Genomic DNA, 288,358 nt, shown 5'->3' on the forward strand with positions numbered 1-288,358 from the left:
AAGAGGTGCCCACTGTCGGGGTTAAAAGGCAGTGCACCTGCAGTATGGATTTAGAACTGCTATGGTGTAGGTTTTAGGTGGTCGACATGTTTCAGCCCACGAAGACCAAAGATGGATCGGGCTTTCGTCAGGACCTTTCAAACGCTGCTGCAATATCAAAAAGTGAGTAAACTATAACAAAAAAGGATATCAGGCCAATGCGATGTCATCAGCCTGTGGTTGAACCTGCATGTACCTGGAACAAACAAGAATTGCCACATGTCAGGAGAAAATGAAGATTCTCAAAATAATATCAAAAGTTAGCTCGAACACGAGATCTGCATATACATGAATGGAGGACAGAGTTGCCTTACCCGCATTAGCTGGGCACAGGGTCTCACCTCTCACCTGGCAACCGTTCAGGAGGGCAGCACCGCTATAGAAAAAATATACCGAAATATATCTTTAAAAAAATGATGTGATGCAGAAAGAGTAAAAAAATCTCAAAAAAAGATCGTGTATAAGTCAAATGCTTGACAAATCGATCTTAATGGGAACCATCAGTATGGGGAGCCATAGGTGATATGAAGAAGGGGGAAGAAATACCACTACAACAAACACTACATATGTCGAACAGCAAAGCCATTACTAGCATGCAGACTCACTAGATAGTGATAGAGCCAGCCACCGTCAGTTAGAATGGTGGTTGACAAATGGAAGCGTCTAGCTGAAAGCATTTAAAACCCAAGCATACAACTAAGCCGGGTACAGACTGCCTCGCTAATGGGCACCAAAGACAGACTGTCCAAAGCAAAGCAAAAGCTATCCAGAGGAAAGGATCCCAACTGCTCACCTTTCCGTCGGTACTGCTAATCCGGGAGAGCCTGCTGCCGGAGGGGAGAGTGAATCTCGAGCCGCCCTCTTAAATAGCCCCTGGCGTGTATGCCTAATCGTTTTCAGGTGGGGAAAGAAGGGTAACTCATCGCGCATGCCCAATCCAAGGAAACTCTGAATGTAGTATGGCGCATGCGCATAAGCAGGACAACGCCTCTACACAATAGCAGTAGCAGGCGAACTGTCGCGCAAGCGCAATAGCAGGACACCGCCTTTACACGATGGCAGTAGCAGGCGAACTGTCGCGCATGCGCAGATGGAACAAATGTACGGAGCGGCAGAATTGTAGGAGGCAATGAAAGAGTGCACAACGTGTTGAACATTTAGTATAACGGCACCTGCGCCAAGAAAAAGTGGGCTCACACATAAATGGGGCCCATAAGATAAATGCAAGGGCACCCCATTTGGAGCCAAGGAATGCAGGAGCAAGTGAGCCCCATAAACATAATTGACGGCAAATCAGTATCGACAGTAATTTATGCTGAAAGACCAACCAGAGCCACAGTAAGTCAAACCAGTGAATTAGTCATAAATCACGCACAAGCAAACGTATTAACCCAGGCTTACACCACAGTCTGCAACTGCATTGAAGTCGAATTGTACAGAGAAACAAGAAACAGTGCAGTATAAGGGTAGACCATGACCAAAGGTCCCATGCAGTATAGGTGGTACAGATGCCTTGAGCGGTACAGCAAATAAAAGGTATTATAGTGACACCCAAGGGATGTCGTCATTCAGACCGGACTTGTCAGTCTCCAATTTAAAAACCCAACGTTGTTCCTTCTTAAACAGAAAGGAGGATATATCTGTCAAATGAGTGGGAATAAAGGGGCGCTCCAACACTGTCCATTTCAGATCTTGGGGACTATGCCCAGCTGTCACAAAGTGTTGGGTTAGTTTGGTGGAAGTTTTCTTGCAGCGAATGGTGCTCTTGTGCTCCAGTATGTGTACCTTAACTCTCCGTGTTGTCATGCCAACATACCGGAGTAGGCAAGGGTACGTGATGAGATAAATCAAATTAGTACTGTTGCAATTTGTGTGATTGACCAAAATCCAGGGTTTCGAAGTCCCAATGTCTATTTCAGTAGTGTGTGAAGTATGTGCACATGCAGCACAATTGCCGCAAGGGAAGTGTCCACGTACCATCGGTAAGTCCCACAATGTGTCTTGGTGAGTTCTCTTATTCTCAAGTGGTCGGGTATGTACAAGTCTATCCCTGATGTTAGTACTCCGTCTGAAGGCAAACAAGGGACGTGGTAATGGAGTAGTCCCAATGTTCAGTATCTTCCAGTTCGCCAAGATACTTTTCTTGATTTGATTCGAAAAGCTACAGTATGTATGGACACAAGTCAGTCTGTTAGTAGTTTCTTTGGGACTGTTTAATTCGAGTAGTGCAGCTCTGTTATTATTCGCTGCCCGTTTCAGGGACTGTTTTACCAACTTCTTGGGGTAATGTCTGGTTACCAGCTGATTTGATAGTGCTTCAGCATGTTCATAGTACTTGTTTGTCGTGGAACAGTTTCTCCTGATTCGCAAAAACTGTCCGAAGGGCAGGTTTTGGCGTAAAGCCTTAGGATGAAAACTGTCATATAGCAGCAGAGAGTTTCTTGCCATTGGTTTTCTGTATAGTTCAGAACGGAGCCCGCCATCAGCCGGGAAAATCAAAACATCCAGAAACGGCAAACTCTCTTTGCTAAACTCACAGGTAAACCTCAAAAAAGCATTACGAGTATTCAGCCAAGTCTTGAATTCATTGATGGATGTCAGCGACCCTGTCCATACGACAAAGACATCATCAATGTACCGTTTCCAACAGCGTATGTGATGTCGATATGGGTTGAGAGGGCACATGATGTGTTCTTGTTCAAAACTGTGGACATAAAGGTTCGCTAAACTAGGAGCGAAAACACTGCCCATAGATGTGCCGGACACTTGGAGATAAAGCTGTTCCTCAAACCTGAAAAAATTCTCCTTCATAGCGATGCGGGCACAATTCATTATACAGGATACCGGAGTGATAGAATCCGGAACTTGGTCAGTAAGCAAGTCCTCTATCTTGGCTAAAGTCTCATCTTGAGGAATACAGGTATAAAGCGATTCCACATCAAAAGAGACAAGGAAATCGCTGTCTGTATTAAACTCAATTGACTCAATGAGATTGAGAACATCCTTGGTGTCTTTGAGGTAGGTAGGCATATCCAGAACAAGTGGATGAAGAAAGTGATCCACAAAGGTGGATAGTGGTTCTAACAGAGATCCCAAACCCGAGATGATAGGACGTCCCGGAGGTGGTCTCTGTGTTTTGTGCACCTTGGGTAGAGCATAAAAATATGGAATGACAGGATGTCTTTGCACTAAAAAAACTGACTCCTGCTCGGTAATCCAACCATTAGTCACTGCTTCCTCTACCATAGATTTGATTTCTTGTTCCAATCTGATGGTGGGGTCTTGTCGTAGGGGTTTGTAAAACTGGGTGTTGCCCAGCTGTCTCAGGCATTCAGCACGGTATGCGGAGGAGTCCAGAAGGACTATGGCTCCGCCCTTGTCCGCCGGTTTGATCGTGATAGATTCATCTATGGCTAGGGACTGCAAAGCCTGTCGCTCTCGTTTGTTCAGATTTTGAAACTGTCTAGTCGCCCTAGTGCGCAATTGTGAGACTTGGCTAATTACAGCCTCCTCAAAAGTAAGGACTTGTGGCGGAACCTGATGAGGCAGAGGGTTAAACGTAGACTTGTTCTTCAGGCCCGTGTTAGTTTCTACCTCATCCGAGTGGTCCAGATGTTTGTCTTGAAAAAAGAATTGAAGACGAATTTTGCGAAAAAACTGCGCCAGTTCTTGTCTAATTTGGAAAAAATCACCATGAAAGGTAGGGACGAACCCTAAACCTTTATTGAGGAGAGCCTGTTCATCCTCATTGATGGTGCGGCCACTCAGGTTGATTACTACGTCGTTTCGTGGCTCGGACCTGCTTGGGCCTCTGTCATACTCCTGGTTGACCGTGCCGGTGGATCGTCCGCCCAACGGACAGGAGATCTCTGGTTCCGGCGTCTTCCTCTTGACCTGCTTCGGCCAAACTCTAAAAAAGACTGGTTGGGATATGACTGAGGTTGTGGTTGAAAAGGAAACATAGGGCCTTGTGGGGGCACAGGAGGAAAGCCGTAGGGTCCAGGTGTCCACCATTGAGGTTGTAATGGAAAGGGCGGTAGGCCACCCCGCTGGTTCCTCCAACGGCCCCTATTGGTCCGGGCAGGTCCTTTTCGTTGGGAAGGGCCCTGATTTGGGGCATCAGAGTCACTTGACCAGTCATCACTGCCAGAGGTGGAGTAGTTGGACCCATATCTCCTACCTTGTCTGTTGAACTGGGGGGGGTACGTATTCACTACTGGTGTAAGGATATACTTTTTCCATTGAAAAACGCGCTAAATCCTTCTTAAATTTGTTGATTTTCATCAACAATACAGAATCCTTGAATTCTTTGTTTTTGTTATTTTCCTCATTCTGCTTTTTAAATTGTGCACCTGTGAGGGTCACTTTAATCTGTGATTCCAAGGTTTGGATCTCTAGCAAGATGGTGTCAGCTACGCGTTTGGCTGTGGTGATAATAAGAATTAGCCAATCACGCGTGCAGCGCCAAGCTATCAAAGACCAATCTTGTAGGAAGACCTTATCTTCCAGGAAGAGACGAGGAGCATTGGTGACTATCAAACCTGTTGGTGCACAGTTGCCCCTCAAATACTCCGTCATAATGGCGCCATGTATAAAAACACGGGAATGGGACTTCCTGAGTGTTAATAACTTTGTCCAATCGTCCCCCTGTGTTAGACTGGCCCCTTGAAAGGTGTCTATGATACTGGGTGTCGTCAAAATGGAAAGAGCCATTGTGTCGTCAAATGCCAACCCTGGTCGCTCCGCCATCATAAGGAAAAGATATGTAATGTAATGGAGAAATGGAAGCACACCCACTTCAAAATCAAATATAAAGCTCGACGGGAGTAAGCGATGGATAGCTTTTGCTTTGCTTTGGACAGTCTGTCTTTGGTGCCCATTAGCGAGGCAGTCTGTACCCGGCTTAGTTGTATGCTTGGGTTTTAAATGCTTTCAGCTAGACGCTTCCATTTGTCAACCACCATTCTAACTGACGGTGGCTGGCTCTATCACTATCTAGTGAGTCTGCATGCTAGTAATGGCTTTGCTGTTCGACATATGTAGTGTTTGTTGTAGTGGTATTTCTTCCCACTTCTTCATATCACCTATGGCTCCCCATACTGATGGTTCCCATTAAGATCGATTTGTCAAGCATTTGACTTATACACGATCTTTTTTTGAGATTTTTTTTACTCTTTCTGCATCACATCATTTTTTTAAAGATATATTTCGGTATATTTTTTCTAGAGCGGTGCAGCCCTCCTGAGCGGTTGCCAGGTGAGAGGTGAGACCCTGTGCCCAGCTAATGCGGGTAAGGCAACTCTCTCCTCCATTCATGTATATGCAGATCTCGTGTTCGAGCTAACTTTTGATATTATTTTGAGATACTTCATTTTCTCCTGACATGTGGCAATTCTTGTTTGTTCCAGGTACATGCAGGTTCAACCACAGGCTGATGATATCGCATTGGCCTGATATCCTTTTTTGTTATGGTTTACTCACTTTTTGATATTGCAGCAGCGTTTGAAAGGTCCTGACGAAAGCCCGATCCATCTTTGGTCTTCGTGGGCTGAAACATGTCGACCACCTAAAACCTACACCATAGCAGTTCTAAATCCATACTGCAGGTGCACTGCCTTTTAACCCTGACAGTGGGCACCTCTTAATTAAAGTTGGTTTTGGTGCCTCCTAGCCAGTTTTAACCTTGCACTATTCTTCACATTTATCTTATTTTTGCGCTGCATCCTTGCTCACACTTTTTGGCTCATCATATGTGGACGTAGTTAGTCCTTTAACACCAACAAAAAACATCCCTGAGCTCCTCCCTCTCAGTGAGGGGGTTGTAGCCCCCAAGGGAACTAGGTTTTTCCCTTGGGAGGAGAGTCCCTATGATGAAGCATGTCACCTCTGGTGAGTGAGGGATCTGCCCTTATACATGTAGTGCTTTATCTTCCTTTAAGTTAGGCTTTCTACCACATAGGTCTAATATCACCCAGTGGCAGTTTGTAGACCCTAGGATTTCTGTGTTTTGTTGTTAGCTCATTGGGGAGATAATCTTTTAGTGGTCTTTAAAATCCTCCCTTGGACTCTCTTGTTCAAACTGTGTTCTTTAATATTACCCTGCTGCCAAACTCCCACACGGTTGGATTTACGTATGATAGTAAATTATTACTTCACTTTTTTTTTTTAAACCTAGAAATTCAGTGAAACATTGTAGTTAGGCTAAATGTTCAGTAACAGCATAACATTTTTCAACTCTGAAAATCACAGAAATTCACCAGCTATAGTTATCTCAAGTAACCATGACTCATACCCCAAACTAACTATAACTTGCACCCTCACCATGCACTGCTAATTACCCCACATATTACATCACTCTTGATACTAGGACATAACTGATAATATAACTGCAACATTTGCAATGAAATTATACATGAGAAAACTGTGCATGGCGAGGGCACGAGTTATAATTACCATAGGGCACGAGGCACTAGGTTCTATGGTCCCTTTGAGGAGGAGTACCTTTGGTAAGAATGTAGAGGTGTTACGGTGTGTTTACGCAGTGGGATGTTTGGTAGGGTTGAGAGGAGTTCTAGGCCATAATAGTGCTCCATTATTGTGAGGACCCATCCGTTTGAGGTGATTTCCTCCTACTGAGGAAGGAAATCGTATAGTCTCCCCCAACCGGTGTTTTGTGATAAGGGGGATGCAGGGCATGTCAGTGCTTGGATGTAGAGGCTCCTTTGCCAGAAGCTCCCCTACCAATGCTTTTGTTAGAATTATTGTACCTGAATGATCTCTGTGTATAGCCTCTATCATCTTTATAATAGGTCTGCTGCCGCCTCGAATATGATTGAGGCTGGTTAGGAGAGGTGGCCTTGGATCTCCCTCTGCACTGCTGCTTGTGATATTACCCTTGGTAGATGGAGTCTGCAGGGTGCCTTGGACACAATATCGGTGTCTTTTTTGATTTTTCCAGCATGTCATCAACCTCATCAACTGTAGAAGACATTGGAAGAGGTAGAAGGATAGACCACTAATTTAACATGGCATGCCTTGTTGGAGAAAAGAATGTGAATAAATTGGGGTGGCGTACAGGTGGGGAGGGAGGAATGCTGCAGGGAGGTCAAAGGGTGGGGGGGTGGAGGGTCAAAGTGCCAGGTCAATATGAACAGTTCTTCTTGGACAGGCAATAAGAGTGGTCTCCAGTTCCACACAGAGAATGAACAAAGCCACTGAATAGGTTGGCCTGATCTATGTGTAAGGACAGCGATTTACTTAATATTTTGAATGACTTCTCTATGTAAAAGGATCAGATAGTGACTGTTGTGGTTTATGGTTTCCGGGTCAGCCGTTTGGTTTCACAGCATCAGAGATATTAATGCATGCTTCCTTTTTGGGAGAAATGTCTGCACATTCAAGAGAAACAGGATGGACTTTGCGTTGAAGGGATGAGGAGAGGCTGCAAGATTGATACATTTGGCATTACAGGTTGGTTTGGGGTCAGCACATAATAACATACCAGTTCTTCAATTTAAAGTATAAACATTGTTTTCCAATTGGGAGCAACAGAAAAACTATTTACCAGAAAAATATGATCTTTCACAATTTTAATTTTACCCATTTGTTTTATGCACAATTATCACACGTAAATTCAATGTGTTTATAAACAAAGTATACTGTACAAAACATTTTTTTTAAGATCAGTCTCAACAATTATAATGCAGAAAAACATCGGTTTTAAATAGTTTTTCTGTTGCTCCCCATTGGAAAACAATATGAAACTTTGAAAGAAATGTTGGTTGGGTTAACGACTAACAGTGGCTTTGAGCAAGTGCAGTGCCTCATACATCCTAAACCCATGGAGTTGAAAATCTTTAAATTTAGTTGCCCCTTGACCAGGATTAAACTTAGAAAACTTGGTAGGGTAGGCTTTGTCTAAAAAGGTCATGCCCTTGGGGAGTCTTTGATAGGGTTCTTGGTCCAGGTTGTGTTGCTCTAGTCTTTAAAGAAGGCCTTGTGGACATTACAGCTAGTACATCATCTCTTCTAATTTTCTCCAAATACTCTCACCCTCCTTCTATTTCTAGATCAGTGAGTTTCATTTTATTGTCTTTTGTCACACAATTTCTATCGCTTGCCAATCTCTTTCGTCCCAATATGCTCCTTCCCTCCCTCGGATAGTGCCTCTCGCTGCCCGCTTCAATGTCTTTTGCGATTTCACCCAGTACTGCTGATAACTCTTCATTTCAATGATATCACATACTTTTCTTTCCTATAATCTGTCTTCCCCTGTAGCAAAATTTATTTGTATCGACTGAGACCGATAATTCAGATCAGTACTTATTTGCATTGTTGCTCTAAAAGTAAGGGAACAATAATGGACAGAGAACCACATTTTTCTTCATATTAACTTCTATCAAGAAAAAGAAAAAACTTGACCCGCCATCGTGGACTAACAATCTCCTGCTCACCCTCTGCCAATTTTCAAACTCACATTTTGAATTATATCTACCATCTCATCTCACCTGACCAGCAACTAACAGCTGTATATTCACATGTCATATCCAGACTGGACTTTAGGAATGCAGTTCTTGCAAATGCCACTTTTATGGCCACTGCACCACTTAACGATGTCCTTCATTTTGGGGCTAAATAAAGTGGATGTACTGTGCAACAGCTAAACCACTTATTAGATTGCCTAAATCGCAATATGGCTGCTAAGTAACTTGATTGCAATCTTTTTAGAAACCAAGTCAATCTGAAAAAGTAAATCGGGCCAAAGTCTGAATAAAGAGAACCACAACAAAATAGAATTATTTTAGCAGTCATAATTTAATGAAAAAAGTACTTGTAAAAAGGAGGACATCTTAAAAAGGCAGAGTCCATTCTGGAAAATTGAATATATATATATTTATATATATATATATTTATATATAAAACAAAATGCATAACACAAAAAAAGGTTTTACAAAAGGTTAAGAGGTAATACTTTCAACAACATTTAACAACCAAACAAGTACAGTAAAACTAGCATATGCACTTTTTGTGGCAGGCAGGGACAATACTTCTGATACCCAACTAAAAGAGATCCTTCATTTACATAGTAAATTCATTTTAAGAATATCAAAAATATTGCCCAAGACAGAAACACTCTTAGCAATAATTGGCAAACTGTTTTTTGCTAAAGCACCAAAATATTTAGTATCTTTCTTTGCTTGCCTTGCATGATAGAGTACAGCAGCATAACTAAGTTAGTGCCTCTTTCGACTTAGAGAGAGGGTCAGTGTGTTAGCTCAGTGTTTTTACACGCTTAGCACGTGATTAAAACAATACAAAACAGAAACGAAGGAAAGAAAAGTTAGTTGTTGTTACAGTGCAAGTGAGAGAGCTGCCTTTCTTTGTCCCAATGGATAATGCCCAGGTGATGGACAATCCTTTCACAAACAAGTGCTAGGCGCAGATAAGGCCTTACAATTACCAAAAAATGTTACCAGTCAGAATACTGACCTTTTGAAAATGGGACAGCTTTAGATTTCCACTGTACGCCTGTAAGTGAATAAATCCAGCACAAATTTAAAGAATGTAGAAATCTCAAGTTGCCTAAATGATTGTCGGGATTCATCTTGGGTGGAAAGACAGGGGCCCACAGTCCCTGTGTTCATCATACTAAAGTTCTTCTTAGTTTACTCACCAATATAGATGAATTTCAAATGTTAATTTGTAGAAGTACAATTCCCAAACCCTACTCGGGCCTTTAGTGTTAGATTCCCAACGACAGTCTACAAGTGTCATGGCAGCACCAACCGACACTGGTCCGGCTTGAAGTTAGAGTATCAGTGCACAATACAGAGCTAGCACTTTTTCATTGTAATAACAAGGATTAGCACCAGGTCACCTCTCCAATTTCTTTCACTAATCAAAGAGAGCAACTAGGGTGGAAACATTTAATTTGACAAAACCTTACTCACTAACCCAATGGATTTGAGAAACGTTTCCTACAGCACCACATTTCTCTGGGTAAGAAAAGCCTGTGTAGGGGTGCAGCTCTATATCGCTTAACATATTGCTTTGCGGTCGTCTGTATTTGCGGTCGTGCATAAATACGTTATCATTAGAACAGCCCTGAGGTTGAACACTACTCAGTTTGTTTCAGCATTTAAAGTTATCAGCACAAGTGTTCTTAGTTTCAGAAATGGCTTTGAACGCCAAAGTCGATACGTATCCTGCAATGAATTAAAAAAGAAATGTACTCAAAGTGCAGGGACATCACCACACACTAACAACCAAAATGAGCTTGGGAGAGCCAATAAGATTAGAAAAAACAAAGCAAATTCCACTGATTTTCCCACTTTACCAATCCCGCGAAAGCAGGCACCGCTCCTCTGTGATTGCAGCTATTTTAGCGTAGGAGACACTTCAATGTAAGTGCATCTACTCCAGCAAACATTTTTTGAGAGCTAGACATTTGTACTTGTTTGATGGATAAAGGTTTATACAAATGAACCCCACAGCCCAAGCCCATATGTACAGAGCACCCACAACTGTAGCACCAGAAGCTGCATCCAGGTTTGGGGAGGAGGAATAATGTATGGCAATCTTGTGCAGGATCAGAAAACGTGTCGGGTAAGATGCGAGAACAGGAAGTTTAGCATCCATCTCAAAATTCACAATGTGTAAACAGGGATGTAATTGTTTGAATTTCCACGTAACAGCCTTACAGGAACACTCAGTCACACCAGTGGAAACACCAAAGGATTATACGGTCTCTTTCACCAAATTGAAACATAAATGTATATAAAATACTTTCCATGGCTCATGAAGAACCAGCATTTTTTTCCTAACCACAAAGGCTAGGGCCCACCAATTTTCAATTTATCTTAAGAAAAATGCAACCAGGAGTTATACCATCCACTTTTATATGAATCACTCGATGCTGCAGCGAGCCACAGCCTTGAAAGAGAAACACATCAAGTACAAGCTATTCCTGAAGGCTACTTTAAGGGCTTGATTGATAATCCACATTTGTAAACTCCAATTTTATTCTAATATCACTGCACTGTTTGCCTAGACTATGGGCATTTGAGGTACCCTTCCGTGCCTACACTAACATATTGGAAATATATGACAATTGTCAATATTTAGAGTTCGTATCACCTTTGCAATGAGCTATGAGATGGTAAGTTTGTTTTGCCTTTGCTGCGACAATTTCTGCCGAAGTCTTTCATTGGGCTTTCCCGGCCAGAAACATTTCTCCTTAGCTGGTTATGTTCTCTGTTCTCATCGCTTTCTGCTTCAGAGTCACTTAGTTCTATGTCGGGACAGTACCCGTCATTGTCCTGGTAGGAAGCAACTGCTGCAGGATAGTCTGTCTGTTTACTCCATACCTGATCTTTAGTTGTCAACCTCCTATGTGACTTTTCAGAGCTCCTGAGGTCTTCTGTGGTCCTCACCAAACTGTTAGTTGCCTCTTTGAAGGACCGACTGAAATGCTCCATAGTGGATTTCTGGAAGCTGCTCCGACTAGCAGAGTGAGAAGTGAGAACAGATTCTTGCTCATAAGAGGTCTGGCTGGCACGGTTTCTTTGCACAATGTCTCCCGCTCGGCCTACAGCTCCGTTGCACTTGTTAAATCTCAAATTCTCATGATGAACTTTCCCATTGCCATTGGAAGATTGTCCATGTAGTACAGCTTGGAGGGCTAATGGTTTCCCCAATGTCTGACGCACGTGAAACTTCGAGGATTCTGTAGGTCCTGAATTGTGCACCTCCTTTTTGGCAAGTCTAGTCTCTCTCATTACTCCATTACTCTTCTTATCACCTGAATGTCTGGAATAGGATTTCTTCTTCAACTCTACGGACTCCATAGGTTGAGGACCTTTTTTACTGCGCGTGGGGCTGCGACTATTTTTCTCCACAGAAAAGGTACTATCCAATTTTGTCCGGGCATTTAATTTAGAGTTACCCAAAGTGACTTTTGGCATTTTTAACTTCAGAGTGATGCGTGGAGGTGGATAGAAAAGAGTTTTCTCCAAAGCACTGGACAGAGGATGGCCTGAGAAAGACAAAAGAAACAATGTTTTAATAATCTAAGTAAAATATTTGCAATCAACAATACTAAATATACATTTATTGTTCAGAGCCACATGCAAGTTCACGCTAGACAAATGGTAAAAAACTAAACATTTTAGACTAGTTATCAGAATTAATAGTCGTGGAAAAACTGTAATGCAGCTGTGCCTGACCCACATTTGTGAAGGTGGAGCATTTCTCTCCATGTCAACAAATGGACAATAGAAGGGGAGGAGCAGACTGAGAATGTCTTGCAACTAATTGAACCATAAAAAATATATGGGGCAAAAAGGACATTTTAAGTGGCCATTCAACTGCTAGTTGCTGCTAGGTAAACCATTCTGTAAATAAATCCTCTATGAAACAAAGGAGGAAAACAAGAAAGTGTGTACGCAATGGGTACTGATCTATTAGAGCACGTGAGCTAGAAAATAAATGTCCATGATGACCTGGATGGAAGAAACAAACACAGAGCCACAGTGCCAGATATCAAGCTGTAACACTTAAGAATACAACATATAAACATACCTTTATCACACAAATGAGCGAATAAGATAACATAAAAAACACTTTTACATATCGCAACATATACACAACATTTACACAACATTTATATGTCGCATAACATGTAACAATGCTCAGACCAGCAAAAGAGCTGACTTGAAGTTTGGTATCCCAACTAACACATTGGCTTTTGGTTTAGCGCCATTAGACTACCGGTGTTGAATTAGGACTATGAGAGCAATTTGGACCTCCAATGATCTGATAGCAGCGTTTAAAACGCATGCTTTAGATCGCGTGCCATTACAACGCGGTTGTTACAAAGACCACGTTGTTACAACGCAAACCATTATATCGCAAGTCGTTACAACAACTTGCTGTAGGGGGCACGGTGGTGTTGGATTTACAATCCAACACCTTCCCTGCTGCTGCACAAACTGGAGTAGGAATAGTAAATAATACTATTCCTAAGTCGAGCGCGCCCCCTACAGCAAGTCGTTGTAACGACTTGCTGTGCTAAGTACACCATCTTCAGCTTTCAGGAACAAGCAGAAAGAGGTGCGATGTCCCACGACTCGCTGAAGCATCTGTGGGGCATTTGGTGGGATATATGCAAGCTTGGTAGTGTCATTATAATGGAAATTTTAAAAAAACTTACAGAAGTCAAGACTCTCCGCTCCTTCAGTGTTTAAATCTGGCAGTATATTTATGCCAAGTGGTGAAATTAACAGTATGCTTCAACTAGCCATGGGGAGCATATTTTTTCTGAACGGTGAAGTACAAACCAGCAGTATTTTGAGAACAAACTCTATGGGTTGTAGTGAGGCTAAAAAAGAAAGCTGAAAAAAGGATCCCAAAAAGAAGTACAAGGAATTTGAGAAAAGTAATTCTGAACATCTTTTTTACAACTCCTTTAATTCAAAAAGTAATCTTTTTTGTGTTATGCATGCTGCTCCCTCGTTTCCAGTTCACCTCAAACAAGATGGGACTTGGATTAAGAGGGTTAATGCTGTACTTGTGCACAAGGTATGGGAACTAGATCACAGCACCGTAATCAGCGAGTTGCAAATGGTCTTGCTGGCAAACACACATGGGGTGTCTCACAATTTCAAAGTAGATTAACACCCAAAGGTAGGCTACGCCCACCAAGATAAAACATATCTCAGATTTCCAGATGTCATTTGTACTTCAATTTAGTGAATCATCATTGCCTATTTTTCCACTGAAGTAAACTCAACTACTAACTTTTCATGGAGCCCCATTATTTTGTAGTGTGCAGAGACTATCCTAAAGCCACTTGGGTAAAATGGGATGGATTTAATCACAGACAGCACACATATATACAGCCAATTTCTGACAGGCAGTAACTACCAACATTACAATTTTCTCCCCAATCTTCAGTGACTAGAATCCTTACATGGAATACAGAACTCCGGAAATCCTCACACAAGAATCCAACGTAATGGCAACTGGTTGACTCATGTTTCTCTGCCAAGTCAAAGCAAGGTGGTCTCGGTGTCCAAGGTGGTTGGAGGTCTAGCTTTAGTTATGTTATTACAAAACGTGCTAAAAAGGTAATCCTAAAGTACTCGGAGATGGTATACCATGACCCTAATTTGTAAGGCTCTTGCGTAAGTATCATCTATGGATGCTAGTGAATCATGGAAAGCTTCACTTTTGTGGCTGATTTTACACTGACAGCTGTCAGTCAAAAACCATGAAGGCAGACTTTTCATGCATATGTTTGGAGAATAAGGGAGACAAAAAGTTAATAAGTCAAATAATGATGCCCTGTTAGAGATACTTGGTATTAGGGGCATTTTGCTTTTTATCTCAGTCTGTGTACCTAAATTCATACAATGATCGACTATGAGAGCGAGACAAAAAGGGAGTCTAGGCAAAATGATGGAGAACCTAATTGCTATGGCAGACGACAAAGCGCAGACTAAGCTAAAGAAAAATGGTAGCGCATAGTTACATATACAATACCTGTTGCCATTTCCTGATTAACAAGCTGGACTTGTAAATTGAAGATCTGTTCGTGAATTTTGCTATGAGATAACTTCAGCTTCTCTCTCCTGCTCACCATGTAGCACAGATTTCTGACCTGTAATGAAGACAAAACACATGTTCACACTAACTCTAAATAAATAGTAATTTAATATGATTTGAGGAAGCTGTTCTTCCTTTCTTAGCAGACTAACTCAAGCAGCAAGAAAGATGGCTTCACCTTGTAGGGCGAGCGCTTGAATTCCTTTCTGAAACCAAATCTACATAACTTTAGTGGAAACAATTTCACTGCAAAAAGGACTTTGCAGACCACAACATTGACAAGGAAAGCAATTAAGGTTTTAGATATACCAGTAAGTAGAAAAAGCCACCAACTTTAGTAACGGATATCTGATGTGTATGCTTAAATCTTTGTATGCGGTGTGACAAGTGACAGCTAAAATATATAATGTTGCAGTTTTTGCCAAACTGCATGGTTTGCTCATTGACCATCAAAAGTGTTTAGTATGTCAAAACTCACCCTCTCTAGATCTTGCCTGAGATGCATAAACATCCTCATGCGTGTGTGGATGCTGTCTTCTTTTGGCTGCGTCAGGCCATTTTCTTCGTCCTCCTTGGGAGGCAGCAATGGCTTATTGAAATTGCTCTTCCTTTTTAATTTCCAGTATTTGAAAATGAAGTCCACAACGAGCCATGGTAGTCCTAACTCAGTCGCCACTTCATCGACTTTCACCAGTGTGTAGAACTCCTCCTCCAGCTCCCGGAGTTTCTGGGCACGCAGGCTGGTTTTCTCGCTCTCCGACTGCTTCTGGTCAATAGGGCTCTTACTAGTCTGCTCAGGCTCTGGCAGCGAGCCCTGCTTATTCTGGCTATGTTTCAGGCAGTAGGACTTAAACTTTACCTCGTCGCCCTCATCCAGAACAGTCTTCATCTCCAGGCTGTGCTCAAAGGCACAAGTGACGTGAAAAGGAGTGATGCAGCTTTTCACGGAGCACTGTGGAGAGGGGCAGACAGAGACCTTGTCAGAATCAGAGTTTATTCCTAATACTCTTTCTCATGCATCAATGAACTGTACATTTTATTGTTCACAATAAGTCCACAATTTAGAATAAAATAAACTGGACAGCAATTAATATTGTAAGCCAATGCAATTCTGAGTTCTCTCTTGGGTGCCATTCTCCTCAATAATGAGCATCTTGCTCTGAATATATTAGAAAGCAGAACTATTTCAAAGTGCGTGAAAGGTCCTCCTATTGCCATTACACATTTATCCCATGTGTATCATAAGCTAATAATTAAGGCTCCCGGTTTTATGGTATTTTTATTTTTTACATTTTCGTTTGTATTCATCCATATTTATTTATTTATTGACCATCTTATTGGTATTTATCCATATTTGTGTTGAGGATAAATAGAGTCATAACACAGTATATTTCCACATTCATTTAACTGATAAACATGCACTCATACTTTGCTGCCTGTCACGTTTTAGCAAACTAAGCAGCCAAATATAGTCAAACCTTACACCCACAGGTAAATATCAGAATTATAATACAAATATATGCTAACACATGCCTGTATTCAGGGAAATCTGAACCTGTTTTTTTAACTTCCCATTCTGTGTATCTGCTCAGTTGATGTCCTAGAAAGCATGAAAGACAGCGTGGAAAGTCACCCACAAGAAGCATAATTTTACGTATTTTTCCACTTTTAAAATTGAATGCACACAGGAAATACGCTGTTTTCGGTCTGTATTTAGCTGTAAAAATCAGTAAAAACGGAAACCTGGGAGCCTTAGTCATTATCAAACTTGAATTGTTTTCCACGTATTTACCTCCCTCATCACCGCCTTCTCTCCTGCTGGCCAAGCAAGCTGAGCACTGTAGTGCTTAGAATGAACCATTAAAAGCAATCATTGCTATACTGTCCAAATACCTTAAGCACACAATGGAGCTCAGTGTGAACTAAACAATCATCTGTCCAAATATGGTATCCAGCCACCGAAGTATGCAGAAAGGACATGGAGGTGATTAATGGCATATTTACAGACACAAACAGGACATGTCAAGGTAAAATGTCAGAGCCAGGGGTGTGGAAATCCTATAGCCCGACTCCAAGGACATATTGTTTGAGGTCAAGGCCAACAAGTTTTCATGTTTATTTTGTCTTTGAGACAAGTAGGCCCAACCTCTGCAGCACAAACCCTTTGACTACCAGTTTACAGCACCACATTATGGATAAGGGAAGGGCATTGTTCCGCACATAGCCACTATAAGCCATATGTGTAATGTTATCCATACAAAAGTAAAAGACTGTCACTGTAGACTGACTGATACATTTCAAATTTGCTAAAGTCATCAATAAAGTTTGTTAAAAAAAAAAAAAAAAGGGAAGGGCATTGTCTGCAGTTATGGTAATACTTGTGTCCATATGTTAACGCTGTTGGAACTTGTATTTATGGTTAATTAATGCAATGCCTTAAATATTAGGGGAAGCGCTCTAAGGAAATGTTGTAAGCTCATACTGCACTGCTGACAGTGGTCCCAGTATGACAATATGTGGCTACGTATAATGCTCTCAGAATGCTTGGATTAGATGCAAATATTTGCAGAAGCTTGAAAGCAAGATTGAGGAGTCTTTGCTTTCAAATTAAATGTTCACAAAAAATGCAACTAGGAAAAAAACGTTTTTTAATTATTTTATTTATTTTTGTGTTTTATAGAGAGCGAACTTCACCCGTTAGGGTATCAGAACGCTTTACAGGAATCAAAGAAATGTACAATAGGCTTGGAATCAGAATAATATACAAAAGGTAAAGAGGCCAGGGTGCAGGATATATAAAGGATAGAGGACACGTATGTACAGTTTGCATTTTATAGTTACTCGAGACAAGTCCCCAGGTTTCTAGGAGAGGTGACTAGGTAATCGGAGGGGAGGCGCTAGTTGGGAGTTGATCAGGGTCTCTGTGCTGGTTGGAGGCAACATTTAACCAAGGAATTTACCCATAAAGAAGGTTTTGGCCTCCTTTTTGAAGCGTGCCAGAGAAGGGATTCTTCTGATGGCGGGTGGGAGAGAGTTCCATATTCTTGGAGCGGGGCCAGAGAAAGCCCGATTGTACGTTATTTATTTCCGGAAGCGTGCAGGTTGCAGCAGGAGGTCTCTGGCGATTCGGAAGTTTCTGGTTCCTCCGGATACCACATGTTTCTGGGCAAGATACGCAAGGGAGTTGAAGTATAAGGCCTTGTGTGTGATGCAGGCCAGTTTAAGCTGTATTCTAGCTTCAAGAGGAAGCCAGTTCAAAGCTTTCAGGTGTGGAGAAATGTGGTTGAATTTTCTTGAGCTGGTGAGAAGTCTGGCGGCAGTGTTAAGGCAGGCTTTTAAAGGTGTCAGGGAGATCTTAGGTAAACCCGAGAGGATAGAGCAGCCATATTCCAGTCAGGAGATGACAAGTGTTTGGACTGCCATTTTTAGATCTGCAGTGTCGAGGAAGGGTTTCAGTTTCCTAAGGTAGCTCAGGTGGAATCTGGCTCATTTGGCCATCGCGTTTATGTGGTCATGCATGTTCAAATTGTTGTCCAGGGTAATTCCCAGAGATTTGGCCGAGTCCACGATGGTCGGTGGGTAATCTAAGGCTGTGATAAGCCTTAATCCATGTCTGCATCTCGGGATTGGTTTTTGGGGGGGGGGAAATTAGGAGAAATTCTGTTTTCTTTGCGTTGAGTTTGAGTTGATTGGTGGCGAGCCATTGGACAGTCACTTTCAGGGCCTCAATCGCCTCGAGGGATGAGGTTTTGATGTAGATCTGAGTGTTGTCAGCGTACATATGGTAGGAGATATTTGCTGTGCGTAGAACTTCGGCAAGAGGTTCAAGGTAAAGGTTGAAGAGGGTAGGGGACTGGGTTGATCCTTGAGGGACTCCAACCATGACCAGAGAGGGAGCCGATAGGTTGCCATGGATTAGGAATCTCTGTGATCGGCTTTGGAGGAAGAACCTAAACCATTCTAGAACGGAGCCATTCAATCCCATCCGGAGTTTGAGGCGTTCGAGTAGTTTTACATGGTTGACCGCGTCAAAGGCCGAGGATAGATCTAGGAGGATTAGGAGGCAGGTTTTCCCTTGGTCAAGGGCTTGGACGGCATAGTCAACGATGTGGAGCATGGTCGTTTCGGTGCTGTGCCCGGGTCTGAATCCAGATTGGAAGTCATCAAGTAGGTGGAAGTTGTGGAAGTTGTTGACGTGTTGACTTAGTTGCTGTTGTAAACATTTCTCCAACACTTTAACTAAGAGAGGGATGTAGCTAAACTAATGTTTTGCTAAACTAATGTAACATTTTAGGTACCGTTTTCTTTGAAGCATCACCTACTAAAATGTGTTGATGCATGCTAGTATTCCCCCCTCCAAAAAAGGAAAAATATTCATAATAGTTAATCAGTGCAACCAGTTTCAACAAAATCATGGGAAACATTAAAATAAACAATCATTGGCAAAGCCAATAGGTTTGACATTGGTGGTCAGCCTTTTGGTTTTGTCAATACGCGTTTTGTTTTGAAATGGTTTTTGCAAAACGTTATCGTTGTGGGAGCAGCCAAGTCCTGACCATTAAAACAAACATTGGCAAAAAGCAATAATATTTTTTGGTCTCCAAAAGCAAACATTGCTACAGTAGTCTGTCACTGAATAAAATGCTTTGTGTGCCGATATGCTCCTTGTGAAAGAGCAGAATGCTGTCACTCACAGTGAAGCCAATGCACAGATAGAGAGAGACAGAACTTAAATAAAAACAAAGAGTCTTGGTTAACTGAAGACCTAATTTGGGGCCCAATTCTTAAAGTCACAAAAGTGCACCCATGGTATAAGCCCTTGCATTAGTGCAGATGTACAGCTTTCATGAATTCACCATACCTGACAGATGTAGGCCAGGAAATTTTACTCCTAGAAAATATTTGTGAATTGCATTTTAGCATGAGCAAACATGCATGGGTAAATTTTGCTCATGCAAAAACCTGTTGAGCGTTTTCAATTTCACCTTGACCCGCCCCCATCCTGACTCCCACCACCACTTTTTCCAAACCATGGAATGAGCTTTATTTCGGCCCTGGTCAGGAGTACATGTCCAACTTTTCTCAGTATGGGAAAAGATCAGAAAAGAGCTGGTGAATTTTGTCACCATTTAGATTATATCCACTATGTCTCTGTCTCGTCAAGAGAGTAAACTGGCTAAAAATCTAACTGACAGATCCTCTCGGGTCCAATTTGGGTTGCACTGAGTGGAGTTTAACGGTCTACCATTATTCACAAATTGTTCCCAGCTGAGAACCTACCTGAATGCAAGCACCAGTCTTTATCTTACACAAACTGCAAACTAACGCCCATCGACTTGCCGGGATGTGGGACACTTTTGTGATTGGCTCCATCCTTTCTGGACAAGCAATGCTAACCTGTGAGGGAAGGACAAAGTGCCATTGGAATCAATTAAAATACAACTGTAAATATAAACTGCAGACATTACCACATCAGGCAGAGGTAAACAGTATGTCCTTTCCTTCAAAGGTGGTAAACTTGGAACTTAACTGATACAATGCAAGAAAAAGTATATTTAAGTCCAGTGACCAGAAGGTAGCAGTAAATTGTTCGAATAGCCCCCCAAAAACTATATTCATAATGATAAACAGCACTCTAAATGTTGCTTTAATGCTTTAAAAAACAACTATCAAATACCTTAACTCAAAAGTAAAGCGGGAGTTCCTAAGCAACAAAACACCAGGCCCCGGGCAACCAAAAGTAAATGATTGAAGAAAGTATGTTATTTCGCTTAGAAAGCTTCAGTATTTGTAGTATTTGGTGACTTGTTGAAGTGTAACCACAATTCTTTAAAAACCAATTGTTACTTGGAGACCTGAAGCTCTGATTGCCTGCAGCTAAGGGGTAGCCCTTACTACTTCTTGAAGACATCTGAACATTACTGTGTAATGCATCCTAGGTAGAGCAACAGCTGTTAAGTTGAGCGCCTCAGAATATGCATAACTATCATAAAGCAGAAGTAAGGCGATTGCACACAACAGTACGTGGCTTTCAATATGAGATAGCTACGGAAGCCTGATATGAAAGACTTACGTGCCAGAATTCAGTCGGGTGTCACTCATGATCAATGCCTTAATTCTATAAAACACACAAGATGATGGACGGAATGTTGCACATTGGCAAAACATTCACCCCCAGTCACAGATCTGGGTTTAATCCATCATTATTTTCCTCACCACGCCACCCCAGTTCAGACATGGCCATATGCAAATCAGTCTTGACCCTGTGCCTCATGGGAACAGTCCAGCCCGAACTGTCAAGCCATATCTTCCCTGGACCGGAATCAAGCATCCTAGGACCGGTTTTGGGGTTTCACCCCTCTTCAGCCTGGATAACTTGACTCCTGTGGCGTAGTGAGCACGGGACCCACATCTGGGCATACCCTTCCCACATAGGGCGAACAGCAAAACACACAAGATGATGGACGGAATGTTGCACATTGGCAAAACATTCACCCCCAGTCAAAGATCTGGGTTTAATCCATTGTTATTTTGCTCACCACGCCACCTCAGTTCAGACATGGCCATATGCAAATCAGTCTTGACCCTGTGCCTCATGGGAACAGTCCAGCCTGAACTGCCAAGCCATGTCTTCCCTGTTTTTGCATTAATTCTATAGAGGCTGCCCTCTGGCCACACTTCAACCAAGGTTAAGTCAAAATGCTGTGCCAAATATTTCCATAGCCAATAAGACTAACGCAAGGGGGTTAAAAAAAAAAAAAAAAAAAAAAAAAAAAAAAAAGGACGTCCACTGGATATTCATGAATCAACTAGGAGCTCCAGAGCAAATGTTTGTAAACAGCAAACATCCAAATGGCGAATCAGCCTTAGAGCTGTCCGCAACCCATGAAGGGCAGTAAGGTGGCCATCCAGTAGAGACTGGATAAGTTGGCAACCAACACACTTACAGATCACTTCTCATCAAATTGCATCCCACACACTTTCCCGGTTACCTTAATATCTGACAGATCAATGCTCACTTGGCAATGAAGGACAATTTTGAAATTCAAAATGCACAGTCACAAAATAGTACAACAAAGATTTAAGTTTTAGGTCAATGGGCCCTCAGTCTTTGAAAAGCTTCTGCCACAAGACTTCCAAATAGATGACAGAGCCAGGAGGGGTAGCGAGGTAGAAGTGATCAATACAAGCACATCTCATGCAGGGAAACTGAAGGCACCGCATGCTCCACATGATCAGATTCTGCTCAGCAAATATACATTTGTTCTTTAGCTTGGCTAAGGTCTACAGCAAACCAGGATGAAACACATAGACCTCTTGGAATATATAGCACTCCTTGCTCTTCTCATCAATCCCCAGTCCAAAATATCAGAGAGGACTAGCAAAACTACAAAGATGGCATCTGATGAGACTGACAAACTGGGACCGTAAGGTTTACTAAATTAATCGACATGCAAACTCAAACAGATGGCAACATCCTAAATGGTTTTAATACATCTCTTTATTGTTTTAAAATACATAAAACAAGACAGAAAGAACAACAAGGCTCAGCATTCCACAGAAATACATCAGCATAATCTCAAGGGTAACATTTTACAGAAATACCGCATAGGTACTTCATATACGGTGAATAGAGAACTACAATATCATGGGCTCCACATCTTCTAGTGCTTATTAGCACACCCCTCCATTTTTATATTTCATTCTCTGCTAACATCCTAAATTTGATCTTGTCTACAGGTATAAAAACATTGGGCCTGGCTGGAAAACTAAACTGACAAATAAAGGAGCCAGTGAATGGCTCATCACAAATCAGCTAACGCAAAAGATAAAAGCACAGGTTTTGGAAGAACATTGAAAAATACACAAGTCCATGGGCGTGAAGTACAAAATCCATAAGAGTGGCTATTATAGTGCAAGAGGATATAGGAGAACTATTCAACTGGTCCAATGAACTAAAAATAGTGGCAACGCTAGTGAAGGAAAACATTTTGGTGACTGGTTTGTCTCTTAAATATTTCAACCTCACAGATTACAGTTGTAATAAATAGTATAAACTACTAGCTCAGAATGCTTAGCAGAGGTATGCTAAAAATGGATCACCACACAGAAATCTAACATTTGTTAGTTCTAACTGGTTCGATTAATAGAACACAGTACGTAAGACCACAAATCAAGAACCTGCAAAAGCTACAGAGGATGCAAAGTCAAGAATTGATGATCTGTGGAAATCTAAGAACAGTCTACATCCAGTTTAGCCCTTAAAGAACCCCACGGATTTCAGTGGAAGAAAAAATCAATTTAAAGGTATCATATACCATACATGGTACCTTCGTCTTTGGGGGCAAAGGCTCCAAATATCTACCTAACCTGGCTTTGCTAATCTCAACTAAAATAAATGTTGTACACAACACAAAATGTTATTATATAAAGTAGGATCTGGTGGTTGCATATTGAAGCTGCTCTTAACTTGAGTAAATGTTAGTCAATGTGCAGCTTACAACGAATTCACTTAATTTAGGAGAATAGAGCACGCCTTTGCAGTGCCTACCCTCTACAACCGAGGCTGCAACTTGCGATAACGCAATGTAAGACAGAAATTCAGGAGAAACACACAATAATACCACTAAAGTAAATGGTGTACAGTTCTTTAAATCTGAGCCTGCACATGTGGGTCTTTCACTGCCTAGTGACCTTCAGGGTACCCCTGAAAACAACTATGTTCAAAAAGGAATTCATCTCTTAGCCAAGCGCCATCACGACCACCCCCTGCCGAAAAAGGGACTAAACCCACTTTCAAGCATGAGGAACCTGCAATGCAAATTGCAGAAGACAACACTCACCACCCCCCTGAAATGGTTACACTCATATGCCTCTACTGGACATGGGTTGCCTACTTCCAGCTCAATGAAATGGCTCTGACCAACAATTCCAACTAAAGAGATGTACAGTATGTAAAAATGTGGTTCTTGCTTCAGCATTTCAACTTAAAAAAACCACAAGAAACAATCTGCACCATTTCTTTAAGGTAGCCCATTTTTTTCATGCAGCAATCTCTTTCATGGTGAAAGTCCAAAGCAATATTCACCTTTGCACAGACTATCCAGAAACAAAGCCACAGTATTTTCAAATGGATTTAGTACCCATTGGAGTAGCCCAGAGTACTTGGTGGATTACAGACACACTGTTTACCCCATGTAAGGGACAAAATAATGTAAAGGTTTTCAACAAACCCTGTAAACTCTTACTACAACAACAGGGTCTACATGTCATCATGAAATGCTAGAAAACTAAGCAAAAGGTCATAAAATGCAATGGTTGAACTGCAAATATCACTTTTATAGCACTCAACACTGATAATCAAGAAAACCTTTCCCTGGAAAACTTGGTTGGACATTAGTTCACTTTATTTGGCAAGTTGGAATGCAACAATGCCGAACTTCTGGTGTCCCCAGATGCCCTGCTCCTTGAGCTGTGAAGTACACAAGAGGGTGGGTGGGCAAGAAGCTGGATGATGGGAGGGGGGGAGGAGGGGGACTGCGCTTAGTAGGCACTACATCTGTGTGTGATAGTGTGGGGGCATTTGTACGAACCAGCTCTTGCATAAGGCCATTTCATTTGTTCAGCATATTATCCTTTCTGATTGTTATCGTAGAGCACGTTGGGTTAGGAGTGGGGGTTTTTGTTTGCTTCACAAACAATATACTAATGTGAAAATAATTTATTTAAATGCCAATAAAAATGTATGCAAAAAAAAAAAGTTGATGCAACAGTGACTAATACGAAACAGATTCACGGAGCTATACTACTCTCACAGCTGGTTCAGCGGACAACTCATTGGGAAAATGTACATTTGTTGATGATTCTACAATTGCACAAAAAGTTCACTTTTGTATTACCTCTGGTATCCACAGAGCACAGCTCACATGGGCCCACTTTGTCCCCGTCCTGGTGGCTTTCATGGCTCCGCCGCTCTTCGGACACAAGATACACTCTGGATGAAGCCCAAGGACACATGTGCGACACAGCCAGCTGCCTTCAGGAACTTTCAGGATCCCATAGCAGGCCTGGAGGAGCAAAGGAAACCGATCCCTTAATAAAACTTCATGTATAAGCCCTGCAGGCACTTCAATTGGAGCGGTCACAGCCAAACACTCAAACAAACAGCCAATGAGAAAAATAACAGAAAACCAAGGAAATCCCAAAATGAAATACTGACGCTTACACCACTCAGGATAGAAGGCATCAGGTGGAGGCATTCTGGTTACTGTGCCAGAGCAGAAACATCAACCGGACAGCAGGAGGTCAGATTGAACACTGCTCCAAGGATGAAACCGGACAACCAGCACTGCCATTATGAGATAAATCGATCAATGTCATCTCAAGTGCCTACGCAATCTCTTTAGCACTTTGTGGCTAACTTTAACTGTTCACAAATCGTATCTTTAAATTATTATCCAGATTTCTTAGCATGCCGCTCATAAAACATATTGAAAGTGTGTATTTCTAGTTGTATCCTTCCTCTCACAGCACACAACTATTTCTATACCAGGACTTTATGAAATTCGCCTATAGACTGATTTTACTTCTTCCGTCCATTTACTAACCTCCCGTAACTTTCTTATTTTACAGTAGCCCTTCTCCTGACAATAGATCATAACCTCTTACCAGGGATACACACCTCTGTGGTTATTCCTTCACCTCCTCTATTAAACTAATATCTTTAAATGACCCTCATTCTTTTTCATGCAGACTCTGCACCGTCTATTCTTCATTCCACTCATCTTTCAGATTTCCTTTTGGATGTCTGACCTCCACCAACAGTACTCAAAGGTAAACCTCGCCAAATGGTGAGATTATGTTTGGTATTTAAGCATGTCCCGAAGGTTTCTCAGTAGTCCACGTGGCTTTGTCATGCTGATTGGGAACGTTAAGGTCGCTAGATCAGCTGTCACATGGGAACAATGGGGTCACTGAATAAGAATGGATGAAAGCAGCCACATTCTATAGACTTAAGAATTCTCACAATGCATCTTGCACTGCTCCTGATCGCTTATCTACACCAACTGGACTTCTTTGGGCTTTGCGGCACTGAATCTTCAATACCACTACTGTATCACGTAGTGTGTTCAGGGCCAGATCCTATGCAAGTTTAATGACAGTCATTCCTACAAAAGGGTCAAGTAGTATTTCGTGTGCATTTTCTCTAAAAATTAAAACACCCTTCACCAACAGGCTTAGTCTCACATCAGCTGTTCCCCATCTAGCTCACCAGGACAGAGGATAAGTCACTTGGTCACGAGTTATCTGCATACAACTGCCAATGATTTGGCTGATAATCTAGTCGATCCATGATTATAATGCATTTAAGATGTGCATTTCAGTCAGGTCTTATTACCTAGTAAAGGCCTTTCAGGCTCTTGCTCAAGGACATAAGAGGGGAAAGGTTGGTGCAGAATTAATGAGCCAAATGAAATGTTAGGTTCAGTTCTGAGTGGGTGCTTCTATTGAATGTCGCTGTGCAAGTGTTGTGGTTACAATGGTCTCAATGGACAGAAGCAGGCAAGTGTGGCCAAGGGATTTTAAGGTGAAAAGGATGCCTCACCTTCACTGACACAAGTCAGTGCAACTTGGCCTGTCATTGAAGGGCAAGTTGCACAAGACATTTAAGAAAAAACAGAATTACTAAAGTCACATATTACAAGAGATTAGCTAAAAAAGAGAGATGGGTGGAATTTTTTTATTAAACTCAGCCGCTGGTATTTACGTCAGGCTGATTTCCAGTCCATCATTCGTTTAGCTGAACTCTGCCAGTACAGACAGGGACCAAGCCGTTGCAAAGCAGCCTTGACCCCCTCACAGCTAGCACTGATTTACATGTGAGCATACCCGCAGCAGTCAGTGAAACTGAGAGAACAGAAAATGTGACGTGACAAAATGGGATTGATGGAATGCTTGAATTAATCTTGGCCACTGGTAATTAAGCTGGGTTGCATTCCAAGAAATGTTTTAATATTTTTAGCCTCACATGTGATGCCACGTTGATATAAATGTTGTGGCTTCAAGATTTCCCACCAATCATTCATTCATAAGTGTTTCTACTAAATCCCACAGAAGCACAGTCCTACATCTGGTAGCCTTCTAAACGCTGAAATGTTCCCAAAACAGGACTACATCTACTCTTAAAGCCCAGTTCTTAAAGACTTTGGTGCAGCCAAGTTGACCTTAGGAGCACAAATACTTCCATTAAGAGTGTAAAATCAAGTTTTGTATTCACAAAATTTACACTCAAATTTTCTCACATGGATAATGACAGTAGTTTAGTGTAATGTTATGGTCATAAACCTGTTCTAAGGGGCACATTGCCAGCGTACTGGGACATGAATGGTTGAGCAAGTATTTGACGACTCATAAAAGTGCCCTTTTTCAGGCACTGTTGGCAGCATTTAATATATTGCAGACAGCTCACTCCAACAAGAGTTTCTTGGTGCAATAAATGGAATACAGAGAGTGACGATAGCAGGCAAATCAGAAATGAGGTCACATGGTTAAAATAGCCAGATTTAACAACTTTTTAAAAACAGTCAAACTGACGGAAACAAATATGTAAGGGCAACTTATTACAATGGTAAGGTAGAAGATGAAAAAAAAGGCCTTCCTCCATTTCAGATTGCACTAGCCGCCCCCAGTCACGTATGTACTGTGTCAGAACATACTCATTACCCATCTATTTACATTCTAGACTCCTTCACTACCAACCCACTAGATTGCTTAGGTCCACAAATAAAGCATTAAGGATGCTACGTATTTAGGAAGGTAGGATCTGACTGCATGGTTACCCCCACTTTTTGCCTGGTGTTTTGCTGGTTTTTGACTAGTCTGACTGGGATCCTGCTAATCAGAACCCGAGTCCATCTGCTTTCTCCCTTAAATGGACATACAAATACTTTGGTATAATCCAGATTGGATACTGAGGTACCCTTATCAGTCCCTAGTATACGGTACCCAGGGCATTTGTACGCCAGAGGCCTCCCATGGGTTGAAGCATGTATTATGCCACCCCTGAGAGGCAATACAAGATGGAACTCTAGGTCTGCTACTGCACCACTTACTTTAGATATAGGTTCACTATATCTAATGGTCACTACACTTAAAACTTATAAGTCACCCCTATAGCAGGCCTTAACAATCCTGAAGGCATGGTGCTGGGTTTTATGTGAGACTGTGCCCCTGCATGAGCAGCGCCCCTCTGCAGCCTTCAGAGACCATTCTCCCGGGTTGTCTGTGACTCAGCAGGACATATAGGTAGAAGGCATTATAACCAAGCGGTAACTGCTATCTCGAAAACGGCTGCATAGAAACATATCGTGTTTGGTATCAAACACCTTGGAATCATACCTCCACACTAGTAACTGGTGTGGGAGGTATGATTCCACTCTTCAGAAGCAAGCTTTGTGGGGTCACAGGTCTATCTGGTGCCAGCCTTCTTGAACCAGACAGCACAAAATGGATGCTGCCGACCAGAGACACATGTCTGCCCTCTTGCTACTGAGCCAAGCTTGAGCAGAGGAAGGCAGCACAATAGGCATCCTGTCACAGGGAGGTGTGACCGCCTCCCAGACAGGATTTAGTGTATTGGGGATGGGTGGGTGCACTCAGAGTGCCTGAAAGTCTGCACCTGGGGCACATTTGGTGTCCCTCTGCATAGTCCAGTTCAAACCAGTTCTTGGAGCCATTGGCTCATGCTCTGGCGCAAAACTGGACAAAGGAAATGGGTGTAGCCACCCCCCTGTCCTGCCCCTCCCCAAGTAGGGTCCACATAATCTGTCCAACCCTCTCCCGTGGGTACAAAAGGGCTTACCAGGCTGTAAGACTTTAGATTTTACGTGGACAAGATTCTACAAGAAGAAACCCCTGACCATCGACCGTCAGGACACCTTGGACTTTGCTAGACCTCGACTGGGCTCGACTTTGTCCCCCTTTCCATCCGAAGCTTAGTTTGTGCCTTTGCTCCATAGAGGCTCCGTGCAGGACCTGTAGTGCACTTAAGACAACAGAAGAATCTCCCTTGGAGTGAAGGAGTTACTCCCCTGCATTAGCAGGCACCGAACTGCAACTGACCGGTCTGCTGCTCCTGAGCTCCTGCGGACTCCAAAGACTTCAGCAACACAGGAGGTGGGTTTCTGAAGGTCCCAGAGGTCGATCTGCCCTCTTACTGAGTTTGAGGCCAGTATCCCTCGTGGGGAATGCATAACCCGAACCCCTGTGCACCTCATCCATTTGCAGCTGCATATGCTTGTTGGCAATTCCCGAGCTCGTGCACTGGACTCCGTGTAGTCTTGACCCTGAACAGTATTTGCACCAAAGAACTCCGGGCTGGTGCTTTGCAATCTTGCTCGAGGTCCCTTCACGACTCCTGGTAATTCGGCCTGTGGGTCATCTGGATTTCTATTCGGTTTTCTGGTTGCTCCAGACATGCCCGGACTCCCCATTTCTTGGTGAGTCCCCTGGACCTTGTTGGTCCACACCGTAACCTGTTTGACCTTCCTGTGTGGGGTGCTTTTGCCAAGGCTTGTTGGTGCTCCCACCAGACACCGACCCCTCAGGACTGGACATCCTTCGTGGGACAGCTCGCATCCGGCTCCTGGTTGTCCTCAACGTCTCCTGGTCCTCGTGGCTGCAGAGTCAAGCATCCCTTCTTCGCACCTGAAGCACCCGACATCGGTGGGCATTCGTCTACAGAGCCCCTGGTCACTCTGAAGTGACCCAGACTCTGTCCCCTCTGCTTTCAGGTTCCTTCCTTCTAGAATCCAGGCTTGGATTCCACCGGACCCTTTTCACCTTCACAGCAGCAGTACTTCTTCACAGCCTTTTATTGAAAACGACAGAGGTTTCCGACACCACTTCAGACCTATGCACCCGGCTCCCCTGGGATAAGTAACTTGGGTTCTACAGTATCCACGGGTGCTCGAAGTCTTCCTAGAAGGGTCATTAAACTCCAACTTTCCAACCGCGACTTTCCAATAGAGTTGTACGGCGCACACAGTCGTGTTTACTCACATAACATAACATGTGTATTTGTAAAGCGCACGTTCACCCCTAACGGGGTATCTTGGCGCTGAATAACAGATGTTTATTGTTACCCACCTCAATGGTACTCATTTTATCGACCTCAGATGGATGAAAGGCTGAGTGGACCCGTCGGGATTTTAACCTGTGACCATGAGGTCGAACACAGGCCCCTGCATTAGTCCACTGAGCCACCAGACCTGGATCACTGCACCCGTCCTCTGGGATCTCTGCGTCATCACCTTGGGTTGTTTCTTGGGGTCCCAGCGATTCGACGTGCACTAGGCACTGTGTCAGTCGTGATTGTTATACCACTATTTTATTATATGGTTTGGTCTCCCCCTGGAGCCCACTGTGTATTATGCTACTTACAACTATTCTATTGAACTCGTATTGTGTGCTTTGTGTTCTATCCTCGCGGAGAGGATAGTAGAGTGCGTTGTATTAATAAATACATATTTTTATACAACTACTGTGTGGTTCTCCTTCATTTAGTCATTCAGGAGGTGATATTCTGGTAAAACAAGCTGCTTTACATTCCTTCAAAATTAAGCCTGAAGGCTGTTCTCCATAACTACCACTAGGATAGCTTTCTAAAGGTTATTTTTGACCTCATAAATCATAAGGGTCGTTTGGACTGGTGCAAGGTGCCCACTTTAATTAGAGGACAGCATATACCAACTTCTCACACTACGCATTTGCACGGCCAGATTTGGGGGGGGGGGGGGGTCAATCTTTTTCCTATCTTAAGCCATTTAACTGGAATACATCCCCGTGTACATTTGTATCTGTCTTGACTTCTCCAAGTTTAAAAATCTGGTTGTTTTAATTTTACTGTACCGCTGTCTAGTAGGAAGCGTGAGATACTCCTTCAGGAGGGAGTCGTTGCTCTATTTAAGATCCTTTAAGATAAGAAGATCCAAGTTTCCTAGCTGGCTGGTAAAACCTAGTTCTTGTCTGAAGGTAGACTGAACCCTCACTGTATAATGGCTCTATGGGCATGAAAAAGTATCTTAAAAATACACTGCTTACTGATGGGTAGCCAGTGAAGTGATCTCATAACTGAACTTGTCGAGGTGCCAGTTTGACGATGGAAGACTAAACGGGCAGCTGCGTTCTGGATGTCTTACTGGTGTGACATAAGGGACTTTTTTGCCGTAACCCCCATTAGGGTGAAGACAGTTCTGCTTCATCCAAGAAGCCACAGCATGCAGGCAGTCAAAGACTGTTACTTCCAGGTTTTGCCCTATTGATAAAGTTGTTAAACTCCTGGCAGGCACATTCACATCCTGGATACAGATGGAGCTTTACTTCTATCAAGGATAGTCAGAAAATCCCAATCTGAGGTGGGGATGGAAGTAAATGCCCACCTAATAACTGGCAGTGGTGAAGAAGAAACGCTTATTATTGGGATCACTTCTAATCGCCCTCAACCCAGCCACAAGATGATGATTCAGATCTTGCTACTTGAAGTTGTTCCCATGACTTTATAGTGCATTTTTCATTAAATACGACATTCATTTTGAGTGCATAGTTTTAAGGAAAACATGTGTATAGAATGGATGTACATAAATGGCATACCTAGATAGTCTCAAAGCAAAATTTGATATAGAAAACCAACGCAAAGATGAGGCAACCAAAGAGAAACCGATCCTGAAGTGTTGGCAGCAGCAGAGAAGATGAGACTCTCAGATTAACTGGATAATATATCAATTTATTTTTCAGGGCAGCTATGCCAGCAATTTACAAGACTCAGAGATGCGATTTACTATGATGCTAGCTCTGCAAATGTAAATGGCAGGCATATCAGATGAGGCTCTCAGCAACGATAAACTGTTGCAACCAGACACTATGATGTTGCCTGCACAAAGAAAGATACAAGTACTCAATTCAAGCACTTGAAAGATATCATTGGGACAGTACAACAATGAATTTAATGTATTCATACATTTCGTGGTAGGTACCTGATGGACGCAGATGTTGCACCGATCACAGAAGACCATGTCATTGCCCTCCTCACTGTCAGGGGACCGACACACATCACAAATGACATCTTCATCGTATTCAATCCCCAGCCCTTCCTCTGTCTCTATGGCATGGTTCATATTCACATGACAGTGTTGCTCCAGGACCTCAACAGTCTTCTCCATTGTGCTCTCGTCCACATGCCCAAATCCTAGGAAGAGGTAATAAAGGAAGTGTAAATGCATGCAATCAAACCACAGGACGGATACGACTAACAAGCTTTGAACATTTTGTAGGTGGTCGTAACATTTGCCTGTACTAGGATTGATATATCTCAAAGATTAAACGTCTATCCTTTTACTCACATTGGCAAGTAAAACATATATGCAGTCCTCATTAATGAATGGTGTATTTTACAACTGTCAGGTGGAAATTCCACAGGTAGCACTCCTGGCATTGCCTAGTCATGCCATCACCAACACGAGCATGATGATGCGGCTTGTGAGTGTTGTCATTATCCCCAAACTGACCCTAATAAAATGGGCCACATAGCAAATGTGTGCCTGCTTCCTCATAATACCAATGCAAGGACAGTATTGGCACATACTGTATACTGAGAAGACCTTCTGGGACTGTGCTGGCTGATTAGCTCAAGGGAAAACTCTTGCAGTGGAAAGATCACCAAAGCAGTTTGAAAGGCTAGGTCTGCAAACTTCCAATAGCACCAATCAATCATTATTTGTAGCAATGCCAAGACAGAAGTCCCCCCCCCCCACCCACCCCCCCACTTCGCTCAATCCAGGGATGGCCAAATAAGCACTCTTGTCCTTGGGTAGGATGCGGAGTCGTGCAAGATTAAGAGGGCATACTTGTTTTAGAAACCCAATGCCTGATGTCCCCCCCAATACTTGCCCACCCTTTCAAGGGAATTTTCAAATGTGTCAATAACCTGAGCTGTTACCTGTTTTCTCTGTGCCAGAAACAATTTAACTCCTACTGAAGTCTCTAGGAATGGTTGCAGTAACTCCAGAGTGAGGACTGAATTATTTGCGAGGTTCATGTGGAGGTTGTCTAGATAGCCATACACTCTTGTCACTGGTGTCGGACTCTGGAATAAATCCATCAGACTTAAAATGCTTTGATATTTTTCTGCCACAATGTCCAATTGAACTTCAATACAATTTTTATTGACACTATTCAGAATCCTCTGTAATTGTGCGAGGTAATCAAGGGAAGACTTGCTTGAGTTTCATCTCAGGTTAAAAAACACAGAATAGGCATCAAAGTGCTTGCTTTGGTACTGGACAGCAGCAAACCAAGAATTCCATTGAGTACTTAATGGGTCAGGTGTCATTTGTGGTTTCATCCCAAGATTCTCAGCAAGGTGTTGCATGTCGCTTTATGCTACCAGCCATGTAGAAGATTCAGGAGAAGTACAGCAGGAAGGACTTTAGCTCCACAAAAGGCTTTCGGAATGACTGCCCAACAAGGTTTTATGGTGTGTGCCAAGCAGCTGATATTCATTGAGTTTGTATACAGATTTCTCAACACAGGGTTGTATGCCTTGAGCATGTATGTTGCATTGTCTGTAATAAAAGAAATAACGTTCTGACGGCCATGTTGTAATCCGCTAGCACCCTTGCAACTGCTTGCGTTACAGTCCTGTGGTTGCACTGCGAGAGGAACACTGTGTGTGCTATGTGTGTGTGGATTTTATGGCCACCCTGTGAAGAGGCCACTGCAAATAAAACTTTCAACACACATCAACCTTGAATATTAGGTCTCTCATCAAATAGAACACTGCCCTTCTGATCTTGCAATTGTTTTGTTAGATCATCCTTAGCTCCTACATCTCTCTCTGGGAGAGAAGGTTCTTGAAGCGGATGACTTCCAGGTATCGCTGCACCATTCTGTTCTTGCACGTGGAGAAAATTGTGCAACTGAGAGTGGTCTGTTTTGCTTAGTGGAATGTTCAGTCCTGTGCAGATGTTGACCCACTCACTTATTATTTCCTGGTTTGAGGCACTGGCAGCAGTACACTTTGTGAAAAAGCGAGTTCACAGTCATCCAACGGGGATATTTCGGTGAAGAGTGAGGGTCTGAAACATCTGTGCAGCGCTTCATATGGTTTTGGGATCGCATATGCATATTCACTGTGTGCTTTCAGACGTGGTCCACTGTCACATTGCACACAAGAGTAAAATAGCAATCCACTGTCTGCATGAATCACGTTGATGTATTCTCGCCAAATATGCTGCTATTTGGGTAGCCAGGTGTGATCGATTCTTCACAGCCTTTCCAACCTGCATGAACTTCTTCATCCGGTTTCTGGTGTGGCGGCTCCTTGCTCCCTAGGAAGCCATAAGAACTTCGCAGAGAAGTGCAACACTTGTTTGAGCCCTCTAGGCAAGTTTGAGTCGTCTGGAGGAAATGTGGTGTAGTCGCTACATCACCTGACAATATATTTGGGGTTATTTTATGTGATACCACAGAAAAAGACAACACAATTATTGGACAGAAGGCTAAGAAAATGTAGGGAAACAGCAATTTCAAAATGGACTGAAGAGAAAAAAAAGAAAACTATGAAACAAAACCACAATGGAAAATGAAAGTCCTCAAATGGAGCTGAGCAAACTATCGGTTGCAAAAAAAGGAAAACTTAAAACCTTATGAAGTGAAGTTGGGTACATGGAGTTTAAAGAAATACAGGAAGGCAGAAGTCCTTTGTAATTAGATGGAAGCTGCAATTGGGTTGCAGCTTCCCTGCATTTCTCAAAGGTCCTATTGCGCACTGCAGCACTTATTTATAGAACTATGAAGGCCAATCATAAGATATGCTTGATGGCTCTACAGACTTACCCTGGCTGAAGATCGGATTATTTAGCGGGAAAGGAAAAGCTCTCTTAATGCTCCAGAACCAAATATTTGATTCCACATACCTCAAGGTTACAAAGCAAACTAGGAGTCAGTCCTTTTTAGGTCTCGCCTGGAGTTAGCAGCGCGCATGCGCTGCACTCGCCATGCGAGGGCTTCTTGGAATCAATACAAATGCCGAAGCTTTCAGGAGGCGGACTTGAAGCCCCGCCCATCTTTTTCATTCGCTGGCATCATTCGCCATGCTAAACGCTGGCTCACGATTGAAAAGGAGGCTTCTTAGTCCCTCCTGGTTACTGCCCTGTCCACCGGGATTGGATCTCTCACTTGCGGCGTTACACGGTCTCCTTCATTAGCTGGGACACACTATATTCTTCGCACAACGCCGACAGCTTGTTTAAAATGCACCTTGGCGTGCTCCTGTTGCCACCTCCCTTGGGCCAAGCCTCGTTATTCAATGAGCTTTTAGTTTGACAATGGCAGCCGGCGCCGCACACAGCACTCGCTAGACGCTGCCCCCCGCATTCTCCACCAGACAAGTCACAGGATTTTGCTGCTCCTTGCGGTTCGTGTCAGGTCCAGCAGCCAAGATGCAGTCACGTCGCCGCAGTTCGTTTCGGGTCGAAATAGCGTCAGGTTGTTCAGGTAAGCCGTGACCCCCACGCCCGGGTGCATTTCCAAATTGCACTCGTCCTCAAAGGGATGGCTCGCTGCTCGTCTGATACTATGTTGCCTCCCGATACACGTAGCGCTAAGGCCTCTCTGGGGGGTTTTGTTAGATGCTTGTGCTCGGGGATGCTGTTTCCCATTTGCATGTGCACACCGTGTATCATATGGCCGATTCAGGCCTTTGGCGGCATCTGCTGGGATCCATTTGTGGCGGTCCTCCGGATCATTCTGAGCCGACCACAGTAGCAGACGATGCCCAATTTAAATTGTCCAGATTCACGCAGCACCAAGGCCTCACGGGGTGCATTCAACACAAGCAGCGGAAGGATCCAGAGATATGCGATCTTTCACTGCTCCTTACCGCATCATGGCTATTTGAAATATATACAAAGAAAATGTTTTTGTGCCCCGGGGGAGGTCACGGCAGCTTTAGGAAAAACTCTGCATTACGTGGGGGAGCCGAGGCAACAGCACCAACCTTGAATAACTATTAATGCTGGCACCGTCATTGTGGAAGTGGCATCTCTTTTCTGCGGAGTTTAGAGCATTTCGTTTTCCTTTTCTGGTTTACCAAGGCACCCTTAATTTTACATAACCTTGGTCGTCAGGGCAACGCTTACCTGTCCTCGGTTACTACGCCTTATTTTAAGTAATCAGCCATGCGGCGATAAGTTAGGATGCCGCTACCGCCAGATCCCACTTTGGATGCGGCCCACAGGGCGGGGATTCGCACGTTTAGGCACATGAAATACCAAGAGTGCATCGACGTTCAGACAGGGGAGAAAATAGAATCGGAAGTCATCGCGTAGCTGGTTATAAAAAGCTGTATGTATGCGGATGCTGTAGTAAGATGTTCTACATTTTGTATTGCAACGCTTGGTAGGAATCCCATCGGTTTATCTTATCTGGCAGTGGGAGAGAAAATATTGCTAGGAGTGTGGCCTCGTGGTAATTTGTTTGAAGAGGTTTTTCCATATAGTAAATGGCGGCTCATAGTAGAAAGCGCTTAGTTTACGTTATCAAACACCAATGATGCTCAAGAGCACGAAGGGTGGCTTTGTGGCATATTACTGTGGAGCATTTAGATGAGTGAACGAGGGGTGAAAAACATTGTTCCAACCAGTCAAAAATAAGGTTGCACCCCCACCCCCTCCCCCAACAAACTTGGTGCTGCTTACGTATGTACTAACATTGGTGCACGTAACATTCGTCAATCCTCTATGGTGTCAGGAGGCATTAAGACCACCAGTTGCCACTGCTCCACTGTTTCTGTTTAAACTAACACCAACGATAATGCATGTGGTTTTACCCACGGTGTGGCCCACTGTATGTGTTGTGTTCACAAAAGGAATTTCATGCTGATTTTATTTTTAACATACATCTGCAAAAGAGTCGGGTATTTTGATCACAAGATGGCACTGCTCCACTGTTGGAATGCACTGCTCCATAAAGCGGGGAGTGTGCATTACAGAGGAAGCGGAAGGATTAAGAGGTATAATCACGCTGTCCCTGTGGGGGGGCGGGGTTGTTGGGGGGTGGGGGTGGTAAGGTAGGAGAGTCTGCTGACCCCTCCAATGTGGTGTCCATAAAAGGCAGTTCACCACACTATGGGGAATGTGAAAGGATTGCTTTGGTACTCACACCTACAGGTGCAAACACGAGACAGATTCAAAATGTTTAACGTGCATTACAAAGGTTATATACGCAACAAGTTATATAGTTGCCAATGTCTGGCTTGGCACAGAGAACCTCCTTCCAGGACAGAAGAGGCAGAGCAGCTTGCCCTGAAACTGGGTAACCAAGGTAGAGTCCCTGCGTCGTCGGTACAAGTACGCATTGTGATGTTCAATCTTTGGCAGCGATTGCAGAAGAGGCTGGGTTGTCTCTTTTCTTATGCCGATGACACCCAAATCATTTTCTCCCTTTCTACGGAAAAGCTGCCGGGACCTTCAATTCTTCAAGCGGGTTTGAGTAACATTGCATCTTGGATGTAAACCAATTTACTCAAACTCAATGGCTAAAAAAACGAGATCCTGGTTCTGGGGACAAACCATTCCAGCGCAATGGGTCTTTTACCTCAGCCTACCTCCCAAGTCCGCAACCTGGGAGTCATCATTGATGACAAATTATCAATGAAACCAGGGGTAAAAGTTGCAGCCATCTGCTTCACCATTTTAAAATGGTTGAAGAAAATTATCTGGATGCTACCTAGTGCTACCCAAAAACCGTAGTCCAGGCACTTGGAACATCTAGACTGGACTATGGGAACATACTTTATTTGGGAGCAAATGGGGATGTGTTACGGAGGCTTCAGGTGGTACAGAACTCTGCCGCCAGATTGCTTTGCAAGATCTGAAGAATATCTTCCACCTCTAATGCCTTGAGAGATCTGCATTGACTTAGAGTTGAAAATCGTGCCAAATTCAAAGCCTTGAACTATATGTTCAAGATCAAGGCGGGCACTGCTCCTCAATATTTGCAAAATTTAGTCCATCCTTACCAGCCCTCTCGCCAGTTGCGTTCCGTGACTCAGGAAAAATTTGTGGTTCCTACGATCAAACTTACAATAATGGGTGGTCGCTCTTTCTTTTATTTGGCCCATCCTTGTGGAATTCTCTCCCCACAGCGATTCGCAAAGAAACGCTACATATGAAATTCCGTAAACTCCTAAAAACCTGTTTGTTTAATCAATAATCTCTTACTTTTTTCTTTTCTGTTCCTTCAGGCTTGCGCTGGGAAACCCTTGTTGGGTAGCTGTGCGCATTATAAAATAAATTTAACATAACATCTCTGGCAGATCTTCAGTTTCCCCCTGAAATAAAGAAATTAATTAAATTCAGCAAAATAATAAATAATTCCTAATGCCTCCAAAGGTTATCCTTCACTTTCTATCTTCTATTTACTGTAGTTCTCCCTACTCTTCTACCTATCTCAGTTTGCCTCACTTTCTTCTCCTCTTCTCACTTTCTGCCTCATTCATTCCATACCTCTTCCCATCGCTTTTTCTCCCTCCTCTCACCCTTTCCTACCACCCTCTCTACTTCCTGGTACCAACATCTCCACCCCTCTGCAGGCTTTCTTTCCATGGTCCCCTCCCACCTCCATTGCACGTGCTATGTCCGTAATGTCCGCCCCCTTTCCTCTTTTTGGGACGCTGTGTCCATCCCTACTCCTCCCGCTCTCCTCCCTCCCATCCCCACCTTCCATTCCCTCCCTTCACCTATTCTTACATCCCCTCTCCCGCTGTTTTTACCCCTCACCTTTCTCGGTCTATAATTCTCTTTCTCGCCCCCTCATTTTCTTCACTCCTTTTCCTGGCTCTCCTTTTTCTTCATCTTTCCCAGCCCTTGCTCCACCTCTTCTCTCATTTTCTTACCTCCCTCCAGCTTCCCTCTATACTGTATCTGTCTTCTTACTACCCTTTCTCGTGTTTTCTACCCTCCTCTGTTCTTGTCTTCCCACCCCTCCTTTGCTACCACTCTGTGTCTTAGGAGCTCTTGTGACTTCTCCTTGGTCTGCTGTTGGTGGGACAAGCAGTCGCTGGGGTTCCCGCTGTGGGGTATTCTGTTGAAAGTTGGGCTCAGGGAAACGGGGTACAAGAGACATATCTTTTGTGGGGTCTGGTCAGGGAAAATGTTTTAAAAGGGTGAGAGGAGGAGGGGCGATAAAGATGCAAATCTGACATCTCGCTGAGCAGAAGAAAACAGAGTTTGAAATGAGGACTGACCCCGGGGTGACCTTGTGGATGCTTAGATAAATAAGACGTTACAGCAAACAAATGATGGACGGAATGCTGACAATGCAGACATTCTCCCCCAGTCAAGAGATCTGGGTTAAATCCATCGTTCTTTTGCCCACTACGCCACCCCAGTTCAGACATGGCCATATGCAAATCAGTCTTGACCCTGTGCCTCATAGGAACAGTCCAGCCCGAACTGCCAAGCCATGTCTTCCCAGGACCGGAATCAAGCATCCTAGGACCGGTTTCTGGCTATCAGCCGTCATCAGCCAGGATAGCTTGACTCCAGTGGCGTAGTGAGCACGGGTCCCACGTCTGGGAATACCCATCCCACTTAGGGCGAAAAGCGTTACAGCAAACAAGTGGGATGGGTATTCCCAGACGTGGGACCCGTGCTCACTACGCCACTGGAGTCAAGCTATCCTGGCTGATGACGGCTGATAGCCAGAAACCGGTCCTAGGATGCTTGATTCCGGTCCAGGGAAGACATGGCTTGGCAGTTCGGGCTGGACTGTTCCCATGAGGCACAGGGTCAAGACTGATTTGCATATGGCCATGTCTAAACTGGGGTGGCGTAGTGGGCAAAAGAACGATGGATTTAACCCAGATCTCTTGACTGGGGGAGAATGTCTGCATTGTCAGCATTCCGTCCATCATTTGTTTGTTGTAACGCTTTTCGCCCTAAGTGGGATGGGTATTCCCAGACGTGGGACCCGTGCTCACTACGCCACTGGAGTCAAGCTATCCTGGCTGATGACGGCTGATAGCCAGAAACCGGTCCTAGGATGCTCGATTCCGGTCCAGGGAAGACATGGCTTGGCAGTTCGGGCTGGACTGTTCCCATGAGGCACAGGGTCAAGACTGATTTGCATATGGCCATGTCTAAACTGGGGTGGCGTAGTGGGCAAAAGAACGATGGATTTAACCCAGATCTCTTGACTGGGGGAGAATGTCTGCATTGTCAGCATTCCGTCCATCATTTGTTTGTTGTAACGCTTTTCGCCCTAAGTGGGATGGGTATTCCCAGACGTGGGACCCGTGCTCACTACGCCACTGGAGTCAAGCTATCCTGGCTGATGACTGCTGATAGCCAGAAACCGGTCCTAGGATGCTTGATTCCGGTCCAGGGAAGACATGGCTTGGCAGTTCGGGCTGGACTGTTCCCATGAGGCACAGGGTCAAGACTGATTTGCATATGGCCATGTCTAAACTGGGGTGGCGTAGTGGGCAAAAGAACGATGGATTTAACCCAGATCTCTTGACTGGGGGAGAATGTCTGCATTGTCAGCATTCCGTCCATCATTTGTTTGTTGTAACGCTAGATAAATAAGACAACACGTCAGCGGGGGTGGAGAGTACTCAATTGGGGGATATTAATTTGAAAAAGATGCAAGGCCGTAGAAGAATAAGGAAACCTGAAGCGAGGTGAGAGATAAGATTAGAACTGGAACCAATAGGAAAACAAGCATTGAAATTGCAATAGGTCTCATCTTTAATTAAGTTGAAGACATTTGCTTTGCTAATGGTATTGTATAGCAAAGCAAATTGCTTTAACTTAATGAAAGGCAAGACCAATTGCATTTTTAATGCTTGTTTTAGAAGGTACTGATGGCCTCAAACCCACACAGTCCTTACCTCCCAATCCCCCCTTTTTTTTTTAAACAAGAAAGCCCCCATTTTCAAGATTTTATTCTAGGTGTATTTGTGCATACATGAGAGTTTGGCAAATTTTCCATTGTTGTTTTAATTATCTTAACTTGCTGTTTTATTATGTTGGTGTTGTGCTAATTATCTAGATTTTCTATATCCCTTTGGTGGCATGAGCAACATTTGAGTTTTAACAAGATCAGTAAATGTGAACCATATTTATTGCATTGTGCTGCACTGAATACACAATCAATAAATATCATCCTCACAGAACACAAGGACATGGTGGAAAACAGTTTAATATAAATGGAAAATGTGCCTACAATGTGCATATGCGCCAAATTGTTGTACTATTTATATTTATGAATTGTTATCATTTTTTAGTGGGCTTTTTGTTTTGTGTAACTGTAATTATTTGCATTATGAAATTATTGTCCTGTGCTTTGATGGTTTTAAAATGTTTAACCGAATAAAGCTGATTTTTGACTTTGAACTTTGACTTTGCCTACAATGTGCCAGAACTATATATATATGGTTTAAAGAAGTTTCCGGTGAAATTACCCAATTATTGTGTGATCGTGGAAAGCATTACACAATCATAGCAAGTGCATGAAACAATTTGCTTCAGTTCAGTACAGTCTAGTTAGGTTTACCTGTATATTTTTAATAGTTCTTAGGAAAGTGTTTTCACTTATTGGTTCTCTAAGGATATGAATTCCTTGATTGCATATAGCCGTTTGGGTCTCCTATATAACTAGAGCACGCCTCGGTGGAACTTGCACTAAAGGGATCTATTTCAACGTACCACTCTGTTGTGGCAAAGAGAAGACTTCTTGGGAAATACTGTGGTTGCAGTGGCAGATGGAGACCATTAATTTAGCTCCTCACAGAATGAAAGCTAACCGGATGCCTAAAGAGCGATATCCGTGGGCAAGCACTGATCAGACTACAAGGTGCTGAGTCGTGTCCTTCCTGATATGTGGTGGTGGACTCTTAAATATGCCATAATGCCTTTGAAGGAGAACAGACAGACACGTACTAGGGAGAGAGGTGGATTTTGTTTTCCATTAGAGTCCTTCACAATATAGGAGGCGTGGGATAGAGTGAACAACTGATGATTCCAAGTACCCCAACTCGACACTGGGTGAGTAACTAATGACAGGCCTCCAGGCTGACCTCCAAAAATCAACAAAGCGTACTGATGGCAAAATATCCTGTATGGAAAGTGAGTTGGAAGAGGTAGGTAAAGGCGAAGGTGGCAAAATCTGAACCTTAAGTGGGCTGTCTGGATCCAAGGTTAATACAGGTGGAATAAGTGATTCAGAAGGGTGAGACTGAATACCAGGTGTGCAAGCAGTTTGATGCTTGTGTAGTAACCTCACTGACCATTTTCAATTCAAAGGCGGAAACACTGGAAAATACAGTACAGGCTTCCTGGGTCAGGAACCAGGGGATCTATTTTACCTCAGATGAAGGCGATTCCTGATGGGAAATACAAATCTTTTGGAATGCAAAAGTCCTGGTGGAAGACAATCCCGCAACCATCTATGTGATCCAGGCAACACAACTACCCACCAGGAGCAATTTGAGTGAGGGTAACACTTCTGGTCAAACTGTTACATACTGAGCAACTAAGCCATCCAATCAGATCAGTAATGTTGAAGAACCTGGTCCTGCATTGAAACAAGATTCATGGCTATCTGCATCATAGCCACATCTTACACCTGCTTTAAAAAACCTTTAAAAAACCTGGTTGAAAAAGTAAGAGTAACTGCTGTTGCATGAACTTGAACCTTGTTTATGGAACCCAGCTAAGCGGAGAATCTAATGAGGGGATAGTAGAAGTTTTGTCCCAAACAAATGCTACTCAGGACTTTTTGCAACACCAAAAAGGTAGGATGTCTGGAGCTGAAGATCACACATCACCACCTTAAGAAATCCTATACGTGACCAAGTAAAGTAAAATCAATACATAGCTAAGTATAGAACTGTTCCCCAGAAAGGCTGAGGGGGATTTTAAAGGGGAGGTAAAAGTTGCAAGAGTGATTGGGGCTCTACTATTGGATTTTTTCAGATTTACTTTGTTACTATATAAGCATGTTAGTATCATTTGTAGTTATGTGTTCCATACAAAGTAGAGGATTCGTTTAAAAAAAAAAATTGTTAATTTGCTTCATAATTAATCTGCTCTTCATACAGGTGCTACGTGGTGGAATAGTTTTTTTCATAACAAAAACTAACAAATCTCTAAATGGGAAGTTAGGGATTAAGCTTGGCCTTGTGAGTTTATTTCAAGTTCAGGAAAAAAGGCAAATGAAAACATAAACGTTACAATATTTAAGTAGAAGAGGGAGAAATCAAAGAAGACCATTTATGTAGGGTATGGTAAAACCGATTACTGAAGGGCTAAAATCTGCTCAACTTGAGAGCCTTCATCTTTTGAATTGGCTGGAGATTAAAAAAATCCACCTTAAATATATAATTTACCTTTGAAAGCTGCTAGTTCTCCAAATGGTAATGTCTTAAGTAGGGTGTGATCAACAGAATTAACCTACGATATCGATTATTATTAGGGAAAGAAATGTTAAGAAATAATTTTGCAATCTATTGAACTCAGTTGATGTATATTCAGCAATGATTTATTTTTTGGGGTTACTGGTGCCCACCTTGGATGCACATGCTTGGTCTTGCACTGGATTATAATTGAATACTACCAGTAACATATCTCGGGCTATGGTTCAAATGAGAGTAAAAAACATTTTGGTCAGATGCCTTCGATAGAATAAATGTACCTCTAGAAACTGAGATTTAGAGTTCTCTCAATCTGATTTTGTAAACTGGAGACATGTATTGTAGTTATCTGTCATCTGAACAAACCTCTTCTAACTGCAAAAAAATATTCAAGTAAAAGGTTTCCATAACTGGAACACTAGTTGGATTTAATTGCCGATATAGCAGCTTTAGAAAAGGTTCAGATGAAATATGGTCAAATTTTCTCTTACCTTAGGACATTAACATAACTTTGCATACATGAAAAATCAGCAGTAGCGGATGGTAATTTTAGCAGGGAGGGCGGGCCACACACACCCTCATGCTATGTATTCACACACACACACCCTTCCACCACACACACACACACACACCCTTCCAACACACACACACACACCCTTCCAACACACACACACACACACCCTTCCAACACACACACACACACCCTTCCAACACACACACACACACCCTTCCAACACACACACATACCCTTCCAACACACACACACACACCCTTCCAACACACACACACCCTTCCAACACACACACACCCTTCCAACACACACACACACCCTTCCAACACACACACACACACCCTTCCAACACACACACACACACACACCCTTCCAACACACACACACACACCCTTCCAACACACACACACACACACACACACCCTTCCAACACACACACACACACACACACACCCTTCCAACACACACACACACCCTTCCAACACACACACACACCCTTCCAACAAACACACACACACACCCTTCCAACACACACACACACACACACCCTTCCAACACACACCCTTCCAACACACACACGCCCTTCCAACACACACACACGCCCTTCCAACACACACACACACACCCACACACCCTTCCAACACACACACCCACACACCCTTCCAACACACACACACCCACACACCCTTCCAACACACACACACCCACACACACACCCACACACACACCCTTCCAACACACACACACCCTTTCAACACACACACACACACACACACACTTCGCTGCTACTCTCCCAAAGGGAAGACTCGGAGTCCCCACCCTACCCTGTGATGAGGTGTTACTGATTGACACTTGGTCCTGGGCACTTAAAACGGAAGGCCCAGGTCCAAGGCAATCTGTGACTCGCCCCCTCCTAGCAAGGAAGAGGCACTTTTGCCAGACTGAAGAGGTCACACCCACAGGGTTGTGAAATCCTCAGCCTGGCAAAGTTCAGCTCAGACAGCCAGGCATCTGCGCATGTATCACAAATCTAGCTCCTGGCTGCCTAACCTGAACAAGAAGAGGGTCTGTCAGGTTGACTTTTGTTAAGCCTGACAGCCGCTCTTTGTTGGGGGAAAAAAAGGTGGGGTGTGGCCCTTCCCTATGGACGGACAGGCCAAAGGCTGACAATGAGTAGCTAAAGAGTTAAAAAGGAAGTTAGATGAAGTAAAAAAGACTAGATTCACAAACAATTGTGTGTACCTAGGTGTTACTTAGATGTGCAAAAAATAATTTGCAATAGTAAATTACATTCCTAGAATCAGGGTTAGTGAAATCTTAGGATTGTAAATTGCATTTCTAATATGTGACAGACATTAATGAGGAGAATAGTCCATTGTTTTTCTTGGGTGGGTGGGTAGTTGTGCATGAATCTCCAAAATGGAAATTTTCCTTGTAGAGGAAAAAAAAACATATCCCTTCACCACTGGGGAAGTTGTACAAGTTTTCCCACACTATCTTTCGTTATCATGTCAAAAAAGGAACGCGTTACTTACCTGTAACTGCGGTTATCCAGTATTGGTATCTTTCATAGATTCACATGCCTGAATCATTCCCCGTCGTCGGGATGGGAGTCACCGGTAAATAACAAAGCAATGTCTAGAAGACATATAGAGTAACAGGCCCCAAAGGGCCCTAGCTTAGAAAGCTATCCACGTCCTTATGTAAAAAGGACCAAAGTTTGGCCAGTAGCCAATCAGCTAGCACCACCCTCTAGAACCCTCCTGGAAGGAGCTCTAGTCCCTCAGATTTTCATAAGCACAGTGCTAAGTAGTTGTATCACTGAGAGATCCAAGAGAGCCCTTCCAGGGGAGGTGGGTGGGTTGCATGTGAATCTATGAAAGATACCAATACTGGATAACCGCAGTTACAGGTAAGTAACGCGTTCCTTATCCAGTATTAGGGTATCTTTCATAGATTCACATGCCTGAATCAGACTAGTAAGCAATACAAAGCACATTTCGGCAGGCACAGTAAATATACAGTCACTAGATAATAACATATCCATGTGAAAGATAAAGTATCAAAGAACCATAACCCAGGTAATGCCAACATAACAGTGTGAAATGTGCGTAAAGAGACCAGGATGGTGGGATGAAAAAGGAAAGGGCTCACCTCTATTGAAATAGATGACGGAGTACAGCTTGCCCCACTGCAGCATCCTTCATGATCTCCGTGTCCAGGCAGTAATGCCTGGTGAATGTATGCGGCGTCTTCCATGTGGCCGCTCTACAAATATCCACCATGGACACTCCTGCAAACAGTGCCATGGAAGTAGACATCGCTCTTGTAGAATGGGCACGAACTGCTGATTGCAGTGGACGTCCTGCCTGTTGGTGACAGAAGGTTATGGCTGAAGAGATCCAGCGGGAAATACTCTGTTTGGTGAGCGGTAGTCCTTTTCTAGGCCTACTGTATGCCACAAAAAGTTGGTTAGATTTCCGAAATGTTTTAGTCCTTTCAATGTAAAACTTGAGGCAGCGCTTAACATCTAATGAATGAAGAGCCTTTTCTGCCCATGTGTGTGGATTCGGGAAGAATGAACGTAGTATGATAGGTTCATTGAGGTGGAACTGAGTCGGAACCTTAGGGATAAACTTCGGATTCGTCCGAAGAATGACCCTGTCCCGTCTGAACTGAATGAAAGGGTCCTGGATTGAGAACGCCTGTAGTTCTCCAACCCATCTTGACGAGGTAAGGGCCAGCAGGAGTGCAAGCTTCCAGGAGACATACTTAAGGTCTGCTCTGTGGATTGGCTCAAACTGGTGTTTCATGAGCTGAGCCAAAACCGTGTTAAGATGCCAAGCCGGTGGTACAGGCTTCACTGGAGGAAAAGTTCGAAACAGCCCTTTAAGAAATTGTTTGATAATCCTGTGAGACCACAAAGATGGACCTGTAAAGGACCTCCGAAAGCGAGATATCGCCGCTAGGTGTACTTTGATGGAGGCATGAGCTAGACCGGATTTTGCGAGATGCAGGAGATAGGGTAAAACCTGCTCCGGGGTTGAAGAAAGAGGGTGCAACCCGTTGTTTTGCACCATATGCAGAATCGTTTCCATTTCAGTGAATATGTCTTGTTGGTGCTATCCGCTCGAGCTCGAGCTAGGATTTGTCTGCAATCCGGAGGAATGTCTAAGCCCTGGAATTCTCTGTACTCAGGAGCCATGCCGATAACCTGAGAGACGCTGGATCCGGATGCTGAACCTGTTGATTGTGCAGCGTTAGCAGAGATGGAAACGGGTGCAGTTTGATTGGAGGTTCCAGGGAGAGGATGTGAAGCTCCGTGAACCAGTGCTGCCGTGGCCAAGCTGGGGCTATCAATATCAGAGTGCAGGGCTCCACTTTCATCTTCCGTAACACCCTGGGAATTAGGGGAAACGGCGGAAAGGCGTACGCAAAGACGTTGCACCATGCTATCGAAAAGGCATTCCCCAGAGACCCTTGTTGGGGATGCCAGCTTGCAAAGGGTTGGCATTTGGCGTTGATCTGGGTGGCGAATAGGTCCAGAGAAGGGGTGCCCCATTGATCGAAGATGCTGTTGAGGACTTGTTGGTCCAGTTCCCACTCGTGGCAAGTTGACTGCCGTCTGCTGAGGGAATCTGCCAACACGTTGTGGACGCCTGGCACATAATCTGCTCGCAGAGAGATGTTGTGAGTGAGTAGCCAACTCCAGATTTTTTGTGATTCTCGAGAGAGTGTCAGCGAGCGTGTTCCTCCCTGCTTGTTCAAATAGTGCATGGTCGTTGTGTTGTCTGTTCTGACAAGCACCATGGAGTTCTTGATTCTTGGGAGGAAAGCCACCAGAACCAGGTAGACGGCGCGCAGCTCCAGGAGGTTGATATGAAGTGCCCTCTCTGTAGGGGACCATTTCCCGCTTATCTGAAGCTCCTGAAGGAAGGCTCCCCAGCCCTCCAGGGAAGCATCCGTGGTGATTATGTGGGGTGCTGCAGGAAGCAAGAAAGGCAAGCCTTTTGAAAGGTTCTGGGGAGACACCCACCATCGTAAGGCCTTCCTGATCACGAGTGTGACTTGGATGACGTCGTCGAAGGATCCTGTACACTGTACCCATTGATCCGACAGTTCTTCCTGAAGGGGTCGCATATGGAGACGACAATGCGGGACCAAGAGAATGCAAGAAGACATCATCCCGAGAAGGGATTTGAAGAGACGCACCGACAGCGTCCTTTCGGACATTATCCTGAGAGCTAAAGCCTGCAGCTTGTCCTTCCGTTCCTTCGATGGAAAAGCCTTCCGTAGTACAGTGTCCAGAGTAGAGCCCAGAAAGTTCATGCGCTGAGACGGCTGAAGGACGGACTTCTCTCGATTGAGCGTTAGGCCTAGTGAATCGAAGAGCGTTAGACAGGCGTTTGAAGACCTGGACGCGCCCTGAAGAGATGGAGACTTTACTAGCCAGTCGTCTAGATAGGGAAAGACCTGATGATGGTGATGGCGTAGGTAGGCCGCCACTGGAGCTAGACATTTGGTAAAAATGCGGGGTGCCGATTTGAGGCCAAACGGCAGCACCCGGAACTGATAATGTCTGCCGGCCACCACGAATCGTAGGAATTTCTTGTGGTTGCGATGTATTGGAATATGGAAATAGTCGTTCGCATTGAGCAGATGTAATACCTCCTGAATGGTGACCATACGAAACGACTGCTGTTTCAGATAGTTGTTCAGATTCCGTAAGTCCAATATCGGCCTCCATTTCTTCTCCTTTTTCCTGATAAGGAAGAAGCGGGAGTAGAACCCTTTTCCCCGTTGATTTGTGGGAACTCGCTCTATAGCTCCTTTTTGGAGCATAGTCTTCACCTCCAAGAGTAACAGACGTAGGTTTTTGTGAAGTGTTGGGCGGGGAGGGGTGGGAGGAGGGATTTGTATAAATTCCAGGGAATGGCCGAATTGTACTAATTGTAGGACCCATCGGTCCGTAGTTATTCTTCGCCAATTTTGGAGAAAGTGGGAAATTTTGCCGCCAATCTTGGAGGGTGGCGAGAAGGTGGAGGCCGGCCGTAGTTGTAAGTCATTGGCGTCTGGAGGTTCCCTTTTGCCTTCCACCTTTACCATGAAAGGAGGACTTCGTGTATGTGGATTGTTGCCGCTGTTGATATTGCGGCCGGTATTGCTGGGAGGAGGAGAATGAAGAACGTTGGTGGAATTCTCCCCTACCAGAGGATTGACCTCTTCCCTTGGGGCCCCGAAAGGAAGGGTTCCAGAATTGCAAAGCACCCAATGCTCTGGCAGTATCCGTGTCTTTTTTAATCCCCTGTAACGCCTCATCAATGTGGGTGCCAAAAAGCAGTTGGCCATCGTAAGGCATGTCCAACACCTTAGTCTGGACCTCCGGTCTGAAGGAGGTTGCCTTTAGCCAAGCCTGGCGTCGGAGAACTGCTGCGCCCGCTAATTGCCGGAAGCCAGTAGAAGCAATATCCATTGCACAGTCAATTATTTCCGAGGCCGATCTTTCTCCCTCAAGCAAGATCTTTTTAGCATCTTCCTTGTACTCCTCTGGCAGGTCTGCCATGTATGGTGCAATGTCTGCCCACATTTGGCGATTGTAATGCCCCAAAAGAGCCAGGGCGTTGGAGGCCCTCACCGTCAAGGCCGACATGGAGGAGAACCGCTTGCCAATGGTGTCTAAGCGCCTGCCCTCCTTATCAGGTGGAGCCGTCAATAGAGCAGCCGGGTTGCTTGACCTCCTCTGTGCGGCCTGCGTAATGACCGAATCTGGCTTCGGGTGGCCCGTGAGACAGACCGGAGCTGTGTCCGGCGCTTTATATTTCTTGTCCAGGCGTGGTAATACTGGGGGAACAGAGGAAGGATGTTGCATAATTTTAAATCCCTGTTCCCAAATGTAGTCTATCATTGGTATTGCTCGCACGGACTTCTTAAAGGGTTCCTTAAAGTCATAAAGGAAGCAGTCTTTCTGATGCGAGGGCATCGGAATTTGAAAACGCTGGGCCGCTCTCTCTATAATGTTATGGAAGCCGCCAATATCCTCTGGAGGCGAGTCGGCCGTGGTGGGGGCAGGAGAAGTCGGACAGGGAAGGATATAATCATCCCATTCGTCCTGGGGAGAATAGATCTCCTGAAGTTCTCCCTCTTCGGGCTCGTCCTCTTCTTCCTCATCTGTTGTGGGAGGAAGTGGCGTTGCAATAGGCTCTGATTGCAGCACTAATGGTGGCGGTCTTGCCCTTGGTGTTGGTGGCGCAACTGGTGTTGGAGGCGCCGGCGTCGGAAACCTCCGTTTGTAGTCCGTGATCAGGAATTTGAGGTCCGTGACCAGTGATGCAGGCAGACAAACCATAGAAGGTGGTGGCTGCACATAATGTGGAGGTGGAACCGGTTGGTAATCCTGGTCCAAGTCCTCATAGTCAGATGTATCTTGGTATTTGACATGTAGCTGTGAAGGGCTTGTCGCAGCTGGGAACATACTGTCCTCCTCTGAATTTTCCTCCTCGAAAAGCTGAGCAGGTGGCAAAGTAGGGACCCGACTGGGTGATGTAAGGGCCGGTGTTAGTGCCCGTTTGGTGATTTTGAGGTGCACAAATGTATTTGGCGTCTCAGAGTCAATAACTGTCGACGGGCCCGTCGACAGTAGAGGTGTAGGCGGTGTAATAGGCCTTTGAGACAGCGTCGACGAGGACAGCGATGGCGGTGTCGTCGTCAGTGAGGAAGACAAGAGTTGTTTCTTCGACGACGACGGCGTCGACGACACTGGTCTCGCCGACGGTGTTCTTGTCGTCGTCGTCGAGGACGACGATGGCCTCGTCGACGGTGTCTTCGTCAACGTGGGTGTCGACGATGGCGCTGTCGTCGACGATCCTGCTGTCGACGATGTCGTCGGCGGCTTAGCTGACGACGACGACTTTTTTATTTTCAGCGTCGACGAGATCATTTTACCAGCCGTCGACGATGGTGTTGTCGACGTGGTCATTGAGTGGGATATGACCGTAGATATCGTCGCCGTCGACGAAGTTACAACGACTGCTGTCGATGGATGTCTTTTCGTCGATGAAGCCACCGTCGACGAGGTGGTCGTCGGCGACGGGGCAGAAACTGGCTTCTTAAAAGTAACCTGGACATCTGGAGGAGAGGTGATTCCTGGCATAGACGAGTCCAGAACCTCGGAAGACCTTTTGTGTGGCTTCTTAGGAGGTGGCTGCGACGAAGGGCCCGGAGAGGATGCCCTTGGTCGCTTGCGTGAGGAGTGAGAAGATATAATAGAACTCTCACTCTCCTCAGAGGACACCACAGAGTCCTTGTCCTTCAGCCTTTGTAGCCAGATTAAAAGGCGCCCTTCTCTGTCCTTCAGGGTCTTGGATGAAAAGGTACGACATACCTTGCAATCCTTGGCACTGTGGCTGGGGTACCGACAATAAAGGCAGTCCTTATGCTGATCATCCACGTGGAGCCTTTTCTTCCCACAGGAAGCACAGGATCTGTTAGGAGTATCAGCCATGACAAAATCCGAAAGTTTTGAGTAGAAAGCACTGGAAAACCAGAAGCAATGAGCAGAGCTCAGTGGAGACTCCCTTAGCACGACGTGCGGTAGAAAATCTGAGGGACTAGAGCTCCTTCCAAGAGGGTTCTAGAGGGTGGTGCTAGCCGATTGGCTACTGGCCAAACTTTGGTCCTTTTTACATAAGGACGTGGATAGCTTTCTAAGCTAGGGCCCTTTGGGGCCTGTTACTCTATATGTCTTCTAGACATTGCTTTGTTATTTACCGGTGACTCCAATCCCGACGACGGGAATGATTCAGGCATGTGAATCTATGAAAGATACCCTAATACTGGATAAGCAGATACATTTCCATGCTATGATATTTAAATCGGGACACTTGGATCACTAGGACTTGTCCTTGGCAATAAATGCAAGCAGAACATTTACCCATTTCCAAAAGTTCTAGGTTGAGTTCTTGGAGCCAGAAGATATCCACCTCATCCAGGTCATACCGGCACATCCTCTCTGCCAGCTCCAGAATGTTGATGTATCCTGGTTCGACTGGCTCTTGAGTGGAGCAGTGGATGTACTTTCTGGGTCGAGAGAACAATATTTGTTTCTCCTTCTCTGCAAGGACCCTGAATGGGGAAGAAAATAATCCATTAGTTTAAAAACACAGGCAAAAAGTAACTCAAATCAAATAGACTTTATTTTGTTTTATAGGTGTAAAACCATAAAAGTTGAAGAACCTCCGAATTATAACAAGGTGCATGATTCCACAAAATAACAAATCAAGTTAAACATAGTTAAAATACATAGCACAACCTCCCAGAACAATCTCTGACAATAAAATGCAGAGTTCAAATTAAAATAATATCCCCCTTTAATCAACACTCTCCACTAAAAGTTATCCCGACCCTCAGCCCGTATATAACATCAGTATGGTCTAGAATCTTCGTCCTAAAAAACTACTAATCAAGATAAGCCCTGGACTTCACCGTGGATTTCAGATAGCCAACAATAAAAAAAAATACAATCATCCTTCAGCAGTTAGAGATACAGTAGAGCTGGACGTGCCTGCTTAAAATTCATCTTCTTTAGAATCGAAACTAAAAAATACTTCCAGAGCAGGTCGTAAAATTTACAAAAGAACATGAAGAGTAGCAAATCCTGTGGAGACTCTCCGTCGCAGCCACAAGGTGCTAACAACTGGCCTCTACTGCTACCTTTGGGGGTAGCAAGCAGGAGGTGAAAAAGATCCAAACGAAACCTATTTAATAGGAACCGCTCATAAATAGAAAAGAAAAACCCAGAAGATAAGGCTGATAAAGTTGTCTTTAATAGTAAAAATTTGCAGACACTAGGTTTCCCCAATTCCACCTCTTCCCTTTCCAATATCCTTAGACTGTTGAAGGATTACCTTATTATCCCCACATCCTTTTTTGTAATTAATTTGGGATTAGTAAATAGGTCCGCCCGCCCTAGCTTATCGAAGCTGCTCTTAATATATCTGAGCCAGGGTATGCTGAGCGCATAAACTAACTCAAACAGGGGTTGCAGAAGTGACAACACTTTGAAAATTATTTCTTTGATTTTAGTTTTCAACTCTCAACAATACAAGACCTGCCCGTGCCTCGCACCTGACAAAAAATGTGTTGAATTAGTTATAAAGTTTGTGTCCAAAGTTTGTGTATATCACATCTAACTATCTTGCAGGAAAGGTGGGTTCCACCATGCAAGATGCCAGGTTGTGGGTACAGCCTGCCCCTCTATGTCAGATCCATTCACACCCTTTTCACCTTCAGGAAGAACATTAAATCTCCATTTTCTCCAACTTAGGAACCAGAACAAGAGTCGCCTTGCCCTAATGCAACATAGTGCAATGTTTGATTGAGCAAGACGTAGAGCATTCACATGTGGTGGGACAAATTTTCTGTTCAAATATCATGAATAATGGCAAACCTTTTTTTATCCTTCTCTGAGAATTAAGGAAACCATTAATAGCCCCCACAGACTCTCCAACTAAGTTCCACATTTTGTGTATTCCCCTTTAGAGCATTTTTGATGCCCAAACCTTAAGTACTCTGCAACACTTTTCGCCATTTTTACAAACTCAAAAAAGCTACCATCACTACTACCTACCAAATAGCCAATAGCCAACTAACCACTTCTTCTCAGAAACCTTCAACAAATTCTTCACGCCAACCAACCCTACAGAAAGTCATCAGCTGATAAAATAAAGTCTCATGCCCTGCAGAAGAACATGCAGAAACAATTACCAACTACAAGCCTGCCTTCATTAATAGCCCCTTCATAGCCACCGATGCCTCAATGGCTCTCAAACACTCTTTGGTAATACCTTGCCTCAAAAAAAGTTATTATTGACACTGCAAACGTGAAACACTACCACCCCAAAACTGATCTAAACTGAATATCTGAAATTTTGGGAAAAGATAGTCACAGTCTATCACAATCCCTTTCAGAGGGCCACAAGGCAAGCATGGGTTACTGGGCCCAACCATGGGGGCTGTGGCATTTTAGTTCTGGTGCCCAGGGGCTCGACCTACGATGGGTCATGAGCAACTGGGACATGTACTATTCACTTCAGCACTTGACTCTCAGTGGTAGCACGGTTCAAGCAGTCCAAGACTCTTCGAGGGGATGCAAGTGTAAGGTGAGCAAAGGTACAAGATTTGAAATACAAACAGTGACCTCAATCTGACAGGTCAGTTGAATACTTAAGGACACATGCAAAGTATACATGCCGCACAAAATAATACACACTATAGTCTCTCAGGGCGAGTGTTTTATGGCTTTCCAAGGCACTGTCCACTGGTTTCTCCCTCTCTCTCCTCTACACTAACCAACGTATCCCTGGCATTTTACTGGAGGAGACCTAATAGGTGCTGCCTGTACTAGCAATGCACCACAAATTTCTACTTTGCCCCAGAAAGGTTAGCTTTCTGTGGAGTTAATACATGAAACTCAAACAAGTCTCAAAAAGCATGCCTGCTCCGCTCCAGTCTTACCCAACTGCATCCTAAAGAAGTGTTCAGAAGCTTGAGAGCATCTTTATGGGCTCTGGCAATGAGCAAGATGCACCATGTCTTCCCGCAGTCACTGCTACGGTGGTCGCAGTCAACAACGGTTTCTAGATGCAGCTTCTCTTTGACGTTAGTGCAGGTAAGGTCATATAGCAGCTGAGGTGAAATAGGATAGCTTTTGCTCAAGAGTTCCTTTTGGTCTGGCAGACTCCTCCGATCAGAGCAGCAGTGCCAACAATGTTGGTCCAAAGGACGATGCCCCAAATTATCCTAGTGGCCTCCTGCTGTCACATGGGGATCATAGGCTCAGGCAGCTGCTCCAATGACGCTGGTCCAATGGACAACTGCCCCAATGATGCTGATCCAACGGATGGCTGCCCCTCCGGTCCAAGTACCCCCCCCCTCCTAGCATACGACAATCAGGCATAGGCAACGGCCTCAAACTTCACAATGGCCCTGAAGGCTCTTGCAACAACTGGACATGGAAGCCTTACACTTTGCTCACCAGGATCCACTCGCAGATCCACTGCTGGACCTTGCTCCCTAGAAGCTCGTTCTTCCTCCTCACAAGATACACTGGTTGTGGGAGGCAGACAAAAGGCTGTGTCTTGGGTTCCTGGATGACTGCCCCTCACCCAGCTAGGAGACCAGCAGACCTTGGTCCTCAATCATGCTTGAAGCAGCTTGAAGTCATGGTCATCTGGACTACACTGAAGGAAAACTTGTGCTTCTATTTTTAGTCAATATCCAGACACAGATGTGACTTAAGTGTATGGAAATTCAGGTTGTGGGTGTTGACATCCTTGAAGTGCCCTATCTGCTATCCTTTCCATTGTCAAAGGGTCAGTTTGCTACAGCAGAAGTGGCTCAAATCTTGATTCACCCACAACAAAGGCCAAGGGAGTAACTTGCAATCACGCCTGTCTGTCAGCCTCCACTAAATATGCATCAAAAGGTTCAAAGGTCTAAGTCTTTCCTTCAATCATGATTACCTAGTTCTACGGCCCAAACTTATTAGACCTACCTTCTCGTTTTAACATAAACCCAGGCCCCAATGACAAGTAACTCTTCCTGGAATTAGAGAGACATTTAATATGCACAGAGTTTGCTCTGCTCCCCTTCCTCCAGTGTGTTCCCACCTCAGCCATGTTAGTAACCTAATTCTCCTGTCTTTCGGTTGCAGTCCTCAGATCCACTAGCCTTTTCAGTCCCTTGGCTTTCAAAATGAAACCCAGAGGCTTCCATTTTATGTACTACACACAGGCGCAAACACATCCAGGTACACAGATGCAAGTATCATACGCTGCCTGGTGCTACATACAGTCACCATGTCGGGCAAGGGTGAGTCAGATACACAGCAGCAGAACCTTAATTGAGCCGGCCAATAGTCATCTCTCCAATGACATGTAGAAAGCCCTGTTCCCACTACTGATTCTTACTGAACACCACGTGGGTACGCTGCCACCAGCGCACTTGTGTTCACTCCTGGCAAGGGAAATAGCGTTCTAGGATTATGAGATTAGCTTTCAGTGAGCCCCTCCCGTTTAAAAAGGCAGCATTACTATGAGACAGGCCTAGGTCATGGCGCACATGCATTGTCCATGTTTGCCCATGCTCAAAAATCTGTACCTTGGGTCCAAATATCCATGTAGCTGGAGTACTCAGGGCAGAGGTATACGCCCGTCATCATACAGGTGACTTTTCCATCCCAACACAACCCAAAAAACAACTCTGATACTGATAGCTACCAACTGGTGGGCACCAATCAGATTTCTGCCACATCTTGAAAGATATGTGCTCAAGTTATGAAACTGAAAAACCACTACTCCATATTCAAGATGACCAGATCAGTTTTTTCCAGCATGCAGATCATACTGCATACCTCAGCAGCCTTTTATATTGTGGATTATAACAGCCTCCGCCGCCTACATCTGACAAATTTATCAGACAAAGCACACAAGTGGTTTACTGACCAATCACAGTGGGTGATATTATCCTTTGCCAAAAAAAGGCACCAGCAGAATGCCCCTGGGTTCACCCTTCTACTCTCTCTTTAACAACTACACCTCAACCCTTATGCACCTCCTCCAGGCTTACAATTTCCACTTCTACTCCTATACACCAATGGCACTGAAAAAACTCTGGGTGTCAAGTGCCAATGATCTGTTATGAGCCATTTCTATCACGTTAGAGGCCACAAAATTATTGATGCAATGCAACAACCTATAACGGAATGGTTTGAAAACAGAAACATCAGTCCTAGGCACATCCTACCTCCTGAAACAAAATGAGCATCCCATGTCTACCAACCACATTCGCCGAAACAGTGCACCATCAGGTCCACAACAAGAAATGTGGGCATAAGAGGGATGCTGATTTCAGTCTTAACTTTTAGATCGGAGCTGTAGTTAAAATAATATTCTTTCACTTTTAAGTCCTAAGAAAATCCTACCATTAACCTCTCCTGATAATCACTCATGGAAGTAGATGTACTAGCCAACTAACCATTTGACTATGGTAGCACCCGTTCCACCAGACTACCTACACACCAAATCAGAAAAAATGCAAACCCCCCCCCCCAAAAAACAAGGCCTAGTTTTTGGACTAAAACATACACAACTTTCTAATCCACCATAGGCTCCCTCTGTACAGGCAAAACAAAATTCAAAATAGTGTAACCAACAAATGTTCAGTAGGCTCTGCTGCAAAACTTTCAAGATCACATCAGTTCTTACCACCCCATTCACCAACTCTGCCCAGTCAGGACCGATCTACTTGTCCCAAAACCAAAGGTAAAAGCAGAGGCAAAATATGCTTTTTAACAGCCTGTGAAATACTTTACCTGAAGAGATCCAGAATGCTCCCATTGTCATGCTCTTAAAAGCCTGTCTGGAAACTCATGTCTCCTAACTGCCAAACCTAGTCGCCCAAGGCTCCCTCCAACTGAATGAAAGCACAGTGGACCAACCCAAATATCAGCAACCTCTACCGATAACAGTTTTGCTCGCCTTGGTACTAACCAAGTCTGCAGGAATGGGTTAATGATCCACCATGAGCTTAGCACACTCACTGAAACAACAACATTGTGGCTTTCATAAGGTATGTCTATGTAACCAGACACATATTTCTTCAGCCACAAGGCATCATGGTCATCGATTTCTCAGCATTCTAGACCATGCAGTAACAATCATAATCCCAAATTTATCTCACCATGCAGACTGACTAGCAAAATACCCGGACCTCCAATATCTCTCCTGTAAGTGCTTAGAAGTAACAAGATTTGCACAGTACAAACCGCAAAAACAATGTGTTTCCATTTTTCTGTTAGCTTCTGCAGACAGTTGTTAAGTTGCGTTTGTTTTTTGAGTGCAGAAGTTTGCTATTGATTTAATTTTTATATTTCCCCTATTCAAACTTGTATGGAGTGCTCCCTGGGAGAATGAAGAGGAAGGCATTGAGACAGAGTGAACTGGGACTTTGCATGAAGCAGCCGATGCGAGTCCCCCCAAGAGAAACTAGAGCTCCTCTCGTGTGATGGTTGAGAAACTAAATGTTTTACTGTAAAAATAAAACGCAATGATCTGCAAGGGGGCAGGGGGATGGGGGAAGAGCGCAACAACAACAACAATTAAAATTCTTTGAAAAGGGTATCATTTCTGAACATTTGTCTGGGCCTGTACAGTGACCTTTTGTATAAGGTGATGGGCAGAAAATGGCAACACTGCATTCAAGCTCTGTAACCAAACCAGATTTCCAAGACGGCATCCAAACAGGTAACATCCGGGGCCAGATTTACATGGGGATGATACCCATTTGAGATGGGGAAAATGTTCCTTGTGCATTTCTTTAGGCCACTGGTTCCTATTCACAATTGGGATGTAAGGCTCGGGAGAGTTCGTAAGTGAAGGAGGAGAAGGGTGAGATGTCTGGAGGGGAGGAAGGTGAGTGGTCTACAAGTACATCTACATCACATTCACAGGGTGGAGCCGCCTTGCCTACTAAAAGTAGTGTCCATGCTCTGGCTTCTCCAATATGCATTGGCTCACGTGGAAGAGAACTTTTTTGCAAAAAACGTTTAAAACATAATGCAATGCAGAAATAAAAAACCTGAAAAACACCACAAGTAGACAATTACAAATAACATTGAAAAAGCTGGGCCTCGGCAATGGCCTAAAACAATTTTGTTATTTATTAAGGTGGAAGATACTAAACAGAAATTCTGCTTTCAAGTTACATCAGCAAACCATGTCCGCAAATCCAGCCAAACTGATGGATTCACAAAGAAATGGTGTGCAAAAGCTCCTCACAAACCTGAGGGAGCATTTTAGAACCATGGTCCTGATTCACAAACAGTCTAGCAGCCAGAGGGATGGCATGGCTTTCAGTACAGGTCCTGTGCTATCATTCACAGGTTGGTGCTCCTTCCCATTACATTAGTGGGCACACTATCACTGCTATGATATGCATTGGCTCCCATGAGTCAAGTGGGTTGAGCGACGGGCCTGTCAACATCAGAATTCCTCCAACCCGTCACCCAAGTGGCTCACAGGAACTTAACATGTTAAGAAGCTTAAATTACACATACATGTAACGGACTTTAATTACAGTTGTAAGCCAAAATTAGGCACAGAGAGGTAATTCAGTACTCAAGGATCATATGTGCATGTCTATTAAGCTGTACTAGCTCAGAAAAAAATTATCCTCAGCTGATGGAGGATATAATGGCAAGCATATCTATAATGGTGCTGGCCACTTCAAGAGGAAGCGGAATGTAAAATAAAATATGGTATAATGACGGAGGAAACTGCGAGTACGTAATACAAAGTTACACTATCAATAGGTGACTGATTTAATAAAAACAGAACTAAAATGATAAAAGAATTAAGTCAAAGATTTAGGTAACACACTAAAAGTTCCAGTAGAGCATGTGGTTGTAGGACAATGGTATGTGGGGCAAATATGACCCTGGGCTTTGTAATGATTTCACAACAGTAACCTTTCTTGTGGTTAGTTTTTAACTTCGAAACAGGTTTATTTAATCCTTTTACAGGTTTATAAAATTACCATAATTTGGTTGTTAAAGTGTTGATCTATTGCTTTAAAAGTATAAGCATAGATTTATGTCACACAGTCTAAGCTAAGATTTTAGAATATTACGGTTTGAGAATGGAACCAAATTATGTAGTTGGTTCTCTTTTTTTCCAAGTTAAAATGTATTGGGAATGAAATACTAATAAAGAAGCAAATATACTCCGAGATCCACTGAGGTTATAAGATTCTTTATAAGACAGATAAAAAAAAAACTGATAAATATTCAAAGACATAAAAATGTTGATTTTTTTGTATTTGAAGAACTACATTAAAGAATGTAATTCTTTAACAGTACTGAAGAACAAACTCAAAAGAATTTGTGTGAGCTGCACGAATAACCTACTGCGGCATGGTGTGCCTAAAAGCAGCACCCATAGTACTACGGTTAGGTGTTCACCAGCTGGTCGAGGAGGTATGGTGGTAGGGTTTAAATATTTTATAAAAGGATGCAAGATCAAAGTTTTGAAAATGATTAATGAGTCTGGAAAAATAAAGTATTAAGAGTAACAGGAGAGTACGTCCTGCAGTGCAGGCAAGGGAAATTTCAATTTAGCGTTGGTATTATTGCTCAATTGCAGACTGGTACCATGGAGGAGCACTGTATGAGACTGGGATGCAAGCTAAGAGCACTCCTGGTACAGCAGGTAAGCTTAAAAATATGTGCCTGACATAATCCTAGGCTAAGCCCAAGGACAGATTTTGTGCTCAGGGTACACATACGTCATTTTTTTAATTTAATGAGTGCCTTTGGTGCATTTTGCACAAAGTAAATTTAGTTTGTGAATTAGTACATGTGCAAATTGTTTCCCCCCCCCCTAAACATATCTGCAATAATAGATACTGGCTAAAAAAAAAAATCTGAAACGCACCATTTAAAAAAATATATACTCATTTTAGAAAAAGCAGAAGCAGCGGAAACAGGATGCAAATCTGTGCTGTCTTTTTCTTAAAAATAACCTTAGCAACAAACATTTGAAAAGAACATAACCCCCGCACAAAATAAATGACAGATGACCCATCAAGGAGCATATCATCAAAAGTCAATGAATGCGCGGCATCCATTCTTAACAATGCGTCCTATGGCGAAGCAGGTCTGTGGCCTGAACCCGCCGCTGTGAAACACTCCCAGTCCCCGACCGGTTATCTAGTAGGCCAAGCTCCTCATAATCTGTATGAGTTGTAATGCCCCCCTGGCGAGCTTATATGTTATTATGTCTAAGACACATGTACCCATGTCCAGGTGCATAAGGTGTCTTTTTTTGACGGCAGTTTGTTTAGTATGTTATTAGTTTAGTAACTCAGACTACATATGTCTTATTGGCACATTTTGCAGATTTCCTTTTTTTTTTTACTGAAGTGGCCATACATTAGCAGCCCTCATGCGATTCGCTTCTGTATGTTACGCGTGTTAATTGAATTATATCATATATGACGAGCCTACATGTCGCACAGACGTGATTTGTAAATAAGAGACTGATACGATGCAATGTGAGAAGAGAGCAGCAAGCAACTGTTTATTGGCATAGTACACCTGTGGAGGCGTATATATTCACATATGTCTTGTAATTATGCTTCTGTCATACGCCTCTGCTATATGTACTCTTTTATAATGTTGGTATGTACACGTAAGCATGTTGCTCCGGACGACCTCAGTATGTTATTAAATACGAAAATGCAATAAAGATATTGAAACAAAAAAAAGGAGCACATCAGTCACACTAATCTTTGCCCTGAAAATATTTCATTTTTCATTCGGGTTAAAGAACGTGGTTTTGAAAACTGCTTAGATTTCCTATTGCGTTAATGGAATACAACCAAACAGCTGGTGCTGTTGTGTACCCAAACGTACCCCATTCTAGGCCTAGGTAGCTACACGACCTTTTACCTACATTTGGTCTACCTTGCTCTGCAGAACGGTTCTAGCACTGACCTTATACCCAGTTATGTGCTGAATAAATGTCGATCAGTTTCCTGGAAACTAGCCTCATTTATTCTGCATGAAGATTCTTAGATAAGTCCCTGCACATGACGTACATAACAGCATGAACATATTCTGTATAAAAGTCATGGTAATCTTCTTCGTAGGGCAAAAAAACTGCTTTGCATAATCATAGGTATGGTTCTAGGCTCATTTGCATAATCGTACTCACAACATATTGATTGTGTAAGGAACCCAGAGGTTATCTTTATGGTATAAAGAACCCATATCAACACTAGATTAGCAGAGAAGCTTTCACGCGGATACTAGACGCTGAGATCCAGCCTGCAGAAAGCTACTTCACGCAGTGGTCTGACATCCCTTGCAGGGTGTACAACTCGAGACCAAGACGGGGTCCTTCGTTCTCTCCCATCAGGTAATGGGGTTGACTCTTTCTTAAGGGATTACACCCACATACATGCTAGGCACATTTAGGTAGGATGTGTCTCGTAGGAGTACGCTTGACTACCGTCATGTTTCTATATGCCTGCATATATTCACTGTTTCAGCTCCATGGTAGAATTCTACCTTTTATTTTCTCTGTTGGTGCTTTTAATCCTATACATCTGTTTCTGTCTAATGGTTGTCGCAGCAAACATGTTTTATACTAGAGGGGCGGTGGTTCAATAAATGCTATTTGAAAACGTTCCCATTGTTTACGCTGTGTATCTCTCTGAGACTAACCGATTTACTGAGCAAAAGGGTACTGCACTGTTTCCACGATCCCTGAAGGATCAAGGGTTGTAATGTTTGATAGTTGCCAGAAACTATTTGCTCCTTGGTAAGGTTAGGGGGCTTATGGTGGTACTGTGAGCTAGCTGATCTAAAGGCTGACATATCCTTTGGGGGGTGTCTGGTATCAGTCTGGAAACCAATCCCTTAGTTTATGTTGTCTAAACGGGCAGATCCTATGTATCTGTAGGAACTATAATAATAATAATAATACAGCATTCTGTAGAGCGCGAACAGCTACCTCACAAGGAGGTGTCCCGGCGCTGAAGACCGCTGGGGAACCCGTCCTGGCTTTCCCTGTGAGATGGTCCCTTTCTGGGTATCTCCAAGGTGAAACCAGGCATCCCCGGCGTCTGTGGGGGGCCGTTGTAGAGATGAGGCAAGCTTAATGCCCAGAGTTGCCGAGTGTGTTCATGGTTAGAGTAGGTACCGAGGCGAGAATTATCGAGTCCGTTTTGACCCTGGTCCACGACCCTGCCGCGTCGGGAATTGAACCCTGGTCCCTGGCCGAATCTCTGCTTGCGGGTCTGCCGCCTCTAACCAGTGAGCCACACCTCTCCACAACTACACGACAGTACTGGGAATAAATAATTTCAAAAAAGTTATTCGAAATAGAAAGCCACTATTGAGGATAAAACGCCTGTAATACAAAAAGATCTCCCAGCAGAATGTCTTTTTTACGTATTTCTGACCGAGTTCTATCAGTACTGCCTGAGGAGAATGCAGTTGAGTGTTTTTAAATGGGTTGCGAGCACGCATCCTGAGGAAAAGCATTACAGAGAGACGTGCAATAAAAAACTTGAGAGGACAAAATAAAGGGAGCGCAAGTAGCAAAAAGTGTTACTTGTAACACTAAGGTGCTCAACAAGCTACTCAAGACGTAGTAATCGACAGGCAAGAAAGATAGACCCGAGAAAGCCTGTAAACACAATGTATATACTGAACGACAAGAAGACCGCAACTCCAAGTCAGCTAGGTAAAGGACTGTAAGATGGAAGGAAGCTGGAAGAGGCGACAAACCACAAACTTCACCATGATTTGGGAGGGAAGGGGTGGTGGACAACTTTTCTCTTTGCCTGGTCCTCCTGCATCTTTCACAATCACCAACAATAGGTTTTCTAGAATGTCTGTTTGCTTGATGTCATCAGCTGGGGTTTTGAGATCGGTGGTGAAACCATTCACTGGATGGCTCCTTTAAGACAATACCAATACCAAAATCGCAACCGCTTTCGTGCAGAATTACAACATAAACGCTAATTTCCTAGATGCCTGTTCCACCTTATTATCAGAATCCTATGATCAGCATACATGTAGCAAAGGTGAACTATTGTGTTCGCACTAGTCGCTTCTTGCGATTGCCATATAGGGTCAAACATCTTGATTAAGCATCCTGCCTGCTAAAATGGACTATCCCTTTAGATTATTTTTGCCTGTTATGCTCTTTCCTTCTTTAATGAAAACATTCTGAAAGCACCACAGGGAAGGCATACATAGCATAGAACCTGGAAGCAAAAACAGAGAGCAGCTCTGTTAACGTCTGCATACCATAAGATGTTAGTGGCCAGCCGTCCATAAACTGGAGCACAGAATGTATGGCCAGTGTGTTATCAGTCAGAAAATAATTGCTTTATGTTGGTTCTTGCGCTGCCTGCAAGCCTGTCTAGCTGTATGTTGGGTTTTCCATCCCAGGCCTATCGCGGAGATGACCACAGATGGATCCACAAAGGTTGTGCGGCAAGAAACTCTGATTGCACTTTTACTGATTATCTACCCAACAGTATACTCAAAGGTTTAGTGAACATATGTGAATAAGCATACCTATATGTATATATTTTTTTTAATCCGACCACTTAATTCATCTGGCCCAAAAATGTTTTAGCACACTCCAGCTCACCTTGGATGCACAAAAGTATAACTTTGTGGGCACAAAATGTCAATCCCACTCAAAATCATGGTTAGTACAATTGTAAGTTGAAAAGGTGAATGCACAAACACAGAAAAACCGCCAGTGCGCTGGATTCCCCATATTCACAAACGCAAGCAATGGAGAGAAAAACAGTTTGGGGTTTTAATGATGGGGGCATCCTGCAGGAACTTCTCCCCAAGAAACCACATGCAAGTTTGCTCTTGTCAAAGGCATGAGCATATGCATTTCCAAATGCCAATGGTGAGAGAAAGTAATCTTATTTTTGGGGGGCTGTAGCAAAGAGTAGGTTATCCAAGATGAAAATATTGTTTTTAATTAAGCAAAAATAATTAAGTATGCGAAAGAACATCCACGGCAAATTATGCATGCTGAGTTCTTACCTGGTGGAAACGGCAAAAGCATTTTTTTTGCACATAAGTACACCTGTAATCTACACCTGTAATCTATAGGCTCTCTTGATTAATACCATGAAAGCCAGTAATTTACTCCAAAATGGGTCAAAATTCTGACTTCTCTAAGATAATCATAGTTAGTTACGTGTTTTCCCCACTCATTTCACCCCGATAAGTGTAACCATCTCTCCCACCTGGGCCCCTTTAAATAGTTCTTTTCAAAGCTAAAGGATGGAGGAAGACAATGGCTGTTGCTTCCATTTATTGCTCTTTTAGGTTAATATATATATTTTTTTTAACATGCTTTTTAATTTCATTTTAGAAGTATTCCTCCACGGAAGATAATGGAACTGTTATTTTGAAAAGAAAGTGATGAGGTCCAGGCAGCATGGTAGCAGATCGATGCTTTCTATCTCCAAGAAGAAACCGTATAATTGAAGTCTTCACCTGGAACTCGTTTCCGTGCCCTGCAGATTTCCCTTCAAGCTCCTCTAAAGTGCACTTCCTTGCTGCTCGCACTCTGGCCACCTGGGTGTGGGTAAATCTGCAACAAACGCAAGAGCTAATTCAGGAGAGGAAGTTACTTTATAACACAGGATCTTGGAAACGCCTAAGAAATGTTGTACTTCGCTCTGAAGATGATCAATTTATGAGCCAAACGCGATCTCTTCTGGTTGAGGGTCAACAAGAGGAAGCAGGGTTGGCTTTAGGGCGGTGCAACCGGTACAGCCGCACTGGGCGCGGACTCCAGGGGCTGCATAGCTGCCAAGGTTTCAGATTGCTATATGTGACATTTTCAGAATGTCAGTGTGATTATGAGTGACATTTCACTGACTATAAGTAAGACATTCTCGTGAGCAAAATCAAGCAATGAAGAGGAGGGAAACCGATAAATAGCAGAAATTACACCCAATTGAGCACTAAGAAGCTCCAAGAAGATCTTAAAACTGCAGCAAACCACCAGAGATGGAAGGAAGGGCTCTAACCGGAGACCGACTGCGTGACTGTAGTTCTCAGTGACAGAGAATTTGTTTTCCCCCCCGAAATAAAACCAAGCACGTAAGTCATGGAAAAGGCGAAATATCAGAAATTCAGCCCTTTAAATCAATAATAAGCTTTGAAAAGACTTTCAAGCTGCTGTAAAACCCCTGAATTGCAAAGTTAATAACTTACTTGCCCTTTCTAGGATGATTTTTACAGGAGGGGGATCTGAGAGGAGCCATTGCATATTTCAGGCTAGCCTTTTAAAACTCCATGGAGGTAGAAATTGCGCATATATGATCAATCCTGGTATCTGAGAAATACATTTTAGAACCATTAATTGTGAACTGTAACTTAGTTCAAGTGTGATTTTTTTTTTTTTTTTTAAGGGACCATTTCTGCCTCTACAGTTTTCATACTGCTTTTCACCAAAAAGCCATTTATAAACAAGCATTGGCATAGCCAATAGGTCTCGCCTTTGGGACCTTATAAGTGTTTAGCCATGCAACAGTTGCATAACTAAATACTTATAAGGTCCTAAAAGCGAGACCTATTGGCTATGACAAGCGGCCGTGAAAGTGATCGTGATAGCGATCAAACATCAAAGCGGCCGCGAAAAGTGAAAGTAATTGCGGTCAAGGGCGGCGCGCGCGCCCGCGCACCTGCACTGTAGCTCTAGGCTGGCCTGGTAGCACTTTTTGGAGCCCTCTCAATAAGTCTCGCCAGACCAGCGCAAGCGCTGGGTCAGGCGAGACCTAAAACAGAAGAGTTCATGTGTCTTACAAGCAATATGCTGCTTAGGCCACATGTGGAGAGCAGGACACCACGTGCGGATGGCAGCACTCTGTAACATGGAAACTGACTCCAGAACTCCCAGTGCTTTTAGGTGACCTCAAGACGCCATAATGCACTAAAGAAACAGCCCGTTGAAAATAAAATGCAATTGTTTAGACAAAAACGCAGGCATGGAGATCAGAAGCAGCCAGAGCATGTGCATAACGAGAGGGGCCCACATTTAAATATACTAGTGTCACTGGTAAACAGTTCCAAAAGCAGGCCTCTGCTACACGTCTAACTTGCATAACGTAATGTAATGTGAACACAGAGACCGCACACTGCCCAGATGAACAGAGGGGCTCCTGCACACATTTGTATTAAGTTATGGGCTGTCTCAGAGCTACTACACTGACACTCAGTGGCAGGCACTGACCACGTCAGCTGTGCTCTCATTTAAGTTCGCTGGCACTGAAAGTAATAGGAAAGGCTGCACTGGCGACACCCTAGCGCTATTAATAAAATTGAAAGTACACTTTGAAGGAAAGAGATATTTCGCTGAGGCACAACTTACTTTGTGAGTCGACTCAAGGAACAGCAATTGTATAGGACGCACCTCGCTGCAATGACTCCCAGCGCAGCAAGCACGGGCATGAATGATATGGCTGGTGTGCTGCTGGGGAACAACTCCAGAGGGTGCCATGGTCCGTGCGGAGTTCAGCTGGTCCACCTGTCGGGACTCTCGGGTGTTTGACTGAGATAGTCATGGTGTGAGCAGCGTGCCGCTGCCACTGCCACTCCCTGTAGCCACGAGTTTATTCAAACTGCAGCCACCGCTCACCACTTGAGCCACAGCATCGGTCCTGAACCTATAGCCATTAATGATGCTGCAGCGTGTGTCGGGTGAATCTATTACATTGTAGCAGCTTATAGCTACAGACTAGCCCCCAAGCCTGCCAGAAGCTACGCGCATAGCGTGCTGCCACTCTGACCACACCAGCTAGCTTTCGTTTCAATCATCAGGCAGTATTGGTCAGGTGCATTATTACTTGGTGTTATTAGGCGGGACTTCGTTATTAGGCGGGACTTCGCATTTCAGTGCGGTGATGCGGACCACCACACTGAAACGCGTTTGTCTAAAGCCTGATGCGTGGTACTTGGCAGGGCTGGGGCTGTCTTTAGCAATAACTTAAGATTTAAAAGCACCTGCTGCAGAATTCCTTGTGGTCCAGCTTTCAGGCAGCTATAAAAACGTCTTGATAACTCTTATGTTTATTGCTCCTGCTGGAGAGAGATGAGAGTTTTGTCTAACGGTAGTTTTGACTCACCATAAAGTAGATCAGAGGGTTAATATGCTTGCTGCAAAGAACAGATATGTATTTTATGTGGACAGCTGAGTGGATTAGTACAGTCAGCCTTTACTAGCGCTTTAAAACAGGAGGGGCACTTCGCCAGGTGGCATTGAAGGAATCCAAGTCGGCCGGGGGTGGGGGGGGGGGAAACAAAAAAGTTTGTGGTACCAGGTGCCACCAGCACATATGCCAGGCCGGAGTGAAAGACATATCCTGCTGTTAAGAGGTCATTCATAATTCGAAGGTTTTGACCGACTGTATTGCAACCGGCATCTTAACACTGCAACTGCATTCACCCACTCAAGCGCAAAATAAATGCAAGCCTTATGTATACATCACACACAGCAAAGCATCCACCATCTATGCCACCTGTTACACAAGCACACACAATAATCGTGGTCATGCCGAGCCTTCATGTTTTCTTTAAAATGCACTGGAATGTCAGACAAAACAGGTCTGCACTAGTTAACTACGATTTTTTTAAGTCATCATTAATTTTAGGTAGCTTTCCTCAACTCTGGCCTCAGGGAAGCAAAGACTGATCCTGGGAGGCGCCTTTCTGGATATCCGTGCTTAACCACAATCCACTTTACGCACTATGATCGAGACTTAAAAAGTGCCACATAATGCCAGAAAAATGTAGTTAATACAAGAAAAGGCATGTAACATGGCATGACATGCGTGGACAGATGCAAAGTCTACATTAAGCAACGCCCTTATTGCAATGTTTTACAGAATACAGGAATGTAAAACACCCCTAGACGTTATGAAAGCAAAAAATCTGTACACAACTTAGTTCTGTGAATCCCCAAACTCAAAATGCCTAGCGATCATTAGAACAACACATAACATGATTAAATACTGTTCAAAATGAGAGCTCCACATGCTTTTGAGAAACTAAGACTGTTGGGAGGGTTGGTGAACCTGATGAGGCGGACAGAAGTGAGGTGCGGTTGGCCAAGCATTTGCTGGCCATCCCTACTAGTCTTCGGTGATTCAATTGCATACAACATACCTTATCCCATTCCAGACCAGGCCTGCTTTCAGTGTTCAGAAGCTCCGGTCGATCTCTACCACGCTGTCTGGGCATCTCCTTGTATTGGCAGTGGGTGCACAGCAAGCCTCGGTGGTCCCGGAGCGTGATCTTGATTTGAACCCTAACGTGGCCTTCTGAGGATTGTCGATGAGGTGGGTTGCTCCCATGAGGACCCCACATTTGTGGGCTTCACCACATTGTTGGCTAAGAGACATTGCTCTGCGATGAAACTCCCCCAGCGTTCCAGTCCTGGAAGAATGGAGGGCAGGAGTGGACTGGTGCGCTCAACTTGAAGTCTGTCTACATTGCACGAGTTTGCCAGCGGAAGTACAACAAAATATGGAGGAGGTGGGGGGCTTATTACAGACTGGGACCGATTGGTTTGTGGCTGGTCGCATTGTGACAGTGAAATGCAAATGTTATTTATCATGCTTGGTGGATTCAAAACTAATAAAAAATTGTTAGAAAAAAATACCGTTCTAAATGTACGACAAACATGTATAAAACAGCATTCAACACCTATGCTTGGTGAAGAACACTGTGTATTGACAATGGGTGATACACAAGACAATCAAATGGAAAATGGAAGCTTTTCCATTAAGAAACATTTCTTCTGTAAGGCTAAAGGTGCAGTCAAACCACTTGCAAAGATCTGTGTAAAACTCCACATCATGTCCCTTGAAGAAGACAAAAAATACAGGAAGCAAACCCTTCTGGTCAACATGGAAATGTGAAATGACCGCAGAAACGAAAGATGAAGGGCTTTAAAAGGCGTTTGTTTAAGCTCTGTATGGTTGTAAAGTAGGAAAAGCCTGAAGCTCCTTAGCTACAGAGTCCAAGGTTTGCTGCTACTAAGAAGGTCCTGCTCCATTCACAGAAAGATGCCTCACAAGAATGGCAAAAGCAGTATTCTTTTCAGCCACATTCACAGGCCTAATAATTGTCTTTGACAGTAGAAATGAACAGAGAACAAATCAACCAGCACCTTTGTAGCAGTCCCAAGCACTGCAAACTACCTTACAGGCTTTGAAATATTTATGAGCCACCATCCAAGTTGGACCATAACCCCCTTTGCACCAGAAGCCAGCAAGGCGGCTCCATGAGATAAGTACTGACCACTGACATCTAGCAACACAGCGATGCCAAGTTTAAATCGTGATAGGGTATCTCAAACACTCATCCTTTTGAAGTTAGTTAGAAAGCTGAGCACAATTAAGTTGCTTAACAGCAGTACCTGCTACATTTCCAAATGGGAAAGCTGCATCAGTGAGCACTACATTAAAAAATAATAGGACAAAAGTTAAATATCTTCCCACATCAACATGGCAACTTGTAGCAGAAAGCGCTTAACACACACAACTCAATGGGGTGGCAACAGCATGCTACACCGACATACATCAGTATACTATCCACTAGTTTAATGCAAGGCTACAAACACGCATAGTAGAAAAATAGAGTGCCAGCATCTAGCACACTTGTCACACCAGGTGCAATCAGAGCAGGTATTTCGAAGATGGACTAATAAAATAATGATAACAAACTGCAGCAGCCGCATAGCCAAACCATTGGTTGTCCATAATATATGGGTACAAACTGGTTTTGAGGTAGTTGTAGCTTTGAATGTTATTCCTCGGACCAGTTAAAGGTGATACATTATTAGATCGAGCAATCCAACATTCTGGATCTTCAGCGAACATGTTTCAACCCTTGCTCTGGATTTTCTCAAAGATCAAGTGAAACTTTTTTATAATCGGTTATTGAAGGTAGAAAAGCAGTGGTAAGGATATGCAGTACTCCAAAACCTGTTGATGGAATGTGCAGTTTAGAGCAGCTAGCAGGGTATGTATGGTTCGAATACTGGATTGTAAGAACATCAAATATGGAGTAGAGAACACTAAAGAACCCTCCATCACAACATGTTGGGTTCATCCCTCTGCAGTGACAATGTGTCATCCACATTCTAAGCATTCACAAGTCAAAGATTTTTTTTAACTCTGTTACTATACTTAAGAAAATAACTTGTAGTCACATAAGTATGAATGTATCCCTCATTAGAAACACAAGGTCGCCAATAAGACAAAGTCACTTCCCTGTATGTTTTGCAGCCGCAGGTTATTTTAGATTCACATGCTGTGCATTCCAACAGCTAGTAGTTGGACTTGTTAAAGCTTCGCAATATTTTCTGAGTGTCAATCCAAAGCTAGTTCTTGAAGACACAAATTATAATCCCACAATGTAATACCAGCATTCGATTTTATTTTGTTTATTTCATTTATGCTGCTCTTAAAGTAACTCAAACACAATTATGTATTTTCCGGAGACAAACAATCTGCAGCAGAGGATTAGCAAGGGATGTAAAACAGATTTCCATTAATTTCCAGTCATGCTGGGTCTACGTTACATTTTCGATTAAGAAAGCAATACAGCCAAAGACACAAAAAGCAGATCAAGTGTTGAAATAGAATGTAAAAAGGTAAGCTGGTCTAAAAAAAAAAAATACATAAATTTCGTGTTTTGAGTAAAGCAAGTTAAACCCCTATAAACAGTTTTTTTTTTAAAACAGCGACATCCCCAAGAATGCAAATATACGTTCAATATGTTTTGAGTAACTGCTGGAGGCCATTACCTGAGCGAAGCCTGAGGTATTGTTTCGGGGCTGGCTGGGACCTGAACTCCCTTCTCCCATTCTTGTTTCCATGAGTCAGCGAAGAGGTAATATTCTTCTATATTAACATGGTGGGAGTCGGGAATTTTCATGGCACTAATGAGGTCCTTCCGGAACACCTGTTGGAGAGAGGACACAGTTAAAAGATTTGAATTGAGAGCATAACAAACTGATGGTGTAATGAGGTGTTTTTGTAAAATATTTGGAATTTATTTCTGTTTTGATATTTCTTTAGCACAAGGAGCTTCACAAGTAAAAATGTTTCCCCAGCTTATCTGACATTCTCTGTTCAAGTACAACGCTCTTTAATCTGCATTCTTTTGGGTTCCTGTTTAAGTGTGGACTAGAGAAAGCTTTAGTTGTCCAACAAACATGATGTAATCAAAACAAATCATAAATAAAAGATCCATAATATCGAGTTGCTTGGGTCAGCCATGTTTATCGATTGGCCGGTTCAACGGTCATTCATATTTTGTGCCTGCCCCCTGCAGTATACACCATTTGGCAATTGGTCAGCCCACTTCAACCACTGGCTCTCTTCCATTGAGTGACAGCATTCTGCCCAACGACGTGCCTAAAAAGAAGTTCACTTCCGTGTCAGAGCCAGTGGGTGAATACTTTACCAATGTTTTTTTGTTCTTTTCATTCATCTCCGTTTTTTCTCTCCAATCATTATCCGGGTAAAATAAGTCTTGGGGTTACAGTAATTCAAAGTCAAATATACACATCATATTTGCTCTAAAACAAATCAAATTTTCCTATGATGTGCACTGAAACTAAAACAGGTTCTGTAACTGTTTAAATTACCCCTGCCTGCCTGCTAGAGAGCACCAGTGCAGTTCTATAAAAATTATATGGAAAGGTAAATTTATCTTTACATGTACATTTCTTTCTAGAATCATACTACCATAATGTTTAAGGAGCAGTATGTTTATAGGTCGAGCCTGGGCAGCGCATGCGCTGTTGCGAGGCATGCAATAGTGGAGTATGGCTTTGAAGCCCCGCCCACTCTACTCCCATATTTTTATTTGGCGTGTCATTGTCCTTCGTAAACACTGGCTTGAGTCGTTATTAGGCTCGTTAATCCCTGCTTGGTACTGCCTTGTCTCTGTTACCGCTCATAACGACTGGACTTTTTACTGGTGTTGTTACATGGTCTGCTTTATAAGCTGGTGAGCACAATTTTCTTTAATGCTCGGAGTCTACCCCATTCCACCCACAGCATCGCAGCACCCGCCTGCTTATGTTTGAATAGTAATGTTTTTGTTCAAATTACAGCGCAGTTCGCTTTAATTATAGTGGCTGCGCTTTTTAATTATTTAATATACAGCGTGGTCCGCTTTCACTTTAGGGGCCGCGCTTATTTAAATATTTAATATACGGTGCGGTCCGCTTTCACTTTAGCAGCCGCGCTTATTTAATTACAGCGCAGCCACTTTCACTTTAGGGCCGCGCTATGGAAGCTTTTGAAATTCTTTTTTTTTATTTTTATCACTTGTGTTGAAAGCCCCATAGGCGCTTTCACTTTAATGTTGGCCGCACCCCTTTGTTTAGACGCTAATATGTGAGCAGCATCTAAAAAAAGGGGCATGGCCAACATTAAAGTGCTCTCGCATTTGCGAGAGTTTGAGCTCTTGGTATTAAAAATAACAATGGCTTTTATATATGGGTTGCTTTTTAAACAAGCATTTACAATGCAGCAATATTATAGGTAGAGCTATTGGTATTGCTCATTATTTTTTTATCATTTTTGTATCCCTAAATAAATGGCATTGTCATTTCTATTGGCATTAGCTTTTTTTTTTGCATATGTGATACCTATTGCATTAGCAGAGAGAGAGTGAGGTGGTGAGATAGAGAGAGGTAGTGAGAGAGAGTGAGGTAGATAGAGAGTGAGGTAGTGAGAGAGAGAGTGAGGTAGTGAAAGAGTGAGGTAGAGAGGGATGTTGTGAGGTAGTGATATATAAGCATAGAGTGATGTTGTGATGTAGTGAGATAGAAAGAGAGGTAGTGAAAGAGAGTGAAAGTGAGTTAGTGAGATAGAAAGAGTGAGGTAGTGAGATAGAGAGTGATTGAGGTAGTGAGTGATAGAGAGTGAAGTTGTGAGGTTGTGAGCTAGAGAGTGAGGTAGTGATTTTTGAGAGAGAGAAGTTGTGAGATAGTGAGGTAGTGAGATAGAGTGGAGTAGTGAGGTAGAGAGTTATGTAGTGAGGGAGAGGGATGTTGTGAGGTAGTGAGATGTAAGCAGAGTGGTGCTTTCCACTTAGGTCAGATAATGAACCCACATCAAACCAACCCAAAGAAGCTTCAAGATAACTTCTCACACAACCGCCCAAAGATAGGAAGTATCTGTTACAGGTATGCTACAACATGAACGGGGCAGCCTCCAAGCCTTGAGCACAATATTTAAGCTCTTCCACCATTATCCACACAAAAAATCCACATTCTTAAAACCATGCACAACAAATGCCAATTATAGGGCCTGCAGGAAGCTTCCTGACTACGTCGCCGGTATCATCACAATACAAAAGCTACAGTAAAATGCATAGGCCTTGAAGCAGTTCATCTTTTTTGTAAGGCTGCAGTCCCAATTTAAACAACTAGAAGCTGACATCTCATGTCATGTCATGCTGTTGGCAGAAAAAATCTATATTGCACAGCTTGCGCTTCATATGGCTTTGTGATGGAAGTGTATTTTCCAATATGAGCGAATCGACATGTACAGCAGGAATCATTTGTGACTTCAGTGGTGTACTAAATACTGAGATTCGAGATGTCTCCACGGGACACATTAGCCTCTGTTTTCATGCTGAAATGAGGGGCATTCGGTGCCGCCAACCTTTTGGCAAAACTCTCTATGGGCATTTCAATGAAGAACACAGACAGCCATAGCGACCCCCACCACTCAAAGCCCCTGCCGGCCCCAACAGACTGCACGAAATCTCCAAAATGTATCTCTCAAGTTTCGCTTTTCATAAGTTTTAAGGAATTTTTTTGTCAAACTGTTTTTATTGGGATCACAGGGTTTCAGCATCGCACAGTAGTTCTACGGATTTCATGGGGATGTGTCTGAGTGTTTAATTCGTGCGCATCTGCTGGGTCTGTTAAAAGGTAAAAATTATAAATTAATTAAAGGTTTTCGAGATTAACAAGTGAAAATCATTGGGAATTTTAAAAAAAGGGAATAATAGCAAATTTTCTAAGAAAACGGTTCTAAAATCGTGTTATAGTTACTGAGAAATTGTGGAAACGGCAGCGCCAGCTGAGTCCCTAACGCTGCACCCAGCAGACTGAACGCGGCAGACAAAGCACAGGCCGGACGAACCCAATGCAAATATTGACCCAGAGTAGGAGCCCGGAACAGAGGCCGCGAGGAAACCGGAAGAGGATGGCCGGGAACACAGAATACTGAACGAGAGAGGAGCTGAACAGGAGAGGGATGGAAATACAGGCAGACAGGGGTAACGGAAGGAGAGGCAAGGCAGGGGGCAGAGAAAGAGCGATGGGGAGTGAAAACAGAACAATACCGGCGGCGCTGGCCAATAACGTCATCTCACTGAAGGCAGTCCTAAAAAAATGGCGGATGGAAGCTTCGAAACTTTTTCGGATTCGGGGGCGTGTTCCTGCTGTTCGAGAAAGGGCGTGGCTTAAAAGTGGAAAGAACAGCAAGGAACACGCCCCCGTATCTGAAAAAGACGGAGCCTATTTGGAGGGACGGCTCTCTCCTCCAATGGCTGGCCTCCGTTTAGGAAGCCAGCCAATGGAGGAGAGGCAAAAAGAGAGGCGGGCTAAGGAGCCACTCTCAGAAACATTAAATCTCCAACTTCCGGTTCTGCCTTCGGCAGACCGGACGGTCCTCGACCTAAAAAAAGCTACACTGCAAACAAAACATGTGTAAAAACATTACCACTACTTCATTGCTGTCTCTCTGCTCTTACTGTCACTTTTTTCACATCGTCACACTGTACCTCCTCTTTACCAGAGGCTCTCAGTTTATTAGTGGACTCCTCCTTTCACCTCAGCCTTTAACTGTCTTCTAATGGCACTACCCTCCGTTACTTCATGGCCTACCTCTCCCCTCTTCATTCCGTCACTCCTTTCACCAGAGTCTCTCGGTTTCTCAGCCTGTCCCTCTTTTCATCCCAGCCTTTTAGTCCCTCCATCTTATCCATTCAGTCTCTCTATGCGGCTCTTCCACCAGTACTTCATAGCAGTCTCTTCGCTCTACTTGTCACACTGTCCCTCCTTTAGGGTCGCTCTTTTCATTGCCCATTAACTTGTTCTCCAGCGTCGCAAGCTCATACCATACCAATAGCACTATGCAAATATATATACTCTACTGCAAATACAAAAGCACAAGTAAAAAATATTGTCCTTTTTAATGCCAATTGCTCCAAGTTTAATAAATGCGAGACCTGTTGCATTGTAAATGCTTGTTTTGTTAGTCGCTGGGAGATCAATCGCCATCTCTGGCCTCATACACCCCCTTTGAGCTCGTCTAGCTCCTGGAGAACTGTGGCAGTGAGAAGTGCTACACTCATGCTGCATCTTAAACTGTTGCGTATTTAAACTGTTAAGTGTCAACACACTAGTCAATAACCAGTCAAATTTCTTTTTAATTGTTTTGCATCTTTTAATAGTGCCAACTCTACCCGGCGGTATTGGAGCGCTTTACATGAGCACCAGTTACGTTACAAAAGAACACATTAATTATTTGGTAGGCACGGGGAGATTAGGCGCTCTGCCCAGAATCACAGGATGTTGAGCCTGCGCCGGGGCAAGAACCCAGTTTCCCATCTCCAAAGATGGCAGCTCTAGCCGTAAGGCTCAACTCTGAAACTACACAGGTCCTGTGGTGTTTATTAAGAAGCCCTACACTTAAACACATCTTGTTCTTAAGTCACACTCCCAGGCTGGCAGTGGACAGTTAAACTAGTTGCGTTCTGCTACATATGTGTTATTTTCTTTAATTGCGTTTAATTATAATTTAACTTGACAAAGTGCTTTCTTTATTTTTCTGTTATGCTGTTTTAGATAGCACAGCCATTACCCAACAAAGGTAAGGATTTTCCAACAATTTGTGCTCGTGTAGAGTCAACACTTTTTTGACCAGCTCTCGCGGGTTGCTATATTGTGTAGTAAATGGGCTCTACATTTTGCATCCAGTTCACACACAGCTTCAGTAGATCCGCCCCCTTCAGCGCGCTATACCTCGCATTTGTAAACGAGAAGTCAAACCTGTATTGACAACAGAAGCATTCGATCACATTTACCATTATTACAAAGGTAATAATCGAGGTGTTCTTGCTTTCCAGCCCTTTTGGATCTAGCCGATTCGCATTCAGTACTTTGTCAAAGTATTTGAAGGTCAAGACATACAAACACGAGAGGGATTTGCAATCAAACTTTATTTTTTATTTTTTATTCCACGCTCCGTATATGAATTTCCCCATCTAAGCGCTGTAACTGACAAATGTTAACCAATATAATGAAAACCCATTTGAGGATGTTTAGTTGTGATTGTAACTTGTGTCCCTTAGAAACGCTGCACACCTATTGCTCAGCTGTGTTATCGCACGAGCCCGGAGTTTATCTGCACGTGGGCGCCTCTCACCACGAGCCGCACTCCGGGAGTGGGGAGGGCCCCCAGCCCCCTTTATGTGAGAACCACGCCCGCCGGAACTGCAATTATGGAGCTCCCTTAACAGAATTATGACGTGAAGAAATGAATTGGAGAGCTGTGGTCAAATTTCTCTAAGCCTTGACATTTTTATCTTTTATGCTACCGTCTGCTTACCGACTCACTTACTTTCTTAATGCGCTCTAGCCGCAGCTGCTTCATGAATCTCCACTGGGCCCCATTGAAACCCGGCCTGCTCCTTTCAGCCATATGAAACTGTAGCGGAAACCCATTCTCTGCGCTGAAAGTGTATCCTTTTGCCGTTGATGTAGCGCATATTCCACCTGACAATATTGCAGTACTTGGGCGCGGGGTCGGTTTTGTTTGCCGGCCCTCGAGGGCTGCTCTGCCTTTCACTTTCTTCGCTTTACTTTTCCCGGTCCAATAAGTGGAACCGTGAGACTCTGTGCAAACACTGCCTGACACAGGGGCGAGTTTCGCGGGTAGTAGGCACCACTGAGGCAAAGAAAAACCATATAGAATCATAGGCTCAGTTTACAACGCCAATATATTTCTGTAACATTAAATACACTTTAACAAAACTACGATACTCTGACAAACCTAAAACTATGACGTCAAACCTTTTTATTTTATTTTTTTTCTTTCGATCTCCGAAGAGTGCCAGTACGAAGACCGCTCTTCCAACTGAGCTGTTGAAGGCTCTAAAATAAGGGATTTCCGGTAGATATGCAGCGAGAAGACCACAAACAGACGGTCTACTTTCTCGCTCAGGACACACACTTCCATTTTTTTTGTGTGCGCTAGGCACGGGGAGATAGTGCTTAGCCCAGAATCACAAGCCGCTGAGCGTGAGAAACAACCGCGAGGAAACCGGAAGAGGATGGCCGGGAACACAGAATACTGAACGAGAGAGGAGCTGAACAGGAGAGGGATGGAAATACAGGCAGACAGGGGTAACGGAAGGAGAGGCAAGGCAGGGGGCAGAGAAAGAGCGACGGGGAGTGAAAACAGAACAATACCGGCGGCGCTGGCCAATAACGTCATCTCACTGAAGGCAGTCCTAAAAAAATGGCGGATGAAAGCTTCGAAACTTTTTCGGATTCGGGGGCGTGTTCCTGCTGTTCGAGAAAGTGCGTGGCTAAAAAGTGGAAAGAACAGCAAGGAACACGCCCCCGAATCTGAAAAAGACAGAGCCTATTTGGAGGGACGGCTCTCTCCTCCACTGGCTGGCCTCAGTTTAGGAAGCCAGCCAATGGAGGAGAAGCTAAAAGAGAGGCGGGCTAAATAGCCACTCTAGAAAACATTAAATCTCCGACTTCCGGTTCTGCCTTCGGCAGACCGGTAGTCCTCGACCTAAAAACAGATAAAAGGCATTGTCATTTACAATGCCAGTACATTAAACGCCCGCAAATGCGAGACCTATTGCATTGAAAATGCTTGTTTTTTTATTATTTCAAGCCAAATGCTTGTAAGAATTTTAAAACAGACTCACATTAGCTAGCAAAACAGCAGAACCTATTGGCTTTGGGAATTGTATTTCCTGCACAGTCCAGCTGCACCTACATATTGGTTGCACAAGTTAACTGTTACAACTATCTGCGTCACTGCCTGGGGCTGTGCTGTTGTACGGGTCTGGACAGTCTCATTTGGATTTCCTCATGCCATTAACAACCCCCACACTAGACCTCAGCATTACTTCTTATTACTGACACAGGCTGCACTGGGGCACTTGAATCCTGGGCTCCAGTCCAGCCAATAGAGCACACATCTAGCAGCACTTTAGCCAATGTAGCACTTTTCTTGATCTGCAGTCCAGCCAACGGAGCACACGAATACTCAGCAGCAGTCCAGCCAATGAAGCACACATCTTGAGGAGCAGTTCAGCCAATGGAGCCATCTTGAGCTGCAGTCCAGCCAATGAGGCATACATCTTGAGCAGCAGTTCAGCCAATGGAGCACACGTCTTGAGCTGCAGTCCAGCCAATGAAGCACCTATTTTGATCTGCAGTCCACTTAATTTAAATGCTTTAAAAAATAGCTGCATGCTAACAAATCTCTCTTACTGTGCATGAGCAGACTCTAGCACCGTCAACACTTCAGGGCAGTCGGTGCTGCTGGTGAGAGCCTGCTTTATATATTTTTTTTAATAGTGAGACCAAGTCAAATGTCGGACTTCTTATTTGTGCTGTTTGGTAGCCTGAATAGCTTCTACATGAATGAGCTCTTGACACTCCCCACTGAAACTCCGGAGTGTTTTCTTGTCAGTCTCAGTGAGTTAGCGCCTGACTGCTTCAACTTATCAGTAAGTGTCTGCATGAGCTCTAACCATGGGCAAGTTCTTGACATTATCTGTAAGAAAGCTCCCGACTTATCTCTTGATGATCCCAAACGTGAAATCGCTCCTGGACATGCTTGAACTTTCTGCAACTCAGGGAACTCATCAATGAGCTGTTGTACGTGCCACTCCGTCAATGAGTTTCTGACCGTCTCTTATACGGAGTCAGACCCTGACTGTTTCCAGCCTCTGAGCAAACACCTGAACCACACCCAAAACTGGAGCCTGGATTGGGCGCAGCAGTGCATGCTGGGTTCATTAGGAGTGGTGGTGCACAACTGTGTCAATGGCCCAGCACTACGCAGTGAGAGAAGTCTCAGCAGTCCAGAGAGAGTGCTAATGCAGCATAGCAGAAAACTACAGTCCTAGCAAAGCGACCTGTGTCACAGCAATGACTGAATCCGCTGGGTGTCAGCAGTACTGGAGTCAGCAGCAGAATTTGTTTTCGACACAAACTAAGCAACAGGTACATCTGTAAATGTGCATACGATCATGAAAGTGTATTATTTTTTCTATCTGTATGTTTCAATAAAATAAAAGTTAAAAATACCCAGGCAGCATTTGAAAGGCCATCCGCCAGCAGCTTTGAGAAACTGAATTTCAGTCAATTATGGCCAAACTTCGGCCTGGTACGGTCAACTACAACCGAAAACAGCAGCCATGCGCCTGCCCTCTTATTCCCCTTAGAAACACAGAGATCAGTTTTCTACACATTTAGACATATCCAAATCGGAGACTCGCTCGGCACCATTGCAGCACCAGGATTTATTCTCTGGGAATTGGAAAAAAAAAAGGAATTGTCTTTTTTTGTGCTTTGCCTTGTTGAAAATATTTAAAAGCAAACCATACCAGTTACACTGCAACATAAAAGCCACACAGAGTTGACTTACACTACAAAGCTAGAAGTGTAAATGGCTGCACCCATACAGCATCCATTTGTACCATTCAAACATAAGAACCGCAGGTTCTCGTTGCATCGCCTGGTGATGTCTTCTGGTAGTCGCCTGCAGATCCTAGGTGCATCATTCAATCCAAGTTTACAACCATACAGGTTCATACATTTGGCAACTCGCCCCCTTGCAGGGGTTAAGAAGTGAAGGGGTGACTCAGTCATGCTTAGTTCTAGTCTACAGTCAACGCCAGGCATTGTATCCTATAAATCTTCTTAAGAAAGGCCATAATCATATTTTAAACCCCAATGGTTTCAGGCTACTGCAGCGTTGTAACAACCCCCCCTGCATCGAAGTAACCCAGCTCAGGAGCCTCTCCCATCTACCAGATGCTAGCACTGCCAATAAAATAGTGTCAGCATGCTACAACACGAGGTCATATTTCTGGAGTACAACACTTACTGTTGATCAGCTTTACCTTGGGTGGCAGGAATCTCAGGCGCCCAGCAAAATATTTTGCATAGACACTACACAATTTTTGTGTGCAGAGAATTAATTTATTCCACCGCCTTGATATTTATTTCCTGAAAAGACTTTTATCTCACTGCTGTCGAAGACCATCAAAAATGTGACCTTTGCAGGTGGATCAGTATTCTGTTTGGATCTTTTACAAATCCTTCGCCTCTCTTGGAACGTTTTGGAATAGAGGCACTGTGAAAAAGTGAACTGAGCCTCTGAATAGGGCCACATTTCAGACCAGGTCTTGTGGATTAGTGAACCAATGCATTGAGTCCAAAATCCTGCATTTGACTTCATGGCCATAGGTTAGTATCATGGTGGGACCACTCAGCCTTTCACGCCTTAAATTGTAATTGTTCATGTCGCACAAATCATTTAGGTTCACTTACTTTCGCATATGCATGTGCTTGTACAGTTGTTATTTCATGCACTGGATGAATTTGGTAGAGATTAGATCATATGTTTTAAAGTCTTGATTACGTAACAGTGTGTTTGATTCAGAGTTTGTTCTAGGTGGTTCTCACCATTCTTTTCATCATAGTTACCACTGAGGAAGGGCAGCTTGCCCGAAATGCATTGGGTTTATACCATCTACGTTGCATTATACAATGGTGAATCCCCATGTGTTATGGAGAAAAGCCTGTATAGGCACTCACTGAACTTGAAGTAGAAATATGGGAACATGAAAACGTATAGTTTAAATAGGTTTACTCATGGAATAAACTGGATTAAAAAAATGGAAGACACTGTTCAAACTTAATTGAAATGTCAATTCAAATTCACCGGCTGTGCATCCTGGGTTTGGGGGGACATGAGGAGGCTCCAGCTTCAATGTCGAATTTAACAAATATGGATGGAGCGTGTTCTAGGGCTGCATGCCTTAAAACTGCCTTTTGAGCAAAACATATCTTTATTGAAGACAATTGCAATTTGGTGTTCATTCTACCATGCTGATATATGGTAGGAAAAACCATGCTATAAAAACTTACCTCAACAGCAAGCATAGACCGTTTGAGATGATGAGCGCCTGGTTGCCAAGATGACATCACAAGCTTCGGAGGGAGATCGAAAACCCTTGAATGTTGCAGCTCAATCTACAGGCATGAAGGTGGAGCATGAGCAGGTTTGGTTGCAGAACCATGCCCTGTTGCCCAACAGGGGGTCCTAAAAAAGGGGGCAACCTGACCGGAAGACAGATGCTCAGGAGTTCGGGATACCATACTCACTGTGCCAAATCCAGAGCCACTAGTATGACTTGGTTCCAGTGGATCCTGATCTTTTTGAGAACTCTGGACAAGAGTCGTATCAGCAGAAAGGTGAACAGGAGTCCAGAGTTTCACTTGAAGTGAACAATTCTCAGAGTAAGAGCCGCTTTAGAAACTCCAACGCATAGAAGTACTGACATTGCACGTTCTTGGCCGTGGTGAACAGATCGAGCTAAGGTTCTCCCCATTCTTGGATGAAACCCTGCGACACCTCCGGACATAGCCATCTTTCGTGATCTGCAAGGCAGGGACAGCTGAGTTTGTGCGTCCTTGCGTTCAATGAGCCTGCCAGGTGCTGTACGACCAGGAAGATGCCCCAGCGTTCCAGCCAAGTCCAGAGGCGCAGAGGCCACCCAGTCCGGTTTGTTGCAATATAACATAGCAGTGGTGTTGTCCGTGAACACCTAGATGGAAGGAAGGCTTTCAAAGGCAAGTGAATAGCCCTTTACTCCAACAAACTTATGTAAATCAGAGACCCTGCCAGAGAGTCCTCTGATCTCCACCTCTCCCAGATGGCCGCAGCATCCTAGGAGTGACGCATCTGTCACCACTGTAAACTCTTCTGGGTGGGGATGGGAGAAGGATGCCATGAGACCCAGCAGCCCCTCCCCACCCCCGAGTCAGTTTCTCTGAAATCTAGGATTGAGGCCAAACATCAGAATCATAGCAGGAGTATACCAGAATTGCCGATCCAGAGGATAGACACTGAACTGTACTGTGCCCAGAATGGCTCCAATGAAAGAGAGCATCGGAGACTGGGTCAGGTGTAACTTGGGCAAGTGGATAGTGAACCTCAGCAGAAGGTTTACTGTAGCCTGGAGGTGGGCGACACCTGCAGGGCCAAGCCTGCCTTCAACAGCCAGTCTTCGAGGTGGGTGAAGAATGCAACCTCGGAACTCAGCAGATGTGCAGTAACCACTGCCACCACTTAGGCCTCACCACTGCCCCTCGGGTGATCACTAAAGGTGGGCACGGCAAACTGGAAATGCTTGGGGCTCACCGTGAACCACAGGTACAGCCTGTGGGCTGGCAGGATGTGGATGTGGAAATACACGTCCTGCAGGTCCAGCTCTACCATCCAGTCTCCGGGATCCAGTGCAAACAGAACCAGAGTCAACATGAGCATCCTGAATGTCTCTTTCCTCAAAAGAAAGTTGAGAGGGCGCAGATCTAGTATACAGTGGAGGGCTCTGTCCTTTGTTGGCACCAGAAAGTTGACGGAATAACAACCATGCCCTGCTTCTGGTGCAGGCACCCTTGTGATGGCTCCTATGGTCAAAAGAGCATGCACTACCTGACAAAGTAAGGACAGATGGTACTTGGTCAGTTGTGATTGGGATGGTGGGAGAGAGATGTTTCCACGAATGGTAGGTGGTTCATCTTCTTCACTCTCTGAAGCACCAACTTGCCAGATGTAATCACCAGTCACTGAGGCAGGTGGTGACTGCTTCGGCTGCCATACAGATGGCTGTACTGGATGGACGGCAAGCCAAAAGGGTTTGGATGCTGTGAAGGCCAGAGGAGTGGGGACACGGGTCAGCACACTGGGACTGGCTCCTGTGTCCTTTTTTGGGCTCCGCCACTTTGTCAGTGAAGGCTACTGGACTTGGCATGGCTGGTACTGCAGGCGCCCAGAGTTTCCCCTTCCACATCCACAGTAAAGGCAAAGGACTGCTTTTGAAATCGGGTGAATAAAGAAATCCAAAAGGATCTAGCAGTGACCCTGCTCTCACAAAAATGCTCAAGTGCTGCCTCAGCACTATTGTCAAACCGGCAGCAGCCATCGATGGGCATGTCGATCAGTAAGGGTTGGAATCACAGAGAACCCAGAGGACAATAACCAGGCGTGACGATGCAGCACCACTGTAGAAGCCATGGTTCCACCCAGGGAGTCATGGTGTCTAGTCCACACCAGTTGGCAAGTTTCACCGCAACCCTGCTATTCACCAAAGCTTAGTTGAGGGTGACGCTACTCTTTTGGGGCAGAATGGGATGCAGCAGCGCAACTCCGTCCCACAATGCATGGGAATATGAGCCTAAGAGGCATGCGGTGTTCACAGACTGCAAGGAAAGACTGGGTGAAGAGAAAAGGAGCTTCCCAAAGGTCTCCTACCTTTCGGATTCCCTATCTGCTTGAGTGTAAGGGAACGCTCTTGGGTTGAAATTCGGTTGTGAGGTCTGCCCCACCAGTCTCTCAAGAGAGGGGTGCTGGGGGAGGAAGGCTGGGTCTCCCGAGACGGATTGATGTCGATCTGCAATCATTCAATGAACATGAGACTCTGTACAGGGTTTCGCCCAGCCCCCCAGCAGCATGTCAGTGAGGGCTTCATTAAAATGGAGCAGGGGGCACAGGCAAGCCCACCCCAAATTGAAGCACCTCCGTCAAGACTCTGGACTTGACCTCGACAGCAGGCAGCTTAAGATCAAGCACATCATGATAGCAAAAGATGTGCCTTCCTCCAAAGACTGGCCCAGGGGGGAAAGAATGTATCCAAGCCACTGGCATCCCCCGGCTTCTCATACTATTTTTCCTCTCCAGTGTCCGCCCCTTCAGGGAGGTAGGGCCTGTTAATCTGTGTAAAGTCCAGGGGGTGGCAAGGCCTGGACAGCGTCGAGTGCCACCGTGTCGGCATCTAGGATTATGATCGGCTCATAATTGAGTGGTGCCGGCTAAGGAGGATGGAGGCATCTGTGGTGGCGTAAGTCCTGATCCTGGATTGGATCCAGGCGACTGGGCTAGCATCAAGGACGACCCAACTGACGGTAATCCAGCAGAGGCACCTATTGGCTCCATGGGGCCCGAAGGTGCGCCAGAGGGAGTCGGGGGCCCAAACATGGCATGCATGGCATCATAGAATTCCTTAAGTTAGGCAGGCATCACTCCGGCGCCAGGAAACTAGGGGCAGCACGGAGCAAGCTCAGACGCCGGCTTCACAGGTGGAGAGTAGGAGTGGGGCCTAGAAGAACGAGGTCAAGAGGGCGAAGCTGGGTGGAGCTGAGGAAAGAGACGAACACTGTTGGAGAGGGCGGGTGAGACGAGGGTAGACCCCACACTGGGTAGCTGAAGATAATCTGCTACAACACACGGGCCAGTTACTGGTTTTCGCATAGTTTCAACCCCGATGCATTGCTGTAACTAAGTAGGTGGGCATTGCCTCTGAAGCTGGTGGTTTTATGTATTTCTGATTCTGAAAATGTTGTGCAACATTGCTGAGATCTTGTGTAGCCTTGCCAAAGAGATGTGTATAATGTCTTATACTGCTGCTTTTTGTGACCAATCAAAATAGTTTAATAAAAAAAAGGAGGGCAAAGCTGAAGAATACTTCAACTTCTTGTGCTTCTTCAACTTAACCAACTTAGACAAGGTGGTCTTGGAGTTGGCAGACGATCGTTCACAGGAACAGCCTGGAGATTGTGCACGGGAATTGTGTGAAGCTTTTTGTTTTGCCACAAGGAGCTTCATCGCTTGCTTGCGAATTGCCTTCGGGTGCATCGACTTGCATTGGCGCTGGCCTTGGGGTTGTGTCCAAACCCCAGGCACAGATATCTGCCTGTGACAATCCCTGCGAGGCTTGAACCCTGAAAGTTTCGCAGAGGACATGTGCCTAGCAGACTGGATGCGAAAGTTAAAAAATGTTGACAGTCAAAAACGGTTGGTCACCAAAATGACCAAAGTAGGTCTCCGGATCCGCGGTTGGCACATAATAATGGAACAGATGTAAGCACACTGGGTTGGTGGCTAAGGGAGTACCACAACATCACTTATGACTTGGACAACACCGAGCTGAACGAAGACACCTATTGACGCGCAAAGGTACTCAAGATTTTCTGGACCCAGTCTGATGCCTGGAAAACATTTTAATGCGAGTAATCTCTGGTTAGAAGAGTCTATATAAAATCATTTTTACTAGCCATCGTTAGACACGGAGGAAAGGACTATGCTTTTCTTTCACCACTTGTTTCTCCAGCAGCACCTATCAATTGTTTGCACAAACTACATTTTACATGGAATTCTAGGGTGGGAGAGTTAAACCCAACAGTCTCATAACCAATCATCATTCTTCTATGCATTGAAGAGGCTCCTTTACTACGTCCCCCCCACCACTTTCTTCACACTACATCCGCTGTGGACTCCAAACTCCTTCCACTGCTTTTCTGACTATTCCCTATGAGAAAACCAAGTAATGCAATGGATGAGGAGATTTAGTACAACACTTACTCCCCACCAGCGAGGCCATGTCCACCACCGGTTTAAAATAAAACCTTTTGAAGGTCGAATCATCCGACCAGTCAGCTGCATTTATAGTATCTTTCAGCCTCGCTCCAAATGAGAAAGCCGTAGCTGCTATGGAGCTCCTGGCTGATGGGATCCAAACTTGTATATATTAATGACAGCTTCCAGCACCAAGTTGGAGTGATGCGCACTATATCAGTCTTGGGTTCGTGGACCTGGGTTGAGGTTTTTGTAATCATTGTGAATGGCAGTAATGCAGACCAACTTCTACTCACCACAGTCCTGAAGGAAAGCTTCCATGGCTGCAGTTCACAGGTGAGGCCTCAAGCTGATGTATCGCTAAACCTCGAAACCCAGTTGTGATGCAAAGAAAGCCCTCCTGAAAACTGCTGAAACCAGCTTCCAGGGACTAGAGTCCTGTAGATGTCTGGAATGCCATTCCACCACTACATTTTTCACTCCTGTTAGGTATTCTGCAGCCACTGCTATGGGGCTTTTAAGGTAGAAACACCACTAATCCGTGCCCAGTTGGACTTCATTCCTCCCAAATGTGTGATGTAGTGAACTGTTGTCCAACTTCAACAGTACGCAAAGCTGGGCCTTTTCCTTGGGCCAGCATTCAACTGCAAACGAACCTGTCAAGAGCTCCAGGCAGTTCATATGCAGTCCAAGTTCTTCTTCTGACCACTATCTTCCTGGTAGATAGATTTCCACATCTTGCACCTGATCCCAGCCTGTTGGTGTCTGATTCTATCACCAGGTTAGGTTTCAGCCAAAAATGTCTCTCCCGCTCCAAGCCTCAAAGTGAACTTACCACCAGCAGATCTCTTTCTTGGGGAGTCTTCCAACATGGTTATTGATTCAGAGTAAGATAATACCATTCTGAGGTGCACTACCTCTGAAGTGTCCTTTGGTGCAGTGGTCCTGTGAAGATGACCTGGATTAATGATAACAGAAGGCTGACCGTTCTTGCAATCTGTTGTAATAAGATTCTGGGCTTGCACAAGGTCCTTTTGAGTTCTTGTGTCATTGTCGAAGACCATCTATGATGAACCAGATGAAAAGGTGGTCTCTTGAGAAGGGGTCATCACTAAGTTCTTGCTGTTAATGACCAAACCCAACCTTTCCAACAAGGCAACTCCTGTCTGTAGGTGACTCACAAGACTCATACAGCAATGATCCATCATGTTATGTTATGTAGATTTGTATAGCACCGCTTATCACTGAGTAGGGTATCCAGGCGTTGGAGCAGGCGCATAGGCATTGGAATAAGGATGTCAGCTTCTTAAGGAATTCAAGAAGTGAGGAGGAGGCCCGGATGTGTGGAGGTAGGTCCTTCAAGGTTTTGGGTGCGATGTCGGAGAATGCTAGACCTCCAATTCTGCTTTTGAAGAGATGAGAAATTTGCCTTTCTTCTAATCGGCTACGTTGATCATGCAGCCGGAGGTTGGTTCTGGTGGTGGTGGACTTGTTGGACAGCGAAAGGGTTAGTTGGGTGTCACCAGCGTAGGATATTATGGAGATGCCATGTTTTTTGATGATGTGATTGAAAACAAAGTCAAGTAAATGTTGAACAGGGTAAGGCTGAGCGATGAACCCTGGGTGACTCTGCAGATTAGGTACTTCTGTACTGACATATAGGTTGGTAGTCTGACTCGCTGTGTTCTTCCTGTGAGGAAGAAGCATATCTAGTTGAGGGCCGGATCTTGGATGCCTCTGTCGTGCAGTCGTCTGATTGAGTGTGTAGTGTGATACTGTGTCGAAAGCAGCGGAGAGGTCAAGTAGAATGAGGACAACGTTTTTTTCCATGGTCCAGTATTGTGCAGATTTCGTCCGTGGCCACGATGACTGCTGTTTTTGTGCTGTGGTTGCTCCAAAAACCTGACTGGGTGCGGTCAAGTAGATTGTGCAGTTCGAGGTGGTTGGTGGGTTGTTTGTTAATTGTCTTCTCTATCACTTTGGCTGGGTACAGGAGCAGGGAGAAGGGTCAAAACTTGCTCAGCTCGCTGGGGTCGGCCATTGTTTTTTTGAGGAGTGCATTGACTGCTGCATGTTTCCAGTCTTTGGGGAAAGTGGCTAATTTGATGGAGACCTGATGTGGGAGGGGATTTTGCTGATCTGTGGTCCTCCCATCCAGTAGATGTGATGAGTGCAGGGGCCATTGGGGTTCCTGAGTGGGCTATTTCTAGGATTTCTCTGGTGCCTTCCTCGATGAGTATATTCCAGTCGCTTAGGTGTGTGTATTGTTTGGTGTTGTTCGAAGTTGCTGTAAATGTTTTCGATTCTGCTGTGAAATAAGTGGGATAGATTGTTGCAGAGTTCCTGTGATGATCTTGGATGCAGCCTCTGGGGTAGTAAACTCCTTGACAATTGGGAAGACCTCTTTGCAGATGTTAGAGCTTGCTTCTATAAATTCAGTTATGGCTCTTCTCTTGGTGTTTCTCAGGAGATGGTGGTAGTGCCCGAGTGCAGTCTTCCAGGTGGCTCTGGCTTGCGCATTGTAGTTGGAGCTCCATTTCCTTTCTAGCGGTCTGCATTGGCGTTTGGATTCCTGGAGGTTGTCTGTATACCAGCTTACCTGTTTGTTGGTTCTTTTTGGTCTGTCACGTTTGATGGGTACGAGTGAGTCTTCCCAGTTCTTGATCCATTGGCTGAAGTTGTTGATGTCCTAGTCTAAGTTGTTGGTGGTGTTGGGTTGGTCTGTTTCAAGGGCATTGCACCAGTTCGCCTCTTACTTCGTTCAAGTTCAGACTGGACAGATTTATGCATGTGGCTGCATTGGCTTGTGGTGTAGAGATTTGGAAGTATATGATGGAGTGATCGGTCCATATGAGTGGTAAGGCAAAGTTGTACTTGATTTTGCAGCCAGTGGCAAAGATTGGATTCAGAGTGTGTCCTGTGATATGTGTTGGGTCTGTAACAAGCTGGGAGAGTCCGATGCTATTCAGGTTCTTGAGGATGTCTGAGGAGCAGGTATCTGTAGAGTCCACAACAGGGAAATTGAGGTCGCCAATTAGCATGAAGTCCTTGGAGCTGATGGTGAAGGGAGCGATGAGGTTGCTGGAGTTGGTTTGCGGTCCAGGTGGTCTCTATGCTAGAGTTCCTTTCAAGGGAAAGCTGTGTGTTTGCAGGCAGAAGTGCATGTGTTCCATGAAGGAGGTGTCTGTGGTGCATTTGATGGTGTCCTTGGAAATAATTGCAAGTCCTCTTCCTGGTCTGTAAAGGCAGTCTTGGCATGCGATCCAGTAGCCTGCCAGAATGGCCACTGCGATGTCAGGAATCGATGCTTGGTTGATACAGATTTTGGTAAGAAAGATGCTGCCTGGCATTCTGTTGCTGAGAAGATCCCAGATTTCTGTGGCGTGTTTGTAGAGTGAGCGGTTGTTGAGAAGCATTCATGCAAGCGATTACTGAGATGCTGGTGTGGTATGTTGTGTGGTTATAGTCCTAGTGGACAGAGGAGTAGTTGCATGTAGGATCGTGTGCAGATGTCTCACTGCAAATGAAGTGGCAGTGGGTGCAGATAAAATGTCCTACTGTGGTGTGTGGTGGCAGCCTGGGTCAAGCAATTGGAGGGTTGATCGGACATGGGGTTGAGGCGCTGGGCGTGGTACAGGCATGGACAAGCCCAGATAGGCTTGCCTTTGGACAGTCCCACAGCAGTCTGCATTAAGTAGGTCCTGGGAGGAAGCGGGCTACTTTGGGTGGGAAGAGGAAGAAAGACGACACGAGAAGCGGGTAAGGAGCCGGGGAGGCAGGAAACATGTGTGTGTGGGGGGGGGGGGGGGCTGATTGGGCCTGAAGGAACAAGGAGGGCAAGAGAAAAAGCAGCACAAAGCGAAGCAGCACAAAAGGGAAAAAAAGGGTGAAGTGAGAAAATGAAAGAAAGGCACACGAGGGGGGAAGGGCACAAAGAAAGGCACAAAAGTGGAAGCAGGTGGTGAAAAGAGCAGAAAGCAGGAGAAGCATTAAAAAGGTGAAATAGAGAGGCACTGAAGGAAGAAAAGAGCAGAAAGTTGAGAAAGCCACTGGGAGGCAAGAAAAGAGTGGCACTAAAGCAAGAAAAGAGCAGAAAGCAAACAAAGATGCTCTAAAGAGAGGGCACAAAAAGTGGTGAGAAGCAGAAAACAGGTACGGGCAAAAGAATGAGAGAAGGGCATGAGAGGGGAGAGAGGTGGCAGAAGAAGGAGCGAGGCACGGGCCTCGAGGCGCAAGGCTGGGTTTAAAAGGGCCTATAGTAGTTGGAGGATCAGTCGCAGGTAAGTGGGTGTGGAGCTGGGCCTAGGTCTAGAATATCATCTAGATAGAGAAGACAAATTCCTTGTACTCAGAATGCCAACATCATTGATTTCAGAAACTTTGTCAAGCACCACAGTGCTCAGGAAACTGCTAAGGGAAGAGTCTTGAGTTTGAACACTCAGTGTCTCCAGATGAACTGCAAAAATCGGTGGTGCTGTGTAAAAATAGAACTATCAGGGATGCATCCTTGAGGTCTAAGAGTAGCATCCAGTCCCCCCAGTCATAGGATGTCCTTAAGGAGGTGAATGTCTCTCATTGTGAAGTGAAAGACCGGCTATTCACTCAATTCTTTCAGGTTGATCACTGGATGCTGTCCCGTGACTTTCTTTTCAAAGAGGAAAAGATTGCTTATGAAGTCCGTGGGTGCAGAAATGGTCAGTAAATGACATACCAATCTATTTGCAGGGAATCTACCTTTGAAAGACAGGGGTGGGGAATGACCTGTCTGAATTGGTGAGCCGTAGAATTCTATGTTGAACCCGTGATTCTCAGGATTATCTCTCATGAGTTTGGCCAATAAGATCCTAGGTGACATGTCAGGGAGCCTAGGACGTTCTAAGGTACCACAGCAGCATTTATGATCTTCTGTCCAATTGAGTGGCTCAGGCCAGCATGAGGTTAGGTGTCTTAATCTATTCTTCAAAGGCGCAACTGCAACAGACATACATCTGCATACAGAGGCATCAACATACCTCTTCCAAAATAGAATCATCCCAAGGGATGTACAATATACTCTTCCTTCTCCATGTAAGGAGGGCTGTGGCCTTGCATTTTCTAATGATCTAGGTCACAGACTTACCACTGAGTGAACCAGAATTTATAAAAGAGCCACGGATGGAGCAAATTGATGAGGGCAACTGTGACTGGGACCCTGTACCCTCTGTTATGCAAGGGCAAGGACCTAGGCCATTGGCCAGTCGTTATGAGCTAGGAGGCACTCAATGCACGTACAGGCCACAATCAGGGTGTCCTGCTCCAGGTCCACCAGGATCTTCAAAAGTGTTCTGTTCTTTAGGCAATATTTATTTTTATTCCTCTGCTACTCCAGTTACGGAACCAGAGTGGTCGTCCTCTCCCTTCCCAAGGGAGAAAGCCTACAGTACCAGGAAAGGAGGAGTGACAAGCACAGTGTTCCACTGCTGCGCTCCTACACTTGTGGCCTCTGTCGGTAGGAGGACCGCACTGTAGAACCATCGCAGACCCACTGACAGTAATGCTGCACAGGGACTGGGAAGTCCACCCTGTAGAAAACTGCAAGTGGAAAAGATACCAAATGAATTTAGCAAGTAGTCTTTCAAAATAATCTTTCTGTTACGTAAATTCCCAATCAAACCACATTGTTCAAAGAGTACTTATGTAATGCCGGAGCAGCGAGTCAAGAGGGCGAACAAGGCGGCAAGAAGCCTCTTTAATTGATAGAAGTGTGAGGATTGGTTATGAGACTGCTGGGTATCCCTCCACCCACTCCCACCACCAAGTTCCAAAGGAAAAATAGTTGGTGAAAAAATGTCATATTAGTGCTGCTGGAAGAATAAACAGAGAAAGCAAAGCATAATTTTTGCCTCCGGTCCTTAACCAGAATCACAGTACGTAATCACAAAAGCTCCTTCCGACACTTCTGACATGGTTGGCATCCAAATGACTGAAGACCAAACATAACCTCAAGAACTATGGAGCGGTGGCAATAGGGACGAGGTAAGTGGGTCTACGCTCACCTCAGCAGGCTTCTTCTCATCCTTTATGGCACTTTTCGATTTGCTCTTGTACTTCGAACAGTTGAAAAAAGAAGTGGATGGACCTATAAGTAAGGAGAAAAAAATGAAAAAGGGGAAATGATGGCAAATATTTCATTGCACAGTGAGACACGAGCAGGGATGAAGAGATCGGTCTAAAGATACTGGCTAACCGAGAAGTACAAACAGATAACTATGACATATAATAAATATTTGCCAAAAATGGCATAAGAGGGTAAAAACAGGATCGACAGAGTTCCGACCTCAATGTACACAAAGAAGCTCACCTTCACTTAACAGTCAAACGAGTTGTCTTTTTCTAGACTTGCAAATTGTCAAATTCACAGTAAATCATTTGAAAGGATATTTGCAAAAAATATTTAACAAAGATTTCATACACAGGTAAATACAACAGTCCATATTTTGTCAACAAATTTACGGGAAGTTGTTTTTCTCCCATATGCACAGCACAGAAAAAGCAATACTACTGCCTATAAAATCTCAATGAAACATGTATTAAAATGACTTCCCACGAGTCAACAGACTTGGAATAACATTTACATTTTTAGATGCATCTAAGGCAGATCTCAAACTATCCAACCAAGCTGAGATTTGCATTCTAGAAGCAATCCTATTTTTAGGATGAAAGTTGGGGGTTATAGCTCAACGAGGTCGCTAACAATTTTATTTTTAAACCCTTGGGCATCCTTATCTAGCAATCACGGAAAGAGACTCCTCAGATAGCATTCAGGTTGAAGCTTAATTGTACAGTTCAGTAAACAAACAATGTTTAAATAAAGGCGCTAAGATCACATCCATGAGAAAGAGTGTAGTGGTGTGCCAAATCAAAGTGTGGGTAGTCAGTAAAAGGAAGTGGAACCAAGCTCCTGGGGTCAGAGTCCCTTTCTTTCAAATACTTTATACATTGACTTACTATTTATGAAATACCTACTAAAAATGGTCTTTTAGATGCTCTCAAACCTACTTCATTTTCACCTACAGAAGTAACAGTTTACGCAGTAAAATTAAGGATTTTAAAGTGGTTTTGCCAATCAATATATCTGCCGGCACAAAAATCTTATTAGAGAGACTCTGGTTTAGCCAGGAAGAAGAGCACCCTTTGGCCATGGTGCTCTGCCGACTTTCTTGTACTTTTATAATGCATGTTGTTCTACAGTTTATAGAAATGCGGAAGTAAAATGTAGGACTGCTGCAGAACTAACTATTTGTGCTGAGCAAGACTGATAAAACCTGTGACTCATTGTGAACAGGACAGCTCTGCCCACAGAAAGTAAATACTTTTACTCAAAAGTACTCAGTTTGAGTCATATCTGGGCTGTAACACAAACATGTGCCGGCCTGAGCTGTGGGAAGGTTTGCTGTGGGCACTATTTTTGCCTTCGACAGAAGGCTATACCGTGGCCTTTGTCTGCTTCTCTTCTCTAGAACAACTGGTCCAACAAGGACTTTCCTCAAACTGTACAATAAACGTTTCAAGATCTCAACACTCAAATGATTCAAAGAAAAGCCAGATGGGCAATGAGATGGCTGCTTCTCTCAAGTGCTTTGGCGAGAATCGCAGTCCAGAGCTGCTTTGAACAGCTAAGAAGATGCTGGAGCTGCCAAAGTCCAGGTGGCCAAGGTAGCAGCCCACTTGCAGGTTGGAGCTGGATCCAATAATCCAAGGGAACAATACCAGGCCTCATCACACACCTGTGAGGAGCAGCATGGCCACAAAGCTATACTAGAGGACCAAGGGGTAGGGGAAGACCCTCAAAGATTCCCGAGATAAAACCAGCAATGCAAATTATTTCCTGACGTCTGAAATGACAGTGGTGATGGAGAGAGCAGAGGATGGAGCAAGCAGTGTACGGGTGGCTGAAAAGCATCAAACTGTGATGAAAGCTTTTGCAGCTGCACCACCTGACACAGATTTAGTGAAAGATGCAGCAAGGGAGTGGGCTACTGTGAACTCCAGTGCCTCCACTGCCTTTCTAAATGCTCCTCACCCAGAGGGAACCTGCCAGTTTCCGCTATACCTCAGAAGGAGAATCAACAAGTTAGATTAGAAGAAATACGTTGCTAATGCGGCCAAAGGGAGTGATTGGATTCTGCCAACCCAGACACGACCTAGAGAAAGGTTGATGGTTTTGTTCAAGGATCCACAGAACAGGGGTGTGGCGCGGAGTGGCGGGGCAACCCTTCAAGGGGTCCTCCAACCCTGCACTGGGACTCCATTCTGCCAAAGGCCAATAAATATCTGAGATATCGGAGACTGAGGCCCCTCATTACATTCTTCAGGGAAACCCCACCATTGTGCGTTATGCCACTGCTGCGAAAGTCCACCCATCACATTGAGACAAAAAAAAAAAAATCTAATGACAGGGTCATGGATGAGATAAAGGGTCAGGTGACAAGAATTAAGCAGTGTGTAACAACCTGGGATCTAATAGGGACATTGCAGGGACAGACCACAGAAATCCGGAGTGTTGTGAGCAGTGAACTTCTCTTACTTTGCAGAAGTCCACAGTAGTCAAGGACCATCTGCCTGAACACACTCTAGTTGCTTTATTTCTCAGTTAATGTGTATCTGAAATCTTTGCCACAAATGTTCCCGCACAAAAAGTAACTATACTCCCCAGAGAGGGTCCACCAGATAGATTCAGAAGATGTAATTTTGTTAGTGGAAAGATCAGCCCCAGGAATCGCTGGCAGTGACCAGAGCCGCAGCCAAGAATGCATATGGCAGGAAGGGGTGTCTATTTGTTTCCAGACCTGAGATGGTTGCCTTTGCAAATGAGAAAATGTCCACCGCGACTAAAAAATAGTTCGGTCATCACTCAGGGCTATGAGGCTTTGCAAAGGTTTACATTTAAACGATGAAATCTTGGGGGAAGATATAAAGTTTCTCACACTCTAACAGCTTGTAATTTTACTTAAGGGTCACACAGAAGGAGCAGTGCTGACTGCACAAGGTGGAGCTTGTGCTTGTTCCTCTCCCCCACCATTAGTTAAAGCAGTTATGTAAATTAGTTTGTCTGATGTCAAGCTTTCTTTTTTAGGTTGAGCCTACTAGACCGCACTGCTTCTAGGCTGTAAAAGGCATATTGTGGGCTTGAATCCCATCCACTACTTACCACTGGTTGGCTTTACGGTCACTCATTTGCCTCCTCATTTGTATCCCAGCTTGTCACACTTGTCCTTGCCATGAAGCATAGCCTCTTTATCAGCTCTTTTGATTGGCTGGCTTGTATGCTTACACTGCTTGCTTTTCAAGCACTACTTTTGTTCTTTTTGGTTAAGCACTCCACAAGAGTGCCATGTGTCTACCAGTTGTCGTATGTACTTCTCTCTCCACATACTGCTCTTTGCCCCTTGTGCCTCTCTAGCCTACCATGCCTCCCCCATGGTGCGCTCGCTCTCGTGTCATCCCCATGTTGCTTTCTCACCGGTGTACTTCTCCACACAAGTTTCACATTGCTCTCTTGCCAGTTGCTTCTCCTTCCCACCCCTGCGTTGCTGGCCCCTCTGCCCTCCATGTTGCTTGCCCACTTGCACCCTCCTTTTCTGTCATTTGCTGCTTCTCCTCCCAACCCCCTGCGTTGTTTCCCCTAACCCGCACTTCAGAGAAACACATTCTTTTTTTTTCACCTCTCCAACATGGATCAGCAAAGAAAAAGAAAAAAAATAGCAGCCACGTCATTTGTAGGCAGGCGCGTGAAGTGTGCGCCTACAAAATGACACTTCAGGCCAAGCCACAGGTTTTTCTCTTTTAGCGATGCTGTATAGCATGGCTAAAAATCATTGAGAAAGCCTTTGCCAATGCTTAGTATCACTGGAGGGGATGTTCACTAAATATTTCTTACATTAATCCAGACAGTGAACATGTAGATGTTCTGCATGAGCCCCTTGGACTTCGCTCCCTCCACTTCACGTCTGGGCCTCGTATTCGGTTCACTGACTCATTAAATATTACCAGTAGGATTTTACTTGTCGTGCACACCATTTGTTATTCACCTGCAATGTTGGAAAGTTGATTTACTCAAAAGAACGATTAAAGCTGAAATACCAGACGTAGGCTGGTCCTACAAACATCCATGAAACACCCCCCAACACTAACTACCCATCTTCAGTATACAACAGGTCACCACCAAGCTGAAGAAAGAAAACCTCCATTCTCATGGGCATAGTGTGGACATGATACAATCTAGTCAAAGACTCAGACTTGCCAGTATCCTGATTTACTACATTTTGCAGTCTAATTTTAAGTGAAGAAAGAACATGCGGTCAGAAAGCAAATACATATGCCATCCATGTAAATTAAAGACTGTTGCACAGCTATTTTTCAAAAGTACGCAGAGGGTCAAATGAAATCTCTCATCTACTACTTGCACTAAATTATATATTAATCAAACCAATGTCACTGGCCCTTTGATCTTGATGAGAATATATAGCTAGATGTGCTGTCACACTTCTAAGGTACATCACCTTAGCATCTGTTAAACAAACATGATGACAAAAACCTGCAAAAGTATTCACTTTTCAACCTGTGGTTACTGTTGAAAATATAAACAGAAGCTTCATCTCATAGCAAAGATCTTCGCCCCAGTCTGACTTCTATAAACCGTCCTAGTAACCTTCTTACCGATAAATCCTAAACCATTCTTTAACCCATATTTTTCCATCTTGATCAAATTTACTGACCAGGAAAAAGTACTTGTATGTAACAATACTTTTGCAGCTCAAGTCTATTCTATATTCATACGCAGTGCGCCGCCACCGCTATAGAGTGGCTGGACTTGTAAAAGCATCTCTTGAATGCTTTTTGGGTGTTGGTCTGCAAGGAAATCCTTGTGGGACAACATGAAACACATTCTGGATGAAGAAGACACTGTACACTAATAGGTTGTCACTCCTCAAAAGCAAGCATCTCAGTCCAGGCTCTCACATTACTCCTGAATTTTAAAGAAAAGAGGAAATCAGCAAGTCTATCATCAATCCTTCAAGGCCGGGTTGGTTGCACGCGTACCACGGTCATTTTCTGTAATTTTCAAAATCTCCTTGATGAAATCACAAGAATCATACTTTTGGAGAGGCAAGCCAAGTGGAAACAACTTGTAGAATAACCCAGTATCTTTCTTTTTTTATTATAAGATCAGGTCTTCCACCACAATCAAGAACTTAGTATTTAGAAAGGGCTGCGAAAACCCATCATGGCATGGAGTAAGTCACCTCAATGATGGCAAACATTCAAAGGTGGGGAACTTAGTTTGCCCCATTGGGATCAAAGGAAACAAGCCCTCGTGTTTATTTTGTCTTGTGAACAAGTGGATCAAACTCCCTGCAGCATAAATCCTTTGAGTTTCAGTTTAAAATGTAATTGTGGGAAAGGGGATTGCCTGCTTACGCTGTGAAAATGTGTACTCTACTGATAACAAGCACTTTCTGCCAGGCCCAATGAGGCGTGAACATAAAAAAAAGCTCACAAAACCTAGCACTGAGCTTAACCTAAAATTTTCATTTTGCTAGCCATTTTAGCTAAAGACAATTACATATACATAGCAACATGCAAACGCAAGTTAGCACACTCCAACTATAACCTTATCCTTTAAAGAAAAAAAAAGTAAAATAAATTGACAACAAATAATCTAAGAGGAAACCAGGGCTGCTTCATGTTTCAACCAAAGTGGATTCAGGAGTTTCACTACATTGTACATCAGGGGCCGTATTACACATGATCACGGTTTGCGCCCGGCCCACTTTTCAAAAGGTGCACCAGGCGCAAACAGTGATAATGCGCCCCATTATGGTGTATGCGCTGCCCCGGGGGCAGCACATTCATGTGAAAACACGGAGCAGCCGCTCCGTGTTTTCACAGTGCAGGCGACGCCCGCCTGCACTTTCAAAGGGGTTTAGAGATTCCCTTGCAAGAGGTTGCAGTCATTGACTGCACCCGCCTGCAAAGCGATGTATGGGGGGGGTCCATGGGACCCCCTTTACTCCCTGCAGAGGGCTGCTGTCAGGAAGCGCACTGACAGTCCGCCACCTTTTTAAATGACGTACTCGGTTGATAGCGCTGGTGCTTTAAGTGCACCAGTGCAATCGGTAATATAGAAGGGGACGCACACGCAACTGTGTCCCCTTCTATAATACCAAAGTACCATGGGGCGTGCCAAGCGAGCGCGAAAGCCTATTGCGCCCCGGGTCACCATCTGTAATACGGCCCTTGGTGTATGAATTTGCGGACATCTTTTTATATGGTGTTTTCTACTATAGTTTTGCAGTGTAAAACTGCAAACAGGTGTTACTATTAAGCAACTCTGTGGTACTTATTTCATCCCCTTGTGAAGGGCGAGGTCCCGAGTGTAGCCTGTAAACTGGTGTCATAACCGTTACCAGCAGATTTCAGCAGCACATGCTCAGCTCCACTGAGCTATCCTACTGCCTAGTCTGCACGATCCATGAGGCACTCGCGTGAAACAGTCTGATGCTACATACTGGAGCTATATGTAAGCCTAGGCAGGTTGTGTAAAAACCAAAGCAACAAATGGATTCTGACGATTTCCACTGGCACTCAGTCTTTTAGGTAGATTGAGTCAAGTTCAAAAGTAGCTGCAGCACTTTTCAGGTAAAAATGTGTATATAACTGGTCTCTGGTCCAGTAGGTTTTCGAAAGGAAATTCGGCAAATCTCCCCTTTTATAGTACAAGCCAAAAAGCATTCACTCATTTCGAGAGGTCGTCTACTGACTACATTAGCTTCCATGCACAAAATGAAAGTAGGCATTTACTTGCTGCAACCTTATCCTACTGCAGACCTTGAGGTAGCAATGACTTACTTGTGCACTAGCCTACAGTACCAGGAGGAATCAATGACACTGGTGTGTTATTTGTAAGTGCACAGAGGAAACGAGGTCTCGCGTGCGTGCTTTGCTTCAGTACATTGAGGGTCGGCACACTGAATCACAGGTATGCTTTTCATCGTTACTTTGAGGAAGCAATGGCTTAATGGTTGGCTGGCCTTCATTACTCCGAGTAAGCAAAGACTCAATGATGCGCTTTCTAACATTACCTCAAGGAACCATCGCCCACTGGCGTGCTCTCCTACAGTACCACGAGGGATCAAGGACTCCGGGGCTTGCCTTCCTAGAGTACCCGGATGAAACAATAGGACACGGGTTGGATTTCCTTCACGGCCTTCAGAAAGCACTGTCCACTGGCGTGCTTTCCTACAGTACCACGAGGAATCAAGGACTCCGGGGCATGACTTCCTAGAGTACCCTGATGAAACAATAGGACACGGGTTGGATTTCCTTCACTGCCTTCAGAAAGCACTGTCCACTGGCGTGCTTTCCTACAGTACCACGAGGAATCAAGGACTCCGGGGCTTGCCTTCCTAGAGTACCCGGATGAAACAATAGGACACGGGTTGGTTTTCCTTCACTGCCTTCAGAAAGCATTGTCCACTGGCGTGCTTTCCTACAGTACCACGAGGAAGCAATGACTCCGGGGCATGACTTTGTGGAGTACCCTGATGAAACAATAGGACACCAGTTGGATTTCCTTCACTGCCTTCAGAAAGCAAATGTCTCACTGGCGTGCTTTCCTACAGTACCGAGAGGAAGCAATGACTCCGGGGCTTGCCTTCCTAGAGTACCCGGATGAAACAATAGGACACTCGTTGGCTTTCCTTCACTGCCTTCAGAGAGCACTGTCCACTGGCGTGCTTTCCTACAGTACCACGAGGAAGCAATGACTCCGGGGCATGACTTTGTGGAGTACCCTGATGAAACAATAGGACACCAGTTGGTGTTCATTCACTGCCTTCAGAAAGCAAATGTCTCACTGGTGTGCTTTCTTGCAGTACACTGAGAAGGAAACGACTCCCTGGTAGGCGCTACTTCAGTACTGTGAGGTAGCAACAACTCAGTGATGGGCTGTCCTTAAGTGCACTGAGGAACTAACGACTCACTGATTGCTTTGGAGCTTACCTTAAGGAAGCAGCTGCTCATGGGGCTTTATGCGCCCAAGAAACAATGAATCACCAGTGGGCTTTTCTTCAGTACCTCAAAGAAACAATGCCCTTGTTGACTATCTTTCCCACACACCTTGAGAAAACAATGACCAGCTGGTGATCTCTCATACGGTATATTGGGTATGCAATGATTCACATGTCATTTTGCTCAGCATGCCAAGGAAGGAATGACTCATTGATGGGGTGTGCTACTGCAGACCAATCTCTGATTGGTTGGAGTGGCCCAGCCTTACTGACTAAGGGCCCAACCCTGTATTGTTTGTGCTATTGCAGTCCAAGGCAGCAATGGCTCATTAGCATACAATCCTACATTTAGGTAGGAGATACACATTACTCTCTTTCAGCCCTTGAGGACTTACTGAATAGACCAACTCCCTATTAATCCTTCCAGGAATATAATAACTAATTGTCAGAAGCAACTGTGGTCAATTGTACAACAGATGTTAAATCAAATTTATTTATTATGTTTTGGCTCTCAAAGAGGGCCACATAAGCATGTACAAACAAAACAACACAATCATCAGAAATACGAAAATTATAAAACCATAGTATTCAAGCCGTAATAGGTACACTGCAGACCAACAGTCCCACCAGGCCGGGCCGGCACAATCTTCCAGAGAATTTAATAAATAGCTAAAAATCCTTTAAAAAAGTTAAAAACATAAGCACAAAACATTTCATTTGGTGGGCAATAAAGAGCATGAAGAAAATCTTGTAAAGTGACAATGCTAAGGCGAAGACAAATTACTTTAAGCCATCGCTTGCGCAAGCTTCGTAACATAGGACAAATCAAAAGTACATGCATACAGTCCTGATTATTTAATTTACATAGATTGCACAACGGTGAAGTGCCATGCCATTTAGACAACAACACGTTAAGAGGGATTAAGTCATAACGTAATAAAAACCAAAACCTACGAATCCCATGTGGCAGGTTCCACTGGGCATACGGTTGGGGCTGTTTCAACCTATAGGAGGAGACCAGCAGCTCCACATTCCTTTTATCTCCAACTGTTTTTTTGTCGGATTGAAAACAATACTCCCACGAGGCCTCCCTGAGGACCTGCTTTAACTGCGTGGGAGAATAGGAGAAAAGAGCGCTTTCATCCAATCTAAGGATTTTCACAGCCCTTCTAAAATTGGTAACAAGTTTAGAGAACTCCTTAAAATTGCCCAAAAGTTCATTTTTGAGTAAAACTCGCAGGGTTCCCTCTCTTGCTCTGGCTAAGTTGGCTACCCACCTTATTAAGGCGCACAGCCCCTGAGCCCAGGCACTCCTGAGTCCGAAATCCAGCCTACAAGCAGCCAGTGAACAGGCATTATTAAAATTCGAGAGGGATCTTAGGAGTTTTCCCTCAATCTTATGGCAAAAGTCCCAATATTTTATCTCAATTATTTCTATACCGTACAAGATGGTTGCGGGGATTTTAGCTCTAAATACTTCTAGAAGACTAGAAAAATGTCTTTTCCCCGTTGCCAGGTATAGGGACTTTAACCCATTACCTTGGGCAAGAGCTTTGCAGGAGCAATGCTCTATATGAGAATTCTCGCTCATATTGGCTGAGAATATTTTCCCTAAAAACGTATAACAAGTTACGACCTCCAATCTAAGCCCTCCGATGGCCCAACCAAAATTTGTAGAGCGACATTTCTTCCTACCAGCAATACACATCACTTTACTTTTATTAATATTGATCTTCATATGATGCTCCCCAGCAAAGTCCTGAAGAGCCTGAAGCCTATTAGCCAGACCCACGGGAGTTAAATCGAGCAATAACACATCATCGGCATACATCAGACAAGCTATTGGCACCCCTCCTATCAACGGTGCAATCCCCTCACTACGGGACACAGCTGCAGGGAGGTCAGCTGTGTATAGGGAAAACAACAGGGGCGCCAATAAGCAGCCCTGTTTAAGGCCATTCTGAGATGGTATTTTAGCCGACAGCCCCCTTTCGCCCCCCATTAAGACCCTGCACCAGGTCTCAGTGTGCAGAGCCCGTACCAATTCCAGTAGGGGAGTAGGGACACCCATCCTCATCAATTTTCTCCACAGCGTACCCCGATCCACTTTATCGAACGCTGTGGAGAAGTCAATGAAGGCGGCGTATACAACACCCCCTCTAACCTGGACATATTTATCAGTAATAACCTGAAGGGCAGTTAGGTTGTCCAGAGTGCCATGTTCCCTACGGAAGCCAGTCTGTTCCAACGGCAAAATGTTGCGCTCCTCGACCCAATCAGAAAGAGATCTCAGGAGGCATTTCGCAAAGACCTTTCCGATGGAGTCGAGGAGCGCAATCATGCGATAGTTACTGGGACTGTCCCTTACTCCCTTTTTGAAGATAGGGACCAGAATGCTTCCCCTCCACGATGCAGGGACACATTTAGAAAGATGGCATGCCCTAAACAGGGGGTACAAGATTTTACTCCAGGTTGAAGGGTCTTGTTTTAGGACCGTCATCGGAAGCTCATCCGGTCCCATAGCCCCAGAGGATCTCATATTTTTTATAGCCAACTCGATTTCCTTCTCGGAGGGAGAGAAGACCGAGTCATCAGGGGCGACATGCATGAGATTATCCACACCTATGGTCCCAATCCCTGCATATAATTCTCGGATGTGAGAGGACCATAGATCTTCTGATATAGCTATGGGAGTAGGGGAGTGGCGAGTACCACATCCTTTCCCAATTATTGCCCAAAAATCTTTAATGTTGCCATAAGCAGCAGATTCCCTTAATTTAATCCATACTTCATCCTCCCTATCCCTTTTAATTTTTAGCTTGAGTCTGCTTCTCTTTCTTTTTAACCTAGCGATATCTTTCCCACGTTCCAATACCCTTTCGACGTACTGTGCCCGGATTAGTTTGTTTAATTCCCTATTCAGATTACGGAGAGTTAGAGAAACTACCTCTCCTTTTTTCCTAGAGGGAACAGTTTTTTTAGCATTCAATAAAATCTTTGCCATGAATTCCTCAAAACAAACTATTTCATTTCCGTTCCACTCTTCTAATTCCCTAAGGGTATCGGTCAGTAACTCCTGGACCCCATTAATGGCAGCATTATTCCAGAAGCATCTTCCAGATGTCGAATGGAAGGTAGCCTCCCTGCCATTTAGCGACCAGGATGCCATATTCATAGAGTTTAATGAAATTAATAGTGACAATATACTATGGTCGCTCAGGGTCGTGGGTATTATCTTTAAGTCAAGAATCTGGGGAAACAGACTATAGCTGGCGATAGCATAGTCCAAAATTGATGACCCAAAGGGGGATTTATGGGTATGACTTGCGGGGGCGTCGGATGGAAATCTACCATTTAAGATAATGCCATCCCCGATCACTAATTCTTTTAACAAAATCTTCCCCCTTTTATTTGTCTTTAAGTTTTCAGGGAAAAGCGTCTGGGGGATGCAGTATGCTTCCTCCTTAGCTTTATCTCTGAAAAGATTTAGACTAGCGTTTGAAACTTTACAATTCAAATCACCGATAAGCAAAGTTACGGGAAAAGGAGGCGAGTTTTTTATCTTATCCATATACTGGAGAACCCGCTGCAATTTATCATTAAAACATTCCTCAGGCGGAATATACACATTAAAAATTACCATGGAATATTTTATATTGTCATGAAACATAATGTTATTGTGTGGAAGAGTCTACTGGGATCAATATAATGGGAGAATCTCCATTGGAACTTATTTGACAGTAAACAGGCGAGCCCCCCCCTAGCATGCCCTTTCTTAGAGGGTGCAGCCGGAACTTCCAAAACATAAAAATCTTTTAAAGGCGTTAACCTATCTATGCACCATGTTTCCTGAATGCACAGTATATCCGCCTCCAGAGTGGATAAAAAAGTCATTTTCTCCGGGCTGCTATGGAATCCGGCTGCATTCCAGGAAATTATATTTAAGGCTGGGTTAAAGATGGTGGAACAATTTGGGGTTATCCTTATTTTTTGTTGAGAGTGCACTATGTAGCCAATTCCACCGGTTATTATCATCATTGAGTATAGAATTCTCAACTAGTGGAAGAGGCTTCACGTGCGATACTATACGTTTTCCCCTGGATACCCAAATTTTCAGGTCTCTCAGAGGAGAGGTTACCCCGTTTTGTTCACCACCCCTCAAACCCTGCTTATCGAAAAAATTTGGCTTGCCTGGGGTAGAGATAGGTAGTATATCAATACCTAAGCGTTGAAAATTTTCAGCCTGTTCTAGTATCAGATTTGTTATAATGGGGGAATAAAATTTCACCAGAGTACTCAAAACCCGACTGCTACCCAACAAAGTTACCAGTTCAATGTCTCTAGACTGAATGTGATAGAGACATTCAATCTCACTAAAACACTTGAGAAGCCAGGCTCTATTTAATAAGAGGTCAGTATCAAATAATGGGACAAAATCTAATACACGCACATCCGCAGGAGCCTTTGACGTACTTACAGGCCGGGCCGGAGGGCGAGTCATTTCAGAGTCAATTGTTACCACAAAGGGGGGGGCCAAAGGGTTTAAAAACCCAGATGAATTAGGAGTTGGACCTCCACAAGCACTCCGAAAAGGAGAGCCTGGGAGAGTGCCCCCAATTAGTGGTAAATCCTCCAGGGGAGGCAGGCTGCCTTGTTCAATTTCCTCCTCCACCAAAGCTGAAGAGGATAAATTCACACCAATGTCCACTTTTAAAGCAGTAGAAAAGGATTCCCCATTCCTTATTTCATTCTCCCTTGTCTCTGTGCTTTTTTGGAAAATGATCCTCCGTTGCTTCTTCTTTCTATACTTTCGAGTGGGTTTCCTCTTACTAGCTTTGGTACTTTTTTGTTTACCATATGATCTCTTTTCTTTGTTGACCTCAGATTTATCGGCCAAAAGGTCTTTTCCGCCATCCGAGACAAAGATTGGAAATAGTTCCTGAACCGGTTTGGGTCCTGGTAAAACTTCATCCTCCTCCTCTATCTCCAGGACTAAATTCTTGATACAGTTAGAGGCTGCAGTATAAGGTAACTCCTTATGAGGGACCATAGAAGACTCTTCATTTTTCCTAGTTAGTTCGCTTCTAATGGCTTTAAATTTCCTCTCAGATGCAGCTTGTTCAGACTTAGGGGGAGCGACCTTACTCGAATCCGGTACTTTCTGCAGCAATACCTTTAAAATCTGGGTAACTGATTCAAGGATACAGTCCGAGCTGCCTACAAATTTCCCTAGAAGCAGCAAGATTGAAGCAAGGAGTTGTTCCAGCGCGATCATGGACTCGGAGATCGGCTTTTCTCGTGCTTCTGCAGTACAGATATTATCCAGGAGATTGAGGTCGGGGCTCTTGGAAGAGTTTAACAAGTCAGAAATCTCATGACTATTTAGCAACGGGGTGCTACTATACAGCATTAACCCTGATGGGGTGGCTCCCCCCTGAACTTTAAATTGCTCCAGGGATTCCACTTTAGCAGGGCTTACGTAGCGTCCCCAAAGTTCCAAGTCAATGGATAATGCAGACAGGTCATCCCCCGGCCTGTCATTCATTGAAAACTGAGGGGTCGATGGTATGTGCACTGGCTCACTTATATTCATCAACTTCCCATCTGTAGAGTCCCGCAAGGGAGACCCTTCTGCCATAGTTTGGGGGGCCCCCTGCTGGACCTGGGGAGATCGAGGCACAGAGGTAGTTGGTACATATGCTTCCAAGACTTTAGTATCAGGATTATGTAGAGTTGCACATTTAGGCTCTTTTATACCAGATGGGATCCAAAGTTCAGATAACAAACATTGTCTTTTTAAAGGTGGGATGGTTACAGCCTTGTGTCTTGTACGGAAGGTAGTTAAAGTCTGGGCAGGATTTTCTCCCACTACCCTTCCTGAACGTAAAGTTTTAGACATTTTCCACAGTAATTGGTAAGAAATGTGACAATATAAAAAATGAATAAAATCTGGAGTTGAGTCAGTCACCGGCACAGCAGGAAGGGTGCAGTATAGCTATCACAGTGTTTGCATCACATTACCCTACTACTCTAATGGGCACGAATGCAAACAAATACTTACAGTGTAAAGAAAAATAAATATGGAAAATAAGGGACCGGGCCCAGCCCGGCCTACCTCGGTCACTGAGGGCCACAGAGGGCCCGCCCTTTGCCCGGGCTTAGCCCGGCGCTGCCCGCGCGCTGTCCCGCGACGCGGGAGGTATGCTCGAATTTGAAGCGCCTCCGGGCGCGTGAGTAGCGTCGCCTGTGTCCGCCCTCTGAAGCAGGGGAGTCTGGGGAGTGAAGTTTCCTCCACACGGCGGCCGCGTTGTGTCAGCAGAGCGGCGGCGGGAGGGAGAGAAGCCAGCGACACCCAGGGCGACCACGGGGAAGAGCAGGTAAGTTTAGGGAGTCCCCCAAGTTGACCACAGCATCAGCGATTAACACCCGCTCCTCCGGAGGTATGCTCGAATTTGAAGCGCCTCCGGGCGCGTGAGTAGCGTCGCCTGTGTCCGCCCTCTGAAGCAGGGGAGTCTGGGGAGTGAAGTTTCCTCCACACGGCGGCCGCGTTGTGTCAGCAGAGCGGCGGCGGGAGGGAGAGAAGCCAGCGACACCCAGGGCGACCACGGGGAAGAGCAGGTAAGTTTAGGGAGTCCCCCAAGTTGACCACAGCATCAGCGATTAACACCCGCTCCTCCGGAGGTATGCTCGAATTTGAAGCGCCTCCGGGCGCGTGAGTAGCGTCGCCTGTGTCCGCCCTCTGAAGCAGGGGAGTCTGGGGAGTGAAGTTTCCTCCACACGGCGGCCGCGTTGTGTCAGCAGAGCGGCGGCGGGAGGGAGAGAAGCCAGCGACACCCAGGGCGACCACGGGGAAGAGCAGGTAAGTTTAGGGAGTCCCCCAAGTTGACCACAGCATCAATAGTACAGTGGTCAATTGTACTATTTCTACTTTTGTACTACGGACATGATGATCCCGCAGCCTGACACATACACCCCTTCTCAGAAGAGGCCACATCTCATCCTTACTATAGCAGTAACTCTTTGGTGCAAGTGTGCCACCACAACAAGCCACCCAGAAAATGTTATTCAGAGTCTTCTTGACTCAAGAGGACTCTGAATAACATTCTGGATTGGGAAGCATCGTCCACCTCAGGAAATTGTGTATCTATGCGTTTCGCTGCATGGAATAAGCTGCCCCGGATTGATTTTATTTCAGTGTATAGATGAAAGCATATGTTGCATGCAATCGCTGTTCTCGTTTCAGTGTGCTTCCACTGCAATGAGCTCTCGCCCCGCCAGTTATAGAAGAGTATGTACTCGTGCTTCTTTGTCATACCCCCTCGAAAAGAGTCTTGAGCATAATTCTACCCACTTCCATTTTCATCAAGGCACAACCACCGACATATACACCAAGCTGTACTCTCGCGGCACACACCTGTCTGTATCCCCAATGCTGAGAGTGAGTGGAAGGATGACCCATAACTAATTATGCCGCTGCCCAGGGTGGGGAGTCACTTCTAAACTACCCCACTGGAAGAACAACGTAACTTTAATAAAGGAATCGCACTACGGTCATTCAGCTCTTTTAGGGTTCACACCAGCAGCGGCCTGTCATTGGCAGAAGGGGCCCCACCCTCGTGCCCTTTGAGAGGCCTGGAGTGTCTGTCAGGCTGAGCAAGGAACAGTTCAACAGACACTCACCAGTTCAGGGTCAGGCAGCCAAGCATTTTACATGTGCAAAATGCACAGGCAGTTTGACAATCTCAGCCAAGCTTTGCCCGGCTGAAAATATCACAGCCCGAGGGTGTGACGGCAACAGCTCGGCAAAGTCTTTTGAGAGTGTCCCCTCATGACGGGGAAGAACATCACCAATGGACTCAGCCCTCTGCCCTTCAGGCTTAGGCCCAGCAGCACCAAGGGTTGACTTTGTAGCATGAGGCCTTGTCACAGAGTGGGGTGGGGTCAGCAACACTCACTGACCCCCATACTGTGAGGAGGTAAAGAAAGTCCTCCTAATTGGCTGATCCATGATAAGGTCAATCAATAAGTTGAGGTAGTAGGGATCTTCCTGCAGCCCCGTCCTTCTTTGAAGCCTGCAAGAACAACCAAGACCTTTCTCCTTTCCCTCCTGCCACCCGAAGTCACTGCGGTGGCAAGTCCTTGTTAAATGTTGGATGCATGTGTGTATGTATGAATGTTGTGAGGCTGTGAATGCGTGTGTATGTGCTTTTGAATGATCGGTATATGTGCGTGCACTTGTGAATGGATGGGTAAGAGTGTGTGTGGATGAATGGGAGTGCCTTTCTGGGAGGGAGGGAGTGAGTCCACCCCATCAGTACTGCACATTTCAGGATGCCACTGGTTCACACGCCAGAGTGTGCTGCGGTCATGCTACTACAGGCACGCAACAGCCAGAATAAGGTCTGGGTGCACCATCAGATGGTGCTATAGAGAGGAAAAGGCGTTGGAAGGAAAACAAAATTAAAAAAATATGTCAAAACAAAGAGACAGACAACAATGGTCTTTAACAAACATTTTTTTAAGAATCTAATCAGCTGGCATTGAAACCGTACAAGGGGAAGACAACTGTGAAGAGGGAACCACAAAACTTACTTTCATTGTCGGAACTGTCGCTGCTGCTAAGATTCCTGTGGCGTTTCATCGTGACGCATCCTACACAGAAAGAAAAAGAAAGTGTTACACAGACATTGAAATCACTTACCACAAGCCAAGCCCTCCCCCAGCTCAATGCGAAGCATCGCATCTACAGAAGTAAATCAGACGGGGCCGGCCCACTTTATCAACAACTGCAGGTAAAGCTGTTCACACGTCATTTGTTTGACACGGAGGCACGGAAGCCAGCAGCTGCCACAGAGGACGCGCTACATCCAACACCCATCCAACCACACCCTCCTGAAGAGCATTTAGAAAGGGTCAGCTCTTCACAGCCTCGTACAAATGCTGAATTACAGCCCCACCCCCCCATCCCACGGTTTGCTACATGTGAACAACAAGTATCTCGATATACATAGCAAGGACTGAGACAAGAAAGCGTAGGACTAGAATTAATGAAGATATTAACGAATAGTATTGGTAAGTAATCGAGCATCAAGAATAAGTGGAAGTGGGGTTTATTCATCCAATGGAGACATCTGTCATGGAAGGTATAAGCAGCAATGCTACACATGTTTATGGCCCGAAGGAGCAAACGCAACACCCCAGAGGACACCCACGGCGAGTGTGTGCTGCGAACACACCACGCCCCTTAAACCATGTGCTACAATATTGCACGAATGCAGATCTGAGCAGGAAGTTGACAGACAAGATGAGACAAAGGCTGCACCACAGACAACCCAATGGCAATTAAGACAAGAACAGAACTCTCATACCCACACAGAGGTGTGGCCTGTTCCAGTAGACAAAAAGACCTGGGGCCGTATCATCATGATGGGCTGCGCGGACTGTTGCAGAGTTGGGCGCTTGTTTTTATGTGCCTTCAGGGTGTAAAGTGAATTCATTTTAACCAGATATTTCTGGGACAGCATTATTTTAAACCGCGCAGCTCAGAAACGACCCTGCTCACTTTTTCCTAGCTGTACTGTCTGAAAGTAAAGCACTAACACAAAGGAACATCGGGTTAAATGAATTCGCTTCAGACGCTGCAGGCGGGAAAAACAGGCCTGGCTCTGCGTCAGCAAAGCCCACGATAAGGCCCGCGGGCATGAAAGCAAAGAACAAGAAAGTTAACGTTCAGGACCCTCCTACTACCGGAAACGGAAACGCCGTGGGTGTTGAGAGAAGAAAGAATGATGACAAATAAGCAGGACAGACTTCTACGGGTGGCGGCTGGCAGAAAGGGATATTGAAATCTTGTGGGAGCGGCAGAGAGCTCTGCGTTGTGAGATATGACTAAGCAATTTCACACGCACAACATGAACACAGCGTACAGCAGCGTGAGAATTAACCAACAGAAACGCTTGGAGTCTAAAGCACACAACGAAGCTATTTTTAGAAAGAGTTTGAAGTCTGTAAAGCAAGACCTAGCTTTCCATTTTCGTTAATAAGTGATCTAGTGCCCGTGAAGTGTGCTTCAAGTCAACATGGGTAGCGCTACCTAGAGGCACGCGGCAAACGTTTTTCAATTTCTGCAGCTTGTCCACTTTCCTGAGAGCAGCCAAGAAGTTAAACACACAGGAAAATACTTAGCGAGCAGAAGTACCATTAAGTTGAGAATTCGTTTGGAGGCTTAAAGCTCTGCCGCCACAATTTTCAAAACAATGTGGCTTTCTGGGTAGCAATTCCGAGAGCCTGGTAACAAGTCAACAGCTGAAGTTAAAGTTCAGTTCCCATTTAATGTTCACAATTTAGCAGTGTGAAATATTCGAACGCGCACAGCCACAAAAACTACCTATGCCCGAGGCTGTCCCAGGAAGTGGTCCCGGATATGGGGGACATGGAACCACTACAGAGGCAATATTTGTACCCCACCATTACAATTAGCCCTTGATGACGTGCATTCTCCTTGATTTATTTCAAAAGGTACAACGTGCCATATAGTTAAAACTGAATATACCGGACTAAAATGTGTATATTATTGTAATGTGCCTTTTCTACTTGGAGTCGATGACTGTTAATAAAAATATATTTTTTAAAACAACAAAAAAAAACTACCTACTGAGTGTGGGGTGAATATGTTCAAATGTGAATTAGATTTGATACCAAGAAAAGAAAACTACACAAATAAAAATTGGTTTTCAGGAAGTCGATGTTGGTCATTCACCAGGTCAGTTGCACTGTCCACATTGCATGAAGACTGCCTTCGGGAAGCATGCATGACTTTCAGCCCATCGGTAAAGATCAGCCAGATCTGCTCAAGCTGGGGAACAGGATCCCTCAGCTGACTGACCCGTTTCTTTGCCCAAACACCATCTTTCTTGACCGCTGGATAGATTAGGAAGAACTATAGGTAAGCCAGGAGGAACCCCCTTCCTCTGAAAAGAGCAAAATGATCAAACTTCTTTGCCGAGATTGATCTAGCAAAATAGCCCAATTAATCCTATCTACTACCATTAGTTATCAGCATCAGAGTCAAGATAAGAAAGAAGGGAGGCAACTGATCGCAGGATATTTCTGGATGACATCGCAACCGTAGCTGTTTTAAAATCAACTCAGCGACCTGAACCTAATTTTTCAAGTCTCGAGATCTGGGATGCTTAAGGGGTAGCAAGTGTCTTGGCCCATGAAATTACAAGCAAGGCCTGCCATCAGTGAAATGACATCAGAGAGAAGGGTCCGTAGGCTCCAGATCAAGAGGGAGACGAAAACCAATTCACTCGGTCCAGTTGGGATCCGTAGCGGTATTGGATAGATTCAATAGAGTGATTCCGGCGTGGGCCAAATGAATTAGTAGTATATCTTTCAGAGACTTCTCTAGTGAAGAAAACAGCACGTTGGCGAGAGCTCACCAGTCCAGCAGTATGCGAACCACAAATGTCATGTGCTTGCCAAACACTCTTGAATCAGACTCCGAAGAACAAGTAGTAGAAACCTACGTCTAGAAAGCCAGAAATCTCTGATGCAACCTAGTACTTGAAAGTATGCATCCTGGAGATCCAGAGAAGTCATGAATTTCCCCAGGAAAAAGGATACCCTTTGAAGGAATGAAGTATTGCAGGCAGTCCATTTTGAGAAGAACCATGGTGAATCCACAACTAAACTTCTGAATTAGAACACACTGGAAAACACTGGATACCTTTTCCAAGAGACTTATGGTGGGATATACACAGCTCCCCGGAAGAGATACTATAGGAACAGAATCCTTCCAGTCCCACGCATGCTCTGCTACTGGAAAGTCTAACTGCTAAAGAGTTGTAAACAACTACTCTATATAAATTTAAATGCACTCCCAATCACCTGTTGGCACATCTTTCCAGCATCCGGTGGCTCGTTCAAACTAGAATCATGTAAAAGACAGCTTCAAGTTAAAGATGACCCCTAGTTGGGGAACACTCAGATGTCCTGATTCTGCTGGACCTTTCAGCAGATTTTGCTACAGGTTACTGGGTTCTTGGAGGAGCCGAAGGGCTTCAGTCATGATGCTATGCTAGTTTGTGTCCTTTGCTGATCAGCTACAATCCACAAGGGCAGGTGTTTCTGCAAAAACACTGAACACTGCCATCGTTTGACATCATGCACAATTCCATTGTGCCTTCACTCCTTTCTTGAACTTGCACAAAAGGGCACCGGGATAAATTCTCAGCTCACTGAGCGTCCGTGTTCATCAGTATACAGAGGACACTCAGTTCTACCTACATATGTCAATGTTGGAAGAGTTCATTAGTTGGTGTTCAGCCATGGAGTCTTTAACAGCCTTAAGACAGCCACCTGCCTCAAATCAAAACCCCAGTCTAAAGTTGCTAGGATTCATATTTAAGATCTATACAGTTCTTTAGAAGCTATGGCTGCAGGAACTTTCAGTAAAGCGTATGCTCACTGTTCACCCGATCTTCTTTGCTTTATTTTGGACTCCAAGCAGAACATGAAAACTTATATTAAATCTATTCCAACGTCTGCTATGCTGCAGTTAAGTCTACTAAAGTGAATTAAGCAGTCCATTTCTGCTCATAATCTGAAGAATGAAGTGGGGACTGTGGCACTATCTTGGCCTGAAAGTGAGCGCATTATCGGGTGGGATTCTTAACCATCAGAAACACAGAGGGAGCACCAAGGATAAATCATGCGACTTCCATCCTATGCTCACTTTAGTGGCTCCTTCAGATAAGTCAGTCTCTCTCAAATAGAATGTCTCTCTTAGAAAGTGACCTTCAACCAACCTCGATACCCGCCATCTCAGCATTTAGTCACAGGGATAGACTGGTCCTCTTTTGTTCAAGCTGTACTAAGACTGGAAGATGAACCTTTATTCCTATACGACCAGGTGGCTCAGACCCCTCCGTGGATCCAATTGACATGGACATTTTATCTATACAATTGCCATATACGTCACGGTGCTTTGTCATCAATGGTGCATCATGTATTCATGCTTTGTTTAGAGTTTGTTTTATTTTTCGAAAATAAAATAAAACATCATTCATAAAAAAAAAAAGTCTGGAAGATGAAATGTCCATCCACAGAAAACCCATTCCCTCATTTATTCCTGGTAAAGAAAATTACTTTTGAAATTCCCTATAAAAAATATTTGTAATGTACCAAATGAATGACATTTTAGGGAAAGGCTGGCAGTATCAGTTATTTTAATACAGCGTAGATTTGAGTTTATGAATTGCTTCGTTACTGAACCTCAAATTCTTAACTATTCTCTCCTAAAGCGTTTCAAGGGTTCTAGGCTGATTCAAAATTAACTAACATGGAAAGTAAATAAAATAAAGAGGGACAGCTCATGTGCATTATGCTCTTCCTCCTGGATGGCATTTATGTCTTTTCAGTGCATGTGCCTTTTGCCACCACCTCACCCAACAGGCATTGTGCAAGGACCTTATAAATGGCAATGGGTTGCCTAGGCCCTGTGCTCGCAATCGTAGAACTACAGCTACACGGAGTTCTTGCTGTAGAATGCTCAGAGGAAGCGCCCTCAGTTTGATGCTGTCCCTTTTTAGACGACAAACTTGAGTTCCAAAGTAGAATCCAAATGGCAGGGCAGAAGGACAACAGATAATGAAAAAGGTCCCCTATCAACCTTAAATAAAGTCACTGAGTCATCACTGTACAGAGCTGTGGTTTGTAATCTCATCCTTAAAAAAAAAAAAATAAAGAGTCAGCTCTATACAATATTCACAATAAGTGCCCATATCTCTCAATGAACCCAGGCAGCAAGCCCCGCAGTGTTTCAGGAAGTTCTTATAGTTGCATAACCTGCGCCTAGTGTCTAGGTAGGTCAAGAACCACTGAAGTGCATACACAACTTGTCAGATAAAAGACGTTTCTGTGATGGTTTTGGTTTATGGCTTCTGCTGGGAAAGAGAGTGAGAGCGCCTATTCTGTCTGGGAGGATGTAAAAAATGTGGACAACGGGGTTTATGTCTATGGAACTTGGACTCATCTCAAAAAAGGGCCTAAAAGAATGATGAAGGGCAATTATGTAAAGAATGGTCTTTTAATGCTTTTCGAGGCAAATCTATTGCATATGCAGAAAGCATTGGCAAAACCCATAGGTCTGGCTTGGGCAATGTTGCCACGTTTTATTTATTTTTAGTGAAAAAATACAAAATAAAAAATAAAAGAGAGATCAGGGGCCCAAACACCACCTCATAGCACTTCTTTTCACCTGTGAGCAGGCAAAATGTTAATCTTCACATTGAAGGCAGCCAAAGGATAAAGTGGGCTGACCCACTGCCCTAAGCTGTGGGCTCTATTGGGTGGAAGCAAAATGTTAACAGCACTTTAACAGACAATGCAGGCAGAGAGCTGACCAAAAGCCCCTCCATGTATCTATGTATATATACATGTTATTACGTTTTGAAAACAAGAGGCTGGTGAAACAGCTGGAGTGTTCTTAAGGCTAGACGTAACAAACATTGGCAAAACCAATTTGTGTGATATTGGCTGCCATCCTTTCGGCTTAGTCAATGCCGGCTTTGTTTTTTTTAAAGCTATGTTGGGGCAGCTGCTGATCTATCGCCAATATTAAAATAATAATAATTGAATAAAAGCAAACTTTTTTTTATCTCAGAAATCACATATTGCCATACTAGTCTTTGGCACTGAAGTGAGCAACTTTGTGTGCGCATGTGCTCTTGTGAAAGAGCAATGTCTTCACTTACTGTTAAGTTAGCCAGTGGCTGAAGATAGCAGACCCACAGCCCCACGCTGTATAAACAGAAAAAAATGTGAACGACAGAGTAATGAATGAAGAGGGCTTCCCCAACCTCTGAACTACGAAGAGATTTGTAAAAAAAATAATAATAATTCTGCTCGCTGGTTAACAACGGGTCACACGTGAGTTTTTTTTTTTTTGTTAAGAGTCTTGTACTATTAGCTGTTATTGATTGCCAGACAACAGATTGATGTCACTCGCTTTCCAAAAGCAGACTCTTCTGTACGTCATATTCACTCACTGAGGAGAAAATGGATACCGCAAGAGGACTGGAAAAACAATTTTTCTGTCGAAATTATAAGCAAAATGTGTAAAAGCTACAACCAATAATATTTATGAGAACCCCTTTTATATACCCTCGTTTAAAAAAAGGAAATAGAAAAAAAAAATGCTTCTTTTTGACTCGTGTGCATTCACAATGACTAAAGGCGAAGCACGTCCGTTTTAGGGGAGCAGACCTGAAACGCTGGCTGGCTGGTGGTCGCTTGCCAAGTGCTCTCAGCTCCTGGCGTGGCACGGGCGGGAAGAGCGGCGCTGGCCCGAGGCCACGCGCTGATCGGCAGCAGCACCTGTCAGGGCCAGTCAGTAACCAGAGACGAGAGGGGAATCAACCAGAAGCAGACTTCCGGTCGTGTTTACACCCAAGCCCAGCAAAATTACAGTCCAATTCACCCTTTTCTTTAGAGACCGTAGAGTAATGGCTAGAGAGGAACAGGTGCACAGGCGCTGGCGAGCATAACCCGCTGGATGACGCAAAGGCACAGCGCCTCCTCGAGACCGATTCCTGTCAGAGGGCCGTGCATATACAGCAAAGAGACCATAAGCAGGAATACAATCTGGTCTTGACTGCATGTTACGGGAATGCTTGTGTGATTGTCACAGTTGTGCATTGTGGAAGGTTGAACCTGTTAAATCGCATGCAGAAAACGGCGATCCGAATGAGACGGAATAGCAGCGTGTCCCTTAATAGCAGCGCCAAGACAGCTTACAGTTCCAACAACGGGTTTGCTATTTTTAGCGTGCTGAAACAGAGCTACAGGCGAAGCAGAGACACGCCTGTTAATCCTCATTGGCACTCAAGTCCTGATTCACAAAACAACTATTCACCCAAAGACCAACAGCTGCGTTTGGAATACATTTTGGATTTTTGGGAAATATCAAAAAATTACAAGAGTACTACAGTGAGCCTGCAGCATTCCACGAGGCTTCCCCTCTCCAGCATTACACGATACTTAGAATGTACGGGGTGTACCTTTACATATCAATAAATGTTTAACACAACTAGTAATACTGCACTTGCTAAAGCCGCTCCCCCATTACTCAGAAAAGATTTTTCCTATGGAGAAACTCCTTCCCCTTGCACATTTTGGGGTGGTACTTCCCAAAGCCAATCATGGAGAAGGGTCTTCTAATTTTTTTCATAGAAGTAAATCCCTGACCGGATCTACGATATGAATGGCCATAACAAACTATTTGTGAAAACCCACAAAATCATGTCTCGTGTGAAATATACTGGACTAACTTTACACGGTAGTAAATTAATGTAAGAATGTATATTCGTATTTTGTGAATGTCAAATGTTCATATACACTTGTAGTCCATGCAATTTGCGCATGTAGGTGTGCAGACTGCTTTGTGGATCAGGCCCAATTCAATTTAGAAATGCAAGTACAAAAATGAATTTCAAACTTTCCGACAAATGTGCGCAGGAGTTAAAAGTTTCAGACGCTAAAAAGGACACATTGCTGTCCCAAGCCCCCATAGCAGCTGTTGTCTGCCGTGTACTACTTCATTTTCAAAGCCTGCATGCTAACCAATGCTCTGTTTTCTGGCAGAGGCACACACCACAATCCCAGGCCCAAGACCTGATTTGCAGGAAGTGTTTCAACACCTGCCATCACCACCACAACAGCACTGTCTGCAACTCTACCAACTGCCCTGGAATGAAACCAGAACATTAACATTCTGCCAACTATGAACAACTGATCTGGCTTCAAACTAAAACACAATTCTACAGAATAGATGAAAAATTGTTGCGGTAAAGTTTTTATGCAATAACTGTTTAAGTTAAATATTATGTTGCTTATTTGTGTAGCGTCTTTTGCCACTCTAAGGCCCAATCAATGTGGGCAGGCAGAAACAAGGAACCAGTAGGAAGAAAAAGGTCAGGTCAGGCCAGGACAAAGGCGAATGGAGTGGTAGTCCCCAAAGTGCTGGTTGTCATCGAGAGAAGTGATAGGACGTTAAAGTACATTCGGTGTCGATGGCCCTAGGCATTTTGTCAGCAGATTGGAGTAGCAGAAAGGTGAGAGTTGCTGGCGAGTTTGGGGTGGCAGGACACGCCGAGGATGGCAGTAGGGAAAGAAGGTTCAAGAGAACTGAAGCCCGGGGCAGACTGGCATGGGTGACCAAAAAAAATCGGTACCTATCAAACTTGCAAATCATGGTACACAGGTTAACCGATAGAGGGAGTGTTGCCACCGCCCACACTCGACAATGTCTACGTCTATGTTCCAATCATTTGTACAGGTCTCTCCCAACTGGATACTCTTATGTGTGGTTTAACAGCTGAAATAAAGGCGAAGGAAGAATTTGGGGCGATTGTTACCTTTTGGTATGTGCTTGGGCTTCTGGGAGAAATAAGGCTCCAGAGTGAAGGAGAAGCCCTCTCCAGGATGCCGACGGCCTCTCTCCATTGCTCACCTAGTCTACTGCGACCTTGATAGTGGCTTTCGGAGCTCATGTCCTCACCCAATGTTGCCAGGCGGACAGTGATGAAAATGTGCTCTGGCCCAGCCAGGGCCTTGTGAAGGTTGGGACTCGCATGCAAGGTTTTAGAAGAATGAAACGGCAGGAAATAGAACTCTGCACATTTTGTTGCAGGATTTCCAGGTCCGATGCAAAAACAAAGACAAGTATAATCTGTGACTCCTGAAAAGATTCATGCTAGCGCTATTTTGCAAGAGCCCAGCTTTGTGAAGCACCAAAATACATTAAAAAAAACCTGCATTGCCATGATAGGTTTTGCAAAGTGAATGTATGCATAGTTTAAATGATTTATAAATTCCTGCTTTCTTGTATAGCATGCCTCTGCTCGCCGCATGTTGCGATATATTTTACAGGCCTGCCAACTCACAAGGTGCTGCCATGTGACACAGTTTCCCTCCTTATCACACTGCCAAGAGGCAAATTCCCATGGTGACCTGGAAACTCTTTCACCAAATAGATTTCAAGATGAGGTCTGAATGCTCTGCACAGCAGGGCTTCATTTAAAACCTCCCTAGTAAATAAAAGCTCAAGACTTGAAATAAAGTGATTGTGGCGGCAAGAAGATTGTAGGCCTGAAGAATTAGGCAACATAATTGTAATTATTTTATTAAATCACAACCTGAAATGAAATTATATGCCCTTGTAATTCTAGTTATTAAGCAAAAACAGTAGTAATTGCAGATATTGTGGACAATATGCCATCCAGAATGCCAATTCTTGTATCAATATTTTGTGGCGGATCTATCCGCTAACATACTTGGCACGCTTATATTGATCTCTAAATGAGGACTGATTTGGCCGCACTAGAATTACATTTGTGACCTATTTCTTACAAAGGTCTCAGGAGCCAAACTGTTAAGAGCGATGGCTATATCTTCATTTATGACCAAGCAATATAGAGACCTTTTTTAGGTCTTCACCCGTATTACTTCGTCCTAATGCAGAGTTGGCTGCAATGGATTTATCAGTGCACTATCAGAACCACTCCTCCCTAAATCACCTAGCTGCACGTCAGAAAGCATAGGCCCATCCTCTTCTGCGCCCAAGCAGGACCCAGAAGCAACATACAAAACGAAGCGCGGACGGTCATCTATCTCAAATGGTAAACTATGCAACAGGTCGTACAGTTCTACCTGCCCAATTGTGCTGAAATCGATTTTTCAAATGGGTTGACTTGTCCATATACCCACAAAAATCACATGTATATATTTCTACGGGGCACCATGTAAGATTCTCACTTAAGGGCTAGGCTTCGAGAAAGGGTGCACACGAGTACTTCAAGAAGCACGCCATTAGATCACACCCAGCGTATGCGCTCTACCACCAGGTGACTGTGTTTATTAAAACTCTCCGAATCCGGTTTGTTTTTTCACATTTGTGTGCGCTTACGGTCTCTCAGGAAGCGTGATGCAAATAGCATTAATATGCTGCCTTACATCAGTAAGGCCTAAAACCAACTCCAGGATTAGGAGATTTGTAGAAGCAGATAACTTGGTTCATATTTGCCTGCTTCGTTGAATCAGCTCATCCTGCAGTTAAATCTACAGTTTCAGGAATTGCCTCTAAAAAAAACTAAAACGTATTTGCGCTCGTTAACATTAAAATGGGCGATCGACGACCTAGTAAATGGAGTGAAAAAAAATGGCAAGAGAGAATTATACCTAATCACAGGAACAGTCTACAAGACGGTGAGAAAATACTATGTAATTTGCAATAACGGATTCCTGGACAATTTATTTGTAGGAAATGCAGAGAGGACCTTTAGACCGCATAAAAATAAGCAAAACGCAGGTACCGAAAGCGCTGTTGAAGGACACAGTGGGTCTCTACAGGCAATAAACAAAATAAAACCTGGTGGCTACCAGCAAATAGGCAGAAAAAAAGCATCAAGTATTCGAATAATAGTAGAAATAAAGAGATCATGCTAATTAGTGGATATAGTACATTACCAGCATTTGCATGGAGTACTTTTATCACTTTGCAGCGCTTTTCAAATTTGGGCGTCCTCTACACAAAGCTCTGAAATTTCCACTTATCAGGCGTATGTGGTTGTATTTAGTCATTGGAGCACGGTTTGTTAAATGTCTAATTGAGTATTGGTTCATACTGTTCAATAAGTGTAAAAAGTCTGAGCCCGAAAAAGATCTTTGTGTTGTTTTATGTGTAGTTATGAGTGTGTAGAAGGAGGTTGCCTACCTGGCGCACCACAAGGAGTGGTGCCAGGAGGTTTACGCAGGTGTGGAATAGCAGGAGGGTCTTCATACACGCATCATACTTAATAGTCTGAAGCAGTCAATGGCCATAGAGCCAACTGCTTGCAAGACCATGATCGTAAAAGAAATAGTTTCACATCACATGCAGATATCTTCAAAAGTAACTCATACTTGCAACAAGGAAGACATTGCACGACAGAAAATTTTCAAACTGTCTTTACTGTGAGTGAAAACGCATTTAAAAAGAAAAAGTACAATTTCTGCATATAAAGGGGGCATATATTTTCACTGTAAGTAGAAGCAAACATTTATAACACAACACAAGTATTTTTGACTCATCCAAGTCATGCTAAGAATAAGAAGGATGGAATTAAAAATATATCTTAATGTAGCACTGCTGAGAACTTCAAAGCACATAAAAACTAACTACACAGCAGCACCAGCAAGCCACCTCTTAAAAGCGTTAACACAATAGCTGGGTGACCAACAGGAAGACACCCACAGCTGGATAGCACGTCACTTCACGTGCACCGGGCCTACGTTTCATGAATTATAAACGCGCATTTAAGCTTTATTTAACCTCCTATAGGACCACGCAAACGCCGCAGAGGGCAACAAACGCACAGAAATGCACAGATCTGAAAAACAGCCGGATGCTGAGATTCAGTCAGCAGACTCGGATACAACGAACCACAATCCCAAATGTGTTACCGTTTTAGTACAACGGTCAGTGACACGTGATTTGCTAAACACCACAAAGGAAGTGGATTCTAGTCTAAAGCAGAAACATTTCCGGAATATTCAAGGCCGCGATCATCACAAGAGCACTGCGCACTAAACTGCCGAGGATTGGAATTGCAAATTATCTTAGGGATCCAACATTATTTCAATTCTTTTTAAAATATAAAGACTACATCTTATTTCCACATGAACCACAGGCAGACATTCGTCCTAAACAAAAATATCGCGCACTAGGAAGTAAATGCCATTTTGACACAGACCACAAGGTGTGAGTAAACACCGCCACCAACACTTCGGAGCCATTAAGTACAACGGATGGCCTTGGTTGATGAAATGCGTCATGCTTCATTAGAAGTGTTCTGGAGACTCAAGCTTCCCCGAGAGGGTACATTCTCCAGAGTGCGGCTTCCATTAGAAATACAAAAGGTCGGAGGGTTAAGGCAACATCTGCAGAACCTTTTTTGTGGCTTTCAGATCACCATACCGTAGCTCAATGGGAGCAAGGAGCATTTTTTGGGGCAAACGACAGTTGCCCTATCCAACTTAAAGTCACTTGAGAGCTATGCAGTGTCAAAGTAGAGTTTGGCAGTGAAAATCAATTAAGCGAAAAAAAACTTCCTAACACGCCCACTTGGAGAAATTGTAATTTTAACATTCAAGTTTTATATTACAGACAGCATTATAAGAACAGGCACCCTATCCGGGACAAGCATCATCCATAAGTTCGAAGACCTACGACATGCATTGAGTAGGTCGATCACAGTAGAGGTCTTAATACTAAATGATGTAACATAGGTCCAAAAAACTATCAACAACTCTGGTTACTCCCCCGCCCCACCCCAAGAAGGGAACCACCTATCATATCACTATTAAGTCTGAACTTCGCATCTATCTTCTCCCCTAGCCCAAGACATCAGGTCGTCCCTATAGCTCGGGCACTCCCAACCCGCAGGACCCATGTTAGTTATATTCAGTCAAAAAGACAAAAGGCCCTCCTTCAAGCCGGGAACAGCGTGATCGGGAGGCTGCTATACAGTACTTCACATACTGGCCTCAATTTGGCTTCGAAGGAAAGAAGCAAAGATGTGAGCCATTCATGTTGCTAGTTAATCGATCCACTGGCAGGATGGTCCACATTCTAATGCACCTCTGAGAGCTCAGTGGAGTCTTTTTTCTTCCAATTAAAGCTATGGTTAATTTTGCAGCCCCCAGACGCTGCAGAACCATATGCCCCTCACACTTAGTCATTGCCTTAAGACTGTCCAGCTCCAAGCCCAAGAGATCACAGCATTTCACACACCCTCCCAAAAGGTGCAAGTTTTGGGACAGTGGCACCAAATGCATAATGCATCTCCCAGGGCATCACATCCCCTCCGACATTTGTGATTTGCATTGGGGAACATTCAGTGAAGACTCAGGTGGGTGTGATACCATCCTTGCCATAATTGATAATGGATCTCCATGGCCATTACAGCTATAGAAGGGAGTGTATATCCTCTCTCCGGCACCACACCACTGTTTGCTGAAAATTTGCTTGCCCAAGATTCACTCACTCCACATTATAACTCCAAAGTTATGATTTCTCAGGCATGATTAATAGCGGATAAAGGTTAGAAATGCAGCTTGTAGAACCAATCAGCTTGGGAAAAAGCATCTACTATTTAGTTGCTGCCTGTTGCATGTGGAGGGGAGTAATCCAATGCCTTATCTGTGCATATGCAGTCGCTCATTTTCAGTGAGTTGGAATTCAACCTAGTATTGCTCAAAGGTTTTGGGTAAATTACTGTGGTACATGCTAAAAACAACAACAAAAAATGTGGAATGCCTCACTCCCATTATTAAAATGAGTGTGCCTCTAAAGCTGGAGTGAATTCACCATTAAAGTGAATAGGAGTGTAAAGTGAGGGTTAAGTGGTCAGCCAAAAGTTTCCACAAATCTATCCCACACCATAAAGGTGGTACGAACTGTAGTGCTCAAGTAGGCTTTTGGGGGTGGAAGGATCAATATTTATTTTCGATTTACAAGGAATCCCAGAGGGGCCTACGTACTATTGTGTGGTCCATATGAATCCAGTTCACTTTAGATTCCAACTTTGACCATTCTATAGCCATTCTCGATTGGGCTGCTGCATAATAGTGGACGATGCTGCATACTAGTGGGAGATACTAGGAAGAGCAAGACCACCATCACTTTGGGCTAGAGTATGACGTTTCTGGGATAAACTAGGTTTCTTAAAATTTCTCCACAGAAACTGTGAGAGGTGCTTTAGTTTATATTTTAAATAGGGTCTGTCAATCCATATCGGGAGAGCCTGAAATTAATATAAAGGCCTCGGTAAAAATGTATCTTAACAGTGTTGATTCATCCTATACAGGAAATTATCAGTTTCCAAATCTCATTGTAGGATGCCTATTAGAGGAGTAGGCGGACAGAGTAATTTTGACCCTTAGATACTTAATATTCTTAGCCCATAAAAAGGGGGATTTGCCAATCTATACCTTATCCTCCAACAGGGTTAGGTTTAAAGCTTCCGATTTCTCAAAGTTGGCTTTATAGCTTACGACTAGTTTGAAAGATGTCAAAAGATCCATTACCATCACGGGAGATGTGCATGGAAATCGCAGCGTGAAATCATACATAGTCAGTATATAGTGTCAAAGGAAGTAAAAAAAACTCAGAATTACCATGGACTCCAAGCGATCAATGAATGCCAAATGGGACAAACTAGTAAGATCAAGTTTTGTTACTATAAAAACTCTTCAACACATCTTCCCCCACCTGAGATTTCCACACAAGGTCCAGGATACCATTTCTGTTCTGTCTAAACTCGATTACGCCGACAGCATCTACCACGGATCATCTTTAACAACTATGAAAAGACTACAAAGGGCTTAGAACTCTGCTGCCATACTACTCTGACATATAAAGCCACATCTCCCCTGCCTTGAAGGCCCTACATTACTTACCAGTCACCAGAAGATCCACATTCAAAGTGCTTTGTATCAACCACAAAGCGATACATGGAACAGGACCACTCTTCATCAGGAATAAAATCACAAAATACATTCAACACAAGAACCTCCATTCTAAATGGACACCTAGCCTCAAAATCCCACCATACAAGAAAAAAAAAACATAGGTGACGCATCCTTCTCTGTTCAAGCAGCCACAATATGGAACTCTTTACCCCAAACATAAGATCCATGGATAGCTACTTTATCTTCAGAAGTCTACTCAAGAGTTGGCTTTTCCCTACATAATTGCCATACTCATCCATAAATATACAACATATCGGTCTGTATATAAGCATTTATTTGGACTATAGATGTGTACCTACATATGTTTATTGCTTGGTATAAATGTGTATAGTACAAAGGTTTTTAAATATATAGATATTCCTTTGCTCTCCCTAACAAATGTACACATTACTTATGGTTAGATTACTCTATGTTCAACATGTATATAGGGGACTGCGTACATAAATCTTATATCAATTATTTATCTACAATTGCTTCACTATTTAATTACAAAAAATAATAATATTAAAACAAATTCACTTTAAATACAGCAACACTTTGAAGTCAGAGTTTATTAAATACAACTTAAATCTACATATATTACCTTCCTTATACATATACACCTTCCATAGACGCATGCATCTTTATATTTATTACTTTGTTTCTAATTCGGCATCTCCAATGCACTACCCTATATCTCACCCTATACCTCTCGCAATATATCCTCTACTGCCACTCACTCATCCCAACCCCATTCTACTACTACCATCCTCAAATTAGACTCCTCTACCCCTCCTTGCATCATCTCATACTTCTCTTACTATTCAGAGCTCCCACACAAGCCAGTCTAAACCCTTCCCTCTGACTCTTGCCCCTCTCCACCTCCCTTTTACTCATCTCAAACCTCCTCCTACTGCTATGAGCTTAAAAAAAAAATAATAATAATAATGTTATAAATCCTTACCTCTTCTATCCCTACACTATCATTTTCAATCCATATAACAGACCATGTCCACGACTCAAATTAATTTCATATTTTCCATATACTAACTTACCACTAATCCATTTTGGGTTCTGGAGAAATTGCTACCCGCTGAAAAGCACTTCAACACCTCATCAGGGGTAGCAAGCGCTATATAAATGCAAACCCTTCCTTCTATCCATCCACTATCCTTTTTCTATCCAAAAAACAGACTAACGTCCACCGCTCAAAATGATTTCATATTTCCCTATACTAATTCACCACTAATCCTTTTTGGGTTCCGGAGTAGATTGCTACCCGCCGAAAAGCGCTTTAACACCTCATTAGGAGTAGCGGGTAGCCAAGATTTTAGTGTAGAGCTTGGCGTCAATGTTGAGGAGCATGGTGAGTAGGTATGATGAGCAAAATCTGGCATTCTTTATGGGTTTGGGAATTAACATGATTGTTCGTTACTCACTGAACCCTTGCTAGCCTCCCACTTGCACAGTAATTAAAGAGGTCAGTCAGCTTTGTGCATAAACATTTAATAAAATAATGCTGTAAAGTTGTCTGGGCCCAGGGCTTTGTTGAGCTTCAGGGTCTTTATTGCAGCCATGACTTCATCAACAGGCTTGGGTCGATCCAGTGTTTCCTGCAGTTTTCGTGTCCGGTGCGGACGCTCAATATTATTTAGATATTTGTGCTTTCCCTCCTCAAGCTTAACTACCCCAAGTTTTGTAAGAATGAGCCGAGGCAAACTATGGCTATGAACCTGTTGCAAAGTACTGCTCTAAACGCATCCGCACACTTCCTCAGTGGAACCTCTTGCCTTTGTTTAAACTAAAATAGTATATTTGTTGATTAATTTCCTCCATTGCAAGAGGGTCTCTTAGCAAGGAGGGGTGAAGTTGCCATTTCGCCGCCCAGTGCCCAAGATTGTTTCTACAGTGACTGGGGCATGGTCAGATGATGCTATTGCACTGATGCATACAGGACGAACTTTAGTTAGGAGGGCATTCATAGCCACAATATTATCTGTGCTTGAGTACATGCAGTGGACATGGGAGTAATAGGGGTATTCTATATCAATTTCGTGTAACGTCATGCGCCCGTCGATCCCAATCCACCAAGCACCTTTTTCAATTTCTTGAGAATTCTCCGGCGTGTCCTAGTCTCCCTGCCTCTGTCCTTTTTCAGGTCTCAGGCCTCATTAAAGTCCCCATTGAGGATTATACTGCCCCTAGCCACCCCACCAAGACCTCCAGAAACTGCAAGAGAAATGCATCTTGAACAGTGTTTGGCGCATATACCAAGATTAGGTAACTATCCTTGTATACTTTGGTTTATGATACTTTTAGTGGGAGAGTAGGTTTAAGAAATAAGGTGATCCCTCTTTGCTTGGTGTCAGCAGAGGACTGAAACGCAGCGGGATATAATCTGTGCCTCATTTTGCACGTGTCCTTCCTCAATAAATCACTCAATTCACCATGGTTTACCCCTGAACTACGCTCACTCCGGAAAACCTGCAAAAAACTAGAACGCCTCTGGAGGAAAGACTGGGGCACGACAAGTAGAGGAAGCTATAAAGCAGCATTAAAGCTCTACAAAAACTGCATAAAAAGCACTCAAGCCGCATATTATGAGGGAAAAATACTTGCGGCTGCCAACTCTTCTAAGGAGACATATCGGATAATCCGTTCATTAACTAAAATACCCGAACCAGAGCCCATCGCCGACCCTTCTGGCACCAGATGCTCCCAGCTAGCCGAGTTTTTCGCGTCCAAAATCCTGAAAATCGTGGAATTCTTCCCCACCCATCATCCCCTCTCTGGCACACCCCCCCTCCCCGCACGTCCGGATGTCCCTCTTCTTACCACTTTCTCCCCAGTACCCACTGAAAAGGTCACCAGCCTTTTGAATTTAATAAAAAGCGGGTCTCCCGCTGATCCTGCTCCCATGAGCAAACTAAAATTGATCGCCTCCACCCCAACTCCCCTGCTTACCAGCCTGATCAATGCCTCACTCATGCAGGGGACGGTCCCCGCCACCTGGAAAAAAGCGGTGGTTCGAGCACTTCTAAAGAAACCACACCTCGACCCCACCGACCCCTCCAATTTCAGACCCATTTCACTACTCCCAGGATTCAGCAAAATGACCGAGAGAATCGTGAATGAACAGCTCTCCTGCTTCCTGGAGACCCATAACCTTCTCCGTCACTCCCAGGCTGGGTTCAGACCAGGTCAGGGGACCGACACCGCACTCCTGGCCGTAGTCGAAGAAGCCAGATCAATTCTGGACGCAGGGGGATCAGTGGCAGTGATCCTCCTCGACCTAAGTGCTGCTTTCGACACGGTGGACCACACCATCCTCATCCACCATCTCCGACTAGCTGGCATCACCGGCTCAGCCCTGGCATGGCTGAAATCCTTTCTGGACGATAGGTTCTTCAGGGTATCCGATGGCTACGGTCATTCCAAACCTTTTCCCCTGAAGTGTGGGGTCCCTCAGGGTTCGTCCCTGAGCCCCACTCTATTCAATGTATACATGGCCCCTTTGGACGACATCGTCGAACCCTTCGGCATAAAGGTGGTCATGTATGCAGACGACACACAGCTAGTCGTCTCCATTAACCAGTCGAACCACTGCATGGAGAACTTATCCTCATGCCTACAAAATATCTCAAAATGGATGGTCGACTCCCGTCTCAAGTTAAATGGGGAGAAGTCTGAGATCTTGCTGCTAGGCGACCCCCAGAAACTGCCTAGTGCACTCTCCTGGCCCCCCCTGTATGGGCACCCCTCCCTCCCCAAAGAAAGAAATTAAGAGCCTGGGCATCTGGCTAGACCAAGACCTCAGCTTCAGAGCCCAGGCAAGAAAGACGGCTGGTACGTGCTTTGGCCTCCTGCGAGCCGCACGGAAGATCCTTCCCCTAATCCCCCCCCAGTCCAGAAAAATCTTAATCCAAGGCCTCATCATATCATGACTGGACTACGGCAACGCCCTATATCTAGGTGCCCCCATTGCCGTTTTGAACAAACTCCAGCACGTACAAAACGCCGCAGCAAGGCTACTCACAGGGACAAAACTCAGATGCTCAGCCAAACCCGCCCTTAAAGCTCTCCACTGGCTTCCAATAAAGGAGCGAATCGCCTTCAAAACCCTGTGTATCTCGCATAAGATCCTCCATGGCAAAGGTCCTCCAATACTAAAATCATTCATTAAATGGCACAAACCTGCCAGACAGCTGAGATCAGCGGCCCTCTCCCTGGCTTCTGTCCCCAGAATTAAACGAGTACGCACAGGAGGTCGTCTCTTCGCTCACAACGCCCCCAAACTGTGGAACACCCTCCCCCTCGCCATCGGGAGGAAACCAACTTGCTGCGATTCCGTAAGCAATTAAAAACCTGGCTTTTCCCTCAATAAACCTCATCACGAACTCTGCAACAGTCCTCACAGCGCTGGGTTGCCCACGGGTAGCTACGGGCTCTACAAATCCGATAATAAAATAAATAAAATAAATGAGCCTTCTGCAAGCACATGATACCCGGCTACCTATTATTAAGGTTTATCCAGATTGCCCTTTTCTTAATGACATATTCAAGCCAGAGGGTCAACTTTGTCACACTCCTTCCTCAGCATAAAGTCTCTCTATTTAGTAGTGGAATTTAGCTACTACGGCTCTGCTCATCTGATGATCTCCTGGGATCCAGGCAGTGAAACCTGGGGAGGGGAGGGGTGGTTCCCTGAACGGTTCTGTGGGTCTGTGAGTGGGTGTGAGTGACCTGTGTGAGTAGTTGGGTGTGCAAGTAGGTGTGTAGGTGTGCAAGTGGTTGTGGGTTTGTGTGTATAAGTGAGTGTGTGATTGAGTGCGAGTAGGTGTGTGGGTCTGTGAGTGGGGTGTATGTGTTATTTTGGTTTTTACTTGGGGGCTGGATCCGCAGATCCTAGTGTGCTCAAAACATTTTTGGGGGGACAACTTCTTCCCACGAGGGATCCCTCATAGACCCCTCCCTCAGTTCCATGGGGTCAGGGTACCTCTACCCTGACTTCTTCCATCCCTTTTAGATTTTATTTTCCCCTTGGAAACCATGCACAAAAGGACGGCTGCAACGTTCCTCTCAGGTTACAAACAACCAATCACGGCATTACTGTTGGTGCATGGATCCACTAATCTGCCCAGATCCGTGGAGGATTCACGGCGGATCAGCATCTCTAGATATACATACATCTTTCTACTTTAAAAACTCCAAACCTACTCAACAGATTTGTACGAAATTACAAAAAGCAATCTTCCTAGACCAAGATCTAGCTTTCTGCTAAATTTGGTGCAATTCCGTTCAGCAGTTCAGGCTGTAGTCATAGCTAAAATCCCTAAGGGAAACTGCGTGGAGGAAACGCATTTTGGGACCCCCACTTTTTCCTCGGGCCCCGCTAGATGGATCACCCCGGAACTTTACAGACAGCAGCTGAAGTGACTTACAAACTAGATTTGAAAATTTCATGAAGATTAGTCAATCAGCGCCAAAGTTATTTGCAAACCAATAATGGAAATTAGGTCGTAATTATAACTACCTACAGGTGACGGCCAGTAGATAACATTTTCCTTTTAACATAAATAAATATATATATCAAAAAGAGTTGCCCCACTGAAGCCATCTCACACGAGGGGGTAAGCACACTGATGCCCCAGGCGGCTGCATGCACAGCAGGTCACTCACGCTTCTTGATATCAGCCCATAAGCCATACGCGTTTCAAGCGACTTAGCACTCTTGTTCACTGGCAGGCTACAACTCATTGATGCAAGGAAACAGCAAACGTGTGTCAGGACACTTGATTTATTAAATGAACAAGCGCCGCCCCCATGGGCGTCACCGTGGTTTTCTGGATAATGTAGTCCAACTGTTTGCAGCCATGCTTGCAGTCCCGTATATACCCCAGTAGGTGTTTGCATATTCCATTATTGTTAAAAATGCCCAAGTGAGTCAAAGTTCAATGATTACTTCTGAATAGGTGAAAGCGCTGAGCAGGCTCGCTGTGGTACATGCCAATATGTGCCTGAGGCTCCGGTCCCCCTTATTCCACATCAGGTTCACGTTTGCGGGACTTAAGGATCTGCCTCTTCGGCAGCGGGACGGATTCGCGGCTGGACAGGCCGCAATACAAAACAAAAAGAGAGTTGCCCCACTGAAGCCATCTCTCACGCGAAGCAGTCCCGCCGCCAAAGAGGCGGATCCTTAAGGCCCGCAAACGCGAACCTGATGTGGAACAAGGGGGACCGGAGCCTCAGGTACATATTGGCATGTACCACAGCGAGCCTGCTCAGCGCTTTCACCTATTCAGAAGTAATCATTGAACTTTAACTCACTTGGGCATTTTTAACAATAATGGAATATGCAAACACCCACTGGGGTATATACGGGACTACAAGCATGGCTGCAAACAGTTGGACTACATTATCCAGAAAGCCACGGTGACGCACATGGGGGCGGCGCTTGTTCATTTAATAAATCAAGTGTCCTGACACACGTTTGCTGTTTCCTTGCATCAATGAGTTGTAGCCTGCCAGTGAACAAGTTTGCTAAGTCGCTTGAAACGCGTCTGGCTTATGGGCTGATATCAAGAAGCGCAAGTGACCTGCTGTGCATGCAGCCGCCTGGGGCATCAGTGTGCTTATCCCCTCGTGTGAGGTGGCTTCAGTGGGGCAACTCTTGTATATATTACGGGTTACTCAAGCATATTGGCGACTGGTGAGGAATAAAACAACTCTGCACCAAACCTGGGTCCGTGTCTGGAAGTATCCTGCTGCATAAAGGAGTAACCAATAATGTAATTGACTGACTTGTTTCACGCGGTCATTCAGGGACTCCCTCCTCGATCAGGTCGACGCTGCCAGTGAGATGCCACTTCCGGGGGAACAAAGGAAGAGATAGATAGGATAGTAATGCTTCCTGGTTCCCCCGGAAGTGGCGTTTCACTGGCAGCGTCGACCTGATCGAGGAGAGGCTCCCTGAATGACCCCGTGAAACAAGTCGGTCAATTACATTATTGGTTACTCCGTTAAGCGGCAGGATACTTCCTAAAAAGGACACGGACCCAGGTTTGGTGCAGAGTTGTTTTATTCCTCACCAGTCGCCATTGCGCTTGAGTAACCCGTAATAAATAAATATATTATATATATATATATATACACACACATATACATACATATATACACATACATACATACACACACACACATTTAAAAAAAAAAAAAACACATTTCAACCATACTTCTAGATTCTCCACAAAGAAGTACGCTGCATACCAATCACTGTGTAATCATTCCCCTTTACTGTCTAGTAGCTGTCTCAGCAGACAGCGCATTTGGGCTTAATGCCTAGATCAAGGCATTAAGCCAAAACACGTTCTCATCTGCTGTCGGCTGCCACAGTGCAATAAAGTGGATTCATTACACGACTGTTGGTGTGCAGGGTGCTTCTTTGCGGAGAATCCAGAAGTGTGTTGGATATATAAATATACACACACAATCCATAAGCTGCATTGCTTCATAACATGTAGGTATGTGTTCACAGGCACCAAAGGATTTCCCGGATACTGCATCACATAATTTTCAGGTGATTTTACTGGGCTCACACTCAACCTGTAGTGTGGTTGTGGAACACCTGCCAGGACATCCCTTCTCTACCAGCAGGGGTGGCATCGCCATTAATCTTTAGCTATTCCCATGGTGGAAACTCTGAAAAAAACTTATCCAACGAGGGCCCCACTGGCCTTTAAAACAAATCTAGCACTCCCTTAACTAATCTCCTTTTGGGCCACGTTACCACGAAAGAGCCTATGCCATGTAGACAATGGAGGTAGAAAACATGAACAGAAAATGATCCTTTTGAAATATCTAAATCCACAAACAGCGGTTGGTTACGATTAACGCTCGAGAATTTCCTGTTTTTACAGACACATACGGAAAGAAAACCATCTATCTTCCCGTTTGTTTTTATTTTTAAATATGGATAAATATGGAAAAACGCTTTCCTCAGTGCGGTCAGATAAGACTGCCTAGCCAATAGCTGTGCACACTGACAACCAGAGTAGTTAAAAGAAAGAGAACTTTTCTAATGAAGCTTTAACAACTGCACATATAAAAGCGTGTAAGCACCAATGTTCATGTTTTCATATGAATGCATTATATAAGGGTACGTGTAGCCATCAGCATTCAAGAATGAACATGTATTTATTAGAACAAAATGCAGAAATATATTAGCTGCAGCTTTTTCACAATACCTGAAATAAATAAGGATAAACTCAGATACAAGAAGCAAAAAATAAATATGGTACATACAGAATGAAAGTGTCAACAAAAGAAATTTCATAAAATCGGGAGCCCTGGTTATGATCATGACCGCACCACTATACATACATATAAATGGGTGCACATCTGATGGGTGTCAAAGCAACACGCTACCAATCTAGGTTTACTCTTGCAAACTGTCCATCATTTGTTGCCCCAGCACTACTCTTGCAAACCGGCATCAGTAGACACCATGGCCTCTACTGTATTGCTTCATGCAGCTAAAATGTCCCAAAAAACAGAATTGTAAATTTAAGTTGGATTGGTAAAGACTTCCTTGTGGGTTACGCTCTGGTGTTAGACCTGCACTATATAAATACCCTTAATAGCTCTGAAAAAATTGAAAGCAGTAGTAGGACATAATCTAGTTGGGATATAGGTTTGTGACTCGAAAGGATTACATATCCCAGATCCTAAAACAAGTCTGACGTATGTAAGGCAAGTGTTACCAGCCACCATACACTCACTTGCTGGCTCCAACAGGTGGTCGGGTAATCACATCTGTAAATGTATGCAGTACTTATCGTGCATTGCATATTCTCAGTTGGATGTCCTAGCGTTCAACATTGCTATTTTAGGATTCACCACATCCATCAATAACAACTGAAGTGACAAGAAGGAATAGACCTTTGTATGATGCAAGTGAGTTTCAAAGCCTGCTGCTGGCTTGTGCCAGCTTCATAGCCTTCGTCATAAAACAGTGATAATTCAGAAACGGCAGGCAGAATGGGCGTTTTCGTGGCAATTTGTCATAGCTAGTGTGTTCTCTCATGGGCCATCGGGTTTGATGGGCTAATCAGGACTGTGCACATCATCTGGACAAAATCTCTGCTCAGGATCCTTTGGGTCTGAAACTTATCAGGAAGTCAATAGAAAGCATACAGTTACAAGGATACTCACTTTTACCCGATATCCTATCAACAGTCCAAACTAAAAGTCACATAAAGGATCTGTGCAACCGAAAGACCCAAGTTCTTTCTCCCATTAAATCACATTGCACGACCCTTGGAAATCACCTCTCTGGGTGTCTCAGAGTAGTACCCTTCCAAGACAGGAAACTCTTAGAAACAGGTTGAACGAATTGATAGCATTAAGTGCCGAACACTAGTACTATGTATTTGAAAAATGAAAGTACGTTATTTCCAGCTCTAACTTCAGACCCGTGGGCACAAAAACAGCAAGACTTCAAGTGAGCAGAACTGGTGACAGTGAATCTCAGAATCCCACAGATGGTTAGAAGAAAGTCTCAGAAACCAGACTTGCCCATTTGCCTGTTTCAAGCCTGAAAAAATAAATGGGAAAAAAAGAAGCCTTTTTGCTACATAAATCTTTTCGGTCATTTGCGAGAATACTGAAAAATTATGATTAAAGGGCTGTACAACTTACCTACAATGACGAAACACCGTGAAAAAAGGTAAGATCTAACCAGCATTCTTTTTTGTTTGTTTTAGTATTTAGTATTAAAGAGCTCCCAATACAAACTCCCACACACAGTTATCTTTAGTTTACCAACATGTGCTCCTGCAATTTCCTTCACTACAAGCTCCTAAAGTTCACAATTGGCAACCACCAGCTTTTCCCTCTTCGCAATTCTAACAAAGTTCAAATGCGAGCGAAACATTTGTTACTTCATTTGAAACACTCTGCCACTGCATGCACTGAAGAAACAGAGTAACACTTGTCAGAGAATAACAAGGAGGGCGAGAGATGGCAGCAGACGAATGATAACTTCAGCAGCTGCAAAAAGTCGAGGAAAAAGTGCTAACCAGAACACTGGAGAAAATAAAATGTTTGGGTTAGTCTAAGGTTTTGCACTGTGGGCTACTTACTGCACAGAACGAGTTAGATGGCGCTATCTTTCATACCAGACGACTGAGCAGGCTTCTGTGGGCAATCCTTACCTCCGGAGTCCAATTTGTGTGCCTTAACAAATTGATTCCAGGCTAACAAGGTAAGTTTAACATTTTCATCAACTTTGCTCACCCGCAAACGTCTCAATTTCCATGATCTGGTATTATGGCTAACCCCACCTCGTTAACTATCTTGAAAACAACTTCCCAGAAATCTATTTCAAGAACCTCTTCAATGCGGGGCGCTAGGTGGCGCTGGACCGTCATGGCCGCACTTCAGTGAGGCTCTCGCCGGCCGGGCGAAACCACATCCTGTAATACCATCCTCCGGGCCGATAATCCACACTGAAACGCCGCTAATGGACAGCGTAACTAAGCGGGACATCCTGGAGCGAGTTTGGAGGGCATCGGTGACCGGGTGCAGGAGATATTGACTGCGGGGGCCGGAGATATTGACTGCGGCTGCCGGAGGGCGCGGAGCGGCATTCTGGGCGGAGCTGATGAGCGGCGGCCTCTGCCTGCGCGAGCCTGGGGATCCGCGAGGCCCGGTGGGCCCAGGTCAAGACACTGACCGTGGCTGACGTCGCTGCCCCCCTGCGGACTGTCTGGAGGCTGGACTGGTCCCCCCCCCTTTGCGCTGCCCCTGCTGGTGGCTCCTTACGACGGTGGACGTGCTGGACCCCCGAGGTGAGATCGCGCTGCCTCGGCGCCTTCGGCGGTGGGCCCGCCTTGCACTCGCCTGCCTGGCTGACGCGCCTGGGAGCTGCTGCGCGCTCCCTTGGATCTGCCTTCTGCGGGGGAGCTGAGAGAGGGGATCTCCAGCGCTGCCTTGGGGAGCGGCCATTGCCCTTGGTCTGGTGCTGGGGGGCGCCGATGGAGTGATCTGGGGACCCCGCTTGGCCTGGACCCTGAGACCCCTGGTGCGAGGAGCCGCGGCGCTGGTGCTGAGAAGGCCGCTGAGAGGAGGCGAGCTCCCGTGTGGGGCTGAGCGACGCGTGTGGAGGCCTTGTTGACCTGTGTGCCCCTGCGGTCTGCGGGGGGCTGGACGACTGGAGGGCCCTGAGACGGCTGGACACTTGGAGCGCGCCCTGGGTCAGATCGTAGACGCTGCTGTGCGAGCTCGATACTGGGGGACTTGGGCCCTCGCCGGCAGTCGCCATGGGCAAGTCAGATGCGAAACAGTCGACGCTCCAATTTAACGCCTCTAAGAAGAAAACGCGGGCGCCGCCGGGGGATGGCGGAGAGCGGGACCCCGGTGAGGAGGAGGAGGTAGACTGGAAGACGATCCTCCTAAGCATGCAGAAGAGCCTCACCTCCATCGACGCCAAAATCGACAATATGAACACGCGACTGGAGGCGGTGGTACACCGGCTGGATCAGCATGGGGAGCGCCTAAAGGAGGCGGAGGGGCGCATTTCGGAGCTGGAGGATGGCGCCGTGACTGGCGCGGCCAAACTGTCGCAGATGGACCGGCTGCTTAAGGTCATTGCTGACAAAAATGAAGATCTAGAGGCGCGTTCCCGACGCAACAACGTTCGCCTGGTCGGCCTAGCGGAGTCCAGTTGGGGAGGCCGCATGGAGGACTTCATCGAGCGTCTGCTCATTGACAAATTTGGCCGAGACTCCTTCTCACCGCAGCTTGTGGTGGAGCGCGCCCATCGCTCCTTGGGGCCGCCCAGTCATCATCAAATTCCTCAACTACAGGGACCGTGATGTTCTGCTACGACTCGCCAGGGAGAAGCAACCGATCCTGCATGAGAATGTCACCATTTCCTTCTACCCTGACTTTACCCAGGCGGTGCAGGATGCTCGCCGCAAGTTTGCCGGAGTAAAGAAAAAGCTGCAACAACGGGACATACCATACGCCATGCAGTACCCTGCCAAACTCAAGATTACTCTCCACGGCAAGCCCCTGTTTTTCGGTAACCCGCAGCAGGTGGAGGACTTCCTGCGGGAGCAGCCCTCTGCGGCATCACAACGTCGTAGCCCTGGGGCGCAGTCGGGCTCTGGCTCCCCGCTGGATGCGTCGGAGGGATGAGTACTGCTATCCTGGTTACTTCTGTGTCTCTTTCCCCCTACGACTGTCTCTTCCCCGAGGTGGGCATTGCCTTGCCCCTCATTGCTCCTGTTCCTCTCTACTTGCTTGATTGGGGACCGGGCCGTTGCCATGGCGTGACGGTTTGTATGGGGGGGAATCACCTCTGTCCTGGAAGGGACTGCCTCTGCCTTCTGACCTCGTCCTCCGTGACAGGGGAGCTGGCGGATACTACTCTCTGGAACCCTGCTTGGGCCGTTGTCCACTGCTTATGCCGTTTTGGACCGGACATTGACCTGTTTTGCCCTGGCACTCCCCCCCCCTGTCCCACGTAGTCTCCTCACCCGCAGGGATGCTGGTGCGGTGGGTGCAAAGAGGGGATTGGGGAGGGTGGGTCTGGCACCCTAGCGGCTCCTATTGAGGGTATACCCCACTTCTATTGTTATGTTCGTTGAAAGGGAGGGGAGGGAGTCTAGATTCCGGCAGAATTGGGCTGCTGCGGTGGGTGGGGGTGGGATGGGGGCTGGGGGTTGTTTCAGGGGATTGATGTTTGGGGGGAGGGGGGATTTGTATCTGTGACAACACACTTCAATATTGGCACATGCACTGTCCGCTATTTAGGCTACAGCTCAGCTGCTCTGGGTATTGGGGCCTGCGGGTGGGTGTTGGGCATTTTCCCGATACTGGGCGGGCTGCTCTGCGGGGAGTGGGGGACAGTCTGCGGGGTCTAACTGGGATTAATGAATGGGGTCCCCACGAGTAACATTGCTGGGAGAGCGGGGGGAGCAGCGGGATCCGCACAGTAAGATTAATATCTTGACATGGAATATTAGGGGGCTGGGAGACCCGCGCAAGCGCCGCCAGGTCCTAGGTTATCTGGACCGCCACTGCATACATATAGCGTTATTGCAGGAAACCCACACTGACCCCCATAGGGCGCCTACATTCGCGTCACGGTGGGCTGCATACAGTCTCTTTTCTTCCTACTCCACGTACTCCAGGGGAGTGGCCATCCTTGTCAAAAAACACACCCCGTTTGTACACCTGGGGGATAGACTCGATCCCGAAGGCCGCTTCTGTGTGGTGTGGGGACGGATGGGCAATGCTACTGTTACACTTGTCTCCTCTTACGGGCCTAACGTGGATGGTCCTGCACACTTCATTGCCTTATGGGAAGTCATCTTGGAGATAGGCTCCACACACCTGATTTGGGGAGGGGACCTTAATGTCACACTTGATCCTGCCCTGGACCGTTCTAATGCGGGCGCATCATCCTCGCTCCCAGGCTTACGTTCTAGACCTCATGACGCAGCACACATTGCTCGATGCATGGCGATACATGCACCCAGGTGCTAGGGAGGGCACGCACTGGTCGATGTTGCACTCCACTTGGGCTCGGCTGGATTACCTGCTCCTGTCGAGGACACTGGGGACCTCTCTCTTGGGGGCGGGACACTTACCTCGCACCTACTCCGATCACGCGCCTGTGCTCCTTACCCTGGCCCGGTCCGGCCTGGTGGGGGATCCGCTTCCGTGGCGCATGCAGCCTCACATCCTATTGGATGAACTGTTTAAATTTGAGATGGGCCAGGAGATCACAGAGTTCATCGACCGTAATCGGGGGGACGGTGGATAGCGTGGCGACAGTATGGGAGGCCTTTAAGGCCACCATGCGGGGTGTGTGTATTTCTAAGGGCTCGGGCGTGCTGCGCTCGCATCGCGCGGAGCCGACGGCCTTGGAACGAGCTTTGCAGACGCTGGAAACTGACCCTGCCTTCATGCGAGATCCCGCGATCCAATTAGACTACCACACTAAGCTGACTGAGTTCAAGACTGCGGCTGAGAGGGAGGTGCGTTTCCGCGGTAAGCACTTTAAGGCGCGCGCGTATGGGGAGGGGGAGCGCCCTGGCAGGTTCTTGGCGGGGGCGGTTCGTCCCCCCCGCGGCACTAATCACATATTGGAGGTCAGGGCCCCGGATGGCACCCTGCAGCGCAACACACCCTCCATACTGTCTACCTTCGTGTCTCATTATTCCGCCTTGTATACATCTCAACGGGTAGCGCCCCTGGAGATGACCGAATACCTGTCTGAGCTCACCCTCGGATGGTTGTCGAATGCCCAGCGTGAGCTGCTGGCGGCTCCTATAGGCCTGGATGAGATCAAAGAAGCCATCATGCAGACTGCGTCGGGAAAATCCCCAGGCCTGGACGGCTTCCCAATTGAATACTATAAAACCTTCATCGACCCGCTCGCGGCGGTTCTGCGGGAGGTGTTTGAAGAAGCTAACGAGACTGGCTCCCTCCCGCCCAGCATGTCGGAGACGCTCATCGTCTCTCTCCTTAAACCGGGAAAGCCCCCGGATAGCTGTGACTCATACAGACCTCTCTCTCTCATTAACAGTGATGTGAAGGTCCTGGCCAAGGTGCTGGCCAAGGTGCTGGCGAACCGGGTCAACCTTCTGGTCGGGGGGTTGATACTGCCGGATCAGGCGGGTTTCATTCCGGGCCGCTCCACCTCCCACAATTTGCGGACGCTTTTCTCGGTACTGAACAATGCGGGCTCCTCTCTAGCCCTGGTGGCGGTTTTCCTGGACGCCACCAAAGCGTTCGATTCGGTCGAATGGGATTACCTCCACTTGATCCTTCAAAATATGGGTATGCCTGTGGCGTTTTCTAGATGGATTCAGATACTATACTGTAGCCCCAAGGCGAGGGTTCTTATCAATGGCCGAGTCTCAGCTCCATTCCTGGTGACTAGGGGTACTCGACAGGGATGCCTGCTGTCGCCTCTTCTTTTTGCGCTGGCGATGGAGCCCCTGGCGTCCCGTCTCCGGCAGAACTATCTTGCGGCCTCCCTGCGATGCAAGCAGCGGCAGGTCCTGCTGTCACTCTATGCAGATGATCTCACACTCTACGTTAAGCATCCGCGGGAGAATCTGAACCCCATCCTTCGAGAGTTTGTTCGCTTTGCGCTCTACTCGGGAATTCACATCAATTGGGGCAAATCCACGGTCTTCCCCCTCACGAATGGTATAGAGAAAATTCCACTTGATTATCCGCTGGAGTGGTGCGACGAGAGCGTGAAATACCTGGGAGTATGGGTCTCCAGGGACCGGCAGGAGGTGCTGCGTATGAACTACGGCAGGGCGCTCGAGGCCATACGCTCGCATGTAGCCCGGTGGTTGACCCTACCCCTGACCATGGCTGGTCGAGTTTCCCTTATAAAGATGGTCGTGCTCCCCAAGCTGCTCTACCTCTTCCTCAATATTCCGTTTCACCCGGGCGGCTACTTTTTCCGGGAATTAAGATCGGAGCTTATCCGATTGGTGTGGGGGGGGGGGGGGGGGAAGAGACCTCGGCTCAGGTGGTCGGTCCTTACTCGGCCCTATGGGCAGGGCGGCTTCGATATACCGGACTTTACACTTTACTATCACTGTGCTCAGGCGCACTATGCGTACTACTGGTATCGACCTTCGCCCTTCATGCCGCAGACGGCGGTGGAACACTGGTTGGCGGATCCGGTGCCGCTTGAGGGGACAGTCCTCGCTGAGGTGCCATCGTCCCGTGCGGATCGCAACCCTGTGCAGGCCACGGCGCACGCTTGGGGCGCGATCGCGGATCGTCTGGGGTCGTCGTTTCTCTACTCCCCATTGATGCCCCTGGTGTATCATCCGGTTCTTCCGCTCTTAGGAGAAGAAATGTTCCGGAGAATAAAACTGAAGATGGGGTTTGCGAACTGGGGTGACCTCTTTCATGCAGGTAGATTTCGCGATCTCCCGCTCCTCTACGGGGACGTTGTCCCTACCCCCCTGGAAACTTTTGCCTTCATTCGCCTCCGAAGTGGGCTACAGAAAGTGTTGCCGGCATATCCGAGTGAACCTCCAGTTCTGGAGCCGTTTCATAATATGCTTTCTTCTCCTTCGCCTTCACATATGGTCTCTGCACTGTATCGGGGGATATATGACCGGGATGGGGGCCTGGTGCTGCGGTCCCGTGCGGGCTGGGAGGCCGAGATTGGCACTGAGCTCACGGATGATCAGTGGGGGTTCTGCTGTTCGCAGACTGAAATGATCTCGTCTAGTAGTAGGTTCCGCATCATCCACTACAAGTTTCTCCATCTGTACTCCGGCCCAGATGCATAGATTCCGTCTACGTGATGACGATCGCTGCGACAGGTGTCATTCTCCTGGAGCGGACTTCTTGCACCTGGCCTGGACTTGCCCCAGCATAGATGAATATTGGGATCAGGTGTATGAGGCCTTGAGGGAGATGCTGGGATCCCCGCTGCCGCCCTCTCCCATACAGGCTCTTCTGGGGTACACTCGGGATGTGCCGAAGCCGGATCGCCGTTTCGTTACCTGCGCACTGCTGCTTGCCAAGCGCCGCATAGCGTGCCGATCGGGGCGGGGGAGGCGGCCCAAATTTAAGGAATGGCTGCGGGATATGGTTACTTGTCAGGAGAATGTTCTGTTGTATTCAGAGTTGCTCCCACCCAAGTCCCGTCCCCCCGACATCTGGGGACCTCTGTCACAGTACCTGGCGGCGAACTGCGCCCAGCGATCGCCGTCTGCTCCCGTGGAGGTGGACTCACCGGCGGGTGGCTCTGGCTAGGGGGGATGCATGTGGTGCGGTTTCCTCTGGGGAGGGTCGTCCAATCTGCGGAGGGGAGGGGTGGACGCTGCTGGCTCTGGGGGTCCCCCTGACTGCTGCCTTGCGATCTTGCTCCCCCGCGACGTGCCGCTACACTGCCGTTATGACCCGTATGGGCACTCCGCTAGTGGGGATGGGGCGGCACGACTATGTGTCTGCACAGGTGCTCTGTATGACGGGGGCGGGTATACAGGTATGCGCCGAGGGGTAGTGGCTCTCTGCAGAATAGGAGGGGAAATTGGGGGAGGCTCTGGAGAGGATGGTGATGGGCTGCCACTTGTAAGTGATTGGAATGTAAAATGTGCTATGATTTGTTACTGATGCCTTCTCCATTTGCCCATATTGCCAATATCCGGATACGTGTGTAATGCTGATGCACTGTATGACATGAAAAGTTAAATAAAGAGTTAAAAAAAAGAACCTCTTCAATGCACCATAACAAGCAGTGGCAAAGTCAACAGGTATGGTGTTGGTTCCCAGCCTCCTGGCTTTGTCAATACTGGTTTCATTTTATCATGGTATTTGCAAAACATAGTTGGGGGAAACTGGCAGGCCTTCATTTTTTTTTTTTAACTGTCTTTATTGCCAAATAGCACATGTCAACTTACAACATATTGCGCCTACAACCCTGAGGCCGGCTGTACTCCCGCACCCCGTCACATAAATCCAGTAGCTTATCCCACATCCCGGAGGTCGGGCATCGCTGTACCCCGAATTAGTCCAGACGGCATGCATCCCCATTAGTGTGGCGGTGCGCCACAGCCTATTTGCCCTCCCCCACGGAGGAGTCACAGTATGCTTGCATCTTTTATTGATTTAATCAAACACCCCAAACTCCCACCCCCCCAACTTCCCCTCCTCTAGGCATCCGATCAGACCCTCCCTATCAGCGAACTCCCCAATTGCTATCAAATAGCTCGGTGCACACTGAATACTTCCCCCTCTCCTGCCTGACTCAGAGCACGCTTGCCCCCATCGCTCACAGCTCCCCTCCCATCACTGCTGACCCCCTTCCGCCTACCAGCTCCCGTACCGGCCGCCCACGCCTCTCCCCCGGACAGTCAGCAAACGTCCCCCAATTGGTCCCTAGACCCTCCGTCTCCCCGTTCCCGACCCGCTCCTGTCTCCGCTTCCCCCTCCAGGGCCCCCCTCTGTCCCTTGAGGCGCTCTGTGTATAACCCCCAAAACTGGCAGGCCTTCATTAACCCTAAATATATATTTAACAAATTATTTGCTGTCAAAAAGTAGACATTGACATTAGTAGTCCCTGCATCGTAAGGAAACTACTTTGTGTGTGGATGTTCTCATTGTGAGAGGGCGGAGTGCCGCCACTCACAGTGAAGTTAGCCAATGGCTGATGCGGGCTGAACCACTGCCCCCTGCTGTACGATGTAGTAGGCCGAAGAAAAATGTGGAAGACATAACACATCAATAGACGAATTAAGCTGGCTAACAGCACCTAGTACATTATACATATAATTTTAAGTAAAATGTTTTGGTTAAAGCCAGACCTAAAAAACGTACACAATAATCCAAAGGGGTAGCACCCCTAAAGTCAAAGCAGTAGGGCAGACAGTCTTTAAGAGCAGCAGCAGGAGCTCAAGCCGAGGGATAGCGCATTTACCACTAAGTAATGCAGTCTCTAAAGGAACCAAGATGACTGCAGCATCCCAGGGAGAGAATTCTGCTGCACAGGGCCAAAAATCAAACTATTTTATATCATACCAGGGTTCGCATTTCTAAACTTTTAACAGCAGATTCCATTGCCCGCATGCAAGAATTCCAAGATACCATCCAAGATGTCTGAGCCCACTGGTGCAACGGTATTTATGGAAGAAGTTCAAAAAAATGAAGGGGAAAAAAACGGTCTTTAAAGTAATTATTTACAATATACTAAAGTGGGGAAAACTGTTTTTTGCTGGATCACAAGCATGGTGATGTGTACGATTTCAGGCCACAGCATCACCTGTCCCAGACTAGTGAAAGAGGTGTTAGCCACTAACATCCAAAACCACTGGTCTCCATCTTCAAAAACACAGACCTCGACAAACCAAGCATTGTCAAAGCCAATAGGTCTGGGTCTGACTGTTGCAGGAAAGTATGTTGTGCCTGCATTAGGTTAAACTCATTGAAGAAAACCGTGCTTACAGACTAAATAACACATACCGTGTAACAATAGAAGTAAAAGGGCCAGTCCTCACAGGAGGCTACAAATGAAGACAAGGCGGTACTAAGGAGGGACTAACGAGCCTATTAACAAATCAGAAGCCCGCATTTACAAAGGGCTATGAAACAAGCCAATTAAAAATATGTCCGGAGAGTGGGCGGGGTTTCGACACCATACTCAAATACAATGTGCCTCGAAGCGCAGCGCATGTGCTACTCAGGCGCAACCTAAAAAAAAAAAAAAAAGAGACTCTAGCGTTTTTTCCGTAATATCTAATACACATTGACAAGTAGCAGACTTTTTTGTAGGGATAAAAACGTATTTTTGGGAGGATTATACATATATTAGCCCAATGCAAATATTGTTTCTGTGGGTTTTCATAACCATCTAGGTTATTTCGCCAGTCCCACCATAAGCATCAACGTCTGTAATCCTGACACCTAGCAAACAAAAAATTATATTGGCCTAACAAAAGGAAATAGGTAGCTGATGATTTTCAGCCTAAGGGTCTGTGGACGCAGAATTAAATGCAGAACTGTTTTCAAAATGCATGTGCGGTCTACCTTTTGATGAATAGCAAGTCATCGGGTCAAGCAGAACAACAACAGTTCTGGCTTCTGAGGCAGATACCTTCCGCATGTTGTATGTGTACTAGATATTAGGCCTACTGTGCTCTGCTGGACGAACTCCAGGCGATATATGCTGGTGGATTGTGCCCTTGGGAGCTATATGATAGCCACTATAAGGCATGTGCTTTGCAGATTTATGCAAGATGTTCGGTCTAATGTGCTCCGGTGCATGTTGAACTGTCCTGTGGGAACCATGCATAAAACACACACTTTATATTACACACATGCCTAAGCAATTAATTAAACCAATGATGTAGTTACCAGCCATTTCACATAAGGAAAGAAGAAATGAAGAACCAGGTTGCAAATGGGTCGTCGTCACCTAGGTCCCTTTCGCAGGTCCTGTCCAGACCTCTGGAAGACAGTCATTTTTTCTATTGTTTTTCTACAGTTCACCAACGCAACAATTTTTATAAATGAATTCCAACAATGCCATTTTCCTTTTGCCATCACCTCAAGCTTTTTTTTTTTTTTTAATATTTACGTTTTTACCGAATGGTTATGCGGACATTTAAGCCCTTTGTTGTGTTAAATACAACCCTTTTCATTTTATCGAGGGCTTGCTTAGATACCGCAAAAGAGCCAGACTTTCCCTTGAGGCACTTCTGTTTAAGAAGGTACTGCAGCCAAGTCACAGCTCACACCAAGACCCAGATGTCTCTAACCCATAGCTTAGCAGTAGGATTCCCTACAGTAGTTGTCAGAACACATTATACAGAATTTTGTCAATTAGAATTCCTGAGCCGGACAATTCAGAGCATGGGCGGAGGCCAAATAGAAATCCACGAAGCAGTCATTTTATACATCAAGTACAGAGTCTGTCCTTTGTACACTGTAAATGTATGCGATTTAGTTACATTTAAGAAGTTTCAGGCTTACGACTCAAAATCGAATAAGAAAATCGTACAGTGCAGTGAGGGGGTAATGCTAAAAATAAGGAAGGTCCTTAGTGCAAAGAAATGCAAGAAAAATTGCATATATGAATTGCTGTGTCTTTCTCCATTATATTTATAAGTATTTTGTGTTAGGATAGCTGCTACAACACTATAGCAGAACTGTTTGTGTGGCTTTAATACATGGCGTTATTAACTTGCGACTAAAACACAACACTGTACATCAAAAGGCCTGTGCCAAAGGCCCAGCATGCCATGCTCCATCATGGGCCAGAAGCCAAAGCGGACAACAAACTAGTAGTCCCACTTGGCTGGACTTCCTTAATTACGCCCTGAAGCTGCATGAAGAAAACAATGTGGATCTTTGTAAATAGATTAAAAGGCAATGTCTGGAGCTGGAGTCAATGGACTGTTCTGCAAAAATGTTTAACTGCGTGAAAAGGAACAGCTTCAGGGAATATTGCAATTATATATAACTACGTTTTTCTGTTCTTGAGAAAAGAAAATATCCACAGGTAAAACTCAACACACAGCTCCCACTCTACACCTTCTAGGTAAATTTTAACATGTAGCATTAGCCAACACTTTTTAATTGTATTAAAATGACATGCATCATATAGTTAATTATGTATCAGGCAGTCCTCTTGATCCATTGGTGTGTTATTTTGTCATTCAGATTTTAATTCTACCCACTAAAAGCATACAGTGTGGAGCAATGACCAGCAAACGTCAGCCATTGGCTAACTTCACTGTGACGGATGGCATTCCTCCCTTTCACAAGGAAGGTATCCACACTCACACAAAGTAGTTTCCTTCATTGCCAGGGACTACTTTGGCAAGGTTGAGGTTAAAACTTGTTTTTGCTACGTTATCTTTTATGCTGACAAGAGGCCAGCAGCTCACCCCACAACATGCCATGCTGGTGTCTGTCCCACAGAAGCAGTGGGCGGGATGTCGGGGGATTTCCTGAACTTTCTGAACATATTTATCGAAACAAACACTAATCCGAAGGCCCAGGACAAATTGGTCATGAAAGAAAATCCACATCTAAGGGCTTGGACGGCTGTACATTTTGCCTCAGGTAACAGCCGCACACAGGTGTATGTATCTAAAAGCCATTTGTGACATTTAATCCTTAAATTTCCCTTCTACCCCCGGAGGGTTTAAATTGTAAACCGAGACGAGTAACCGAGCGGACACACCCGCAGCTTATACGGTTTTGTCCAGAACAGGTTTGGCGGTTACAATGTCCCTGCTGGGAAGTCTTTCATAACAAGTAGCACAAAATAAATAAATTAATACTTACATCCGGATTTCAGAGGAAGAAGTGTTAAACTCACTCTCCCGCTTTGAATACCAGAAATAATACTGGTTTTTCCTACAGGAAAACAGGTTATTTAGAGTGCTGCGGTAGAGGCAAAATTAGTCAGCAGCTATATTTAAAAAAAGTACTTTTAATGAGTGCGTGAATAAAAGCACTGTAATATGTAGCATACACTATGAACAGCTTCTCGCGCTTTGCTGTACTTTCAGTTTCAGTGGTAAACCACAACAGAAGGGTCGATCATTTACCACAGCCACAAGTTATGCTTTAGAAAGGATATCTAAGTGACAAAATGAAGTCATTTTGGTTTCGTCCTCGAAAATGAAATTTAATGCAATAATGAGAGGCAAACTATGGCAACTTTCTGCAAGGGGTTACAAAGACGTGTTAGTTGTGACCCCCCACAGTAAATTTGCGGATTTGCTTTGTGCAAAAATTAGAGGGCTATGGATAATTTTCAAAATTGTGGGGGAAGTACGACTCCCTGAAAAGTATCCACTGGCGAAATGTCCTCCCCAACACTATCCCTAAAATGGAGGAAACCCCACAGATGGTTGGCTTTCTGTCTGATTTAGCAGACCCCCAAGGATACTGTAACCGCGGTAGACAAAATCTGCGGTAAGAGTGCAGATTTTAATTCAAAAGCCGCACTCTGCCACCCAGCGTCCCACTTTCCAGCCACTGCAGGTGCCCAAAGGGACATGGGGCAAGGGAGGGCACAGGAAATAAGGGAGAGAGCACCAAGTCACAGGGCAGTAGGGAAAGGGGGAGGGGGGTGCACTGTAGGCACGGAGCGGCGGGGGAGGGAGGCTAATTCTGAGACAGCACAGGAGGCATTGGAGTCACAGGAGGTGGGGGGGACCACTGAGACAAGGTAGCAGGGAGGACACTGGAATCAAAGAGTTGCAGAGGCACTGGAGTCACGGAGGGGGAGTTGTGGAGGCATGGACGAGGGAACACTCGATTCAATGAACAGTGTGGGGTGTGAGAATTGGAAAACTAAACAGGACAGAGGGGGGAATAAGAAGTCGATGGTGAAGGGGGGCAGAGCTGACATGGGACTGCGGGATGGAGGGTACCTGTCGATGAGACAACTCCCATGCTCTCTATTTCCTGACACAGCACTTTTTCGCAGTGGCTTTTGTAAAAATCCTTCATTTTTCCATAAATGTAACATTCAGGTGTCTGATTTAACACTTCCTCCAGAAATTAAAAGTCTTTCAATTACCACCAAACTGTAATTCCGGACCAGTGTGTGTTGCAACATGTAGCCCACAGTATCACATATATGGTAAAATGCGAATGTCACATTTTTTTTTCACCCATTTTGTAATTGAACTCTATTGCAAAATTGTCCTCTGCTGGAACTGGTTTGAGCAGACAAGGTCTTGTGGGCGCTATAAAACTGATTTGGCATTTTCTGTTCAAACCCTCCCTACCTGCGTCTCATAGAACACTTGAAATTCAGTTTTCATGCAAGAAAACGTCCAAGTACATCTCATGCACTACATCTAATTTATTGTTTTGCTAAATTTAAGCATATTTTCCAAGAGAAACATTTTGTAAGTTCGCCCAGGCCTAATCTTAAGACTGCTGTGGTCCAGATCAGGAGTCTAAAAAACACGGATATGGAAACTCATGCTTTGGTTATTCACCCAAGAATCAGTACAGGTCCGCAAAGGGGCAGTGAAGGTATTTACAGGAGGCATAATGGGTGCCCCATGGATGTCTGGGAATCAAAAAGCACACTTGAAGGCTACACATGGAATTAGCATGAATCTCTTCCAAATAATTCACCCTTGTGATTTAATTAGCATGTAGGACACACAAATCATACCATCTAGAAATCAAGGTCTTAGACATCGGGTAGCCGAATGCATTTGTACTATAAGCTACAACGAGAGATGGGTCTTAACTGTACTGACATCTGGGAGCACATGCAGAGGATCCACAGTCGTGGCACCCTGCAATAGGTTTCCATTTGTCGTCACTTGGCCCATCCTGCCTTCTATGAGCCACAGGAGGAGTCTGTTGTACTGCAAGCACACACCTGCTGGCAACACAGCAGGATCCGTTGTACTGGGATACCAACCAGCCGCCATCTACATTTGATTACGTGCAGCAATGCAAAAAGCACATCTGGCAAGACATTACACATTGCAGCGGAGTGCCCATTTTTTCTCACCACTGAAAAGCCCAAGTAAAGCAAACCAATGTGCTGAATACACACAAGGACCTAATTAAGTACATTTTAGTGCGATCTGAGGCAGCGGGATATTCTGCAGAGGGAGGTAAGGTCCAGGCATGAAGGAAATCTGGAATTAATCCCCCAATGAAAGGGATGGAGCTTCATTTGCAGAGCAACAGCCCCATACAAATGAGCTGTAGTGGTGAGGGACAGAGACGCTTGCCGACTGGATCATCATACCAACAGGAGCCGCCATCAGTTACCAGTAGACAATGCGTGCCGCTAAGCATTATGAACCATCCATTTTACGTAATGCCCAAGGACTCAGCAATGTTGTCAGTATATGGAAAAATACAGGAAGTGGTACCTCATCAGTTGTAAAATTGAAATGTCAAGAGCCGCCCAGAAGAATCTTACAGACGTGTTCTAGTGGTGTATCTGAAGTAGCAAAATCTTATGTCAACAAAAACCATAAACATTACAGGATAACTTTGTACTTCTATTAGGTTTCTAGTCTACACACAGCACAGGCCATAACTGAGCTCTTTTGCAAACAATTAATCAGACTACAGGATAAAAATGCATTTTATTCTGATGCCCATTACAAGATGTGAACGAGCCCGGTACGTACTTTAGTGGAAAACAACGTTCCCCATTAATCAGTTTTTAAAAATGCATTCCCTAATTACTTTGCTTCTTGGTTGCCTTGGGTGTGGGTACCACAGGCTGTAATAGTATGTTTGCCCAATGGAGAATCTATGCAGAACGAGTTCCAACAACCCGAGGGAGGCCCTTATCATAAACAACAAATTGATTCGATTTTTGTAACAGAAATCATACAAGTACATAGCAATAACTCACAACATCAATACAGAAATACATAAAACCCTATGCATAATTGAAAGTAAGTCATCAAAAAATTTAGAATATGGAAGAATCAATAACTCAGACAACCAGAGGAAACATTCATGTTACAGAGGGAAGTATCAATCAGGACAACCATAAGAACTAATGTCTATAGATTAAAGTCTATAGATTAAAAAAAAAAAAAAGGCTACAAACACCTGCCAGGAACTAAGATGCATTACAGCACAATTGAGAAGTAGATAAAAGCTGCAAGTACACAAATGCACGCCTTATCGGTTTAAAATCCATAGACAACAAGAGGGACCTTTTATATTTATGGTGAAGGATAGAGAATCTAGGGCAGACAAGTACTAAGTGCATGGTGTCACATATACATGGAGGCAAATTGGATGGTTTGTACCAAACCCTCTTAGGAAACATTGACTGATTAAATATGCCCGCTCTGAAATAGGTCAAAAGACGATGATGATGGTTGGGCATGTCCAAAAGGAGGTAAGGCTCAATCCCGCTGACAGATTTTACCATTATCTATTAACGCATCGACTGCTTAGTTAAAGCAGTGGCCTCCCGTTCAGCTGCCACCCCAAGGGAGAAGGTCGGCGTGACCCAAGCAAGACTTTTTTTCCAATACCTTCGGGATCTGAGAATAAACCTGGTCTCCCTAAATTTTTAAAGGTGGACTTTATGTAGTGGAGCCGTGATATACGAGATACATTGTCCAGGGACAAACAGTCCCGGAGAATTAACCAATTTAAGTTTAACTCCTCCTTTTACCACACTGAGTACCAAAGTAAGAACAGACGAAGACGGCTAACAATTGTAATAAAATTCATCCTGAATTCTTCATGATTTCAGCTGGGATACCCTGTCCCAAAGCCAAAAGTCCCCTCGAGAACTGGTTTTCTGTTACCGGAATTGATCAATAGGTGCATATGCCCAGACCTCACCCCCACATGTTGCCATAGGAGTTCAGTTGGCTATATATCTCAACAGTTTTGGGGGCCTACACCCAAGGCAACTAGCAAATTAATTCAAGCCAGTAAGAAATAGCCCTTTTTAGACTCCCTACATTTCTCTTAATGAATGGTTGCCAACTAAAACCCTAACTGAATAGAAGCCCAAGGTAACTTTCTGACAATGGCCCACTGATTTCCCATTCCTTGCTCTCCTCTTACCACCCCCAATGAACCTTGCGTTCTTCTAATGCCTATTTGGCCAAAGTACCCCAAATTAGAAGGGAAAGATTTGGAGAGCATTTCTTTCCATACAACGTGGCAAGGCTGTGGAACACCCTCCCTCCTTCTCTACACTCTGAAAATAAGCTATTCCCCTTCCGGAAAATGCTTAAAACATGGCTAGTCCAGAACATCTCCCTTTAATAGTGTAAAATTCAAATCCCTTGGTGCTTCTGTGTTGCAATATTAGCGCTGGGATGCCAATAAATAGCTATGCGCACTACAAGTACTTCCTAGAATAGAATGTAGGAAAAAGGTTTCACCTTACTTAAAATCTGTCCTTGGGCTAAAAAGCTGGAGGTTGTCTTGTTCTTAGAGCCAACCGATATATATATATATATTTCGTGAAGTGGTCTCGAGCTCATGGGCAACATGGAACTTTGTTTAGTTTTGAGCCGAGGGATCGGAAGCTCGAGGCCCGCCATGCCCATCCACTGAAAACCGTGAGACTGTCGTCATTGGGCGGCCCAGGATTGCTTGGGGAGACGCTTGGAATTTGCCATACGTCTCCTGTCTTGGCTACAGTGTGAACGGGCTGGTCGAAAGTTGGGGACCAGAGGCTGTTTGGCCCAACATTTTCCGCGAGTTTCACTGCTGCAACCGGGCATTTGCCATCACACTGCATTGTGGGATCTGCAGTCCGGACATTGAACTGTGGAGACACTTCACCAGCAAAGAGGTTGCAGGTGAGCCCTTCATCACATGGTAGGAGGGGCCTATTTTAGAAACCTACCAGTGCACTCGCTATTGGAACTGAGGCATGCCAAGCCGAAACCGGTCATGCCGTTTGTTCTACAATAAACAGCTAAAAAAAAAAACCCTGGTGTCCTCTGCAAGGAGGGAGGTGTGTGGTATATATATATATATATATATATATATATATATATATATATATATATATATATATTCACTGAAAAAACCATAGGTTTCACACACGTTATAGTTAGGAATTAGCATTTAAAAAACCTTGCAAATTCACTTAAAAAACCATAGGTTTCACACATGTTATAGTTAGCTGGACATTTCACTCGTGAAAAACCATTGAAATTACCCCGTTATAGTTAGTGCAGGCAACTATAACTCACGCGACCGCAATCCTCTGCTGATGACGTCAGATATTACATCACTGTATTTAGACCCTTATTTACCCATGTCTTCTTCCATTAATTTTTAGCTATACATATATTACAAATATTTTTTTTTCAGAAAGACACATATGTCATCAGTGATGTAATATCTGACGTCATCAGCAGAGGATTGCGGTCGCGTGAGTTATAGTTGCCTGCACTAACTATAACGGGGTAATTTCAATGGTTTTTCACGAGTGAAATGTCCAGCTAACTATAACATGTGTGAAACCTATGGTTTTTTAAGTGAATTTGTAAGGTTTTTTAAATGCTAATTCCTAACTATAACGTGTGTGAAACCTATGTTTTTTTCAGTGAATTTGTACGGTTTTTTTAAATGCTAAGTTATGTATTTTATTTTTTTTAAGGTTTTACACCGTGCGCGTACCGTACGCGCACGGTGCACTTCGCGCACGCGCTGTGGGCGCACGGTGCACTTCGCGCACCGCGCGCCCACGTTACGCAGTTCGCGGAATTTCTCCCTTTCTACCGTACGTGCACGCTACGCGTACTCCACGATTTTTCGCAAAAAAAATTAAAGGAAATTTTGGCCCTTGGGGGTCCTTCTGGGACCCCCTGACAAAGGCTAGGGGGTCAGGAACTGTCCACCCTTCCCCCTTTTCACGTTCTCCACCTTTGTTTTTCACCCCCTCAGACTGTGAGAGACAAAATGGCGGCCGACACTTCCTGGTTTCGACCGATTCGAATGTTTACTAAGATCTAACAACCATTTAGAATCGCGCTCGCGCACGGCAGCGTGCGCGCTTATAGATATATATATGCTTTTAAATGCTATTTTCTCAGGAAATACTGAACAGATTTACACCAGACCTGCAAAAGGCACATCCCTGACCGGAGGACTACCTCTCTGCCAAATTTCAAGTAATTCTGTTCAGCCGTTCGGGCTGTAGCTTGGGCTAAAGGTCCTATGGAAAAATGCATGAGGAAAACGCGTTTGGGGACCCCCCCTTTTTCTCAGCCCCCGCTTGACAAATCCCCCCGTGACTTTCAGGGAAGGAGCGGAGCGGAGCGCCCCACCTGCTTTGAAACTTTTGCGAGGATTCGTCAATCGGCGCCAAAGTTATTCCAAATAGAATGTTGCGGATTTTCTATGGAAACACGATCCTAACTATAACTATCTACTGGCGACCGCCAGTAGAATATATATTATATATATATATATTTAGTGGACTTATCTAGACTGTCCATAAAAATAATGAATACATCTGGAAGATTCTGAAGGCTTCGGATTGTACGAACAATTAAATCACATCATCGGGGTATACAAGTGCGGGAATCGCTCTACCACCTAGTCTAGGGACATCAAGGCCACGGTTAGGTAACACCCCTTCCAGCAGAATAATGTACATAATAAATAAGAAAGGCGCAAGAATGCCTCTTCTTAATTTAAACGGCTGGGTACATTCACAGTCAGTTTCATATCTAACCACACCTTTCAAACCATAATGAAAATCTCTCAAGAAGTTGACAAGAGCTAGTTGAGGCATTTCCCCACACTGCAGAGGGACAGGGAGAGCGAGTCTGTTGCACCCTTCCAGGGGAAACATATAAGTCTTAACTGCTTCACCGGTTATCCAAAAAGGGTGCTTCTAGAAGGGGACTGGGTTTTGCTCCTCGCTCCCTAACCTGTTATAGCAATGGTAGTGGTTGTCATTTTTGGAATCTCGACCAACCTGCCAGGGGGAATGGTCTTCTGCTCTTCCACTGACTTCTGTGGGGTGCAATGTTCTTGCCTACCCCAATTTTCTTCTGGGGTGTTTTTTCTTGGGCTTCGTTCTGACAGAGGTTGTGCAATGCAAAGTCTGTGCCCCTGGTCTCTTTTTAATTAAAACAAATCTGCCTTCTTACTGACCCCGTATCCTGTCTTGCTCTTGAGTAACTGGTGCCAAGCTGCTTCAATTTCCCATTGCCGCAAGTCAAATGTCACAATGTTGTGCTTGCCCCATTTTTAGGTCTCGCCTGACCCAGCGCATGCGCTGGTCTGGCGAGACTTTTTGTGAGGGCTCAAAAAAGTGCTACCACTGTAGCCTAGAGCTACGGTGCATGTGCGCAGGCGCCTCACTTTCGCAGCCGCACGGGCGCTTTGATGTTCTCCGTGAGCCAGTTTTTTTTTTCCAGTTTATTACTTCTATGTAGTAATGGTGGCACCCGTGCGCCGCCATTACTACAGAGCAGTAATAAACTGAAACAAGCATTGGCATAGCCAATGGGTCTCGCTTTTGGGACCTTATAAGTATTTAGTTATGCAACTGGTGCATGGCTAAACACTTATAAGATCCCAAAAGCGAGACCTATTGGCTATGCCAATGCTGGTTTTACTGTATTGTCAGGCCTCTGCCTGAGAAAGCTATAGGGTCCGAAGCTTTCTGGCCCATAACCCTAACAGATATGTTCACAACCAGAGTCCAGCACCGGAGATAGGTTAAAGTCCTGTTTGAGGGCTCCATGCTCCCACAGGTGAAGAATCTCTTCTGTCAAGCACACACAGCTGATCTGGTAGAAATGTAGCGACACTATGAAATTTTGTTCGACCTTGAGCATTTTTTATTGTGGGGATGTGAGGCAGATGAAACAAAAAAAACCTTGTTTAGGATATTTAACAAGGCCTATTATACAACTGAGTAAAGCATTTTTCTCAAAAACAAACTATTCTTGTGGAAATTCCACTAGAACAGTTTCACAATTACTTTATAGTATCGGGTTGTTGTGTTTGAGTTTTTGGTTAATATGAGCTCAGCCAAAAAATGATTATAATAAAACCAAGTTTAGCTCTACAAGTTACAAAAATACTAATGTAAGAACAAAATCCACTGTGCACAAAAAGACACAAGTTCAAAGACAATCTTTCTCCAATTCCACACCCATAATTTAGAACACCCTCCCAATCCTTTTAAGTAGAAGTGCCTGATGTTTACTTCAGAAAAGAAAAAAACTCAAGGCCTACCTATTCACAAGATACCTCAGCTAAGAACGTTCAAGATAAGTTACTCCACCCCAAGGAACCAAGACCTCCCAAGACATAATATACACACATCACAACTGCCCAAATTGGTGGGTTTCCAAGGTGTAGTATGTCACAGTAGCAGATGTTACATTAGTGTTTCCACATAAGATCCACCATGTCTACCTCCCCTCCACAGCAGCCGTCCCTGCTGATCTGCACATTTGGTGGATTTTATGTTGTAGCTGTTGTAAACTGATGCAGATTTACACAGTTAAAGATACATGTAAAGCAGTCCAACACCAACTGGTGAAACGATGCTGTAGAAAAACAACGTAAACAAACAAGACACTAATAACCAGGAAAAAGCCGTAATTGTAACCAACTGGGATTTTGGTCTCAGAATGTCGCGTGTCCTCAATTCCAGATTTCACTCACTGGATCAGGCTGAACCCCTGAGCGGGGAGCCAACTGAAACGCCCACACAGTCAGCTGTAACACAAAGACAAAAGACACACGGGCATTTGAAGTTCTACGGCATGTTTTCAGGAGTCAGCAGCCAATTGAGAACACATTTATGCAAATACGCAAAGAAAACTTCCAATCCCGCCTCTGACCTTCAGTAGCACGAACAGGAAGGAGAAGCCAGCGCCAGACAGGACTTGTAGTGTTTAAGAAAGAAAAGTCTGAAAGGAAAAGGGGGGTGGGTGGGGCGTGGAGGAAGTGAAAGGCTTGGTCACCCATCGGAAGAAACAAAGAATTTGACATCAGTATGTAAGTTAGGGCTTCCTTTACACGAGGCTGTCACAAAAGTGTCTGTCCACAGAGCAAGCAAACAGCCCTTCCGAGGAAGCCAAACTCGGCAAATAAAACGAAAATTAATCTGGAGAATTTCAGAAGGAAATGTTAATAAGAGAAACACAGGAATTAGAGTAGACCAGTTACTAAATTGTTGATCAAACTAGAATACACTGTAGGCACGTGAGACTGCCAATCTTGAAGAATGGTGACGTACAGCACCTTATTTAAAACACGCACAGTTCAATTAAGCGGGGTATTGAGGGAGGGCACGAGGCTGTCTCCGAAGGCTTCTGACCCACAGAGACTTACCCGCTTAGAGCTCCGAGTTGACTGACGGAGTTTCACACTTTACGGGATTTTACATCCTGTGAAACGAAGCGAAGCTGTATAGGGTTCTACGCTGCACTCACCCTATGTGGGGGTTGACCGCACTCTGCTGTCCGCTCTACGTGTTCACCACACTTCAGCCGAACTACAGGCTTTGTCGATGCTCGCTTCCCGCGTCTGCAGGAGTCTAGCGTAGGGAAGCTATGCTCCGGAACCGTTTTCCCTCGACACAAATGAAATGCTTTTATTGCACCGAGTAAGGCAGCTAATGCCACTCTCCGGAAGCCTGCTGATAGCATCTTGTTAGGAAGCAAAGAGCTGAACGGGCTGCAGTGTTGCACAAAGAGGAGTTACTAACCATTATGGCCCTGAAAGGTGAAAACGGCTGTGCTAAAGTTATTATGCCCTACATATTCATATTTTATATATAAAAATAAGTGCAATCGTGAAAAACTCAGCGCCGTTTGGTCAATGCCTGTCATAACTACCTGTTGCAAATCACTACCACACTTTTTACATCCTAAAACACAATTCTTTCCTGCTGAGTCCCATAAACCATAAAGCCAACTCGATTTAATAAAAATCATTTGGAAGTGGTTAGATGGAATTTCGACAGTCCTGGCTAGTCAGTTCCGTAAGTGGAATACAAGCCTAGCCTCTGTCACAAAAAGAAAAAAAACACACTGGACTGAAATTAATGCCCATTTAGCAACCACAAAACCTTTTCTCGTTTCATAAAAAAATGTGTTTTATATGCAATTAGTGACCACAGCAAGAAGGACCCGAGTATTAAATCCCATTCTGTTAATTTTAAACCGAGGAGGTGAGACGACTCTGCCATGTAGTAGCATTTTATAAAACCCTAACAGATGTCCTTATTGTAAAAGGAACTATATTGCAATAAGGAAACAGATCACTACATTGCACTTCGAGCCTCAATTCAACTTGGCTAATGAAATCACACAATCAATTTTTTTCCTACACAAAGTAGACCACACACGCTTACACAGCATTTTTTAATAGCAGAAGGAAGAAAAAGTGTTTAATCTTCAGTACTACAGTCAAAATGCGAATCTGGAAACTGGCGAGCTCTGCTTAATACAGGCTATTTTCCTGCCTTTTTCAGTAATTAGAGACCAGAACTAGCTTGAGCCCAAATGACCTTACTAACATTAAGTGAAGTGGTGTGATTCTGGTTTTTATCAGAACGCCCAGTTCCCATGCTATCCAAGTGTTCAATGAAGATAACGGGCATTTGCTCCCATTTTAGCACTCCTCAGGCACTCTGGTTTTACCATTTGATGCAAAGTAGACCCTCTCGTGTTTGCAAGAGCGTGTGGCTCTATGCAAAAAACTGTGACCAAAGTATGAGCTGAAATGGATGGAAAGAGAACAGATATGCCTCAAGATGATTGATGCGGAGGCATTTTCAAACTAGGAGCAAGACAAGTAGTTTGTATGTTTACGAGTGGGGCCCCACCACACTGTACTTTAGGGAATAATGTTCCTCCAACCATCTGCATAATCTAGATATGGCAAGTTAACTCAGACATACGTGACCTTCTAAGAGCAATGCAATATTCTGCCACAATGACTACAGCCATGGAACTGGGAAGACCTGGCTTGGCAGTTCGGGCTGGTCTGTTCCCATTGGGCACAGGGTCAAGACTGATTTGCATATGGCTGGGTCTGAACTGGGGTGGCGAAGTGAGCTAAAGAAAGATTATGGATTCAATCCAGATCTGTGACTGGGGGCAAGTGCCTGAAAAGTTTTGGCACTCCGTCCATCATCTCCTTCGGTTTGCTTTGTACAACCATGGAACTAATCAGAGACATTGTAGTTGCCCGACTTCTTATAAACAGAGGCATTACATTGGTGACATTTGTGTAGTGCTCTGTGGCCGAGAGCAACCAGTTTAGGAGCACGTGTTGTGGCTAACCTAATGGCAGTGCATTGGTCCATGATATTTTCAAAAGAGGAAGGAAGAGTTTCTTTAAAGAGAAACGATTTGGAGACTTAACAAGAAATTTAAGTGACTTCCTCATTTGTCGAAACCCAGGTTCAAAGGCCAGTTTACTAAATACTACTAACTTCTGTCTAATGTACTTGGGTGTATGTAGGTCTTAGACCTCTATATGGAGAACATTTCCATGAATTCCAGTTAAAAAACTAAACATGTGTACTTGTTTTCAGTTGTCATTTTTAACCCGCACCCCTTCTCCAGGCATATATATTGTACTGGGTTCCATAAACTACGTAACTGAACTGGATGTAGTGGAAACCATTCCTAACTGGTCAGTTGTAATATCCACACATGAAATTCAAACCCAGCCAGTTCCAGAAACGTGCCCAACACTCGAGGACAAGATATTCTGCTGTTCCAGCACCAATTCCGGACTGTTTTGGTAAACTGCATTGGGGGGGGGGGGGGGAGGGGGGGCCTCAGTGCATTCAAGACATGCCTTTGAATGTTCAGTAAAGGTGGTAGGGCCGGGGAAGACAAGCAATCCTGTGTCAAACAAGCATTGGCAGAGCCAACAGATTTGATGCTTGTATGCAGAGTAGATGGGACGTGCACACGCCGTATAAATATCAAGCCTAAAGTACAGACAAAATCACTGGAAAAGGGATGCAAGAGATAAAAATGACTTGCTTTGTTTTCTGTAGCAACCGTTTCCAGATGCTTTTGTCAGCACTCAATTCTACGGTACATGATTTCAGATTTAAAAGAGATCCCCTCGCTCACACTATTGGCAAAGTACATCATAGGAGTGCTAATTCGCCAGCAGATAATATTGTAAGGCTGGTTCTTCTGAGAGTTCTTTTTGAGTAAATGTTTGTGTTTGAGAATGGTTACTCTAAAACTGTATTAAAGAGAATGAATTTCTGGCATGGGCTGTTAAGCCAGAGCAGAGCCGTTTATACATTCAGTGGGTGCCTGCAGAAATACCAAAAAAGTGTGGGGGGGTTACATGGTGGGGCTGAAAACGAAGGTTATGCTGTTCCTCAGTGATTAGTGTCAGAACAAGGGAAACAGAAACTAACTTGACCTTGAGGGTTCAAAGTTGGGAGTCCATATATTGGATTTTAATGTCCTCACACACCCATTTGGGTGTCATGCTTCATCATCTGGGCTGCTCCTCGTCGGGTCGGCGGTGCAATACCCAACGGGCTCCCTATAGTAGGTGCGCTTTAGCGGAGATCTTTTTCCAATAGCCGTATGGTGAAGTGGGGGTGAGGGGCTAGAAATGCGTAGATGTAAGAGTTGCGAACGGGATTTAAAATAGGGCTGGGAGTACCTGTGGAGCCAAACTTTAATCTCTAGGCCTCCTACCCTAGGTAAAAACAAACAATGAGGCACTCTGCTAAGCTTTGTGTCTTGGATTTGAGCGTCCCTATTGGTGAGTGAAGGTCAACATGTTTCTCGCTATATGTCTATTCTACATGCGATTCTTCAGGACCAGAACAGTGAAGACTACCTACACCTTACAATTGGTGACAAGGATTCATACTCACATCAACCAAGTATCTGCCCATTAGTGTACCTGTCAGACCTGGAAGTACCCAATTATGTCGAATAACCAGGCTTCAACAGTACCCAGCAGGTAAAACATGAGGGATTCCTCATGTGCTAGAAGTTGTGCGAATTCTGCATGTTGTCTCGACCTACCCACTTCTACCGGGTCCGGGAGGTCATTAAGACTTACAAAGTGGGCTTGCATATGCATTTCTTGCGACTATTTACTCTCTATACCTTTCATAAGAAGATGGTGCCTGCTGTGTACTCGATGATATATAACTCAATAAAAATTGAATTAAGGAAAGGAAATTTCCTTTATTTAGTAGGTCTCCCATTTTATACATGATGAAACAGCCAGAATGGAGAATGAGTGGCTTGGGACACCATCATCTAATCTTGACATTTTTCTGCTGTTTTATTCGTTTTTTTCCCAAATTACAGGGCTTTCATTAGACTCTACGTAGCTTTCTCTCCAGCTATTTGTAACCTGTTCTAACTTGCTCTATGCTCATTATGCGGTCTCCCTCTTCCGTTACACACCTCAAAACTAATAATTTGCACCAAAAAGATTCACGGGGACGGAGATCGGCATTATTTGGTTTGTGAAGGCCTTACTGACACACATCAACACAAGAAATCTGCATTTACTTCCAAATTAATTTCCCAACACTACAGGAAGTTTCATTTCTAGTGTTGCAGCTGAACAAGAAAGTGTGAGGCAGTGATTTCACATTGAGCATGAAAGTGTACAGGATTACTAGGAATTCAGGAAGGAAGTAAGGAGCTAGCGCCTCCCACAGGATGCAGTATCACACTGACAAATACCCATTCTATCGCCCACGCAGTCATCACGCACAAAACCACAACACTTCCCACATAGGCCACACTGAAATTCAGCATTCTTCTAAATACGTACACCCTGCGTGTTACCCTGTCTATAATGCGCTTTAGCTGTTCATCAGGGGAACGAAGCACTATATAAAAGGCAACGACACCAAGTTACAACGCGAACATCTCCAAAGGGGAGTTGTGGTCAGGGGATATGTGAACTCAAACAAATCACGGCTAGAAAGGCGAGAATCATCAGGACTTTGGAGACACCGAATGATCGAATGACGCATGCGCAGTCAGATGTAAGTCTTCCATAGTCTGTCAAAGACTATTAAAACACATTTGCATAATGCACGGTCTAGTATTTTTATGACCCACTTAAGGCCTGCAGTCATTCAAAATGTTGTTTCTTTTCAAGACAGAATAATTATGTGCATTTATGTAGTTTTTCAGACGGCTCTACTCAAGCCCTGCTCGGTGCGTATTTGTTTTAGGAGATATCAGAAGAAAAAAAAGATAACTTGAAGGAAAGGGCTGCCATTTTGAAAGGTTTACGGGCGTCGCAGACAGCTAGGTTTGTTATGCAGAATCTGGCAGCCGCCCAATCTACTAAAACCTGCTCGCCAGATGGCACGCAGCAGCAGATTTCAGGCACACGTGAAAATTACACATTTGTAATTTGGAGGGCTCACTGTAGCCCCTCTGCATTTCCAATCCAGGCAGAATACGAGGTTATGATTCTAAAACGCTTTTCTGAGGGGGCAGAGTTCACCGAGGGAGCATTTATTTTTTTAGGCATGGCTAAGGAATTGCTCGTCAACACTGCCCGCCATATGTAGGTCTCGAGTCAAAACCTTCCAAACCTCTGCGCGAGCTCAAATATGAGAAAATGGAACTGCCAGTCGGCGAACTGAGACATGGCGCTGCATCAGCGTACAAACCCTTCCAATAAAAGAAATATTCACAGGGTCATCCAAGTACACGGTAACATTCCACACCCACCCCTCGTAGCAATGTATCTATTGCTTTCCAGATTTCAAGTCAAAAGCATTCATAAACTAAAACGTAGCTTTAAGCAGGACTTTTCTGCCGAAAGATATTAATCAATGGATGCTTAGGCCTCTATGGGCTACCTTGGCTAGTTTAGTTGACATCTTTAAAGAGCAGCATACAAATTCGTGTGGCTATTTACAAATAATTTTAATGTGATGGCTAGAAACGGAAAATAACCTACACGTAGAAGAAATGAAATTCACTGTTTGATCACCAGGTGCCTGCAACAGTTAGACTGGGGCATCCTGTACTCATTACATCCAATTTCGCCTCACACAGACTTGGAATTTTGAAGGAAAAAGTATTAGTTCCTCCTTCCAGTCCAAAAAAGGCTTCTAAGTCTTGGTTCAATTAGCTAGTTTATGGAAGCAGTGATTTTGCAATATTAAGCCAAACGAAAGAGGGAACATATTAACGCCTCTTCAACATATTTGTTTCTACATGAACATTTCATGAAAGGATACCTTGGTTAGGATCACTCTATTCTTTGTAAGACATGGAAAGAACAAAGGACTATAATGAAAAGGCACTTGCGACCAAAGCTTCATTTCATGTAGAAGCAAAAGGGGAACTCGAAGTCAAGCGGGACTTCAATACAGGCCACTTTTCATTTCCATTAAAAAGATGGAATGGCAAAGGAGGATTCGTAAAGGCTCTCTGGTCATCTTCTAGAAGAAAACGAGCATTGGCAACTGGTCTCACTTATGTGAGATCTATTGGCTTTGTTGGAGTAGAGTGACAGTGTGTGGCATGGAGTGGCACTGTGTGGCAGAGTGGCACTGCGTGGCACTGTGTGGTATGGAAAGCTGCCCGAGTTGCCAGTGAATTGCCTCGTGCTTCAAAGCATCACACTATGTAAATGTAATTTCAATAGCGTAGGTTACCAATCATCTCGACTCGACCTGCGATCTATATAAACAGCTGATGTTTTTGAGCCAATGCAGGAGCTTGTTATTCTGTACAATGCTTCTGTGAGAACTGGTTTGTTTACAAATAAATGCATTTTAGAGCGATGCGACTAGTGGGCAACAAGCAACATATATCATACCGCTTGGGGATACAAGAGTTGGAACCAGGTGGCAACAGTGTTAGGGATCTACAAATGTTAAAGGCCTTTCCCAATCAGGAGTAGCAGACGTGCTCAGTACTCAACCATGATACAGAATGATAGTAACAATCACCTTGTTGTGAGAAGAGGCAAACAGAACAGACTGTAGGAGGTTTAAACCAAAGATATTCCAGACTTGAGAACCAGGGATTTTTTATGACTCCTCTCTCAGGTGTTGGTTGGGGGATTCTTTTGAGGGGGGGGGGAATGGAATCAGCATGGGGGAAAATTCAGCATGGAGAAGGGGTGGGCGGGAGGGAGAAGAAGAATCAGCATGGAGAAGGAGTGGGTGGGAGGGGGGGAAAAGCACCACAGACAAGGCTGGTGGGAGGGGAAGAATAAATAGTACCACAACATGAGTGCAAGCAGCAGACCGACACTAATTAAGATGAATCAATCTGTGCTTGGTCAATGCCCCTCAGAAAGAAAAGAAAGTGACGCGTGACAGGTGCTGGTCTATCAGGAGGCAGTAAGGAAAAGTGACAACGATGCGAACAAATGATAACCAATTTACAGGATCTGCTTTTGCAACTTGGACACAGCACTAGGAAAAATGACCACTACAAAATTACAGTTTTTAATTGCTAATTCTATGTTATGTGTATTGCTCCCCAGGGGGAGCCACAACCATCTTGTGTGTTTTGCTGTTCGCCCTATGTGGGAAGGGTATGCCCAGACGTGGGTCCCATGCTCACTAGGCCACTGGAGTCAAGCTATCCTAGCTGAAGAGGGGAGAAACCCTGAAACCGGTCCTAGGATGCTTGATTCCGGTCCAGGGAAGACATGGCTTGGCAGTTCGGGCTGGACTGTTCCCATGAGGCACAGGGTCAAGACTGATTTGCATATAGCCATGTCTAAACTGGGGTGGCATGGTGAGCAAAATAACGATGGATTAATCCCAGATCTGTGACTGGGGGTGAATGTTTTGCCAATGTGCAACATTCCGCCCATCATCTTGTGTGTTTTACAATATAAAACTTCAAGTCTGAAATGCCGATTCAAAAACTGGTAGCCCAGTGGCAAAATAGGTTTTACCCAAATCTTTGTTAGGCTAAGACACTGGCGCACCACATTCAGTGTTAAAAAAACTTTCCATGAGACACAGTCGTCTGGTACTGCCAATCGATGGTTGCACTAATTGCAAATACACTCAGTTAAACTTGCCGTTATCTTACACGTAAATGGATTTTCCAAGGATTTACAACAGACACTTTTTTTTGTATACTGTGTAGATCCCTCCACCACACCTTCCACTGTAGACAGAACCAGAGCTCAATCTGTGTCTTGAGAAGAAAACTACCTCCTTGGCCAGACGTGCAAGGTTCAGAAGTAAACCCTTCTCTGTATAGCACTCTCGAGCTTGGCAAAGAAAGAGGTGCTTTTTATTGTAACTTTTATAAGCTAAATTAAATTAAAAAAAAAATTATTACCACGGATGAGAAGGTAATCCTAAACCCATTTGGTGCCTCCCCACAGACTAAAAAGCAGAGCATCAAAAGTCACATCAGCTGGAGGGCCGAAAGGAGCCCTAGACAAAAGAAATATATATATTTTTTAAAGTGCTGCTACTCACACTATAGAACATTATCCTAGGTAATTAGGTTCTTTTCAATCCTCACATGCATGCAAAACATTACTTGAAATGCTACAGCACAACAACTCAGGCATTTTAAACAAGTACCAACATGGCATGTATGTACTATTTAAAACCTATCATAGGACTTTACAAACGTCCTAAACCTGATGAGATCTCATCTTGCAGGACTTGCAGCTTCTAACTTCCTGAGAATTTCAGAGTGAGCATCAAGACTGGAGAAGCATTCCCAACTGATCATACATCAAAGTCTTAAGATTTCCTACAATGAAAGGCGTAGGAATAAAAATAACCTCAGGTTTACAAATTTAACAAGCATTTACAATGCAATGGTCTCGGCAATATTATAGGTAGAGCTATTGGTATTGCTCATTTTTTTTTATCATTATTGTATCTCTAAATAAATGGCATTGTCATTTCTATTGGCATTAGCTTTTTTTTGTTGCATATGTGATACCTATTGCATTAGCAGAGAGAGAGTGAGGTAGTGAGATAGAGAGATAGAGGTATTGAAATAGAGAGTGAGGTAGTGAGAGAGAGTGAGGTAGTGAGATAGAGAGAGTGAGGTAGTGAAAGAGTGAGGTAGTGAGGGAGAGGGATGTTCTGAGGTAGTGATATATAAGCATAGAGTGATGTTGTGATGTAGTGAGAGAGAGAGAGGTAGTGAAAGAGAGAGTGAAAGTGAGTTAGTGAGATAGAAAGAGTGAGGTAGTGAGATAGAGAGTGATTGAGGTAGTGTGTGAGAGAGAGTGAAGTTGTGAGGTGGTGAGCTAGAGAGTGAGGTAGTGATGTTTTGAGAGAGAGAAGTTGTGAGATAGTGAGAGAGTGAGGTAGTGAAACAGTGATGTAGTGAGGGAGAGGGATGTTGTGAGGTAGTGAGATGTAAGCAGAGTGGTGTTGTGATGTAGTGAGATAGAGAGGTAGTGAAAGAGACAGTGAAAGTGAGTTAGTGAGATAGAAAGAGTGAGGTAGAGAGATAGAGAGTGAGCGATGTAGTGAGTTAGAGTGAAGTTGTGATATAGAGTGAGGTAGTGAGAGAGTGAGGTAGTGATCTTTTTAGAGAGAAGTAGTGAGATAGTGATATAGAGGGGAGTAGTGATGTATAGAGAGTTATGTAGTGAGAGAGTGAGGTAGATAGAGAGTGAGGTAGTGAAAGAGTGAGTTAGTGAGTGAGAGGTATTTTCTGACGTAGTGAGATAGAAACAGTGAGTGATGTTGTGAGATAGAGAAAGATTGAGGTAGTGAAAGAGAGAGTGAGGTAGTGAGGGATGTTGTGAGGTATTAAGATAGAAACAGAGTGATGTAGTGAAGTAGTGAGATAGAGTGAGGTAGTGAAAGAGTGAGTGTAAGTGACTTAGTGTATTTGAGAGAGAGAGAGAGAGAGAGTGAGGTAGTGAGATAGAGAGAGTGAATTAGTGAGTTAGAAAGAGAGTGAAGTTGTGAGGTAGTGAGAGAGTGATGTAGTGAAGTTTTGAGAGAGTGTGTTGTGATATAGTGAGGTAGTGAGAGTGAGATAGAAATAGATAGTGATGTAGTGATAGAGAGTGAGGTAGTGAGATAGAGAGAGAGTGAAGTTTTTAAGTAGTGTGTTAGAGTGAGAGATAGTTACTGTGGTAACTATGGAACTGTGGAAAACAACACTGCGACAAAAGATGTACTTAATACAAGACAGGCCCACTAGAGAATATAGCTGTGAGTTTGAGGTCAAAGAGAGTGCGCCTGCCTCCGCTGTGAGAAGAGTAGGTGATGGCGTAGTGGCGCTGGAGATCACCTGTTGCCGAGTTTGAGGCATGCATGCCTCCATAGGAAGCCATTCCCCTAGCCCCTTTGTTTTTGTGTGGGATGGGCCAGTGCTTGTTGTCCTGTCTTTGTCCTCAACCCGAAGCGAACCTGGGAGTCAGGCTGCTTCAGCTTGTGCCCTCACCCCAGCGGCCACTTTCCGAAAGGATAGTAAGTCAACTGGAGAAATGGAGCGCACAGGACTAACAGGGAAACAAGAGAGCACACCGGGCTGAGAGGGGAGCAAGAGAGCACACATGACTGACAGGGAAACAAGAGAGCACACCGCGCTGAGAGGGTAGCAAGAGAGCACACATGACTGACAGGGAAACAAGAGAGCACACCGCGCTGAGAGGGGAGCAAGAGAGCACACATAGCTGAGAGGGGAGCAAGAGAGCACACATAGCTGAGAGGGGAGCAAGAGAGCACACCGGGCTGAGAGGGGAGCAAGAGAGCACACCGGGCTGAGAGGGGAGCAAGAGAGCACACCGGGCTGAGAGGGGAGCAAGAGAGCACACCGGGCTGAGAGGGGAGCAAGAGAGCACACCGGGCTGAGAGGGGAGCAAGAGAGCACACCGGGCTGAGAGGGGAGCAAGAGAGCACACCAGGCTGAGAGGGGAGCAAGAGAGCACACATGACTGACAGGGAAACAAGAGAGCACACCGCGCTGAGAGGGGAGCAAGAGAGCACACATGAATGACAGGGAAACAAGAGAGCACACCGCGCTGAGAGGGTAGCAAGAGAGCACACATGACTGACAGGGAAACAAGAGAGCACACCGCGCTGAGAGGGGAGCAAGAGAGCACACAGAGCTGAGAGGGGAGCAAGAGAGCACACCGGGCTGAGAGGGGAGCAAGAGAGCACACCGGGCTGAGAGGGGAGCAAGAGAGCACACTGGGCTGAGAGGGGAGTGAGAGAGCACACAGGGCTGAGAGAGGAGCAAGAGAGCACACATGACTGACAGGGAAACAAGAGAGCACACCGGGCTGAGAGGGGAGCAGGAGAGCACACGGGTCTGAGAGGGGAGCAAGAGAGCACATGGGGCTGAGAGGGGAGCAAGAGAGCGTACAGTACTGACAGGGAAGCAAGAGATCGCACATGTCAGAGGGGTGCAAGACTGCACATAGGTCTGAGAGGGAAGGAAGAGAGCACAGAGGACTGACAGAGAAGCAAGAGAGTGCACAGGTCTGAGAAGGGTGCAAGAGAGCGCACAGGTCTGAGAGGGGAGCAAGAGAGTGCACGGGTCGGACAGGGGAGCAAGAGCGCCTTGGACTGGCAGTGGAGCAAGAGATCGCAGGGTTGGATGGGGAGCATTGGAGAGCGCACAGGTCTGTCAGGGGAGCAAGAGAGCACACCGGACTGACATGAGCAAGAGAGCACACGGGGCTGAGAGGGGAGCAAGAGAGCGTACAGTACTGACAGGGAAGCAAGAGATCGCACATGTCAGAGGGGTGCAAGACTGCACATAGGTCTGAGAGGGAAGGAAGAGAGCACAGAGGACTGACAGAGAAGCAAGAGAGTGCACAGGTCTGAGAGGGGTGCAAGAGAGCGCACAGGTCTGAGAGGGGAGCAAGAGAGTGCACGGGTCGGACAGGGGAGCAAGAGCGCCTTGGACTGGCAGTGGAGCAAGAGATCGCAGGGTTGGATGGGGAGCATTGGAGAGCGCACAGGTCTGTCAGGGGAGCAAGAGAGCACACCGGACTGACATGAGCAAGAGAGCACACGGGGCTGGCAGTGGAGCAAGAGAGCACACGGGTCGGACAGGGGAGCAAGAGAGCACACGGGTCGGACAGGGGAGCAAGAGAGCACACGGGTCAGACAGGGGAGCAAGAGAGCACACGGGTCAGACAGGGGAGCAAGAGAGCACACGGGTCGGACAGAGGAGCACGAGAGCACACAAGGCTGGCAGTGGAGCAAGAGAGCGCACAGGGCTGTCAGGGGAGCAAGAGAGCACACGGGACTGACATGAACAAGAGAGCACACAGGGCTGACAGGTGAGCAAGAGAGCACACGGGGCTGACAGGTGAGCAAGGGAGCACATAGGTTTGACAGGGGAGAAAGACAGCGCACAGAACTGAAGTAAATAGAAGACACACAGGACTGTCTGGGGATCACAGAAGCACACAGGACGTGCAGGTGAACAATGGAGCACACAGGACTGGCAGAAGAACAAGGGAGCACGCATAGCTGGCGGGGGGAATGGAAGCACGGAGAACTGGCACGGGTCAAGGGAGCACGCGGAACACGAATCGAAATCTTGCAAGCGAGAACGGGCAGTGGAGCAAAATAGCACGTGTTGCACGTGAACGCCGGTTCTGTGGCACCTCCTGTCGCATCTAAAAGGGGTGTCCCACTGTACCTCGTCTCCCAACTCAGTGACGTAGGCGGAAATGATTTGTAGTGTCTGCCTTGCTTCCCAAGTACACCACTGCCTTTCTCCGAGGCGAAGCAGAAATGCCTCGGAGAAACGCAGCGGCGGTATCAAGTGCAAAATAGAGTGCCATATAAACAAGGGGTTGCTGCCTCTGCCTCACATTTGAAAACAGTGATTTAACCGGTAATAACCCAAACAGCACTCTAGCAGTCCGATCGGACACACATACAGAGGAAAAAGCAAGCCGCCCCTTGCACCAAGAAGTCTGATAGAAAGAACACACTGCAACATTTAAGACTTGGAGAAGGAACATTAAAAACCCAAAGAATGCAGCCCAGTCACCCTCATTCTGGGCCTAGAGTTAGGAACAACGGATAAGAGCCAAGGCTAAGCTAAGATGGTGCGTGGCTGGCAAGTAAATGAGACGAGAAGTTTCACCCCCTCCCACGCCGAGTGCGGAGCAGCCGAGAACTCCCAAAGTGCGCCTACGAGTCCCAGCGCTTTACTCGAGTGTAAACTTTCGACTGACCTGCCCGCCGCCGGCTCCTCTGGAGGAACAGAGTAGAGACACCCCATGGCTTGCAAGTATAGACCCGAGTATGTGAGTGTCCCGGGCCTGGACTCGCTGCTCCGCAGAACAGCTTTCTGTAACTTTAGCTGTACGGAAACGTGCCCCAGGCCTTTCCATTCTTCGGCGCTCACTGCTCGGCGCACAACTCATTAGCTTCCTTCCTTTTGTGAGGGGAAGAGGCGTCTGCGAGCCAAGACCCTGGACCAAGTCATAACAGCAGCTGCAGTGGCAATGGGGACGGAGGCTCGGTCCTGCGGGGCTCCCACGTTCTCACACCGAAGCACTGGCGGAAAGACGGGCGTACACAGAGGCACGTGCGCACGTACACGGAGACTAACAGAAATTCAAGCTTGTACAGTCAGATACACTCAGAGACAGACACCAGCACAACAACACGGCGCCGAACGGATAGATCGTCACGGGCAGACGACAGTAAAAAAATGGCGGATCGAAGCTTCGAAACTTTTTCGGATTCGGGGGCGTGTTCCTGCTGTTCTAAAAGGGCGTGGCTAAAAAGTGGAAAGAACAGCAAGGAACACGCCCCCGAATCTGAAAATGACGGAGCCTATTTGGAGGGACGGCTCTCTCCTCCAATGGCTGGCCTCCGTTTAGGAAGCCAGCCAATGGAGGAGAAGCAAAAAGAGAGGCGGGCTAAATAGCCACTCTAGAAAACATTAAATCTTCGGACTTCCGGTTCTGCCTTCGGCAGACCGGTAGTCCTCGACCTAAAAACGTAGGAAACAGAATAGAAGAAGAATCATCAATTGACCAGCAGATGAAACTGTGCTGGTGATGGCAAGCACGAAAGCTCCAACTCAAAACCCACTGTCCCAGACAGACCGCACATGCCGTCAATGGATCATCAATAGCTAAGTTTACTCACAAATAATTAGTAAGGTCTGCAGCAATACACACTAGTCGTACTGGGGCAAAAGCATCTGTCTGATCACTTTGTAATAACTCACTGATAAGTGGAGAGGTCTGCTATGAAGACCCTTGGAATCATTCTGGAGAGAACTGCTCCACTCCCAGAGGGTCTAGGTGATGCACTAGTTACCTAACAGTGATGCCTTTCATCTGCAGTTGGTACAACTTTACATTATGGATAGGGTAATCAGGCGTCCCGGAATTGCCCGTACAGTCCTGGGTTTTCACCAGCTATCCCGGCAGATTTCGGCAGTTGTGGCTCATGTCCCGTTTTGTAGAGGGGTTCGACTGAAACCAGCGTGAGGCACTCATTGGGTGTTCTGAAGTTTGTGCTAGTTCGCAGCTGTTATAAGTAAGCAATTTAATTAATAGGTATGATGCTGGTTTTAGAAATCACATTTTTATTTATTTTTTTAGTGTGACTTCTATGTTCCTGTGTTGATAAGAGTGGTCATTCTACCCAGCACCGTTGATGTAAAATTGTAGTCCTTCTATTTTTGTAAAATGTCCTGGCTTAGTGGTTCTCAAGATCTGGTCACCCTAATTATGGATAAACATGGTCCAACATGGCCACCCAGTGCAATGCTTACTGGGGGGCCATCTTGAAATTGTATTATGCATATTTCATCATTGTTTTACCAGGCCACGATGACAAACATTATTTTTTTAAATGTTACACTATGTAAGTACCATTCCAAGATGGCTGCTGTGTCGAATATTTTAAATTTTTATTGCAAGCGTGTTCATGCCATGTCTACGTGGCAGCGTTTTGTCTGCATTAATTATTTTACTTCTGTTCCAGATGCTCTGTGTATATTTTTTGGGGAATAACTGAAAGTGAGAATGAGTCGGTTGATGGATAAATGGATGGATGAGTGTATAGGGTGGGTTATTGTATGCCTGAACTCGTAATTGAATAAAGAGGGCATTTTCATTTATAAGCCAGACTTTGACATTGCCAATGGTTTTTTTTGTGTGGTTTTTCATGAAGAACCATTATTTGATTTTATTGGTGTAATATCAGAGGAGCGCTGTTTTTCTAAACTCTTAATGTGCACCTTAACTTTTGAATTACTAAAGCCTAGGATACATTTCTATTACCTCTTTCAGAAATTGCCCTTAAATATGTTCTACAACATGCAGTTGCTAGATGTAGGCAGATGTATTACAACAAAGGTTTGAGAGTCAGATCCACATTCTCATTATACCAGAGCCCAGGATTTTTAAGCAGGCCTCATGGGATTAGCAATGAATAATCTGTTTAGGGTGTGATCTTTACCAACAACTACTGTTAATCTTTCCCAAAACATCCAGAGGTTGTGTGTGCACTATAACAATAACTAGTACCATTACCTGGCAGGCTTATGTGCTAGTGTAGGCTCAGTTTTAGCTTCACCCACCCATTCAATTTACTCTGGGAGCTGCTGTTGACGTGTTTAAGTATATACCCTATTGTATTTATTCATTCAAATAATTACTTTACAATAAAATGTCCCTTTACCACAGTACACTGATACTAATCCCCTAAAAAGCAAATAGCTGTTCCTAATCACGTTTCATTGAGATGAACGGCCTGTTTAATACAGAAACTAAAATTACTCCAGCCCTGCCAACTTCATACCGCAATTTAACGATTTCCTTTGGTGTGATATAATATTTAATCTACCTCAGAATTATAATTTTTATGAAATACGTAAAAACCGTTGTAATGCTTAGTCCAAACCCACATAATAATTTTTATGTGTTCCTGGACTCAGATTTCTTATTGTCCGTGAATTACTAGCTTCACTTTCAATTTCTTTTTCAGTTTATTTGAAAATAATTAAAATCATACTGATTCATGCAAGCATGTTAGAACTGTAGTAGCTCTACTCATTGGGTTTAAAGTCCTTTTTTCTTTTTTTTCTTTTTCTTAGCCCCTCTTTAATTTGTAGAAACAGCAGTGTTTTGCCCACAAGGACTTAATTATATTCCTACGAACCTATTTGTAATAGGGCAACAGTACAAGTGTTCTCTCAAATAACAATTTCAAACATCGCTTAATGGGCAAAAAGAGATGGACTTTTTACTCGAACTGAATAATTTACTGACTCCTTCCCTGGCAACATTGAAAGCTTTTAATCCTTAGTCACAAGATACAGTGCCACCTTTGGGTTTCGTGTGATGGCTCCACGTGAGGGTATATGCATGTTTTGTACCTTCCTATACTCAATCGGTCTACGTGTTATGTATCGGATGGAATTGTTTTACGAGTTTTATTTTTTTCGCTGTCTTTGTGTTATGATGCCTCCCTTACCCTGTTTTTCGCAACTGTGGATACCATGTAAATGTAAAGCGCTCTGATACCCAATATTTATTGTTCGCATTATAGAAAACACTGAATAAATAAACTTAAGATAGCCGATATGTTACCTATAAATGTGGCATCCATTTTGGAAGTATGAATCAATGATACACTGAACAATACCATTTGATATGGTCATCTGGTACTGAAGCATTGGCAGCATGGGATGCAGCGTACTGCAGAGGACATTAGAGGCAAGCGAGTGGCCCTATAGCACTGCAGGGGGAGCCACATGCACTATTAAATAAATACAAAGTAGACCAGAATTAGCAAAGCAAATACGTTTCACTTGGGGGACCTATTGACTTTGCCAATGGGTTTTAGTCCTGCTGTAGAGCATCCCCAATGCTGTGCAGCATGGCTAAAAGAGAATGCCTATGCCTATGCCTCTGCCTCTGCCAGGTCATTTTGCACCTACAAAATGACAGAAGCACATTTTACCGGTCTAGAAGTAAAAAGAAAAAAAATGTAAAGTAGCACTGCTGACAAGAAGCAGCACGGGGTTAAAGGAGCATGGGTGGGTGAGGCCACACGAGGTAGGCTGCTGGAAAACACATGGACTCTCATGAAATGGGTAAACAAAAAGTAAAACCGTAGCCAATTGAACAAGCATTTGCAATGCAATAGGTCTCGCATTTATGCGAGTTTGAGCTATGGACATTGCAGCTAACAATGCCTTTTATTTTAGTTTTAAAAACATAAATAAAAGGAATTGTCATTTACAATGCCATTATCTGAAACTAGGGTAACTGCGAGACCTATTGCATTGCAAATGCTAGTTTTATTTATACACTATAATTTTTTTTAGTGTCCAACATGGTCAAGGCGTTGCTTCAAAATACAACAGTCATCTTGGAATGGTAAAGAAATAAAATATAGTATTTTAATACGAAAGCGTGCCAAAGAAGACAAGCATTAGAAAAACCAACAACTCTGCTGTTAAAGCCAAGACTTATTGAGTTCGCCAATGTGTTTTTTTTTTTCCCTTTTCACTTCTAATCTCTCAACTGTGTCTGAAGGTCCTCTAAACCCTAGCGAGAAGCTCAATTCAGAATTTCACCGCCACACTGAGAGAAGTGGATTATTATAGTAACAAAGCAAATGTTGATTCCAGCAGTGCACTACTGTGTCTTTCTTTCAACCTTTAGCCCTCACTTCTCGTTTTCTATCTCTTAATCTATCCCAGAGAAATATTTGGAGAGGAGAGAGGGCTGGAAACAGGAGACTAATGCAAAAAAATGTTCTTTTTATAGCCAGAGAGAGTACAGCGACAGAGCTAAAGAGGGATGGGAAAGAAGAAAAAAAAATAAACAGGGTTGAAGAGGCAAAATATTAAGTCGTAGTGTTAAAGCAGAACGCAAAAACTTGTTTTGCTGCACAATTGAAACGAATGCAAGTAACAATCCCCAAATTAACCTGGACCACTTAAAACCCCTAAGGCAACGATCATCTGAGAAAAGAAAAAAATGGGCAGGTAACTCACGGGCTGATCTTCATAAGAGAAGTTTACAGCTCCTGCTGAGACTCAATGTAAATCTTTGCAAAACATGAAGGACTTGATTATTTAGGATTATAAAAGCTAGCGGCCAGCTAGAGCTTCCAGGCCAGCTCTAAAGAGTACTTTCATACATGCACAACTAAATACCACAAACAAAATGATAAATAGTTACTAAATTATTGTTGGCAAAACCATATACAATCCCTCCTAAACTGGTCAGCAAGGATTATTTTAGTATACACCTTCGACCTCCAGGATTTGTCAAAGAGGATAAAATCAACACCCAAACCCTTGCCTACCACTGTAATCTGTGACATTTCTCGTAAAAGAAACATGTGTCTAGAGGCTTTAACACAATGTCAGGGATGTGGAATTCCTATAGTCCTACCCAGGACATATTGTTTGGGGTCAAGGGCAATAAGTTCTCATGTGTGTTTTGTCCTGGGACAAGTATGGCCAACCCCCTGCAGCAAAAACCCCTTGGCTGCCAGTTTGCAGTACCACATTATGGATCAGGGAAGGGCACGGTCTGCAGTTAAGGTCATATTATTGCCCACGTTAATGCTGTTCAAACTTGTATTTATGGTTCATTAATTGAAAAACGTTATTATTAGGGTGAGCACTTTAAGCAAATATTGTAAGCTCCGACTGCCTACGGACAATGGTTCCCGTATAAAAATGTGTACACACGTTTTCAAAGTTTAGCAATATGAGGCTATGTATAATGCTCCCAGAATGCTCTCTGATTTGATGCAAATATTTGCAGAAGCGTGAAAGCAAGATTGACCATTCTTTGCTTTCAAAAACCATTTAGTAACAGGTGTTGATGCATGCTTGTATTTCACAAAAATATTCATAATGGAAAAATCAGTGTAGCCAGTTTCAATAAGATTATGGGAAACAAAAATAAACAAGCATTGGCAAAGCCAGTAGGTCTGAAATTGGTGGTCAGCTTTTTAGTTTTGTCAATGTGTGACTTGTTTTGGCATGGTTTTTGTAAAACCTTTTTGTGTGGAGCTGCTGGGCCCTCACCATTATCACAAACCTTAGTGAAAGCAAAAATAGTTTTTTGGTCTCAAATAGAACACACTGCCACAGTAGTTACTGGCACTGAACAAAACTACTTTGTGTGCTGATATGCTCCTCGTGAAAGAGCAGAATGCGGTCACTCACAGTGAAGCCAGTCGATACAGAGAGAAAAAGAGCCAGAATTTTAATAAACACAAAAGGTCACGGTGAACGCCAGACTAAATTAAGGGCCTAATTATTAAAGAAAGTCTCAAAAGTGCACCCATGGTATATGTCTTTGCATTAAGTGCAGTTATACGGCTTTCGTGAATTCCCAAGAATCTATAGAAGTAGGACAAGAAATAGTACTCCTAGAAAATATTTGTGAACTGCATTTAAACTGGAGCAAATATGCACGTGTAGATTTGCTCATGCGAAAATCTGAGTGTTTGCAAGTTCACTTTCCATCCAACCACTTTTTCCCCCAACTCTGGAAGAAGGTTTACATCTGCCACTGTCAGGAGTAAATTTCCAACATTTCTCAGTATGAGAAAAGATTAAAGAAGAGTTATTGAAAACCCTTAAAACATGCACGTTAGTAGGTTTGCACAGACTCAAAAGGGCATTCTAACCATGGAACTATTCCTTACCACTAACTTCAGCCCCAGTATGTAGATCTGCAGAAACGTGGAAAGTATTTAAACACTACTATGGTATGAGCACTGGCATAATCAGAGAGGCTATATCAGAGCTCTTACATAATGAGATTTCTGCCATAATTTGTTGCTGCACTACATGGCCCCAAAGAGGCAAGTGGATTTTGGTACAGGACAAGTAGATTTATGAAGGAAAATGCCCCATGGACAAGTAGATATTTTATTAAATTCCACACCCCTGTCAATGCAATGGCCCTCCACTTTTAAAGATATGTCGGCTTTACCATATTGTTTTCACTGTAGATAAATCAGTTATATTGCTTCTTTGGTAACTTTTCATTATAAACCGATCAAATCTATGGCATCACTGACTTGTCTATAATACTCAAATGGAGACACTGTTCCTTAAGAGGGAAAGGAAAAAAGAGACAAATTCGAAAAGAAATAGGGAAGAGTAAAGTCCTAGGCTAGTATTAGGCCCAAAACTAGATCAAGGGGGGGGGCATACCTTAGTTTCTCTTGTTGCCCTCACACACCCCGAAGGATGTCATGCTTCATCATTGGGCGTTTTGCTCCTCGTCGGGCCGGCGCTGCAATGCCCTACGGGTCCCCCGAAGGGTCACTTTAGCGGAGATCTTTTAGAGAAAACGCCGTTGGGTGCATGCGGGTGTGTGGTTTGGGTCCTAATAAAAAGACACGTGGTGATGCGGGTGTGTCGGTGACGTGATAGCCTAAAAATGTCTAAGGGTTACTAAGAAGATAGGATTTAATATAGATAGCACCCTTGACATACTAAAAAACCCGTAGGTCAAGTGTTACCTTATTGGAAATAATGTGCCATTAGGTAACTAATGTGTGATCATGTGGTCAACATGTTTCGCGCCCCACTGGTCCATAAAGGATCCTTGGCGCTTCCTCAGGACCAAAAAATAAAATAGTAGTGAATGTGGACTGAGGGATACTACCCACAGTTAGTATCCGGGCGTACAGGTCAAGATAGCCCTGCTCTCTGTGTAAGAGTCAAGTCGCTCCAGGATAAAAGCCTAAAAACGGGGAGAATAATGCTCCATAGATTAAGGGACGAGCGTACACACCTTCAAGTGAGTTTAGCTCCGGCGTGGCCTCTTAACCACCTACCCCAATCGTCCTCCTATCTGATAGGAGCTAAACTCACGACTTGACTCTTACACAGAGAGCAGGGCTATCTTGACCTGTACGCCCGGATACTAACTGTGGGTAGTATCCCTCAGTCCACATTCACTACTATTTTATTTTTTGGTCCTGAGGAGGCGCCAAGGATCCTTTATGGACCAGTGGGGCGCGAAACATGTCGACCACATGATCACACATTAGTTACCTAATGGCACATTATTTCCAATAAGGTAACACTTAACCTACGGGTTTTTTAGTATGTCAAGGGTGCTATCTATATTAAATCCTATCTTCTTAGTAACCCTTAGACATTTTTAGGCTATCACGTCACCGACACACCCGCATCACCACGTGTCTTTTTATTAGGACCCAAACCACACACCCGCATGCACCCAACGGCGTTTTCTCTAAAAGATCTCCGCTAAAGTGACCCTTCGGGGGACCCGTAGGGCATTGCAGCGCCGGCCCGACGAGGAGCAAAACGCCCAATGATGAAGCATGACATCCTTCGGGGTGTGTGAGGGCAACAAGAGAAACTAAGGTATGCCCCTCCCCCCCCCTTGATCTAGTTTTGGGCCTAATACTAGCCTAGGACTTAACTCTTCCCTATTTCTTTTCGAATTTGTCTCTTTTTTCCTTTCCCTCTTAAGGAACAGTGTCTCCATTTGAGTATTATAGATGACACACGGAGCACAGACACTGGACCATAACAAGCTCCCGGTCCACCCTTCTCTTTGTTGTATAGATCACTGACTTGTCATCATAACCAAGTAAGGCCTCCTGTATCGAGCATAAGCTCCACCAAAAGCACTCCTTCAGCATAAGCACACAACTTCTACACAATGAAATGCTATAGGAAAGGGAGGGGAGCCTAAACTCTTTTCCGTAGCGCTTCTATAAAAGCCCATTTTCTGTTGGTCACATAGCGTTTGGTGAACGCTGTGCGGTCAAGCCAAACCCTTAAAAAATTAAATAAATAAAAAAGGCAGACTCTTTCCTTGTACTGCTTTTGCAGTAGTCTGTAGCGAATCACATTAAAGTGTGAAAAAAATGGAAATAATTCATGTGTAATCTACTACTAATTTGCTTCGTTCTAAAGCAATGACAAGCACACAAAAAAAGGATATTCGCGATGGTCACAGTAAATAAACCAGTCATACTTTATATAAATTGTGAAGAATCATCCACTAAACCCGCCAGGGGATTTCCTTCTACAAGCACAAACACAGTTAGGCTGTAACAAGCGTCCTCCAGGACGGCTAATTCCACTTACAACCACTTCCTCTGCGTTCCCTAGAGATACAGCACCTGCAGCTCTCCAAGGAAAGAACAAGTCCTGTACTATCACATCACCATGACAAAATGGCTAAAAGCAAAGCAAACACTTCAGCAAAGCACACACTTCCCGACTGACACCTAACTGAGACATTGACATGACAATACTTGGTGCGCATACATCGTGGACGGAATTAGACCTGCTGCTGAAATGAATGATGAATCAGCAAATTCTTTCCTTTTCCTCCCTCCTCAACAATCAAAGTTCTTCATGGAATTACAAGTGTAATCACATGCATGCTTTTTGACCGCAACACAACTCTCAGCTTCCACTGAATGGGAGGGGTTATAAGTATACAAAAAATATAACAATTCCATCATCAGCAAGCTTCATGTAGATTCGAGACAGCACTATTAAGATCAATTACATGGTGAAATAGGACTTGTAAAGAGTACTTGTGTTGCATTATCGCCTACAACGCTACCACCACAGGTATTCACTGTTGATGATTGGGACGTCCTTTCACATGACTGATGGAAACCAACCTTTTGATAGTGTACAGTGCTTGCTGGTGTGTAGTTGGTAGAGAATATCAACAGGGTTTAGTTTTGAAGTGAGAGTTAGTGTGGAAGTAGAAGGATTTCGATCTAGGGAGCTCTTTGAGATGTTTTGTGAGTATGGAAGGGTCTGGCAAAGGACTTGCCTGCTTTTCTCTATATTGAAGCCAGAGGGCAGACCAGAGCTACTGGTCCCTAATAGTGGTAGTTGAAGTAGTTTGCCGGTGGTGTCTATCCTACTATGGCTCTGCAAACCAGGCCGAGTACAACACTTTCTACGCTTGACTGTCAGGGTAGCAAGGTCGAGCAGTTGCAGGCTTCTCAGGGAGTTATTGTGAGGACAAGGGGTCAGAACACAACACACAATTTCGAAACCAGTGCTTTTCTTTTATGGAAAAAGAAAGTCAATTAATCACACAGGAAACTAAATATTTTACAACACAATGAGAGAGTAATACAAGGGGTTCAATCAATTGCATATTATATTGAAGGGCTAAATTGCCCTTCTCTCTAGCCTCCTTCTTCTACCCGCTATGGGCAGGTTTCTGTCTCTGGAATTCCCTCTGTTAGACAGATTAAGCAAGGATTCGGCACAGATGCAGATAAATTAAAGCAGTCTCACTTATTAGCAGAGCAACTCATTTCAATGCGTTTTTCAACCCTTGGTTAAAAAGTCTTAAGCGGTACAGCAGTCTTGCCATCGTGCAGCATCACGGTTTAGGGAACAAACTTGCTGGGCAGATCTGTGCAGTCACAAACATCAGCAGCGGTGGCAATCATGGTGGGCTGGTAATCAGTTATCGGACGTGCCAGTTGCGACCTCCTGGATGAGGTTATTCGAAATTACTACTGTGGGCAGTTGTGGCTTTCAGGAAGGTCCTGGTCTTTAGGTCTTGCCTGGGCCAGCGTATGCACTGGTCTGGCGAGACATTTAGTGAGTGGGGGCTTTAGAAATGCGACCAGAAGCTTTTGCTTGTGGCCTAAGGCTTGCTGTTATGCGAGCGGGCACGCGCGCAGCGCACGCAGCCGCCATCTGGCTTTCCTCTCGCTTTCTCTCCAGACCAGCGCAAGCCCCTCCCCCACCACAGAGCACGTCTCGCGGCCGTGTGTCTGGTTTTAAACCTGTTAGTGCACTCCAAAATTCAGTTTGTATTGTGCGCGCTCTATATTACCGTTATTGGTAATTATACATAAACATCTGCATACTGCGGATACATTTCATTTAACGTGCATCGAATGGGCATAGTGCTGCTTTCCTGTAAAGCCAGGATACACCATATAAATGCACCCTTTGTTCTTCTTGAAACGTGTAGCCACTTTCATCATAAATCCTTTGGGTTTATATACCGCCGGTAAGGCTAGGATGCTTTCATACCAACTAGAGAGTACTGCGTGACGGCCTCCGGGTGCGTCGCAAGATGCCAAAGTGCACCCCCGCCAACAATTCTTGACAAATGGCATTACTGGGCGGTCGAGTGATGCAATTGGAGAGTGGCTGCGGTGCCCCTTTCAGCACTCACCGCTTTGTCTTGCAACAAACTGCTTGTTGGAAGTCCCAATGGACTGCCTAAAACAAAGACAATCAAACTGAAATGTGATGTGGGCAACCAGATTCAGCGTTGCGCCCAACTAGCGTCCCTCGTTTATATACTGGGAAGTAGCATGATCAGTCCCTGTAGCAGTGAGTACATGCAGGACCCCTGGTGCCCCCTCCCTGTAGTCATGAACACAACAGCGACCACCAGGTCTGGCAGAGAAACCCAAATGAAGGCTTCGTTCACAGACTGAAGAGACTGGTCGCCGTGCACTTTCGCGTATACCGGCGCAGATGCTCGGCTCACTCAAGCTCTGTGCCAGGCTTGGCTGATGGTTAAGAGGGTGGCGGCAGCTCGAAGTCACTGCTGCAGTGCAATCTGCCCACGTGAGAGGAGCGTACCTCAGAAACACAGTTTACCTGCTGCACGTCTCGCCGTCCACCCATCTAAGGATCCCTAGCTTGTTACCCGGGTGACTCTGCCCGTCAGGTACTGTCAAGGTCTGATTGAGCTTTGTTGGATTTTGTGTTTATGTAACCTTAATTTTTAGTCTCCTGTTTTTCTTTGTAACGTTTTATTTTTTTCCACTTTTCTCTTGTAACGTAACTGTCTCTGTTGTACAGCGCTCTGACACCTCCGGGTAATGTCCGTGCTTTATAAAAATGCACTAAATAAATAAAAAATAAAAGGCCCTTGTGATCGGCAACGGCGTTGGTTGAAAGACTTCCGCCAAGAGCCACCCGAGCTGTGCATTACGTCATAGACGCGTCGCTTCCTGTGACCGCTTCTAACCGATAGCGTCTTTCTGCGGTGCACGACTTTTTATTCTGTGCTCGTTCAGCGAACCTATTCAGGGGCCAGGGCCCACTGTGACTGCCCCTTCTTCTAGTCAACCTTCACTGGTACTACCAGGAGGGTGATGGTGAGTGTGACGTGCTGTCGACGCCACACCTACTGCTGTATAACCATACGCGTGAAGGGTAGGATGCAGTTACGCTCACCTTTCGGCCGTAGAACATCCATCGGAGGTCCTAAAATTTGCATTTGTAGACCTATCATTAATTTTTTTAGTGGTTTGTGTGAACTCCTAGTTTGCCAAACTCAAGTGCATCCTTGGTTAAGTTATTATTTATGCCGTTTTACAAATACATATGCATTATATTTACGGTATTCGTCTGTGCCAACTACGAATCTGGTGCCTAGTCACCCAGCAATGGTGCTCCCTATACCCTATCGCTCGTCCTCATATTTTTCGCCACCTCCTCGTATCCGCTTGTTTGCTTCCATTTTCCCCTTTCCCTCCGTCTTTGCTCTTGCGCACGTTATTATAGTTTCTGCTTGCGACTTCTAACCGCACAGTCCTCACCGTAGAGGACTCCCTAGGTGTCAGACTGGATCCAGAAAATCAGAACTATTTCTGCGCACTGGTAGGTAGCGTTGAGTGGCACCTCATCATTAGGCGGCTCCGCATCAACATTGTCTGCATGAAAAGGAACGTGTGGTGTTTGTATAGGTCCTATCCAGTTGTTCCTTTCTGCCTTAACAGTGGGGATTCGGAGAGCTACTAAATCACTTTTTTTTTTTTAACCTTTTAGTCTATTATTTGTTTTTAACCTTTACAGACATACATACCAGAATAATGTACTACACTATAGGCATCATGGTTGGTGTAGACCAACCCACACATTGGGGAACAATTCCAAAAGTTTGAAATGCAGGCAGACTCGAAATACTGCACTATCTGCCTTATGCCATCAATGCATCCCGACACATGGACTATAAATATTGTACTATTTATATAATAAAGGTAATGCAACCAGACCCAACTCTGCACTTTTGGTATCATATACTTCCACAACAATAACAACTGCGCAAATGTTTCCTAAGGAAAGCATGCATCACGCTGCATGACCGGGTGTGTGGTAACCCTATAGCTCTTGAATCCCTGGCGGCACAGCACCCAGGATAATTGGCTAAACACTTACAAGGTCCCAAAGGCGAGACCTATTGGCTTTGCCAATGCTGGTTTACTAAGGTGGCGACGCACCATTCGTTTTCTCCGCCAGCAGCAGCACTACTAATATCTCAAGCCCACAGTGGGCTGCCAGGGGAGACCGGAATCTTTGCTCGTGTCCAAGGGAACTGCGTAGAAAGACCAGTGGGACAGTCCTTGCAGCATAGATCACTCTGGCTCGCTCTCTTGGTTCATCAGGTCCACGGGGTGACCCCACACTGTAAGACAGACGAGACGGCCTTTCCTCCTTGACAGTCTCAACCCTTGCAGGGACAGGCACACTTTCATTTTCTCACAAGGCAGATGCTCTCTTTAAGTAGATTCTCATCTTTTCCAACAGAAAACGCAATTTCAGGTAATCTCCCCTCACCTCTGGGAGACTGGCTAACAAATAAACACCAGCATCGGTGGGAACTCTGTGGAACACTCCCTCCCTTAGTGAAGAAGAACTGGGACTGCTACCTAGTAGGGTGATCTGCATTTCACCTTTTAAAATATTTTTCAAGAGAGGCCACGGATTAACTTTTTATGGTTTCAAAACAGGTTTGGGCTGGTTCTCTCACAAATGCATGGGCACAATGAAGCGCAAGTGCCTCGCAACTGGCAGCCTTCCTGAAGCAGTAATCGAAGACAGACACAAAGGCAGGCCCTGCTTAGAAACGTCCTCACCGTCAACAGACACTGCAGTCAGACGCTGACTCTTACAATCTCCCAAATGACATGGCTCAGGGAGAAATAATCAGGAATCCTTTGCTGACCAGGACTTCATGGAATTTTTAAAGGGCGCTGGTTTACTTCCTCACTAGTTCAGTATCTGGGTCTCCACCCTCCATCCACAGGAATGAAAGCAATACACGTCCACCCTATTCGAAAAGCTGTTCTCATCACCCTTCAACCAGGAACATCCAACCTGGATTCCATTGGCCTCAGTACTCCAACTCACATAACAGAGTCCTAATAACATACATGTGCTACACATGAACACAGAATGTCAGTGTAAGCATCTGGGATACACAACAGTGGAACACTACGCTATATGGGTCAGAAGACCACTCCCATTGACATGAGAAAAGGTTCTGGTCACACTATTAATTCACAAAACATAACACTGCCACCACCGCTTTACAAGATGCTCTCAGGGTAGGGACAATAGTCCACCGACTAGTATGAGGGCATGCCCCCCCCAGGTGACAGAACAGATTCTGGACCTCATGATATTGGAAAAATTATCTCCAGCACAGGGCAGAGCGATACCAATTCACTCCCAGTTGGTAAGGTGTCCAATTGCCTTAAGGAATAACAGGGTGCCATGATTTTCATCCTGGGCCGTGCTGTAAGGACTCCTGGGGTATTGGCTCGAAGCCCACTTTTAGTCTCCAAAAGGCATGGGGCTCAGAATTTAAATCTCACTCTCCCGGCATTCTGCCCCAAAAGAGGCATAGAGAGGGGAGTGTTGCTGCCTGTCCCTGTAGCCTCCTTGATTCACCCCTGCCCAGAATGAGTGGTTTGAAGCCCCATAGGAGGGCGTCTTTGGCATGGTGAAAGCACAATAAGGTGCCGGCTCCAAACTAGTCGCCTTGCGTGCAACACAGGCCTCAACACTGCTGGTGCTGCAAAAATTATTATTTAAAATAGCAAGCAGACCGAAGGGTGTACAACATCCAGCAGACGTCACTTTCACACACAAAAAATAGCTGTGATGAATGCTGTAAATTTCAACGATACGAATGGGGATTTAAAAAAAGGGTAATTTATTATCATTTATACATTGTACTAATAGTAATAAGGATTTATACACTGCACTATCCGTTCTGAACAGAATTTAAAAAGGTGGAGTTCATTAATGCTATATCTATTGCACTATCACCAGGGTCAAATCTTGGTGCTAGGAACTAGTCGAAAGAGCCCGAGAACAATTAAGAGAAGATAAAACAAGAGACAGAATGCAGAAAGGTAAAACAAAAGAGCTAGATCTGCTGAGCAAGAGACTCTTAAGCACTTTTCTAATTAAGCTGCGATAGGCTATAAGGCATAGAGATAGTGGAAGCTCATTCCACAGTGGAGGCACAAAACAGTGAACAATCTGCCTGCACAACAAGCCCTCTTAAAAGCAGGACTTGCAGCAGGAACTAGACAGAGGAGAATAACCAGCAAGTTGGATATTCTAAGCTCAGGCAATAGAACTAGTCAAGAACTACAGAAGACCCGGTGGATTTGATTACCTTAGGGAAGGGAAAGCTTCCAGGCAAACAAAGCATCACAATTGAATGTTAAAGAACAATACAACCTTAACTCATCAATGCTTTACCGAGGAGATCGCCTTTGGCACGGCTGATTACAAGTAACAACAGTATTACAACTAACATGGCAAGACCTCAAAGGCCATTTGCTTGACACTTCAGCAACAGCTTCCTGCAAACGTGATTAGCTTTTGTGTCCCATATGACGTAATACTAACATTCATTTACTTTATCTACATTCTGGAACTAAGAATCCTTATTTTGTCTGTCATTTTTTTAAACTTTCCAAAGGTAATGAATTCTCAGATATCAAGACAGATTTTAGGATAACCTAGCGATTATAATTCTCACGTTCCCTTTATTCAGAATTTTCACACCGAATAGCTACTATACTTTAAGACACTTCGGAGGTGATTTTGAAACATTGTCATTGCCTAAGCATTTGCAGTTCAAATTCTCTTTTCTACACTTGACTGTTCCTTCGCTTTTAGCCAGTGGTATCGGGTCCTTGGGCCTTATTCACAGAACACTGTACTCCCGTCTTGTAACATCCGAGCAATAGGGAAGCGGTTTACTTTCAACATTAGTAAAAAACATTATGATATCATCTTCACGTCCACAGGTGACCTACATTTTCTTCCATCCACACAAAAAGAAATATTGCATTTCACTGCCTTTGGTTGAAGCATGTCACTTCACAACTTGAGGATCTGTCTTTTGTGATGGACATAGTAACTCATCCGCAACATCCTTGTTGAGATCAGGTGATGTGGGAAGAACCCCCCGGTTCTGGTTCTCCTTAAAAGTAGCCGTTCCCAACTTTTGTGCTTGTGCTATATCCTTCAAGTGTCTTTAACTCCCATTTTTTCAATTAACATATATATTGAAAATCCCCTGCTCACTCCCAACATGTCTCAAGGCTTTTTTTGACATCAAAGAGCATGCTGGTTGCTTAGGGAAGACAATGCTTACCATCGAGATGGTTACCAGGGTGAGGACATTGAACAGCAAAAAAAGGGAATGTGCATACTTAGGTTTTGGAAGCAGCAAGCATCTCCATAAAGCAGCTTACTTCTTTGGCAGAAGAGCTCCATCCTGTTACATGCCTTTCAGCATTCACACCAAACACTGCTCTTCACCAGTTATTTTATTATGCAACTGGTTCCATATCTTAAACTTCTCCACCAGTACATATGTTCACGCTGAAAAATTGTAGAACCATATTTTAAATGCAGCCCACATTGTTATATATATATATTTTTTTTAAGATATCAATTTGATACTGCAGAAGTTACAAAATACATCCTTAATTAGGCAGGTTTCCAAGAAAATACAAGGGGGTCTTCGACGGACGACAAGGATTTTTGTGTGTTTGAACATTGCAAGCATTGGAGTGGGTGCATTGCATGATAGTGGCTGTCTTTCCTACTCCCAAATATTATTTGAAATGTCACTAAAACCACAAGTACAAGAACTGGATGATTAAAAAAAAAAAAAAAAAAAAAAAATCTAAAAAAATATCAATTCACAAACCACCCATTTACACCTTTAAATTCTACAAGCCCAAAAGTTTAATTTACCCAAAAATCACCAATACTTCCCACCCCCAAACCATTTAACCGTTTCAAAGCATGTGCACCTTTTTTTCTTTTTTTTTTTTTTTAACGCTTGAGCTTAATTACATTTTGGATTTTTTTCCCTATATTTTAGAAACTTGAATTTTTCGGGGATTTTTGGAGACTTCCTGGGACCTCATCTGTTACATGATCTCTATAGAGGTCTTTTTATATTCTTTCTACCGTAAAAGAAAGAACTTTTTTTAAAATTTAAACAATAAGGTTATTTTGTTTCCTGTTATTTTAATTCCATCTGCTAAAGTTGTTCTCTAGTATTCACGTGCAATATTTCTGTATATAGATTTGTATAAAGAGGTATTTCCACTACACATTGAATACAGATTACTGCAGTAGTCAACTATACAGAACCGCTAATTTCCCAAAGTCTCTGGTTTAGACCGTGCCTTAGAAAGTCAGTAGGTACTGGTGCATCACACCTTACCCGAGGAGAATGATATATTGTGGTCGGTCTCCACTTCAACTACTGGATATTATTAAAAACTAGCAGTGCACTCGTTCGCATCAACAGCTTCCCAAGTGGTGAAAAAATATGACCCTGGAAAGGAGCTACTAATGGATTTTGGATTAATATGAAATGTACATTAGGCAATGTATTTGAAAGAAAAGGATGATAGAATAAGGCAGCAATACTAGACAGACCTACCCTTTTGATTCTGTCCCCCAAAAAATAAAACACTTCAAATGCAAAAGTTGAGAGAGCACATCTATTACAAAGAATATTATTAAAGTGGAATAACCCTTGGTTCGCACAGATTTGCTATGCGCACAGGTACAGAGTCGAGACGAGAAGCGTTCCAACAAATATATCAAACTACCACTTCCAGACCATAGAAAAAGGTTTAAAGTATGGTTTACTGTTGCAGAGTCAGACGCGCATAAAGGGCAGGATGCAACAAGGAAGGCAGCAAAAAGGTAATAGTCAGAGGAAAATGGCATACCGGAGTTGAGGCATGCAATGACAAAAGGGCTGGAAGGTACTGATAGTATGAGAGTTTTTAGATTGCATCTAGGAAGCGCTTGCGCAATCTCTTCGAGACATGCAGTGTTCAGCATATGGGCTTTGAGCTCTGCCCATTTCCCGCCCAATTTTTCATTTGGCTCCAGTGACTGTCTTTTATAAATGCTTTTTTTTCCCCTTTGGCTAGTAGCTCCTTTCTTAGTTCCTCCTGTTCTATTCTTGTAACCTGCCATAAGGACTGCCCCTCTTAATGTGCTCTTACTCCGTACATTTCATTTACAATTTCTGAGCACTACTTTCTTAATAAGCTGGTGTTGCAGACCTGAAGCTACGCACTTCCCGACCGCACTTCCCCGACCCCAATGGCATTTTTCATTTATTTTATTGCAGCATGCCACGCTTTATCTTGAAGTATGGCGGCGGCGCCTTTCTTTTGTTGTGCACATCGCGGCTCGCCCACCTCCATTTTTTAAATAATTGAAAACGTACTTTAACTTAGTGCAGCGTCTGTTTCACGGGAGCCACGCTTTATGTTTTACTTGCAGCTTCGGCGCTGCACCTCCCCGTGGGATGCCCTCCCTCGACTGACAAAAAGCCTGCCCATTCTACACTCCTCCCAGCCCCACTGCGTGCTTTTGGAGCCCGCGCTTGTCTTCAGCCGCCCACTCCGCCTGGAATAGATGCACTACAGCCGCAATTTCGGATTATTTCTTTTATTGAAGCACGCCATGTATGGAATGGTATTTTTAATTTATTTCCTTTCTTTTGTTGCAGCGCAGAAACATACTTTGACTCTTAGTGCAGCGCCTGTTTCACGAACGCCGTGCTTTAGGGTTTGTTTGCAGCTTCGGCACAGCTTTAATTTATTTACCTACTTTTTAAAGTATGGAGGCCGGGCCTTTTTTTGTTCTTAGCAGCTCCCCACTTCCATTTTTTAAATAACTGAAAACATACATTGACTCTCAGCGCAACGCCCATTTCACGAGTTCCGCGCTTTATCTTTTACTTGCAGCTTCACTATGGTCTTTTACCACCTGGAGGCCTGCTATGTCAGGGTAGAGCAGTGAAACTTGAAATTGAGCGAGAGGAGGGAAGAAACTGTACCTCAATTCACGTTGGGAGAACAGTTGTAATTCAAGGCGCATAAATTTGCGTTTTGTGGTGGCTTGCACAGTGAGCTCACTGTAAGGGTGACAATGTTCAACTGGTACGTGCTGTGGAGACGCGTGCTTGGGCTTATGATGCTTTAAGCTGCCACAACAGGAAAGAAAGAAAAAAAATTAGTCCCAGGCACAAAGCGATGAGCACCAAAGTGGAACATTAGTAGTAGTTAGGCACTACGCGGTGGGAGGAAACAAATGAGCACGAGGCGGGACAAAGAGAAACTTTTACCCACTAGCAAGCAACCCCTTTGAAAGGACAATCAAGGGAACAAATAAAAAAGGCAATGGGCGGGCTGTAAGCCCACAGAGTGATTACAGCAGGTCTAGAAGAGACAGCGAATGTACTGCCTAGGCTCGACCTAAAAAAAGGAGTGCGAATAGCATACTATTTTTCTGGATAAAGACAACAGACATTAAGAATAATAGTCAAGAGGAACCAGAGCACGCTGACATTGTGAGGCTTAAGGGTTACTGATAACTAGCTTGTCCGAATGTGTTATTACCAAAAGAATTTTAGAGCCACATTCAGAAAGGGGGTTCTGTTGTCATACAAAGTGCCCTGGAAACAATACTAAACAGTTAGCTGAGGGCATCCCTGGACCTGGAGCCCAAAGTTGTGAACTATCATCATCTGTGAGGCTTTTGAAAACTAAAGTCACCTTCCGAGTAAACTCAGGCTACTATAACAACCCAGACATGGAGCAGTTTACAAGTCCTCATGAACGCAATGGGAGCAAGATATTCGCTTTCAAGGCTACTGTGTGATGCAAAGCATTCTGACCCAATTCTAACCAGGAAAGATATCAGGCACCAACAGCCACTGTCCAAAATATGTAATGCCTTTCGCAAAAAAGAATAACTGAACCAGAATAGCTCCACTTTTGCCTTAATATTGAAGAGAGTTAGCTATAAAAAGGATAACAAAATTCTACAGAACAATACTTTGTTTGATTAATAAAAATCATTACAATGTACAAATTTAGTACCAGCTGCGAATTAACACAGGAGTTATGCTTACAGGATGCAGTTTTGGAATCGTAAGCATGCCAGTCTTCAAATTGCAATGCAAGGGACTAACTTTGGAAAGTCACAGCCTTAGTTGTAGAGGAAAGTAATTTGATTACCTGGAAAAGGATACATTTGCACACTATGTGTGATCCTGCAACAGATTATATGGTTACTCGGCCACTTGTACAATTTAATCTTGGGATTTAGCATTCAATTTATGGAGGTTTTTTACCTTGCATGGATCCGAATAGTGCATTTAAATTGTATACCTCCAAATGGATCCTCAAAACTCATTCCTTTTCTAATGGTTATATGCATCCAACAATGAAGGAATATTAAAAGCCAACGAAATAAAGATATGTAAGGAATTACAAAACCACTAACCTATACATTCCCCCGATTTGGATCCAGAGATGCACGTCGCCGACTTAAATAAAAACGTTTTTGCCCAGGAACACTGGTACTGTCCAACCATTAAAAATAAGACTTTGACAAAACAAAGAAAAATAGAGTTCTGGGACTTCAATGAACAACACATGTTCGGCAACAATACGCAACAGCAGTTGTCTTTTAGGTCTAGCCTAAAGATAGCTTTAGCTGTCACCTCAACCTTATGTAATCAAATTAATCTTAAACATAACATCCATATTGGGGCTTTGGGTCAGCTCTTTTTATCCCTTGGCCTGTTAAACTTATTGATTGCACCCACCGCAGCTTAGAGTATGTAGAAATGGGTGAACCTACGTCGTCATTCGCTCTATTTCAATGCAAGTGACAGCATTTTTCCTAATCACATAAGCACATAGGCCTCAAACGATGTGCACCCCAAAACTAGAACGGGTACTTTTCCAATGCTTAGTTCCTTCCATTCTTTATCATGTCCGAGTTTACTCAGAATGGCTTGCAAGCCAACCTATTGCTTACGATATACATAAAAAGTGGGCTTTGGACTGACCCTTTGAACCACTTGCTTTTTTCTACCAGCCGTTTTCGCCCATTGTCTCCAGACTTTGTTAGACTCTTCTTGGCTCACTCCAGTGGAGTATTCGTCTTTCACCTAATGCTTCTGGCTCTTTGGATTTATCCTCCCACCTGCATTTGAGAGCTTGCAGTGAAGTGCATCTGAAGAGCTACTTTACAACAACAACCCCATCTGTCCACCCCTGCCTGCCTGAATTTGCTGATGCTGCAAGCGTTAGCACATTAAACCCAGATCCATTGGGTTGTCAATGCTAGCTATTTTTAGTCACCTTTGTATGCTTAAACTTTGTCTTTAGGTTACAGTAATTTAAAACCAATAGTACATTTTCTTTTTACTAACAAGAAACAGGTTTTCCTGTGGTATGCATTAAAACTAAAGTGTGTTACGGTGCCCATCCTAAGCACGCTCTGGAGAAACCCAACGGGTTGCATTAACATTATAAAACAATAACACAATCCTGTATATGTACAATATTTATTACAAATTAATATCCGACATGTTTAAGTGGCAGTGAAAAAGAAAAAAAGGAAAAATGGTGCCAGGTTGTCAAAGACACGCCTAAAGGTTTTGCCAACACTTGTTTCCAGATGTCATCACTTACTGTGTAGGTAGAGCAGTTTTCAAAAATATTTGACCTTTGAGACTCCGAGTATTACATCAGAGCATTTAAGTGGAAATTGCATACTCTTCTGAAGAGAGAGAGCAGAAGCAAACAAGCAGTGGTAAAGCCATGGGGTCTCTCCTTTGGGACCCATCGACACAAGAGAAAGAGAGAGAAGCCGAGACACAGCATAAACACAGAGCATGCACAAGAAGCAGGAATTTTGGGGAGAGGGGGGCGAAAAACTCACAAAGCAGAGAACCGGACAACACATGCACTCTGGTGAAACACAACCAAAAAGAACAAGCATTGGTAATGTATTTGTTTCGCCTATGTAAGGAATACAGAGCCGTTTCAATCAATCATCATCAGGGAGAAGTAAAGAGCTCCCTGACAGATAACACGATGGTGGAGAGGATATGGAGCAGCGGGCAGAACTGGAAGTGGAGGATCCCAGGTCAAGCCTTGGCGGAGCCGCACAACATCCTTTGATTCTATCCAAATCACTTAATCTCTTCGGGTAATAAATGGAAATCTGCTGTAATAGTAAAAGGCAAAGCTTTATGAAAATATAGTTCCACCAAAGCAAATGTAAATAGTATTTTGGGGGCGGGAAGCTGGTATGGGTGGCAGATGAGGAACAAGCATTGGTAAATGCAGGAAAATATGCTACAGCCAACAGAAATGGAGGAAAGATAAGTGCCACGCACAGGAACCAATAAACAGCCAGGAAAAAAGAGGAGGCGGGACGCAAGTCCCTTTTAAGTATTGATTAAAAACAATAGATTTCTCAAGCACAGCGCAAACGATGTGCAGGCAAAACCTAAAAAAGTAGTTTCCTGAAAGTAAGCAATGGAAGGACACAAGTCAGCCAGTCATGACAATGTAAAGAGTCTATTCTCCAGGGGAGAGACCAGAACAAGATGGACAAAGAAAACCGTCAAATGAGCCCAAAAAAAACGAGGAGTGACAATAAAGCAAACTAATGATAAGCCGTTGGGGAGCTTTAAGCCCCTGGAATGTCTTCTTAAGCCCACAATAGGTCTTTTGCAAATAGACAGCTTGAAATGCCTGGTAAGCTCAACCCGGATATAAATAATTCACACGCAAATCTCAAATATCTAAATGTGGGCAGGGAAGGAGCTCCTTTTTCCCCTAAATGTCAACTGTACCCTGCAAAGCATAGACAATCTTAGGAGCACTTTCCTATTGTGTTCCTTGTGCATAGGCAGATCAGGATAAATGGGGCTTCATGTGAAATAGGGCACAGGACAGAAGCACATGCTCCTGTTTGGTGTCTTATGTTTTTTTTTAATTCCCAATAGTACACCAACTTGGTAGGGCCTTATGCGCTTTAACGCGACAAATACAGACAAGATGTTTTCTCACATAATGTTGCATCAAGAAGCACAAAACATGTTAAGATATTGAAAACAAGTCTAAATGTTTTGGTGTATCTAGGTCACTATGTTCATATTGATTTCCTGGCATGTGATGCCATCATTTTAAATATTTACACAGGATAAACAACATGTGAACAGCAGAAGCCCACATCAACGTGGATATCAGCGGCGCTCAAATGCAACCAGTCTTTTGTGGCAAACTGTCTTGACTCAGGGCATGATTGGAGATGTAGCCCCAAGAAAATTGTTTGTTATGAGGGGTCGAATTGTTTACATGGAGAGTGTCATGTGGAAAAATGTGGGATTTGTAGTGACTCACAAGTTATCTGGCTAGAACTCTTGTACCGAGTGAGGCACACTGCCGTTTAAGAAACACAGTGCCATTTTTAACCAATTTCCGCACAAGTTGGTGAAAAAAGAATCAGGGCCCTAAAAAAATATAACAATATAAACTTTCCCAAATCCTGGGCAAATGACTGCCACTAAGAAGCAAGCTATTAAACAAATATCTACACAATACATGCACCATGGTAAACAGGTTGTATTCGTTATACCCCAACAAAACAAATGTAAAAACATGTACGAGATCAAAATAAATTCTACAGGAAAACTACACTGGCACCATTTATTTACAGCTCTTGGCATCCTTCCCCACAAAAGGAAAGCATAGTGTACATCAAATCACCACACTTGCCACAGAAAAAAGGAACTCAAAAGAACGACTAAACATACTTCAGAAAATATCAAGTGCAGGGATAATCGTTAAACCAGCTCCAAGAACTTCTTTTGAAGAATCAGACAGCGGAAAGTCAAGATCTCAGGAACTACAAGTCTGTTTTTAACCTGCCATTCAGGCCTCCTTGTCCCGTGGCAGGATAGTCAAAGACACCCATAATAGCTATGACTGATACAGCTGGTGCTCTAGCACCCCTAGTTGCTGTGTACCTGCTTTACCAATTATAGCAATGCCCTTGCTGTCATTTTAGCCGATCATTCTAGAGAAAGGTGGGATAAAGCGTTAATGTGACAGCTTCAGGATTATGTAGAACCTAATATCCTCCTTCAGACACCAATCTGGCATCACACCAGGTATATGGAACAATTCTAAGCTGAAAGATAGTGGACTACCTCGCATCCCTCTCCACAACCCACTGAACTGGCACAATCCCAACACAACTGTCCGCAGATCACAAGAGGGTTCTGCACCATTGGATCCTGCAAAACAACTAAGAAACAGGGTGAATGTCTCTGGCAGCACCCTTGAAATGGAGTCTAACCAGAGTTTGAAGATTCTTACGCTATGGGGCATCACAGTGGTCAGTCATCCTCTTCACTTCTACAGCCTAACATTTATAAGTCCCATATAGCCAGCCCACCTGATCAACCACAACCAATTGCAGCTATACAAGAAGTGTGCCTAAAAACATCTAATATTGTAAAGCCAACGTGGCAACTGCTGCTCCATCTTGAAATGCCGAGACCACTTCTGTGGGACGTTTTCTTTTGTTTCAACATATCTAAAACAAAGGTGCTTCACGGCCAAGATCCTTGGAAGAAGCCCCTATATCTATGCACTTTACTAAAAACCTAGATATAATAACATGCTTATCTAAAAATCAGAGAAACAGTAAAACTGAATATGCTTCCCTGCTGAGGTCCAAGCCACTGTATGAAACTTATTAGGTTCCCGATTAACTCAAGCTTAGGCTAATGCAAAATTACTTACATAAGCTTAACCAATAGTAGATTAAGAAACATCAAAGGATTCCAAACCATGCAACCATAATGTGTATCAATCTTGAAAAGACCAGACAACCTATCTTCAACAGCTCTCAGTAGGGTACTATAATCATGGTTTGCTATGCTTTAGGTTTTCTGAAGAAAGAGCCTAGCCTATATGTGAAAACTGATCACCCGATATATACCACACTATGATCCTCCGACCCAGCTCCACATCTTGAATCTTTTAAGTATGCTTTATAAAGTTTAGACATGGGGAAAGGGCATAAGGCCACAAGACTGTGCAGCGAAAATCCCTATGTGCCTTACTGCAAATTCAGCTCAACTAAGGTTCACAAAAGAGCACAAAAACAGCCAACTCAGATAAGTATCCAATCTCTTGCACCTCGAGCAGGGCCACCACTTTACCAACAATTACAACCAGGCCTTGCCACTTAGTCACTTGGGATGTAATGCCCCAGCCTTGAGGATCGTTAAACGGAGTTCCACAGGACAAAATTTGAGCACATGCCAATCATTAACCACAATTTTCCCAGCCCACAACCAACCTCTGTGTTCTTTTTGAGTCAACGTAGATTGCAAACTTTCCTTAACTTCTCTACCTGTTGGAGTGCGCCAATGTATCAAAAAAGGCATAAATTCTTACCAAGTGTAATATAGGTAACTTTCAACAAAACTATGCATAATCAACATGGGCAGTTGTCTGCTTGAAAACTGTGCGGTATGCCTTTGTATACAAAAGTCACATGTGAAATCTGCTCAATATGTATGCCATTCATCAGCGTGGAAAAAAAAAAAAACTTAACATAAGCCATTGCACACAAATGTTACGAAAACACACGTGTGACCCATGTGGCGGTAGGAACTTGGCTATATAATTATAGTTGAAAACAATGGTTCACCTTGAAAGACATTTCGAAAAAACGATTTAGGCAGTGAAATCACTGCATACACTGAATGTAGATACACTCAATTCAGCACTACAAGGTATACAAAATCAAGGGATGTTGATGTATATTATGCAAAGAGAACATAAGTATTACAATAGAGGTATTATTGAAACTATGGAAAGAAAGTGCAATATGTCCCCAGCGAGAAGGAAAAAATGCAGAAAGGAGGAATTGAACAGGTAGTTAAGGAGGTATAAACATTGCATCCTTAAAAAGTATACAACTACATATATTGATTTGTTTAGGCATAGGATTAAGAGTCATTCGATCGGATCTCTAATTTTTAAAGTTGTGCGCGTTTTAATTGCAATGTTTCAGCCTCTTTTGCAGTCACAAGCTCTAATCATAACAGGTATATGGGAATTCTTCGAAAATATAAACAGCTATTTTTGGGTATCCATGTTCAAAGGGTGACCTATGACTTAGGTGTGTGACACCAATTGTGAAAATACATAAAGCAGCATGTACTTACTCCAGGGTCTGAGGCACTAACCAAGAGTACCATATCCCCTGAGAAGTATTGTGTAACAAACAGGGCAAAGTCAACATGGCACGCACTGTGTAAACAAGGTTCAGTGGCGTAGCTTGGTCAATAAGATGGGGGGGGGGGGGGGGGGAGGAAGTGAGCTTTAGATTCCCCAACATTCGCGCTGGGTCGTCTTCTTAAAACATACTATATCAGAAGCAGGACATGAGGGGGGCTTAAAAGGGCAGTGGAAAGAGTGGAGGGCGGGTTATTAGGAGCACTCAAAACAACATTTTTTTTAAATCAATCAACATTTTTTAAGGCGTTTAAAACACAGACGAGAAAGTGTGTGTTTTTGTCTGTGTGGTCATGTAAAAAATCCCGAGTGAAATCCAACAGACTTCACCATGCCCGACTGAAAGCACTTGTATCCAACTATTTACAACAGAATTCATTCTTATAGGGGGGTGTAACATGCCAAACACCCCCCTGAAGCTTCACCCCGGACATGTTTACTCAACCACCATGGGCAATTATCCAAACCATAAGGATACTCTCAATTGCCCAAGAGCAATGGTAAGTGTGCTTAAAGAAAGGCCTACTCATAGGGTAGCAAAACCCTTGTATTTATTGACTGCCCAAGATGTCCCAAAAAGAACAGTGCAACCGTTGCGCTCCCGAGGCAAGTGAATCCCATCATTGTCTTGCGGGCTCTTAATCCCATTGTTCACTCGCTGGCTGTTCCATTTCATTTCTTGTTTGCTTATGACCAAAACGTCACACAAAGACGACACAAAGATATCCCATAAAAACAATTAAAGAATAAAAAAACCTTCATAAATTCAGCATCACATCTAGTCCTATAATAAATCACTTTGTTAAAAACATACCTAAAAGCAGTATTTGTTGAGTTAGTCAGGCAATACAGATCACTTTAGGCACAAAGCTAATATACCCTACCACTTCACATGTTTAGTCTATCTACTCCAAAAACGAATTTCTGTTAAAAGGGTCAATGTATGGGTAAAGTAAAGAGCCGCAAATGCATAACTGTAAGATAATAGGATGTAAATGTGCACAATTAAAATTCAGGACAAAAAAACATTTATATATACTACAGTCAGGACGATGACGTCACGTCCGTAGCAATTATAATTGTCATATCCTAAATTCTACGTGCTCAATTAACAGCATGCTAATTCAATAATACATTGTACAGTGTCACCTCCCATCAAACCAAGCTATTCATTACTTCTTCCAAGAATTTAGCCACACTATCATATAAACCTAGTAATACTGCATAACATTATAGTTGGGATTAAATACTGCAAGCATCGAATCTGAAGAGGTCTAAAAACAGGCAATAGTCTCCTTTCTGTCCAAACACTGCAAAATACAAGCCGGTGATAAAGTGACAATGTGCATTGTTTAAATCAGTTTTAACAGAACAGTCTTTAGTCAAGTTTTATCGTTTTATTTTTTTCTTCTGTACAGTCTAAATTTCCCCAAAATTAGGTATTGTTGATACTTCTAAAGCCTTCATAACAGTATGGAGATTCACTGTCCAAGGAGTAAAAATATTGTACTGTAGGAAGCATTTTATTGAATGTCCCAGCATTCCTATAGGTGCATTAATCAAACAGAACTCATAATTTGAAATTCTATGCCAATACTTTAATTTGATGCTCATCAGACCCAATTCCAACCTTAATGCCCTCGCTGGCTGTTAATAAATACAGGAGTTCTGCTACCGTCTGAACAGACCTTTCCTCCAAGTACACTTACCATTGCTCTTGCACGATCTAGTGTGTCCTTTACAGTCCTAATGAGAACTCGAGACTGCAAAAGAGGTTGAAATGTCATCGACAACTAAAAGCACACAAACTGAAAAATTGCAGAGATATAATCTGATGATGGTCCTAAACACTTCAATCCATTATCTATCCACTCAAACAGACATATTATCAGCCTTCCACGACTATTACGCCACGCTATACAGAGAAGCGACCCAGGATAGAGGGGAATATATTCGCATCATGTTAGACACCGATGCCATAACGCGGATAACAGATGAAGAAAGGAAGTCCCTAGACGAACCGCTTACGGCGGCACAGATCAAACACGCCATTCACCACCTAGCCAAAAACAAGGCCCCCGGTCATGACGGCTTCCCCATTGAAATGTGCGCCACTTCTCCCGACAACTAGCCCCACAGCTCGATACAGTCTTTCAAGTGGCGCTGGAGAGGGGGTTGCTTCCCCAGTCCATGAGTGAGTCCATATTCGTAACGTTCCTTAAACCAGACCGAGACCCCATGCTGCGGACCTTGTACCGCCCCATCACTCTCCTGACCGCGGATTGTAAAATTCTAGGGAGGATCCTTGCAGACAGAATCACGGAAGTCCCCCCTCGTCTAATACACCCTGACCAGAACGGTTTCGTGCCCGGGAGGAGTACCTCCCAAAACCTACGCCAGCTGTTCCAGATCTAGGATGAGGTGCGGGGCAGGTTCCCACGCACGGCATGCCTTGTACTGGATCTCGATAAAGCCTTCGATACACTCGCATGGCAGTATTTATTTGAGGTTTTACAGCGGGTAGGGCTAGGCCCCCAATTTATAGCGTACACTCTACTACTGTACACCGGGCTCACTACGCGGGTAGAATAGGCAGACACATTTCATCCCCCATCTCGGTCATGCGTGGAACGCACCAGGGCTGCCCCCTTTCCCCTGTCATATTCGCTATAGCCATGGAACCACTGGTGATATGGCTACGGGAGGTGGGCGAACTTTGGGGTATACCATTGGAGGGCCGCACGCATAGCGTGTCCCTGTAGGCGAATGACCTCATCATCTATGTCAGGGACATAACGGCAGACCTCACCACTCTTTGGACTATGCTCACGGATTTCGAAAAAGCTGCAGGGTTGAAGGTGAATCGAGCCAAATCCTCGATTTACCCCCTACATCCGGACGCACCTCACTGGGAGGTTGGAATAGGAGACGCTACGCTAACCTGGACAGGGGATGCCCCAAGATACCTAGGCATTAGACTTTATCACACACCACAAGACCTTCTGGAGGGCAACCACTACCGGACCCTCAGAGGGTTAACAAGCCAAGTGAACTTCTGGCGAACACTACCCCTGGCCCCCATAGGAAGAGTAGCCCTCTCCAAAATGATCATGGTACCCTGGCTCCTCTACTACTTCGCCATCGTTCCGGTTATTCCCCCGCGCTCCTTTCAGGAACTAGACTCGTAGCTAACCTCGTTGATATGGGGGAAAGGTCGCCCCAGAGTAGCCTTATCAAAGCTGCAGCTGCCACGAGACAGAGGAGGGCTGGGAGCCCCGTCCTTCGAGGCCTCCTTCCTCGCAGCCCAGCTACAATGGCCGTCGCGCTGGACAGCGGGCCGAAACCTATGGGAAGCGGAAACCCAGGCAGGACCCGTATCGGTTCCAGAACTGACGCGGATGCTCCTCCCGGGGACCAAACCCAAGCAGACACATTCCATATTAGTCAAGGTGGCCAGATCCTGCGTCCTCCGTATGCACCGCCCGTCCAGGACGAAGCCCCTGTTCTCCCCATTATTGCCGCTAGCAGGCGTCCCCAAGGGACATGGGTACTACACCGCGGGGGAACTGCAAGTGTGGACAGACCACGCACTCACCGAGATCGAAACCCTATTCGCTAATGGGCAGCTAACGTCGTTCGCGGAATTGACGGAAGAGAGTGGGCTGCCGGCAGGCCAATTCCTACTCCACAGACAGCTGGTGGCTGACTGCAGAAAGACGTGGAATCTCGCAGACGGAGAACCTGTGAAACACCCAGTATTACACACACTCCTACACATGGGGACAGGGAGACACCTCGTTACGTGGATATATAAATCCATCATGGAACTTATATGCACACCAATGACACGACTCCGACTCCACTGGGAAGAGGAGTTTGATCGAGCGCTCCATGACAAGGAGTGGCTCACCGCCCTAGAACATCACAAATAAAATTTTGTCCCACAACCAAAGGTTCAAAAACATTCAATTCAACATACTACACCGCGCTTACCTCACGCCAGCGCGGCTTAAGCGTTTTTTCCCGGCGACACAATTTGACTGCCCTCGCTGCCACTCACCTAACGCCCCATTTGTCCACGTGTTCTGGACCTGTCCAACACTACAAGCCTTTTGGGCAACAGTACATTCCACACTACAGTCGGTCACGGGCCTGGTGGGACTCACCAAATGGGAGGCAAGCGCTCTGGGCATTTTTTAAGCGACACAACAATGAAAAGTAGAAACCAAATTTGCAGTGCTCGCCCTTCTCCTCGCAAAACGAAGCATAGCTATGCACTGGCTCTCGCCAAGCGGTCCCCCAATCAACGCACGGTGGAGAGTGGTCGAGAAATGGGGTGCGGCCGAAGAAGACATCATCAGGCAGGAGGAGGCACGCGGCGTGCGACGAAACCCCATATCGATGGAGTGGTCAATGCTCCTCCATGACTTTGTGCACACACAGGCCACCCCCGGGGAGAATCCCCGATCCACCCAAACTGAGCCAGACCCTAGCGCACCCCTACCCTCACAGTCCCCCCTTGAAGTGAGCCACCCATCTGACCACCCTCAGTAGACTGTCTGACTGGCGCTGACAAGAAGCTGCCGCCTATTGACAGTGGACCCAAGAGGAGCTATGCCCACCTTTCCCCCCGCCCCCAACCCCCTGAGTTATATATCCCCAGTTTGGTTACACCCACGGATCGCCCCTTTACATTGTCACACACAGACAACATAGGTCGAACACCTGCTATCGGGGAATGATAGGTTCTTTCCTTTCACCTTATGGACACCCCCATACAGGCTTACACCTCAACCTGCTATACACGCGCAAGGCGGCACGCCCACCATCCACCAATAGACATGCAGGTACTCATTATGAATCTCTCAATGATGAATGTAACGCCATGATTAACATCACTGCTTGCTGTATAACCTGTATGATAACTGTAAAATCCAATAAAAAGGTTTACCAAAAAAACTAATCAATTGATTATAGATGTATGCTTTTTAAAATACACATAACGTGTATATCTTGGTCGCCATCTGTTGACGTTCTATGTTTTTTCCTTCTCACTACCACAGCATGATATCCAATTTTAAGCACAGGAAGGATCCACCCATTCACTGTTCTACATAGCCGAAGATAAACTCACCAGCACTAAGTAAACTAGGCTACTGTAATCAGCTACTACTTTGTCTCCCTCAATATTCTTTCTCCACCATACACAAGGTGTTAAAGCATGCCACCAGCAGCTTATTCAATCTCCCTAATCATACCCCTTCCTCATCCTGTCTAGAATAAATTGATTAGCTCGCCACAAAAATTAGAGCTCCATACAAATAGGTAACCCTGAATTTTAGAGCTATCCATGGCACAGTCCCTGCATTGCCTGCCACATTCCCATTGGCCAAATGGATCCTTCTTTTTTCATTTACACTGCCCTAAATTCTGGCTGTACTACTTTTTTGGGTCCTCTCCACTGGAATTCCCCACCCCCTCACAAACACAATTTGAGCACACGCATCACTTCTCATGTTTAAAACAGCCATAAAAAAATACTACTTGATGGACAACTGTCTTAGTCTGTGATCATCAAATATTGGGAAGATGTGTAGCTGTGCATTTTATTGGTTATGTTTAGAAGACTTTTCACTCTTAAAATGTATACCATCACGTTGTTCATCCATGCTACAATCACTCACTTTCGATTACATCAACCAACCCTCTCTTCTGCTCCCAGGGATACTTCTTCTTGAACAAAGTTTTGGTTGTAAACATTACTGCTGCCAAATAACATTACATTCATGCCAACTGTCCACTCCTATATGCTTTATTTCCTTTAAGTAGCCATTGGCAAACATGTGCACACTCCATACAGCACTACTGACAAATGCTGTAATGCTTGATAAAAATAAATAAATACATAAATAGAAGGACAGACACACAGAATTTGGTTTCCTTATGTGGGCTGCGTCACTTCCCTCAGTTTCAAATATTTAAAACAAAGGACCACAGCAGAATAAGCAGTGTCCGGTGGGCACCAGTACTGTAAGGAATACATTTGCTAAGAAAACCAGAGTTAACAAATGTAAGGTAGTTTTCCTTATGCTTACACCCAGATATATTAAGTCGTCACATCATGTCAATAGAAAACCAAGCAAAACCCAACGCACGATTGACAAGCTTAACACATCCTTTTGTGCAAATAGATTGTAAAGCACTGTCTGAGCAAAATGAGCATCTTCGCTTGAATGTACATAAACAGTGTTTTTTTTTTTTTTTAATTGAATGCAGCTACCCTTTAGTGCTCAAAACCAGACATCTTTGGAAAGCAACCAAGCGGGCTTCAAAAGACAACGCAATGGAGAAAAGCGACCTTGTCCCCATCAGGCACACCATTAAGATCTTAGAAGAATCCAAAGAGTACAAATGAACAGGTTTAAAGCCAGGGTCACATTATAAAATGAGGGCTGTCCACAGGTTCATCAGACTAGAAGTACAGAGTCCAGGAAAGCAGACAAACGACCATATTCTAAAGTTTGAAATGATCTGATATGACCTTGGGATGGAAGGTCAGACGTACACAGAATATCTATTAAGCGTGGAGTTATAGAAGAAGGAACCTGTAGCTCAGACTCTTGTAGCACATGGGATGGCTGCAAAGGAGGTTGTATTCCAAGTGAAGTTAAATATAAATGCAAGAGCGGCAAACTAGATTTTGCCACGAAGAAGGAATGTTAAAATCACATTCAGCTCAAATCAACTGAGTTACAGGAACTTAGCAGCTGTTCGGGGATTTCGTGACATTAAAGAAGCAGGAGCTTGGGTATTCCTGTACACCCTAAAAGCTGATGGATGTGTCCATTGTACCACCTGTATAAACCAGGTAAAGAATAAATAAAAATGGGGTAAGTTACACAACAAGTGAGAAGATCAACTTTTCTCGCCACCAATTGGCAACACAACCAGAGGCACTTAATGTAATGGTACCGCGAAATGTCCTGCCGGGCAACCTTCTGCATCAATAATTGGGGACCGGGCCAGGTGTCAGAATTCATTTTGGGAACTAAACCATAGATCCAAGAAATGGTCAGGAGGGATGGAAAAGCAGCTCCTGTTTCTAAAACAAGGTAGAGTGACATTGCTGTTACCGTACATGGGCTTGAGAGAGTTTGTGGATACCGCTATCAATCACAGTTAGGGTTACCATCTCGCGTAGTAAAGTCAAGACACCTTTTTCCCAGTCCTGGGATTCTCTGTTAGAACTGTTTGCCTCAGGTGTATTAGTTCAATAGGTTCAACAGATGCAAAGCAAGACCAAATGCATTAGGTTGACAAAAGAAGGGCCAGGGCTAGAAACATGGGATCCTAGTGATATGGAGCTGGGTCGCAACTGCCTTCTTGCCTGGATGTCGTCCTACTCGTATACAGGTACTACTGTTTGAAAACAGTATCAAACTTAGAGCATCACTCAAATGACAACTGGAGGCTAATAATATAAAAATCCACTACAGTGATTGGAAATGGCAAGCGCTGACCATGTTCCAACACTTTAGGTGTTTTTTTAAGGGCAAAGAAGGAAGTATGGAGCCCTAGGTAGTTTCCATTTTTCAGGTGGGGTGCGGCTCCTTTATATGGCGCACTCTACAACAACAGTCACTCTAAATCTGTTCATCTCAAATGTCTGTTTTTAAGCATAGGATTAGCAAAGTGCCATTCTACAGTAAGCTAGAAAAGCGATAAAGCCTTCTGCCATTTTTAAAGCAAAATATTAAAAGCTTAAGATTAGCTATTGCCACCCACGCCAGACTGAAAACATACAATAGCTATCCACCATTCTAAACACAGTATTACAGCTTTGGATTAGTAAAACACCATCAAAGCCAACCTGGAATGTATAGGAGCAGCACGTGACATGCGTTTCCCCCTTATCAGAGCTCGTCAGAGGCATACCTTTGTCCGGACACAAGGGATCACCCAGTATAAGTCAAAACAATACCCTTTTAAGCTTAAGAGTGCTGCATAAATTAGGCAAAGAATGAAGTAGAGAAACCTGGGTAGTTTTGAAGGACCCTGAATAGTCAACCACTGGGACGCAAGTCAGCAGCTCTTACATAGAGGCTTTGAAAATAGCAGGGCCTCTGTACAGAAGCAGTTTACAGTACATGTACCATTTCTCACCCTCAGAAAAGGAGATGCACTGACAAGTTTCCAGCAAAAGTAAAGTGAAAACGAAATATAGACACATTAGGCCTCCATCTTTAACTTTTTTAAACTCTTAAGGTACAATTTCCAGCCTAGCGGTGAGGGAATGCAACATTTTTAAATACCACAGTCAGAAATGTAAAATCTAATTTTGATTGTCTGCAGAAAACAAGTAAGGATGGTTGACCTGTATTGTGAACTAAATATTCGAAAAGCACATACGACACAAAATAAAGTTATGCACGGGTGACAGGACAGGGCTGTTCTCTATTGAGAAGGTCCAATAGCGAAAACAATGTTTGTCTATGAGATCACTAGATCCAGGTTTGTGGTGACATACACTCCCATATCTAAGTTGTCAGCGATTCAAATTCATACGCCATTTGCGGGAGATGGCCTTTCAATGACCTTTCAATGACCTTCCTTGAGGCAGAGAAGCTTACATCCCAATACACATAGCAGTCTTCTATTTCTACCTGCATTTCTTCCCACTTTGATTAATTATGGACGCACCCGAACAGTATTGTTGATAAATACCAGATTCTCCTTACAATTCATGTATTTGCCAAACTTATTTTTCATAAAAATATTGCTTATGTCAGCCCAATCTTGTAGAGTGTGATTTATTTTTAAGACTGCACCAACGCTGCATTTAGCCTTTCCTTTGCACGTTGTCAATACTAGCCAGTGCAAGCCTGCACTACATATTGACTACAGCATGGACCAATAAATGGATCTGAATATTTATCAGTAGTTTGTATACACTGAATGCCAACAGTGCTGTTTATCACAATCATATTTTTTCCCATTAATGTATTTTTGAGATAATGCTAGGCAGGTGACCAATGTACATTAAAGGGAACTCAGTTTGCAAGACAACTGCACAATCACATACAAGTGACACACAACGATCATCAATGGTTCTATAACTAGGAAAATAACATTGTACGGTCACGGTTAATTGGACAGTATGTCAAATACAAATTAATGTTTTGCACCTTTCCTATTACTGTGGTATTGCAATAGACTGAATATTCAGTCAAAGTTGTTCTAGTAGTCTACCACTAACCACAAGTGAAGGTAAGCAGTTCTCAGTGTAATTACATCACATCCCCACAGACAAGCTTTCGAGTAGCTCAAGCTTTCCTTGTGAAAGGCTGCTTTGTTTGGATTTAAAGGGGGGCGCGAACGTATCCGTACTTTTTTCTTCAATGGCTAACATATTACAGGTCAGTATATACAGACAAAAGAGAGAACAAAACCAATACACGAGTGATAACACGAGCACGGGGAATTAGTTGTAAACTTATGAAAGTTGCAAACGTGGGCCTCTAAAAGAAAGTGATTAGAGTCGAATGAAGGTTATAGAACATCATGACAAAACATTCTGACGATTTGGGGAGATGACTTCATGTATGCCATTCTTGGATATTTTAATAGTTTAATGAATGCCTTTTCCATGTTAGTGTGACTGACCTTTGGGCCTTGTCAACGTCAAAACCAAAGGACTGCAGAATAATAAACTTTTTTAAGAGGTCAAAGAAAGCAACATTTTTTCGGGTAAAGAGTCGTTACCTAGGCCACACATCTATCTGGAAGTGCCCTGTCCTCGATGGTCACAAGTCACAGGTACGGTTAAAGAGACGGGTAGCAATAAGCGTTAGACACAGAGCTGGCAACCTGACAGAATCACATGGGCACAGTGATTACTGGCAGGGGACACTGGGATCAGGGGGTCGGAGGAAGCCCAGCGCTGGCGTCCCTGCCAATCCTTTCACCTGTGACCGGATCATCGGGTGACCTGATCCCAGTTCCAGGGAGGCGCTGTTATACCGCGCGTGCACTCTGTTTACATTGCACTTCCTGCAGAAGAAGCAGCGCTCGGGATTCCCTGCCACCAACCACCTCTTCTCAGTTGGCGCCAAATCTGTTGCCCAGATCCCTTGGCGCGCTTCCTTACCAGGACGGCGGCAACATGCTTCAGTCGATCCCCTTTGTAGGAAGCACCTGGCAGCGTCCGACCGGGAGCCGCCCGTACAGGCCCTCAGACCCCAGCGTGGGGGCTCCGAGGCCAGCCAGCGCGCCTCTTCCAAGCCACACACAGCCCTGCGCTCATATGAGGCCGCAGACAGAGCCAGGCACTCACCTTCACAGCCCAGCCGCGGCCTCGATCAGCTCAGCGAGCGCTGCTCCGGGAAGCCTGGGCCCACATAGTCCCGAATCCGCGCTGGTGAATGAGGCGATCGTTCACCCCCTGAGTGCGGCGGCCTGTGTGCCGGTGACCGCCTCAGCAGAGGCGCACAAGGGCCTGATTGTGTTATTGGCACCGCTGCGCCCACGCTCCGCCTCTTCCCCTTCCTCCCGCCCTGCTGACAGCTCCACGCTGCCGCCCGAGCGCGGCCTCTCCGCCTGTGCCGGGAGCCTCCTGCTCCGCTCAGAGCCCTCCTGACTCACCAGCCTCGCAGTGAACCCGCAGCACAGCTGGGAACTGCTGAACCTGGGCCATGCCCACGCTGGCGACCCCGTAGAGACTGAACCTAAAACACCGGGTATCTCTTATTTCTGTTCACTGGAATAAACATGCAAGAAAGAGAACCATTTAGAGACGCCCATGCATTAGAGTATTATTTTTACCAACACGTGGGCATTGCTCCTCTTTTGTTTACACACTCGTTTATTTCTTCTAATACGCGATTCATTCAACTTTATATACAGACCGAGTGTATCAATCTACAAATACACACAATATGGCTATATTATATTTTAAATACATAAACAACACAACCTAAACAAAAACATATTTTATAGCAGGCTACTTTTCTTATTAACTTAAATATATATATTTATAGGGTTTTTTTAAAAATAGAGAAATAATTAAGATCTCAATCCTATACATCTAGGACCACATCTTTATTACAAACAATTATACATTGGAAACTGAATAACGTAGAAGTTCTTCGCCGAGATTTTTGAGTGCCACCAAATATGCAAGGAGAGCACAGCTCGAGTTTTTGTGAATTTCCCTCAGAATTCTTAGGTGAAAAACATTCCCATTAGTCAAAGTAAAACAGCTGTAATTTTATGTTGCGTTTGGGTTCTGAAATGATCAAGCGTGGATCGGGAAAATAATTTATTCTTTCTGAAGTACCATCCAAGCCAAACTCTGTGCACCCCTCAGGGTAAACTGCTAAACAAGGAACATAAAAGATTTCCACACAGACTAGAGGTTACAAATTCAATATGATGCAATACAACCACATGAAACAACACATCTACACCCTTTAAAAACAATATACAATGAATAAACTAATTAACAACAAATACAAGGATTTCAATAAAAACAATATCCACCCCCCAAAAATGTATGTTCATAGGTGTATAATAGAAAAATAAAGGTCAAGGCAGAAGCGGAATCACAATTTATAATCAAACTATTTACACCTACTTTTAACTTAATCCTTAGTCCACGCATGAGCAGTGCACATCTTCTACGGACTCCCCATAACTATCCTGCCTATCATGTTCTTCTCCACAGTTCTCAGATCAGTTGCAATCTTATTCTCTTCCCCCCTAACTGCACTTCACTCCTGTCTGTAACCGAGACACCCACTTTAGTTACCTCCAAGGATCCCACATAAACAGAAGATTAATTAGCTGTTTTTCCTTCATGGATATTTCAAGCATGCCTTATCACCTACCCTCCTTTGCACACTTCTTTCAGTCATAATATTCCATATAACAGAATTGATGTTTTTCCACCCTCTCCATCACTTTCTTCCTATACACTTCCTCCATTCTACTACCCCAAAACCATGCTGGTGACAATTGTGTCCATGGGTCTCTCCTTTTGAGTGAAACAAAAGACGAGAAACAGGATTACAGCAAGGGTATTTGTGAAGTATCACCACAGCATATCCTCCTGTAAGGCCTTATTACCTGAAATCCTATTAGCTTTTGCCAACTGTAAACAGTCCTTGACTAACCAACTCCTCCTCTCTACCACTGTTTTCTCAGGGACAATATAATGCAGCCCTGAAGCATCTGATGAACATTTCACACAGGAACCATCCATTTCTTTCAAATTGTAAATTGTACCCCGTTGTCAGTAACAATGATTTCAGGCTTTCTTCCCTTCAAAACTATTTTCCGCAGGAAATCAATCAAATCTTTAGTAGATATTATCTCTGCCACCTTAGTTGTGACTTATCTTGAGAGATATTCAACTAACAAAAAACAAATGACACTTTTTAAAAAAACTCTTTATTATTTTGAAAGAAAACATTTACCTTACCTTCCACCATCTGTAGCATGTAGGCACAGACGGCACAAACTTACACCATATCAAAGCCAGAAATTGGCAAGGGTGAATATGGGCAAAAAGCTGAGTGCCTCTCAACCACAAGTACAGTAATTACAGAAGCATTTCTAAACAGTCTACTAACATAACCCAACTAGCTCCGGTTGCTGTGCCCACACACTACCGGTGATAATGTTAATATGCAGCTCTTACGCAGGTGTGGAACAGTGAGTGATGCTCCATCAGCCCCACCTCCTGTATACATATAATGCACTCTCCGCCAACTGGCTGACTGGCATAGTCAGGCTACTCTCCCATGTGTCCTCTAAACAGGATCCTGAGTGGAAGTGAAGGGTGTCCACCCACAACAACCGCCCTCCTACTCCGCTGTCATCCATTACCGTCTTGGCTCTCAGGCAGTATAATGCCATTCAGGCGATCCAAATAGTATCCCCATTGCTCCATGAGGGGGCATCTCCAATCCCGGGCATCAGCTAGCACTGACAGTTCAGCCATGGCCCAAAGCACTACATCTCTCTGCCCCAACTGATCAATGGGGGCATTTGCCACCTTCCTGTTCATAACAATACGGCGCTTTGCGAGTACCAAGGCTAGGCTCTGGAAACCAGCCAGCTGCTTTGTTCGCTTAGTCACTATTCCAGTGTTAAGGAGACAATGGGCGGTTCCTGAGGTAGAATAGAGGCCTTAACTTGTGAAATATATTGAGTCACTTCCCGGCAATAATCGACGATCAATCACCGGGCATGTCCATATCATGTGAAGGAAATCTGCATTAACCCTCTGGCATCTGAGACATACCATCCTGATCCCCTCAAACATCCTCCCAATCCTATCTGGGTAAAGGTACTTATGATGTATGAAGTTGAACTGGGTAAAGCAGAAGCGCGCTTTCCTAGTGACCTTCCTGATAGATCCCAGGTACCTCTTCCATGCCTGCTCTGGGAATTCCATCTCCAACAGTTCCCCCCACCACTCATTAAGAGCTTGAATGCCTGTTTTAATGGAGTCTTTGCAAATAGCACCATAAATCTCAGACATCACCCCACCTGTGTCAGCTGGAGCTACCATCATTTCAAGGGTACCCACCCTAGAAGGTAAGTCGGCTTCTGACCCCCACATCTTGCTTGCCACTCCATGCAAAGCTGAATACAGTAGGAACTGCCCTGGATCAAGATCACTGGCAGCAACCCCTCCGACACCACATCACCCCACATCCTATATCCAGCTTCAGTCCAAAGTCCAGTCAGGTCAGTCAATGTCAGACGCCTACAGAGTGAGGGGCCCATAACGGTACACTCAGAGCATAAGGCATCTCTGTCTTAACCCTATGAAAGTACTTTCTCCAGCACCAGACAGCCACCCTCAGCAGTACGTTTGGAATACTACAATAACCACACCAGCAGCTATTTACCCCTAAAGTCAAAGCCTAATATGTCCCTTTTGGGATTCGTAGCATCTCTAAGACAACAAAAGGACTACTGAAGCTGGGCTGCAGTGTAATCCAACACATAATTAGGTGCTCCTAGTCCCCCTTCCTCCAAAGCGGCATATAAGATGGCTATCGCTAACCTGTGTCTCTTGGACCACCCAAATCAAGGCGGCTAGTAGTCGCTGTAGGTCTCTAAAGAATGCTCCGCCACCAAAGGTCGCATAGTCGCTAGGTCTGATTCTACATCTTGCACTTTGTCTTTCAGTTTCTTGTGATCTTTTCAAAGGAACCCCCCATTGATCACCACAGCATCCAGTTTGGGCTCCAGAGAGACTTTAAGGCCATTGACGGTCGTCAGTAGTTCCACAAATGTATCCATGTGATCTTGGAGGAGATGCTCCACTGCAGTTTGTGGGGATGACTGTCCGTGGTTCTCTGCAGGGCCCAATGTTGTCTGTTGCCCCCTTTACCGGTCTTTACTTTGGCCATGGTGGTAGTCTGACGTGCTCGCTCGCCCAGGATGATGTCAGGCTTCACACCACGTGTCCGATGTGTGTCAGCGAACTTTTGTGTAGTCCCCACAGGACAAAGTAACACAGAACCACTCACCAGTGAGCGGGTGCAAGCTACGGGTTCCCAATGCTCTCCAGTGGTATGCAGCCTCCCGGGCACCTCTTCTTCGGGAACGAGCAGGTCGCAGACAAGTTTTTTCACATAATCAGTCCCCTCCAAGGGTCTATGGATTAGTGCCTCTGGTCCATTGGCCTGGTTCTATGAGCATCGCGGGTATCGGGGTCTTCCTCAAGGGGCGCAGCCGTTGGGGTGCCCAACCACTCAACACCAGGGTCCTACTGTTGTCCACAAGTGCACTTGTAGCATGCCTGTTGTGCCCACCTGGTTCTAATTACATACAGGGCCCAGGTCCGCTCTGGTGACTTCTGAGGTGACGGAATGCCAGGGCATGTTCCTCGCTGTTCGCAGCTTCTCCAGTGTCACCACTTGTAGCTTGTTGGGTACTGCAGCATGCATGTGTCGTAGGTTCTCGCTCTCAATGCAGGTTATACAAAAAAATAATAAAAAAAGTAACATGCTAATTTGGAAAAGTGGTCAGATTAAAGTGTGTTGGAGTTATCCATGATGTCTCCCATGAGTTCAAGAGAAAGTGAATCCAGGATGGACAGTATCTCCGCAGATGATGAATCCGCCATAGCCCAGTTTAAATCATACAAAGAACAGACATGATCCTCAGTATCAGCCAATGCTGAGGAAGTATCCGGACAACCTGCATCTGTGTTATTAGAGCTAAAGTTAAATGAGTCATTGTGAGAAGTTGGCCTGGCATATGCTGGTCACTAGTTCTAGTGGCCAACTTGTACCAGTCCAATTCGACTCTTAAGGTGATAGGTTAAAGACAACCTTTAAAGAAAGCTATCCTAGTGGTAGCTGTGGAGAGCAGCCTTCAGGCTAAGTCTTGAAGGAGTATTAAGCTTATTGTTTTACCATAGATAACCTCTTGAATAACCAAATGAAAGAGTAGTCCACACAGGTATATATTTAAAATATATGTATTTATTCTAGGAATAACCCCACTAGTCTCTTTATGAGGCTAGAGGTGAAGATACAATTCAAACAAGCATTGATAGTTACAATAAATAGCACTGGAATCACAAGGCCCCAGGGGGGGACCAAACCATATATCAAAAAAGTGGTATAGGAACCACGACAATTCTACAGACAATGCCTAGGGCATTTAGGGTCGCTGGCCCCTTGTGAAACCACCCAAGGTAGTGAGGAAGGGGACCCACGGGAGACGCGTGCAGTGACTGAAGTTACTGTCGGGATCTCTATTATAGCCTATGGAGAATGTCGCGGTTTGATTTTACAAGTTTAAAAACACTTCTAGCAGGAGTTCAAGTTCAACACTTTAGAGTTAAGCGTTTGAAGGGCCCACACCCACAAGAGTACCGAGGTACCACTGTTACCTGCCCCAGGGAAGCCGGGTGCATAGGTCGTTTTCGATGTCGGGTCGCGGGCTGATTTTCAATGGCAAAACGTGAAGAACTGCTGCTAGCCACAAGCGTCGTCGTTGTCGTGAAGAATGAAAATGTAGATCTTGTAGAGAGGAACCTGAAAGCAGAGGGGACAGAGTCTGGGTCACGGCACAGTGACCAGGGGGCTCAAGAGAAGGAGCCCTTCAATGTCGGGTGCTTCCAGGTCGAAGAGGTGTAGCTTGGATCGTCAGCCACGGGGTCCAAGAAGCTTCAAGGAAGGCCAGCTTCTGGAGGGCGACTGTCCCACAAAGGATGATGGTCGCTGCAGTGTTAGTGTCCGGATTGGATCCACTAAGCCTTGGCAACCGCAACCCACGCAAGAAACACAAAGCAGCTACTGGTGCAGACCCACGAGGTCTGAGAGAGGTCTCCAGTGAGAAGACTGAAGAGCAAGCCTGGAGCAACCAGGGGAAATCTTGGAATCGAAGATTGTCCTCCGCTAGAGCCCACAAGTCGAGAGACAAGGGACCGCGGAAGGCAGCAATTTGGCGTGCGTAAAGGTGCGCCCACGGGTCGCCGGAGCGGGCTAGGGTGTCGATCTTTGGCACAGTTGCTGCAGAGAGGTTGGCTCAGTAATGGGCCAAAGCACGACTTCCCCACTCATCGGGGTCGGGTGCTATGCAAGAGGTGGCCGGTGTCCTGGGGTATTGGGGATCTCAGCACCCACGGGGTCCACGGTGCAGAGCTTTGCTGTGCACACTCACTGGCCTCTGGGATGCTTGGAAACCCACCTCAAGGTAGGAAAGAGTCGTCGATGTCTGAAGGAGCAGCAAGGTTCCAACCGGGTCACTTGCAGTGTTTCAGGTGCCTGCCGAGCAGGGTGGTAACTCCTTTACCCCAAGGGAGATTTCTTCAGGTAGCCATGCGGCAGCAAGTCGAAGGTCAAGACTGTGAAGTTCAAGAATAATCTAAGGCTCTGGGGACCCAGTATTCACCTTTATCCAAAGATTAGGGGAGTGTCCAGATGAGGGTCCACCAATGAGAGGTCAGGCGGGAAAGGGTGGCTACACCCTCTCCCCTTTGTGTGTTTCCCGCCAGGGCAGGGGACAGGATGCCCCTAAACCAGTTCCAGGCGGTGTATGCAGAGTGTAGGCACTGGAGAAGTCTACGTGCAACTCTGAAAGGTATCCTATGGTGCACCCACCCAGTTCCAATCCACATAGTCTGTCTGGGGAGGTGGGAACACCTCCCTGCAACAGGATCCCTATCGTCCAGCTGCCGTGGCTGGAGTTCTGCCCAGCAACGGGCAGCCAGAGCCGTGTGGGTGGCGGGTAGCATCCATTTTGTACTTCGCGTGCACTTTTAAATTGGTGTCTAAATACTGCCGCTTTTCCCACTAGCAGGGGGAATCATGCCCTCAGTCCCATGACTGGATTGGGGGGTATGATTCCTACATGTTTGACACTAAACACGATATGGTTCTGTGTAGCCATTCTCAAGTTATCACGCTATTGCGATAGACTTATAATGCGGTTAAGAGTGTATGGTATGGCTACACTACAAACAACCCAGTAATGATTTTACGAAGGTTGCAGAGGGGCCCTACTCAGGCAGGGGTCCCCCCTCACACATATCTCAGCACCCTGCCTTGTAGGATTAGCAAGGCCTGCTCTAGGGGTGACCTATGAGGATATATGTGTTGTATTAAGTGGGATACAGGATACCAATATCCCTGTAAGGGGTGCAAGCACCACCTTACCCAGACTACAGTAGTGGTCTGGTGGTGTCATTTGGTATGGCTGTCCCAGGGGTGGCACAATAAGTGCTGCAGCCCCTGGTAGGCCTCTGAGGGACCCATGCCCTGGGTACCTAGGGTACCATCTACAAGGGGCTGGTATGGTGTCCTCAGTATCTGTTAGACCTGGCACCTTGGCGTGAGTTTCCCTTCCACTTTTTGATGGTGTGCCTCGATTGTTTTGCTGGTGTTGTCCGCTCAGGGCACTGCGCCACGGCTAATCCGTGCCGCAGTGCAAGTGCTCCCTAAGTAAAGTGTACCTGTAATTGATGTCCATGATTGGTTGATTGGATTCACTGTCAGTCCCCAGTAGAGTGCACCAGGGGTGCCAGGGCTTGTGAATGCCAATGCTGCTGGTGGGCTTGCAGCGCTGGTTGCGCCACCCACGGAAGCGGCCTTGTAAAATGTGTCTAGGGTCTGCCACCGCAGACCCTGTGCGCGGTCCGGGACCGTCGCGCTGACTGCGCAAGTGCCCCCACTTGCCAGTCCCTAAACCTTCCCTTACCTACATATTAGCCACCCCTCTGGGAGGCCCAAGGGCAGGGTGCATTGTAGGCATAAGGTAAGACATGCCCTGGTGTGTGTGGCATGTCTTAGTAGTGAATTACAGCCCTTGTCGTTTTTCACTATTGAAGGCTACCTGCTCTCCATAGGCCAGAATGGGCTGCTGGGATCACGCCAACGCTGTGACCCCAGTGGACTCAGAGAGCATGGTAGAAGTGTCAAGTTTAGTATGCCTGAACTCAGGATGATAAAATACTTCTTGTAGTCAAGTTTATTTTAATATCCTGGGTTTGTAAATACTACTTTTAGAAAGTTAGTATTTACTGACCTGACCATCTCAGTCCGCCTCTGCTGTATGTGTGTGTGTTCTGCCCAGCAACAGTAAGGAGCAGGGTTGGGGAAGCCCCAGAGACAGGTTGGCTGCCAGGTGGTGGGTAGAGAGATTACACCTGGATGGGTGGGAGGAGTACACCTTGACTCTTGAATAGACCTGTGCTCTGCCACCACAAAGCCGGCGCCACCCCCTGTGGGGCGGCTGATGTCTCTGCCCTGCTGCTGAAAGGAAAGAGCAGAGTCACCATAACAAAGTGCTCCAGAACTGGACTGAGCCAGGCCTAGGCCCCCTGGCGCTAAAGAACAAAAGAATCATGGTATAAAAGTAGGAGCCTGGCTCCTAAGAAATCAGAATCCTGTTTACCACAAAGAACCTCTGCCCGACTAGAAGGAGAAGAAGACGCCGGAGGAGCTGGCCTGCTGCTTGCCTTGCTGAGAGAGGAGAGGAAGAGCCTTACTGAAAAGACTTTGCTACTTTGTGCTTGAACATTCTCCAAGGGCTTGATCTGAGCTTGCCCCCTGAACTGAACCCCAGGAACAGTGGGTTCTCTGTGCTTCTTGCTCGTCCTCCAAATCGAGCCGTGTGTGCATCCCGCTGGAAAAGAGACTGCGCCCCTCATCGCCCCTCCTAGGGCCGTGACACTCAGAAGCTCGCCTGCCTCCAACCCGTGAGAGCCCCGCTCCGTCCGGAGCCGCTCTCTGTTCCCGGGCCAGGCCGCCTGCATCCCTGTCACCGCCTGCCATTGGAGTGCGCTGAACGCGCTATCACCCCTCCTGCCGGAAGCCGTCCGACGACTGTGATCTACGCCGGGTCACCCAGCTGCACTAACCGTGCCCTGCGACCCCGCTTCGCTATCCCCGGACTTCTCAGGCCGCGCCGCCCCCGCTGTGGAGACCCTCCTGCACCGCCGTGCTAAAGGGTCGCTGGCCGCGCCTGCCTACGTGCCCACACCTGCTGATTGAGGACCCAAGAACACTTCCCAAGCTGAGAGTCGCACCGACCTGTGCCGACTCTCCTAATCACGAAAGAAGTCCAGTATCGGGCTCGGGGCCCGCAACGCCTTATTTCCCCGTCCGCAGGAACCGATCTCTGTGAGTACTGGAACTACGAGTAAAGAGACTACGAAGTATCCATTTGAAACTACGAACCAAGAACAGCTACCTGCTGTATAACCTGGTGGCCTAGCGACAACGTTATTGGTCTTGTGATAAGTCTGTTGAGATATATATACCTTATTTTTACATAAAGAATCGTATTTTTATATATATCCAAGTCTGGTGTCCGTTTCTGGGGGGATTGATGTATTTACTGTGTGTACGATTGTAAGTGCTTAACCAACAACGCCTGAGGAATCGCCTTGGCTGCTCACGCCACGCACCTAGAGGGTGAGCAAGGGTCATTCGCGAGGGGTTATCCTGCGCCCTGACGTGGAGGAGAGGGTTCCTGCTTGACACAAGGGCAACCTTGCGCCAACCAGAGATCCCCGACTCTAACATGGTTGGCAGCGGTTGGGATTTCGGATTTGCACTTGTAATTTGCATACAGTGAATTATTAATCACCAGATAGTGAGAGCAGACCAAATAACGCAGCCACAGGTTTGTAATTGTTGAACTTTGTTGAGACATCTGCCATTACTGCAACCATGCCTGGCTCACACGCCGCTGGGAGAGCACTCTCTGTGATTTCTGGAATCGATGAGGTGGATTGGGAGAGACTGGAAGGCTACACGATGGAGCAATTGAAAGGCTACAGTGTACAATTCAGAGTCCCCCATGCTGGATGCAAGAGGAAGCCCCAGTACACCAAGGCGTTGAGAGCCTGGAAGGAGTCACGAGACCTACGGAATGCGGGGGACATCGTTCCACCTGACAACCTTGAGGAGCCCAGCAGAGTCCGGTCGCCAGAGGAGCTGGCAGACAGGGCAGCAGACAGGGCGCATGCAATGGAGATGGCAAAGTTGGCAGGACAGATGGAAATGGAAAAGCAGAAGTTGGCCCTGGAGGCACAACAACGCCAAATGGATCATGATATCAGATTGAAGGAGTTGGAGCTGAAGGCGAAAAGTTTGGACACCGCTCCTTCTGGTGGCAGCACTCCACCAGCGCAGGTAGAGTCCAAGGTGTACATCCCCAAAGATGTAGTAAAGGAGTATTTCAGAAAGGATGACATAGGGCAGTGGTTTAGGGCCTACGAGGTGGCCATGTCCTCACACCGGGTCCCTGAGAAAGACTGGGGAGCGGGGTTGTGGGGAAGGTTCCTTGCTGAAGGGCGTGACACACTGTTAGATTTACCCTTAGATCTCCAAACCTCATACCCCCATATGAAGGAAGCTTTAATGACCAGGTATGGGTTAACTCCGGAGCTATATAGACAGCGGTTCAGGGAGACGAAGAAGATCCCTGAGAGTACGTATGTGGAATATGTGACCTTTTTCTGCAGAGCGCTGGATGGTTGGGTGAAGGGTAGCAAAGCGAATGATTATCAAGGGCTGCTTGATTTAATTGCATGGGAGCACTTGTCCAGTCAATGTTTTCCTGAGCTACGCCAGCACCTGATTGATAGCAAGCTGTCCAACCCGAGGAAGCTTGCTGAGGAGGCGGACCGCTGGCTCAGCACCAGGGTCCACAAGGGTCAAGTGGGAGACTCCGCCAAAGGTGGGCAGGGTCCCCAGCAGAAGAGTGGGGGGGACAAGGGTAAACAGAAGGGGTTCCAAAAAGGCCCCCAAAGTAATTCCCAAGGGAACCAGCAGAAGGGTTCTCAGCCTCCCCCACCCCCGCAGCAGAACGGGGCCCCGACAGGTAGACCTGTTCCAAAGGGGCCCTTCAATTGTTATAAGTGTGGTGATCCGGGTCACATTGCCTCTGATCCTAAGTGTCGCCTGTTTGGTAAGACCGCACCCACTGGTGCTCCACCCCGGCAAGTAGCTAGTGTTAACTTTGGGGAGGAAGTAGCAGTCCACGAGGGTGGGGGTCCCGGGCAGATGACCCTAGTCTCGCTAGGAGACAGTGAGATGGTCCCTGTAACCTACCTGCCCTCTAACACTAAGAAATATGGGCAAGTGGTGACCATCAATGGAAGGAAGGTGGAGGCTCTTAGAGATACAGGAGCCAGCGTGACCTCGGTGAGGCAACACCTGGTGTCTCAAGAGCAGATTGTACCCAATGCCTACTGTAGGGTTGTCAATGCTGACAACGTAGAGAGTCGTTGTCCAATGGCTCAAGTTCCCTTTGAGTGGGGGGAGGTCTCTGGTACTCTACAAGTCGCTGTGAGAACTGACATGCCTGTAGATTGTCTGCTAGGGAACGACCTGGAGAGCTCCCCTTGGGAAAAGGTGGAGAAGACCACGCATCTGAGGATGGTGGGTCTACCCGACTGGGCGTGCGTGACCACCCGGTCCATGGCAGCCAGTAGGGGTGTTGAGAGGGTCCTGGAGCCTGAGGGAGAGGTCCAGGAACCGGCCTTAGGGAGAAGGCGCAGGAGGCGCGGGAAACCGGCCCCCGAAGTTCCCACGGCCCAGGAGGAAGTAGACCCTGAGGGGGATGCTCTGGAGCCTACCGGGGAACAGATTGCCGAACTGGGAGATCTGCCTGAGCTGACCCATTGGCAGCAAGAAGGAGGTCCCTCCAGGGAGGAATTCTGCAGGGAGCAGAAAGAATGCCCTTCTCTCGTAGGTATGCGGCAACAGGCTGCAGACCAGGCCAATGGTGTTCAGGCCAAAACACACTACGTGTACTGGGAGAGTGACCTCCTGTATTCCGAGCCTAAGGCTGCTGAACCTGGGTCAGCCCGTGTGCTGGTGGTACCCCAGAAGTTCAGAACCTTCCTACTGGGGCTGGCTCATGATGTGCCGTTAGCAGGACATTTGGGGATGGACAAGACCTATGACAGGCTTGTCACCCACTTTTACTGGCCCCAAATGCATAAGAATTCAGATTCCTACTGCAGAACCTGTCAGACTTGCCAGGCAAGTGGTAAGAGCGGAGGGAAGCATAAGGCTCCTCTGCAACCTTTCCCTGTGGTCGGTACGCCATTCCAACGAGTGGGTATTGACATTGTGGGGCCTCTGGACCCCAAGACAGCCCTGGGCAACAGGTTCATCCTGGTCTTGGTGGACCATGCCACCCGGTACCCTGAAGCCATCCCTCTGAGGACAGTGACGGCCCCCGTGGTGGGACGGGCACTGATGGGAATTTTCTCCCGAGTGGGATTCCCTCTAGAGGTGGTGAGCGACAGGGGGACCAATTTCATATCCACATATATGAAATCCCTGTGGAAGGAGTGTGGGGTAACTTACAAGTTCACCACTCCTTACCATCCCCAAGGAAATGGGTTGGTTGAGAGATTCAACCGAACCCTCAAAGGCATGATCATGGGCCTGGACGGTCCAATGAGGCGTAAGTGGGACGTCCTCTTGCCATGCCTGCTCTTCGCTTACCGAGAGGTGCCACAGAAGTCTCTAGGGTTCAGCCCCTTTGAGCTTCTGTATGGTCACCCGGTAAGAGGACCTCTGAGTTTGGTAAAGGAAGGCTGGGAGCAATCTCCCAGGAAACCTCCCCAGAATGTATATAGTTACATGCTGGCCTTCCGAAACCAGACTCGGCGTTTCAGGCAACTTGCTGAGGCAAATCTGGAAGCCAGCCAGGAGGAGATGAAGCGGTGGTACGACCGGAATGCCACTCTGGTAGAGCTTCAACCTGGACAAAAGGTGTGGGTCTTGGCCCCAGTGGAGCCGTGTGCACTTCAGGATAAGTGGACCGGTCCATTTGAGGTTGTGGAGCGCAAAAGTCCTATCACCTACTTGGTGGACATGCAGACTCCCAGGAACCCTTTGAGGGTCCTACATGTTAACCGCCTTAAGCCCCACTTAGAGAGCACCGAAGTGGGCATGCTGCTGGCCACTGATGATGGAATGGAAGAGGAGACCGAGCCTCTTCCTGACCTCTTAGTGGCCTCTGAGAAAGATGGGTCAGTGGATGGAGTTAACCTCTCACCCACCCTGACGCCCGAACAACAGGAAGATTGCCGCCACTTGCTGGGACAGTTTTCCGACCGATTCTCCCTGGTTCCTGGTGTCACAGATTGGTGCGTCCATGATGTGGACACAGGAGACAGCTTACCTGTAAAGCACAAGGCTTACAGGGTAACTGACAGGGTCAGAGCTTGCATTAAGGAGGAGGTCTCCAAAATGCTTGCGCTAGGGGTGGTTGAGTCCTCCAGCAGTCCTTGGTCCAGCCCCGTGGTCTTGGTCCCGAAGGCTGCTGCGCCGGGAGCCACACCTGAACTCCGGTTCTGTGTGGACTACAGAGGACTCAATTCAGTCACGAAGACTGACGCGCACCCCATCCCCAGAGCTGATGAGCTCATTGATCGGCTGGGGGCTGCCCGGTTCCTCAGTACGTTTGATTTAACGTCTGGGTACTGGCAGATCGCCTTGACCGATGGGGCCAAAGAGAGGTCCGCATTCTCTACACCAGATGGGCACTTCCAGTTCCGAGTCATGCCATTTGGGATGAAGAATGCCCCTGCCACCTTTCAGAGGTTGGTCAACCAGGTACTGGTTGGGCTGGATGCGTTCAGTGCCGCCTACCTGGATGACATCGCAGTGTTCAGTACCACCTGGCCTGAACACCTGCGCCACCTCTGGGAAGTGTTGATGGCGCTGCGCCGAGCAGGCCTCACGATCAAGGCAAGCAAGTGCCAGATCGGGCAGGGTTCCGTGGTGTACTTGGGACACCAAGTGGGGAGTGGCAAGGTGGCACCCTTGCAACCCAAAATTGAGACCATCCTGGCTTGGGAACCCCCCAAGACGCAGACCGCAGTGAGGGCCTTCCTGGGGCTCACTGGGTACTACAGGAGGTTTGTCAAGGGCTATGGAACGATTGTTGCCCCCTTGACAGAGCTGACTTCCAAGAAGCAGCCCAGGAACGTGATTTGGACTGACACCTGTCAGAAAGCTTTCGACACCCTGAAGACTGCCATGTGCACGGCGCCCGTGCTCTTGGCCCCTGACTTCTCCAAGGAATTCCTAGTACAGACAGACGCTTCAGAGCATGGTGTAGGGGCTGTTCTTTCACAGATGACTGAGGAGGGCTGGGACCAACCCGTAGCCTTCATCAGTAGGAGGTTACTTCCACGGGAAAGTAGGTGGAGTGCAATTGAGCGAGAAGCATTTGCTGTGGTCTGGGCGCTGAAGAAGCTAAGACCCTACTTGTTTGGGTCTCACTTCCGGGTTCAGACGGACCACAGGCCCCTCAGATGGTTGATGCAAATGAGGGGTGAAAACCCGAAGCTGTTGAGGTGGTCCATCTCCCTACAGGGTATGGACTTTACGGTGGAACACCGTCCTGGTACAGATCACGCCAACGCTGACGGTCTGTCCAGGTATTTCCGCCTTAGTGACGAGGAACCCCCTGGGCAAGGGTAGTTCTCCCCACATTTCAGCTGGAGGGGACACGTGTTAGACCTGGCACCTTGGCGTGAGTTTCCCTTCCACTTTTTGATGGTGTGCCTCGATTGTTTTGCTGGTGTTGTCCGCTCAGGGCACTGCGCCACGGCTAATCCGTGCCGCAGTGCAAGTGCTCCCTAAGTAAAGTGTACCTGTAATTGATGTCCATGATTGGTTGATTGGATTCACTGTCAGTCCCCAGTAGAGTGCACCAGGGGTGCCAGGGCTTGTGAATGCCAATGCTGCTGGTGGGCTTGCAGCGCTGGTTGCGCCACCCACGGAAGCGGCCTTGTAAAATGTGTCTAGGGTCTGCCACCGCAGACCCTGTGCGCGGTCCGGGACCGTCGCGCTGACTGCGCAAGTGCCCCCACTTGCCAGTCCCTAAACCTTCCCTTACCTACATATTAGCCACCCCTCTGGGAGGCCCAAGGGCAGGGTGCATTGTAGGCATAAGGTAAGACATGCCCTGGTGTGTGTGGCATGTCTTAGTAGTGAATTACAGCCCTTGTCGTTTTTCACTATTGAAGGCTACCTGCTCTCCATAGGCCAGAATGGGCTGCTGGGATCACGCCAACGCTGTGACCCCAGTGGACTCAGAGAGCATGGTAGAAGTGTCAAGTTTAGTATGCCTGAACTCAGGATGATAAAATACTTCTTGTAGTCAAGTTTATTTTAATATCCTGGGTTTGTAAATACTACTTTTAGAAAGTTAGTATTTACTGACCTGACCATCTCAGTCCGCCTCTGCTGTATGTGTGTGTGTTCTGCCCAGCAACAGTAAGGAGCAGGGTTGGGGAAGCCCCAGAGACAGGTTGGCTGCCAGGTGGTGGGTAGAGAGATTACACCTGGATGGGTGGGAGGAGTACACCTTGACTCTTGAATAGACCTGTGCTCTGCCACCACAAAGCCGGCGCCACCCCCTGTGGGGCGGCTGATGTCTCTGCCCTGCTGCTGAAAGGAAAGAGCAGAGTCACCATAACAAAGTGCTCCAGAACTGGACTGAGCCAGGCCTAGGCCCCCTGGCGCTAAAGAACAAAAGAATCATGGTATAAAAGTAGGAGCCTGGCTCCTAAGAAATCAGAATCCTGTTTACCACAAAGAACCTCTGCCCGACTAGAAGGAGAAGAAGACGCCGGAGGAGCTGGCCTGCTGCTTGCCTTGCTGAGAGAGGAGAGGAAGAGCCTTACTGAAAAGACTTTGCTACTTTGTGCTTGAACATTCTCCAAGGGCTTGATCTGAGCTTGCCCCCTGAACTGAACCCCAGGAACAGTGGGTTCTCTGTGCTTCTTGCTCGTCCTCCAAATCGAGCCGTGTGTGCATCCCGCTGGAAAAGAGACTGCGCCCCTCATCGCCCCTCCTAGGGCCGTGACACTCAGAAGCTCGCCTGCCTCCAACCCGTGAGAGCCCCGCTCCGTCCGGAGCCGCTCTCTGTTCCCGGGCCAGGCCGCCTGCATCCCTGTCACCGCCTGCCATTGGAGTGCGCTGAACGCGCTATCACCCCTCCTGCCGGAAGCCGTCCGACGACTGTGATCTACGCCGGGTCACCCAGCTGCACTAACCGTGCCCTGCGACCCCGCTTCGCTATCCCCGGACTTCTCAGGCCGCGCCGCCCCCGTTGTGGAGACCCTCCTGCACCGCCGTGCTAAAGGGTCGCTGGCCGCGCCTGCCTACGTGCCCACACCTGCTGATTGAGGACCCAAGAACACTTCCCAAGCTGAGAGTCGCACCGACCTGTGCCGACTCTCCTAATCACGAAAGAAGTCCAGTATCGGGCTCGGGGCCCGCAACGCCTTATTTCCCCGTCCGCAGGAACCGATCTCTGTGAGTACTGGAACTACGAGTAAAGAGACTACGAAGTATCCATTTGAAACTACGAACCAAGAACAGCTACCTGCTGTATAACCTGGTGGCCTAGCGACAACGTTATTGGTCTTGTGATAAGTCTGTTGAGATATATATACCTTATTTTTACATAAAGAATCGTATTTTTATATATATCCAAGTCTGGTGTCCGTTTCTGGGGGGATTGATGTATTTACTGTGTGTACGATTGTAAGTGCTTAACCAACAACGCCTGAGGAATCGCCTTGGCTGCTCACGCCACGCACCTAGAGGGTGAGCAAGGGTCATTCGCGAGGGGTTATCCTGCGCCCTGACGTGGAGGAGAGGGTTCCTGCTTGACACAAGGGCAACCTTGCGCCAACCAGAGATCCCCGACTCTAACAGTATCCAATTGGAATGTACCTAGGGTACTCACATCAGTTTTAGGGAGGAAGCAGATAGGCTGGGTTCCTAGATAGCAGGATCCCAGCCAGACTAGTCATTTCATTTCAAATAGTCTTTATTTCGATAAAATTTCATCATGAAAGACATTTTTCAGGCATAAAATTTAAAATACAATATCATTAAAAACAGGTAAAAAAAACATAAACCATGTGACACTGTAAACCAGGCAACTATTAGGACTTATTACGAATAATCCAGACCCAGGCAAGGAATTTAGCCACAGCAATTACAACGCACTCACTAGTATCGATTCTCAAAATGTTGAGTGCTACAAAGCCTTGCCGGGTGCCCATATTCTGGCAAAGTGGTTTTAGCCATTTAGCCCGGAGTGCTGCATAGGCCGGGCAGGCAAAGAATATGTGGCCAACGGATTCAACACAATCCGAGCACCACCTACAGGTATCTCGAGAGCCACCCTTCCATTTTTTAGTAAATGAGTTGGTAGGTAGGGAGCCTACCCTGAATTGGTGGTATAATTTCCTGTTGCTAGGCCTGGTGATGATATCCCAATACTCTTCGAAAGCAGGGGTTTGTTTAAATCCATAAAAGTTGCCGGTCAGGGACTCAGGGGAAACAGATAACACGTGTTTTTGGGAAATCATGGACCAATAGAGGATCTTAAAACTTTGTTTCGGGGGAAAAGAACTATTAGCTGGGTCATTCCAGAGGGTACCTAAGCCCATAGAGGACAATAGGAGACTGACATGCTTACACCAAGGGAGGTCACCCGCCCCCAAAATACAGCGGACATCCATAAAGGCTTTGGCAAAGGGAGCCAATTCGGGGACTGTCCATAACCTCCTCCAGTAAGCCAGAGGTTTGAACCTGGCGATGTCATCAAATGAACAACAACCAAGGTCCAGAAGAAGTGGTTTCACTGGCGTTGAGCTGGGGAGTCCCGTTAACTTTCTGAAAAATTTGTTTTGGGCTATAACCAGGGAGGAAAGATCTACATGACCCCATAGTTCGGCGCCATATAAAATTGCCGTATTGATTCTGGCTTCAAAAATTTTGATAGGCGGTCCTATCATTTTTGCTTGGGATCGTTTTTGCTCCTTGATCAGACAGCCCGATAATTGAGCAAATTTGAGAGAAAGAGCGTCAATTTGGGGTCCCCAGTTCAACTTGTTTTCAAACAAAACACCTAGGTAGGTCATAACATTAGTACGTTCCAGAACACCACTATCCATGGTCACTTGACCCCTCACAGATTTCCCTTTATTAAAAACCATATATTTGGTTTTTGAAACGTTAACTGACAGGTCGCAGTCGGAACAAAAAGAAGAAAATAAATTCAAAGCCGACTGTAACCCTGACAGGGTTTGTGAGAGGAGTAGGGTGTCGTCCGCAAACATAAGCAACGGAACTTTTGACCCTCCTAGTGTGGGGGCATCTGTGGATTTGTCAGAGAAGTATTGAACAACTCTGTTGATGAATAGTAGGAACAAAGTAGGTGCAAGTACACACCCTTGTCTGACGCCTCTGTTGACATTAAACTTATCAGTGACCTGCCCTTGGTTACCCCAGCGGACTTGGGCAAAGTTATTGTCATGTAACCTAGATATGATGGTTAAGAGGTCAGGAGATAGCCCGAGCTCCGCTAATTCACCACAAAGTTTGGTCCTATTGACCAAATCAAAAGCAGACCGAAGGTCTACGAAAGCTGCATAGATTGTACCACTGCAAAGATAAACCGTTTTCCAGACGATTAGTTGGAATTTAAAAGCCTGGTCAATGGTACTAATGCATGAGCGGAAGCCTGCCTGGAGGGGCGAAATAATATCAAGCTGCTCAGCCCAGAGCTGAACCCTTACCAAAATCATCCTTGCTATAATCTTTTGAACAGAGTCAATAAGACTAATGGGGCGATAATTGCCCGGGCACGAGCGGTCGCCTTTTTTAAAGATGGGCAGGATTTCGGCGCCCTTCCATGAGTCAGGGATAGGGGCCCCTTTAACTAGTGCATTGGCCAAGAGGGCGATGTAAGGGGCCCAAATTCCAGGGTCGGATTTAAAGAGGTCCGCGGGGACACAGTCGATACCTGGGGCCTTACCATTAGGAACCCTTGATATTGCCATCTTGACTTCATCAACATCAAACTCAAAGTTAGAAGGTATAAACGGGTCCCGACAAAATGATACAGGAGATGTAACAGCCATGTCTGCGTCGGAAAACTGGGATTCATAATGGGATATCCAGTTGTCCGGAGAAACATTATTGGAGGGAGCCTGAGAGTTTGGGGTATTACCCCACTTCAAGGTGTGCCAGAACAATGTTAGGTTCCTTGATTTGCTGGCTGCCAGTAGGGCACTCCAGTGATCATTATCCCAGTCACGCTTCGCCTGGACTTTGGCCCTGGTGTAAAGTTTTCTCGTAGATCTTATGGTGGCCTGATCCTTAGAAGCGATAGCAGCTTTCAAAGCATTATATGAATCTCGGCAGTTTTTGTTATACCAAGAGCTTTGCTTGGGAATCTTAGGGGGCATAACCTTGCAGGGTTTTGAAAAGATGGATTTTAGGTCCAAAAACAAATTGGTATGTATATTGGTGGCATTGGCAAAGTCGCCATTATCAAGCCTAAGTGACTGTAAGGCTACTGTTGCTGTATAGACTTTGTCACCAATCTCAGATAATATAGCACTGCCAAGGGCAACCCTATCCCATCGCACTCTGCGATGATTATTGGTTAAAAGGGCATTTGCAGTCAGAATCTCGGATTGGGTGTTTCTAAACTGAGGACTGAGCAGGAGTGTCAGAACCAAGGGATTGTGGTCGCTCTCAATTCGCTCACATATCATCATATCACCCAGGGTATGCCAGTACTCCACTTTTATTAGAGCATAATCAATTCGACTACTACGTCCTCGGCCATCGGAAAAGGTCACTTTGCCAGACGGATCCGAGGCGGTTCGACCGTTGGCTGCTCTAAAACCACGTTCAAGGCATAAACTCGTCCATTGAACAGCAGATTCGCTCCAGCGTTTAATATGAGTGAGGGCGAGAAAAGGTATGTTCCAAATAACATCGATTTCCGAGGTCAGAGAATCACATTCTGGATATAGTGGCTCGAAACAACAGTTGAAGTCACCTGTAATAAGTACGTTGGAACTGGGGTCAACTGTCTCAAGGAACTCGTCCAGTTGAAGGAATGTATTGGTTCCACGCCCTCCTGGAAGACCCCGGTTGTAAATATTAATTAATAATATTGAGGGTTCATCGTTACTCTGCAAGGAGATAATCAGAAGGTCAGGATTTTCTATAGACACTTCGGTTAGGCTATACTTCAAGGTTTGCCTAACCCAAAAACAGAGACCACCAGAGGAACGACCCCTGGGGTTACTTATTGCCCCCTTGAAGAAGTTGACATATCCGGGATAACACACAGGGTCGACTGCCCATGTCTCCTGAAAAGCCAGGAAATCATGGGTAGAGACCCAAGCGGACCAATCCTCGTTGGTTAATTTACTACGGAGACCCGCAATATTCCAGGAAGCCAGGGTAAGAACGGGGGGGCCGGGGGAGGCCAAGGGAACTAGGGGGCAAGGTAAGGTTAGGCAACTGGAGGACTCCAAAGGAATCTGGGGACATAGTGGAGTTGAGGACACGGGAGGGAGTTTGTCGCCATCAAAACCCGTAAACTTAATTCCAGGGTTACAGGAAGCAATTAGTACAGGGGAAGGAGGTACTAGGAGCAACCCACCAATATCAGATACCACATCAGAGCATGTGCTACTGGTGGTAATGGGGGCACATGGCAGGGATAAATCTGAGCTCTCCAGAACTGCAGGTGGTGCAGCGGACTTATGGGGGTGTGTATGTAAGCGGTCACAAGAGAGACCGGGGTGTGGGATCCCCTTGACCGAACTAAGTCTGCCATGCATGCCCCGGCCACTGGTCCTATAAGGCACGGGGCTATGGTTGCAAAGAGGTCAATCAACCCCGTTCAGGTCACTCAACGGGGCGTAAGGGTTGAATAGTGGTAGATGGAAATCCAGGCCCTGTACTCTTAGTGGACCCCTTGAGACCGTCTCCCAACCAAGTAACCCGGAGTTGAACTGTTGAAGAGGTGCAGGGGGATAAAAGTAAGTTAGATCTGTAACAAAAATTCCCGAGGCACCCGGGATGTTGGGGTGGGAACATAGGTAACGCACCACCCGGGGATCACGGAAATTTACAAGCACACAGTCCCCCTCCACTCCCTTAACCCCAATACCCAGCCAACATACCCTACGAACAAGCAATATTTCTGCACAGGAAGAAACGGGCAGAGGCCTGTTACGATTTAACCAGTGAGTAACCTTGTTTTTTAACTCACTGTGAGTCTCGGCCTTACCCTGCATAAGACTGGGAACACCCACCAGAATAGCAGTATAGGGACGGGACTCAGGCGGAAGGTTTATACGAGGGAGTTCAGAAGATGGAGAGGAACCCTGAACGGGGGAACGGTTAACAATAGGTTGGTTTCTATTGTTATTTGCTTTACTATCTGGAATGTGGTGGGACGTGATACAGGGTGGCTGATGGGGAGTGTTTGTAAGAGGGACAGTGGGAACAGGGGGATCAGGGAGAGCTCCAGACATGGGGATGATGTCATTGGAAACAACCTCAACCGCAGTGGTTACATCAGGAGGAGTAGTGGACCCAGAAGGCACTGAGAGAGCTGAAAGCTTCTCTGTTATTGCCAAGTTGGCGTGCATCGTGACCTCTAGTTTTCCGACCACATGGGAAAGACGATTGACCTTCTCATATAGTGGAGTAAAGAAAGCCTTGAACAGCTGCTCTAAAACCTCAATATGGGCGGCAGAAAAAGGGAATGTAGTGGTTGAGGGCACAGGGCGAGAAATAGGCACGGAACTCTCGTCAGTAGCAAAGTTAACCTGTGGCGCTGGGAAGATGGAATCGAGACAGGGAGCAGAAATAGAGGACATTTTAATACTATTAGCTGCATTGCCCTTGGAATGCGCTTCCCTACATAAGTTCGTCTGCTGGGTTGTCGGTGACAAGACACCCAGTGACGAAATAGCGGGACCAGGCAAATCAGGAAGGGGCTGTAAAGGATTATCTAAAGTGATAGAGGGCAAACCAAGGGAAGGAGAACCAGATGTAGAAAGTGGAGTGTTAACCAGTGGGCCTGTTACTAAATCAATATCCGGGCCAAGCCCAGCGCGCTCTGTAAGATCAGAAATAGGTTGTGGGGGTCTGGGGATGGGAGAGGAGACTGTCATAAGGCTGCCCAAAGAGGATCTTTTGGAGGACAGCTCAAGAGACAGTCTTTTTTCTGTTAAATCTATTTCTCGTTCAAGAATCCGGGCAGCTCTGGTGATGAAGTTGTCTAATGTCCCCGAAACACAACCCCCGGTACTACTCTGTGCTAGTTTCCTTCCTGACCTCAGTGACGACATCGCTGTATACGGCAATTTGGGAGTAGGACTTGGGTCTGGGATAGGTAGGCTAGGGTTATACTCAGCCTGAGTACAGAGTATTGGCCCGGCCCGTCCACTTCCGTCCACGAACGGCCACAAACGGCCCGCTCTTTGCCCGGTCTTCGCCCCGGGCCTCGACCCGCGCGCGTACCGCTAGCGCGCTAGGGCGAAGGCTGAAATAAGCCCGGGGGAGGAGTCGGGGGCGTGAACGGGAAGAGGAACCAGGTGAGCAGAGTTGGAGGAGCGCAATGCTCCGTGGTCCTCGCAGTCCCGTGAATGAATCAACCAGCGTCCAGCCCCCAGCAAACAGCGTAGCGTCCAAAGCGTGTGGTTCAGCAGAGAGTCCCACCGTAGAAGTGCCCCAGCCAAGGTTTTATACACCTGGGGTCAACGAACGGCACCCGCGCAGCGGGGGCCGCGAGGCGTGGCGGTTGAGTGAGGAACCAGGCGGGAAGAGGAACCAGGTGAGCAGAGTTGGAGGAGCGCAATGCTCCGTGGTCCTCGCAGTCCTGTGAATGAATCAACCAGCGTCCAGCCCCCAGCAAACAGCGTAGCGTCCAAAGCGTGTGGTTCAGCAGAGAGTCCCACCGTAGAAGTGCCCCAGCCAAGGTTTTATACACCTGGGGTCAACGAGCGGCTCCCGCGCAGCGGAGGCCGCGAGGCGTGGCGGTTGAGTGAGGAACCAGGCAGGAAGAGGAACCAGGTGAGCAGAGTTGGAGGAGCGCAATGCTCCGTGGTCCTCGCAGTCCCGTGAATGAATCAACCAGCGTCCAGCCCCCAGCAAACAGCGTAGCGTCCAAAGCGTGTGGTTCAGCAGAGAGTCCCACCGTAGAAGTGCCCCAGCCAAGGTTTTATACACCTGGGGTCAACGAGCGGCTCCCGCGCAGCGGGGGCCGCGAGGCGTGGCGGTTGAGTGAGGAACCAGGCGGGAAGAGGAACCAGGTGAGCAGAGTTGGAGGAGCGCAATGCTCCGTGGTCCTCGCAGTCCCGTGAATGAATCAAACAGCATCCAGCCCCCAGCGAACAGCGTAGCGTCCAAAGCGTGTGGTTCAGCAGAGAGTCCCACCGTAGAAGTGCCCCAGCCAAGGTTTTATACACCTGGGGTCAAGGAGCGGCTCCCGCGCAGCGGGGGCCGCGAGGCGTGGCGGTTGAGGGAGGAACCAGGCGGGAAGAGGAACCAGGTGAGCAGAGTTGGAGGAGCGCAATGCTCCGTGGTCCTCGCAGTCCCGTGAATGAATCAACCAGCGTCCAGCCCCCAGCAAACAGCGTAGCGTCCAAAGCGTGTGGTTCAGCAGAGAGTCTAGTCAAAAAACATTCAAATACCAGGCAAAAAGTTGGGGGCAACCATATAGTCAGATTCCACCTTCCTACAGTCATTTGCTGAAGCACTCATCTCCTCTGAAGGGAGGGGCATATACCGCACATTGTATAGCAGCCACAAGCCAATGGGACAACTCCGAAAATGGGTTGTTATAGAACTCATCAACATGTTCCTGTCCACAGGAACTGGTGTTTGCAGAGCCAGGCAAATATCCAGTACCGATTTGAAGGGGCACCTTAGGCAATTAAACATGGGTTTGATGCAGGCACACCAGACAGGTTGTAATTTCAATGACCAGTCAAGATTCAGTTCTTGGAGCAGAAAGATTCTGGAGAACCTTACCATGTGTTCACAACATAACTGGACCGGTGGTAGTTTCAGAGGGCTTTGTGATGGAATATACATTGTGGAGGAGCAAAAATAGAATCAAAATGCAGCAAAATGGAGAATACACCAATGGGTTGCCTCCAAACACAGTAGAAAAAGGCAATGAATAAAAGCTGGTATTATTCCAAAGATTTTTGGGAAGTATCTGACTATGTTAGAACCGAGAACTTTATAAAAGTAAGCAAAGGTGGCAATATTAGATGCATTAAAATGCAATGAACTATTTTGCCGAAATGTATTGGGAGGTTGGTGTTTAACAAGGACTGTATTTCAATGGATGTCCTTGCAACTTGTAATTCAAAGGTTTCTCAAGCAGATGTTAGTGCTACTTCTTTTTGAAACACTAGTGCTTTGAGTCTGCTCAGCTTGTTAAAATCGGCCTTAAAAATTGGAATGAAAAGCCACAACGAGCTATCAGATCCTCCGTGTAGAGGTGTGAAGAGCACAATTGCAGCAGGTGACAATGCGGGAAACCAACAAAATATATGGGATCCCAGCTTTCATTCCACAACATTCGTAATCATTTAACATTAAACAGCTTCTGTTTGAAAGAACTTGAATAAGGGGAATTGTGGAAGGGGCTGGGATTCCTTTTACAAAAACAGGCCAAATTCGCTACCAAAGCATTACATTATCCATGAATGGTAACGTGTTGACAAATAAGTGAATGTTCGACGGAAGAGTCACATTCTTTCCAGTAAGGAAGACCTCCATATTTGTGAGTTCACAGCGATATGAAAATTGGAGGTACCATAATTCATGAAAGAAGCTGCCTCCGAGGGGCTCGTATCTACTAACAGGGAAATGTTTCATGCAAGCTGTAAACTGAAATGTTGAAATTGGCAGATATTAAACCATGTATTAACAATACAGTGGAAGGTGTTTCTGCTATAGTGAAAGGGAGCTGTTCTAACTTCTTTAGGTATAACATTTTCTAGGTTGCATCTTTTTTGCCGTGAATCATTACATACCTGTCAGATTGAAAGGCATGAATAGCTGGCTAGAATTAAGGTAATTCCGAGGAATGTAACCATTTTTAAGGGTTTGAAGGGTCCAGCTAAACTGCATGATAGATCTAAGCTGACTTTGCCCATGGTACAATGAAGACATGTCACTTTGCATGATATTAATAACAGATGACACAATATTATTCAAATTGTAAATGCAAAGACAACGTATTAATACTATTATCAACAACAGCAAGCACTTTATCCAAATTATCTTGATCAATTTGTCTTAAATGGGCAGCAGCTTCCATTTGTGACAATTTCCAAACTTCATTATATGTAGCATAAGTAAATCTTTTAGTACACAGCGATTTAGGACCCAACAGAAAATCAGATAGGCCCGTGCCCTCCGATAAGAGAGAAAGTTATTGGTTCACTGTAGATAGTGTAGAGTGTTCTAACCATTGTTGATACAATATTTCCATTGAGTAGGTAGTAACAATTCCTGATTTTTGCGATTGGGAATAAGGAGTATCAGGTCAGCTAGCTTAAAACCTGTGTGGAATGCAAAAATCGGGCATGACATCCATTTGTCCCCACTTTCCACAATAACTACATGTGAGGACCTGAAAGTGTGCTGTTAAATGTACCGTTCTGTAACATACTATTGAGTTGGTCAGCAGTGAAATTTGTTAAATGTTGCCAATTTACAAACAGTGCAAAGGAAGGAATGGTTGGTGCATTCATTTCTTTAATTTTAGCCAATCCTAGACATGTAGTCTACTGAACTGTGTCATTCAGGAAAATCATTTGAGTTGGAATTAAGCAGGCTCGATATAAAGCATCCGTACCCTGGACCTGCCAGGATTTGGTACCCCAAATGGATTTCAAATCAATGGTGTCCTTCCAATAATCATAGCCTTTCACAGCTAATTTTGTAACATGAATCAGTATAGATTAATTTGGTTTGCGTAAGCATATATTTTTTCAGTGGTGTAGGGACAAGTTTAAAATGTAAGGTTGTTGGATCTGACTTATCATATTCTGAAAAATAAGTACATTTATCTTTTTATGTTTTGGGACTCCCTTGTGAGGGAGTTTGACAATGCTCCCATTGTGTGTAATTAAAAAGTGTGCGTGGAACCCTAGATCGATGTAAATAATGATGTCCATAATGGTGGTAATAGAACATCACACCATTTTTATTTATTTAGTGTTTTGTATAGCGCGAACATGACCCGTTAGGGTATCAGAGCGCTTTACAGCAGTAGCAAGTAATTACAAGAATTAGCAAAAACAAAGTCAGAATTAAGGTACTAGTTCTCTGATTCAAAAACAGTATAATATTCAAGCTCTGAGTGCAGGATATCCGTAGGACCAAATATGTCGTAAGGAACTTTATCGCAAACAATTCCATCAGTTATTGGAACAGCTGAAATGTTCATGAAAGACAAGTCTATTTTTAGTTTATTTGAAGAAGAGTGGGTGGCTAACACCTACTAGACCAGTTCTGTAGCAGAGCATTCTGGAAGATAGGGGCCATTAATCAACAAGAAAAATACTGTCACAAATCCAATCCACAGGAATAGAACAAGCAAGAAAAGTGTTATCTAAACATAGATCCAAGGTGGGACCTGATAAGTGCGTTTCAGCCATGAAAAGAAAACACAGATCCATGCAGGAGGTGTGTCTAAAATGGAAGAACTATCAAAAGAATCCAAATCAAAATCCTCTTGGCCCACATAATACCCAGAAGCAGGTCATTAAAAAAGTGGTGCCACAGGTACGTTTAAAGAGTCGGTAAAATCCAAGCGTGGTGGATCTGTATAAACATCAGACACAGAAGATGCAGTAGTAAGTTCAGTACTCACTTCAGTCGAGTTGCTGGCAGCTTTAGCGGATGCAGGTATGGATTGAAGTGCTTTCGTTGCTCCCCCATCCTCCCCAGCTGGGGAGAAACAGCTTTGGTGGTGCTCACTAGCTGTAGAGGAATTTCCTGTATGGTAGAAAGAGGAGTTAAGGAACTACCAAGGCCTCCTCATGGCCTACTGTTGAGAATTGGACACATAATGTAACTTGATGTTATCAATGGAGGCACAATGTCTTTAAAACCAGGAAGCGGTAGCAAGATTACCAAGGACTGCCACAAGTGCTCAGTATGATGTGCCAAATTCCTTCTTTACCGCCACCTTCTCTCGCACAAAATCCCTAATTTATGGAATCCAGCCGGAAGTATCTGGTTTCTCCTTGATTTTCGCAGTGGCAGACGGATTCAAGTGCTCATTGGATTGGGTGTCATAGAACTTTTGTAGGTCCTGTAAGACAGCACAATGATCATTTACGTTAAAGGGCGTAGCTGCTGCTGCCACAACGTCATTTTGATGTCCCACATTGTGCGCCATTTTGCAGGGATTATGTGTAAACAGAACTATGCCTGGGATCATAGAACCATACCACATCAGTACCTATGAAACCCAATCCTGACTAACTCATAGTGCCTTACCTGCCCGCCAACCCTTCCCAGAGTGACAGTTAAGTTAGCACCCCAGGACACAACACTCTAGTCCCCTCAGGGAACATGGGGAACAGATCGTCACATTTCACTTTCTCATTCATGCATGTCCATACTAAACAAAACAAAGACACAAAAACAGTTTACAATATTTATGGAAACTATGGTGCTCTATTATAAAAAAAACTGCGATGCAACTAGAAAATAAATGCATGCCAGCAGAGTAAGTAGCACCACAAGTAAATTATATACAATGAGAAGCCCTACTATGTTTAAAGATATATCTGCCTCAACCTATCCTCACTATGGTGGCACAATGTTATGCCATAGATCTCTGGGATTAGAACCAATTCTCACACCTGTATTATTGTTAGGTAATCTGCATCTCAGGTCGTGCAAGGCTGGCGTGTTCATCTCAGGACCTCTCCTCTGCAACAATTCCCGTCTCTGTTTTCAAATGGCACGTCTCGGTGCATATGATGTCTTTTGTCTTTTGAAAACAGCTGATGTGAATATATGTTTTGTCTAAATGCCAAGCTATGTTGCTAACCGAGTAAAGAACATGGGGCACAGTGTTGTTTGACCTTGTATGAGATGTTCAGACATAGTCCCAGAGAGAAGAACCAATAACAAAAACATGTGTAGTGTTTTGCTAAAATAATATTGTGGCACAAAAATAAATGTGCTGAGTGCAACGTGTGCAAAGCAAAGCAGCCTACAACTTGCAATTAGGCTAAAATAAGGAAGAACTAAGGGGGCCCTAAAGGGAGCTCACAACACACACCCCCAAACAAATAACACTTTAAGTTGGTATTCTTCAAAAGGTCCAATTATATCCAGGGACACTGGAATTGTACGGCAGAGAATAGCCAAATTATGCCGCAGGGTTGAGTAAATTATGCAGCTTTAAAAGGCAACATATGTGGCATAATGCAGCACATTTTGTGATTGTATTACTTCATTATTTTGTAATTTCCAAACTTGTTAACATTGTCTGGGCATTGGTTGCATCTCATTAGTTTCAGTTTAACACCCAAATATAGCAATAAGAAACAAAAATATAACTAGTCAACCTTTGCAAAGGACCTTCCACTGCGCTGCGCGGCAATACATTTCGCTGCATTTTTAGTAACTTTCGAGCCGTTTTATGAGCTAGAAACAATTTTGTTTTGTGTAAAAAATCTGCAGATTATGTGACAGATGATGGATTGTGTGACAAATGCGGCAAATCTATAATTATGCAAATATTGCCATACAAATGAATAATTCCAGTGGTCCTGATTACATCCAAGGCCAATTTGATACAAGACTGGAACTTGATCTGGAGACAAATGTGCATTCCTGACTGCCTTACAGTTGTCACTAGGGCACACACGACACAATCTTTAACTTTCTTCTTCACTATCGTTTTTTATTCCTCGCCACCAATTATGTTTTCCGATTCTGCTTTTAGTCAGAGTCCTCTCATAATGACCTTGATGCGGCCCTCCATCAACAACTCGTCTTTACTTTGCCAAACAAGCTTCTGCTCTTTTGTCAATTCCTGAGACATGAATGTGGAATTCCTATAGCCTAACACCCAGATCCAGTAGGACATGCCAAATTAAATGCATAGTTCCCTTGGCTTCCCCATTCTGAATGTCTGTCAATCCACAGAAGCACTTCATTAGTGTAAAAATCTTAATATTTAGATTTCTTTGCTATGTCTATGGCAAATTCTTGTTTTAGAGAAGTATGTGTGCACTGGTGATGTACCCTGACACACAGCACTGCAGCACGTGCTCCTAGATGACTCCCCTGTACTTGCATGCACCTTATCTCAACAACATTTTGTAAATACTCCAAATTGTTTCAGTTTATTAACTGGTATAGGCACATATTGGGTCACTTCCCGGCAATAATAGACGATCAATCATCGGGCATATCCATATCATGTAAAGGAAATCTTCATTAACCCTCTGGCATCTGGGACATACCATCCTGATCCCCTCGAACATCCTCCCAATCCTATCCAGGTAAAGCTACTTATGATGTATGAAGTTGAACTGGGTAAAGCAGAAGCGTGCTTTCCTAGTGACCTTCCTGATGGATCCAAGGCATCTCTTCCATGCCTGCTCTGGGAATTCCATCTCCAACAGTTCCTCCCACCACTCATTAAGAGCTTGAATGCCCGTTTTAATGGAGTCTCGGCAAAGAGCACCATAAATCTCAGACATCACCCACCCGTGTCAGCTGGAGCTACCATCATTTTAAGGAGACCCACCCTAGAAGGTAAGTCGCCATCTGACCCGCTCAGGGGAGTAGCGCTTCCTGACCCACTCTAGTAAAGCTCTGTTGCTGTGTGCTTAACTCACCTTTGGACTGTATTGGATTGCACAATGCTGAGATGTATGTATGCCTGTAGGAAGGAAACTACAGTGCATCAGGAGATAGCCCACACGGTTGTGTGTGCACGCTGGGATACATGTGTGCCTGCAAAAAAGTACTGTGCATCAAGAAATAGAACGCTTGATTGCGTGCATGTGTTGGAATAAATGTGTGCCTCTATGGAGGTACAGTTCATCAGGAAATAGCGTGAATGGTAGTGTATGGGTTGGGTGATATGTGTGACTAGGACAAGGGACTAAGCATCTGCCAGTCTCCTTTGCTGGGTGAGAGGATATCAACCAGGACAATCGAGAGCACTTGTAAGGAGTCTGACCCAAGACCACTGGGCCCTATAAGGAGAAGGAGATTGTCTGGAGAGAGTGAGGTCCAGTGCAGGTCCTTTCAAGAGGATTCCGGGGAAGAGTGTGAGTTTCTGGTCTGTTGAGAGCAGCTTGACGATCGGATTGTCTGCCTGTGTCTGCTGTGTGTCCCCCAGATGGCAGGTATAGGTCGAGGAGAGGAGTGGACTGCCTCACTGAGAAAGCCTCTAGCCCCTGTGAGTTGTACGACCCCCTGATGCCAGGGGGGGGATGTTGCTGAGAGGAAGGGTTGGTGCTCTGGTGCCGTACTACACCTCGGCCAAAATGCCTTTGAAGAGGGGTGTTCCGCAGGGCTCCTGTTTGAGCCCTACCCTTTTCAATATTTACATGGCCCCTTTGGCAAGGATAGCTGAACAGTTAGGTTTCGAGATCATCTCTTATGCAGATGATACGCAGCTTATGTTCACCATTGGAGCTAACCTAGAGAATGAGAAAACTCGCTTTGCATATGGCATGAAGATGATATATGATTAGATGACGGATAATTTCCTGCAACTGAATCGAGACAAATCAGAGATTATGCTGCTAGGTAAAGCAACTGATGTTTGGTCCGACGATTGGTGGCCTGTTCAATTGGGCTCTACCCCCACGCCCAAACTTTCAGTAAAAAACCTGGGCATAAAAATAGACCGGTTGCTGTCCATGAAGGACCATATTGCGGCCACATCTACCTCATGCTATTATAGCCTCCGGCTTCTGCGGAAAATACTTCCATACATGACTACCTGTCATCGTAGGACTCTAGTGCAAGCTTTGGTAACCAGCCATCTGCATTACGGTAATGCACTGCTGGCAGAAGTAGGAGAGACCCACCTAGCTAAGCTGCAGGTGGTTCAGAACACAGCGGCGAGAATGATCTCTAATCAACCGGCAGGCTCCCCCTCTCTCCCATTGCTCAGAGAATTACATTGGCTATCGGTGAAGAAGAGATCTTTCTTTAAGATTTGCTGTCTCACCTATAATGCTCTGAACAATAGAGACCCCCTCTATTTAAAAAAACAAACTCTTTAAATACTGTCCATCCAGGAGTCTTAGATCAAGCTTGCGGGGCCTCCTCCAGGTTCCTCGTTTCCGTCTTACCCGGACAGGAGGCAGAGCTTTTTCATATCTTGCTCCAAAATATTGGAATCAGCTTCCCCAGACTTTGCGATCAATTCCTAAGTATGAACTTTTTAGGAAACAGCTGAAAGCTTTCTTGTTTTGAATTCTCACTTAAGCTCACTTGCTTAAGCTCTTGCCCAGGGTTTAAGTCTACTAGTCAGCGCCGAGATGCCCCAGGGTGAGTTGAGTGCTGTATAAACCATTTAACATAACATAACATAACATAACATAACATAACACTGCCATGTAGATAGGGCCATTGCCCATAGTAATGCCGGGACCTTAAAAGTGCCATTTCCTCATCGACGCTACTAAGTGATACCTGTATGTGTAGAGGGGATTGCAGAGAAGACTAAGGGCTGACCCCCATTGAGTGCTGTGAAGACCCCCTGCATGTCAGGAGGGGTCCTCAGACCAGGAAGGGGTCCATCATCCAACAATATCATGTAGCCATAATCTCCAGAGGGTTGTGACCTGTGGAGTTGCAACCAAGTTTTACTTAGCTTAGTCCAGGAGCACCCAAGGCCCGCCCCCTCCCCCAACCCCCCCCAGATAAGGAAGAATTACCATCGGCTCAGAGGAGCATCATGAAAGTCTGCCAACACAGCCACATATTCCAGACTCCTGTTCACCCCTAGGCTGGGAACGTGCACCTGGCGACTCTGGACCATCATCCCAGAAAGTGCGCGTTAGAATGATACCAGGTAATAGGGCCCTAGGGGAACTTGTTCCAACTGACGTGCTCTGACGCGGGGAAACATGGACTTTTGTTGCAGTCCTCATAGAACTCACTAGCTGGGCCTAGCGTGAATGTTGCCACACATGACTAGGGAATAAGCGTCCTTCATAGAACAGTTGCTTACCCGGGTAATGATAGTGGGCCTGTCTTAAGAAGACAGTGTATATTATGTGCAGGATGTTGTATTGTAGTTTATGTTATGTTAGTAGATAAAGACTGTTTTTACATAAAAACAAGTTTTTGACTGGACAATCATTTAATGGTGTTGCTGGGCTTATTTTCAGTTGTGAGTCTATGCTCGCCTTACTGCTACCTCATCTCAGAGAACCTTCGGACTACTCGACCCATGCTACCACTGAGAGTCGGGTGCTGAACCGGTACATGGCCCAGTTTCTACTGTCACCAATATCCAGGAGTAAATCCATTGGGTGGGTTGAGTTTAGCAGATACCCTGAATTTGTAGTTGGCTCACCAGAAGGCTAAAGCTGAGCAAGAGGAAAAGGCAAGGGAGTTTGGGCAGGAGAAGTTGAGACACCTCACCGGGAACAAGAGGAGAACAGGTGGGAAAGACAGGGGGAATGGGCCCAAGAGATGACTGTTGGACTTGGTCCTTCTGGCAGGTTCACCCCTAAACTTTTTGCAATTGTCCTAGCCTTTTTCCCTCTGTAGTGTTAGTGGTTTTAGACCTCTAGGCACTTTAGCACTGTGTCCCAGTGTAAAGTGCGTGCGCTCTGTGTTACATTTAGTGAGACTGGCCTGCCCTCCCATAGGAATGCATGGGGGATATGTGTGTCCATGGTAGTTCCTGATGTGAGAGGAGTGCAGGGTCTAGTCTAGTATGTGCGAACTCGTAAGAATAAATGCTGCGCAATGATGTGCGCTGATTTATTATAACTATCGGAGAAGTGCCACTTCTAGAAGTTGGCATTTCTGTGTGCTGTGTGTCTGCCTGCCTGATGTGGAGTGCATGTCTGGCTTGTGATTGACAGGTGCTGGATGGTGTGGGGAATTCCAGGAGCCAGGATGAGTCAGCCCAGTGGTTAATAGGGAGATCAGCAGCTAGATGGGAGGGAGGAGTTGCAACAGGGACCTGAAAAGGGCTGTACCTTCCCTCCACAATGCTGGCTCCAGCCCCTGTGGTACGTCTGATGTCCCTAGCCTGTCCTGTGAATAGGGAGAGGGGCTGAGCAAAACAAAGTGCTCCAGAACCAGTTGCATCTGGTTTTTCCCTTGCCCTGCACTTTGGTGACAAAGGAAATCTGTGTATAAAAGAAGGTGCTGTGACCCCATGAGGCTGTTCTCTCTCTGTGTTCCTAACTTGAGGGGGGCCTGCTGCTGCTGGGCGCCAGGAGATACCGCCACTGGGGACTGCCTCCCTGCAGGAGGGCCCTGTGAGCTGGCCCCTGGGCACAGCCTTTGCCACCCCCCCCTGGATCCTGAAGGGCTTTTCCCTAGACTTGGAACTTTGCCCTGAAGCGCGCTTTCCCTGTATCGGGAGAGGACTGGGGATTTTGCCCTGGCACTTGGAAAGCGCTTCTGTTTTCATTTGCAGCGCTAGGCTGCTGTCTGGGAAATGAAACAGCGAGTGCCTACCCCGCCGTGTGCTTATTTTACCAGCGGGTGCCCACCCCGCTAATTTATGCTGAAAACCGAGCGGGAGCCCAACCCGCATCGGTACCTCCATAGCGGGTGCCCACCCCGCATTTGTGTGTCCTTCGTAGCGGGTGCCTACCCCGCTTTGCCGCACTTTTTCATTATTGGCGGGTGCCCACCCCGCATCGCCGAGATCTAAAAAGGAATCACCGCCGCGACCCGGAAGCCAGGCCGATCGGCCGTGCTGTGGGCAGGGCAAGAAGCAGGAAGCGGACGGGAGCCTACCCCGCGGTCCTGTGCCCAAGAACGAAGCCTGAAGCCGACGGGAGCCTACCCCGTGCTCCGGTGCCTCAAGGAGTGAAGACGTGAAGATGGGGGCTGCCGCGTTCCGAGATAGAGGCAGGCAGCAGCTTCCTGAGCAGGGCTCCCGTGTGTGGTGAGAGCCCTGCAGAGTCCCGAAGTCCCGCGCCCACGGAATCCCAAGAGAACCAGCCAGAAGCCGACGGGAGCCCACCTTGCACTCCGGTGCACCCAGGAGAAGTGAACAGAAGAGGAGTCCAGACGGGAGCCCACCCCGCAGTCTAGCCGGTGAGTGGGGCTGGAGTCTGATTCGTGGGGAGGCCTGGTGCATAAAAGAGAAGAGCCGGTGAGCAGGTATCCTTGGTCCCTGGTTGTGAGAGGGGGCATCGGGGCACATTGCCGGTGCCCGCCCCCCCCTCCTGCTGTACTGACTCCGTTTGGGACATAGCGAGTGTTAGTCCCGGAGTGGGACTCCCATGTGACACGTGCCTGTTGCTGGTGAGGCATTATTTGTGGCCCCAGAGGCACTGTAGTGCCACAGCTTGTTTTGTGTGCCCAACTTCCCCAGCTGCCCCGCGTGATAGAGGGCAGCTGCAACGTTGCTCATGCAGCTGCAACATGGGGCATTCTTTTGTAATAGAGTCCCAGAGAAGGGCTCAGGGGGCATCTCGGTGCCCGTGCTCATTTGCACGGCTGCCCAGCAATTAGTGGGCAGCTGCCACGTTTAGGCTTGAGAAATTGCGCCTTCTGCTTTTGCTTCATTGGCAGCCTGCTGAGACATTCGGGACCTTGGGTATTTGGAGCCCTGTGAGAGGCCAGTTGGCCTGGGGACAATTGGGTGATGTTGGTCAATGTGTTTATGCGTAAGGTGAGGCCTAATGTGATGTCTACTGCGCAATGCCTGCATGCCCTGATCTATGCCTCTAAGGATGTTTATGGTTATGAGGTTAGGGCGTAATATGGTGATACTAATGGTTTTTAGGCCCAATGTGTTTTATGCCTAATGTCATGCCAGGATATGTTAGGATGGTGTCTAATGCTTAGGTCATTATTTTACCAGAAGGTACTGGTTGTGCTTTGAATTTACTTACCTGCATTCTGGTGGTTCTGACCGTGGCCCGATTGGCCCGGTCCTGTATATAATCCCCTGTAAAAATTGCCCAGTGCCAGTTGGCACAGTGTACACTATGTGATTATGTTTCTAATGTATTTATGACAATACAAAGGCTATTTTTATATATAACCTTGTGTGGAGTTCCTTTTGTGGGGTACCTAGGGTGTTGTTGCTGTGTGCGTGCACAAACGCTTTACACATTGCCTCCGGGATAAGCCTGACTGCTCGTGCCAAGCTACCAAGGGGGTGAGCAGGGGTTATCTTTGGCGTGTAACTTCCTTGCCCTGACTAGAGTGGTGTTTTCTGCCTGGCTTTGGTGCACGCCTTAGCCTACCAGAGATCCAATTTCTAACAATGACATTGTGAGAAAGGGAGGAGAAACAGAGAGAGTGAGAGGAGAAACAGAAGGAAAAGGAAATAAAGCTGGAGAGGGAAAAGAGGGACGGGAGAGAGAGTGAGAGTGAGAGGAGAAGCAGAAGTAAAAGGAAAGAAAGCTGTAAAGGGAAAAGAGAGGGAGTGAGAAGAGAAACAAGGAAAAGGAAAGAAAGCTGGATAGGGAAAGAGAGTAAGAGAGAGAGAGAAGAAAGAGGGAAGAAAGAGAGAGAGAGTAGACTTGTCGGACGTCGTCCTATGCTCCCTGCCAGGGCCATTATAGTCAGCAAGACTGGGAGAGTGCAAACTTGGTGCCAACGCAAGTTATGGCAGGCAAACACCTGGCGGAAACAAAAGGCTGTCAACCTTGAACCCATGGCACCTTGAATACACTGTGGCAAAGCACATGCCATGTCACACAATTGGTGGTGGGTATGCCATTGCCATAACACATTTTCAGGAGGCATTACCACTAAGGGACTACATGTCCTAAAGTTCTTGCACGCTGTCATCTTGGGTAGGTTCCCTCTACAAAAGGCAGCTCTGCCTGAGATCAATTTCTCAGTATTTTGAAAGAACCAGTAAGAGAAGAGAAGCAGTTCAGAGTAAGCACTTCCAGTATCTCAAGGTTCAAGGTCAAAATGGGAGTGTTTCTGCGCCAAGATTCTACCTTTGATTTCATTAACAGATTCAAAAGAATAGAAGCACATTCATACACAGCAATTTGGAATGCTTATTTAGATTAATGTTTTTTTAAGTTAAGATTCAGCCCTTTGTTCCTTAAAGTATTAAAAATGATAGAAGCTCTTTCACACACAGATTCATGTTTGTTTAAAGATGAAACTGATAAGAGGTTGTTAAAGTTTAGTTTGTAACCTGAAAGACAAATTTATTATTAAGAGTGATTAGGATGCTATAAATTTACTTGAAATAACTGCACAAAACGTCAATAAGGAACAAGGAAAAGACAATGAAAGTAAACTTTACTTAGTTGTTCCTTTCACAACTGTCTGGAAAAATAGCAAATGGTAAAGGAGCAAATTGAAAATGCTGCTTTGTATCTCAAACAGCAATAATGTTTGTGAACAAAAGAATTGTTGTTTACCAGGACTAGGATGAGTGCAATTTTAGTTGCACATAAAGCAATGCTGCAGAACAAAGAAGACTTATATGGACTGAATAAAAGGAAACTCATATTCTTCATTTTGCCCAAGGGAAGAAATTATAGCCTCCCAAATTCTATATTCAGTTGGGAACAACCACTATGGATATGTGATTATGTGATACTGGTTTACTAATATGTTGATGCAATTCCTTTAACGAAATGGAGTGTGATAAGTAATCATTGTTTTCCTGTGGGAATAGATAAGTGGGAGAACTCCTGATCCTTACTAGCTTGCAGGAAGCAAGCTTACCATTTACAGGTAATCATTGTAACTGTTTAATAGTTAATCCCTCAATCTTGGCTGGGTGAGCAAGGGGACTAAGTACAAAGACAAGGAATAATGGCCATTATCTTCTCTTCCAGGTTTACCACCTTGCTGTCTCCATCCCAAAACCTATTTCCTCGCATGGCTGCTCCAACACTTGGTGCCATTACGGGAAGCTGAGTTAGTGGTGCCAGGAGGTGGACCCAAATGAGCATCGTCCTGACCCTGAATATCAACAGACAGGCCTTGAATGAGGTGTCTAAGGCAGGTGCCTTAATTGGACACTTGCCATTGGAAGGGAGAACAATTCTTGGAAGGATGCCTGTGGCAGACCAGATGGTCTATGAGCAAATGAAGGAAGCTCTGATTAAGAGATTTGGGCTAAAGCCAGCTCAGTACCTTCAAAGGTTCAAGGAATGCAAGAGAGTGGATGGTGTCCCGTTTGAGGCATAGATTCATGGAGTATTGCATGATTGGAATGAGTGGGTGAGCGGGATGGAGGCAAACAATTTCCAGTCCCTTACCTAGTCGATGGTGACAGAGCGACTCAGGGATTGGTGCTGTACGTGGGGTAGGCAATATCTATCAGATCAGACAGATAAGGATCCAAGGAAGCTTACAGTCTTGGTTGACAAGTGGTTAGCTAACAGGTGGAACAACACTGTTCTAAGCCAAAGGGAGACAGCAGCTCTCCATAGTCTGGTGCAAAACCTGAGGGTAAGGGCCTTGGTAATTCCCAGAGGACCCAAAGAGAGTGTAGGAAATGTGGGAATGGCAAGGGTGTGTCTGGAAAGCAGCATCATGAGAAGGGATGTCAAGGACATTTTTCCAAGTCAAATGTGGTGATTTGCTACAAGTGCAACCCGGTGAGACATTTAACAAGCATTTGCAATGCAATAGGTCTCGCATTTGCGAGAGTTTGAGCTATTGACATTGCAAATGACCCTGCCTTTTATTTATGTGTTATTGAAAACCTGCAAGTGGTGCACTTAAACAAGCACTTTGTACTTTGCAGGTTTTCTTAACACATACATAAAAGGCATTGTCAATGCCATATTGCATTGTAAATGCTTTATGCAGTGTTTATTCTATAAACAATCCCTTTTGTGCCTTTCTTATTAAGCCTTTTTCCGTCATTCTCTCCGTTTCCACCGTTCCTCCCTGAACCACCCTTCCTGCATTACTTATACACTGTAAACAGCAATGTGGGTAAAATAAAGCAAATCAATGCAGCTATCCATACGATTCTTGGCGTTTGGATCTTTCAGAGAAACAACAGGCTGCAGCTAGTGAATAAATAATTCACGGTCCTGGAAAGCACTTATGAGTGTGACATCACAAATATTGTCGTGGATAATGGTTCTCATGACTGGCTAGGCTGAGTTAATTAACTTACACAGACTAAAAACATCAATTGGGAAGTGAAGGAGCACAATGAAGTCTAAGAGAAAAGGTGTGGACACTGAGGTTAAAAGCACAGAGGGTGGAGACATTAAAACCAAGAGTGAGGGCGGGGGCTGGCACCTGCATCCAAGCACGGGGTGACACCTTCCTCCAATATAGCTGTATATTTCATTTATTGTTACCTGCCAAAGCTTTTTTTTTTACTGTTTATCTAAGTGGTGAGATGTTGGCCGGTGATCCCACCGGCACCACGCACATTCGTTGCAGCACGCTCTCAAAATGCTGAGCTAACCTTGTAGTGCCTTGAGCAGCTGAACGCTTCTTAAAATGTAATCTTGAGTGAATTTGCAACTTGTATTTATGTTACTCTAACCACTAGTATCTGGAGTAGACGTATGTACTTACTACCATTCTTATGGGACGTTAGAGTTTATCTGTTTGTATCTTTTATGTTATTCATGTCCTCTGAAGTCCTTATGTAATGCAACGTGTTGTATTGTGAAGCGCTCTGACACCTTCGGGTAAAGTTTGCGCTATATAAAAGTGTATAAATAAACTCTGTCGCTCTCAGTGGGCTTAAAACGTGCTCCCTCTAAACTTTAAGTTATCAGTTGAAATGTATGTTTTACCATGTCTTAAAACACCGGAGGGATGTTACCTCTTAAGTGAAAGCGCTTCAGCGCCTCGTCAGGCGCATCGAAGCGCCACTTCATAAAATGGTTCATTTTCTAAGTTATAACCCTGGACAGCGCACTTTGACCCAAACAAAGCGTCCTGTTGTAAAACGTATGAAGACCCTGCCCACGTCCAACTCGCAAAGGGTGCTCAAACATTATAGGGGTCATTTTAAGACAGATGTATTATTAGTGTTTTTTGCCTGAAATGTCACTGCCTGGTTTCACCTATCGCTTTACTGGCGCCCACCTCTTTCTTAGCGCCTAAACACTGCCTGATTAGATAAACAGCACTAGGAATATCTGTGGCTTTCTGGAGTCTCAGGGCCCCTCTTTAATTGGGGGGGGGGGGCGGAAGCCAGACCGGGGAGGGGTGGCCACATCCTCTTCCATTGCGCCATAGCACCGGAAGCTGGCATTAGCAGTGCGTCTGGTTTCACAGCACTTGTTGGGTTTACTGCCTGGGAATGCACACGGTCATGTTCTCTTGGTACTAATGATTTAATGAAAATCCCACAGATCACTGAGTTTCCGGCGCTGTTGGTTACCAGACAGATCTCCACAGGGGTTGCTCAGAGCACCAAGTTAATCATCGCCCAGACCGGACTTCTGATGCGGGTCCACGGACCGGGGCTCTGCTCCACACTCGGAACCAGGGCCAAGAATGTGATCCGTAGATGCAGCACGGCGCATGGGCAATACACTGTGTGCTCCTGTGGTTGTGTGTGCACACGAGGGCCTTTTTAAAGCAGGGGGAGTCTTACTTGGGTTCCGAGTAGTGTGCTAATCACCGTACAGCGCTTCAACGCCTCGTCAGGCATAGTAAGCACTATGTACATGTAATTGCAATTACACGTGTTTATTTAGGAATAGCCCCCCCCCAAATCACTAGATTATTGTCACATTATTGTCCAGTTACTGGTTCTGTCCCCAAAGACGTCCTTGGGGGCTAACTACCCCTCCTGTTACCTCCATTAAATCCCACACAACAGGATTGCTGAGAAGTTGTCAGAGGCCACGCCCCCTTTTTCCACCACTCTGCAAACTTGCCTCCCGGCACACTACTGGTTGGGGGATGAAGTCCTCTTGGCTCTTGAGGGCCAACTACCCCTCCTTCTATAAGTCCCACACAGTGGTATTGGCAAGAGGTTTTTGGTGGCCACGCCCCTTTCTCCACCACTCTGAAAATGCGCCTCCTGGCACACTACTAGTTGGGGGATGAAGTCCTCTTGGCTCTTGATGGAGGTGGTGGCCCCCGGGGGTCCACAACGGACCCCCTTCTTTATTGTTTTTGTGCCCTGGGGAGGTAGCGGATCCCCCGCATTTCAAATCTAAGTGCCCTGTGGAGATGGTGGTCCCCGGGGCTGCAGAGGGGCCAAGCTGGCCCCCCCACATTCTTATTAAGTGCCCCGGGGAGGTGGCGGTCTCTGGGGCAGCTGGGAAGGCCATAGGGCCTCCCCTTTATTTCTTTTATAAATAATGTATGTGCCCCGGGGAGGTGGTGGTACCTGGGGCCTTGGGGGTACCGGGCGGGGCAGGGCAGGTCCCCTGCATTCCTATACTTAAGTGCCCCAGGGAGGTGGTGTCCCCGGGGCAGCAGGTGGGCCCCCCTGCGTTCTTATACTTAAGTGCCCTGGTAAGGTAGCAATCCCCGGGGCAGTGGGAGGGGCCGAGCGGGCCCCCGCATTTCCATTAATTACTGGAGGTGGCGGACCCCAGGGCTTTCTATAAGCCTAGGAGGTGGCCATGAGCCCCCCTCCTTTATTTCCTTCATGCCCCCGGGAATTGGACCACCCGGAGGTGTTAAAAAAAAAAAGAAGCGCAGTAGCCGCACGCCTTTTTTTTTTTTTTACATTTTGCCACGGATTAGCGGATCCACATGCGAGTCCACGTCAAAATAAAAAAAAATGCCCCAGTGGGGTCCCCACCATATCTGGCTGGTCAGGGTATTCCTACCCTGCTCCCTTTTCTTTATTTTTTACTTTGTTTGTGGGACTCTGCTTCAAGCTGAGTCCCAAGATCGCTGCCAACACTTCCTGGTTGAAGTGTTGGCAGCCAATCAAATTTTAGTCCACTGCAAGGACTCGCATCCCCAGATATCAATATTTTTCTATGTTAGATATCTCAAAAACTACTGAATGGATTTACACCAAATCACATAAAGCACACTTTCTGGACCAGCATCTAGCTTTCTACCAAATTTGGTGTAATTCCGTTCAGCAGTTTGGGCTGTACCCATGTTCAAAAAAATGAAAAATCCCCATAGACATTACATGGGGAAATCTTGTTTGGGGACCACCCTTTTTTCTTGGCCCCCGCTTGACGGATCACCCCGAAACTTTCAACACAGCAGCTGAACCTGAAAGGGGAAGTTTTGTGCAGATTTCGTGGTGATTCGTCAAGCGGCGCCAAAGTTATTGGTAAAACAAAAAAGCTTTTGCTATGGAATCGTTGGTCCTAACTATAATATAACTATCTACTTGCGACTGTCAGTAGAAGATATATATATATATATAATTCAGTAAAAAAACAAAGGTTATAGGGACGTTATAGTTAGGTTCAGATTATACACACACAAAACCATAGAAATTCAGCTGTTAGAGTTATTTCAAGTAGCTATAACTCATGCCCTAAGGTAACTATAACTCATGCCCACGCCATGCACAGTTTTCTCATCAATAATTTTACTGCAAATGTTAGTGATATTATCAATGATGTCATAGAAGATGTCATGAGTGATGTAATATCTGGAGTAATTAGCAGTACATGGCGAGGACACGAGTTATTGTTACCGTAGGGCCCAAGTTATAGTTACTTTAAATAACTCTAAATAGAACAGCTGCATTTCTATGGTTTTGTGCGTGGAAAATCTGAACTTAACTATTACGTCCTTGTAACCTTCGTTTTTTTAGTGAATTTCTAAGATTTTATAAAATTCTATTTCCTAACTATAACTATAACGCCCCTCTAATATTTGTTTTTTCAGTGAATTTTTGTAGTTTTTTTTAACATTATGTAAGATTCTCATCGCAATGCATAGTGGAAGGGGAGGTTGGACGCAGGGCCTGCCCTGTCATTGTGCTGCCAAAACCAAAGCTTGCTACTCCTGGCCTCCCTTCCTCCTTGTCATCCATTGTCCAAGTACATGCCCCTGCTCCCTCATTACAGCCCTGTGTGACCGTTGTTTTGCCACTGCCCTTCCCGCCTGCCCTGAACTGTTAGCTTGCCGCCCCATCCACCTCCTCCTTAACCTCTGCTGTCTCAGTCCATGCACCAGCCCACTCCCTCCTGCCTGGCATGGTCTGATGTGCTGCCACTGCCACTGCCCGCCATTTAGCTTGTTCCTGCCCACTCCTCCTGCCCTCCAGTGTCCAATTCTATGTCCCATAATTCCCTCCTGCTCAACCTCTCTACTTAGCCATGGTCAAATGGCTGTTGACTGTCCCTGCCACCTCCACCCTGCCTGTACCAGTTCCAGGCCCCTATCCCCTCCCTCCTGTCTTCCATGGTCCAGTTTGCTGCTACTCCCTTCTGCCCACCATGCTCTGTTGTGCTGCAACTGCTCCAACTGCCTGCCCTAAGTGGTCTGTTGTGAAGCATCTTCCCCTGCCCTCTCCTGCCTGTGTCCAGCCCCTATTTTATTTATTTATTTATTTATTATGCAACTTATAACGCGCAGACTAAACCCGAAGGTATCAAGGCGCCTATCAAAATCAATAAACAATAAACAGAATATACAAAGCACCACTACGGGAATGCACGTGTAAAAAGGTGAGTCTTAAGCGCGGATCTAAAAGTTTGCAGAGAGGGACTGGATCTTACTTCCAAAGGGAGGGCATTCCACCACTTAGGTGCCAGGAAGGAAAAGGCCTTGCCTCCCCATCTTGCTTTTCTGACACGGGGTACAGAGAGGAGAAGTTTGTGACTGGAGCGAAGATTTCTACTGGGGTTATGCCGAGAAAGAATGGATCCCATGCTTGTAGGGCTGGGTTTAGCTAAGGCTTTATACACCAGGCACATGGATTTGAAAAGGATCCGGTATTCAACGGGGAGCCAGTGCAGTTGTTTTCGGGCTTCGGTGGCAGAGGCACGTTTTGGTAGGTCAAGAGCCAATCTCGCTGCCGCGTTCTGGACCACCTGCAAGCGCTGTAGAAGACTCTTGTTCAGCCCTGCATACAGCGCATTGCAGTAATCCAGTCCCGAACCCAAAAGAGCGACAGCAAGTTGCTTTCTTGCCTGGGGTGACAAAAAGTGCCCCTACCCCTCCCTATCCTTCATAGTCCTTTGTGCATGCCCCTGCCTCTTGCCCACCATGGCGGTTGTGCTGCCACTAACTCTCTCGCTTGCCATTCATGGTCTTCTGTGCTGCTAGAGCCCCTCCCACCTGTCCAGTGTGGTCAGCATGCTTCCCCGCCCCCTCTCACCCGTTGTCTATGTGTATGCCATTATAGTCTTACTGTCAAGTTTCAGTACCTGATCCTGAGCATCCACAGGAGCTGAATAGCTGAAGTCCGCTTAGACGAAGATTTCCCAACTCCATTTCGCCTCTAAACCAGAGCTCTCTGATCTCAGAAATGAGGGGGAAAGGGGAATGGAACAACAAGAGAGACTGCCACCCAGGTGTCTTCACTGATCACTGTCAGAAGGATATCTGCAACTGTAATTACAAGCAAAAGATTACAAACGTTCTATACTTGAATGAGCCAATTAATTTACCTTAATACCCTTTTATCATGCAGTTACCTGACTAAATGTGGATTTTGCCTCTCTCTATATTGGTAGCAATGATATTGTGATTGCTTCTGGGTAAAAAGGGTAAGAAAAAAGAATTAAACAACCCAAAAGTAATATGCAGTCTTCTCTTTTATCTTTCAGTAGTTCCTGCAGGATTCCGATGATGAAGATCCCCCATTGGTAAGTACAAATATATATATATATATTTATATCTACAATTGCAGTCAAAGATTTACTGATGCTGAAACGTGAGTCTCTCAAAAGAAAACTTCCTGCGCCTGTATTGCGTACTGACTGCGCGGTAATTAAGTCTTTATAACGTCTGGGAAGTTTGGAGCTGAAGGAATGAGCTTGCAGTGCTAGATATGCTGTAAGTCTGTCTCTTAACTTGCTCTCACTTAGTCAGAAAAAACCCAGCGCTACTGGTGAAAGTCAGGCAAAAAGCAGATAACAATGTCCAGTCTTTAAATATAGCGTTTTCCAATAATAACTGGAGAGCGCGGTAAACTCCTCAAGAATACCTGAACTGAAGAGCTGAAACTTGAAACTGGAATTTGTCAAGCTGAACGGCAAACGGAGCGATGCAAGAATCGCCTCTCTGGAACTCTTGACACGGAGACTGTGAAATAGGTATAAAAGAATACCCGTTTCTCGCTGACCTCAATTACGGCATATCTACTGAAGCGGTGACGGGATAAACGTCTCCTCAGGAAAATTTCAACAGTTGAAGTGCGCCACACCACAGGTGCGAGCACACGATGTCATGGAACTGCCAATGAAAACAATTAAAAAACTAGAACGCTAACCTACAGCGGATGTTATCCCTGTGGAGCGTTCTCCTTGAAAATTGTATCAGTGGTTGCCGAGCATAAAACAAAACGCTTAGCCACCAACTGACTCCATCTAATTGGGGAGTCTAAAAAGGAATAACCCTGCTTGATCTTAAAGATAGGGCCAGCGATCTTGGCACGAGGGAACGTTGGCATAGACCTGACAGTACCCCCCACTAAAGCCCCCTCTCTAGGCTTCTGTGGATGCGTCTTGTGGAATTCCTTCACCAATCTTGGGGTATGAACATTCTGACTGGATTCCCATGATCTCTCCTCAGGACCAAACCCCTTCCAATCAATCAAATAAAATAGTCTACCTCTTCTAAGCTTGGAATCTATTATTCTCTTGACTTCAAATTCCTCCTCTGATTGAACCTGAATGGGAGCTGGAGGTAGAACCTGTCTTAAATTGGGAGGGTTTCGTCTGATCAAAGAGATGTGGAAGGTGGGATGCATCGTTAACTTACTCGGAAGCCTGACTCTGACACTCACTGGGTTAACCATCCTAACCACAGGATATGGACCTACATATCTAGGTTGGAACTTCCTGTTTCCTCTCACTCGCATATAGCGAGTGGAAATCCAAACCTGATCTCCGGGCTCTAAGTTAGGATTCTCTCTTCGACCAGTCTTGGGATGGAAACTGGTGGACAAATGAGAATCCACTCCTAAACCCTTTAGGAAAGATATCCAAAATCGAGACACAAATTGCAGGTCTCGATCGGAAATTACAATCCTTGGAATTCCATGAAGTTTCACAATGTGCTGTATGAACAAAGTGGCTAATTGAGAAGCATTTGGTAGGCCCTTTAGAGGAATAAAATGGCTCATCTTTGAGAATTGTTCCACCACAACCCAAATTACAGAGTAACCTTGACTAGAAGGTAGCTCAACGATAAAATCCATGGAAACCATATGCCATGGATAAGGAGCTACTGGTAAGGGCATAAGGAGACCCTGGGGAGCCTGTCGTACAACCTTCCCTTTTACACACTGCTCACATGATGCCACATACTGCCTCACCTGAGTTTCCATGTCGGGCCAACAAAACGATCTTTTCAAAAGTTCCAACGTCTTCTTAACGCCCTTGTGACCTGCCAATGGATTATCGGGGAACAATTGAATGATCTCCTTCCTCAAGTCATCATTAGGCACGAAGGGTTTTCCTCGAAAGAATGGTTTTCCATCTCTAATCTCACATTCTGGTCCTGCCGCCTTCCAATCTTCCAAATTAATCTCAGAGAAATTTTCTTTCTTCCAATACCACATCTTTACTGTCTCCAGTGTTCAAACGAGACAGAGCATCTGCCTTCCAATTCGTAGAGCCTAGCCTGTAGGTCAAAACAAAATTGTAGTCCGCAAAAAAGAGTGACCATCTTAACTGCCTAGGAGTGAAAGTTCGGGCGGACTTCAAAAACTGCAAGTTACGATGGTCGGTAAAAACTGTTATTTCATGTTTGGCACCCAATAAGTAATGCCTCCATTCTTGGAACGCATCCTTTACCGCCAATAACTCTTTGTTAGCAATGGAATAATTGACTTCCGCAGAGGACAGTTTTCGGGAACGGTAAGCAACCGGATGGAGCTGACCAGTGTCCTTGTGCCTCGGGGACAAAACTCCACCAATTGCCAAGTTTGATGCATCCGCTTCAACATAGAAAGGTTCTTTCAAATTGGGATGTTGCAAAATTGGTACGGTGATGAAGGTCTCTTTTAATAACTGAAAGGCCTCTTCGGTTTCTTTAGTCCAAACAAATTTTTCTTTCTTTCGGAGCAGGCGTGTTATGGGGCTGACCTTCTTAGAAAAGTTGTAAATAAATTGTCTGTAAAAATTGGCAAAACCAAGGAAACTTTGTATTTCCTTCACAGATCGTGGAGCTGGCCAATCCTTTATCGCTTGTACCTTACAATCATCCATGGATACTCCTTCTGACGAAAGGATAAAGCCCAAAAATTTGATTCGCGAAGCATGGAACACACACTTCTCCAACTAGACATACAATTGGTTTTCCAGTAGTCGTTCCAAAATTGCACGCACGTGCCGAACATGTTCTTCCATATTTTCAGAGAAAATGAGTATATCGTCAATATAAACGACGGAGAAGCGATCCAGAAATTCTCGTAGAATATCGTTCACAAAATGCTGGAAGGCTGCCGGGGCATTACACAAGCCAAAAGGCATGACTTGGTATTCAAACAGACCAAACCGAGTGCGAAAGGCCGTCTTCCACTTCTCTCCTTCTGCCATTCAAACTAAATGGTAGGACCCTCTCAGATCCAATTTAGTGTAAACCTTGGCGTCTTTTACTTGGTCCAGAAGTTCTGAAAATAAGGGTAATGGATATCGGTTCTTCTTAGTTACTTGGTTGAGTGCGCGGTAATCTATACACGTTCTCAAACTGCCCTCCTCTTGAGAATAAAAAAAAAAGAGGAGAAGAAACTGGAGATTGTGAAGGTCGAATGAACCCACTGGCTAGATATTGATCCAGATATTCTTTTAAATGTTAGTTCTCAGATTCTGATGCATAAATGCGACTGCACGGTAAGGACGCTCCCAGTTCCAATTCAATCTTGCAGTCGTACTCCCGATGAGGGGGTAACTTCAAATCTTGATATTCTTCGGGAATGCCTTGGACTTCCACAGTACAGATCATTCGTGTCTGCTCGGCCAAATAAGATTACACGATGAAAACAGTGTTCCAAGCAATATTCTGAGTTCAGTTCGATAGTTCTTTTCGCCCAATCAATTTTCGGATTGCGTTCCGTGAGCCAAGGTAATCCTAGGATCAACTGGAATTGAGGGGCGTCAATGAAATTAAATCTTAAAAAACTTTGATGTCTTCCAGGACCAATTAAGGTAATTTCTTCGGTATCGTAAGTAATGGGACCAGAGGAAAGATTGGTGCCATCCACTGCTCTAACTGGTTCCGGCTTTTCCTTCTTTTTTTTGTTTTTTTAAAAACTTTATTGTGCAAAATAACATCGTAACAAATATGGGCCTACAACCACCAGGGCCAGCCGCTAGTATAAGCATTACAACAAACAAATGATGGACGGAATGCTGACAATGCAGACATTCTCCCCCAGTCAAGAGATCTGGGTTAAATCCATCGTTCTTTTGCCCACTACACCACCCCAGTTTATACATGGCCATATGCAAATCAGTCTTGACCCTGTGCCTCATGGGAACAGTCCAGCCCGAACTGCCAAGCCATGTCTTCCCTGGACCGGAATCAAGCATCCTAGGACTGGTTTCTGGCTATCAGCCGTCATCAGCCAGGATAGCTTGACTCCAGTGGCGTAGTGAGCACGGGTCCCACGTCTGGGAATACGGATCCCACTTAGGGCGAAAAGCGTTACAACAAACAAATGATGGACGGAATGCTGACAATGCAGACATTCTTGGCAGTTCGGGCTGGACTGTTCCCATGAGGCACAGGGTCAAGACTGATTTGCATATGGCCATGTCTAAACTGGGGTGGTGTAGTGGGCAAAAGAACGATGGATTTAACCCAGATCTCTTGACTGGGGGAGAATGTCTGCATTGTCAGCATTCCGTCCATCATTTGTTTGTTGTAACGCTTTTCGCCCTAAGTGGGATGGGTATTCCCAGACGTGGGACCCGTGCTCACTACGCCACTGGAGTCAAGCTATCCTGGCTGATGACGGCTGATAGCCAGAAACCGGTCCTATGAAGCTTGATTCCGGTCCAGGTAAGACATGGCTTGGCAGTTCGGGCTGGACTGTTCCCATGAGGCACAGGGTCAAGACTGATTTGCATATGGCCATGTCTAAACTGGGGTGGTGTAGTGGGCAAAAGAACGATGGATTTAACCCAGATCTCTTGACTGGGGGAGAATGTCTGCATTGTCAGCATTCCGTCCATCATTTGTTTGTTGTAACGCTTTTCGCCCTAAGTTGGATGGGGATTCCCAGACGTGGGACCCGTGCTCACTACGCCGCTGGAGTCAAGCAATCCTGGCTGATGACGGCTGATAGCCAGAAACCGGTCCTAGGATGCTTGATTCCGTTCCAGGGAAGACATGGCTTGGCAGTTCGGGCTGGACTGTTCCCATGAGGCACAGGGTCAAGACTGATTTGCATATGGCCATGTCTGAACTGGGGTGGCGTAGTGGGCAAAAGAACGATGGATTTAACCCAGATCTCTTGACTGGGGGAGAATGTCTGCATTGTCAGCATTCCGTCCATCATTTGTTTGTTGTAACGCTTTTCGCCCTAAGTGGGATGGGTATTCCCAGACGTGGGACCCGTGCTCACTACGCCACTGGAGTCAAGCTATCCTGGCTGATGACGGCTGATAGCCAACAACCGGTCCTAGGATGCTTGATTCCAGTCCAGGGAAGACATGGCTTGGCAGTTCGGGCTGGACTGTTCCCGTGAGGCACAGGGTCAAGACTGATTTGCATATGGCCATGTCTGAACTGGGGTGGCGTAGTGGGCAAAAGAACGATGGATTTAACCCAGATCTCTTGACTGGGGGAGAATGTCTGCATTGTCAGCATTCCGTCCATCATTTGTTTGTTGTAACGCTTTTCGCCCTAAGTGGGATGGGTATTCCCAGACGTGGGACCCGTGCTCACTACGCCACTGGAGTCAAGCTATCCTGGCTGATGACGGCTGATAGCCAGAAACCGGTCCTAGGATGCTTGATTCCGGTCCAGGGAAGACATGGCTTGGCAGTTCGGGATGGACTGTTCCCATGAGGCACAGGGTCAAGACTGATTTGCATATGGCCATGTCTGAACTGGGGTGGCGTAGTGGGCAAAAGAACGATGGATTTAACCCAGATCTCTTGACTGGGGGAGAATGTCTGCATTGTCAGCATTCCGTCCATCATTTGTTTGTTGTAACGCTTTTCGCCCTAAGTGGGATGGGTATTCCCAGACGTGGGACCCGTGCTCACTACGCCACTGGAGTCAAGCTATCCTGGCTGATGACGGCTGATAGCCAGAAACCGGTCCTAGGATGCTTGATTCCGGTCCAGGGAAGACATGGCTTGGCAGTTCGGGCTGGACTGTTCCCATGAGGCACAGGGTCAAGACTGATTTGCATATGGCCATGTCTCAACTGGGGTGGCGTAGTGGGCAAAAGAACGATGGATTTAACCCAGATCTCTTGACTGGGGGAGAATGTCTGCATTGTCAGCATTCCGTACATCATTTGTTTGTTGTAACGCTTTTCGCCCTAAGTGGGATGGGTATTCCCAGACGTGGGACCCGTGCTCACTACGCCACTGGAGTCAAGCTATCCTGGCTGATGACGGCTGATAGCCAGAAACCGGTCCTAGGATGCTTGATTCCGGTCCAGGGAAGACATGGCTTGGCAGTTCGGGCTGGACTGTTCCCATGAGGCACAGGGTCAAGACTGATTTGCATATGGCCATGTCTGAACTGGGGTGGCGTAGTGGGCAAAAGAACGATGGATTTAACCCAGATCTCTTGACTGGGGGAGAATGTCTGCATTGTCAGCATTCCGTCCATCATTTGTTTGTTGTAACGCTTTTCGCCCTAAGTGGGATGGGTATTCCCAGACGTGGGACCCGTGCTCACTACGCCACTGGAGTCAAGCTATCCTGGCTGATGACGGCTGATAGCCAGAAACCGGTCCTAGGATGCTTGATTCCGGTCCAGGGAAGACATGGCTTGGCAGTTCGGGCTGGACTGTTCCCATGAGGCACAGGGTCAAGACTGATTTGCATATGGCCATGTCTGAACTGGGGTGGCGTAGTGGGCAAAAGAACAATGGATTTAACCCAGATCTCTTGACTGGGGGAGAATGTCTGCATTGTCAGCATTCCGTCCATCATTTGTTTGTTATAACGCTTTTCGCCCTAAGTGGGATGGGTATTCCCAGACGTGGGACCCGTGTTCACTACGCCACTGGAGTCAAGCTATCCTGGCTGATGACGGCTGATAGCCAGAAACCGGTCCTAGGATGCTTGATTCCGGTCCAGGGAAGACATGGCTTGGCAGTTCGGGCTGGACTGTTCCCATGAGGCACAGGGTCATGACTGATTTGCATATGGCCATGTCTGAACTGGGGTGGCGTAGTGGGCAAAAGAACGATGGATTTAACCCAGATCTCTTGACTGGGGGAGAATGTCTGCATTGTCAGCATTCCGTCCATCATTTGTTTGTTGTAACGCTTTTCGCCCTAAGTGTGATGGGTATTCCCAGACGTGGGACCCGTGCTCACTACGCCACTGGAGTCAAGCTATCCTGGCTGATGACGGCTGATAGCCAGAAACCGGTCCTAGGATGCTTGATTCCTGTCCAGGGAAGACATGGCTTGGCAGTTCGGGCTGGACTGTTCCCATGAGGCACAGGGTCAAGACTGATTTGCATATGGCCATGTCTGAACTGGGGTGGCGTAGTGGGCAAAAGAATGATGGATTTAACCCAGATCTCTTGACTGGGGGAGAATGTCTGCATTGTCAGCATTCCGTCCATCATTTGTTTGTTGTAACGCTTTTCGCCCTAAGTGGGATGGGTATTCCCAGACGTGGGACCCGTGTTCACTACGCCACTGGAGTCAAGCTATCCTGGCTGATGACGGCTGATAGCCAGAAACCGGTCCTAGGATGCTTGATTCCGGTCCAGGGAAGACATGGCTTGGCAGTTCGGGCTGGACTGTTCCCATGAGGCACAGGGTCAAGACTGATTTGCATATGGCCATGTCTGAACTGGGGTGGCGTAGTGGGCAAAAGAATGATGGATTTAACCCAGATCTCTTGACTGGGGGAGAATGTCTGCATTGTCAGCATTCCGTCCATCATTTGTTTGTTGTAACGCTTTTTGCCCTAAGTGGGATGGGTATTCCCAGACATGGGACCCGTGCTCACTACGCCACTGGAGTCAAGCTATCCTGGCTGATGACGGCTGATAGCCAGAAACCGGTCCTAGGATGCTTGATTCCGGTCCAGGGAAGACATGGCTTGGCAGTTCGGGCTGGACTGTTCCCATGAGGCACAGGGTCAAGACTGATTTGCATATGGCCATGTCTGAACTGGGGTGGCGTAGTGGGCAAAAGAACGATGGATTTAACCCAGATCTCTTGACTGGGGGAGAATGTCTGCATTGTCAGCATTCCGTCCATCATTTGTTTGTTGTAACGCTTTTCGCCCTAAGTGGGATGGGTATTCCCAGACGTGGGACCCGTGCTCACTACGCCACTGGAGTCAAGCTATCCTGGCTGATGACGGCTGATAGCCAGAAACCGGTCCTAGGATGCATGATTCCGGTCCAGGGAAGACATGGCTTGGCAGTTCGGGCTGGACTGTTCCCATGAGGCACAGGGTCAAGACTGATTTGCATATGGCCATGTCTGAACTGGGGTGGCGTAGTGGGCAAAAGAATGATGGATTTAACCCAGATCTCTTGACTGGGGGAGAATGTCTGCATTGTCAGCATTCCGTCCATCATTTGTTTGTTGTAACGCTTTTTGCCCTAAGTGGGATGGGTATTCCCAGACGTGGGACCCGTGCTCACTACGCCACTGGAGTCAAGCTATCCTGGCTGATGATGGCTGATAGCCAGAAACCGGTCCTAGGATGCTTGATTCCGGTCCAGGGAAGACATGGCTTGGCAGTTCGGGCTGGACTGTTCCCATGAGGCACAGGGTCAAGACTGATTTGCATATGGCCATGTCTGAACTGGGGTGGCGTAGTGGGCAAAAGAACGATGGATTTAACCCAGATCTCTTGACTGGGGGAGAATGTCTGCATTGTCAGCATTCCGTCCATCATTTGTTTGTTGTAACGCTTTTCGCCCTAAGTGGGATGGGTATTCCCAGACGTGGGACCCGTGCTCACTACGCCACTGGAGTCAAGCTATCCTGGCTGATGACGGCTGATAGCCAGAAACCGGTCCTAGGATGCTTGATTCCGGTCCAGGGAAGACATGGCTTGGCAGTTCGGGCTGGACTGTTCCCATGAGGCACAGGGTCAAGACTGATTTGCATATGGCCATGTCTGAACTGGGGTGGCGTAGTGGGCAAAAGAACGATGGATTTAACCCAGATCTCTTGACTGGGGGAGAATGTCTGCATTGTCAGCATTCCGTCCATCATTTGTTTGTTGTAACGCTTTTCGCCCTAAGTGGGATGGGTATTCCCAGACGTGGGACCCGTGCTCACTACGCCACTGGAGTCAAGCTATCCTGGCTGATGACGGCTGATAGCCAGAAACCGGTCCTAGGATGCTTGATTCCGGTCCAGGGAAGACATGGCTTGGCAGTTCGGGCTGGACTGGTCCCATGAGGCACAGGGTCAAGACTGATTTGCATATGGCCATGTCTCAATTGGGGTGGCGTAGTGGGCAAAAGAACGATGGATTTAACCCAGATCTCTTGACTGGGGGAGAATATCTGCATTGTCAGCATTCCGTACATCATTTGTTTGTTGTAACGCTTTTCGCCCTAAGTGGGATGGGTATTCCCAGACGTGGGACCCGTGTTCACTACGCCACTGGAGTCAAGCTATCCTGGCTGATGACGGCTGATAGCCAGAAACCGGTCCTAGGATGCTTGATTCCGGTCCAGGGAAGACATGGCTTGGCAGTTCGGGCTGGACTGTTCCCATGAGGCACAGGGTCAAGACTGATTTGCATATGGCCATGTCTGAACTGGGGTGGCGTAGTGGGCAAAAGAACGATGGATTTAACCCAGATCTCTTGACTGGGGGAGAATGTCTGCATTGTCAGCATTCCGTCCATCATTTGTTTGTTGTAACGCTTTTCGCCCTAAGTGTGATGGGTATTCCCAGACGTGGGACCCGTGCTCACTACGCCACTGGAGTCAAGCTATCCTGGCTGATGACGGCTGATAGCCAGAAACCGGTCCTAGGATGCTTGATTCCTGTCCAGGGAAGACATGGCTTGGCAGTTCGGGCTGGACTGTTCCCATGAGGCACAGGGTCAAGACTGATTTGCATATGGCCATGTCTGAACTGGGGTGGCGTAGTGGGCAAAAGAATGATGGATTTAACCCAGATCTCTTGACTGGGGGAGAATGTCTGCATTGTCAGCATTCCGTCCATCATTTGTTTGTTGTAACGCTTTTCGCCCTAAGTGGGATGGGTATTCCCAGACGTGGGACCCGTGTTCACTACGCCACTGGAGTCAAGCTATCCTGGCTGATGACGGCTGATAGCCAGAAACCGGTCCTAGGATGCTTGATTCCGGTCCAGGGAAGACATGGCTTGGCAGTTCGGGCTGGACTGTTCCCATGAGGCACAGGGTCAAGACTGATTTGCATATGGCCATGTCTGAACTGGGGTGGCGTAGTGGGCAAAAGAATGATGGATTTAACCCAGATCTCTTGACTGGGGGAGAATGTCTGCATTGTCAGCATTCCGTCCATCATTTGTTTGTTGTAACGCTTTTTGCCCTAAGTGGGATGGGTATTCCCAGACATGGGACCCGTGCTCACTACGCCACTGGAGTCAAGCTATCCTGGCTGATGACGGCTGATAGCCAGAAACCGGTCCTAGGATGCTTGATTCCGGTCCAGGGAAGACATGGCTTGGCAGTTCGGGCTGGACTGTTCCCATGAGGCACAGGGTCAAGACTGATTTGCATATGGCCATGTCTGAACTGGGGTGGCGTAGTGGGCAAAAGAACGATGGATTTAACCCAGATCTCTTGACTGGGGGAGAATGTCTGCATTGTCAGCATTCCGTCCATCATTTGTTTGTTGTAACGCTTTTCGCCCTAAGTGGGATGGGTATTCCCAGACGTGGGACCCGTGCTCACTACGCCACTGGAGTCAAGCTATCCTGGCTGATGACGGCTGATAGCCAGAAACCGGTCCTAGGATGCATGATTCCGGTCCAGGGAAGACATGGCTTGGCAGTTCGGGCTGGACTGTTCCCATGAGGCACAGGGTCAAGACTGATTTGCATATGGCCATGTCTGAACTGGGGTGGCGTAGTGGGCAAAAGAATGATGGATTTAACCCAGATCTCTTGACTGGGGGAGAATGTCTGCATTGTCAGCATTCCGTCCATCATTTGTTTGTTGTAACGCTTTTTGCCCTAAGTGGGATGGGTATTCCCAGACGTGGGACCCGTGCTCACTACGCCACTGGAGTCAAGCTATCCTGGCTGATGATGGCTGATAGCCAGAAACCGGTCCTAGGATGCTTGATTCCGGTCCAGGGAAGACATGGCTTGGCAGTTCGGGCTGGACTGTTCCCATGAGGCACAGGGTCAAGACTGATTTGCATATGGCCATGTCTGAACTGGGGTGGCGTAGTGGGCAAAAGAACGATGGATTTAACCCAGATCTCTTGACTGGGGGAGAATGTCTGCATTGTCAGCATTCCGTCCATCATTTGTTTGTTGTAACGCTTTTCGCCCTAAGTGGGATGGGTATTCCCAGACGTGGGACCCGTGCTCACTACGCCACTGGAGTCAAGCTATCCTGGCTGATGACGGCTGATAGCCAGAAACCGGTCCTAGGATGCTTGATTCCGGTCCAGGGAAGACATGGCTTGGCAGTTCGGGCTGGACTGTTCCCATGAGGCACAGGGTCAAGACTGATTTGCATATGGCCATGTCTGAACTGGGGTGGCGTAGTGGGCAAAAGAACGATGGATTTAACCCAGATCTCTTGACTGGGGGAGAATGTCTGCATTGTCAGCATTCCGTCCATCATTTGTTTGTTGTAACGCTTTTCGCCCTAAGTGGGATGGGTATTCCCAGACGTGGGACCCGTGCTCACTACGCCACTGGAGTCAAGCTATCCTGGCTGATGACGGCTGATAGCCAGAAACCGGTCCTAGGATGCTTGATTCCGGTCCAGGGAAGACATGGCTTGGCAGTTCGGGCTGGACTGGTCCCATGAGGCACAGGGTCAAGACTGATTTGCATATGGCCATGTCTCAATTGGGGTGGCGTAGTGGGCAAAAGAACGATGGATTTAACCCAGATCTCTTGACTGGGGGAGAATATCTGCATTGTCAGCATTCCGTACATCATTTGTTTGTTGTAACGCTTTTCGCCCTAAGTGGGATGGGTATTCCCAGACGTGGGACCCGTGCTCACTACGCCACTGGAGTCAAGCTATCCTGGCTGATGACGGCTGATAGCCAGAAACCGGTCCTAGGATGCTTGATTCCGGTCCAGGGAAGACATGGCTTGGCAGTTCGGGTTGGACTGTCCCCATGAGGCACAGGGTCAAGACTGATTTGCATATGGCCATGTCTGAACTGGGGTGGCGTAGTGGGCAAAAGAACGATGGATTTAACCCAGATCTCTTGACTGGGGGAGAATGTCTGCATTGTCAGCATTCCGTCCATCATTTGTTTGTTGTAACGCTTTTCGCCCTAAGTGGGATGGGTATTCCCAGACGTGGGACCCGTGCTCACTACGCCACTGGAGTCAAGCTATCCTGGCTGATGACGGCTGATAGCCAGAAACCGGTCCTAGGATGCTTGATTCCGGTCCAGGGAAGACATGGCTTGGCAGTTCGGGCTGGACTGTTCCCATGAGGCACAGGGTCAAGACTGATTTGCATATGGCCATGTCTGAACTGGGGTGGCGTAGTGGGCAAAAGAACAATGGATTTAACCCAGATCTCTTGACTGGGGGAGAATGTCTGCATTGTCAGCATTCCGTCCATCATTTGTTTGTTGTAACGCTAGTATAAGCATGACAATTGCGTGACATCACGCAGCAGCGACTGATAACCAGAGGCTCAGCAGGGTTACAGGAGATATTCTCGGCAACTCAGAAGCTAGGCAGGATACAAATATTTTAAATTTTAAAAGAAAAAGAACAAACAAGGAAACAATAAAACAAAACTCAAGGCGAGAAACAGTCTAGACGGTGTCGAGCGCCGATGGGGGGATCCCAACACCGGCTTTTCCTTCTTGACAAATTGAATTCCCAGAGTTTTGGCAAATCTGAGATCGCAAAAATCTCCAGTGGCCCCCGAGTCAATCATAACTGAAACTTCTTTCACCTCTACTTCTCGAAACATTATCGTACTGGAGATTATCAGGTGCAGGGCGGACGCTTGCAAGGTGTTCACTAATCGCTGAGCGTTTGGAGTTGTCTCATCTGCAACTCCCACCAGAGCAACTCCTTCTACTGGTGGAGCTTGTCTTTTACCCACGTGTTGTTCTTGGGCTTCTTTGGGCAATCTTTGACAAAATGGCCTGAACCACCACAATACATACACAACTTGCTCAACCTCCTTTTCTCCCTTTCTTCCTTAGTGAGAGGACCTCATCCGGTACCAATCTGCATGGGTTCCTCACTTGTCCCAACTTTATTCGTTCTTGCTGATTCGGTTCTACTCCTATCAAATCGTGGTGGAACCTGACGAGTTTCTTTCCGACGCTCATTTCTTCTTTCAGATTGACGTTGATCAATTTGCAGAACTAAATCGATTAACTCAGACACTTCTGTGGGTCTCTTCGGAATCTGAGCCAGACCGTCCTTCAAATCGTCTCTTAAACCTCTGTAAAAAATTGCTGCTCTTTTCGCCTCAGGCCAATTAGATTCCACTATCAATTTGTTAAAATGCGCCAAATATGCCACCAGCTCTCGGTTTCCCTGCTTCAAGTCCAGCAATTCATTGTCAGTTGTCTGCGAGATGGTTCTGCGATCAAAAATTCGTAGGAACTCGTAGCATCTTTAACTTACTTGGAAGCGTGACTCTGACACTCACTGGGTTAACCATCCTAACCACAGGATATGGACCTACATATCTAGGTTGGAACTTCCTGTTTCCTCTCAATCGCATATAGCGAGTGGTAATCTAAACCTGATCTCCGGGCTCCAAGTTAGGATTCTCTCTTCGATCTTTATCTTCCTGTTTCTTGTAAGAAGCTTTGGCCTGCACCAGATTTGCCGAAGCGATTTGGTATGCCTTTTTCAATTTCTGTAGTACCTTCTCAGCTGCTGGCACATCCACCTCAACTTTACCAAATAACATGTTAGGGTGTCTGCCTGAATTCAAATAGAAAGGTGAATATCCAGTGGAAGAATGGACTGAGTTGTTGTAAGCAAACTCTGCTGTACTAAGCAAAGCGGGCCATTCTCCTTCCTGATCCATTAAATACAGGCGTAAGTACTGCTCAAGATCCTGATTCACTCGCTCGGTCTGTCCATCAGTCTCGGGATGGAAACTGGTAGACAAACGAGAATCCACTCCTAAACCCTTTAGGAAAGATTTCCAAAATCGAGACACAAATTGCAGGGCTCGATCGGAAATTACAATCCTTGGAATTCCATGAAGTTTCACAATGTGCTGTATGAACAAGGTGGCTAATTGAGAAGCATTTGGTAGGCCCTTTAGAGTAATAAAATGGCTCATCTTTGAGAATTGTTCCACCACAACCCAAAATTACAGAGTAACCTTGACTAGAAGGTAGCTCAATGATAAAATCCATGGAAACCGTATGCCATGGATAAGGAGCTACTGGTAAAGGCATAAGGAGACCCTGGGAAGCCTGTCGTACAACCTTCCCTTTTACACACTGCTCACATGATGCCACATACTGCCTCACCTGAGTTTCCATGTCAGGCCAACAAAACGATCTTTTCAAAACTTCCAACGTCTTCTTAACGCCATTGTGACCTGCCAATGGATTATCATGAAACAATTGAATGATCTCCTTCCTCAAGTCATCATTAGGCACGAAAGGTTTTCCTCGAAAGAATGGTTTTCCATCTCTGATCTCACGTTCTGGTCCTGCCGCCTTCCAATCTGCCAAATCAATCTCAGAGAAATTTTCTTTTATCTTGTCTTCCAATTCAGCATATACTGTGGAACCCACAATGCTTTCTTCACGAATTATATGGCCTTCCAATACCACATCTTTACTGTCTTCAGTGTTCAAACGAGACAGAGCATCTGCCTTCCCATTCGTAGAGCCTGGCTTGTAGGTCAAAACAAAATTATAGTCTGCAAAAAAGAGTGACCATCTTAACTGCCTAGGAGTGAAAGTTCGGGCAGACTTCAAAAACTGCAAGTTACGATGATCGGTAAACACTGATATTTCATGTTTGGCACCCAATAAGTAATGCCTCCATTCTTGGAACGCATCCTTTACCGCCAATAACTCTTTGTCAGCAATGGAATAATTGACTTCCGCAGAGGACAGTTTTCGGGAATGGTAAGCAACCGGATGGAGCTGACCAGTGTCCTTGTGCCTCTGGGACAAAACTCCACCAATTGCCAAGTTTGATGCATCCGCTTCAACATAGAAAGGTTCTTTAAAATTGGGATGTTTCAAAATTGGTGCGGTGATGAAGGTCTCTTTTAATAACTGAAAGGCCTCTTCGGTTTCTTTAGTCCAAACAAATTTTTCTTTCTTTCGGAGCAGGCGTGTTATGGGGCTGACCTTCTCAGAAAAGTTGTGAATAAATCGTCGGTAAAGATTGGCAAAACCAAGGAAACTTTGTATTTCCTTGACCGATCGTGGAGCTGGCCAATCCTTTATATCTCGTACCTTAGAATCATCCATGGATACTCCTTCTGACGAAAGGATAAAGCCCAAAAATCCGACTCGCGAAAAATGGTAGGCCCCTCTCAGATCCAATTTAGTGTAAACCTTGGCGTCTTTTACTTGGTCCAGAAGTTCTGAAATTAAGGGTAATGGATATCGGTTCTTCTTAGTTACTTGGTTGAGTGCACGGTAATCTATACACATTCTCAAACTGCCCTCCTTCTTGGGAATAAAAAAAAGCGGAGAAGAAACTGGAGATTGTGACGGTCAAATGAACCCACTGGCTAGATATTGATCCAGATATCCTTTTAAATGTTGGTTCTCAGATTCTGATAGTGCATGTTATGTTATGTTATGTTAAATGTGATTTATATAGCGCACTGACACCGAAGCTTCCTGGCGCTGATAAACAGAACAGATGAGGGGGGAGCATAGATGACAGATTCTAAGTAAGGATGGGGAAGAGATGGGTTTTTAGCATTTTCTGAAATTCTGAAGGGAAGAACAGGATTTGATTGGGAGAGGGAGGAGGTTCCAAAGTACAGGAGCTAGGTAGGAGAAACGACGGCCGCCGAATCTCTTGGTTTTACTCCTGGGGGTGGTCAGTAAATCGCGGTGGGCAGATTGAAGATTACGTGTGGGACAGTGAGGGCGGATGAGGGATTTTAAGAAGGCAGGGCTAGGGCAATGCAGTGCTTTGAAAGTGAGGCATGCCACCTTAAAGGCGGCCCTACGATCGATTGGGAGCCAGTGGAGGCTCGTGAGCAGAGGCTTGGCTGATTGCCATCTGGGAGTTCCATGGATCAGGCGGGCCGCCTGATTCTGGACAACTTGGAGGCGTTGAATCAGAAATTGTGGCAGACCGTGGTAGATGGCGTTGGAAAAATCCAGACGGGAGAGTACCAGTGAAATGATAGTTTGAGTAAATGCCGCCGGGGGCAGAAAGTGACGGACTTTACGGATCCTTCGGAGTTGATACATACTGTTTTTGCTGGGGTAGGGGGGGAGCCGAACTCTGGAGGCCAGAACTGTGGACCCCAGTAGATGTGACTGAGTCCGGGGAGAAGGAGCTCGGTTTTACCGGGGTTCAGCTTCAGTTGGTTCTGGTTCATCCAGAGTTGGATGTGAGTCATGGCTCCGTGAAAGGTTTTGATGGCATGTGGTGAGTTGAGAGAGAAGATAATTTGTAGATCGTCAGCATAGTTATAGGTGACGATATCCCATTTCAGAAGTGACTGGATAAGTGGCCGAAGATAAAGATTAAAGAGGAGCGGGGAGAGAGAAGAGCCCTGGGGGACACCACAAGAAGTGAGGGTCTTTTTTGCAGTGTAAGGACCTAGGCGAACCGCCTGTGTTCTTCCTGTGAGGAAAGATTTGACCCACTCAAGAGCAACGCCCTGGATGCCCGCCTGCTCGACACGGTGGAGAAGGATGTTATGATCCACCGTGTCGAACGCGGCAGACAAATCCAGTAGGACGAGGGCTTGGGGGGGTACCTGCGTCCGCGTTACTCCTGAGTGTGTCAAGAACTGCCAAGATAACGGCTTCTGTGGAGTGGGCAGGTCTGAAGCCGGCCTGAGTCGGCTCAAGATAGCAGGAAGATTCTATAAAGCTTGACAGGCAGCGGGTGACATGGGCCTCCATGAGTTTAGAGAAATAGGGAAGGAGGGAAATGGGGCGATAGTTCGACGGCTCCGCCACATCAGCACCAGGTTTTTTTAAGAGGGGTACCAGGATAGCCTCCTTAAAGGAGGTGGGGCAGATGCCGCTGCTGAGAGAGCTATTGAGTAGGTATAAGATGCTATCGGGTAATTTGAGACATATGCTCCTCAGGATGAACGGGGAGCCAGATTTTACGGGAGTGGCTAGTTCCGCCAAGGAGATGGGATCTAGAATAGGAAAGGAGGTGAAGGTCGAGGGGTTGTTAAGGGAATTGTCCGGTGGTGGCAATTGGGGGAGTGGAGGAATGGATTTTTTGATTGTAGAGATTTTTTCTAAGAAGAAGGTGTTCAGGGTATCGCAGGCTTCCTGGTTCGGGGTCTGGGCTGGGAGGGTTCTGTCGTCAGTAGTTAGTTCGTTCAGGACTCTGAACACCTCCTTAGATTTATCGACTGCCGAGGAGATCCTGTTGGAAAAGTGTTCAATTTTGGCTGAACGGATGGCTGTTTTAAAGTCTTTGCGAGCGGCCAAATAGGATTGTTTGGCTGATTCGGAGTAGTCATGTCTCCAGGTGCGTTCTAACTGGCGTGTTTTTAGTTTCCGGGCTTTAAGATCATTGGAGAACCACCTATGAGAGTTCCGGTGTCTGGTACAGGGGAATTTAACTAGGGGGGCAAACCGGTCGCTAGCCGACTCAAGCCAAGAGGTCATATCTTGTTCTAACCCGTCGATGTCGGTGGGGTCGAGGATGACTGGGCAGGAGTCGGCCAGGGTAGTGAGGAAGCCTTGGGAATCGTAGGAGCTCCATTTACGGGAAAGGCCACCGGCCATCAGGGGAAGAAGGGTCTGACCGGCGACCGTGATGGTGGTGTCCACCAGGTGGTGGTCAGACCAGGCACACGGGAGTATGTCTGGTGGGGACAACTTCAGGTTGCAGGTCCAGATCTGGTCCAAAACATGTCCCTTAATGTGAGTGGGTTGAGAGACATGTTGGACGAGATTCAGATTTTTAAGAGTCTCGAAGAACTTAGTAGCATGGGGGCCGGCGTTAGTATCGCCGAACCAGTAATTTAGGTCACCAAAAATAGCGAGGTGGGAGTGCAGTGTAAGAAGGGAGGACAGTTGTTCACTCATGATGGTAGAGAAAGACGGCATGGAGTGTGGAGGACGATATAACAGGAGGAGAGTGAGGGGACCGGTGTCCGTTTGCACATTGATAAGTAGATTCTCCACCTCAGGAAGGGGGAGAGAGTAGGAAGAGATGGAGTTCAGGCGTTTGGAGATGATGGCCGCTACCCCGCCCCCAGGCCGGTCGCCAGGGCGGTCGGCGTGGAGAATGTAGTAATCGGGGGGGGAGTGCCGCCAGAATATCTGGCAGGGATTCTGAAGTGAGCCACGTCTCTGTGAGTAAAAGCATGTCGGGACTAGAAGTGGATAGCAAGATGAAAATGTCCTCAGAATGTTTTACTAGCGAGCGGGTATTCAAATATGATACCCGGATGGACGTGGTGTTCCTAGTCGGCATGACTGGGGGTAGACGACTGTCGATGGGGGGTAGGTCGGGGCGCATAAGGCCAGCAGAGGAGATGCAATGCAGAGCCGTAGGAGATGGTACAATGGCAGTGTTCTCAAGATCTCTGAGTGCTTGAGGTGAGTAACTGATGGAGTGGGCAGCGTGGCATGCCCTCAGGCCCGTCCTGGCGCGGACGGGCGCAGACGGGCTTGCCTTTGGCACGCCCTTGGAGCGCCGCCGGCGCGCCCGCTGTGCCCGTCCACTGCGCGGACGTGGGAGGCACATGGTCTAAGTAGGAAAAAAACAGGAAGGGGCGTGGCCTGTTGTAAAGGGGGCGTGGCCTGACCAGGCTTCCCCAGAATGACGTCGCAAAGTGTGGCGGCCCGCGACAGCGTTTAGATCGGCTGTGCGGGGGTAGTGGTAGCGAGGGTGTTGCCAGATGGGTAAGTTAAAAGACACAAAGAAACAATTTTAAAAAGTGCTCGTTGCTCCCGGCTTTCCGCCTCAGGAGTTCTCTCTATCTGCATAAATGCGACTGAACGGTAAGGATGCTCCCGGTTCTAATTCAAGCTTGCAGTCGTACTCCCGATGAGGGGGTAACTTCAAGGCCTCTTTCTTATTGAAAACCGACTCCAAATCTTGATATCCTTTGGGAATGCCTTGGACTTCCACGGTACAGATCATTCGCGTCTGCTTGGCCAAACAACATAACGGAGATGATCGAGATTCAATCATTACACGATGAAAACAGTGTTCTTTTCGCCCAATGAATTTTCAGATTGAGTTCCGTGAGCCAAGGTAATCCTAGGATCAACTGGAATTGAGGGGCATCAATGAGATTAAATCTTAAAAAACTTTGATGTCTTCCCGGACCAATTAAGGTAATTTCTTCGATATCGTAAGTAATGGGACCAGAGGAAAGATCCACTGCTCTAACTGGTTCCGGCTTTTCCTTCTTGACTTCACAGAGTTTTGACAAATTTGAGATCGCAAAAATTTCCAGTGGCCCCCCGAGTCAATCATAACTGAAACTTCTTTCACCTCTACTTCTCGAAACATTATCGTACTGGAGATTATTAGGTTGCGGGCAGACGCTTTCAAGGTGTTCACTAATAGCTGAGCGTTTGGAGTTGTCTCATCTGCAGCTCCCACCAGACCAACTCCTTCTACTGGTGGAGCTTGTCTTTTACTCACGTGTTGTTCTTGGGCTTCTTTGGGCAATCTTTGACAAAATGGCCTGAACCACCACAATACATACACAACTTGCTCAACCTCCTTTTCTCCCTTTCTTCCTTAGTGAGAGGACCTCGTACGGTACCAATCTGCATGGGTTCCTCACTTGTCCCAACTTCATTCGTTCTTGCGATTTGGTTCTACTCCTATCAAATCGTGGTGGAATCTGACGAGTTTCTTTCCGACGCCATTTCTTCTTTCAGATTGACGTTGATCAATTTGCAGAACTAAATCGATTAACTCAGACACTTCTGTGGGTCTCTTCGGAATCTGAGCCAGACCGTCCTTCAAATCGTCTCTTAAATCTCTGTAAAAAATTGCTGCTCTTTTCGCCTCAGGCCAATTAGTATCCACTATCAATTTGTTAAAATGCGCCAAATGTGCCACCAGCTCTCGATTTCCCTGCTTCAAGTCCAGCAATTCATTGTCAGTTGTCTGCGAGATGGTTCTGTGATCAAAAATTCATAGGAACTCTGACTTAAACTCCTCAAAATTATACAAAACTGGATCATTGGTAGTGACAAGAGGCATAGACCAAGCTGCTGCATCTCCACTCAGGTAAGACAGTATGAAGGCCACCTTTGACTGATCCTCCTTAAAAATAATAGGCTTACAAAGGAAGTGTAAAGAACACTGCGTGAGAAAGATCTGGGCTTTATGTGGGTCTCCCTGGAATCTTTCTGGAGGAGCTAAAGGAATGGTAGGGGACATAGCATGGATTACTTGTGTGGTTAATTCTGATGATGAAGGAGATGGAGAGAATGCTTTGGTTTTTTTCTCACTAAAACTGGGGCTTGGACTAGCAGTTAATTAGTCAATCCTTTGATGCAGATAACAAGCTTCCTGATTGGATTTTCTCACCTCCTCCCTAGTCTCACTTAATTGCTTCTGCAACCCCTCTAGGATAGACGCTAAGGTCTTGATGTCAAAACCTTCAGCCATTCCGCTCAGGTTGAAGTTTGATTTTTTAGGCACTTCAATCTGTCAAGTTTCAGTACCTGATCCTGAGCATCCACAGGAGCTGAATGGCTGAAGTCTGCCTAGACGAAGATTTCCCAACTCCCCAATGCCTCTAAACCAGAACTCTCTGATCTCAGAAACGAAGGGGAAAGGGGAATGGGACAACAAGAGAGACTGCCACCCAGGTGTCTTCACTGATCACTGTCAGAAGGATATCTACACCTGTAATTATAAGCAAAAGATTACAAACGTTCTATACTTGAATGAGCCAATTAATTTATCTTAATACCCTTTTATCATGCAGTTACCTGACTAAATGTGGATTTTGCCTCTCTCTATATTGGTAGCAATGATATTGTGGTTGCTTCTGGGTAAAAAGGGTAAGAAAAAAGAATTAAACAACCCAAAAGTAATATGCAGTCTTCTCTTTTATCTTTCGGTAGTTCCTGCAGGATTCCGATGATGAAGATCCACCGTTGGTAAGTACAAATATATATATATATTTATATCTACAATTGCAGTCAAAGATTTACTGATGCTGAGACGTGAGTCTCTCAAAAGAAAACTTCCTGCGCCTGTATTGCGTACTGACTGCACGGTTATTAAGTCTTTATAATGTCTGGAAAGTTTGGAGCTGAAGGAATGAGCTTGCAGCGCTAGATATGCTGTAAGTCTGTCTCTTAACTTGCTCTCACTTAGGGCCATATGTAGGTAGCCCAATACCGGTCGGTAACAGCCGATTTTCGGTAAAAATACCGTTACCGACCGGTATTTAGGCTTTTGCAATGTAGGGGGATCATTTCTGTATTCGGTAATTTACCGAATCGGTAATTTTACCGATTCGGTAAATACCGAATACAGAAATGAGATGTAGGGGGAGTGTGTGGTGGGTGTGGGGATTCGTTATTTACCACCAACTAAAAGTTGGTGGTAAATGACGAATAGGTGTAAAAATGCATTTGTGTGCACTGTGAAGTGTGCAATGTGGCAGACATACATGCCCCTAGGGCATGTATGTGCGCCACATGTGCACACATGGACGAATCCGGGGTGCAACAGGGTGTCAATGTGACACCCTGCCACCCATGATGATGCCTCCCCCCATTACCGAATCGGTATTTACCGATTCGGTAATGGTAACTGGCTTCTCATTGATTCCTATGGGCCTCCTGGCCCATAGGAATCAATGGGAAACAAGTTACCATTACCAAATCGGTAAATACCACTTCTAAAATACCGACACTTACCGAATCGGTATTTTTTTCCCTACATTACATTTACCGATTTATAAATACCGAATCGGTAAAATTCGGTATTTTAGAATCGGTAAATGTAATTTACCTACATATGGCCCTTAGTCAGAAAAAACCCAGCGGTACTGGTGAAAGTCAGGCAAGAAGCAGAAAACAATGTCCAGTCTTTAAATATAGCGTTTTCCAATAATAAATGGAGTACGCGGTAAACTCCTCAAGAATACCTGAACTGAAGAGCTGAAACTTGAAACTGGAATTTCCTCAAGCTGAACGGCAAATGGAGTGATACAAGAATCGCCTCTCTGGAACTCTTGACACGGAGACTGTGAAATAGGTATAAAAGAATACCCGTTTCTCGCTGACCTCAATTACGGCATATCTACTGAAGCGCGGACAGGAGAAACTCCTCAGGAAAATTTAAACAGTTGAAATGCGCCGCACCACAGGTGCGCGCGCCCGATGTCACGGAACTGCCAATGAAAACAATTAAAAAACTAGAACGCTAACCTACAGCGGACGTTCTCCCTGTGGAGCGTTCTCATTGAAAATGGTATCAGTGGTTGCCGAGCATAAAACAAAACGCTTAGGCACCAACTGACTCCATCTAATTGGGGAGTCTAAAAAGGAATAACCCTGCTTGATCTTAAAGATAGGGCCAGCGATCTTGGCACGAGGGAAAGTTTGCGTAGACCTGACACTTACTGTCAATCAATCAATCAGGGAATTGTAAGCACGCTACTCATCCGTGAGGGTCTCATGGCGCTGCGGGGGAGGGGGTGTACAGATCCGTTCAGCCAAAAAGCTAGGTCTTGAGGGTCTTCCTGAAGGTGTACAGGTTGGGGGCGAGTCGGATATTTGCTGGTAGCTCGTTCCAGGTTCTGGCTGCAATGTGGGAGAACGATCTTCCACCTGCTCTGGCTCTGTGGATGCGAGGGGTTTCTTCCAGTGCAAGGTTGGCAGACCGGAGGTTTCTTTTGGGTACGTGGAACTTTATTCTGTTGTTGAGGTATTTGGGTCCATTGTTGTGTAGGCATCTGTAGGCGTGGGTGAGGATCTTGAAGGTTATTCTTTTCTCCACGACGAGCCAGTGGAGTCTCCGCAGGTATTGGCTGATGTCTGCTGGTGATGAGCGAGTGAGTGACTGTTTTCCTTGATTCCGGGGGGATCCATTTGAAGGTATTTCGAAGGATGCGGAGGGTGTTGAAGCAGCTGGAGGGGACGGCGTTGACTTGTCTGTTCATGGTGAGCAATGAGTCAAGTATGATGCCGAGGTTTTTGGTGTGGTCTGATGGGCTCCCGAGGGCGGTAGGCCACCAAGTGTCGTCCCATGCTGAGGGGGTGGTTCCGAGGATGAGGACTTCTGTCTTCTCAGCATTGAGTTTTAGGCAGCTGTTGGTCATCCAGACTGCGACGTCTTGCATTCCTTTTTGGAAGTTTAGTTTTGCGGTGGTGGGATCTCTGGTGAGGGAGAGGATGAGCTGGGTGTCGTCGGCGTAGGATACGATGTTGAGGCCGTGTTGTCGGACGATGGCTGCGAGGGGGGCCATGAAGATTCTGAAGAGGGTCGGGTTCAGCGATGACTCCTGGGGGACTCCGCAGGTGATCTCCGTTGGGGCGGAGAGGAAGGGTGGTAGTCTGATCCTTTGACTTCTTCGGGTGAGGATTGATCAGATCTGGTCCAGGGCGGTCCCTTGTATGCCGGCTTCTTGTAGTCTGGCAACTAGAGTGCAGTGAGAGACGGTGTCGAAAGCTGCAAACTGGTCGAGGAGAATGAGGGCTGCTGAGTGGCCTTGGTCCAGCAGGGTGTGGATGTCATCTGTGGCAGCGAGAACGGCAGTCTCGGTCCTGTGGTTGCTCCGGAAACCGGATTGGGATGGGTCGAGGACGACGTTTTCTTCGATGAACCGTGTCAGCTTTCTCTGCTACTTTGGCTGCGAAAGGGAGGAGCGAGATTGGCTGGTAGTTCTTGAGGTCGGTGGGGTCAGCCGTGGGCTTCTTGAGCAGGGGCCTGACTTCTACGCGCTTCCAGCTGTCTGGGAAGGTGGCTGTTGTGAAGGTGGTGTTGATGGTCCGTTGTTGCCCTCCTTGGTGTGTTGTGCTTTCAGTGCCTGTCCTGCCTGCCCTCCATGGTCGGCCTACTGCTCCTGCGCTGCCCCCTTGCCTCCTTCCCTCAGTTTTGATTATGTGCAGGATCCCATCCACTCCCTCCTGCCTTGTCTGGTCTGTTGTCATGCACCTGGCCACTCCCTCTTTCCCTTCATGGTCCATTGTGCTGCAACTGTCCCTCCTGTATGGTCAGCTTGCTGCCCTTGCATGTTTCCCTTCTGCTTTCTGTTGTCCATTTGCATGGCCCCATCCCTATTGTTTTCCATGGTCCGTTGTGCTGCACTGCCAGCCTGCTTGCCCTGTCTGGTGTATTGTGCTGCTACAACCCCTGATGCCAGCGCTGTAGGGTCAGTGTGGTGCCCCTGCCCACCTCGCTCCTGCCCTCTGTTATTCCAGTTCACGTCCCTACCCCATTCCTCCTGCCCTCCGTGATCTGAAGTACCATACTTGCCAACATTATAAACTTGGTAAGAAGGAGATTTTGAGATTTTAAGAAAAGAAACGTGGGGTATCGATTTTGACCATTGACTTACATTGAAAAAGAGGAAATTTTCAATCAATCAATCAGGGAATTATAAGCGCGCTATTCACCCGTGAGGGTCTCAAGGCGCTAAGGGGGGGTGAGGGGGGTTCCACAGATCTGTTTAGCCGAAGAGCCAGGTCTTGAGGGTCTTCCTGAAGGTGTTCAGGAAGGGGGCATGTTTGATGTCTGCCGGTAGCTCGTTCCAGGTCTTGGCTGCAATGTGAGAGAAGGATCTTCCGCCTGCTCTGGCCCTGTGGATGCGTGGGGTTTCGGCCAGTGTGAGGTTGGAAGATCGGAGGTTTCTTTTGGGTACGTGGAAGTTGATTCTGTGGTTGAGGTATGTGGGTCAGTTGTTGTGTAGGCATGAGTGAGGATTTTGAACTTGACTCTTTTCTCCACGGTGAGCAGTGGAGACTTCGTAGGTGTTGGCTGATGTGTTCGTGCCAGGGGATGCCGAGGACGAGTACGGCGGCGGTGTTCTGTATTGTCTGGAGTTTGCCGAGGAGGGACTTGTTGATGCCGGCGTAGAGTATGTTTCCATAGTCCAGTCTGCTGGTGATGAGTGCGTGGGTGACTGTCTTCCTTGACTCGGGGGGATTCACTTGAAGGTCTTGCAGAGATTGCGGAGGGTGTTCAAGCAGCTGGAGGTGACGGCTTTGACCTGTCGGTTCATGGTGAGCGATGAGTTGAGTACGATGCCGAGGTTTTTAGTGTGGTCTGAGGGGGTAGGTGGGCTTCTGAGGGCAGTCACCCACCAGGTGCTGTCCCATGCAGAAGGGGTGGTAACGAGAACGAGGACTTCTGTCTCTCGGCGTTGAGCTTCAGGCAGCTGTTGGTCATCCAGACTGCGACGTCTTGCATTCCTTTCTGGAAGTTGAGTTTGGCAGTGGTGGGGTCTTTGGTGAGGATGAGCTGGGTGTCGTCGGCGTCGCATACGATGTTGAGGCCGTGTTGTCGGACGATGGCTGCGAGGGGGGCCATGTAGATGTTGAAGAGGGTGGGGCTCAGTGATGAGCCCTGTGGGACTCCGCAGGTGATTTTCGTGGGGACGGAGAGGAAGAGTGGGAGTCTAATCCTTTGGCTTCTTCCGGTGAGGAATGATTGGATCAAGTCCAGGGCTGATCCTTGTAAGCCTGCGTCGTGTAGTCTGGCGACTAGTGTGCGGTGGGAGACAGTGTCGAAGGCCAATGAAAGGTCAAGTAGGATGAGGGCTGCGAATGGCCTTGGTCCAGGAGGGTGCGGATGTCATCTGTGGCGGCGAGTAGGGCGGTCTCTGTGCTGTGGTTGCTTCGGAATCCGGATTGGGACAGGTCGATGATGGCGTTCTCTTCAATGAATCGTGTCAGTTTCCTGTTGACTGTTTTCTCTGCAACGTTGGCTGCAGAGGGGAGGAGCAAGATGGGCCGATAGTTCTGGACGTCGGTGGGGTCAGCTGTGGGCTTCTTGAGAAGGGGTCTGACTTCTGCGCGCTTCCAGTTGTCTGGGAAGGTGCCTGTTTTGAAGGTGGCGTTGATGGTGTGTTGTAGTTTGGGTGCAATGGCGGCCGTGGCTCCGTGGTAGATGTGAGGGGGCAGGGGTCGGTGGGGGCCCAAGTGGATGTTTTTCATGGTCGAGGCGGTGTCTTCAGCCTTGATCGGTGTCTAGTTGGAGATGGTGGGCTGGCTGGTGTTTCGGGGGGCGGGGGCCGTCTGTGGTGCCTGGTGGATGGTCGATGAAGTTGTCGAGGAGGTTTTTGATCTTGAGGTGGAAATAGGTTCCAAGAATGTCGCAGAGGTCTTGGGATGGGGTGATGTCTGTGGCTTCGCTGCGTGGGTTGGTAAATTCTTGAATGACACTGAAAAGTTCATTGGAGTAGGTGGAGTTGGCCAGGATTTTGTTGGGGATGAAGTTCCTCTTAGTGGCTCTGACCTGGTTGTGGTAGTCTGTCATGGCGTCCTTGTAGGTGGTGTGGTTTTTGTTTGTCTTGGTGTCTCTCTAGTTGTTCTCCAGGCGTCTGCAGGTGTGTCTGGCTTCTTGGAGAGCAGTGGTGAACTAGGCAGCTTTCCTGGGTCATTGTTTGTCGGGGTTGCGTGGCAGGGCGAGCTTGTCTGCGCAGTTGGAGATCCAGATGTGGAGTTCTCTGGCTGCGGCATTTGCGTCGGGTGCCCAGGTTTGGTTGTCTCAGGTGAGGGTGGAGTTCAGTTGCTCGTCGGTAACCTTGCTCCTGTTCCTTCTTGGTGGGCGTGGGGCTGGTTTGGGTGCCTTGGGTTTGTTGATGGCGATGTGTACGCAGTGGTGGTCGGTCCATGGCGGCTGCGTTGTGTGGCTGAATTGGATGCTATTTCCTGCCGCGAAGATGGGGTTGAGGGTGTGTCCTACTCTGTGGGTCAGTGTGTTGACGAGTTGTTTAAGTCCGATGCTGGCGAGGTTGTCATGAAGGATAGTGGAGTCACTGGGGTTGTCGAGGTGGAAGTTCAGGTCTCCAATGAGTATGTAGTTTGTTGAGGCGATAGCGTGGGGTGCGATGAAGTAGGTGATGGTGAAGGGTGTTCGGGGGCCGGGGGGGTCTGTAGACGAGGGTTCCTCGGAGTATGGCTTTGGGGGTAGGCTGGATCTGGAAGTGCAGGTGTTCGGCGGAGGGGAAGGTTTCGCTGGAGGTGGCGAGGCGGAGGGTGCTCCTGTGAACAATGGCGAGGCCCCCTCCTGGGTGGTTGGGGCAGTCTTTCCTCTGGATCCTGTATCCGTCTGGGATGGTGGTGTTGATGTCGGGGGCGGAGGATGCGTTGGTCCAGCTCTCTGTGAAGAAGTCGATGTTGGGTGAAAGAGTCGAGTAGGTTCCAGATTTCCATGGCGTGTTTGTGTACGGAGCATACGTTGAGGAGGATGCATTTTACGGTGTCACCGGTGCTGGCGGCGGCAGTGTTGGATGTGGGGGTGGCAGTGAGGGTCTGGCGGTAGTGGAGGCAGGAGAATTGGGCGTGGGTCGTGTTCGGCGAGGCCTGTTGGTATTCTCTAAGTCTTCCAGGGTTGAGTGCGAGGAGGGTGGTGGTGTCATAGTGGGATTTCCAGGGCTCCTGGCACCGGGTCACGGACGGGCGCAGATGGGCTTGCCTTCGGTGCAGCTGCCGCCATTAAGTAGGGGAGGTGGGAGGGAGGAGAGGCTGGGAGGCGGGAGCGGGGGAATTCTGGGGGGGGGGGGCCGCAGGGACAGCAGCGGCGAAAGGAACAGGCAGGAGACAGATAACATAAAGCCTTTTTTGGCTTGAAAACATTGGAAGCCTCTTGCCAGAATCAGGTCTGTTGACATGCATGGTTGTACTGCCACTGCCTCTTCCTTCTGTCCTCAATGGTCTGTTATATTGCCACAGCCTCTCTTTGTTGCCCCTGCCCCCCCTTTCCTCTGCCCACCATGGTCCGTTGTGCTGCCACTGCCCCTCCCGCCTGCCCAGCATGGTCAACTTGTTGCCTCTGCACCCTCCTCCCTGACCTCAATTATCTGAGTCCATGCCCCTGACCTCTGCCTCCCCACTGTATTCTAATGAAGAACTAGATTGCTAACATTCTATATTACAATAGTGTGGCACACCTGACATCATATTTATGTAATCAAAACTGTAATACGTAAAGCATTTCCTTTAGAAATTATAAAAATGAGAGGGTCTTATTCCCGTAGAAGGGATGGTTAGTGCTCTAAAAAAGCTAAAAATAAGGACATATTTTCTTAGTTCTCAAATAGCGACAAAGCACTTTTAAATTATTTGCTATTTTTACTTTTTTTAAATCTAGTTGGATCACTTGATTACATGTTACAGTTAGGGGAGAGGATGTGACATTAAGGCCAGAGCTGTAGACTTTGCAACAGGGGAACCAGATTTGGGTTCCGGCTTCAGTTCGACATACTGGGAGTCTGGGTAAATCACTTAATCTCCCCTTGCCTAAAACCAAATTGAATGTGTCCTTGTGTAATGTAACTGATGCTCATGTAAAGCACTACAATACCTTCGGGTCAAGTCTGTGCTATTTAAATTACAAAACACTTTATATATTTTGTGCGCTTCTGTCATTGGGCTACATTTGGGTGATATTTGGGCTACATTTGGGCTCTTTTTTTCTCTGGTGGCCATCTTTGGAAACTTATTTGTTATGAAGCTCCCTAATCTCCTCATTTACTGCAGTATCCTCAGTAGAAAATGCTTTCAGTTTTCCACATCAATTCCATTAAGATGGCGGTCAGATGTGCCACACTTTTGGCATGAATTCAGAAAGTTAGCACTCTAGGTGCTCATTAGAACACTGTAGTAAAGCTGCTGATCACCAGGGAGTTAACCCGGCAATCTACTGCTGGTGTTTAAAGTGTTAGTTTCAGTCTGCATATCAGAATGTTTTCTTGAAAATGAAGAGAAAGATATTTGAGAACGCACTTAAAACGTATCCTAATTTTTCTTTCTACAGCACTAACCACAATATCTATGACAAAACAAACTGCCTCATTTTGTTCCTTTCTAAATTAAATGTTTTAAGGTTTACCCATTTGATTCAATCAAGATGGTGGTGGAGCAGGTAAAACTAAAGATTTGTATACCATCTCTATTTTGCATGAAAACACTAAGCATGTAATTAATTTAAATATTAACCTGTATTAATTGTTTGCAGTGGTATCACTAATCAACATTACACCTTAATAAACACGAATTACACGCAGGACTAAATGCTAATGGCATGGCAAATAACTCTAATGACTAACTGTGGTACGCATATTAACGGTAGAATGTGTTGATATAGAAAATTGCATGAATTATGTTGCTTTGTAATGGTTTTGCGTTCCTGGTATAGCGAAATGGTGAGTATTATTGCTTTAAATGTTGCTATTAGCTAGGAAAATGCTAATATATAAAGGGGTTAGTGTGGGTTTAAACATTAGAATCGTCATTTCAGTAAATGAATTACCTTTTATGTTTGTTTTGCTTAAGTTGGCATTCGGGCCTACTAGGCCATGATATTCAAAATGGAGTTCGGAAGTGGCCACCGTCGTGTGAGCGCGATGTCTACTGTGCAGACTCGGATGGCTCTGAAGATCTCCAGGCGTCCCCCGTTCAGGGCACAGTGTTCCTCGTCAAGGATAGTAACATGGAGGACTGCCAAAACTCAACTAGTGTGAATGGCAGAAAAGACAATGGAAACCTGTTCTTAGAGGTCTGCATATTAATACTTCGGACCGTTTCGCATAAGAACTGTACAATCTAAAGGATGACATATCCAAGTCCATGTGAACCAAGAAAACTCTGGGAATCGTGTCCAGTATTACAAAATTGAGGGGCTTAGCCAATCCGAGTGTTTAGATTTTAGAAATTGCTGCCGATTGTTTTAGAAATGACTCTAAAAGGGGAACTGTAGAAGAGGGTATAGACTAGTGCGTTCCAGAAGGGTGTCCTGACTTTGCGTTGGTTGCTGTAGATCGATTTGCTTGCACGATTGCCTGGTCCTTTGGATATCTTTGGGACTGTGTGGTGCCAAGCGAAAAATAACTTTTCCTGGACTTATTTGGGTATTAGCCTGCATTCGATTGGACAATTTCACCCGAAGGGATTTGATTTATGCAGGGCTAACAGGGTTTAAGAAATGGTCACCGATATCAAGATTTAGGTAAATATAATTGTCATGATAATTTGTGCTGAACAATCAAATTTGAATTCTTTGTCGACTATAATACTGATTATGCAAATGAAAGCGAATTAATTAGATAAACTAAACATTGATTAACAGAAAATGAGTTTGTGGTTCTTTTAAATAAGGTATTGATTAAAGGTTCCGAAGCTTTACATGTGTTTTAGCTGGTTCTAAATCACCATCAACCAGTCCAACTAATTGGTCCGTCGACCAAGTGGTGGAGTGCCTTGATGTTAAAGTTAGGATTCTATCGATGCAGATGTACATAATGTATTTAATGTAAATATTTTTCCCCTATAGGTAATAAGGTACCCCCACATGTCCAGCGCTTCTTTCCTCCTGTGTGCAGATTCAGAGTGAGACGTATGAGTGTTGGTGTTATGGGCCCCACCAATGAATGCGTGTATGAATAAGTTAGTGTGATGACGGGTCTGTGACGCAGGGAGGATATGTAAATTTGCCCTTTTCGCTGGAGCAATGGCTTCAGGTGTGCCATACGTTTGTCATACATAAAACTGTTAGCGCTCTAGTTGTTCTATAGAACACTCTGGGAGGCTGCAGTAGAACACAAGGGAATCAACTGATAGGCTGCTCATTTAGAAGCTCATGTTTTCCTCTGAATGTCAGACTTCATTTCCATATGGATGAGAAAGATACTGTGAATTTACAGAAAATATGCTCTCATTTTAGCTTATGGAACACTTTCAATAGCCTCTGTGAGAAAATCATAAGAAAACAGTTTTCTCTCAAATATGATTCATGAAATCCCAGCAGAAGACTTTTTCACAGGGTAAAATCACATTAGAATACATCACAATTCCTAAACTTTTTATGGTACCATCACCAACGGGTTTATATTGTAACTAAAATCTATTATCACCCTTTATATGTTCTCCTTTTTGACCCCCAGGTCCCGCCATTCTCTACAATGCATTTCAATGAGGTGTTATCATGTATATTGGTCGCAAGGCAGCCAATCAGATCTCCCCATGAGATCTGTGCTTAGGCTCTGCCCAGATATATAAATTTATTTTCCTTTAATACTTCAACAACTACTGAATGGATTTACACCAAATAGCAAAAGGGTCGCTTTCTGAACCTAGACCTACCTTTCAGACAAACTTGGTGCAATTTCATACAGTGGTTCGGACTGTAGTTGTGTTCAAAATCCCTATGAGAAATTGCATGGGGAAAAAGAGTTTTAGGACCCCTCCTTTTCTTTGGACCCCGTTTGACGATTCATCCTGAAAACAGTCAACACAGCAGCTCAACGGAGAGTTGTACTAATTATGAAAAATTTGTGAAGATTTGTCAAACGATGCCAAAGTTATTGGAAAAACAAAAAACGCTTTTCTATGGAAACTAGGTCCTAACTAGAACTATCTACTAGAGCCCTTACCTCCCCATCCCGTTCTGGGGTGGGTCATGCCAAGATGCAGACCATCCTTCCCCCTCCCCCTTTTTATAACAACATTTACCCTGATATGTAGTGGACATTCCGCCGCCCCCAGGGGGGACAGATTGGCATAAATCCTTCCAGAGAGGGGTTGAAAGATTGCTGGGGCCATTCTAGGGTGAGGGCACAGGACGGGCCACCACCTCATCTTATCATTTAAGCAGTACCTCTCCCACAGAATGCTCAGGCACAGTTATGTACCCTCAGTACTGATCAAAGTGAAAGCAAACCACACTTAATGTCGCTGTTTGCTTTGACTATTGTTTACTATGATGCCAGTAAGCTGCACATCACAATACAACAAAAAACAAAAACTCAGGATGCACAAGAAGGTTTTCCTTTGTTTCCTGACTCTTTTTAAAAATAGAAACTCAGTCTGGGGCCAGCACCATAAGGATATTCTGCTTTAGTGTGCTAGACAAACCATTCACTTCCACTGCACTACCAAGGTAATGCGGTGGACCTGAACGGATTATCCACCGCATTAATGGGATTATGGGATATTTTGCTGGCAGGGACTAGTTGACAACCTTATACTTGAAACACGTATACCTTACAGTTCCAATTCCTTAATCTGGATTCCAGAATTCAGTGAAAAAGTGCAAAGCGGAAGTCCAAATGTCTTTTGTTGACCGTATTTGTCGAGCTCCTTGGTGTGAAGCGAAACCAATGAAACCAGTTACAACAGCTCTAAGGGCATCAGCTGGGAAATCCAACTGTTTGTGTACCTGGTTGACATTGTTTTAGTGTTGCGAATAATCCATTCAAACATACAGTTAAGTTTCTTCAGAATTTGGAGTTTGTCTTCAGTTGGGAGAAGTCTAACCTATTACTATCTTATAAATATTAATGTACATTTACTGGCATTTGTATAGCACTTTCTACCATTATATAACATTGTGGCAAGTTCTTGACCTGGGAGTACTATCAATTAACTGATTCTACTTTTTGGTGTAATGTTGTGTGGGGTTAGTAGAGTTTGTTCAATATTTAGTGTAGAAGTGGTTTGTGTAGGTGCGTGTGAAAGAAACATGAGTTTGACCTTGGAAGATTATCTTAATGTTTTAGATGTATGCTTAAGTGTAGCAAAGTACTTTTCTTTGTCATCAGTTGTCTTTTGGTCAGGTGGAATAAAGTGCTTTCTCTAAATGCATCATAATCCATAATCACCTTCCTAGTATGCCATTATGATACAATGTAGTGGGCAAACCGTTGTGGTATATATACGCTGATTTTAGCAGAGTGGTTTTAGGGTGTATGCTAAAGTGGTGCGTGACAATGCTGTTTGTGTTATGTTATGCAGATGTTTAGAGCACACTATCACCCAAGAGGGTATCCAGGTGCTGAGCATAGGACCAAGGGGGGCTTCTAGGAATAAAAACAGGTCTTCTTGCAGAATTTATGGGGAAACAGCCTTTACAATGAGGTTTTTACCTCGTTGTGCCTTTACCACGCATTTTTTAGCACACATATTTTTACCGCTAATATGCATTTACAACGCATGCCAATACTACGCATTTAAGGTAAGTAGGAGGGGTGGGGCGTCTCCCCCCACAAATACATTGTTTTTAAATCTAAAAACAATGCATGGTATTGGCATACGTTGTAAATGCATATTCGCGGTAAAAACATGTGTGGCAAAGGCTTGCAAAGTATTTACCTGTGTTGTACCATCGTACAACCAATGTATGTAGTGAGGAAAAGGTTCTTATGTGTAACAGCAGGCTGTTTCACTTTAGGAGCAATGTACAAGAGGGCCCGACCACCGGATCGGATTTTTTTGTATGTCTGGGATGTGTGCAAGTAGGAGTACAGACAAGCAGAGGAGTCTGGAAGGTTTGCGAAAACTAAAGTGATTGTTGAAGTATGCTAGGCTAGTGTTATGTAGTGCCTTTAAAGTGTGGGGGAGGAGTTTGAATTCTGCTTGTTTGTGTATGGGGAGCCAGTGGTGCTCCTTCAGGTGTTGTGTGATATGAGTGTGGCATGAGAGGTTGAGAGTGATTCTGGACCACCAAGTTCTGAATGGTCCACAGCATTCTGGTGAGTTTTTTGTTGATCCTGGCATATAGGGTGTTTCTGTAGTCCAGCTTGCTTAGGACGAGGGCGTGTGACAGTTTTCCTCTAGGGGTGGGGGTTCAGTTTAGTGTGAGCTGTCCAAGATGACCATTTGTAGGTTGGTCTGGAACAACGTTGTGCAATGATGTAATTTGAATGGGGAGTGCTGTTGGATAACTGATAGAGCCCAGAATATGGGATTTTGAAAATGCATTGGGTGCATGTGGTAAGGAATGTCTATAATGTGCTGATTGGGAGGATGTGTGGTTTTGGGTGATAAGTATATCTAAGGAAATAGCTAATCTCATAACCAGAGCTGCTGTGTACACATTTGTGCTATTCCACAAGACGTCCTGAAGGGCCAGTGGTCAGAGGCATAGCAGGTTAACAACATGCAACATTACCATTTAGACTCATCACTACCTGGTTAAGAGAGGTAAAGCAATTTATGTGACCCTTGCTCAAAGGCATACTCTCTCCCCAGCAGCTCCACTCCTCACTGCACCGCCGCTGAGCCTCCAGCCTCCTCCTGGGAGGTGTTCGAGACCCCTGCCTGCAGCTTCCTCCGGGTGACTCTGCCTGATTGCCCCTGGTATTTGTCGTACTATTTCTATTTCCTGCTAATCGTGCTGTTATTCTGTTGCCATAGACCTTGTTGTGTTATTTCTATTTCCTGCTAATCGTGCTGTTATTTTGTTACCATAGACCTTGTCGGGCTATTTCTATTTCCTGCTAATTGTGCTGTTACTCTGTTGCCATAGACCTTGTCTTGTTATTTCTATTCCCTGCTAAATGTGCTGTTATTCTGTTGTCATAGACTCCAGTGGGAGTTTGTCTGTTTTGTGCCCGTTTTTTTCTGTTTCTCCCCGCTTCCATTCCTGCCGCTGCTGCCCCTGCGGCCTGACCCCCTCTCCAATACCGCCTACCGCCTGCTCGTCCCTCCCCCTCTCCTACTTAATGGCGGCTGCTGGATCTCCAACCATCCATCGCTACGACACCTCCACCCTCCTTGCACTCAACCCCGGAAGACTCGGAGACTGCCAACAGGCCTCGCTGAACACGACCCTCGGCCAATTCGCCTGCCTCCACTACCGCCAGACCCTCACCACCACCCCGGCGTCCAACACCGCCGACGCCAGCACCAGCAACACCCTAAGATGCATTCTCCTCATCGTGCGCTCCCTACACAAACACGCCATGGAAATCTGGAACCTACTTGACTCTCTCTCGCCCGACATCGCCTTTTTCACGGAGAATGGACCAACGCCTTCTCCGCCCCCGACATCAACAACTCCATCTTGGACGGATTCAAGATCCAGAGGAAGGACCGTCCCATCCACCCGGGAGGGGGTCTCGCCATTGCCCACAAGAGCACCTTCCGCCTCACCACCTCCAGCGAAACCTTCCCCTCCGCCGAACACCTGCACTTCCAGATCCGGACCAGCCCCAACGCCACACTCCGAGGAACCCTTGTCTACAGACCCCCCGGCCCCCGGACAACCTTCGCCACCACCATCTCCGACTTCATCTCACCCCACACCATCGCATCAATGAAACTCATCGGAGAACTGCACTTCCACCTCGACAACCCCGGTGACCCCAACTCCACCACCCTCCATGACAACCTCGCCAACACCGGACTCAAACAACTCGTCACCACACTGACCCACAGAGCAGGACACACCCTCGACCCCATCTTCGCTGCAGGAAACAGCATTCACTTCCGTCACACAACGCAACCACCATGGACCGACCACCACTGCGTACACTTCACCGTCGACAAACCCAAGGCACCCAAACCAGCCCACGCCCACCTCGAAGGAACTGGAACAAGGTTACCGACGAACAACTCAACTACACCCTCACCCGAGACAACCACACCTGGGCTCCGACGCAAGCATCGCAGCCAGAGGACTCCACACTTGGATCTCCAACTGCACAGAGGAGCTCACCCGCTACGCAACCCCAACAAACAGCGCCCCAGGAAAGCCACCTGGTTCACCACCGATCTCCAAGAAGCCAGACGCACCTGCAGACACCTGGAGAAGAACTGGAGAAATACTAAAACAACCAAAAACTACTCCACCTACTAGAACACCATGACGGGCTATCACAACCAAATCAGAACCACCAAGAGGAACTTCATCCACAACAAAATCCTCGCCAACTCCAAGGAACTCTTCAGTCTCATTCAGGAATTCACCAACCCACGCAGCAAAGCCACAGACATCACCCCGTCCCAAGACCTCTGCGACAAGCTTGGAACCTACTTCCACTTCAAGATCAAAACCCTCTACGACAACTTCGTCGACCATCCAACAGACAACACAGCTGAACCCCCCCCTCCTCAAAGACACCAGCCTGCCCACCATCTCCAACTGGACACCGATCATGACCGAAGACACAGCCTCGACCATGAAAGGCCCCCCACCGACCCCTGCCCTCCTCACATCTACCACAGAGCCGCGGTCACCATCGCACCAGAACTGCAACGCACCATCAACACCACCTTCAAAACAGGCACCTTCCCAGACGACTGGAAGCACACAGAAGTCAGGCCCCTGCTCAAGAAGCCCACAGCTGACCCCACCGACCTCAAGAACTACCGGCCCATCACGCTCCTCCACTTCGCAGCCAAAGTGGAAGAGAAAACAGTCAACAGAGAACCGACGCGATTTATCGAAGAAAACGCCGTCCTCGACCTGTCTCAATCCGGATTCCGAAGCAATCACAGCACCTAGTCGCCATCACAGATGACATCCGCACCCTCCTGGACCAAGGCAACTCCGCGGCCCCCATACTACTCGACCTATCAGTGGCCTTCGACACCAGACTGCACGACGCTGGTATACAAGGAACCGCCCTGGACTGGATCCGATTGTTCCTCACTGGAAGAAGCCAAAGAATCGGACTACCACCCTTCCTCTCCGATCCCACGAAAATCACCTGCGGAGTCCCACATGGATCATCACTGAGCCCAACCCTCTTCAACATCTACATGGCCCCCCTCGCAGCCATCGTCCGACAACACGGCCTCAACGTCGTATCCTACACCGACGACACTCCGCTCATCCTCTCCCTCATCAGAGACCCAACCACCGCCAAACTCAACTTCCAAAAATGAATGCAAGACGTCGCAGTCTGGATGACCAACAGCTGCCTTAAGCTCAACGCCGAGAAGACAGTAGTCCTTGTGCTTGGAACCACCCCTACAGCTTGGGACAACACTTGGTGGCCGACCGCCCTCGGAAGCCCACCCACCCCCACAGACCACGCCAAAAACCTCGGCATCGTATTTGACTCATCACTCACCATGAACCAACAGGTCAACGCCGTCACCTCCAGCTGCTTCAACACCCTCCACATCCTTAGCAAGACCTTCAAATTGACACCCCCTGAGTCAAGGAAGACAGTCACCCACGCACTCATCACCAGCAGACTGGACTATGGAATTGCACTCTACGTCGGCATCAACAAGTCCCTACTCCGCAAACTCCCGACAATAGAGAACATCACCGCCAGACTCGACCTTGGCATCCCCCGGTACGAACACATAAGCCAACACCTACAAAGACTCGACTGGTTCCCCGTGGAAAAAAGTATCACCTTCAAAATCCTCACTCACGCCTACAAATGCCTATACAACAACAGACCCAAATACCTCAACGACAGAATCAACTTCCACGTTCCCAAAAGAAACCTCCGATCGTCCAACCTTGCACTGATTGAAAGCCCACACATCCATAGAGCCAGAGCAGACGGAAGATCCTTCTGACACATTGCAGCCAAGACCTGGAACGAGCTACCGGCAGACATCAGACACGCCCCCTCCCTGAACACATTCAGGAAGACCCTCAAGACCTGGCTCTTCGGCTAACAGATCTTCGCCACCCCCCCAGCACCTTGAGACCCTCACGGGTGAGTAGCGCGCTTACAATGCCCTTGATTGATTGATTGACTACTGCTTGATTTAGAAATTACATTGCATTGTCTAATTAGTACTAATGAAGTGACCTACATTTTTTTGTTTATTAAGATCTAATGAAAGCAGGGCTATCCTTTGCCAAAAAGCACTAGGAAAAATCAATGCAAAAATGTCAGTTACTGATACACAGATAAAACAGCAGTCAACTGGATACGTTCAATATAATAATTATTGACTACATACATATTCTGATATTGGTAGCACTCTGTTGTATTCTGCTAGTACTGCTTGTTTGGTATGTTGGTAGTACTTCCATGTTTATTGGATCCTTGTAACTTACTTACTGCTGTAATCTCTTCCCAAGTCATTTGGAATGTCGTATATGTCAATGGAACATTCATATGTCATAAGCTTTGGGACTAGCCTCAGGCAAATTGTGTCAGTTGATGCCAGCTTCTGTTCCTGTTAGACAGGATCTTCCTTACTGATGTATAAACAACTAGTTTCACTTTTCTCAACCTAGTCGTTCTTATTTCAAGAATTTCACTCTGGCGTAGTCAGCAGGCGTAATTCATCAGGAAGATCTCAACACATGAAGATTGCGACCTTATTTATCAAGCAACTACTGGTGAAAACTAACCAGTTTGGACTTTGATCACCGCATTTGTTATGATTTGAGAAGCACACATTTTTAAAGTGGCAACTGGCTGCTATTGTGGTACTTTAAGCAAGGACTACGGAGCGTTTGTGGGGAACCGTTAAAGCCTATTGTCTTTGAATTAATTTTATCTTCAGTGACTTGAGACAGTTTGCGCAGCGGAGGCAAGGGGCAATATTTTAGTCGAAAAGTAGCACAATCGAATTACGTTATCACTGTCTGTGTAGCGGGAGCAACTGCCGATCTGAAAATGCTGCGCAGTTAAAATTAGCCAGTGTGCGCGAGAGTTCTGATCAGCAGGGCTTGGCTTGTTTCATCACTCATCACAAGCGTGGATTTGAACTTGCACACAACGCTGAATGTTTGAGGCATATCACTCTAAAATAAACTGGATTCACTTACTTAGGAATCTGTTGATCAGAAACGTGTAGGAATTTGCTTCCTTGTCTGTGTGTCTTGCTTTGCATTGCAGAATATGCATTGCAGAGTCTGCTTCTACTGCGGCTTTGTATTGGTCTTTGAGCCTTCCCTTTTCATTGTCCGTCAAGACACATATTGGGAGTGGCATCCACACGGGAAATATACGGATGTCTAACATACGTGTATCATTTCAATGACATGCACACTGTTGTCTGCAAATAGAAGCGTGTCATCTCAGTGATACGCACACTGTTGCTTTTCAATTTAAATGCGTGTTATCTCAGTGACACGCACACTGTGCTTTGTCAAATTTTAAAGTTTGTTCATTTAAAAGCGTGTCATCTCAGTGAAACGCACAATGTTGCTTGCAAATATAAAAGCATGTCATCTCAACAGCATGCACACTGTTGCATGCCAGTTTAAAAATGTGTCATCTCAGTGACTTGCACACTGTCTTGCCAATTTTGAAGTTTGCTAATCTAAAAAGCTGTCATCTCAGTGACACGCAAACTGTTGCTTGTCAACTTACATTTGTGTCATCCCAGTAACACACACACTGTGCCTTGCAAGTTTTAAAACGTGTCATTCCAGTGACTCGCACACTGTGCCTTGCTGATCTTAAAGCATGCCATCTTGCTTATTTTCAAAGGTTATTTGCTTTTTTGGTGCATGCTGTTACATTATATTATATCTTTGGAAAGTTACTTCTTAATTGTTTCGGTTCTGAAGGGCAAGATGTTTTTTTGATCATCTTCCAGATCTGCCGGCTATGGAGGTGGAGGAGTTAAATGAGTATGAAGTATGCATTAAGAAATTGGATAAACACTGCTTGCCTAAATTGAGCACCATCCTGGAAAGATACCATTTTAAGAAAACTTGCCTCATCGTGCAAATTTGAAAGTTTGTTAGAAGAACATATTCATGATCAATTCATGTTTGGGTGTAATATGAAAAAAGTAAGGGAGGAACTTTGGTTGAGAGATGAACCAACTCTGGAAGGAGTTTTTTGGGTGGCGAAAAGGATTGAGCATTCATTGAAGTGTGTTGCTGTTATTAAAAAAAGAGTGTGATAAATATGTAAAGGTACAAGTAGTAAAAGAAAAGTTTCACAGGATGCAAGAGAAGAGTCAAGTTGATAAAGATGTGCAAAGATTAAAGGTAGTTTAACGTAAATGTTATAGATGTGGACAGTCATGTCACCTTGCTAATGATGAAAAATGTCGTGCATTAAGTAAGACATATAGCAAGAGCAAAAAGAAAGGGCACTTTGCTATAGTGTGTAGGAGTAAATATGAGGTAAGAATCAAAAAGGTAGATGTATACGAAGAGGATAATTGTGAGGTTGGCAATGAGGATTTTGAGTGTGGCCAAATTGTAGTGCAAATTGAAAATCTATGTAGTGTTAAGTACTGTCCGTTTGTGGTAGAAGGTGAAACTACACGTGTTTTGTTTGATTCTGGTGCTAAGATCACCATCATTTCTAATGATTTTTATTGTACAAAGTTGAAAAACAAAATTGTGCTAAAGAAACCGGACATGACTCCATTTGCTTATGGTGGTGAACCCATAAAGTTGCACAGATATTTTATTGGTTTTATTGAGTACAAGAACAGATTGGTTTC

The 288,358-nt window shown here is 45.6% G+C and overlaps 1 protein-coding gene across 2 annotated transcripts; it reads right to left on the reverse strand.

The window, feature by feature from the left end:
- Positions 1-8,834: 8,834 nt before the first annotated feature.
- On the reverse strand, positions 8,835-204,558 carry JADE3 (jade family PHD finger 3). 2 transcript variants are annotated; one of them, XM_085622853.1, is made up of 11 exons: positions 204,271-204,558; positions 108,590-108,649; positions 91,982-92,064; positions 71,045-71,202; positions 51,559-51,749; positions 31,677-31,888; positions 24,543-24,710; positions 19,924-20,040; positions 15,122-15,595; positions 14,581-14,698; positions 8,835-12,073 (listed from the first exon to the last, which is right to left on the reverse strand). In XM_085622853.1, exons 2-11 carry the CDS (start codon positions 108,636-108,638, stop codon positions 11,172-11,174), a joined length of 2,472 nt encoding a protein of 823 aa, XP_085478979.1. In that variant the 5' UTR covers positions 108,639-108,649; positions 204,271-204,558; the 3' UTR covers positions 8,835-11,171. The 2 variants fall into 2 exon arrangements, with proteins under 2 accessions (XP_085478979.1, XP_085478980.1); XM_085622854.1 differs by lacking the exon at positions 204,271-204,558 and adding an exon at positions 204,085-204,122.
- Positions 204,559-288,358: the final 83,800 nt, after the last annotated feature.

The sequence above is a fragment of the Triturus cristatus genome, chromosome 8 (genome assembly GCF_964204655.1).
Source record: "Triturus cristatus chromosome 8, aTriCri1.1, whole genome shotgun sequence".
NCBI classification, from domain to species: Eukaryota; Metazoa; Chordata; class Amphibia; order Caudata; family Salamandridae; genus Triturus; species Triturus cristatus.

Coding starts and splice junctions, on each gene's coding strand:
- JADE3 (XM_085622853.1), bottom strand. CDS start 108,638: ATGAAACGCCACAGGAATCTTAGCAGCAGCGACAGTTCCGACAATGAA. Junction 15,596..19,923: donor AGACTGGTGCTTGCATTCAG/GTAGGTTCTCAG, acceptor CCCTCTCCACAG/TGCTCCGTGAAAAGCTGCAT. Junction 14,699..15,121: donor TCAGGCAAGATCTAGAGAGG/GTGAGTTTTGAC, acceptor TCTTCATTACAG/GTCAGAAATCTGTGCTACAT.